Consider the following 234,558-nt stretch of genomic DNA (forward strand, 5'->3'; position numbering starts at 1 on the left):
TCACTGATTATATTGATAACTCCTATCTTAAGAAGTACCTTCAGTACATATAGACATTTTGGTTTGGCAAAGAACTATGTTACCATGCATATTTCAACCATGCCTCTTAATGTTCAGTATTTTATAGCTAGCATTATTCTGGGGAGGGGCACTGGAGGAGTCACAAATCTCTGCTACCCAATGAAAATCTGCTGGTCTGTTCACATGTCTTTTTTATGAAAGATAAGTTACAGTTATATGCAAAGATAATACTCACCCCAAAACATAAGCAAAATACAGAGATGCTCTAGTGTACATAGATTAAATCTTCTAAGACTGTTAATGTTGACATAAAATAATACTTAGTCTATTATGCTATTGAAATGTTTTAAGTTCTTTTTTGTTTAGCTTATTTCGCTATGCAGAAGTTTTATTTTTTAATTTCACGTAATTTGCTGCTTTTGTGATTATTTCCTGTGCCATTGAATCCCTTTGTAGTAAATCTTTGTCTGTGAACATATTTTTTTGTAATTTTTTTTAGTTCAAATTAGGAACAAGCTTGCTTCACATGTCAATCACTCCGCTCTCCCCCCTCCCCTCCCCCGAACCCTCCCCCCAAACTCCCACCTGCCCCCCACCACATCCACCCTCCCCCAGGCTGGGTAAGGCCTTCAATGGGGTCTCCCCAAAGTCCACATATCATCCTGGGCCAGGCCTAGGCCCTCCCCCATGTGTCCAGGACAAGACATGGGATGGGCTCTCAAAGTCCCTTCTTACACCAGGGAAAAATACTAATCCACTAGCAGGGGCCCCCTAGAGTGCAGAGGCCTCCTCATTGACATCCATGTTCAGGGGTCTGGATCAGTCCCATGCTGGCCTCCCAGACAGCAGTCTGGGGTCCATGTGCCCCCTCCCCTTGTTCAGGCCAGCTGTTTCTGTGGATTTCACCAGTCTGGTACCAACCCCTTTGATCTTCATTCCTCCCTCTCTGCAACTAGGTTCCAGAGTTCAGTTCAGTGTATATCTGTGGGTGTCTGCCTCTGCTTCCATCAGCCACTGGATGAGGGCTCTAGGATGGCATAAGAAGTAGTCATCAGTCTCATCATAGGAGAAGGGCATTTAGGCTATCCTCTCCACCATTGCCTAGATTGTCAGTTCATGCCATCCTTGTAGATCTCTGGAAATCTTCCTAGTGCCAGATCTCTCCTCAGACCTATCATGGCTCCCTCTGATATGGAATCTGTCATCTTGCTCTCCTCTATTCTTCCCCCAACTCAACATTTCTGCTACTCCATTTCTTTCTCTCCCCTCCTCTTCTCCTCCTCTCATTCTGGAAGCTCCCTCTCCCCTCCCCTCATGTTCCCAATTAGCTCAATCCTGCCCCTTCTCATTCTCAAGGGTCCATGCATTTTTTCCCTTAGAGTCCTTCTTGTTTCCTAGTTTCTTTGGTGAAGAGGACTGTAGGCTGGTAATCCTTTGCTCTATGTCTAAAACTTATATATGAGTGAGTACATACCATGTTTGTCTTTTTGTGACTGGGTTACCTCAATCAGGATGGTTTCTTCTAGTTCCATCCATTTGCCTGCGAATTTCAAGATTTCATTGCTTTTTTCTGCTGAGTAGTACTCCATTGTATAAGTGTACCACATTTTCTCTATCCATTCTTCAGTTGAGGGCATCTAGGTTGCTTCCAGGTTCTGGCTATTACAAACAATGCTGCTATGAACATGATTGAACATATGTCCTTGTTGTATGAACATGCACTATTTGGGTATATGCCCAAGAGAGGAATTGCTGGATCTTGAGGTAGACTGATTCCTATTTTTCTGAGCAACAGCCATATTGATTTCCAAAGTGGTCTTACAAGTTCACACTCCCACCAGCAATGGAGGAGTGTTCCTTCTTCTCCACATCCTCTCCAGCATAGGTTGTCATTGGTATTTTTGATTTTAGCCATTCTGACAGGTGTGAGGTGGTATCTCAGAGTTGTTTTGAGTTGCATTTCTCTGATGGCCAAGGATTTTGAGCACTTTCTTAAGTGTCTTTCAGCCATTTCAGATTCCTCTGTTGAAAAATCTCTGTTTAGTTCTGCACCCCACTTTTTAATTTCAGTGTTTCGTGTTTTGGTGGATAGCTTCTTGAGTTCATTGTATATTTTGGAAATCAGCCCTCTGTCAGATGTAGGGTTGGTGAAGATCTTTTCCCATTCTGTGGGTTGTCAATTTGTCTTACTGACTGTGTCCTTTGCCTTACAGAAGCTTCTCAGTTTCAGGAGGTCCCATTTATTATTTGCAGATCTCAATGTCTGTGCTACTGGCGTAATGCTCAGGAAGTGGTATCCTGTGCCTATTCATTCAAGAGTATATCCCACTTTCTCTTCTAAAAAGTTCAGTGTGGCTAGATTTATGTTGAGATCTTTGATCCATTTGCACTTAAGTTTTGTCCATGGTGACAGATATGGATCTATCTGCAATCTTCTGCATGTCTGAATCCAGTTGTGCAGCACCATTTGTTGAAGATGCTATCTTTTTTCCATTGTATAGATTTAGCATCTTTGTCAAAAATAAGGTACTCATAAGTGTGTGGGTTAATATCAGGGTTTTCAATTCGATTCCATTGGCCTATCTATCTATTTTTGTGCCAATACCAAGCTGTTTTCAGAACTATGGCTCTATAATAGAGCTTGAAGTCAGGGATGGTGATGCCCCCAGAAGACCCTTTATTGTACAGAGTTGTTTTGGCTATCCTGGGTTTTTTGTTTTTCCATATAAAGTTGAGTATTGTTCTTTCAAGGTCTGTGAAGAACTGTGTTGGGATTTTGATGGGGATTGCATTGAATCTGTAGATTACTTTTGGCAAGATTGCCATTTTTACTATGTTAATTCTACCTATCCAAGAGCATGGGAAATCTTTCCATTTTCTGGTATCTTCTTTAACTTCTTTCTTTAAAGACTCAAAGTTCTTACTGTACAGGTCTTTCACTTTTTTGGTTAGAGTTCCATATCTCTTCAATATTGTACTTGAAGTTCTAGCTAGTGCAATAAGACAAGAAAAGGAGATCAAAGGGATACAAATTGGAAATGAAAAAGTCAAATTTTCACTATTTGCAGATGATATGATCGTCTACATAAGTGACCCGAAAAACTCTACCAGGGAACTCCTCCAGCTGATAAACATCTTCAGCAAAGTAACAGTATACAAAGTTAACTCAAGAAAATCAGTACCCCTACTATATACAGATGATAAATGCAATGAGAAAGGAATCAGAGAAACATCACCCTTTACAATATCCACAAGCAACATAAAAATATCTTAGGGTAACTCTAACCAAAGAAATGTTTTAAGTTCTAAACATGATGATAAACATTTTAAAAATAACCGCAAGTTATTCCAGTAAGAATATCTTTCAGCCTTATGTCAGAACAGTGGTTTTCCAAATTAATATAATGCTAATGACATCTTTGGTCCTCTGTTTTGCAAGTTCTAGCTCTCTCATATCATGAGGCTCCAAAAAAAAGTCCTTCTATGCCCTAAAATTGCTTCCCCACATGTTCCCTCTCCCCCCCCCAAAAAAACCATACAATTGGTTCAGTAACAGCAAAGCTATTTGTTTTACAAGTAATATGGGTTTATAATGCAAATTTCCTAAAACCTTTCAAGCAATGCATTTAAAGCATATGTGTTTGGCCAGTTATGAGCCAACCTTTGGCAGAATTCAATCTTGTCTTGCCCTCTAGAGTCATGCCCAGCCTGCTGCAGCTCTCCAGGTCAGTTTCTAATGGGCTTACATCAAGAAATGTGAGTTAGAACTACATCAAACAGTGTGAGTTAGAGCTAAGAAGCAAAAGATAAGAATGGCCTCAGAGCAGGACTGATCCAGCCAGGCCTTCCAGGCTGTTCCTTGGAGAGCTACTTGGCTCCTCACCAACCATTCAGAGTTTGAGGAGGCAACAAGAAGTGCAAAGAATTCTTCATACACCCAAAATTGGGTCGAATGGGATATAGCCTCCATCTTTCATTAGCAATCTGCATGAAATCTACTTTCCAAAAGATGTCTGTGAAACTTAAGAAATGAGAATTGGTTGAGTACTGAAGTTCCATGCATGTTGAACCAGTTAAACATGATGTCAGACAAGAAGCATCCAGGAGGTGATAAGGAAAGCCACTAACATCAAATAACTTGGCTCAAGCTTTTCTGTATATCGAAAATGTAATTGTTCAACATTTTCTGAGAATATTATAATGATGTGTTAAGTTCTGTCTTAAAAACCATTATTTCTGGAATGAAGATATTTCTCTTGTATAAAGCAATGCTGGTAGCAGATAATAATTGGCTCTTTGGTTGTGCATGCCTGAGTTCCCTGTTTTATTTGGTTGCCTTCATTTGATTTGTATAAGCTTCCCCTTGAGATATAAACTCTACTAGAGAAAATAAAACTTCATAAGACATTAGGACTACTAATTGAAATATAAGCTATTTGAGGGATGAAGCAATGACTCAGTGGTTGAGACCATTTATTGCTCTTGCCGAGGACCCAGGTGCCATTCGCAGCATCCACATGGTGAGACACAATCATCCATCATTCAAGTTGCAGGGGACTCAATATTCTCTTTTTATCTCCAAGGGTACCTGGCAGGCATGTGATGCACATGCATACATGCAAGAAAAACTCTCATACACATAAAATAAATGAATAAATATTTTTAAATAAATATAGGACATTTAGCTAAGTTTTATTTTTTGATGTGGTGATGATTTATTTTAGTTTAAATATATTTAATAGGCTCAAAATCATATAAATTTAAAATAGATCATGTTATAATTTAATAGAGGTATACATTGTATAATTATCATAATTAGATTAATATACCCATCACCACTCATAGTTACCATCATGTGTGTCTGAATGTGTGTGTGTGTGTGTGTGTGTGTGTGTGTGTGTGTGTGTGTACTAAGGACATAAACTCAATTCTTACCAAACTGCAAGTGTTCCATGCATTGCTGTTACCTACAACCAGGTTGCTGTTCATTAGGGAATAAGAACCTTATACTCTCATACTCACTCATAAAGTGAAAGCTTTATGTTCTTTGACTGGCAGCTACTCCCCCACACCCCTGTGCATTAGACTTTTCAGATTGTGCCTCTAAGTGAGATCATACAGCATTTTTCTTTTACTATAAAGCCTGTAATTTCAACCATATGTGGGCAAATTACATATGGGGTTTCTTTCTTTTACATGCTGAATAATTTTCCACTATGAGGGTGTACCACAGTTTTGTTTATTTATTCATTTGACAGTGGACACTTGAACCTCCATCTCTAGGCTACCATAAGGTGAAGCTTTTAGTTCTTTAAGGTATACACCTATGAAAGGGATTGCTATATCCACAGCAGTACAATGGTTCATGTCATCATCAATGAAGCTCAGGGTTTGTACTTTCCCTGCATCTTTACCATCCCTCTATTTTCTGCCTTGTTTACAATAGCTATTCTGTGGATGCGGTGTAGTGTTTCATTGTGGTTTTCCTTGCACTTGCACTTCCTTAATAACTGCTGATATTAATCATTATGTGTTCATTGGCCAGTAGAATATCTTCCTTAGAGAAATGTCTTCCCACACCCTTTGCCTTAAACATGAACTCCTAATAAATAGTAAGTACTTGTCCTGGTTTATACTTGCCTGGCACAATATGGGGACCACATGTACACTGAAAAACACTGCTCATCTGAAATTCCATTTTAACTGGATGCATTCTTTTTGTTTGATAGACATGGGGAAAAAAACCTAGCCAGGGCAAAAAGTGAAGATGTGGATGGATCTAAAATAGTCTATATATTTCACAGTTTTGCTGTGAAATAGTTTGGTATATTTTGTGGGGGTTTTGCTAGTGTTCCTGCTTTATTAAAAAATTATAATTTCATTTTGAGATCCTCCAGACAAAATCATTTGAGCTTCACAGTCTTTGTGCAACGTTATTGGACTCACTTAATGAAATTATAACTCAAGCAAGGTATTTCATTCTGTTGGACTAAATGAGCTTGGGCGATGAGAGCTCGGGGGGGGGGGGGGAGAGAGCAAAGCCTTGGCTGCGTTCATCCTTCGTGTTTGGTAGAATGAAGGAGGAGCAGCCACCTCATATTAGAGTTATTTATTGTTCTCTTTGTGTGAACACTATATTGGTGCCTGTCCCTACTGGAAACAACAGCTGTTAACAGGCTCTGAGATGAATTTCAATGTGATCTCCTCTGGCCTCTGGAAAGCTTGTCTAAAAAGAAAATACGCTCAGCCTTGAAAGAAAAGAGAAAGTTCCAGCCTGGGTCTGGTTGCCTGAAGGCTAAGGGCAGTTAAAACCACCAGTGAGCATTTTCATGGATATCTGCACTTAGATCAAGGTATAAGTGCAAATGGGAATACTAGTACAGGCAGGAGTCCTCTGTAATAACAGGAAGAGACAAGAGGCAGTGTTGAACACAGTGACCCCACTAAAACACCCTGCCCTCAAGTGGGAAAGGCTACAGAGGAGAAGGAAAGGGCCCTGCACAGCACAGCAACGAAGTCCTTCATGGCCAGTGCCCCAAGCAGCTTAAGAGGAGATCAGAAATGCCTCTAATGCTGTACCACAGCAGACAAGTAACATAGCACTTTCATCTGTAGTCATTTAATGACTGTGGTCCAGATTCATAATGAAACAGAGAGGGTTTTGCAGACACAAGAAGAGTGTGGATTCCAAGAGCGCCCTGCACTGAGTCTCTGGCAATAGAGAGTAGGTGCTGTGTGAACAGATACTCGCAGCTTCTACACTATATTTTGTTCAGTAGAAACTTCTAAAATAAGGAACATCGACTCGATTTAATTACTCATCCTAAAATGTGTTTCCCAGTAGCACTTCCCACCTAGAATTCCATCATCTATCTGTTTAAGACAGAAACTGCCAGTTGAGCATGTTGGTGCACACCAGTAATCCTAGTCTTTGGGAGGCTGAGGTAGGAAGATATCAAGTTCTAGGCCAGCCTGGGCTACAGAGTGAAATACACATCAACCAGGACAAGATGGATGCAGAAAGCCAGCTGCTCCTGGGTCACTGGAATTCCATCAGTGTCAATGACATTTGACCAGGGATGGTTCAGGCCCTCTTCCTGACACTGGTGTAATTTTCACTTCTAGTACTTCTACTAATACACTCACTAAGTGATATGACTATGGATTCAATGAGCCTTTGTTTGTGTGTGTATGTGTGTTTGTATGCATGTGTGTGTGTGTGTGTGTGTGTGTGTGTGTGTGTGTGTGTGTGTGTGTGTGTTTCTCAGACTCTACCTTTTTACTTCATGTTTATAGTTCAAGAGCTCATAGCAAATGTTCCACATGTGAAGGTTGGAAGAATCCTTGTCTTTTGGGAGACAATCCCCTCTGAATTGTGGAATTATTTTACTCAACTTTCTTTCTAAAAATTTCCTTAATAGGTGTTAGTCCACCCACCTGTAAGTAGATGAACACAATTGAAGTTTTCAGGGATGTGGAACAAGAGCAGAGAAGATGCCAAAAATAAATAAATCAGGAAAGATACATGGAAATCATAAGGCTTTAAAATGAACAGAGAGAGGAATCTGACAAAATGCTGTCAGAAATGCAATAAAAGGTGGAGCCAGAATGAAGAGTCTGCAGCCATGTTGATCTTTCCACCTCCCTCGTCTAACCTTCTGGGAATACAAACATAGGAAAGCACTGGGTTTTTCTGAAGTTTGATGTCAAAAGTACATTTCCTCTTCTTTCTCTTTCCAGACAAAGTAAGCATATTGTCCACCTTCCTCGCTCCCTTCAAGTACCTAAGTCCTGGCACCACAAACACGGAGGATGAAGACAATCTAAGTAAGCAACCCTGCTTCTCTTGCAAAGAGGTCCTCTCTATATATGTATGGGGATGGAATTGTGTTTCTCTGTCCTTGGAGCCATGGAGAGGGGAATGGCTGATCTTGCCCAGTATAGGAGATCCTGCTCCCATCTCCAGCAGACTCACCTTCTTCTACAGTTATTTCCTTACCATAGTTCCATCTTCACCTGCAGCCCCACACTCTCCATATTAAATAAATTAATAAAATTTAAAAGGAAGTACAGTAGTCTTTTTGAGCTGTTTGCACATCTTTGAAAACCCAACTCTCCAGTGGATGGCTTATATCAGGAGGGTAGTTAGCTTTTTCTGGGTTTGTCCCTGGTTCTAGGATGGCTACACATATGAGTGTAATGACAGCACACATTGGGCCCTGCTACAAAAAGAGTAAAATTAAAGAAGGAAGTATGGAGTACTATCACCACCTGACGTATAGAGTCCTTGCCCAGAATCTCATCCTCATCTGAAGTCCATTTTCACCTTCAGGACAAAACTCACACAGATATTTATTCTCAGCCACAGCCTTGTGCCCACATATAATCCCATCATTAGCATCGTACTAGCGTTACCTGCAATCCACCCTGACCATCAGCCCACCCCACCTATAGGACCAAATCTATGCAGTCTTTGTGGCATTGACACTTATACATGGGATCCTCCCTAATCTGTCAGCCCTCTTCACATTCAAGACCATACTCATGCAGAGTCCTATCCTTACCCAGAGGCTCATGTTCCTGTGGAATACCATCTTCCCTTGCAGTCCCTCATCCCTGTGGCTGAACCCTCCTCACCTGAAGTTTGTCCTCATTTGGAATCCCACTCTCACTTGCAGCTCTACCCTTAACTGGAATCCTATCTCCCATTGCAGCCCGATCTTTACCAAATACCATGCTCATCCACAGTTGGTGTGTGTGCAGACTCATTGCTGTCCAAAGCTTCATATCTCACCTAGATAGTTACCATCACGAGGAAATCTGCTCTCAACAGCAGTCTCATATACCATTCTGTCCTCTTGTAGAATTACAATCTTATCTGGAGTCCCATCATCACCTTAAGGATAAGAAAATACCAGTAATCTGTGACCAAGAGCCCCAGGGAGCGTAGGAAATAAACTAGTCTTCTTAGACTATACTCTTTTCTCTTTCCTTCATTCTTATCTTCTAACTACAAAAAATTAAAAATGATTATAATATCATGGTGTCTCAGAGAATGTAGTCTACAGCTCTTTAAGAAGAAAAAAGATAACTAGGGGTTTTCTGTTGAAACATCTCTAGTGCATGAAGCTAGAGAAGAATGGGGCAATATCATTAGGTGTCTGATATTGAAGCTGGGTTAAGGAAGGACATATCCATCTCTTCTTCTTAGATCAATAAAGAGGGCTCAGAATAGAAACTAAAAAAAGAGAGGAAATAGAATAAAAGGAAACAAGAGTGAAAGAGAGAAAAGGAGAGGAAAGGAAAGGAGAGTGGGGAACTGAAAAGAGGAGCAGGAAAAGGGAGGAGAGGAGAGGGGAGAAAAGGTGAGGAGGAGAGGGAGGGGAGAGAAAAGCAGAAGAGATGAAAGGAGAGGAGAGGGAAGGGAGGGGGAATGCTGAGAGTGTTGGACTTACCCTGTGTTCTCCTCTTACCTGTGGCATATTGTCAAGCATTTAAAAGAGGAGGCTGAACACCTCCATAAGAACACCTCTCTGCATCTTAATATCACCTAACAGATGGACTTCTTTTTCAACTAAAATGAGTTAAGAATGTGCTTGTTGTGGGATGGGAAGGAAGCCATGTGCTATTAGTGGTTGCTAAGGTAATTGGCTGAATCAAGCAAAAACACTGGTGAGATTTCCATGGGAATATTGTCTATGTTGCCATCAGCCTCTAAGAATTACAACATATCATTGTAGGCACTGCCTCTCTAGACAATTGTTAATCCTATAAGAAACAAATATTTCTTCCTGTAATTAGTCACTTTCCTCATTGCTGTGACAAATACCAACAAAAGCAACTTAAAGGAGGGAGGGATTATTTGGGCTCACAATTCAAGGGTGTCATGGCAGGGAAGTCATGGCTGCAGAGCATGAACCGGCTGGTCACATTGCATCCACCATAGAGAATCGGGAAGGGATGAATGCAGGGCTCAAATTACTTTTTCCTTTTCAGTTCAGGACCTTAGCCCATGGAAAGATGCCACGAAATCTAGGGAGGGTCTTCCCACCTTAGCTAAGACAGTCTAGAACCTCCCCCACAAACATGTCCAGAGATTTTTCTCCTAGGGGATTGTGTCTAGCTCCTATCAAGTTGGTAATGAATAGTAGCTATCATACTTCCTTACATCACTGCCCAAAAGTAAAGTTGAGAGTGCTCAAAGGTCAGAACCTTTCTAGATAGTCACAATTCTCTGCTTGAATCATTTCATTTCTAGAGAAAATGGTAGATGAGGAGGGATAGAGAAAGAAACTGATGGGGCTTAGACAGAGGTCCTTGGCCCTGATTTCTGACATCCTCTCTTAGCAAGGCTTGTTGTTTGACAAAATCCTTAAACGTTTCCAGATCCATCAAGTCATGAATGACTACCTCAGAAACCTTGGAAAGACAGGAGTTAGAAAGAACATTGTATGTGCTGAATTTATTCTGACATGAGAGGAACTTGAATTCTGTTTTCTGCTCTCTCCACCTGGAGCTGACAAGAGCTGGCTGAATTAGGAGAAAGCATGGAGTTACCTAGGGAACTTTTGGGGAGAGAGAAGCAAATGGATTCTAACTTACAGAAATTCAGGATCCACTTTTCTGTAGTAACTAAAGGTTCAAGGTCTTAAAAGCCCAGGACCTTCTTAGAGTCACTGGTCTGTTCAAAGGACACTGAAAAAGTCACACACACACACACACACACACACACACACACACACACACACACACACACACACACACCACCACCACCACCACCACCACCACCACTATTTGACTCCCTACTAAAGCTGACCAGTCAGGAAAGTAGAAGCCTAGTTTGGGGTCAAGGAGTTCCACATGCATGTTTATTCTTTGACTTGTGAGGGGGCTACCAAGACAGAAAGTCATAGAGTTGAGGAGACGTAAGGACACAGAACACAAGTAATGCTCCGTCAAGGATGGGTTATACTTGCAATTAAAGCTATTTTCCTCTGATTTGGTTTACCAGCTAATGGAAAGAAATGTATGGATAAAAATAATTTTAATTGTTATACATTAAAATGTTTTTGAAGTGCTTGGGGAGCCTCGTTCTTTTTTTGATTAATGGATTCATTTGCTTTGTATGTGTATGTGTGTGGTTAGATATGTGGGGGTGTATGTATGTGTATATGTGTATGTAATGATGCATACATATGTATGTGGACACCAGAGGAGGATATTGGATGTCTTCCTCTATCTTTCTCCTTTGCTTTTGTTTTGTTTTGTGAATTTTGAGACAGTGTCTCTTCACTGAACCTGAAACCCATGTCTCCATCAGGCTAGCTGTCAAGCAGCCTCTGAGATCTGCCTTTGTCTACACCCCAGTGTTGGGGTTACGACATCCATGGCAGCTCCTGATTTTAACACAGGTGGTGGACACCAAAATGCTGGTCTTCCTATTTGTATAGCAAGCATTTTGCCCTCTAAGTCATCTTCTCAGACCTCACTTCCTCTCTAAATAGTTAATTCACTCAGAAAATGATTTTTACACATTCTTATTATATGTATATGCCTTTGTATGTATATATATATATATATATATATATATATATATATAGTGTGTGAGTGGTATGTTAGTAAATGTATATGTCTGTGTACATATGTGTAGCATGTGTGAACATGTGTGTGGAAGCATGGGTGGGAAGAAGCACGTTTGAACCTCCTCTAGCCCCATGCCTCATGCATTTGCATCATCTGGATCTGTTGCATCTATGCTGCTCTGATATAAAGACAGCTCATATCTAACCATTTACCTGCTTTCAACTGCTCAAGAAAGCTTCTCAATAGTGATCTAGATCCTGGCAACATGGAATGCATAAAAGGTTTTACCTAGAGCTGTGAACGTCTCCATTTAAAGAAGTGGTGCCGAGAGACAGAGAAACATAATGAGGACACATCCACTACACACACATTAGGCTCTGCCTATAGAACATTGGTATCTTACGAGTCAATCCACAGTAGGCTGGATCTAAGCTGGGAGACTCATACAATACTGTGCTTTGATCTAAGCTGGGAGATTCACACAATACTGTGTTTTCAAGACTTGTCTGCCTTCAGCATTCAGCTCTGGGAAGGCTCCACCTTGCAACACAGAAAGGCAATGTATCTCTGTCTACCCTGGCCCCACCCTCTGCTCAGAAGTGGGGATTCCGCACAGTTTCAATGACAAACAACTGAGACCAAGAGTTCATATTGCCTTTGGACTTTGACAGAGGACATCTCCCTACCAACTGCATCTGCTTTTCCATGAATCCTGTTTGCCTGCCTCACAGTTCCATGGTTTCTCGTGACAAGCCTTGGAAGATGGCATCTTCTACCAGCTGCTCCAGCTATTGAACTGTCCCACCCACACACACCAGCAAATGCCAAGCTCGTGCTATTCCTGCACACCTCAGCCTGAACCTGTCTGTCATGCACCCCACCGTTTAGGCTAGCTCCTGCCCCTCTACACACCAAGCCCTCCCCACTGTCTGGGGGAAGAACTAGGCTGCCTGCCATTCTGCTGTTGTTAAGCCCTGTCATCTGGGAGGAGCTGTTCTGTTTTTTAAACCAGGGCTGCTTGGCAGCCGAATAACCTTCACCAGGAACAATATTATCTCTTCAAATGTAGCGTGGCGCACTGGATGGCTGGCTCTCCAGAGCCCTCCTGACCCGCAGACATGACAGTGTCATTACCAGTGATGCATACAATCCCAATGATGCCAAGCCATGAGAGGAAGCCGGGTGTACATAATAACCGAGTAGAAGATTCTGGCTTGCACGGGGGCCAGCAGAGAAGGAAGAGGCACATAAAGAAATCCACAAGCAAGCATGGCTTTTTAGGGATGATAGCAATATGATTCCATTTAAGACCTGCCTGCCACCTTGTCTAACAATTTCTAAATGTCATCAGCCCAGGTCATCAAACTTCACAAATTGCAAATAACAGACTTATTTGGAAAATAAATATGTAGCCATAGCTATGACAATACACAATTTTTTTCTTCCTGTCCAAAATGCAATTCCTTCATGCATTAAACCTTTAAACTTAGCATTATAATTGCTGACACGTTTTGTCAAATGAGATAATGTACTTATAAGGCTCTGGAGAAGAATCCAGTTGTGAGAGAAGCAGAATGGAATAATTTCATTTTTCATTTTCCTATACAGATGACTTCCTGACTTAGACATTCTCTCTCAGTGCCTGGCGGTCTTCAAATTGCTCATGATTGTTCTATTACTGTTGCTTATGGTATTTATCTAATGTCGTCTGAAGTTATTTGCTTGCTTTTTCCCCCTCTAATTCCCACAATGGAAAGACACATGTGACTCCTTGAAAAAAAAGCCTTATGGGAGTCACAGTTTGGAGACGTTTTCTTTTACAATGTCCTGAAGAAGGAGGCAATTTGCCACTGTGCCAAGGCAGAAGGACCATGGGCACTGAGGCTATGCATGTGGTCTCCTTGGGAGTGAGTTTCATCAGGAGATGTGTTTGAAACCCAAAGCAGGAACATTTTAAGGGGGACCATGTAAGCTGAGACTTTCTGTGTCAGGTACACTTCAGGTAGCCATTCTGTCACCGCAGTGTTAAAGCATCATTGTCCTTTCCCCTCTGCCTCCTCAGCATCCTGAGGTAGGTCTGATACACTCATGAATACACACTTGTACACACACACACACACACACATACACACACACACACACACACACACACACACGTATGTCTGTGATAAGATCGCCCAAGGTCTAGTCTACTCAACCAATAAGCACATACTGATTCCACCTTAGCTGCCTCCAGGAATACTCAAAGAAAAGCACAATCTCAGAGAAAGTACCCACTGGGTAGGAAAAACAAGAGCAGGTAGAAAGTTCTCATATCCCCTCACAACACAGCTATGTACACATACTGTCAGAGCAAGAGTCCCAGGGCAGGGCTGGGAAATGACAGCACAAGAGCCACAGTGTTTACACAACCCTCCACATTTATTTGTAGGCTACAAGGATCTCCTCACTACTCCCCAAGTGCAGGTCTTCGCAAGTAGTTCTTCTACACTGTGCTTAAAAGTCAGAGTTTTTTTTTTTTTTTGATCTCCTAACTTTTTTAATCTGTCGATTATTATATGTGACAATTGGGTGCATAAAACCTATTAACTAAATGGAGAAAAATGAATATAATTTCCTGGGTCAGAGGAGGGGAGTGGAACGTATTTAATGCCTTCTCTGTGAAGAGGAAAATATGAATGTGTGGCTCAGAGTTAGAGCTATGAAGAGCCCACAGAAAAGGAGGTAGGAAGATACCCACGTGCACCTGGCACCTAGGTATGAGTTTGGCTGCATTTGGATATGAGTGGCTGCAGGTGATACTAGAGTAAGGAAGGATCCTTTTGTCTCCAACCCTGTCATAGAGGAGTGTTACCCGTGACTGTGTTGCTCCCATCGACATAAAGGAGCCCAAGAAGAAAAGATAGGACTTTTATCCACATGAATGGATGTACAGGCAGTGCACTGGGATCTTGTAGGAGTGAATGTTTGACCTGTCAAAAAAGGAAAAGACCAGGGGTATGTTTTGTTCTGCTCCTAGGGAGCCAGTGATGTTGTTTTGCCTACAGTTCTGGGTGGTAAGATCAATATCTACCATGCAGCACACCAGAGAAATCAGAGAACCATTCACCCTTCTCTCTGGAACATGCTGGAATTTCTAAGTAAATTGATGGAAAACACCAGCTAACTAAATAGTCATGAAGATAATCTGGATATGGATAGACGTAGGGGGTTCTGCACTGCTTCCCTGCTGCACTTTAAAATGGCCCTGTGGTGGCCTAATAGATGATGGATGGATGGATGGATGGATGGATGGATGGATGGATGGATGGATGGATGGATGGATGGATATGATAGGTAGAGAGACAGACAGACAGACAGACAGACAGATAGATATGATAGATATAGATGGTATGTAGACAGATAGAGATATTCATATATTCACTTAATTTACCTCCATTCAACTGATAAAGCAAATAAAAATAAAATCTTCATTTTCTGACATTTAAAGAAATGAAGTTTACACAGAATGATCTAAGATTCCAATAAGCATAAACAATACAGGCATCATTTAATCTCTCATCTGCTTGACACTGGACCCTGTGGAATAGGCACTGAACCACCTCAAGTTCTAAAGGACGCAGGACAGAGGCCACAGCCTAAAGTCTAGATGGGCTCTGAAGTACTTGCTGAACTCTGAGCATCAGTTAACCCACACATTTTTGCATTTGTAATAACACCATGGGTAATGTCATCTCAGAGAGTCTAACTTGTATCTAAGATAGGGAACAATGTCTATAGTTTTTAATCAACTGCTAATTATTGATTATTAAGAAAGGAGCCCACAGAAGCTGACATACAGTCCATATGGTTACACTTACTTCACAAGCACAAACACCTGAGCTTGACATCCAACACCCGTGTGAAAAGTGCTGTACTGGGAGCACCTGTAATCCCAATGCTGGGAGGCAGAAACAGGAAGATCCGGGGCTTTCAGGCCAGCCAGCCTAGCCCACTTGGCAAGCTCCATGTTCAGTTGAAGAACCTTTCTCAAGTGAGAGGGTACCCAATGTCAACTTTTGGTCTCTACATCTGTACACTCTCACACAAGCACATGTACATAGGTGCACATACAAAAACATACGCACGTGAGGGCGCACATGTATCCACATGCTCGAACACACACACACACACACACACACACACACACACACACACACACACACACACACACACACACAAACTAGAAGAAAGGAACTCACATGGTGGTCTAATAATCAAAGTTATATGAAGAGCTACAACTACAACAATAGTAAGATATTGAGAGTTACAGAAGGTAAGGAAATAAAAGGGATTTCACCATGTGTAGAACAAAAGCATTTTCTGAGTTCGATTCTCTAAGACAGCAGAGGTCATCTGATATGCTGGCCACCATAATCACACTGGCACGCTTATTAAATCCCCACATTGTAAGAAATCAATAAGAAATTAGAAGGCTCCAAGCAGGTTTCTAGGCAATCTGATGTGGGGATTTGGGAATTGTTTTGTTTGCTCTTTATTTTCCATTTTGAGTTCAGTTTGGGAAAATCACATGGTTTAATCTAATGTACACACTCCCTTGGCTTGAAATACCCTAGATGGCAGAATCCATTGTAGTGTGCATACCCAGAGCACACAATGATTAACACAAACGGCTGAGATGTAGCACTTGCCATCTAAAAGGTAATTATTTTTGCTGAGATCCATAACAAATGAGCATTGCATGGTTATAACTTAGAAAGCACTCAGATTCACACTTTTGAACAAACTAACCTCCCCAAGCCTAATAGCTTTTTAGTAGCAAATTGATAGAGATAGTAGTAAGCCTATTTCACAATTTATAAAATTAAACTGAGAAGCTGAGCCCGCCTTCAATGCAGAGCCCAGTGCCCCCCTCTGGAGCATCCTAGCAAGGGCTGTTTGGGCTTCTTTATAAAGATGTGGTGATAGCTATGACTGATGGGTTAGCTCTGAGCTAAGAGGAGGTAGAGTACATGATGAAAAGAACATTCTCCAATGTGGGGATACCTCTGAAAGGCACCTGATTTTCAAAGGCATCCTTTGTGGCTGTGAAATTGTACTTTCTTCTTCATTATTCTCCAACAACAATGGCATAAACTGAGAGGTTAGGAGCACAGCAGCTATTTGGGCAGGTCTCAACCTATGTAGCTTTCAGGCTGCACGAGAGAAGCAGGTCCATGTGTCAACAGCCAGCCAGGCATTCAGTGTCTGATTTGAAGTGGGTTCACTGAAAAATTCACCTGTAGTTTCCACTTGCTTAATGAGAAAACACACACACACACACACACACACACACACACACACACACACACACACACACACACACACACACACCTGCCACAGAGCTAGAGCTCCCAGCCCCTTAGAACATGTGCAAGGTGCACAGAGAAACCTGGGCACGGTTCTGCCAAGCCAGATCAGCCCCGGGACTCATCACACATGGGATAGACTTGGCTTCAATATATCCAGATGGCCTGGGGAGGGGTGTTAATCTAGAAAGGCCAAGAAAATGTCACAATCATTCTGTGTCCATAAAATCAACTTACAGCCACTGCACAGATGAGAGGAGTGTGCGATTCCTAGGATTGAGGCCCATCATGAACACAACATAGCTTGAAACCTCTGTAAACAAATTAGTTCATCTCCTTGAGCCTCAGTTTACCCCTGCCTGCTTATAAAATGCTGACCATACTAGACACTAACTGAGGACTAAGGAAAAAAGAAATATAGCAAAGTTAGGTTCTCAATTGAATACGTAGAGGCTGGCAGGAATCTGGAGAAGGCAGCAGACTATTCACAGGTGTAATCAATCCTTGGGCTTTTAAATAAACTGGAAAGTTTACCATTCCAGAAGCACACACTCTAGCAAAGTGCAGCAGAGACCATGGCAGTTCACATGGTCATGTAGCCGTTCACAACTGGGATTTTTCTAAACAGGGCAACTTTAATAGAGAATAGCCATCCAAGGTGACTAGTCTTAAATTATCTTTAAATTTATCTTCACTCAGTTATAAGTTACAGTTGTATATAAGTAGCTTTCAGGCTGCACAAGAGAAGCAGGGCCATGTGTCAACAGCCAGCCAGACATTCAATGATTTGGTATCTGTTTTGAGGTTGTGGGCTCACTGGAAAATTCACCTGGAGTTTCCACTTGCTTAATGAGGAAAAAAAGACACATTCACACCTGCCACAGAGCTGAGAGCTCCCAGCCCCTGAGAGCAAGTACAAGGTGCACAGAGAAACCTGAGCATGGTTCTGCCCAGCCAGATCAGCCTTAGGATTTTGTGTGTGTGTGTGTGTGTGTGTGTGTGTGTGTGTGTGTGTGTGTGTGTGTGTGTGTGTGTAGTTTTATCTATAGTTATAGTAAGTCATGGTTTTGCTGAACTTTATGTCAGGTTTTTGCAAAAATATAAAATGTTAGATGAACAGGATGGTTCAGATAGTAAAGGTGTTTTGCCACCCAATCTGATGACCCATGTTCAATTCTTGGAACCCACATGGTAGAAAAGGATAACTGACTCCTGAAAGTTGTCTTGTGACCTCCACACACATGCCATGGTGTATACATACATACATACATACATACATACATACATACATACTGTAATTTTTTTAAAAAGAAAGAAAATGTTACAAGCACAAATAAAGCCATTCTTGGTTCTCTTATTTCTTTTCCTTCCTTCCCTCCATTCCTCTGGGAGATGAGAATATGTCTTTATGATATAACTGTCTTAAGTTCTTTTGTAAGTATGATACATGACTAATATGTCATGTGAGTATTCTTATGACATTCTATCCTACTCAATGGGTTATTTTGCGAGTTCATTTTGTCATCTAACATGTGGATGAGATTTATGTTGAAGCACATTAGAGTTCATTAGGATATAATTGTTGTATATCATTTTATTGTTTGATTCTACTGCAACTTACCCATTCCTCTAGATGTAGGAAGTTAGATATTTTCTACTTTTTCAATTTTAAAAAATTATGCTACAGTGAACATCTTTATTAATCTCAGTTCTAGGATTAGTCCTTAACAACATATTAGGTAGTGTTTCTTGCTTGCCAGTGGGTGTCCCTAATATTTTTTGCAATGGAATTGTACCCACTGATCAGGTCCTAGAAACACATTAGCATTTTGGTCTGTTTTACATGTTTGCCTGGCAACGACGGGAAGGATGTCAGAAAAGTAATCCAAGGATTCCTGGTATCTTGTAGAGGAAATAGAGCCCCAGACTCACAGCTGAGCCACATGGTTCATGCAGAACCGTTTCCTACCTTAATATGTCAACATGCAGTATTTGCATTTATAAAGACAAAGGACTTCCAGTAAGTGCCCTTTGTTAAGAAGTCCCAGGTGATTGTGACAAAGAAGCCCAGGAACCACATTCAGATGAAGAGTCAAATCCAAATTTCAGAGCCTGTGGCTTCAATGGCTCCCCTTGGTGTCTCATCTAGGATGGGGCTGGATGGTCAGGACCCTGTGGGCTCCTCACACTCTCAGCTCTATAAACACCCAGCATGACTAAGGCCCAGAAACTGTATAATGCATGGTATTATCCATTTGAATGGGTCCTAGCTGTCTCTCCATGGAGGTCTCAGGTGATACATTTTGCACTTTTAGATGTGAATTGGGAGGCAGGGTTTTGAGAAACTCTGTGGGGCTTGAGATAAAAGAGCATGGCCCCAATAAAGCCTTACCTGGTGCTCTTCCGTGCTAAGGGCATCACAAGCATCCATCAGCATGCCTGACAGCCCTAGCAGCATGTGAGGAAGGAAGATACTCATCATTGTAAGAAAAGCCTTTCTAACTTCTGCTATTGCCCCAAACCATACATAGGCAGGGCTACTCATCTGTTTGAGTTTAAGAGATAACGTGGGTGCTGAGGACATAGGCACTCATAGGTGACAGCATCATAACTCATACAGACAACAGTGTGAGGCCACACATAGGACACAGCCCTTGCCTGTCTCTTCCTCCTATCTTTTCAAGCCTGACTTTCAGAGAACTGCCCAATGATGGAGGCCTTCCCCTCATAGGCAACTGGTCCCCACTGCTGCTCCTCCTTTGTGTCTTGCAAAAGCCCTTACAGCATCTTTCCCAGACCTGGCTGAGGTGCTGATGGCAAGGGACCCATGAGCTTGGATTCCCAGCCTTACAGAGCCGTCATTAGCAACAATTTCTATCATTAGTGGTGACCTGCCAGTGCCCTGGGTCATGACTAATTTGTTCTCACCTCCAGGTACCAGCAGTGCTGAAGTGAAGGAAAACCGAAATGTGAGCAACCTGGGAACTAGGCCTCTGCCCCCTGGAGACTGGGCCAGAGGCAGCACGCCCAGCATTAAAAGGAAAAGGCCCCTGGAGGAAGGAAATGCGGGGCATTTCTGCAAACTCCAGCTGATCTGGAAGAAGCTCTCCTGGTCTATGACACCCAAGAATGCCCTGGTCCAGCTGCATGAACTGAAGCCGGGTCTTCAGTACCGGATGGTGTCACAGACTGGCCCAGTGCACGCCCCAGTCTTCGCAGTGGCTGTAGAAGTGAACGGACTCACGTTTGAAGGCACAGGACCCACTAAGAAGAAAGCCAAGATGCGGGCAGCAGAGATGGCCCTGAAGTCTTTCGTGCAGTTCCCCAATGCATTCCAGGCCCACCTGGCCATGGGCAGCAGTACCAGTTCATGCACTGACTTCACCTCTGACCAGGCTGACTTCCCAGACACTTTGTTCAAGGAGTTTGAACCATCCTCAAGAAATGAGGACTTCCCGGGCTGTCATCCCGTCGACACTGAATTTCTGTCCTCCGCCTATCGGCGGGGACGCCTGCTCTGCCACACACTGGACCTCATGGGCCAGACTCTGCCTGACAGGTCCAGGCTGACCCCTGGGGCCCTGGGTGAGAGGAACCCTGTAGTGGTGCTGAATGAATTGCGCTCAGGTCTGCGGTATGTGTGCCTCTCGGAAACAGCCGAGAAGCCCCGAGTCAAGAGTTTTGTCATGGCTGTGTGCGTGGACGGGAGGACGTTCGAAGGCTCTGGACGCAGCAAGAAGCTGGCCAAGGGCCAGGCAGCACAAGCTGCCTTGCAGGCCCTCTTCGACATCCGGCTGCCTGGCCACACGCCCAGCAGGAGTAAAAGCAACCTCTTGCCACAGGTGAGACTTCTCAGGTAGCTGCCTGTCAGGTGGAAAGATGGGTGTGCGTTGGGATAGTCTTGCTGTGATGGAGGAGTGGGCCTGCCCCCCCTCCAGTGTCTATGAACAGAGTATGGTGAAACACTGGCCTTCTTGAAAAGGCCCCTTTCCTAAGCGCACAGAGAGAAATTGCCAGGTTTCGTGGATAGAGAATCTTGGAAATATTAAGAAAGCAAAGAGATCATCGACACAGCAACTGAGCAGAAATAATAACAGAATTCATAAAGTTAGGCAACTTTCACAATGATGGAATCAACCACTAGGGAGGAAAGATAACCAGGGTCACGGCAAACAAGTGGAGCCAGCAGAGGGCAGGATCTTCGGTCCCCATCAAGAGGCCCAGACTGCAGGACTGCAAGATTCATTTGCCAGGCCTTCCAGTAACTTAGAAAGGAAAGAACCAAGAAGAAAGAAGTGTGTTGGTTTGTGGCCTGGGCTAAGTTTCTAGTTAGGTACTCTAGACAAACCAAGACGGATATTGTCTCATTGGGAGTGGCCAGGACCTCTATAATTATGGTTTCCAATCAGGTAGAAATTTCCCCAGTAAGACACTAGCACAGACCAAGAGTCGTAAGAAGAAAAATTTTCTGGAAGGCAGAGAAGTTAGAAATGAGAATTAAGGGACTGTGGATATGATTCACTTGGTCTAGGGCTTGCCCAGAATGCATGAAGTCGTGGGTTCAATCCCCAGCACTGCATGAACCAGGAATGGTGGTGCACATCTGTAATCCCTGCACTGGTGAGGTAGAAGCAGAGGATAAAGAGTTCAAGGTTATCTTCAGCTACCTAGAAAGTTCAAGGTCAGCCTGACATGTATGAAAAAAGGCAGGCAGGAAGGAGAGAGAAAGACAGAGAGAGGGGAGAGGGGGAAATGAAAGGAAGAAAGAATCTCTCCCAACACAGTGGTGGGTCTGTTTACATTTTTTTTCTTTCTTGATGATACTGGGGTTCAAACCCATAGCCACTTACACATTAGACAAGTGGTCCCCTGAGCTGTATCCCCCAGCCCTGTGGGTCTGGTTTCTTACAGAAATTTGCCTTCAGTTGTTTAAGGCGCCTTTGTAGCACTGCCTATGTGACAAGAACCATTCTCACACCACTTAAGACAACCTTATTCTGCCAAGTTCTATAATTGCTTATTTATGCAAATTATCTTTTCTCTTATCACTTTGAGACTTATTTGTAGGTCTCTCTAATGTAGTCGATACAGAAAATTATTTTTATTCATTCTGCACATCAATCAAGGAAAGAAACACTTTACATAGTTAAAAGGCACTTAGCCTCGTGTGGGATTCATCATAAGTACTTAATAACTATGAGTTATTGCTGTGATCGCCACCATCATGACATCACAGCACCTGGAATAGAATCCTTTATTTTGCCTTGGGAGATCAAGAATCCATAAAGAATTCAGGGTGCCATCAAAACCCCAGATACTACTCAGGGATGTGTGTAAAGCCACAAAGAGCATAAAGGGATCTTTTACCTTGAATAATAACTGGATAGAGCATTCATTTATTCACTCACTCACTCCATATTTATTTGACTCTAAGCAAGCATGGGATGCCACAGCAGATGTTCTTTGTATATGTGCATATGTGTGTGTTTACAGTATATGCATGTGTATGTGTTTGGATGTGTACATGTGTCGGTGTGCACACACGAGTGTGTGCATGCCTACAGAGGCATGTCAGAGATCAATGTGGTGTGTTGTTCCTCTATCACTTGCCACCTCAGATTTTTAGGTTTCTTTTTAATTATGTGTATATGTAGATTCTATGCACATGACTGCAGAAGAAGGACTTAGACCTGGAGGGACAAGTAATTCTGAGCCACATGATGTGGGTTCTGGAACTGATGGAGGTCTCTGCAATAGCATATGCACTCTTAGCTGCTGAGCCATCTCTCCAGTCCCTTGACCTTATTGTTTGATACAGAGACTCTCATTGAACCTAAAGCTCAGCAATTTGGTAAGACTAGCTGCCCAGGATGTCCCAGTGATCTGTCTGTCTGTACCCCTCTAAGGCTTGGATTATAGGCACATGCTACCGTGCCCTGTTTTTATGGGCATACTGATGATCCAAGCTTTGGTCCTCATGCTTGCAGAAAGTGCTCTTTATTGACTGGAGCCATCTTCCCAGCCATAAGGTGTCCTGATTTTCACAAATCTTGGGTGAGGGAGAAGATAAACTATATGAGTCCTGGTTGAGGGGTGGTGGTTTTTCCTGCTCTTTCTACCTCCTCCTATTCATTTACTTCACCTAAAGCATTTATTGCAATGCAATAATCACTTTAAGGAGCAGGTGGGAGTGGGTAGACCATACACTTCATCAGCCTTGCCTTTCAGCTTATGCTCAAATAAATGCATAACCCCAGTGAAAACAGTGTGCTGGAGAAAGAAACAGGAACACTTTTCCTACATCCACCCCTGTGCACTTACTAGTAAGAAACTCTATGCCTCGCTTCCTCTCTTTTCTATGATTGTGTCCTTTAATTTTTCTGACTTCTTCCCACTCTGCCTGTCTGCTACCCAGAAATCAAATTTGCAGAACAGCCATGGCAGCACCCTCCTCTCTGCCCCAACTCAGGCTGGGCAGAAGAATGAGCCCCTTATGAGACTGCCCATGACCTTTTGCACTAGCTTGATCAGCTCATCTCTCTTGCCTCCTTACTTGAGAAGGCCCCATCTGTGATTGTGGGCATGCCCTTACAGCTATTTCACTCTACCGCAGCTTGATGCCACTTTGCAGGAAGGCTAGAGCTACCCCAAGGCTCCCAGACAGGCCTGGGATTATCTATTTACTAAGACACCCACCCCATCTCTCTCTTCTGCTTCCTACTGTGTGAAATTGAAGGACGTCAGTGAGTTCTGGGTGTGATGCCTCCTTCTTTCATGTTGTCAACTCTGAGCTCTCACGATGGAGAAGCCAGGCAGCGCTACTACTTTGTAATAGTCATTTGACCCCAGAATGCAGCACATCCGTTAAAGCCATGGATGCTAAATTATTTTTCTCTGACAGTCTGCTAACCACTCCGACTGGATGATGAAGGGCATGGAGCAGCTCAAGGGTTGCGGGCCATTTATCACACCACAGCAGTACAGCCATGCCAGGAGCTCATTATCCTCGTGCCTCAGCCCCCTTGAAAAGTGCACCCCATAGCTGGGTGGGGGCCAAACATAACAATGGGAATCAAGGCTGATGAAATTTGAAGCCTGTCCAAGATAGGGTCTGAGTTCAGGGGAAAATATAAATTTAAAGTTTATCATAAATGCTGTTCTGTCTTCCTACTCAGCCTAAACCCTTTCCTTCTAGGAACTGTGTTATCTCAGAACCACTGACAATACATTATGGGGCCTCTGTCTATACATCACAGAAGTCCTAGCTATTGACTGTGGAACCCTTGTCTACATGTAATGCAAACCTTTGTTTCTAGATCCTGAGTGTCTCATTCATAGATCATAGACACTCCATATATACAGATCATAGAAAATCTATGCACAAATACTAGACCCCTGTCTACACATCATGGGATCCCCACCTATATTTCAAAGCCTTTCATCTATAGATCATGAAACTTCAGGAAAATTATATCCATGAAATGCAGAATTCCCTGTGTATAGACCATGAGCCCCCATCTGTAGATCAGGGAACATTTCATATGCACATCATAATACCCCATCAAGACATCATGGAACCTTTATCTATACTTTGTGTACTACAGCCTATTCATCATGGACCACCTATCTAACTATCAGGGAAACGTCCCATAAATGCTCTGTGCCCCTCATCTAAGGAGGATAGAATCCTTCACTTATATTTGACAAATTTCCCTCCCTGACTATAATATACATCATGAACACCACACCCTCATTCTTCTAGGATGTTCAAGTAAACAGTTGGTCCCAAGGCACCATGACTCAAGAGTTTCAGGTCTCTAGAGCTGTGTCCTTTAGCAATCTTTGCCCGACTGTTCTGCTAGCACTGTCATGGGTGCAGCAAACCAAGCATCACAAAACCATTGCATGGGCTGTCTGAACAGGGCACTTTCCACCTCCCCTGAGCAAGGAAAATTCTTCAAGATTTTGTTGTGAGAAACTTGTAGCAGTGTAATTTCTGGAACTTGGACACTCATACCAGTATGTAATGTTGTTTGCCCAAATTCCCATGTTCTTCCCCACGCAAGACAAATTTGCAGGATGGCAAAGACACACATGTTATTCTATAGACGATAACTAGATTAGTTTGTTCCATGCTTTAACCAAAAACTAGCATTACAAACTAGACTTTTAAGCCATCCTAGTAGGAATTCTCTTAATTATGTGATAAGCTCTGAAATAAATACTTCATGTATTTATATCAGGAAAGCATGTTTAAAATAAAGCTGTTGAGGCTGGAAAGATAGCTTGTTTAGTAAAGTGATTGTCATTCAAGCAAGAAGACCTGAGTCTACCTCCAGAACCCATTTAACAGTAATGGCATTTTGGTGTGCCCTTGTAATCCCAGAGCTCAAGTGCCAGAGACAAATGTGTCCCTAGATTTGCTGGCCAGCCAGCCTAACTAAATCAGTGAGCTCTAGCCAAAAAGAAACCCTGTCTCCAGAAACAAGGAGAAAGAGGTCCTGAAGAATATCACCTGAAGTTGACCTCTGCTCTCTACATGCATCACACACACACACACACACACACACACACACACACACACACACACACACACACACAGGACACAACTGAGAATCTTCTTTTTTACTTTCTTTTTATTTATTCTTTGGGTTTTTCACATCATGCATTTCTATCCCATCCATTTTGAGTCCCTGCATATCCACCTTATATTCTTGCAACCGCCTCCCCGACCCTGATAAAATTTAAGAGAAAAAAAAAAGAAAAGAAAAAAGGGGTGATTGCATCATGGAAGCTGTAGTGTGACATAGTGAGTCACAAAGTAAACCCTTTTATCCATAACCTGCAAGTGTTCGATGGTCTGGTTCAAAATCTCTGATATCTGTTACACTATCAATGCTGGGCCCTCACTGGAACTCCTCTTGGTTGTCCTGCTGTTGCCCTGTATTGTGGAAATCCTGCAGCTTTGGGTCTGTAGGACCGGTCCCTTCACATGATCTAGCAGATCGCAGATGAGGTGAATGTTGGAGTGGGCCAGTCCATAACCATGGCTCTGGACCCAGACAGTTGCAGGTTGGTCAGCCCACCAGCTTTTCCTTGTCCTCACCACCAGGTGAGCTCTCCGGCATTGTCTTGGCAAGTTCACCCTTTGCAGCTATGAGCAAGGGGTGGGGCCAGTGCTGCTTTCCCATCCTCAGGGTCAGCTCTCCCACACCTACACCTTCAAGATCAGCTCTACTGTATCCACCGGGCGTGGTGTGGGGGCCACTCTCCCGAGTGCTGCAGCAGATGAGGGGCAGGGCTAGCTCTCCTGCTCTTACTACCTCAACCTCAGGGCTAGCATTCCCACCTGCCTCAGGCATTGATGAGCAGGGAGGGGACATCTCTCTCCCACCTACCCTGGCTGCCACATGACAGATGAGTAATGAGGAAAACTCTTCCATACTCACAGTATCGGGTCTGGCTCGCTGATATTGTGACACCTCTGAAAATGGGTTTGGCTCTATTGTGCTGCCCAGGCGAGGTGCAGGACCTGCTCTCCCAAGTGTAGCAGGTCGTGGAGGGCAGGAGCAGCTCTCTCATCCTTCTGACCTCAGGGACAGCTCTCCCACCTGCCTTGAGTGCTGATGGAAGGAGGAGAGGGCATCTCTCCCCACCCATGCCACCATGTGACAAATTAGTAATGGGGAGAGCTCTCCCATGTTCATAATTTCGGGGCTTGCTTACCTATATCTCTGCCAAAAGGATTGGATCTATTTTACAGCTGAGAATCTTAGTGGATTCTGGGATAAAGACAGAGTATACATGATATATGGAATAATCCTGAAGTAGAACCTCCTTAACTTGCCCCTGAGAATTTCAGAGTGTGTCCAAATGTATGGTGGTAGTTGCTGTGCCCAAAGCATCAACTTTGCTAAACTATCTAAAGTAGAGGCACAGCAGGAACAGGGCAAGAGTCCATATAGTTCCTGCAGTCTGGGTTTTGAAAGAGTAAGTTCAATTGCATGATGCTCACTGCACAGGTTCAAATTGCAGGAATGAGTTCACCAGGGTTTAATTTTCACCATGTCATGTACCTCAGAGCAGAGTCTTAGCCAGAGTAACAAAAGCAAACATTATTAATGTCTTTAAGGCATGAAGCAGACATAAATAGGTAGGGTTTACTATGCTGATAAGAAACTGTGCAGTCCCGGGACTCCATAAACAGCTGTTGAAAATGATAGTACCCACTGAGAGACAGCCAGGAGGCTCTGTCCAAATCCTTCATGTTTTGTTTATCTACAGTTGGTACAAGACCCCTCCAGGCTAACATGGCTAATAGTGCGAACTAGAACAAGAGCGTGAGAATGGATAAATACTCATTACCTGGAAGTATCATCATGAGAAATGATAACAGTCTCAAGGCTCACTTCTCACCTCTGGCATGAAAAGATCTGAGTTCAAAAAACACAAATTCAGAAGGAATGTCTTATTTTTTTAACAGTTCTGTTGCTCTCAAGCTGGTTAGAAAAAAATAATAAAGTACATCCCAGCAAAGGGAGCTGAAGAAAAGTTACATTTTCCCTACGCACACAGAAAATCTGCAAAGAGAATTAATTGGCTTATTTGCAGCTTCCCCATTCACCGTTTATTTCCTCATGTTTTAAAATCTCTATATCAAGTGGATTGGTGTTTTTGGTGTTTTACAAGGGTTTAATCAAAGCAACTGAAATACACATTTCCTCAAAATAAGAGAGGAAATACCTTCTAAAGTAACTCCTGAAGGTTTGTTGATTTGAACGATCAAGTCTACAAGAGGGCCCGCTGGAGAAGACTGCCTGTGGCTTTAGGAGTGTAGAATTGACAAAAGCATGAAATATACCTCAGAAGTAGCCCCTGACAACAAAGCCCAGGAATCAAATGTTAAAAATGAATGCCACATTTCTCCTCCTGCAATGACCTCCATGTGCAATGTTCATAAATTGTTGAATAAATTAGTCTGGTAGAAAACCAGCCCTTCTTACCTAATAACTTCTGATAACTCTATAACTTATGTAATGAGAGAAAGAGGATGGCTTTGCTTAATCATGAGTCTTCCTCATCGTAAGTTAATTCCTGTTCTTAAAAGCTGTGGTGTTTGGTTTGTTGGTACTTGCTTAAGAATGGTGGAGAAAGGAAAAACAGAGATGTGCATGACTCTTGAGCCAGAATCAATCATGATACTGTCTTTAAAATGGGCTTTGTGTGTGCTGGTGAGATGGAGCAGCAGGTAAACACACTTTAAACCTACGAACCTCTGTAAAGGTGAAGGAGAGAAGTGACTTTACAAAGTTGCCCTCCATGGCATGTGTACACATACCCCATACACATCTGTACAAGAATAAGTAATTTCCTTTTTTAAAAAAAAGAATAGGACTTTCCTCTTAATTTGGGTAACATTTATAAGATCTTCTTAAAACAAACACCAAAACCCTGATGCTTTTTGTTTCCTCTTGGGAAGCTTAGTCAAAGGGGCGCTTCCTAGATTATGGTTTATCTGAAGGTGCATCACTTCGCACCAACCTCTGTGTGGCGGTTCTGTTCTCTAAGCAAGATAAAGTCAATCTGGGCCTGACCACCTGGTAACCAGGTCCTCTGCATACCTGTCCATCCTGGAGAGGCCACTTGCTTCTCTGCATTCATACTCCCCTAACATATTAGCAACACAGAGAAGGAACTATTCAAGTGGCTCTCTTCCATTCAACACCTCTACCTTCTAGATGCTGTGCTTACACACACCCTCTTGTGGTTTGTGCAGGAGGGTAAGATGGTCATTTACCTAGAGAAAATGCACTCTCACACACCTATCTGTCTCTCAATTTGCCCCTTCTGCATGTTCTGTTTCCAGAGAAGACGCAGCTAAAATAATAGTGAGAGGTCATTTCCTTGTTACTACATGTGAGAAAAATAGCTTTGAAAAACCCCTGTTGGACCTGTGAGATGATCCAGAGGGTAAAGGCACTTGTTGCCAAGCCTGACGACCTGAGTTCAATCCCCAAGGGCCTTGTGGTGGATGGAGAGAATTGTCTCCTTCAACTTGTCCTCTGACCTCCACACAAAACATGTGGCAAGTGTGCATGGGTGTTCACACACACACACACACACACACACACACACACACACACCAAAGTAAATAAATAACATGCATACAATTTCTTAAATATAGCATTCTTTAATTAGGCATGGAAGACTTAGTAGATGCTTAACATGTTTACAGTGTATGTATCATAATTATTACCCATGTGTACAATATATATTATGCAAGGTGTATACACCATGCCCTATATCCTTACAGTTTTACATCTGTACAAAGTACACACAACATATACTATACTGTATTCAACAAGTTCATACAATATACTGCATTGGCACCATAGCTTCTACCTTATTTCCTACTAAAACATGAATGATGAAACGAGTACAAAGACCTCACAAATAGCATTGAAGTCTGATGCGCTTGCTAAGTTTGGCATTTTAAACATTGTGGATGTAAGTATTCCTCAGTTCAGCAGTGTCTAAAAGCCAAGTTCTGCCAGTTGTCTCATTTCATGGCCACAATTAATGATGATCATGATGATGAGGACATAGTAACTAGTATTAATAAGGCACATGATCTATATTGACTCTAATTCTGTGTTTACATATAATCACACATCACCCTCAAATGGAATCTTTGCACTAGGCATTAATTATGTTCCCATCGGACAGATGACTGTGCTGAGGCCCTTCTGAGGCAGATAAGCCACTGGTCTACAAATTGAAGGGAGGACAACCACAAAATGGTCCAGCACTTGGTTTCTGTAGGACTGTAGTAGTGTACCTAAGATATCTGTTACTCTCCCATTTTCCAGCATCTTTCTGGCTTAAATTCAGCACTCTTGGTTTAAGAGGAAGTTTGTAAAAGCAAGCCTAAAGGGACTTGATATTAGTTCCAAAGAGGGAAAAGTTATTGTGGTCTGACAAAAGGAAAGGGGTTGGTTGGGTTTGGAAGACTGCAGAACTTCACTGTCCAAGGAGACATGGGACACTGGAGTAGGGCACATACATGGAGTCGTGTTCCAGCAGGTTGTAAATTTTGGAGTATGTGGAAACTCCTACATAGGCAGGAAGAAGCCTGGAGTAGGTCTGGGCTCTGAGCTGCCCTCATGGATGAATTCCCATTAAAAAGCTGTCCTCCTGGCTCTCCAGGCTTCCGCTGATGCCTCTGTGGAGCAGCAGGGTCCTGGAAGCTGGCCAAAGGCTCCCATTTGAGAAGTTTTCTGCCTTTGTCGATTTAAAGCCTACAGCTGAACTTGTGTAGACAGGCTTTCTGGGCATGGGTGGGTGCCCCTTCCTTTGGGATTCATTGTTACACTGACAAGGAAACAGTAGAAAGAGGATGGCAAATAGTAGAATGCCAACTTGTAAAGGAGCCAGAGAAAGACAAAATGAATATCCAGGAGAAGAGAAAAAGATTCCCTCTCCCCTGCCACAAGCTAGAGGGGGGATGACAAAAAATACATCCAGGGATGTGCCAAAGCTGGCTTTGCCTTTCCAGCCCGAAGGGTACCTGGGGGAGATCTCACTCCTTTGGGGTCTCTCTCCCATTCCAGATACCTTCTGTCTTCTTTCTGGCACCTGGGTGACTTGGGCTGCTTTCAGTTGTGAGCTTCTGTTGAGCCCTGACAGAGGCTAGGGAGATGACCTAAGAGAGGCCTCAAGATGGAGTAGAAACTGCACCATGTTGCATGGCCTAGTGAGGTTACATGATGATGGCAAAAGCTCAGGGTGAGACCCTAGACAGATGTGGAATCCAGATGCTTGCTCTTGAGCTTAGAAGTCCTTAACTTCTGGTCTTCCTCATCCCAGCTCTGGTTCCCTGGGCAACCAATGGCAGATAGGAGCTAGAAGGTAAGCTCTGTTGCTGGGTTAGAGCAGGGAAGTTGGAGAAAAAGAGCAGAATTCTTCATGGAGACCCATAGGCCAGTAGCAGGGAAAAGGAAGAGAGGCACAATTGAGTAGAGTACCTCAGACTGTGTAATGCACAAGACTGTGCATTGCATAATACTCAGACTGTGTAAAGCCCAATGTCTGCCCGCCCACCAGGAGCTTCCTCTACAAACTCTGATCGCTCTGGTAAGAGCAACAGTTGTCCCAGAGCCTGGCCATCAACTTGGGAGGTTCAGGAAAGACAGCAGTAGCTTGAATACCTGTGGACTCAAAGGTGCCATGGAGAGGATAGACCCCCTGATCATTCATATGCCATAAACAGGGTCCAGGCCAATCTAGACAGCATGCCTGTCTAGAAAAGCTACCATCCATCCTGGATTAAGTTTTGACTGAATCCTGCAAAAATTGTGTCAAAGATGGTTCAAGGAAATTTATTTGTATGGGGAAAGAAAATGTTCTCTACTCTAAAACAGCAACTCAGTAGCTACTCTCACCCCACCCTACCTCAGAGAACTATGCACCCCACACCCTGTAAACCACTGTCAGGGCAGTGGTTCAACCATCCTGTGAGGCCTTAAGTTCTCAAGCCCCCCATCTGAACCTCTTCTACTGCATATTTAGAGTCCCTGATACATACACTAGTGATGGGGCAAGTTCTTCTGTGTATATGTTTGTCTTATTTGGTTGATAAATAAAGAACTATTGGCCAATAGGGGAGCAAGATAGGTGGGACTGGGAGTCGAGGAGGATTCTGGGAAATGTAGTAAAGAGAAGTCTTGTTAATCAGACAGGAAGTGACATAGCAGGCAGACTCAAAATATAAGCAGGGACAAGCAGAAAATCGCTCTCTTTCTCCTCCTCTCTTCTCTGTGGGTTCACCATATGATCGCCGACAAGAGAAGGTACATACAGCCGGCATCCTCGATAAGTCTTTATAAAATATATAGATTCATAATTATGGTTGAAAATTAAGACTGAGCTAGCAAATGGGAAATCTTTGTCATTGGCCTGAAGCACTGAAACTAATACAATACTTTGTGTGTTGTTTTGGGTGCCCACATGGCAGCGGGGCTCAAGTGGCTTGGTGGAAAGATTTATGGTTACCCACTACAGATATCTTAAGTGCTTTATATACAAAGGATCTCAGGTGGGGGTGATTTTCCACAGGTTATGAGTCAGCAGTGATTTGTGCAGTTCTTGCTGTATCCCAGGCCTGAATGAATGCTTATTCACTGGGCAGGGGGATATGTCACAGAGAGGAAAGAGTTAACTAGTCTTTTTTAACAAGACTTCGTGCAAGCACTCACTAGCTATGGAACCTAAGGTTTCTTATTCCCCAGGACTTCTATTTCCTGACCTTTGTGATGGGGTGATCATGAGAGTTCACACACCAGAATGGTCAGGAAACTCAAGTGGGTTAGTACTAGGATTAAAAAGGGATTTGACTCAGAGGAGACACTGTAGAGATGTCTTTCATTCTTAACCCAGGGATAGCCACAGATACACCCTACTGCTGGAGAGGAGATGGGGCAGGTACTCTAAGAAAACTTAGATGAGCCCTTCCAACCTATTTTTGGGGTATGAGAGATAAGTGGTGTATAGGAGGTGGGGAGCCAGGACTTTGATGACATTTGGCTACTCTTGAGCCTCAGTTTCCTTGCCTGAAAAATAAAGAGCTGATTGGCTATGCTACCTACATAAGATGGAATTTTTCAATATTCCAGCATGGATGGGAGAAGGTTCATGAGGCCCCGCACCTTGCTGAGGAACTACTGGCAATATGGCATGGGGGTAAGGGTAGTCATTTTTCTTCAGTGGTGCATCCAAGAGTAAATTGCCAATGCTCCAGAAAATAACCCCACACCCATGCTAACATAAGCACCCCTAACTACATTCAGTGGCTCTTAAAAAACAACCACTTGAAATTAGAAAAGGGAGACTTTCTGTGAAGAATAGAGGGTACAGGGGTGTAAGGAGAAGGTGATCATGCATTGTATACCTATACAAAATTGTCAACTAATAAAAATATCTTTAAATAATAAGAAAGTAAGGATTCTGATTGAATGACTACAGCTCTCACATTTAAAAAAAAAAGAAAATTGTGGTACAAGATGCCCATATGTCAACATGATGTATACAGTATGGGTACAATATGCTGGCAGCCACTAGTTGATAACATTTAAAGAGCAACACAGAGGCATCCTCAGGCTGACATGCAATCTGCAGCATCTTTCCCCAAGCCAGAGTTTGTATTTCTCACTCCAGTGGTGATTTTTATTAAGATATAGAGTTCTAAACCAAGGAGAAAAATGAGGACACTGGGCAGCCATGAAATGATGGAGATAGTGGTTTCCTTGCCAGACAGGGGTGAATCAAATCCAGTGGACTTTGGGGGACCTGCTGCCCAGATGTAGTGTTCAAAGGGAGAGGTGAGGACACAGTAGAAGATGTTTTATCTCCAACAATCCCATCCTCACTTTAGCTGAAAGACTGTAAGAGCCAAATACTTGGCTCAATGTCAGGGCTGTTTAAATACGCTGCATCCCAAAGCTTTTCTTGCCATACTCTGCCACTCCTGAGAGCTTCCTCAGAATACTGTGAAGCACAGAGGTGCAGCCATATTAAATCCTGGGATACAAATCTTATAATCAACTCCAGTCACCATCTGTGATGCATTTTAACTAATACACGGTGACAATTTCTGTTCCCCTGGGCTGAGAGTTGCGGGTATCTGTATGCACAGTTCTGTGAGATCGTAAGAACTAGAGTGCTGTGAGACCCACTTGGGTAGGAAGATAAGAGCTCATTATTCCCAGATCCCAGTGCCACACTCCCTCACCATCACAAACTTGTCATGTTTCTGTTCATCTTGGAGCCTAATGATGCCTAGATGGTGATAAACTGGAACATGAGTTTCTAACAACAGTGCCACAATTAGACATTTCTAAAATGTATTTTTCTAAATTAATGCACTCAAGGGAATTGTGGATTCATCAAGTACTCAAACTTAAAGACATACAGACAACAGTTCCTCTACAAACACTGAGTACAAGACAGATGGTTTTGTAATACAATATATTTTCCTTCTGGTCACAACTATAACTGATATGGTGACAAAAGCCTTCTGAACTGCTGCCCGAGGCTTCCCTTCCTTGCAGTTTTGATGACTTCAGTGACATAAAAGGTGCTTAGTAAAATGACTCTCCAGATGCTGGATTGGAGTTGAGATTTTATTTGATTATCCAAACTGAGGAAGCAGAGTGAATGCTGCAATAAAGGGCATAAACTGGTTCCCAATAACACCTATGCATTAGTGTGGATTTCAGTGCCTAGAACTGAGAATATGAACTACCACAGAACAGCCCAAAAGGATGCAGAGGTTTGCAGAGAGGAAGCCTTTAGCAGTTAGAACTACACAGTAAGCACCCAGAGGGTCTTCTACCTCCAACAATCTCATTCCCTCACTCACCGGTGCTTCGCCCTGAGAGACTCTACAAAAAGCATAGATTAGTTTAGTGTCAGGCCTATTTTAATAATACTGCATGCTGAGTCTCCTCATGCTTCACTCAGCCACTCTTCAGAGGCTTCTCAAACTCTTTCAGAACATTCCAAAGAATCTGAACACAGCTGCATTCATCCTGCCTGCTCCTTAAAAATCGTGCATCATCCCCAAACTGTCCTAACAACCAGGGCAGCACAAGACACAGTTCAGTCCCTGTCACTGCAGCAGTACTCTCGATACTGCTTCCTTCTGTGAAGGAATGGGTGCACAGAGCTGGGAAGCTTTGCCATGTCAGTTCCCAAGAGTCCCCGTTGGGAGAACATGGGAATGAATAGCCACAGAGTCAGTGAGCTGTAGGAAATATGATCACATGTATGAACACAACACCCAAAGGCCAAAGGTAGCTTAATTTTTAAAAGATTGAGGAAAAGTTTCCTTGGGACTCAGCAGAATTGAATTTGCATGTTGTTCTACTTGCTACTTGGATGCCATGGGACAATTTATTCAAACTCTCTGAGTGCTCTCACATGCCTAATGACCAGTTATCCTGATAGAATATGCTGCTGTGAGAATCTAGAAGGCTACATGTATCAAATTGGATGGAAGTTTCTTCAGACTGTGTAGCTCTGTTCATTGTGGATATTATTCTGGACCCAATGAGAGACAAGTATCAGAAATGATGATGTAATGTTGGGTTTCCTAACCCTGGGCCCAAAGCAAAGCCAGCTTTTGACCATGGTCAAAAGCATAGTTAGAAACTCCACCCATTACAGTCCTTATCTCTGAACATGAGAAGACTCAGCCTCTGCAGGTCTGAAAAAAAAGTCCCCAGACTCCATTTCTTATATGAGGAGAAGGCATCACAGGGGTGGAAGGCCTCCTTCAGTAACTACCCATCTTGAGGGGGATCTCCAGAAGAGAAAAAAGAAAAGAAAAATTGCATTGAACCATCTTTGGAAGCCCTGGCTTTTAGCATGAGCATCTCTTGGCTAAAGTCTGAGGAAGACTTAAAATGGAACCTATCTGAATTTCAGCCCTAAGGCTATGACTGACTACCTATTTGACATTAAGCCAGTTAGATAATCTTTTTGTGTGATGTGGGAATGATGAGAAATAGTATCATGGTCTGTGAAATACTTGCTACATAAGCATGGGACCACAGTTCAGACCTCTAGAACCTATACTCTCTGAAAACCAGTGCTAGAAGGCAGATAGCAGATCCCTGGAGCTCTTTGGCCACTCAGGTCTAACCAAGGCAGTGACAGACACTGTCTCAACAAACAGGGTAGAGAAGCAATTGAAGAAGATACCCAGTGTTAACTCTTGATCTACATACACACACACACACACACACACACACACACACACACACACACACACACACACACACTTAACATCATGTTTGTTTCAATATTACGTGAGACACATCCAGAAAAAAAGCAAAAATTCATGAAAAGTAAGATTATGCAGTCACTATACTGACAATAACTACTTGTCCTGAGAGCAGGCAAATGGGCAAGAGAAAAGGAGAGTGGATGGGGCTCCCAGGAGGACAGCCCCAGGACTTTGGTATTACTTGCTATTCACACTTTCCCACTGCCAGGTCAAATTTCATTCTGTTCAATTCAGGCCCAAGTATGCATGAATATTACCAGGGTTAATATAGCCTGAGACAAGAAAAGGAGCAGTTAGAGCATAGAAGTAATCCCCTCTTCACAAGAAAAAGACTATGAAAGAGCAACATTAAGCCTCCAGGAAATACTGTGGGCAATGTGAACCAAATTTCAGACCAATATGACTGCCACTCTTTTGGGGACCACAATACACATAGGTCACACAAATCACAAATCTTCTCTTTCCTTTCAATCTCTTAAGATACTTCAGGAGCTAAGAACCAACACTAACACATTCCCATTCCCTCTGCCAACAGCCATCACTCAGCTTTTCAATATTAGAAAAGTTTTGTGTATCAGCAGCAATATCTACTGATTTTCAAAGTTTGGCATGAATCCATGACAACCTGGAATCATTGATATTTATGTTTTGCTTGTTTTTTTATGGTTTATGTCTGTAATCCTGTTGTAATCAAAGCAAAATCAGGATATATGACGCATGGAGTTAAGAAAAGAACATCAAAAACACAGCCATGAGTTCCTCAGAACTTTGTTTTCAAACTTAAAAAAAAAAAACAATAATAGGAGGCTGTTGTATTTGCCAAACAAAAGTGTCATCTTGCAGAAATGTGACTCCTCCCTGCAAAAAAAAAAAAAGGCTTCTATTTATGCTAAATAGATAAGACCAGTAGAAGGTATGGAAACATGGACATGTTCTATGGGCTTTGAATTCACCTTTGCTGTGTTGCCTATTCCTGTAAAAATGAAAATTTGATCCAGTTTTTCAATGGGGCCTGGTCAGTGTGGAAGAAAGGTTACTACCAAGGGCAGTAGATAAATCAATATGCACCTAGAGGAAGGAAGAAAGACACCTCAGCACAGTCTAACACATGATTAGGCAACTGAGCTAAAAACTGGGCACCAGTGAAGAGGCTTAACAAAAGGCCAGTGAAAACTAGAACAGACTATACTTCAAATCCAATGTATGAGGCCCTGTGGGGACCACTCTGCTGGCAAATTGCATTTGGAGAAGAGTCAAAAGAACCAACCACTAAGGTCCCAAGCTACTATTAACAAGATGGATGTTGGGGCCAGTCAGCTAGTAGACACACCCTAGCCTTCAATCTATGTAAAGAAGAAGACAACCCATCTATCACTGTTAAGAGAACCCAGGACCTGACTGGCTGAAAAGGGGGAAGATAAACTTATTCTCTTTCAACCTGAAGTCCCTCCTTCATTGCATCCACCTGTCCTTCACTTCCATTGAGTTATATCCCCAGCCTTAATAGGTTTTTTATTTTTTTATTTCATTTTATTTAAATTGGAAACAATGTTATTTTACATATAAATCCCACTTCCCATCAAAACAACTTTGAGACACCATCTTACTCCTGTCAGAATGGCTAAAATCAAAAATACCAATGACAGTTTATGCTGGAGAGAATGTGGAGAAAGAGGAACACTCCTCCACTGCTGGTGGGAGTGCCAACTTGTACAGCCACTGTGGAAATCAGTATGGCGACTCCTCAAGAAAATGGGAATGAGTCTACCACAAGATCCAGCAATTCCACTCCTAGGCATATACCCAAAAGAAGCACATTCATATAACAAGGACATATGTTCAACCATGTTCATAGCAGCATTATTTGTAATAGCCAGAAACTGGAAGCGGCCTAGATGCCCCTCAACCAAAGAATGGAGAAATTGTGATACATTTACACAATGGAGTACTACTCAGCAGAAAAAAACAATGGAATCTTGAAATTTGCAGGAAAATGGATGGAACTCGAAGAAACCATTCTGAGCGAGGTAACCCAATCACAAAAAGACAAACATGATATGTACTCACTCATATGTGGACCTGCTTTATGATACACAGTAGTGACCATGCTTTATCAGAGCTGTTTTTAATGATGTTTCTCAGAATGGTTTCCTCCCAGATGATGACTGAAAACTAATTTAAAAAAAGAAAATGGTGTCAAGTACCACAAGAGTAACAAAACTGTGCTGTCTTCTGGGATTTTGTTTTTTACTTTTTTGTTGTTGCTGTTTGTTTGTTATTTTGTTTTTGTTTTTGTTTTTTTAAAAATCAAGTGTGCTGGATGTCTCTAAAAAAAAATTCCCTCTTCCCTCTGCCACCCTCCCAGGCCCCTCACTGACCCTCTATCCCATTCCCTTTTTGCTCCCCAGGGAGGGTGGGGCCTTCCATGGGGGATCATCATATAGGTCCTCCCCTATGTGTCTAGGCTAAAAGAGTGTCCCTTTGTGGGGAGTAGGCTCCCAAAGTCCATTCATACACTAAAACTTTCATATTTTTAGGCAGAATCTCAAATATATGAGGCTGGCTCCTGACTTTATTTAGCAGAGAAGATTGCCCTGCCTGTGCTTCCCAAGTGCTGGGATTATAATCATGCCCACCACACCCATTGTATACAATACACAGAATCGAACTCATGGCTTCATGCGTGCTAGGCAAACACTCTAACAACTGAGCTATAGCCTCAGCCTTCTTCCTGTGTTTTGTTTTTGTGAGTTGCCAGAGTAAACATCAAACATGTGATCCTCATGCTTCAGCCTCCTGAGAGCTGAAGTTACTGACAGGCTTCTCTGGGCCAAGTAAGAGTCATCCCAAATACAGAATACAATACAATAAAAAAAAAAAAAACGGTATGTCATCCTAAACCATTCCTCCTATAACTGAAAGTACCTGATTTTCTTAATTCCCTATTTTGCCATAAGTAGGGTTTTTTTTTTTAATCAAATGGCTAAAGCTGAACACCTTATATGACAGAGATCCAATGAACAGAAATTAGAAATGGAGAAAATGATAAAAAATGAAGTTTATCTGTAATATAGTTATTAGAGACCAGAAGCAGTGAACGGTGGACAGTCATTTGAAACTCTGGCACACAAGATAGCTAAACTTTTGGCTGAATAAATTTAAATATGTTGGGCTGAGCTTCTAAAGTACTGAACAATGGAGCATTGGTCAGCAGCCCTGAGTGAAAGCAGGAATGACAGCCATGGCTTTGTGTGTCCCTTGTCTTTAATGAACTGGCCACACTTTGGGAAGCGTGTTCTTTCTTGGTGTTATTTTTTTCCATATGAATTTGCTTTTTGTGACTATTTTGCAACAGACATTTTTGTTTTGGTACATAATAACATCCATCAATGATTCTAATTATAAGGGAATGTTAGACCCACAAATCTCAAAGCATGGGCAAGGGCACCCAGAGTATATACTATCTGATTTGAAGACCCTGTAGGATTACCATCTGGAAGGAGACTTCTAAGGTCACTTTGAAAATACAGGGCACTCCACCTTTGTACTCCAACCAGCTAGCTTGAGAGATCCTATGACTCACTCTTAATTTCTCCTGGTATTTAATGGATATTAAATAAAACTGAGTTAGATATTATAAATAACTGAAATAAGTCATATAAAAGAGTGGGCATCAGGGAATTCAAACTCATTCCTAAATAATGTGAAGTAGGTTATGGAGATGATGGGGAGGAACCAATAAGCCTTATCTACGTAAGTATTCAGTGACATCACCTATATGATAAACACTACTCAGCTCATCAGTTTACACCAGTTGTCAAAGTTACCACATCCTATAAAGCAGGTGTGTGTATTCCTTCAGTGAATTTGATACTATGGTGCCATTAGCATTCATAGTTAAGATTCCAAATACTGTGTGAAATAGGCCTGACTATTTTGTCTATCTCAAATTGTGTTATTTCTCTCAAAGTTTCAATTTGGAGGTGCACATGTATACACACCTATCCCATGTGCTTTTTTGAATAGGTACTATCTGAAACTACTCCATACTTTCTCTTAGTAATTAATTCACTTTGTAAAAGGCCAGTCTTGGTTGTATCTAAAATATGCATAGACCCTGGCATAGTGGTTTATGTGCATAATTCCAGCACCAAAGAAGCTGAGTGGATATTGTGAGTTCAAGGCCACCTTCAGCTACATAATGATTTGAGGTCAACCTGACATGGCAAGACTCAAACTCAAAAACACCACGCAAAATTCAAAATTATACAAAAAGTAAATTACACACAAAACCTCTAAATAAAAGAATAAGAGAAACACCATTTATTTTGCTCTAAAATAACTTAGTTCTATGTCTGTTGCTTTTTTGATATCTTGAGTCATTGTCCCCTATATTGTCTCCCAGCGTGGGAGATGGCATACACACCATAAAGGTTATTACCTCTGAGAATTGCTGATGAAGACAGGAAGTAATAGGCTAAAATATTCTTTCTAGTGCTGCAGACAATAATAAAACTTCCCCTGACATGGGTAGTCCTCCATGGACTAAGGGAATACATTTTTTTCTACAGAGAAGTCGCACAGTCTTCTGAGGGTAGGTCGACTGTAGGAAATGTCTTTTCCATGAGGAACCCCTCATCACTCATCAGCAGCTAAACCTAAAGAGTTGCAAAGGTCATTCTTATTTTATAACAAGAAGAAATATCTAAGGAACCTTTAAACCCTTCATTTTCCTTGCACAGCTACACAGTACTCATACATCATAATATAGAATGATCCGCCTCTCTGCAGTAAGGATACTCATTTAATAAAAACTGTGGGTGGGTGTTCCCATGATGTATTAGTAATCTTGAAGGATACGAAAGTATGCAGGAAATTCAATACTATCCCTTAGATCCACAAAGTATTAAGTAAACACCAAATATTTAAGACACTGAGGAAACAAACATGATAAACTCGTTAAAATCACAGTGAACAGGAAAGACAGACATGAGAATAACCACACGATAATGAGATAATTGCTGTGATGGAGGAGTTGCCACATTCCTTAAGAGGATATCTCTAATTATCCCAAAGTGAGTAAAGGTCTAAATGCATTGCAAGATCTCATTGTTTAAAAATCTCCTGCTGGGAAGCCCTTGGGAAATTGAAGAATAATTCTGCAATGAATTGGTGCTGGATTTGTGCATTCTACAAATTTCAATGTTTGCTTGTTGGAATTTCCTAAAGTAGGGGACATGTTTAGAAATCACTGGGTTTTACAACTAAATTATTTCTGAATAAGAGCTAATTGTGTTTATATTTGTTGTGAAGATATATAGAAACAGTCTTTGAATGTTCCTATTAACCACTATCACCAAATGAGAAGGCATATTTAGTACTATTCAAAGCCAAATTCAGTGTGGAGGCGCTCAGAAGGCAGTCTGTCTGGAATGCAAACATTTCTCTGACTTGCATATTCTAAACAGAGTAGAATAAGCAGTGAGCTAGCTGTAAAACAATAAGATGATCAGGATGTGCAAATTGAGCTTTATGGCTTCTGAAATCTGAGAAAAGTTGCAGATATTTCCTACTTAGACAGAAACTTGTTTTTTCTTGCTTGAAATACATCAAAATGCTCCTCAGGTTTTAGAAAAACATAGATGACTACCTAACTGTGTTCATTGTTCATTGCGGTCAAGCCTACTTGAAGAGATTGGCTTCCACAAATACAATCATCTGCCCCTTCCTCTACTCATCAACCATCTATTTGTACATCCAGGAAATCATCCATCCTTCCCATCATCTAACTTTCTCTCTATGTATCTAACACCTCTCTATTCATCTAGTCTTATTCATTCTACAGACATTTATAGTAAGTCCTCTTTCCTGGGTCATATGCCAAGTGCTTGGAATACCCAGAGAAGTGCTTAGGATAAAGTCATAAAGTTGTGTCCTTGAAAGATCCTCACAGAGGTTTCCCATATACATCCCAGTAATGCTCAACATAAAAGTTTCCTTCTGTCACTGTGAGAAAGTGCCTGAGATGATCAACATATATATAGCATAAAAAGCTGAAAAGCTATTGGCTCACAGTTTCATAGGTTTTCATCCATCACTATTCATTCCATCATTTGGACCAGCAGCATATCAGAGCATCATGACAGGGAACATATAATTTACCTCATTTCATCCAGGGAGCTCAAAGAAAAGGGAGACCCTGAAATGCCAGTAGCTCCTTCAAGGACATGCTCCAATGCCTTCACTTCCTTTTACTAGCCTTATTTTCAAAAGATCTGTCAGCTGTGGACTAAGACCTATGTCATAGGCCTTAGGGGATGGACCTTTTAAGGCCCAAACCACAACTTGGAAACATGTTTAAAAATACAAACAGTGGGCCATTATCACAGACCAAACAAATCAGAATTTCTTGGGATATATTTTAACAAATCTCCCAAATAATTTTTCCTTGGGCTGAAATTTGTGTATTCAACTCATGTAAGGGTTTTAAATTATAAAAGTTATAACAACACATCTGACTTCTATGGTTGAGATATGTTAAGACTTTGGGGGGGTTGGTTTTTATTTTTTTTTATTTTTTTATTTTTTTGGTTTGGTTTTTTTCAAGACAGAGTTTCTTTGTGACTTTGGAGCCTGTCCTGGAACTAGCTCTTGTAGACCAGGCTGGTCTTGAACTCACAGAGATCTGACTGCCTCTGCCTCCCAAGTGCTGGGAATAAAGGCATGCGGCACCCCCACCGGCTTTTGTCACAACCCTGAGGAAAGAAGGCCAACTCAAAAACCATGAAAAAAAAAAAAAAGAAGACCCTTTGTCAGCAGTATCATAGCCCATGTCCCTGATCCAAGAACTTCCCCAGGAAATCATACACATACTTCTAAAAATACGAATAGGCCAAGGAGATGACTTAACAAGCAGAGGCAAGCCAATTGACTGGAGTTTGATCCCTGGAACCCACATGGTAGATGAAGTGATCTGACCCCAATAAATTGTTCTCCGATCTCCAATTGCACACATTGGCAGGCACACACACAAAAAAAATAAGTAAATGTAATTTTAATACTCAAACATTAAAATACGAAGTTGATTTGTGGTCTGGAGATGAAGCTTGGCTGGTAAAGTACTTGTTTAGCATTCACCATGATTTGATTTCAATCCCCAGTACTATATGAAATTGACATGGTATCTCACACCAGTAATTCCAGCACTCAAGAAGTATAGTAGGAGTATCAGTGGTTCAAAATTATCCTTAGTTACATAGCTAGTTCAAGACCAACCTCCAATACACAAGGCCCACCCTGTCTCCGAAAAAGAAGTGGGGAAGCTAATTTAACTTTAACTCGATGCTAATATATTTGACTTGTGGGAGAGAATTCCTTATAAAAATAAATCTTCCTGTAACAAAAAATGATTGGCCATGAAGTCTTTAGGAATCATATAGTAAAGTTATTCATTTTAACAGAAGTGTGTGTGAGTGTGATATATACAGATTTTCATGTAAATAAGATTAAAATAATGTATATAGGAGTGTGTGCATGTGCCTATACAGACATGTAATATGAATGGATTTCTGTCTACACACGTTTGTACACATCCATAAGAAATAATCCTACTCTCCTGAAGCATGTGGCGCATACAGTGATGAATCTGTGACTCTCATACCTAACACATGAACTGTCGATGCTCATGACACTAACATCAGTCACAACCATCAAGGCATTTGGTAAAACATTTTCAAATGTATTTGACCAAAAATCTTGATCTCTTTCACAGGACATGTCATCAATTATTCCATTTGCTACAGGTAGCTAAATACCTACTCCCTCCAAATCAGCTTGTTTTCTGTTTCTCAGTCCCCTTCAGGCAAAGGAGAGGCCACCCAGCAGACACCCAACACTACTCAGAAAGCTCCGGACACATCTACTCTCATTATGCTTCTGGTCTACTTGTGCAAGCTTATTTTAATAACTTCATACCTGAGCACTCTCATTATATGGTTTATTTGTGTGTGTTTATAAAAATATGGAAGTAGTCTGTGTCCATTTGCTTTGAGGGATTTTTTTAAATTTTAGTCATCAGGTCTGCATTGACTGTCAGCTCCTAGGCACTAGCAATCACTGTCACATTACAGGTAGTATGATGGAGCAGAAGCAGACAGCACAGAGATGAGTTGACAGCTTGCTTCTTTCTACCTGGTTCTGCAAAGCAGATGGGAGCTTGAAGGCAGCAGCTACCTGTTGCAGCACAGTCAATGTTTCCCTTTTTCTTTGTTTGGCTTTAAGATCTACTATATCAACTCTACTATCTCTTTTCTCAGCCACCACCTTCCCAGCCCAACCCCCAAACTCCTTCCTGCCGACATGTTTTTTTCTTGATGAAATTTTCTATGTTACACACACACACACACACACACACACACATACACACACACACACACGTGCAAATCAAGCATATACTGTATTCCATATAGTCACATATACCCACACCACACAAGCATATTATTTATTTCAAGAATTTTGTTTTATTATAAAACATGAAAATTATATGCAGAATGCATAAGCAAAATCATGTTTGGGGGGAAAAAAACACCCTAAATTAGTCTGGGCTTGCCAACAAAGCAAAGAGGTTAAGACCATGAACTTGGAATTCCAGCTGTCTGAGCCTAGATCTTGGCTCTACCCTGTTATATGATCAACATGATTTGGGACATTTTGCTTAAAAACAACAGTTCTGTAAACTTGGGACTACAGAGCACTCACTTCTTAGGGTGGGGTGAGGAGAAATTGACAGTACCCAGATCTTCCTCAACAAAACTTCACTTGGTGCCCAAAGATTGTGTAACATGTGACAATTTCAAACCAAGCAATTATGGCATCAAAGTGTATTAAAACCCAGAGAAAAGCTAGTAAAAATTGAGTAAACTCAGCTAAGTCTGGAGTCTGGGGCACTTCTAATGATCTTGGCAATTGAATGAGAAACAGAGCAAGCACTTTTCCTTAATGAGCTTGGGGACTTGTGTGCAGACATGGCCACTCACAATTGGAGTTGCAAATCAATAGCAGAAGGCAGGCAAGAGACCAAAGATGTGCCTGTTTCCAGACGGGGCTCCTTGCCCACCCATTGTGCTGTGGTTGATAACAGGATCTGCTCTCATGGATTATGTTAGCTCGCAATATCTCTCTCTCTCCCTCTCTCTCTCTTCCTCTCTCTCTCTTCCTCTCTCTCTTCCTTTCTCTCTCTTCCTCTCTCTCTCTCTCTCTCTCTCTCTCTCTCTCTCTCTCTCTCTCTCTCTCTCTCTCTCTCTCTCTCCTGCACTTCCAATGCAATCAGATACATTATTTTGACTTGATAAATTTATCTATTGTGTTAATCAACTCATATACAGCTTTGGGAATTTTGCCTTAAATAAATAGATGTGCACTATCCAAATAATCCAAACTTACCCACTAACTAGTATGGCTATGTCAAACAGGTACAGTCTGAACTGGCAAACAGGAGAAGAATGATGGGGGGGCTCCAAGCATAGGGGATTTTGTCTGATGCTCCTTCCTCTACAACTCATTACTCTCAAGGAGTGAATGCCTGCCCTGAGCTGCCTTGAAGTCCTTGGGATTCTTGTGTGAAAACATCAAAATTATTCCAGTTCCTGTTGGAATATTTTATTAATAAATAAATGCATTCAATACCTATAAGAAGCTGTCCAAACAGTATCCTTGTGGTGGGCAGAGGTCAACTTCAGGTGCCATGTCATTAGTTAGACATCCTCTACCATTTATATTTCTTGAAACAGTCTCTCCAGAGCCTGAAATTGACTTAGTAAAGCTATACTGTCTGGCCATTAAGCCCTAGAGCTCTGTCTACCTGTCCACACCTTCCTGGAGTTAGAAGCATATGCCACCAAACCCAGCTTATTTTAATGTGGGTACTTAGGATTAAACTCAAGTCATTGTGCTTGTATATGGCAAGCACTTTACTGATTGAGATATCTGGTCAGCCCCCAGGTTTACAGTTCTTCACATGTTCAAATACTTCTGAATCAGGTTAAAACAAATCAAATCCAAACCTTGTGCCTCACCAACAATGGCAAAGAATTTTTTCCCAAAAACTTTCCATACTGCCACATCCCAAGGGAAGAAAAGTTCTGAAAATTCTCCAAAAGAAATGATTTCAAGTGGACAGGCCCATACTTGCTTAAGATAGCATGTGAAGTCTAGGTGTAGAGTGTATAGATTGTTTGTTGCTTAAATATTAGACTAGAGAGGTGGCTCAATGTTTAAGAGAACTTGCAGAGGACCCAGGTTTGGTTCCTAGGCTCCATAAGTCAGCTGACAACAGTGGAAATGTATGCACACATACCTACATAAATAATATAAATAAATATTTTGAAAAATGTAAACTTATTTGGGCATTTTAATTTCATTTTTCTTTTATGACTTTATTGATATTTAAATCAATTACCACAAAATTTAACCTTTTAAAGTGTCCAGCTTGAAGATTTTCTGGAATATTCACAAAGCTGTTCAGCCATCACCATTACCTAACTTTTAGAACATTTTAATTACCCAAGAAATAACCTATTATCATCTTGTTCGTCTCCTGGCCCAAAACTAATCCTAATCTACTTTTGTCTCTATGGATTTGCCTGTTCTGGGCATTTCATGTATTGAAAAGAAAAGCCCAGATAACATGTAACCTTTTGTGTCTGTTTTTGTTTTTCACTTAGTGTAACATTCCCAAAGCTCCTCCAGGTTCTAATATCAATTATGACTCCGGTTCTTTTCAGTGTTGAGCACTATTCTGTTTTATGAACATACTGGGTTTTGTTTATCTACATATCAGTAGCTCCTTCCCACAGTCAGGTTGTTTCTACTTGGGGCTATTAAAATACAAATGCTAATGTAAACATATACATGTGTCATTTAAAATGGCTCTATGTACTCATTTTTCCTTGGTATCTTACTTACCAATGAAATTATGAAGTCCTGATATAGTTAGCATTTTGGAAAATATTCTTTTTCTTCAGACTGGTTGCATCATTTTAAAAACCTGCATGAAATGCATGAGGATTCCAATTTCTCCACACCCTTGCCAGCATGTATCATCTGTCCAACCTATCATGTGAAATGGTATCTCGTCAGAGTTTTAACTTTCACTGTCTAATGGTATTGAACATCTTATAATACATCATTTGGTATCTGCATGTCTTCTTCAGAGAAATATCTACTCAAATCTTTACACTGTTTTTGTTTTAGTCTTGTTATTACTGAACTATAAAATTTCATTATATACCCTGTTATTGAATGTATATGAATACTAAATATATTCCCCCATTCTGCAAATGGTCTGTTCATTTTCTTTCATGGTGTCCTTTGAAACATAAAAGCTTTTTCTTTTAAAGTATGTGTGTCTGTGTGCATGTGTCTGTGTCTGTGTGTGTCTGTGTGTGCATGTTCCTGTGTGTGTCATGGTGTGTATCGCTGTATGTCTTTGTGTTTCATGGTGTGTGTATGTGTGTGCATGTGGGTGTAATGTGTGTGTCATGGTGTGTGTGTGGATAACTTGCATTAGAGGCTCTCTCCTTCTACCATGTAGATCCAGCGGATTGAACTCAGGTCATAGGCTTGTCAGCATGTACTTCTACACTATTGAGCCATCTCACAATGCTTAACTTTTAATTCTGTTCTTTATTTCTGAGTTGTATTCACCCACTCTAGTACCTTCTTAAAATGCAAAAGCAAATCAGAACATTTGGCCTTTGTTGAGTCTCCACTCCACCAAACTTAGAAACACTTCTATGGAATCCTATTTATGATAGGCAATTCAAGGGTTAAGTGTCCAGTCTAGTAAGTGACACTGGGATCATCAGACAGTGCCAAGAGGAACTGTCCCCAAATCACCAAGTACAGACCAGAAATGAAGCTGTAATTGAGGCAAGATTTGGAGAGCAATTAATAAAAATAATGAAACTGGCCATCCAAAAGAGCCCTCATCTTCCAAAACAAGTAGACAGAGTTTCAAAGTGCACATGGAAACTGATGGGGTAAAAACCACAAACAGGAAAAAAATTAAGGTTTGAGATATAGCATGGCTAATAGACTAATAGAAACAGTAACAGGAGCTTTTACATAAAATATCAATGCCTTGGAGATGGTTACAGTGCCAGCCAAGGCCAGCCAACTACCTCACCAATTGCTCTACAATTTTTAAACATCAGGATATTCTATTTCCAGTCTCAAGATGCTAAGCAAGTGGTACATTTTAATAGATTTAATTATTTAACCTCTTATGGATCACTGAAACACATTTAGTGACAGAGGTTTTTCTTATTATTTTACTCATACTTTCATTATTGTTACCATGTAGATTTTCATTTAGAAATAAATAGTCTGACAATTTTTACATCTCAACTGGCAGCAGGCACAAAATAGGAGACAGCTGCCAAGAAGCTCTCTGCCGTGCTAGAATGTATCACCACATTTTGTTAAATCCTTTATCTACATAACTGCCACAGGCTGCACGTGTTAGAGTGTGAACTTTGTATTGAATCAGAGCAACGTGTCTGAACGAGATGTATCATAAATTAGCAAGTGACAAACTCCGGGAGCCCCCTTCCTCTTGCTCTGTTTCTTGATAAGCAGAGTGAAATAAGAGTTTGATGTGCCAAAGTGCTGGAGGGTGATTTTGACACAGGCATAATCCTGTGGAAAGCAACAAGACATTTTCCTCTGCTTGATCAACAGTCCAGGGAGAGCTATGCTGAGAATAACTGCAAAATGGATGACCGTGATGACGATGGTGGTGGTGGTGGTGGTGGTGAATAAAATATTAAGAACGTTTGCACTCTTCAACAGAAAATATTTTGTAGGGTTTTAATCAGAGCCAATACAAAATGTATATACATAGCAAGTAAATAGAAATAGGTAGATAGACAGACAAACAGATAGATGGTAAATATATAGGTATTGAATAATAAATGATACACCTAAAGATAGTAACTGATAGTTTAATGATAAACATAAATAGGTGGATGAAGTATGTATACATATATGATTAAAGATAGGTGATCAATTTACAGATAAATAACAGAGAGATAAAAGCCAGACAGATGAAAGCAAGAGATGGTGGATAACCTCTTGATCTCAGAGGGCAAAATTTCCATGTTAGATTTCTATAAGCTGAAGAGCCAGATGGCAGAGATGCTTACTCCAAGAATCTGAAAGCCTCTGAGTAGTCTGTCAGTACATCCCCCAGACCAGGACCAAAGGCTTGAGAGCTTCTGAAGGCCTCAGGAGCAATACCAGTGAGCCTTCGGTGTGAGGTTCAAAGATGACGGTAGGAGGAAATGTATCTGCTCCTTCATGTAACACAAGTAATAAAAACCCAGAGACAGAAATTGAGGTTCAAAGCTTCAAGCTGAAGACCAGAGGGGCAAAGCAGCCAAGCACTAACTCCTACCTCTACCTCAGGCCAAAATGGGTGATCCTGTCTCCATGAATCCTCAGAGAACAATGCTGACTGCACTGCTTCGCCACCAAACTTCAGACCGCAATCCCTAGACTGCTATGCTATCATCAAAGTGGCTGGAGCTAATTCTCTCATGTGACCCTTTGCTTCTTCCTTTTATGCCTCTCAAATCCTGGGATTAAAGACATGGGATCCTAAGTGCTGAGATCTTCTTTGTGTGAGCTGTTTCTCTTTTAGACTGGATCAATTTTGTGTAGCTCAGTGTGGCCTTGAACTAACAAAGACCCATCTACCTCTGTCTCCTAAGTCCTGAGATTAAAAGTGTGTACCACCACCATCTGGCTTCTATGGCTAACTAGTATGGCTGCTGTAATTAAAGGTGTGTATCACCAATGCCTGGCTCTATGGTGTGTCTAACTTTACATTTTGATACCCAGTTGCTTTATTAGATCATAAACAATGTATTACTACACCTTTGTCTGATGGGGAATGGTCTTCTGTATATGTTTATCTAATTGGTTGGTGAATAAAACACTGTTGGCCAATAGGGCAGCAAGATAGGTGAGACTAGGATATGAGGAGGATTCTGGGAAGTGTAGGCAGAGAGGAATTGTCATGTGATCCCAGGAAGTGATATAGCTGGACATAAACTGCCACTAGCTAACCATAGAAGTCTGGAGGTCTATACAGACAAGAAGGAAGAAATGTAGCTGGTCAGAATCAGAACATAAGCAAGAACAAATAGGAAATTGGTCCCTCCTCTTCTCTGCGGACATGCTGAGCAGTCACCATGTAGGACGCGAGAGGAGTAACAGGTCCGGACCCTTTCTCCAGTAAGAGAAGATCACGTGGAAATACTTAGATTATTAGAAGTGGGTTAATAATTTAGACAAAGCTAGCCAATAAGAAACCATAGCTAGTGGCCAACAGTTTCATAATTAATAGAGTGTCTGTGTGCTTCATTGGGGCAGAGAAGGCACAGTGGGACCTGCTGGACCAAGAAACCTCACATTACATTTGTCCACTCCCTGATCTGCCCAGTCCTCTAGCTGAAGAATAGTATTGCCAATGTTGAAGATGTCTTCCCCTGTCCCTTTCCTGGCCTGCAGACCAGTCTTTGCATGTAGAAGAACCAAATTGCTCACCTCATAAACATGAGCAAAAAGGAGAAGGGCAGGGGTTCATATCTTACAACCCCTTCCAAGAGTATATACCCAGTGACCTAAGATTTCTCATTAGGCTGTTCCTACTAAATGTCCCACTGTCTATCAGTAGTACCATCCTGGGCACCAAACCTTTAACATATAGACCTTGGGCTACACTCATCCAAACCATACTAATAATGATCCTCTTTCACATGCTGAAATCCAGATACTTTGTGATCATTCTGTGATCCAGATACTTCATCTGTATATCAGTGTTCAAGTATTTTCTTCTCTACCATGACTCCCTGGCAACCCTTTATTATCCTATCTCCAGACTGATGAGCTGTTCTTCTTCTGTCCTGCTGCATTACTGATATACAATTGTAGCTATCAGGTGTGTGTGTTACTATCATACCATGCCCCCACAGCATCAGGGTTACCTTTCTCCTGTGTATCTCTTCCTACTCGAAGAAGGAGTGTCTCTACTTTTCTCCATTTCCATTTCTGTATATGGATTTTTCTCATCTGCCAGTTGCCAAATATACAGCCAGAGGCTTAATATTAATTATAATTGCTTGGATATCTCACAATCCGTTTAACTAATTGGAGAACATCTAGGTTGATTCATGTTTTAGGCTATCATGAATATATCTTCTGTGAACACTGGTATATACTTGGTATGTGACCAAAAACTTCCATTTCCTTGGGATAAACACTCGAGTATATTTGCTGTGTTTTAGGTTTCTCACAGGTTTGACTTCATAATAAATTGTCAAACTGTGTTCCAGAGTGATTGCCTTCTCTTCATCCCCACCAGTGATTTAAGAATGATCTGGTTTCTTCTCTGACTCATCAGCACTTAGTGTTATCATTACCTTCTCCCTTCTACTTGGAGCACAGTAATAGCTCATGTGGCTCTCTTATGCCTTTCCTGAGTAACAGGTGAATGTGGGCATCTTATGTGCTTATTTGCCACCTGTGTGTCACCCTGATTGACGTCTCCAGTCTCCTGCCCATCTTTCTAGTTGACATTTTTTGTTCTCATGGGGTTTCTAAAGTCATTTAAATACTTTCAATACAACTTCTTGATCAGATGTTCAATTTGCAAATATTTACTTATGTGTTGTAGCTTGTCCTTTCACCTTTTAAGGAAGTCCTTTTACAGAACAAAGGGTTCCAATATGGATGAGATACAACTGATTTATTTTTCTGCTGTGTAGATTAGTGTTGTCTAAGACTCTTCCTCTTGCTCTAAATACCAAAGACCTGCTTTCTCCTAAAAGTCTCATGAATTCTATGAGCTGCTTTAGTTGGTATGATGAAAACACCTAAGAGAAATGCTTAAGGGAAGATGGGCTTATTTGGGCCCACCGTTTCAGAGGGCCAGTTCATGGTCATTTGGCCTCATGTTATAGAACAGTGGTTCTCAGCCTTCCTAATGCTTCAACCCTTTAATACAGTTCCTAATGTTGTGGTGACCCCCATTCATAAAATTATTCCATTTCTACTTTTTAACTGTAATTTTATTACTGTTGTGAATCATGATGTGAATATTTGATATGCAACCCCCAAAGGTTAAGAACCTATGTTCCAGACAGATCATCAGGACAACAAGATCATGTTGTGGAGGAAAGCACTTTGTGGCAAGCAGAAGCGCAGTGGGACATAACAGGAAGAAACAAGGAAAAAATACATGCCCAGTAACCTATTGTCCCAACCAGACCCATCTTTCATATTTTCACCATATTGCCAATTAAAATCTTAAAAATCTAATGGAGCCAAGGACTTATTAAGCCAGAGCCCTCATGATCTACCTGTCTCTAAAAGCACCTTCACAAACATCTGAAGTGTGCCTCATTAATTTCCTGAGAACTCCTAACCTAGTCATGTTGACTCAAGGCCAGCCATCAGTTGTCTTGGGTCTACTTTCTACTTCCTCTTGATTTTCACAGACATAAGTTCCAGGATTTACCTCCATTTCTCCTCTTTGCCTATGGAAGCCTAGCTGCTCATTGGTTGAACGGCTGCCTCTGCCCTGTGGAATTGGACTTGTTCTTCTTAAAAACTTAGCTCAGCATTTCTATTTTTGCTTCTCTATTCTGGTGTATCCATGTGTCCAGCAACTTACCAATTCATGTAATCTAAATTACAGTTGTTATGCAGTGAATATTGATGTTGAATAGCATGATTCCCTCTACTTGATTCTTCTTCCTCATATATAGGTTGTTTGGGTTTTTCTAAGTCTGATGACTTGGCATACAAACTGTAGGATGAGTTTGTCAATGTCCGAAAAATGCTTTCCAGTCTTTAATAAGAATTATACTCAACTCTAGGTACATTTGAGAGCTGACATGTTTACTATTTGAGTTCTCCAGCCCTTCAGTACAATATGAAACTCCTTTAATTTAGTCAGATCTTCTTTGTTTGGTTTAATAAGTATTTTGTAGTTTTCAGGACAAAAGTCCTAAGAGAATAATTTTTATTATTTTATTAAAACTTCAGAATATTCTAAAGAATTTTAAAGTATGATGACTATGATGATGACTGTAATATTATAATTTTCATGATACTACAAAATATTAGACTCTTCTAAGATTTTTACTCTATTGGTTCATTTTAAAAGACAAAACCAGCTATGATAATGTACACCAGCAGTCCCAGCACTTAGGAAGAAAAGGCAATGAGGATCAATAGTTCAAAGTCATCCTCAGCAATATAGCAAGTTCAAGGTCATTCTGAGTTATATGAGACCCAGTGTCTGAATCAATAAATATCAAGTAATAAATGTATGTGTCAAAAATTAAATAAAAACACAAAAGAGCTTCTGAAATATTAATTACCTTTTTTGATTTCTAATACTTATTGATTGATGTAAGTCTTTATAACTTCCCCCAAACAGTGAGGTATATTATGTTGTTGACTACAACGCTATCCTACTAAATTTGGCACAGTTAAGTTAATCAATGCTTCTTTGCTATGCAAAGTGTGATAGAACCAAGTCTGTTCCAATTATGTGTCACTAGTGTCATCTTATCTATATATAGTTTGGGGAAAAAAAACACACAAAGCATCACACATCATTCAATCTTGAAATAAATGAAAGTTATATATTTAAATTAAAAGAATTTTCTCTTTAGTAATTAATATAGAAGTAATATAGCAATTCTCTTTAGATAAAGTGTACCAAAAGAACTGCTTTTCTCACATCCTGCATTATTCTGCACTTAGAAGACTACCCTGAGTAGCACTGTCAACAGCTCTTAAGCCTTATTTCCCTTCACTAAATGTCTCCAAACATGTAGGTATTTCAAATTGCCCAGTTTTCCTCATAAAATATTTCATCATCCTTCCTCAGTATTTGTCTAGAGGAATAGCTCCTTCCTTTCTCAACATTGATAATTCTAGTATAGTTTCTTAAACTAATTAGATAATCCATTGTATGATCTAAACCAAAAAAATATAAAAGGCAATAAGTAATGAAGAAAACACAACTAAAATATATACATATATTTTATAAGTGCTCTCTATAAAATACATTATATATTCATGTAACATACATTATAATGTGTATATATTGTATTTGTTGTATAGTGTGTACATGCATGTGTGCCTGTGTGTGCATTCTTGTGTGTGTGTGTGTGTGTGTGTGTGTGTGTGTGTGTGTGTGTGTGTGTGTTACAGTTTGAAACCTAAAGTCCATCTGGCTCTGAGCCTTTTTGTTCTATATGATAATGAGCGAAAGACAAAGATAAGATAGTGTGTGATATAGACAGAAAATGGGTTTGAGTCTTTTTTGCCAACAGAAAATGGGCTTTAGAGCCAAACACAAGAAATCAAGTTTATGGCCAATCCTTAATTATTGCCCTCTTTCTCATCACCTCTCACCAAGCTTCAAAGACTTTCATTACAAAGACAGCAAGGAGTGTTGAGGCCTGCACTTTTCTTTAGTACTGAGTTATTTAGAAATATCACCAGGGACTAATTTATGTCTCCTGAGCCCAATGCTCAGGAGGTAGGAGAAGACAGTAAAGAAAATGAAGTAGATGAAGTCTCCAGCTCTGCTTCAGGCCTTGGCCTCGGTTCTAGAAGTTTGAAAGCACACTATGTAGCCTCTGTCCTGTCATTGTATCTCTTGTCCTTTTGGACTCTTCCACTCCCCAACTATCAGTTGGATGGAGATGTCCATGGGCAGGAACTGAGTCCATAAATATGTACCTATGCTGTTCCAAGTTAGAATGTGGAATAGCCAGTTCTATGCCATTTTCATCATGGATAGTGGTCCTTACAGCTGAGAGATTTTCTCTGGGTCAGAATGAGAAGGTGTGCTTAAGATAAAGGCAGGATTAAAAACAATACCATTATCTCATATCTAAGAACATTAGATAGTATTATAGACTTTAATTACAATGGGATTTTTCCAAATAGTACAGGTTCTGGGACTGTAGAGATGGCTCAGTGGTTAAGAGTACTTACTGAACCATCTTCAAGGTTGAATTATGGATCCTAGCACCCATGTAAACTAAACACCCCAGGAAAGCCTGCAATCCCAAACCTGAGTTAGACAAAGACAGAAGGATCTCTGGAGCTCGATATCTTCCAGCCTTGTGGAGAAAACACAAGTCTCAGGTTCAAGAAAAGACCTTGCTGCAAAGGAGTAAACACAGAGTGTCCGGACACCTGGATCCCTCCCCCGGCATCCCTACACATGCACCGGCACATACATGTGTAAATACACTCAGACACATACACAGACAAAATAAACAAATACCCTCTTTTTGCCAAGTGTGGGTTCAGATGGATGTATTCTTTGAAATAAAGACCCCACTGGGCTCATTCACTGTCAGTTAGAAGCCAGCTATAAGGAAAGAATGAGGATTTGGGTGGAGGAAGGTTTAGATGCTGCCTTGGCAAGTAAGCAGGGAGTGAGATGTATATGAAAGCTGTCATACAGGAAGACTATAAAGAGCCAACAGGATAGATTGCCATTCCAAATTATGTCTATGGGTTTTTAACTATTCAGTCATATGGTACGTCAGTCTAACAGATGGAAGGGGAAATGAAACCTGTTGTTGCAGGCATGGGAACTTTACATGTTTTAGTGTAATCAGAGCATTTCAGGGTAAAATATATTCCTAATAATGAACTAATCCCAGTGATCCTAATTGGACAACAGGGCTCTAATTTTGGAACAGTTCAGTTCAGTTTATGGTTACAACATGGTATTCCAGATCCTCTTGGTCTATCTTCCAAAAATGTTTTATTACAGTTTTTAAGAAACAGAAAGTGATGTTTTATCATTTGCCTGCTGGGCCATCTCAGCTGTTACAGTTTCTTCTTATGCAATACTTTTATCATCTGTCTTTTGTTTTCGTAGTTCACCATATCACTTTCTCCCACCAAGGAAAATAGAAGCCCTAACAAACAGGGCACAGATCTTATAGTGGCTGTTGGCTGGCACAGTGATAGTAAGTCAACTCCAAAATGACCAAATAACTCTGTGAAGATTCCCTCTTTACAGATCGATGTTCAATAGTTTATACATGACTAAGAACTGTCTGGTACACCACCATCTGGCAGTTCTTTGTAGCCTGAGAGAACATTTGCCCTTTACCAAGGAAACACATGAAAAGATGAAACTGTGTTTTCACCTGAGCTCAGAAACTGGCTCACCTAAAAGTAAGTAGTAAGTATGATGCAATTGGAGCAATGCTGGATACCACACTCTGGGTACAGATTTTTTTTTTTAACTCATATTAATCACTGCCTCATGTCTTTTACGATTCAAATACTTCCTAAAAACTCCACTATGCTGAGCATTTCTAGGAGTGTTACCTGTAGTTCAGCACTTTGGAGGCTAATGGGTGAAGGTTGCATTGAGTTTGAGGCCATCTTGAAATATGCAGCCAACACTGGGCCACCCAAGACAATGTAGCAAGAGCATTGTTTTTTTTAATGCTGAGGCCACACCTTGTTCTCAGTAGCAAGTCACTGAGCCCCTGGAGCTTCAAGAAGCACCCATGGATCTTAGGATAAGCAGTTCCATTTCAATGTATAGGCTGTTTTGATAGGATTGATTGGGCAACTGGAAACCACTTCTGGTCTGAGCAGTGCTGAGAACTATGTGAAGATTCTGGATGAGGGAGGGAAATGTGACCAAAAGAAATGGCTTTAAGCATTGTTACACTTTAAGCATAATCCCCATGATGTGTTGAAATGCATAGTGCCACTTCCAGGCACAGCAGGTGGCTGTTCCTTGTACAAAACAACTTAGTGGGGCTGAAGAGATGCCTCAGTCAGTAAAGTGCTTGACATTCAAGCATAAAGACCTGAGTTCAATTCCCACCCACAAAAAAGCCCAGTTCAGCAGTATAACCATCTAGCCAGATTGGTGAGCTCTCAGTTCAGTGATAGACATAGGGTGGAAAGTGATGAAGAGATCCAAAGTTTATCCCCAACCTGTAAATACATGCCTATAAATACAGAAATGCATGAATACATACAACACATCCAAAGGAAATATCTTACTAAGGAAAAGTGTAAGACAAGATACTATCTAGCCAGCCAGGTATTCAACTGCACATCTTCATGGCATATATTGTTTAATTTCCAGGAGGGAAACAATGTCCCAGGAAGAAAGTACAAGGTAAAAATAAGTGCTTAAGATCAAGCACAGGATAGCCTGGTGCCTAAGGTAACACGCATTGCATACTCTCCAGTTCTCTCTATTAAAGGGAAAATATCAAGTATCATTCATCAAAAAGTAGGCTCATTTCACATGTTCTTATGTAAAAAGAGGGTGATGACAATAGTTTTGTTTGATAGTCACTGTCTGTGTCTTCATTTTTTTTGTTTTTGTCATATTAAAGGTTGAACTTAGGTCCTCACATGTTCTATGTTGATGGAGACTCTGTCCAGCCTGGCCCTTCCATCCTTCAGTGGCAAATAAACACACAGAGGCTTATATTAATTATAAACTGCTTGGCCAATGGCTCAGGTTTCTTATTGGCTAGCTATCTCTTAATTATTAACCCATAACTATTAATCTATGTATTTCTACATGGCCTTATTTTACCATAGAATACCCAGCATCCTATCTTCCTGGTAGCTACATGGCATCTCGCTGGCGGCTCCTCTCTGTGTTCCTCTTCCCAGAATTCTTCTGGTCTGGTAACCCCATCTATACTTCCTGCCTGGCTACTGGCCAATCAGCATTTATTCATCAACCAATAAGATAAACATATATTCACAGCTTACAGAAGGACATCCCCCATGAGTTCCAAGCAAGAGTTCTACCACTTACCCTAGCTATTCATTCATTTGTTCGTTCATTCATTCTTATTTATTTTGTAACAGAGTCAAAATTATTGTGATCCTCCTGCCTCAGCCTCCCAAGTTAGTATATGTCTTAGTATTGTGTTTTTTGTTTTCATTGTGATGGGGGGTTCTATTGTTTGTGTTTTGCTTTTCAGGTTCTTAGGATCAAACCTAAGGCCTTCTGCATACTCAGCAAGTGTTCTACCACTAAGCTATATCCCCATCCTTTAGGGAGAGTTTTGAACAGAGAAAAATTCAATGTCTGTGTAATTTCTCTGTGTAACATCCAATTAACTCTATTGTATGAATGCTTTGGAGAACCTTTTCTACCTGACCCCCCCCCATTGTGAAATTTGGTATATGTTCATATTTTGCCTTCTTCTCTCTGAGCCTCCTGAGTGATGGGATTACAGGTGTGTGCCACACACTCAGTTTACACAATTCTGGGCAGGCACTCTACCATCTGAGTTGCAACCCAGGCCCCTTGTGCTGTTGTTACATGTTATTGACCACCTATGTTTGGGTGTGATCTAAAGACAAGTCTCTACTTGCTTACAGTCATCCTAAAACCCTTCACCAAGCCCTGATTTCCTCTGTACTGTTTTGTGATGCTCTTCTGTCACATCACACACATCATATTTTAAAGCAATAGGGTCAGTTTTAAGACACCAGCCCTGCCTCCCAGGCTCAGCCTTATTCTGGTGCTAGTTTCATGTTATTTTATAATCTTCAGGTAGGATTTTGAAAGGATTCGCATGGCAGAAAACAGAAAATAAGGCCATTAGCCATATTTATAAGCTGTTGGAACTTGTCCATTCTGAACAATTTTCTAGTAGAAAACACATCTGTCTGGAGACTGGTAATCTCTCCTCACTCTGCTGGAATTTGTGGGCTGTGTTCTAAGACTCTTGTTCTGGCGGCAAGGGTAGGAATTAGATTGTTTTCTGTCTGTCGCTGACATGGTAACAAGAGAATCCCACACTCGTTGGTATTCTTTCTGACAAGGACAAATTACATTTGACAACACTCTTGAGTTCACAGAAAGGCCTTTCCAACATCAACTCACTCAGTCTCTGTCTCAGTCCTGAGTTGAATGAACAAGCATTGCCATCCCCACTTATGAATGAGGAGGTTGGCTCTGAGGAGACAACAGAACTTCAACTCCACCAAGGCAGCTTGCTTTCTGAATTCACTGCCACATGCCCAGCATTAAGGGGGGAGAGGTGTAATACACAGAGCTGGGAAATTCACAAATGAATGAACAAATAATACTCAGTGAATTCAAGCCATTCCCCAGTCAGAGAACAAATTTGGTACTCCTTGTTACTTTTGAGTTTGACTTTCCAACATTCCTGAAAGTTTGAGCCCAGTAATTTTTTCTTTATTCTCAAAAATTCCATGCATATATACAATAAAAATAGAATCCTTGTCTGACTTCCTTCTATGCATTCCAACACAGCTCCCTCACAACTTCATGTCTCTTGCGTTTTTACATAACCCTCTCCATCTATTTAGTGTTGCCCATAAGTTCATGGGTGTGGGACCATTCACTAAAGCATGACTTTTACCAGGATATTCCTCAAAAAAGTAGAATCCCCTCCTCTAGCAATTATCAGCTGCCAAGGAATGCTCGGTATGGGGCAAGGCTACAGGAATTCTGTCTGGCTTTATCTTTCGCAGGTCTTATGTGGGTAACCACAGCTACTGTGAATTCATAAGTAAACACATGTCTATGAGTTCATATCTATGTCATGTCCAGAATACAGTGTTTCACCGTGTTCCTTCTAACTCTCTAGCCCTTACATTCTTTCCTCCTCTTCTTCTGATGTGTTTCCTGAGCACCAGGCCCTGTATTCAACTGTAAAGGAAATTTGTATTACATCATAGCTGCAAGAAAAGGCAGAAACAAATGAAAGGAACTGAAGTGTACCACTGGAACCCTAAGCTTCATCATAGTCTATGTTGGCCAAATTTATGACCTGGCCCTGCTCATCTCTGTGGATGTTTTTTGCTCTTCATTTGATTGCTTTTACTACTATGAAACCAATGGTACTACTTTTCCTCTTTCTATAAGAAAATGCCCGGCAAGAAACAACTTAATGGAGGAAAGTTTACTTTTGGCTTATGGTTCCAGGTTATACAGTCTGTCATGGCAGGGAAGGCATACTGTCAAGAGCTGGAAATGGCTGGTCACATTACATCCATAGTCAGAAAACAGAGGGTAGACAAGAAGTGGGACGTGGCTAACAAACCTCAAGGCCCACTTTGAGTAACCCATTTCCTCCAGTGAGGCTCCATCTCCCACAGGCTTCATAACCTCCTAGGCAGTAACACCAACTGGGGACCAAGTGTTCAAAAACAGGAGCCTGCAGAGAACATTTCACATTCAAGTCACAGCATTCATACATACCAGGAAATAGCATGCATTTCATTTTATGTAACAGAATTACAGCTTATTCTCCATCATCTTAAATTGCCCAGCTGGGTAGTAGATTATAATACAAACATCTCAGATCCATTCACAGTGGGTAGTCTTATAAGATTACTACATTATGGATCAGGATCCTGCAGGAACCTAGCATGCTCACCCTGAATATTGAAGGAAGCTAGAGTTGAGTGACTACTCACCTGGAGTGAGCAGACTAAGAAGCCTGATAGGACGCTACAAACATGGAGCCCCCCAGATAGAATTCAGTGGGAGCAGCTGAAGATCTGATCTCCCATCCCAGCTGGACCTTTGCCTGAGAGATGTTGCCCCCAAGACCAGAGCAGGTGATGAAAACCAAATTACTTTCTCCAGTTCCCATCCCTGCCATGCCCCCACTAATAGACTTGAGCTGAATCCAAAGGCACAAAACCCTGGGCACTGCCCGTTGGGTATGAAGGGCAGATGGAAACACCCAGCAACACAGAAAAACAAAATATATCGAAAGGCACCATGTACTCTCTTGTATGGGGCTCTAACCAGGAGACAGTGCTTAGGAAAGGGAGTCTTTCTCGATATTGATCTCAAATCTGGGAAAACTAAGCTACATGTGCTGAGACAGTTAATCATTTTTCCTTCAGCAAAATTAACGAACTCATGCAAGAGCCACACTGAACTGGAAAAATCCAGGCCACAGAATCCCTTACAAAGCCAATTGCCTATGCATATCAGGTTCTTGGTGATTATGTAATTATGTTTAGGATTATGCTTGATTGTGTAACTGATATTTAGTGATTAACTCTCAGGAACGTTATCTGACTCAAGGTATAGAGGATGTGATATAATAATTACCTTTAAATTATGTCTGCCTGCCTCCATTGTCATTTTCCCCTAATAGAGTAGAAAAATAAGATGTTAAGCACAAGAGAGAGAAATCGGAAGCATAAAAATTGCCAAAAATAAAAAGTAAAACAGAAATAAGTAGTCAGCAAAAAAATGCGGGGGGAGGGGGAAAGGAGCCTATTCAACAGCCTTTATAAAAATGGAATTATTTTATTTTTGCCACGGCAATGCTCATAAAAATGACTTTTCCCTTCCAGCTGCAGCAGCAGCAGCTCAAGAGGAAATGGACCAGATCTTAGACTGGGGGGTTAACTGGGAGAAAAATGGCAAGGCTGCACTTTGCACACAAGTGTGCACACGCATACACAGGCACACACACACACACACACACACACACACACACACTGCAGCCTTGTGCTTCAGAACAAGCCCATTATTCATCTGCAGCAGAATGATGGAAAAATCTATCATTTTAGTGTTTCATTTTCAGGGCCTAGATTCAATGACAATCTAGTTTGAGTCTTAGCCAAATGGCATTTTCATTAATGCAAAATGAGCACTTTTGAAGCAAGCCCTGTTAGCTGGATACCCATGTATGTACACTAGACAGGGGAAGGAGAAGAAAAGGATTACAATGCCACATGGCAGTGAGACGTACGAGGCTTTGTACTGTTTCATGATTTAGTAAGAACGCTTCACATAACCTGAATACAAAGGGACAGGTACTGCCATTTTTTAAAAAACAATCCCAGGGTGGGAGGAAAATCAATAGCTGCCAGACCAGCTTGGATTACTTTAGATCACACAATCATAAGGGTTGCATACAATTTACACGGTGAGGGCAAAATGTACACCAGAGTCAGACACTGCCCAGCATCTGTTACATGTCCACTCACCACATCTTACATCAGTCATTCAAGATACAGATTGCTATGACCCTATTTTACTGAGGAGGAAACTGAGGTCTAATGAGGCTGTAACTGGGTCAAGATGGCAGACAGGACTCAAACTCTAGCCACCGGTGCCTGAGCCACCCCCTTGGACCTGTGATTATTCTTCTTATTTGTTTATTTTGTGTAGATGGGTGGTGTATATGCACTTGTATGAATGTGGTCATACAGCCATGCACCCATCCATGCAGGAAGCCAGAAGAAGGTATCAGCTATCTTCTATCTCTCTTGGCTTTATTCTATAGACATAGGCCTCTTACTGAACCTGGAGTGAAGCTGGCAATCATCAGGTCCCAGCAATTCTCTTATTTTTTCCACTCCTGCCCCAGCACTGGCTTTTAGCAAGGGTTACTGTGACTGGTGTAACAGTTGCACCTGGCTTTTACATGAGTTCTTGGGATTTGAATCCATGTCTTCATGCTTGTACTCAAGCACTCTTACCCATTGTGAAATCTCCCCAGTACCACCACTGTATTTCTAAAATACATGAAGAAACTCAAAAATGGAAATGAATCCAGCTTAGAAATCAAATAACAAACAGACAAGATGCATCCGAGGTTTTCCAGCTGAGGAGGAAATGAAGAATTGCCAAGTTCATACCCGGTGTAAAAAACATTAAACTTTTAACATTAATTGCTCCTGAACATTTGTGAGTGCCCAAAATCCTGACATAAAAGCTTTAATTTCTATGCAAAACAGATAGGATGATTGAGTTATAATTAAAATGGTAATTATACCCTTAATGCTCCATATTTGACTTTTCAAAAAAAATGCTATGCTCCAAGAAAAGCTATTTAAAGATCAGAGGGAAAATGTTTGAAAATGAATGTATTCAAGACATTTTAAATCTTTTAAAATCCAGTTATTGATTTTTACATGCTTTCAAATGTAGTCTAAAACATTTTCTTCATTTATTTTGGTCGATGGAAATAATAAAAAATCATTGGAATGTGAAAAGCTTAAACGAAGGCAATATTCTAGAGGTTGATATTTAATGTGATAAATATTTGAAATGTTGGGGCGTAGAGGGAGTGTTGTCTCCACCTATGGCAGTGGCTGAGTCCCTGGAAGCTCCACCCACCCACGGAGGACCAGGGACGATGGGGTTAGCACCAAGTTACCTGGGGTGGCTCCCTCTCTGGCTTCAGCGTGCCCACTATGAGCATGAACACTGCAAATATGACATTTCCTTTGATCCTTCATTGACTGTTTAGAATTAAAAAAGAACACCTAAAGCTATAAATCAAATGTCAGGTGCAGCAGTCTAGTGGAACCGTATCAATATTTCATGATGTATAGCTTGCTGGGAGACTTGAGAAACGCCAGCCTTGCCAGAAAATAAGGGGGGAGAAGTGGGGAGAGACTAAAACTGTATGCAGGATGCTTTGCACCCAGTCATCCTTGTGGGTTGCCCCAGGCTGAGATGAGCTGCACTCCCTGTGAGCAGAAGCCCCCTATAGACCTCCTCCTTGTCACTGGACCATGTTGTACCCCAGGGTAGACAACATTCACTGACCTGCCCCTGGCCTTTTCCTTTGAGCTCCTGCACCCCTTGGAGGAGTAACCCACTCAGATCACTCCTGGCTTTCTGGTCCCTTGCCCAAGACCCTAGAAAGTTAGAAAGGGTGCTTTGGGGTTCAAAACAGAAGTCCCAGTTAAAGCCTTTATTTCTGCTTTTCTTTTGAAAATAACTTTTATTGGAAATTTTCTTGCATAGTTTCATACATGGATAAGGATATAGTGCATTTTACATCTGAGGAACAGGATCTCATTGGGTATGCTGGGCCAGCCTGAGCTACTATAGAACCCAGGCTGGCTATGAATTCACCATCCTTCTGCCTCAGTCTCTCAAGTTCTGGGATTCCAGGTGTGTGCCACCATGCCTGGTCACCATAACCTATGTCCTCACGGAGGCTCTGAGGGTGATGAGGACACAGAAGAATGATGACAATATAACAACAAGAATCAAAAATGGGCCTTTCTACAAAATCAGACTCCCTCTTTTGCCTTTCTTTGGTGGGTATCTCTAATGTTTAGTTGCTGCTGCTGCTGCTGCTGCTGCTGCTGCTGCTGCTGCTGCTGCTGCTGCTGTTTAACGTTTTAAGATAATCTCATATAGCTTAGGCTCCCGTTAAACTCACTAAGTAGTTGAGGATGATCTTGAACTCCTATCCCTCCTGTCTCTACCTCTCAAGTGCTGCAATAACAGATGTTCATAACCACACCCAGCCTTCTCTCTACCTGGTCTATTTTGTGCCAGTGGTAAAATATTCAAGAGCAGGAGAGGTCCTGAAGTTGATCCTGCCACAAAACTCAGGGAAGACCAGGCAGAGAGCCCTCACAGAAGGTGTTGGCTCCTAGAGACAGGCAGAACCCTCCTCCCATCATGGAGTGTATCTCTGTTGCTTTGCTTTGTGTTCATAGCCTGATAGAGGTGTTCTCAGGGGGGCCTTTCTTGCCTAGGTGGGGCAGATGCACTTTAATCCTGGAGAAGGGTTTCCTAAAGTCTGTACATTCCACAGCTGTAGTTTTACACACCACTGTGAGACCTTGAATGAACAGCTCAGAGAGGTGGATAGCCAGACACATCGGGACAGAGGCAAGGGAAAGCAGGAAGCCCAGACAGAGTTATGAGAAGAAGAACAGGGAACAAGGAAATGCAGGGATGTGACCCATGTGTGACCATGGAAGGAAGAGCTCTGTTAGAAAGCTGGTTCAGAGATGGCAAGATGACTCAGCCTGGAAAAACACAAGGCTGACAACCTGAGTTTGATGTCCATGTCAAACATAATGGAAAAAAAAACAACAGGGTCCAGAGATTGTCCTCTGATCTCCACATGTGTGCCATGCCACACATGTATACACAGGTAATAAATAAATTATAATAAAGTATTTTAAAGAAAACTGGGTTCTGGAGGAGGAAGATTAAAATGCTAGGATTCAATGATGTTCAGGGGCATCTGCTCAGTCAAGGGCCACACTCTGAATTTTCTCACCACACAGTACTTCATCCAGGACTTCTTATGTCAACAACTGGGGACTACTGTGCTTCCTTTGCAAGGACGCAGCAAAAAGACAACCAAGGATGGTAGACATGAGGTGAGGAGTTGGGGAGAAATTTTCTCACTTCTTTGTTTTTCAGAGCATCATATTTGGGTGCCAGCTATCACCAAAAGTATAGCACTAGCAAGGATTGCTGGCTGTGCCACACATAGGGAAGGTGTAGTCTTCGTGAAGTCCATAACTGTTCCTAGACCAAAGAAAGAGGAGACCTGAATTTGAGAATCTAAAATGTCAGGTGGGCAAGGAATACTAAACCCCAAGTGAGCCAGTACCAAAGCAAGAAGAGCTTGTGGCACGCAAGGAACACAGAACCCAAAGTCAACCGGTGCCTGCACGTGAAGGGCTCCTGAGCGCTCTCATCAACATATAATTTGATTTCCATGCACCGCCTATCCTTCCTTCATCAAGAGCTGAGACTAGAAATTGCCCTGCAGAATGTTCCAGATGACTGCTTTTCAGACATAGTGAATTTCAAAAATATTACCAGTTAGCAAAAGACACATTATGGATCTTTAGCGCTGCCAGTTGGCAGGAGAAATGTGTTGGGAGGGAGCACTGATAGCCATGAGCATTTTAGGGATATCTACAATCTCAGACAGAAAGTTAAGTGGCAAGCACGTTTTTGTGAAAGCTTTGCATAATAGAAGTGTGGCCTCGGCTCTGAAGGCCCCTCTGATTGACTGGCTGGTACCAGTCCTGTGCATGTGGATGAAATGCCCCCACCTCCCCTCCTGCCAGGCAAAGCAAGCAACCAAACCCTCTGATCAGGATTAGCTGCTAATGCTCCTGTCATCACAGGAATCAGTGACTCACTGCACTAGCAAGGACAGCTCTGCAAAAATCCACCCACATTTGAAAGGGATGATAATTCATGAGTTTGATCACACTTTCTGATGGGGGTGGTGTGGAGGTGGTGGTTTTGAAACAGAGTCTCTCTCACTAGGAAGTCCTGGCTTTCCTCAAATTCATGACAATCTTCCTGTCTCTGCTTCCCAAGTGCTGGGATGACAGGCATGAGACACCACACCTGGGTAAAATAACACAGTTTATGGCAGGCAATTATACTTCTACTTTGATGCCTAGTGTTGAGACCCCAACAAGATCCAGGAAATGTTCTGCATATCTACAACAGGGCCATCCCTGCTGTGGAGGACAAGAAGAAAGGAGTTGGGAGAGGAGGATCAAAGCATTGTCCCTCAGAGGCTCAGGCTCCCATCCTAAACTGACAATGAAGCACAGAGGGTTGTCCCCCCTTGTCCTTCTCCCTAGTGCTGTCCCCACCTTGGGTAGGAGGAGCTACCCTGCATAAGTAGGTAATTGAAAGTCACCTGTGCATGTCCATTTTCCTTTACATTGTCCAATGCTTCACACTCAAATGTTCATGCAAGAATTATAAGAATGGGGGCCAGAGAGATGGCTCAGTAGGTAAATGTGTTTGCTGCCATGACTGACTACCTGAGTTCAGTTCCTAGTACCCACATGGTTGAAGGAGAGAGTTGACTCCTTGTAATATATTCTCTGATCTTCATACATGTGCCATGGATCACACACACACACACACACACACACACACACACACACACACACACACACACACACACGATAGATGATAGATAGATGATAAAAAACATTTCAACTTTAAACATCACCAGCTGGAGAATCCTACATGGAATCCTTCCTTTGTCCAAATAAAATGACTATAAAGTCTCAAGATCCTGGCTTTCTGGATACGATAGACTCTGATGACACCCTATGGAAGGCCTCACCATCCAGGGGGAGCAGAAATGATATGTGATAGGTAGTGTTTTAGTTGGGGATGTGGTATGGGAGGACAGGAGGGAGAAGAGAACTGGGATTGTCATGTAAAACAATCTTGCTTCTAATTCAAATTAAAAAAAATCTGAAAAACAAAGTTAAAAAAAAAAAAAAGATCCTGGCTTTCTATACTCTCTTTCCTACAACCCTGCTATTGTCATTCTTCCCTCTATCATCTATGAGACGATAACTAAACAGGTACAGTAACAGTGCTTCAGGGCACACAAGCAGCACAGCCAGTGGTCCAAAGAGGAGGAATTCAGCCTGGGGATGAAGGACAGAGCTGGCTTGCCTGTGATATTGTCCAGCAGCATGTTTGATTGGAAAGTTTCAGTAAGAGCCACCTATTATGCCAGCTCTGCCTCTGTAGAGGAAATGAAGAAAAAAATAAAAAGAGTTGTGTATATGGGTCCCTGAGGGCTGCCATCAACCATAGATGTCTTTTTTTCTCTATTTTTTTGTTTGAATTAGAAACAAGATTGTTTTACATGACAATCCCAGTTCCCTTCTCCTTCCATCCTCCCCTACCACCCCCCCCAACTAAACCCTACCTATCACATATCCTTTCTGCTCCCCCTGGATGGTGAGGCCTTCCATAGGCAGCCACAGATGTCTTGGCAAGTGGCTCACCTCTCAGCTTTGTCCCTGTTCTGTAAATAAGCCACCATGGCTACTTTGAAGGGTTATTGTGACAATTTACTCAGAGGATGTGTGCCATGTTGGGTGGTGCCAGCAAGTGTCTGTGGTTCCCCACATCCTTCCAACCAAGCAGGGTAGGCACTGTACTGTACTGTTGGAGCAGAGTTAACTTCCTGTGTTCAACTTTGTATTGTGTTTCTCCTGATATCACAGGAAGTCATAGTGGCACTGGTGCTGATGAAAATAGTAAACAGTTGACTAACTTATTGGTTTGCATGATCCCTAGAGAAGTAAGTAGTTAGAAGAGAGGGCCTGGGACTTAAGTGAACTCTGAAATATATAGGAGAAACAAGGATTGATCTCATAGAAAATTAATTGGACCTGCTGTGGTAAGTGACCAACCTCAAAGCTAGCCAAAGCTCTCCCTGACTCAGAGCATGGGTGTGCATTGTGTTCAGCACTGGTTCTACCAGTGTTGTTGCTTTTGTTTCCATGAAGTAGAGAGTTGAGCATAGAGTCCACCACATCCCCACAGAAGCTACATTCAGCTCTACATCTCCCGTGAGCACATATATAGCCAGATAGCCCGTATGCTTCCCCAGGTGTAGACACTTCCAAGATACTAGAAATCACAAGCCAGCCACCACCGCAGAGACAAAAGCCAGCTGCCTGGGAATTGAGGAGAGGGCAAACTGGAAAGTTATTTTTCTGTTCCATCTCACCTCCAAGTCAAATTATTGATTTTAATACTTTATTTTCACATGAGTTTACTTGAGCGACAGGCACCACTCAGGTAGTGCCCATGAAGAGGAAATTAGATTCTGGTAATTAAGAATCCCATCCAGAGGTCGAAGGTACCACGGAGGATTAACGCTGCTCACTCAAGTGAGTACAGAAACTCTCAGGGGATTAGGACACAGACTCAATAATTTCTTCCAGTTTCTTAAATTACACTTAAATTCTCAGGAAGGCTTAAGATCCAGCCCATTGGTTCCAAAAAGAGCTTCATTTAACTGCACTTCCATCATCTCAGGGTGCAGACCTGACTATGAGCACCATGCTGAGAAAAAAAAGTCCCTGATTGTGGTGACAAGAATCAAAGAGCTGTCAGATGGGAAAGGCCAGCTTCATGAAGGAAGGCAGATTGACCAGTAAGGGTTCTTTTCCCCACTCCACATCTTTGTCTGTCTTGTGGGTGGTCTCCATGGAGAGGTGACCCAAACTATTTCACATCCTCACTGGAGTCCATGTGTCTGAACTCTGGGAGTGCTCAGATACATAAAAATTGACTGCTGAAAAGCAAAATCTTCACAAGTTCCTTTTGTTGTTGTTCATTTCCTTGAATTTTCTTGGGTTTTAACAGGTCCTTTCACGGGGTATCTGAAGCAATAGCATCCTTTCTGGTGCATTTCCAAAGCACCTCTGCTACCCCCAAGATGCATTGAAGGGGGCTTACACCTCGCCCAAGTCTAGATGATGCCCACTGAGCTCCAGAGCACCAGAAAGAAAAGTCTCGCTGTCAGCCACAGAACAAATGCCTAATTTAGGCATCCAGCATTTGTAATGGGTCTGTCTGGCAGGAACCCCTCTGCACTGTTCTGCCCTCCAGACACGATCACCCTCTGCTGCAGGAGGCTCTTGTGTTTGTTTTTGCCTTAGTTCTCTGCTCTCAGAGAGTACAGCTCTCTGCTGGGGAAAGCTTTGCCTGGGTGACATTAAATTGCCCATGTTACCCACTTGAGATCACATGACTGCATAAAGGCCATGCGTGGACTCTCATACAGATGTCTTTTTCACAGCTCTACTGGTCACTCTGGGAGATTATGGCTATTTTACTTTTCATGTACTTGTAACTGTATCTGGATTGTTGATACACCTTGATGATACCTTTTGAATAACTGAAGTCCTCATTGGCCCCAAAACACTTATTTTTATTATTTATTTGAAATATATGAAATTTCCAGTATTCTGGGTAATGATCGGTATTATATAATTAATACTAAATATTTCCAACACTAGCCTCAATTTATTTTATTCAAGAAATGTTTTTATATAAACAGTTTTATATAAAAATAATCCATTATGCTTTTAACCCTGTCTCTTTTCCTTATGCCACTTCCTCCACAAAGAGACAGTTGAGGAGGAAGGGGAGTAGAGTTGAGGTCAGACAATTACCTTCAGCAAGGAGGAGCCTGCCTGCCCTTCCCTCCCATATCTCATCCGACCCTTTCCAGTTCTATCCCTCCTGACCAGACTTATCCATGCATAATTACCAAGAGGTCAAGTCCCAGATCTGGCAGGATAACACCCCCTGTACCTGGAATAGTGCCTGGCATGGAGTAGGTTCTTCAGAAGTCACTTTCGGGTCAACGTATGAGTCAAGTTAATAGCAGATCATTTTATTACTGCATCCTGTAGAGTTTAGAGTCTGAGTTACATTGCATCTTTTTTCAGTCAAGGAAAGTTATTAAGAGTTATTCCATATGTGCACACAGATGGAATAAGAAAGAAGGTTCTTTTCTCATTGACCCTAACAATTCTGTAGTTTATCAGGAGTATTTAACCTCTACTGCAGATGGCGTGCTGTTTGAGGCTGCTTATCTGGAGCTGGTAAATGTCAGCATCTGGGAGCTTCTCATCACAAAGCATTGAACAAATCAAAAATCATTTTGTTGTGTAAATGTGAACATCTTCAGGTTTCCTACCCAGCGTGATAACTAATACCATATCTGATTTTTTACCTTGCATATTGCTTTGTCCAAGATAAACTCCCATTAAATGATTGATGGACAAATGAATGGGCAGACGGGCAGATGGGCAGATGGACTGATGGACAGACAGATAGATGGGGAACCTCAAAGACTTCAGTGAAATCAAGTACTAAGAGCCACATTAAAGTGGGGCCTGAAAGGAAAGAGTTAGTCTAGGGAACATGGTAAGTTGTGGGGAAAGCATAAACAAGAGGATTAAATAAACTAGGTTCTGGAGGACAGAAGATGCTGGCATTCTGGCCAGCAGAAAAAGGCCAGACCAGTGTTGGAATTCACATATCTTCAAATGAGAGGAAGGAAGTTCTACCCAGCAGGAAGACCATGTAATGGGTATCTCTGTAAGGAAGACAGGCCCATATAGACAAAGGCCCCTTCCTGCCAAGGCTGCCTTCCAAGCACAACCAGCTCAAGACTGGACTGTGTACACAGCTGAGTCTCAAATCATTCGAAAGGCAAAGAGATGACCACATATAATTTTATCCAAGATGCCTACTGTCGGGTGATGGACATTGATTCTTGGGTCACAGACTTTTTCAAACTTTTCTGTCTCAATCAGAAATGTTGCTACTAATGGAAGCTGCTTTTGCCACTTCATTCCCCACAACCATCCATAAATCCTGGAATCCTAGAGGTAGCCTTGGGTCTTGTTGATGTACATTTTAGGAAGCAGAAATGGTATAGGTCCAACTAATGAAAATCATTCCTGGTAACCAAGACTGTGGTCAATACAGAGGATAAGAGCTGCACACACTGAGTCAAAACAACACCGAATACTTGAAACCACATTGGTCACAAATAGCAGTGTTCCTTATCACTTACAGAGTGATACCTCCAATGTGACAGCAAACATTTAATGACCACTCACAGAGTGCAAAGCATTGAGCTCCCTAGACATAGTCTCAGAAACACCTCAAAATACCATTTGTCAAGTGAAAATACTTGCAACCCAGCCCATTGAACTATGAGTACTGTTTGCAATAAGAACCACAGACCCAGTATAGTTTAAATATCAGCTGAAGGATGTGGTTTTGTGGCTGGAAATGTGGTTCAGCTAGGAGGATGCAGGAAGTTCTAGGTTCACCACAAAATGGGTGTAGCACCACAAAATGGGGGTAGCACCACAAAATGGGTGTAATGGTACACACCTGTCACTCCAACACTCGAGTGGTAAGCATCAGAGAAACAGAAATTCAAGGTCATCCTCATCTACATATGACCTCATCTCAAGAAGAAAAGAAAAAGAACCTAATTTTATAGGAGGGGGGTAGGAAATGCCCATAGGTTGTTTTTCCCCTAAAAGGAAATCTGTCAAAGTTCTGATAGAATTAGATTCTTGTCATCACTGGATCATCTGTGTGTCCTGTTCTTGACAGCTGAGGGAAAAGAATGCTAGAGAAGAATATGCATACTATGCCGTCTATCCTGTTCTCTCAAGAGAAAAATAAAAGACTCCTTTGCAGTTCAGAGCTCCATACCCTGAGCATCACCCACAGATTTATACTGTATGATTGGAAATTAGCTACTCAGAAAGAAAATTCAGACAACAACGAGGGATTGGAGAGCTGGCTCAGTGGGTAAATAATCACTGGAGGACCTGAGTTCCATCCCCAGAACTCCCATTTAAAAAGGCAGGCATGGGGGCGTTCATTTAGAACACCTGGAGAAGCAGAGCCAGGCAGACCCATGAGGCTTGCTGGCCAGCCAGCTTAGTCTACTTAGCAGGTCAGTGCGTGTCTTAGTCAGGGTTTCTGTTGCTGTGAAGAGATACCATGGCCATAGCAACTTTTATAAAGGAAAACATTTAGTTGGGTGGCTTACAGTTTAGACGTTTAGTCCAGTACCATTGTGGTGGGACATGGCAGTGTACAGGCAGACATGGTGCTGAAAAAGGAGCGGAGAATTCTACATCTTGATCTGCAGGAAGGAATCTGGCACTCTGGGTGTGGCTTGAACAAATACGAGACCTCAAAGCCCACCCCCATAGTGATACACTTCCTCCAACAAGGCCACACCTCCTTATAGTGCCATTCCCTTTGGGGGCCATTTTCTTTCAAACCACCACAGCAAGAGACTTTGCCTCTCCCCAAAGAAAAGATAGACAGTGAGCAACAGCTGAGGTTGATCTCTGCCTTCTACATACATATATGCACACATGTGCATGCACCTGCATACCCAAATGCATATGGATAATACCTGCATGCACACACACAGAGACACCACCACCACCACCCATTCATCCATTAGAGCACCAAATTCTAGAGCACTGGCAAAGACCAGGAAGATGTCAAGAAAAGAGGTTTACCTGTTACTGGTAGGAACGCAAAATGGCTCAGGCACTGTGGAAGACAATAAGGCAGATTTCTATAAAACTGTACATATTCTTACTGTAGGGTTCAGCAACCTTGCTGCTTATCCAACAAAATGGAAAAGTTATGCCCACACAAATACATATAGTAGCTTTATTTATAATCACCAAATCTGGAAAGAAGATTTTCTTTAATGGGCAAAGGGATAAATAAACTGTAGCACATTCAGATAATGAAATATGACTCACCACTAAAAGGACCTCAGCTATCAAGCCATATAAGAAGACATGGAAGGGTCTTAAATGCATCTTCCTTAGTGGAAAGAAGCCAACATGAAAAGGTTCTATCTATGCCAGTGTCTGAGGAAGACAGACTATGGAGATGGTGAAAAGACAGCTGGTTGGTAGAGGTTAGGTGGAGGGAGGGGTGAGCAGGCAGAGCACAGAGGGTTTTTAGGGAACGGAACAGCTCTGTGTGATGCTGTAAAGCTCAACACTTGTCTAGACATTGCATAGCTTGCACAATGCAGAACCCTAACATAAATGATGCTCTTTGGGAGGTGACTGGAGTACAGTATTATTCAGGACGTTGATAGTGAGGAATGTGTGGAGGACCAGAGAGTACAGCAGAATCTCTGTGCATTCCACTCAATCTGGCCGAGGACCTAGAATTTCTCTAAAATGGAATCTGTTTCAAAAACTTGGGACCCAGCAAGATTATACCAGAGCTGTCAGCATAAAATTCAGTGACGGGAAATAAACCTCAAGGAGTGCTGTAATGATTTGCCCGATATTCACTCTAGAGTCTAATTAGTCACCCAAGTATTTAATCAGCAAATCTAATGAACCTTGAGGATGAAGGAAAGGAGGGAAAGAAGCAGGAAGGAAGGGACAGGAGGGGGAGGGGATCAAAGATTGTCCGAAAAAGGTTAATTTTCTTAAAGATTTTATGCTGGACATTGATATTCTGTGTTCTATAGTTATTCTACTTTATATTTAACAGCACATGTAAGTTCTTCTATCTGCCATCAGTTCTGGTTCTCCATCCCATCTATCCAGGTCCTGTATTTCCTATGTGGCAGACAGCTGCCACCCTCTGTTGGCAGCAATCTGAGCTGCTAACACTTACTTGACAACTTAATCTTTTTTCATGTCTATGGACATTAAAAAGTTAAGTCATGTCTGCATTTCTATATTTTAATTTTAATGCAACCGAACCACTCAGCTCCTTTGTCTTCATCTTTAAAATATGTACACATGGTGTCTGAAAAATCTTGTGGCTTGTTCAGCCTCGTGCAGTAATGTCAGAATATTATACAGTTACCAAATGACAAAGAGGACCTCCATCATCTCTCACTGTTTTACCAAGAGGAGTAGACTTTCTAACAAGCACTAGGTATCTCTTGGTATTCAGACCATGTGGCTCAGGTCCAGTGGTTTTTAAAGCTTTTTATTTTTATTTGTGTGTGTTTGTGCGTTTGGATAACCATCAAAGCCAAAAGAGGGCATCAGGTCCCCTGGAGGGTTACAGGTAGTTGTGAAGCTGCCTGATGTAGGTGCTTGGGTCCTAAAGAACAGGAGATAACATATGGGCCTGGAAATGAAGTAGACAAAAGACCTTGCAGAACAATCACCTCCATGAGCACTGACATAGAAGCCCCTATCAATACTCATAACATTTACAGTACATTCCTTCTTCACCATCTGCTAAGCACCTTGCTTACACTCTGTCTCCCTTAATATAGTGACTGCATCAATGTGGATGTGTGTGTGTGTGTGTGTGTGTGTGTGTGTGTGTGTGTGTGTGTGTGTGTCTGTGTGTGTGTGTCTGTGTGTAAATGTAGAGGCTAGAAGACAATATTGGGTACCATTCCTAGGCACTGTCCACTGTTTTGTTTTGAAGCAGGGATTCTCACTTGCCTAGAGCTCAGTAGACTGTGTAGACTGAAGTTTCTGTCCCACCTGGTCCCACAGCTGTTCAGTCCCAAATAAACACACAGAGACTTATACTAATTATAAATGGTTTGTCTGATGGCTCTGGCTTCTTATTGGGTAGCTCTCTCAATTAACCCATTTCTATTAATCTGTGTATCCCCACATAGTCTTGGCTTAACAGAGAATGCCTGGACATCCTACCTTATCCTGGCAACTCACTCTCTGTGCCCCTCTTCCCAGAATTCTCTTAGTCCTGTAGCTCTGCCTACACTTCATGCCTGGCTACATCCTACCTATCCACTGGCCAAAACAGCTTTATTCATCAACCAGTAAGAGAAACATATATTCACAGCATACAGAAGGACATCCCCCCATCAAAACTGACAGGTCCACTCTCTCTGTGTTGCCAGCATTGAGATTGTAGCATGCAGCACCATGCCTGACATATTCTACACAGATTTGGGGGATCAAACTCAGGTCCTCATGCTTATTCAGCAATGATTTTAATGATTGGACTATCTCCCAGCCTCATTATATACTTTTATATATGATTAAAAAAAAACAACCCTTAAAAATAAAACAGATTGCCTAAATACAGACATATAGTGCATGACAAAGTCAACTCATACTAGAGTGTTATGATTTCAATTCCAAATTCTTGCAGTAAATATTTACAGAGTACCTCTTAAGGCACTGGGAATTTATAAATGAAGAAAACACAGTTTTGTCCTCAGGGAAATACCTAAAAATATTTTGATTATGTATTCAGTAAATATTGAATGAATGAATGAACAAGTTATAGTGGATGATGGATAACATAAGAAAGCTATTGTTGATTATAGGAGTACACATCAAGAATTAATAAACAGAAGAGATTCATCTGCCCATGGCAGGACCTCAGGGACTCAGCAGCGCTTAGCTAGCATGAGGGAAGGAATGGCAACATAAGGAGGGGGCAGGGTTCAGGGCTTAGAGTTTCACAAAGTCAATTCAGTGAATAGCAGGGACAGTTATGACGGTAGAATGTGACATGAGGAGGCACAACAGTGGCTGCTACTATGGGAGACCATAAAAGAGCCATCCCCTAGCATGTGAGCCACTTTCAAGGGGTTTGATGTTTCTTCCTACAGACCAGGGGAAGTGTAGAGAGAGGCTGAGAGGAAAGGGAAAGTGAGAACTCTACAGGCCTTCACTCTAGGGTATCAGCTTGCCCTAGCCCTCACATTGTGAGTGTGGGGGAGAAATTCAAATGTTTCTAGGTGGTGAACTAGGACTATGAGTCAGAGTAGAACTAAGCCTCTACTCAGTTGGTGACAGGGTCAGGGAAAACGTACCTCTGACTCCTCAACATTGCATTTACCTCCTCAGGGAATTGCTCCAAGTGAAGGCAGCTGACAAGTGACTGGATCCTCTCATTGCAGAGGAGACACAAATGGAAGACTCCTGTCTCATGGAGACTTGGGAGGCCAGGAGGAGGGAGAAGGAGAGGCTAGATGTGCAAGGTACTAAGTATACATTCAATGTACAACTCTGCTGTCTCAAATGTAGGGAGACAGAAGCCCATCTCCCAGAAGAAAATAATGAAAAGGGTGTTTTGAAGGACCATCAATTACCAAGAGGTATATTTGCATGGGGGGATACATTGGAATATGCCTCACACCAACCCCTCAACTCTGGAATCAAGCACAGCATTGATACAGTTAAGAGGCAGAACAAATTATAGCATTTGTCCCTGCCCAAGGCATCATTTTTCCAGGTTCTGATTACACACACACAACCACTAACAGTCTAATTATTAAACTGAAACTATTAGAAATAAATAATTAATAAACTGTGAATCATTTTCATAATACATATGTCTATCCTGTTTTATTACCAATTATTGTTATCAATCCATAAACATCTTATAAATATGTAAAACATGTGGTATTATGGGACTAGGGAGAGAGATCAGTTGGTAAAGTGTTTGGGGCACAAACATGGCCTGAGTTCCATCCCCAGAACCACATTAAAAGCCACATTTGGCAGTGTGCAGCTGCAATCTGAGTTCTGGAGAAGCAGAGACCCCAGGGTTCTTGGAAATTCTGACTAAGCAGCCACTGGAGAGAGGGGCTGTATCCTCTGTATCCCCTGGGAGAGGGGCTGGGGTGGAGATGGTACCATCACTGAGTGGCGTTAAACAATATAAGAAGCCTACAATCTCACAGTTAGGATCCCAGAACTAAAAGGTAAGAGGCAGCAGGAATTCCCAGGGAGAACTGTTCCAGGCCTTCTCCTCACATCTGGTAGTGGCCTGCAAGCCTTTCTGTCTCCTGGCCTGTACCTGCATCCCTCTGCCCAGGCTATCATGCGGTCTCCTCTGTGCAGTAGCATCTAGGGATCAGTAATTGCAGCTATGTGGGGAAAAAAAGGAGAGACCCAGCAGGTGGCAGTGGCACACACAGGCTGTACTTGAAAACACTGGAGCAGGTTTGCACTCAGGGAAGTTCCTGGTAGAATGAGACTCTACTAAGAGTTTGAGGTAGCTAACACTGGAAGACACCTTGACAGAATCACCGAGCAGATAAACCTCTGGGCATGTCTATTAGGGCGTTTCTAGGAAGACTCACCCCAATGAAGGTGGCACCATTCCCTGAACTGACATCTGAGACGGCATAAGGAGTTGAGCACTAGCAATTGTCTCTCTCTTACTCCTGAGAGTAGATGTGGTGTGACCAGCTACCCCCATGCTTCTGCTGTCATCCTTTCCCTGTCATGAAGGGTTGTACCCTTAAAGTATGAACTAAACAACCCTTTGTTTCTTGAGTTGCTTTTGTTGGATATTTTATCATAGCAACAGCAGCAGCCAAGGGAACTTTTGGGGAGAAGGGTCATGGTCTAGGTGATGCCACTAAGCAGTCTAGTCTGGAGTTACGGGTCAGAGAACTCTGAAGGACCCCACAGCTTAGGATTTATGCATTGTTCAGTAATCAACCCAGGGCTTTGAGTATGCTAGGCAAGCACTTTGGTAGCTGTGTTGTGGCCTCAGCCCCTCTAGATGTTTCCTTAATCCAACAAAATTGGAAATCAAAATGTGCCATTACAGAAGGCTAATAATAATAATAATAATACACAAACAAAATCACAGAGAAAACAGACATATTAGACACTTTTTTTAAATAAGAAAAATAGACACTTAAAGACACACAACATCCTAAAAATGGTGGTAAGAACAGAATCAAGGCACATAGCAGCAGAGGCGCTAGCCCAGAAAAGAAGTGGTCTGTGATTCTCGTGGTAAGCAGGCATAGGAGGGTAAGGAAATGTGCAGTTCTCATGCAAGACAACAGCAGTTTTAAACTCTCAACAGAAGAGTATGTTTGTCTATGAAGGAAGAGCTGAGATTGCCCTCTGAGGATAAGCAGGACAGCCATTGGGCTGGGAGATTCTTTTTCTTTTTAATTCTTCTCTCATATACTATATACCGACTAATTCCCCCCTCTCACCCTTTCCCCCGGTCTCCCCCTCCTCTACCTCCCCTCTCCTCCAGATCCATGCCCTCCTCATCTCCCCTCAAAAAAGAGCAGGCATATCAGCAACATCAACTAAACATGGCATAATAGGCTACAATGAGACCAGGCACATGCCATCACATCAAGGCTGGATGAAGCAACCAGTAGGAGGAAAAGGGATCCCACAAGCAGGCAACAGAGTCAGTGGCTACCCCACTCCCACTGCTAGGAGTCCCACAAGAACACCAAGCTATTCAGCCATAACAAAAATGCAGAGGACCTAAGTCAGACCCCTACAGGCTCCCTAATCTCAGCGGGCCCCCAGCAGTTCTAGTCAATTAATTTTGTGGTCCATGCTCTTGTGATTCTTCTCCCTGACTACTCTGGTTCCTCCCATTCTTCTTCCCTCTCCTCCAAAGGACTTGGGCTGGGGAGATTCTAATGAGATAAGATGGTTGGAATTGGTGCCCTGACGACTCTTCCATTACATCAGAATTTAGTCAGAATCAGGAGCTCATCTAAGATGTCCAAACCAAGAACAGGGCATTATGTGACTTGTCACAAACCAAGGACAGCCTGAATGATTGTCTGTCAACACCAAGGAGCCCCTCAAGGTTAGAAGTCCTAATTTGAAATGCCATCAATCATTTCAAATCCTTACGTCATGACGCTTCTCTCATTTTGCTTTTTAGGTTAGAACACAAATAACAAGGGGCCATCCTTCCCACCACTGGATTGTGTCCAAAGAGTTTTACAATTAAGTTGTGGATGGAAAGATGATTCACAGGCAATGCCAAGAAACCTTAAAAACAACTTCCCTGATGAGCATTCCACTTGTCTCCCTAAAACTTAAGATTATTTGACCTTCTCTACCCAAAACACCCTCAGAAGCACTCCAGGTACAGACTTTTAGTTACAATAACTAGGTACCTTATTGTGGTAGATACTGGGAAAGGCATGAAATATGCATGCATAAATAATCAATAACCTTTGAAATAATTTCCCATAGTGGTGTTACCATAAACATCTCTCTTACAATCTAGGAATAACGCACAAGAACAAAACACTATTTGGTTTTTCAGTAAGCTTTACCCTGTATTCCATGGTCTACCTAAACAAGCCTGCTGATATTTATTAGACTGTAAATTAGTTAACTATCCTTTGTCTCCCTCTACTATGAAACAAATATGCTTTCCTACCCCAAAGTTGCTGGTCTTACACATGTGCCTTCCCTAGGACACTGGGGTGTGAAATTCACTTATGCAGATGCATTTGGACTCTTGAACGTTGTTATGAAAAGAAAGCTGTTCAGGTAGCCACTGATCCAAGGAAGGTAAGCTGGAAGTCAAGCTCAATAAATCCTAGCCTACCTCAGGAACCAAATGTCAGGCTCTTAAGTAATAATAAATGCTGGTTAAAGAAGTCACTACTTAGGGGATGGCTTGTTACACAAGTGCTTTTTGATACACCACGTATAAAACCACTGCTAAAGGTTCACATCATGGAATTTTAAGTAAAATAACACTGCAGGTTTTTCTGCATAGAAATGGTGTGTAGTATTAATAAAATAATTTATCTTTCATATTTTAGACTTATACAATTCAAAAACTATTTTAAAAAACTATTTAGGAAGTCCCTTCATATATTGTTATTGCTGACTTCAAAAACCAGAAGGGTTCTAGAGCCAGTTCAAGTTCTTAGGTGTTGTGTGCTTGTGGAGAGACCAAGGCCTGCAACAGCTCAGTAGCCCAGAGGCCTGCTGACAGTGAGGCCAGGTAATGACTTTTAAAGCTCAAAGTGCACATTCTGCTTGGGGTGTGAATGAGTGATGCCAAGCAGTCTCACCTTCTCCAAGATTGTCAGTATGAGCCGGACATTGGTGGTGCACACCTTTAATCCCAGCACTTGGGAGGCAGGAGGATCTCTGTGAGTTCGAGGCCAGTCTGGTCTACAGAGCAAGTTCCAAGACAGGCTTCAAAGCAATACAGAGAAACTCTGTCTTGAAAAACAAAAAACAAACAAACAAAAAAGATTGTCAGTATGTCCAGCTCTATGATAAATATTACAGCTATTACAGCAAAAAATCCCAAACAGGAAGATAGTATTGCCTGATGTGAAGACACAAGTCTGGAATTTCAGCACTTCAGACACTAAAGCTGAAAAAATATGAGTGAATTCCAGGAGGCCTAGACTGTATAGCAGGTTTGAGGCTAACCTAGACTACTCGGTGAGATGTAATCGTGAAGAAAAGAAAGAAAGCTATTGCCCTGACTTTCCAGAAACACTGAAGTTTAAATAGTTCCAACAAATGAGCAGTCAGGCATGATGATGCACACCTCTGACCCCAACACTCAAGAGGCGGAGGTAAGAGCATCTCTGTGAATTTGAGTCCAGCTTGATCTATACAGCAAGTATGTAGCTATTGTCAGCTCAGCACTACGGGTTGAAACCCTATCTCAGATAAATAAACAAGCAAACAAGCAGACAAACAAGCATAATAAAGACATTCAAATGTTTTCTCCAAGAAAAAAAAAATATGCTATTCCAGCAACATCTGGCATTTACCTCCTTGCCAGAGACTCTCCACTCCAGATATGCATGGAAATCTGAGTTTAAAGACAGAGATGCCCTCATCTCATTCCCAGGCTTTCTGTTATAATTGTTCTGGGCTGAGGCCTTGACTCTAGGGTGTTTTCAATCTCCTCGGGAGAATGATATGAAGTTGGGAACCATGGTTGTTGCTGTGGGCATTAACTGTCTGTCAAAACTAAAGAGAGACAACGAGGGAGTGCTTTTACAGGAGGCACAAATCAAGACTCAGTGAAAGATGTGCTTGAGCAGAAATTTCATTAAAAAAAAAAAAACCATAATGATGAGTACAACAAAGCCTGGAAGTTGGGAGGAAGAGAAAGGAGCAGCCAACACTCTGGCAGTCACCCCAGGATGGGGAGGAGGAAGCTGGACAAGGCGTACATGGGCACAAAGCAACCCCACAAGTCGTCACTCCCTGGTCACTAATGAGTAATTACTTGACACCTCAGCTGCCTTACCCAAGTCTTGGTTTCTCCCTCTGAAGAATAAACCATACTACACCATATTTCTCTGGCTAAGCCAAAAGATTCACTAGCCTCATTTGCAAATGATTTCATCCATCCTTCGTGTCCAGCAGCAACTAGAAATGACCCCTCCTCTAGTGACAGAAAAGAATAAGTGACCCACGACGTCACTCCTGCCCACTCCTGCCAGATCCTATTGCCATCTCAATTTTGTCTGGGACTTCTGTCCTTACCCACTCTGTGCCGGTGACAGATTCCCAGCAGTCCAGCATCTCACATCAGAAATGGAATCTGGCAGAACAGAATCATGACAACACTTGCCTGAGAGAGACACAAAGACGACTAATTTATCACAACAGCCAGAGTTCATCGTCAATGCCAGAAAACTTAAAATTCGCCACCATCTCCAACAATCTGTCTTCGCCGGTGCAGCTGATATTTAGCTGTTGCACACCTGAGGCACTGTCCCACCTGATGGACTCTTCACTTAGTGGAGACTTTCTTCCCCACCTCTGAGTTCTCCTTTGTTCGCACCCCTTCCCCAGATAACAGGCATCAACCCCTCTGTGCCCCACTCACTGCCTTCCTACAGCACAGATGCTATCTTTTGTTTTGCATTTATGCCGTGAGAAAGACATTGCCCTGCTGACACCGTGGGAAGCATCAGTGAGTGAAGTCTGTTATCCGGGCTGCAAAGCCATCTGGACTTTCTGCTGAAAAGGTTGGACATGGATTTAGGCAAGATTTTTTTTTATCATATCTGGCAGAAGAAAGAAGTCTTGAATGCATTACCATCTTCCAAGGTTGGTGTCAGATATTTTTTTTTCCCTTGTCAGTTGCAAAACAAAGCAAAAAACAAGATGACAGACAAAAAGGGTAGAGGATGAAGATATGCATCTCCAGAGAGGTGTTGTCAAAGGTAACGAACGGAGTACCAGCAACAATAAAATAAAATAAATTAGCTCTGGTTTTATCAGAAACCGGACAGACTTCTGGTATAATAATTTACCTGGCATTTCTGAACCTTTCCAAGGAGTGCCCTTAAAATGCAAAATGCAAAAAAAAAGAAAGAAAAAAATAACTGAGATTCAAACAAAGGCCAATATTTGTTTCCTAAAACCTATTAACAATTTTTATAACACATACAAGCAAGAAAAGAGAGTAAAGCAGGCCATGTGGAAGTGAAATTGCTTAATTGCTTTGAAGTCTCTCCCTCTATTCCTCTCATTCTCTCTCCCTCCCTCCCTCTCTCTCCTGCTCTCTCTCTCTCTTCCTCTCTTTCTTTCTCTCCTCCATTTTCCTATCTAGCATACATTTTTCTAAAAAGGCTCCACTTTTCACTAGAAGAATTCTAGGTGTGTTAGCAGTGTCAGTTTTTGTCAGTTTTTTTCCTTCTCCCTTCAGTGGGCTGGAGCTCTGCTGTTAGAAGTATTCCCTTAATAATAGCCTTGTTTGGTGCACAGCCTGTGCCTAGTGGCTTGCCCCTCAATCTCTCCAACACTTACAACGGTGCACTTGAGTTACAGAACATACTGGAAAGTGGGGATCCTCAGAGTAGCATCTTAAACTGTCTTCTGAAAAAGTGTCGTCAGCTACCACTGTTGACTGCACTTTGAACTGTGGGATAAACACAGGATCCAAGGGGATTTCATCATGGTAGATAGATCCGTGTGTTTTTTATTTCTGGCACATACTGACATGAATAGCTGTTCACATTGCATCAGCAATCAAAGCAATAGGGTGAGCTAAAAAGATGGCTCAGTGGTTAAAAGCACTTACTGCTCTTACCTAGGACCTGAGGTCAGTTCCCCACACCAACATCAGACAGCTCACCTTAACTCCAGCTCCAAGGGAATCTGATACCTCTGGCTTACACATAAGCACACACATGTAGATACCATACGTTTGCATAATTAAAAATAAAATAAATCTGTTTTAAAAAGAAGCAGAAAGAGAGGAGTACTGGTGTTCAGTTCACTTTCTTCTTTTTATCCAATGCTGACTCCATTCCATGAAATGTTGACCCCATTTACAGTTAGTTCTCCCACCTCAACTTGCCCAGCCTAGAAAATCCCTCACACACTTGTCTACCATGTCTTCTTAGCCGAGTCTAGAGCCTTCCCAGTTGACAGAATTAACCCTCACTGTGTCTCTGCATGTTACAGTTTAGGAAGGTGACTCTCTATTGAGAAGGATCTCATCAAAACACACTGATCTGAGCAAAGAGGACAGAGAGGCGTCACAGTGCAATCACGATTACAATTGCTGATCCCACAAAACTGATTCCTATCATTTTTTCCCTGAACATTAACCTCAGAAAGAATTTATTTGTATCTACTAATCTGTTCGGAAATTGTAGGAGTGAAAAACAAAGCACTTTCTTCCCTAAAGGTGTATTTAATTTGCTTGGACTTACCTTTTGAAGCAATTATAAAGCAGAAGACAGATCATGAATGTTCACATGAAAGTTATTTATGACTGCATATACAAGCACTTTGGGTTTTGGAAGAAAGTACCATAGCACTGTCTGAAATTATAGAGGTGTGTGTAAAAGTTTTTCTGGCACAAGGGCATCTTGGAAGTGAGGAGCCAAAGAATACCACAAAGTCACACCAAGAGATTTATTTGTGAGAAGAACCATTCAGAGGCTGCCTCTGAACAGGAAGAAACACAACAGAGGGTTGGGCAAAGGGGAGGTCTTTTATAGGGTTTTGTGCAAACATGACATGTAAGCTAGTGGAAAAGTGTTCTTTGGCAGAAATATTGTTTGGCCATTAATACTGAGTCTCAAGGGAGCTGGAATTTCCAAGTCTCAGGTTGAGTCAAGCCAGGGACAGGGTGTTTTTTCCTCACACCTTTTGCCTTCAGTATGTGATACTTTCCATGAAGCAATGGAAATAGGTGTCCACTTGTCCCACATAGGAACCAGAACCAACTACAGGTCAAAGAAACAATACCATGAAAGTCCAATTTGTCAAACCAAGTTTATTGGAATTACTTACAGGACCATGTATGACTCAAAACCAGCTAGATCACAGAATGCCCCACCCTAATATGATCATGACTCTTGAAAACTGCACCCCTGGAGCTTTCTGTGTGACTTACAGGCACTGTCAGGTTGAAGAGTCTCCCTCAGGCAACAGTGCTGATCAGAGTCTCCTCTAGCAGTTATTTACTGATCCCTTAACCTTGGGGAGAGGCCTTGTGAACCATGTTAACTTCAGGAACTTGTTGAGACTTGTAAGTTGTTTACTTTCTTTCTGTGTTTCTTAAGTCTCCCCTTTCCTTTCTGAGGTGATTGTTTCAATTTAGAGGAAATTTCTACACACAAACACACACACTGAGACAGAGACAGAGTTCCTGACCCTGCTGTTGTGCAGGAGGGAAAAGTGATAAGGCCTAAGGAAGTCTGAGGAAGTCAATGGGTCTCAAATATCAGGTCACTGCAGTCTGGCCTCGTGGGAAGACATATGAAGAGTCACAGAAGGATATCCTTGTGGTGGCTGATGATGAGAGGAAGAAAAGGTCTGGGGGCAGAAGAGAAGCTGATACAATGCAGACAGTGTTTTGTTCGCTTCTCATTGCTGATCTGTTTCTGTGAGAAGATGGGACCCACCTAGTTTCCAGAGTAACCCATCTTGGTTTTCTGCCCCTTTGTGAGGCTATTCAGGGGCAGCCCAAGAGTCTCACAGCTGGGTGAGTCACTCCTCCATTGCTGGTAGTGAGCCTGTGTGAAATTCCTTCACTTGTGGTTGGAACATAAGGACCAATTATCCCTAAGCTAGTATCCATGCTTGCTCACTCCTAGGTCACCCAGTTTGGACACAAATTATTTGAAGGAGCCTAGAGGTGGGCTGAAAAGAAGGCAAGCATGGAGAAGTTTCATGCACTTAAGGGATAGTTCTTACCCTTGAGGTACCCCATGGATTGCTGCTTGTTCCCACTTGCAGGGAAGCAAAGGCTACCTGCAAAGATTAGATGTGAGTAGGTTGCTATGCTCATGACTCCTCCAAAGTACGGAAGGCTATATTGTTCACAGGCAAACACTATTTCTTACCAGCCTGTATCCATATCCTGATATTCTGGTAGCAGGAAAAGACAGGAAGGGGCCCAGACCACAGCAGAGAGCAAATACTGACCAACCTCCCACCTCATTCAGCCAGGGGGATACATGATACAGAGGTCCTGAGAGTTCAACTTCAGGAGGCATCCCCTGAACACATTTACTGCTCTGCAGACACGAGGAAGCTGGAAGGGCCCTGGAGCTTGAGCTCTTCCTGTTTGTACCCTTTGTCAGTTTCCCAGAATGGCACAAAGCCAGTCCCTGGCTGAGAAGACCTGAAGACTCAGCACCCTGAACAAAAACAAGGGTACTCTATTCTTCCTCCTGAGTCCAAAGGACATTCACTAAGGCATATAGCAGTCAGGAAAAACAAAGACCATGCCTTGTAGGACACAAAACAACTCCTCTTTTACGAAGAATGAGAGTTCTTAATGGGTATTTTCAGGGCAGTTCTATTCTGGGGTCCAAGTATCTTTGGTGAAAGCTGGTGATTCCAGAAGACTGCTGCCACACACAGTAATTTGTAACGAGTGACTCCTACTTGAGACAAAGCCATGCCTGGCAGATGACAGCAATGAGACTTGTGAAAGTGCTTATACATTCATTGCCTTATAATAGTTGTCAGAGGCCACCAGAGCACTAAGGTGACCTCCCCACCTCTAGACAAGCTGGAAAATGGACAACATGGCATGCTGTTAAGTAGACATTTAAGCACTGCAGCAGCAGAACTGAGTGCTGTAAAAGAGACTGGAGCCTCAAGGGAAGCTGGTGGTAGATGCCTGGAAGACACCTCTGCTGGAAAGCACATCCTGCATGTGTAATAGGAGAGCCATGCAGCACTGTGGAATGGCTAAGAAGTTCTGTAGGGGCAGCAGAATTGGACATACCTCTCCAGGAAACATAGACTCTGTTTCACCAGCCCTTGGCCCTTGCTCATCTCAGCTACTTTCCCCGGGTCTTCCCATGTCTAGATATCCATCTGATAAAAGCCTGTGCACCATAAACCACTCCAAAGGACGTAGCTGATATTCTACCGAAATACACCTGAAGAAGTCAGCTTCGTTTCATATGTGTCCTGAACAAATTTAAAACATCGCTCATCTGAGATACATTGTATGTTTATTTTCCCCAAATTTTATTGAATTCTTGACCTTTACTAAGTACAGATGCCTTCACTCCAATAGTTGCATCAGATAGATAAACAAATGATCAAAATTGAGACAAAACATAACAAAACATGACAAAAAAGGATGACATATATTTTGGCTTGCAGTACTGGGGGGTGGGGGAGGGCTGGGGAGAATGGGAGACTGCTGAGGAGAATAAACCAAAACAAAATGGACAAGTGTTGTCTGCAGATATGGATAGCTGTGACATGGCTCTGCTCTGTTCTTGCCATGACTCCTAGAAATATTTGATAATGAGCCTGTCCTAGCTTGGGTCAAAACCCAAATACACTCCTTAGAATTGTCTTGCCATTTAAAAAAAAAGAAGAAAAGAATTGTTTTGCCATTTTAATATACTTCATGTCTCTCTGGAGTCTAGTTTCAGAATAAAGGAAGCATATTGGTGGTGGGAGTGGGAACCAAGTCTTTGGTAAAGAGGTCCAAGGGCCTCTTCTTTATGACATCTAGAAGTCAGTATGACATTGACTTTGACAGTGGTTTTGCAAAGCAGATACTGACATCCCTAATTATTTAGACAGTAGCTAAAAAAGTGAGCCAAGTCTGGGAACACAAACACTATTTCTTTAGGGAACAACTACTTCTCCCACAGGAAGCTTGTTCTTGTGGTATTCAGAAATGCATCCGCCTGTTTGCATCTTTCTCAATCCAGCTGGACACAAACAACCATGAACCAACCCCAAACTGAGGGCCTCATCTGTTATCCCTATTGTATGAAAATACTAATGTGAGTTTAAAGATTCTAACTAAACCCACACTCAAAATCTTCCCAAGCAGATCAGAAAGCACCAGCTTAACAAAGCCAGAAATATTATAGCTTTCCAATATGATTTCTATGTGCTGTGTGTTTATAGCATTCATTTCAAAGTTGATTACTAAAGCAATAGCTCCTGTTAATGTGTGTAAAAAGATTAGTGGATATCCAAATCGTGAACAACTGCAAACGTACTCTGTCAACAGGCAGACAGGCATGTATTGGAGCATATAATCCACAGCTCTCGACTACTGAAGGCACTAGGCATCGGAGCTCTTGTCTTAGGCTCATCTGGAATCTCCAGTTGGCGAAAAAGAAAAAGATAAGAAACTGGAAGGTACTTCTGACATTATAGGCAAAGAACCCAGAGGCTGGAGCTCAAATTCAAGCATCAGGATTCCAACTTAATGCCACTCAGCCTGGGTGAGTTAGTTTGCTTCTGTGTTGGTCTTCTCACTCACACAAAATGGAGGGACAAATACCATCCCCCATTCCCCCATGCCTGGTTTCCTGGGAGTCAGGCATCCTCAGATATTGTCAAAATTGATGTCTTTCCCTCTTATCAGGAGGAGTGGCCTTCCCTGTGCTGCTGATTAGAAAGAAGCTGTGCATGAATTTGAACTTCCTTTGGCCTTCTACTCTGCTACAGATGTCACTGGGCTTGACAATGACCAGATTCTCAAAGTAGGCAGAAAAAGCAGAGATGGTGGGGAAAGAAGGCCAGTTCATAATACTATGAAACCTCTGTCATCCATACAGGGATGTCTGCCCCTCTGTCTGTGGGCTGACTGCAGTCCAGAATAAGCTGTGAATGAGGTATGACACACGGTTGCAAACATTATTAAAGCAGTCTGAGGGTTTTTTTTGTATTCAGAATGCATACATGCATACATGCATGCATGGCCTCATGGTGGGGGGGTGCACATGCGTGCTTGTGGTGGCCAAAGTTGATGCCATGTGTTTTCTTTTATCACGTGAACCCATAACTTCAACTAATCTTGCTAGCCAGCTTGTTCTAGCCTCGCTTATCACTACCTCTCAAACACTGGGAACACATGCTAGCCACCATCCCAAGTGAGATTCACATGAGTGCTAGGGATCTGAGCTCCAGTCCTCATGATTGCTTAGTAAGCCATCTCCCCAGCCGTGTGAAATTATTTGTTATTTGTAGCGTGCTCATACAGTTGCAGATAAACATTGTAGATAGCAACTTTGTGTCATAAGTAAATCTGTCATCAAAATAAGGAAATGTGTGCTCTTGCAACCCTCAGCCACATGATGGACACCCTTAACTCTCATAGCATTCGTTATTCACAGAGCTATGTTCCTTCTCTTACTTTATGCAGGCATTTTTTTTATTTTTAAAACATTGTTTGCTTCATTTTTCTTTACAGTCTTTATTTGAGCTAATTGTATAGAATTAGAAAATGCTAACAACCTCAAATTAATATGTCTGGATGCCATAAAACTGGAATTTTAAAATATTCATAATGGCCCATCTATTCTATACCGATTATAATCCATCCCATAATACATATGAAAGATTTCTCTAGTCCATGGGCCAAGAGTTGCTTAGCTAACCGTCCCCTGAAACAGGGAGACTGGAGTTCAGGGAACCTTGGGCTTTGCTTCTGACTTGGTGAGGTTTGTTGGGCACTGTGACAGGAATGGGTGCCGACCAGTCTTCCCCACCAAAGGCTAAATTCAGTGAGAGTTCTGCTGCCATACTGACCAGTAGGACTATGTAGGGTGAAGCCTGCATGAGGCAGAGAAAAGGAAGCCTAGCTATGGAGTCCAGTAGGCTGGCCTTTGAGGGTCAGTGAATATGCTAGTGAGTAAAATTGTTTTTAATAAAACACACTAATATTTCACCACACAGGGCTATCTATATTATTTCTTTTCTAGTTTCTATGGCAAAATATCTCAAAAGCAACTTTAGAAAGCAGGTTTATTTTGGCTCACAGTATGAGGGCACAGTCCCTCAGAGTGAGGAAGGTGCAGCTCTGGCTGTGGCCAGAGTTTTGGGGCAGCTGGCCACATTGAATCCACAGTCCAGAAACAGAGAGAGATGAATGCTGGGACTCACTTTCCCTTTCTATTTTCACAGTCTGAGAGCCCAATACAAGGAGTGCAGCACTGAAGGAACCAGCTCCCTTTTGGCAGCCATTACAGCCGAACACATGCTTGCCATAAACCTGCCTTGGTCACGTAGAGGTCAGATGCCTGTCTCGTGACAAGGAACCCATCAGAAGTTAGTCACTAGAAAGTCAGATGCCTGTCTCATGACAAGGAGCCAATCGGAAGTTAGCTGGTGGCGCTATGCTTTACGACCCTGGGTGTGCTTTACGGACAAGCGCACGACAATGACGTAGAGAGCATAGCAACCACCCTGGGAGGGCCTATGAGCCATAACAACCAGTTGACCAATCAACACAGGGCAAGCCCTCCAAGCCTGGAGGCACACCAATCGTGAGCCTGTGCGTACCCCTAGACACTCCCCTTACGCTGCCCTATAAGATCTTTGGGGAGACCTTAGGAGCCGTCTTTTCTAGCCGTCTGCCATGGCGGGTGGGTGAAAGACCCGAGCTAACATGGGGTTAGTTCGTTAAATTACAATAAAGCCTCGTGCAGTTTGCAGCAAGCTCTCGAATCCGCCTGGTGATTGTGGTGACCGCGAACCTGGCCTGAGACCCTGGATACTTGAGTTTTCGGGGGTCTAACAGCACAATACCACTCCTGTTCTGGGTGGGCTTTGCACTCTCAGTTAAACCTCTCTGGAAAGGCCCTTACAAGCATCCCCAGAGGTGAGTGTCTCCTGAGCAGTTCAAATTCAGTGAGGTTGCCAATGAAGATCAGCTATCACACTGCCCCTCAGGCTTTCTCATCTAGCAAAATCTGCCTACAGATCATGAATCCCAGATCTGTCCTGCCCAGCAGCTGCTATGGCTTGACTGTGAAATGTCCCAATCAGTATGTGTTTTTGAACAGTTGGTCCCCAGGTGATGGTACTGCTTTGGAAAGTTAACTCTTGGACATGGAACCTAACTACAGGCTGTGGGGCTGAAGGGACAAGATTTCTGGGTTTGGCCTGGCCCTGGTTGCAGCCTGAACTTTCTGAGAAGTACACCATCATGAACAGAAGAGTCTCCCGCATAAACACTACCATGGCCTCCTCCACTTGAAGCTGTGTGCTTCTTTTCCTAAATTGCTCCATTGGTATTTGGTGATGGTGATGAGAAGTGGCCAGCAGAGACACTGACCTTGGTTTCCTGAACTCCTGCTTTGGTGCAGAGGACTATTTCCCTGCCTGCATCCCATCTTCTTCAAATCCTCCAAGATGGGGGGGAGGTTGTTGGGGACCAAGAAAGTTCCATTATGGAATGTCTTAAGGTCCAGCTTCCAATTTCTGTAAACAGGAACAGGGGCCTACAATTGTATTGCTAATACTAGCAAGTCTGCTATTGAATACCATGGCCTCAATGTAGAATGCCTCCTAATTTGCATCTCTATGGGCCTAAGTATTTGAATAGGCCTGCACCTTGGTGGAGGGCTAGGTGTGTGAGTAACAAGTGAGAAAGAGAGTTAGGCGCCATCTAGCAGAGGGGAGTCAACTAAAGGAGACAGAAATGGCCTCGTGGCCTTGGAAGCATGGTTAGAAAACAGACAGGAAGATGCCGAATAAACAAGAGATTCTAGTTTTACAACATGGAACTGAGAGCTCTATAAAGATGACAAGATGTCTGTGTTTGGTCTTTAATTGCAGTTGGGTTGCTAGGAGTTTCCAAGTCCATGCTTCCCCACTCAGGCTGATCCTCATGGCTTCCGTGGCTTGTGGCTGAAGGAACCGGCTTCCCTTTTGGCAGCCATAACGGTCGAACATGTGCTTCTATGACCTTGCCCTAGACACTAGAAAGTCAGATTCCTGTCTCGTGACAAGGAACCAATCAGAAGTTAGCTGGTGGCGCTATGCTTTATGACCCTGGGTGTGCTTTACGGACTAGCGCACAGCAATGACGTAGAGAGCATAGCAACCACCCTGGGAGGGCCTATGAGCCATAACAACCAGTTGACCAATCAACACAGGGCAAGCCCTCCAAGCCTGGAAGCACACCAATGTGAGCCTGTGTGTAAGCCTGTGCGTACCCCTAGACACTCCCCTTACGCTGCCCTATAAGATCTTTTGGGAGACCCTAGGAGCCGTCTTTGCTAGCCATCCGCCATGGCGGGTGGGTGAAAGACCCGAGCTAACATGGGGTTAGCTCGTTAAATTACAATAAAGCCTCGTGCAGTTTGCAGCAAGCTCTTGAATCCGCCTGGTGATTGGGGTGACCGCGAACGTGGCCTGGGACCCCGAATACTTGAGTTTTCGGGGGTCTAACATGGCTGAGATATGCCGGGCCACGACAAAGAACTACCTCCCTATTAAGACTTCCCCTGGGATTAGTCTCCTGAGATCCATGGTCAGAAACCCTGATTCAATTTCAGGCAAGGGAATAGGCATATGGATCCAGATGTCCTCCCAGTGACTCTGATGAAGGTGGTTGCCTGACTATTTGAGGAAGTCGGGTATCATTTGTTCCCTTAAACTGCTAACATTAAAGTGGTTATGTACCTGAAGCTTGTAGGCAGAATTTTAATGTTTTGGTGGTGTCAGCAAATGGTTGTATTTATGAGCCATGAGTTCCTTTTGTCTGAGAATATAAGGTTCTCTTTCTTCCCCCGTCCCCCATGTGTGTTCCTCTCTCTCTCTTTCTCTCTCTCTCTCTCTCTCTCTCTCTCTCTCTCTCTCTCTCTGTGTGTGTGTGTGTGTGTGTGTGTGTGTGTGTGTGTGTGTGTGTGTGTGTGTGTGACTCTCACTCTCACCATGAGGCACTACTCCAGGGAATCTGAATGAATTTGTATGAATCCTGGATCCACAACTTAAGGTCCATGTACTCTTAGCAAGGAATCCTTTTTTTTTTTCTCAGCCTCCACTTGCCCTTCTGCAAAGCAAGGTAATAATTGCAGTGGCCTCTGAGGATCATACTGTAGATTGCGTGTGCTAGCTACTCAGAATAGCACCTGTTACACAGTGAGCCTTGGAGACATGGTGTATCACATAACATTTCCTATTTCCTCTTTGTATTGTAGGCCTGTGTATGTGTGTGTGTGTGTGTGTGTGTGTGCGCATGTGTGTGTCCTTGCTTTATTTGTTTCTGTATTTCATTAGTACTTTGCTCAATAAATTTTGATTGATTCTCTCCCTCAGGGGACAAGTAAGGAGATGAAATAAAAGCAAAGATGCTTGGGAAGTAGTATCACCAGCATGGCCTCTTCCCAGGCCACTCTGGAGACAGAGCAGCTTGTTCATGAGAACAGCTCTAATAGACACCTTTCAGTTTGTCCCCATTCCCCATTTGAGGAAGGTTTTTGAGGCAATATGTGCATGTACAAACCTCCCAATGTCAAGTGCACAATTTGATTAGGACAAACCATGTGAGTCTACTAGATACTGTGAAAGCACAGATGACTTAAAGTACTTATCCTGGAAGCACAAGTCTAATAAGGATGATGTATACGTTACCAGTCACAAAATAATGACATGAGTCACAGAACCAGAGGAAGGAGCACTTAAGTCAGAAAACAAGACATGGAGAGAATAAGTGGCTAACAACATGGGACAGTGTAACTCCAAATAACACTTGCCGGTGTTTGAATGCTTTGTGACTGAAGATACTGGCTCCCAGTTTTCATAAAACAATTATTTTAAATGTAATAAAAGACTGTAAAATGAGTTTAATTAATGAGCATTTCCTTGACAAAAATAACTACAATGCTTTTACTAAAAATGACTAAATGAGATGGTTGATAGGCATGTAATTCCTCCTTAGTTTGGCTTTAGATCCAAAATACACCCACACCTGTGTCCGTGGGTGTAGAGTGAAGGTCAAATACATAACTTTGAATTCCTCATGATTCAACCCATTATTCAAGTTCTGTTAAAGTAAATGACACTGAGAATTCAGAAAATGAATCACAGGGGTAACTGGGTAGTCAGACAGTGCCAACCCAGCCAGGAGGGAGGGAGGACTCAAGTAAGCAGTTGGACATAGAAGACATATTTCAGAAAAGGTTAGCTTAACAAATACCTTCCCAAAGTCACCTGCCTATACCTGGTTAACACATCAAAACACATCATTTAAACAGCCTATAATGAAGAAAACTTTAATCTTACAATGCAAATAAGTGTTCAGTGTTTCTACATTTTTTCCTAAGAAAACTTATGTTTGCATAAGCGTGGATGATAATATCGCAGTTGTTCATTTCTGGGTGGGGAGGGTGTTAGTATGCATTTGTGAATGCAGTGCAACTGTGCATGTGTGTGCATGGAGGCCAGACAACTTCTGTGGGTGTCTTCCTCAGGGGCCAACATCTGGGTTTGGTTTGGTTTCTGCAACTGAGTCCCTCATTTGTCCTGGAGCTAACTAGGTAGGACAGGCCAACTATAAGTGAATCTCCAGGAATTTACCTTTCTTGGCTTCCCCAGACTTGCATGCCACCATGCTGGCTTTTTCAAATGGATTCTGAAGCTGAAACTCAGGTCCTCATGCATGGATGGAAAGTGCTTCCTAACTAAGCTATCTTCCCAGCCCCTACCATGCATATGTGAGCGCTAGATACTGTAAGCATCTAAGATGCACAAATTCATTTAACCCATCACAACCCTATCTAATGTAATCACAGTTCCTATTTGAGAGCTAAGGAAATAAGACCTGTTTATGATATGTCACACCTCAGCTAAGTAACAAAGTCAGGATATTAATCTGGATTCCTGTATCTTCAGAATGCCCATTTTGGAGTTCTAATCTGTATAATCTCCCAAAGTATAATAATACCTAAATGAAATTTGTGTTGGTCACCATTACTGCATAACAAAGTACCAACACTTCATTGTCTAAGAGAATAGCATAATTAATGTTGATCACAAGCCCACCATTAGAGAAGTTCTCAGCATGGACAGGATCCCACCCCTGCCCCCAGAAAGCTCCCCAGCAAGGACAGGTTGAGTTTGCTGTTGTTAGACTGCTCAACTGGCCTCAGTTCCCTTCCACTGGTCCTCTTGGTGCATTTCCTGAGAGAAAAAAGATATATGCCAGTCCTGTTGGCTGGGTCAGTCACTGAGTAGAGAGCTGGTAGACGGGAGAAGTAAAGGGTCATTGTTGCATGACCAGTGGGATGGGTGTTGCTGATGAGCTGTGACTGAAGATTGAAATGTGGTAGAATATTATTTTAAGGTGTGTGATTTTTGTTTATGCTGCATTTATTTAACTCAGTGAAGCTGTGATTCTTTGCCTGTCTAAAACACCTGATGGTTTAATAAAGCGCTGAACAGCCAACAGTGAGGCCGGAGCAAAGATAGGTGTGGCTGGCAGCTAGAGACTATAAACAGAAGGAGAATCAAGGAAGAGGAGAAGCAACAAGAGCACAAGGATGTCAGGTGCCAGACAGACAGACAGTCATGGAGTAAGAAGGAATGTAAGATATACAAAAGTAAGAAAGATAAAAGCCTAGAGGAAAAAGATAGATGGGTTAATTTAAGAAAATCTGGCTAGCAGCAAGCCAATCTAAGGCAGGGCATACATAAGTAATAATAAGACTCCTTGTGTGATTGATTTGGGATCTGGATGGTAGGCCCCTCAAAAAGGCCAAAGAGTAAAAAGACTAAACTTTGCACTACAGTAAATCTAGGAAAAATGTGGCAATTCTGAATCTCAGAACCCATGATACATCTAACCAGAATACTCCAAACTAGGACAGAGAATGCCACCTGCAAGCTTGTACTGTCACCAGCCAACAATGGCACTGAAGATGCTTCTTAAAATGTACATCTGTTTGTGTACATAACATAACATCCTCCCCACCTTTAAAAAGACATTATCCAGAAAGAGTCCACAGTAGTGCTTGAAGGCATACGTCTGTGCTGTGATTAAGAACCTGAGTTTTCAGGGTTGTCATTTTAACTCTTCTGTGTGAGGAACTAGTGTTCAGAAATGCTAACTGCCTCTTAACAGTGGCAGAGTTGGATGAAGACATTGACAGAAGTCAACCACAGTTCTGACTCCAAGGGAAGGTCTTTTCCACACTGCCATGGTTACAACAAAGGACTTTCATTTTTCATGCCTTCATTCAGAATTTTTGTCAGTCTGTAAGTAATTTGAAATACAAAAGAACTGAATAGTCAGACAATTTGAATTGCTTAGTTGGACAGTGATTTTCAGCAGCCCTTGATTTTGAAATTAATGAGGCTTTGTTGTAATTGTCAGCAAACAGGACTCATGACCAAGACATCCAGACTGCCTTTTGCACAGAGGCATAAACAGCATAAACGAATATTAAGACAGTAGATCAGCCAACATTTTCTCTGCTTATCTCAACCATTGATTTGCTGTCTCCCTGAGTGTTTTGTTTGTTTGTTTTTGTTTTGTTTTTTTGTTTTTTCATCAGCAGCATTTCTCCTGCCTTCCCAACTCTGGAAGGCTAAATTGTTCAAGGGGAGCACAAATCTGCTGCATAGCATGGAGGATGAACACCATTACCATGCGAGCCCTTGCCTTTCCCCCAAAGTCCCTCTCATCACAATCCTCACAACACACCACTCCATGTTGTAAAATAAAATGCACAGAAGAAAAGAGCAACAAGAATGTTGCAGTCTAGATACCCAGATTTGGTCTTGCCCAACCCACATGCAAATCTAACCTTTTTGATATTTCAGCATTATAAACACAAAGATGGGATTTCAGCAGGAAAATATTTACTAAAGGCTTTCTCCCTTATAATCTATTGATTTTAATATCCCTACCACTTTGGCTGAATGTCAGTTTTACCCTGAGGACTACTATTGCAAATTTGAACACAATTTATTTATTTATGCCACTCAAAATATTAGCACTGGAAATGAATAAAGTTTGAGTCTTGCAATGTTCCCACTTCAAGTTTATTTTTCTGATTTGAATAATGCTGGTAATTTGCTATGGTAATCAGGGCCGAGAGGCAAAATGCAGGCAACTAAAGGCAAAGAACACATGGCGTTTTGTCTTCTGTTTCTATGAAGTACAGTAACACGCAGCTCATTAAATGTGGGTCAACTTTCCCACTTAACCTTTGGAATGGAAGCACCTGATCACTATCATTTAACAAGAAGCCAAAACCTCCTGTGCCTGCTTGTGCTGCAAATGTCCAGTTTACGCCAATTTGGTCATTAAAAGCTTCCACACTGAGTCTCTAGATCGGAGGGAATCTAGGTCCTAAAGAAGGCTGACAGAGTCCCTCGGGAATCTATCTCAAGAGGCCCTGCTCTACCACCAACCTCAGCTGCCAATGTCTATCCCCTGTGATGGAAGCCAGGGCTGTTACATGAGGTTCCATGGAGGCGGTGCTTCTCTCTCACTGTATAAATGGTATCCTGGGAGGTCATGAATGACTGCAGAAGACATATTAACCCTCCCAAGCTACCAAGGGACCCTTTAGCAGGCATTTTCTAAATTGCTAAATCACCAACAATAACGAGTACAGCTGGATGGCTCTCTTCTTCATATTTAATGAAGAATTGATGTGGCAAACTGTTGATTAGTCCCAGCTTTTTGGAGCAGGTTTAGAGTCTCCCTGTAGAGTGCTCTTTGTGTCTCAGAGAAGCCTCTCACCTGCCTCTGTCCCAGCTCTCAGGCCCTCACCTGTCCTCTGGGGAAGGGAGCTACCTAAGGACACTGTTTCTATCTACACAGTAATCACAGACAGACCATAAAGGGATCTGTAGTGCTCACTGCCTACTCAGTTACTCAAAGCTGGACCCAGACTACATAGGTAGGGGCGTGTGTGTGTGTGTGTGTGTGTGTGTGTGTGTGTGTGTGTGTGTGCGCGCACGCGTACAACTGCACATGTGTAGCTGTGTGTGCAGGTGCAAATGTGAGCATGTTCTTATGGAGATCATACATCAGCCTCAGGTAGTATTCTTCAGGAGCTGTCCACCTTGATTTTTGAGATGAATTCTCTCACTGAGACTTGATGTTTACTGACCAAATTGGGCTGACTGGCAGGCAAGCCCTGAGAACCCATCTGTCTATTATCCCAGCACTGGTTTTATGAGCCTTCACTACCACACCTTGCCTTTTTCTGTTGCTTCTGATGAGCAAACTCAAGTCCACATGTTTGAACAAGAAGTGTGTTTTTATTGGCCAAGCCTTTCTTTCTAGTTTTGAAGGATTTGTACTGTGTGATAAATTTCTTTCCTGACACCATTCATGAAATAACCTCAGAGGAGATCAGATAGTGTATTAATAGCCTTAGTTCAGAACTTAGACAAGACCACTGCATTCCAGTCTCAACCACCCACTTTTTTATTTTAAAACAAAAAACAAACAAACAAAAAAAAACAACAACAACAAAAAAACAAGACTTTGGCCAACTTACCATATCTCTTCAAACTTCTACATCCATATGACCAGACTAGCCACCCTCAGTGACACAGGTGGTGAAATGAAATGACATTGAAGTGGTCCCAGCCGAATTTTCATTGAAGATCAAGAGGCTAGGAAGAGTGATGCACAGTCACTGCAGGGGGGACAGTGGCAGGTGGCAAGATCTACAGGGCAATCACAGTGAAAGGCATTCAGTTCCCCCAGGTCATAACATTCTTGAGAATTCATCTAAGGAGGCTGAAAAGAAAGCAAAAGTGGAAACTGTGCATCACATAATTAACCAATGGTTTTAATTCATATACTCTCCAAGACATGCATAAGGGGCCATATATCCTATGGTTAATTCACAAACAAAAATAGAGATGACGGTAACCACAAAACAGTTTGTGAGGATCAAGAGCAAACAATGTAGGTAAAGAACTTAAAAAGTATTTTGTACCTGATAAGCTGAGTGTCATTTGCTAGAATTACTGTTAAGCAATACAGACTCAATTAAAATAGTAACTACTTGTCTGCAAGCGCTATGAAGCATAGTGCATATATGACATAAAAAGGAGGCAGAAAGATACCGATAGAAGCAATATCAAGAGTGAGTTCAGCTTCTAAATGCTACAGGAGTCTGGAGGAGAACAATAAACACCAAGACTTCCACATCCAGGTAGCCTTTGTAAAGGGGCTGGCAATTCAACTATGAGAAACAAGGTTAGGTTTACTTGTTTACTTATAGTTTCTATGTGAAATGCCCCTATAGGCACATGTGTTTGAACACCCAGTCACTAACTGGTGGCACTGTTTGAGAGGTTATGAAGCCATGATTGGGTTCTTTTCTGGCTGACTGAGATAGGTCACTGGGGGAAACCATTGGAGATGTAACCTAGCCTGGCACCTTTCTAGCTCTCTACTACCTGGCCTACCATGCCTTACCTCCTGTCACCACAGACAGAGCCAGTCACACCTTCTCTGCCATAGTTGACTATATCCCTGAACTGTGAGCCAAAATAAATCTCTCCTCCCATAAATGACTTCTTGTCACATGTTTGGCCACAGCAATGAGAAAGGATAATCAGCATATCTATCTCCTATTATTCAAGTTCAAAGCTCACATGGACAGAAGCTATAGGCATGTGTTACAATCACCACAGTTGTTACTTGTACGCAGTCAAAAGCTATGAAACAGAGGTGTGTGTTGTTCATAATGCACAGTGTGGTGTTTTTATCCTCCAAGTGGGATGAGGTGTCTTATACTAAGCTTCAAAGTAATAATATGGTGTAACTTGGCTCACAAGCTCACTTACCCTTTAAGTTGTTTTGTGCTGAGTTTATACACATTTATCCTCTGCAGGAGCTTGAACAAACTCCAGACAGTATTGCAAGCATGCCTTGAAATTCAAATTTACAAAACCAATCAGGGACTCCAGAAATGGCTCAGTGGGTAAAGCATTTGCCAAGCACGTGTGAACTAGAGTTTAGAAACCTGTCAGGGTACGGAGGGTGACTTGCCTGTAAGTCAGGCACAGGAGGCAGACAAGGGATCTTCGGGGCGAGCTGACTAGATAGGCTAAGGGAAATCAGTGATCTCTAGGTTAAAGAGAGACCCTGACTCAGTATATAAGGTAGAGAGCAATCATGAAGGTTTCTGAGATCTTCCTCTGGCCCGCACATGTATACCTACTCACGTGCAAGCACAAAAATCCATATACACACACTGCATGGACATGCACATGCAGAAAAATGACTAACCAAATGCAAGTTGAAATTTGAGCACTTTAGCTGCTTCTAGTGTAAACCAGTTGTCTGGTGGGAAAGCAAATGAAATCACTGCAAGACCTGTTGAGTGAGGTTTGCCGTAAACAAAGTTGACTGCATTAGCACCATGTAATTAAAATGATGAAACTCTAGTGTCCAATTAGACAACTATGTTTCCCCATAAGAATTCCAAATTTCTGTCTTGCTTCTAAGCCTCACATAATCAAAACTAATGTCATTTGCATACACAAATTCAACTACAAAAAACTACATACAGATGCCTCATTTAAAATAGCCACACCACGGAGACAGCAGACAAGTGAAGGGCTTTCTAGGGGGAATGGAAAATGGGAGGATGTGGAGTAAAAAAGCTCAGGCTGGAGAGAGAGCTCAGAGGTTAAGAGCACTGGCTGCTCTTCTAGAGGTCCTGAGTTCAATTCTCAGCAACTACATGGTGACTCACAACCATCTATAATGAGATCCAATGCCCTCTTCTGGTTAAACATCAAAGAAATAAATCTTAATGCACAATGAAAAGCTGTCTTTGTTTTAATGAGTTCACCACTCAAAGTAAGAAAAGTAAGAGAAACCCTTGATTTGTTTTTCTCTTTCTTTCTTCTTCTTCCAGTCACCTTCGTGAAACATTAGTTAAGGAATGTTCGTAGTATAAAGTGTATGGATTCTTCAAAAGTGTTTTTCAAAATAACACAGAGAAAAAGGTTACAGCAAAGGAGATTCTAAGTTGGGAATACCCTCACAGAGCCTGCTTGGGCTAGAAACAGCAGCTGTCATGTCTGTTCCAAGTCCTTGCCCAGGCATGAGGGGTTAAGAAAACTACAGTCTGTGCATCTGTTGTGGCTGCTGCTGAGCCTTAGCTGATGAGATACAGTGTTTTATCAAGGATAACTTTGCACCTGGGTTAAGGGAAATCTCTAAAACAAATCCCAGAGCACTCAAATTCTCTTTCCACTGGCCCAAGGTCATTTGGTACACAGAAGATAAACACCCCATGCTTTGTGTTTCTTCATCCATGTGAAGCCACAAAATAGAAATTAAAAGTGAAGAGTCCATAGTGGCTACTTTCATATTGAAAATGCTTATAACTGGCCAGCAAGAAAACAGAGAACCTGATCCTTGAAATCTTAGTCACCCCACTCCAGGCCACCCACAAGAAACTGCCTCCAGTACTGGAAACATCGGAACTTGACACGAAGTTGAAGTAGCTAAGTTGTCATCTGGACCCTCCACAATTATCATGTTAGCTATGGTAGCTAGCTCATTGTGGAGCCACCATACAGGTCAGCAAAATATCAACTGGATGTGCCATAGCAGCCTGTTATTTTCCACCCACAGGTTTGCAAGTCTCTATGGTGTCCTGAGTGTCCTCTCCCTCTCCCTCTCCCTTTCTCTCTCCCTCTCCCTCTCCCTCTTCCTCTTGCTCTCATTCTTGTTCTCTCTCCCTGTTCTTGGTGAGTGAGCCTGAAGCATCAAGTGGTGACTTCAGATAGAATGGATTTTACTCTGCTAGGATCTGAATTTGCTTGGGACCAAATACCTCTTTCATCCTTTGGACATGAGAATATCTACTCTATGTCTGTTTCACCATTGTATTATTAAATCACATCACTTGCTTGGTTTCAGGTTCATAGTTAGGGAGGAATTTTGTCATATGATGAACTATACCTGGAGTCCACTCATACATTGTTATTTAAAATAGACTCTAGGCTTGAGACTTTAACACTGATGCTGGACTGAGTTAAGACTTTGGGCCTGTTGGGATGAATGTATATATTTCACCATACAAAAGAACATGACTAGGAGGTGGGCAGAATGCAATTGACTGAGTGTGTGCCCCTCATACATGTGTTGAAGCCCTAAGTGCCCAAAGTATTTGGAAGTAACTGTACTTGGGCCTCTGAGGAAGTACCCAAAGTCAAACAAATATTAGGGTCCTGATTCCATGGGTTAGTGTCCTTAAAGAAGAGGCACTAGAGTGTTTGTTCTTGCTCTCTCCTTTTATCCACACAAGAACAGGCTGTGTGAGCATTCAGTATGGTGGCAGTGCACACAAGCTGAGAGAAGAGGCTCAGAATGACACCTGCTTGCTCACACCTTAATCTAGGACTCCTTACAGCCTTTAGAACTGTGAGAAAGGGCATATCTGTTGTGTAAGCCAGGAAGTTTAGAGGAATCTGCTATGGCAGGGCCTGCAGACAAAGACTGTATGTGATAGCTGGAAGGAATGTTGGGAGTCACTAACAAAAGAAAATTATCAACTTTTTCCTGAAAAGTTCAGCCTTTAGACAGACACTCGTATGTCCATTTAGTTCGCTCCTGAGGATTTTATGAATTCATATTCTCAGCCATCCATTCAAGATGCACACCATTGTCATGGCATCCACGACCCCACAGTGCTACAGCAGAGCAAAGAATAAACACAAGCAATGACCCCCCAATCATAAAGGTAGTATTATGTGGATTGTGTCATTAAAAACATGAAACTACTAAAAAAAGAATCATGCAAGACAAAATTTTGCTTTAATCTCAAGTGGTTATTGTAGTCAGACTTTTTTGTCAGGACCACCAGCTCACATGGAGACTTATTATTATTTATGAAACCTTGACCAATAGCTTAGACTTGTTTCTAACTAGTTCTTACAACTTAAATTAACCCATTTATATTCATGTACATCCTGCCACACTCATGACTTGTTGCCTCTCCTCCTAGATGTCTTACTTGTTCTCTGTCTTTTGGCATCTCATTGAGACTCCCTTTCTTCTTCTCAGCATTCTCTCCGCCCCCAAAATCTTGCCTAGCTATTGGACATTTAAATTTTTATTAAACCAATTCACAGTGACATATCTTCACACAGTGTAAAAGGATATTTCACAACAGGATGTTGTGAATACTGTTCCAAGCATTGGTGGGTTACAGACATGAGAAAAGACATCTAAATACTGCGAACAAAAATTTTGGATTTTTACATTGTTATTACATTGTATTTTTATATGTGGGTCTATGTGGGGAAGGGTGTACATCCATGGTGCACATATGGGATCCAGAAGACAACTTGTGGCCATTGGTTCTCTCCTCCCATTGTGTGGGTTCTGAGAATAGAACTTGGGTCAACAAGCTTGGAGGTAAGTAAAACCTTCATCCACTGAGCCATCTCACCAATCTCTGAGACTTAAAAGACCACAGATAGAGTGGTTTATAACAGACTAATAAATAGGTATGGTAGCTGGGTATTTATGTGTATTGAGAGGATAAAGCTCCCGCCTACCTGTCCTGACAGGGAACAGTTACTGACGACCTTGACCTGGCCTTCCCAAGAGTGTGGAATGCCAGGGTCTGTAGCCTAATAATTGGGAGCTATATCTCAGGCCTCCTGGAGGTACCCAGATAAGGGAAACCCAGCCTGCACAAACTGTCTTACTATGCTGTTTTTCTCAGTGCTAAGCCATCTGTGCTGGCTAGAGGTCTCTGTCACTCTGTGAACAGCACCTGAAGTCCCATAGGCCCATGTGCTTTGCCAAGCCAAGTGAGTCGAGGAACCCATCATCTGTGGAAATGCTGAGATCCGAACCAAATGTGATTTGTTCTGCTTCAGCATTTCCTCAAATGACTCCATTAGGGGATCGCTTCGGCTCAGGGCTAATTAGCTCATAATGGGTGCAAAGCATCCTGGGATACCAGCCCAGAGGGTGTCAAGGGATCTTGGGCCTTCTGTGTACACCCTAACCCTCCTCAGAATGACAGTACACATTCAGTTATGTCCAGTTACAAACAGGGCATGCAGATGGAACTAAGCCTGTGGGAAGTCTTAAGACATGAATCTTGCTTCTTGCTGGAACAATTAGGTTACCAATTTAGCAAGGAAAGCCTAACTCATACTGGGAGTGGGGGTTAAATTCTGTGTCTTTCATACCCTGGCCAGGTGACTTGGGTGGCAACACTTCAGTAACTAAATGGGGTAAGGACAGTACCCTCTTTGGAAGGATTAATGAGATAATACATACAAAGGATCCAAGTCTCTGTTGTCTGTGTTTCTTCCCATCCCTAAGAGACACACAGTGATATTTAGATTTCCAAAATGAAGTTTGTCTTTCTATAACATGTGGAACTATTCAGTATTTGGAGGGAATCTTGTTCGGGGTACATCAGGCACATACTAAAGAGTTAAGAAATGTCTCCTGGTAGGCCTTGTTATCATCCTTGAACACTGAAATAGTCCATGATCAAAAGGAAGGACAATTAAATATGCGGTTTAAAATAACTAAGGAAGACACAATACCCAATGCCAAAAAAAAAGAGATTTTGGAGGACACATACATGCTCTGCTCTTTGAATGACTTGGGAACAAGATTAACCTGCATGAAAAATTAGAAACCAACTCTCAAGATAAAAAGGCAACTGTCATGTGGAGATGTCAGGAAGTCATTGAGGCCCCTGGGGTAGGACAGGCATTCCCAAATGATGGAAGTTCAGGATGCATGTGTCAGTAACGTATCTACTGATGTGCTCCAGAGTTGAGCAGGGAAAGGAGAACAAATTCATTTTCTTACCTGAAAAATAGAAAATTGAGGGAGAAAACACTAGAAATCCTACTCTCTTCTTTCAAGGTTCAGTTTACATCAAGCAGCTGCTTCCGACAAAGCCTTTCTCGATACTCTGACCAGATGGGAACCAGCAGGTGATTACAGGTGTGGATACTAAAGGCTCAGGATCCAGGGTGGAAAACTTCACGAAATTTTCCAAACTTGCACAAGACCTCAAAACATAAGGTCTTGCATGGAATTAGGACTTTATGGGCCAGGCCTGAGTCATCAATCTGGGTTCTAGGAGAACGTCTGCCTTTGAAGATGCCTGGAAGCTCTGGAAAGATAAAGCAGGTTGTCCCATGACCACCACACAGCCCCTGTGATGGGGACTGTCATAGTCACAGAGAAGCCGTTTTGGTCATTTTCTCTGGGCTCTCATTGTGAGCGCTTGACAACATCTGTACCTGTCATGTCAACTGTACATGTCAACCAAATCTTGAGTCCCTTACTATCTGCAGCTCAAAGCTTGTTTCTCAAGTTCTCAAGATAGCACAGGTAGTGCGATTTGACATCAGAACTTTTCTTTAGATGGGAATGATGCCACCCTCCTTGATCAGAGTGAGGATGGCCTGCTGTGAAGGCTGCTACCTAGCTGCCACTGAGGATATTCACATGTGACCATGATGCTGAGACTTGAACAGCCTCTTCATTTTTTTCAAATTAATAGTTGAGCTGCTCAAAAACAAATAGAAAGTAAGGAAACCCATGTATTGTGGTTTTAATGTGAAATGTACCCCATAAACTAATATGTACAAACATTTAGTCCTCAAGAGGTGGAGCCTTCCCGGAGGAAATAGAACACCTAAGGCAGGCTTTGGGGACTTTACCAGCTTGGCCCCAGCTCCTATCTTCTCTCTTATTTCTGATTGTGAGCACAACACTTCTGCCATGCCTTCTCTGGCTATGATGGGCTGTAGCTCCCACAACTATAAACTAAACTAAACACCTCCTCCTTAAGTTACTTCTAGTCAGGTAGCTGGTCACGGCAATAAGAAGATAGTTAGGCCGGGCAGGTGTGGCCCATGCCTTCGATACTAGCACTTGGGAGGCAGAAACAGGCAGATCTCTGTGAGTTCAAGGCCAACCTGGTCTACTGAGCAAGTTCAAGGACAGCTTCCAAAGCTACAGAGAAACCCTGTCTCGAAAAAACACAAAAAAAAAAGAAAGAAAGAAAGGAAAGAAAGAAAGAAGGAAAAAATGAATGAAGGAAGAAAAGTAATTAAAAGGTTGTGCCTCTGTGGGAAGAAATAGCTATCCTCTCCTTTACAGCCTGAAGTAGAAGAACAATGGCAGAGCACAGCAGAGAGACTGGTGTTCCCAAAACACAGGCAACTGTGACTGAAACCATATTTGGAGAAAGGATCTTTGTGGATTTAATCAGGTTAAGGGAGTTGAGATGAGCTCCTCCCATATAATCCATGTGTCATGAACTCAATGCAAAGTGACTCTACAGGAGAGAGAAGAAGAAAAGACAAGGGCAAGGAGAGGAGGCCATAGGAAGACAAAGGCTGAGATGGAGTCTCATGCCAGCATCTCAGAAGCAACTTAAAGAAGAAAGGGTTTGTCTTGCCTTACAGTTTCTGGAGATGCCATCCATCACAGGAGGAAAGACATGGAGTGTGGGCCAGTCACCAACCACACTGGGTCCACAGTCAAGCAGGGAGAAGATGGGAGATGGGATCAGGCTATAAAACCTCAAGGCCTGCCCCTGGTGACAAACTGTGGAGCACCAGACACTAGAGGAGGTGGGAATGATCTTCAACTGGCACCTTCCAAGGGAGTGCAGCCCTACGTACGACATGTGAAACTTGGGCCTTGGCCTCCAAAACTGTGATACAATAAGATTCTACCATTCTGAAGGCCCCAGTTACAGTTATTCCCCAGCACATGTCTAAGCACATAAAGTGTCTAGAAATGTAGACTGTAAACCTCAGTCTCTAAGACATAAAAGGACAGGGCATTCTCAAGCCAATCCAGGATTTATTGCTAAAACTCTGTTTCTCTGGCAAACCCCTGGAGGTCATGGTCTCTCACCAAGCAGCTTGAATAGAAGAAGATACGGGGAGAAGCTACCTAAACAAAGGCCTCCTCCCTCCCCACCCAGCACTACAGTCACTTAGGGAAAGCCCAGTTTGTGGAGAATCTGTCCTTTACATGCTTTCTATAGTGATTTAAAAAGCATTACAAAACACAAGAACCTGCCATAACAGTGGCAATAGAAGGGGAAAAAAAAGGCCTTCAAATCCCAGAAGCTGTGCTGGGAAGAGGCAGCCCTGGGCCCTCCCTATTGCCCACCCTTTATCAATGAAGAATTGGGTGGGAAATGTAAGGTTATTTTGTGGGCAGGATTGTTTCCTTAAGCAGCCCTGTTTGCACATGAACACATTTAGTGCATACAAATGAAATCTTTAACCTGCCACTTTATCACTGTTAGATATCTGTTAAATAACAGATATCTAAACACCAGTTGCCTGCACGATATCAATGTAGACGAGACAGAAGCATTACTATCCAACTCACTTAAAAAAAAACAGCTGGTTTGATTTTTGATGTTTTTATTTGGTTGCATAAAGATTCAGTCAATATCTGCAAGGACCAGGGACAATAACGATAAGAATAACAGTTGCTGCATCATTATTGAGCACTTACCAAGTGTGATGCACTGTGCTAAGCATCTAAGAGGTGATAATCCATTTAATTGTTCCCAAAGCATGATCAGATGAAAATTAAAATGATGACCTTGTAAATTGGTTAAATGGAGCTCAGGGGTTTTGAATGACTTATCCCAGCTCACAGGCTGCAGATTTGGGATTCCAACCAAGTTTCTATGCTGCTTGTGACAGTCACACCATGCAAGCTTCCCTAGTGAAAAGACATGGAGTTCCACAATTAGAACCCAAGGTTGCAGCTGCAGGACCTGGAGGAGGGGTGGCTACGGAGTCACACCTTCTAGACCTTGCCAGTTATAGTACATAAGCTGCTTTAATAGAAATGTAAGTTGCCTTAGGATGCATTTGTGTATGTGTGTGTAGTGTGTGTGTGTGTGTGTGTGTGTGTGTGTGTGTGTGCTTGTGTGTATGAATATACATGTACATGTGTGCATACATGTGTGCCTGCTTGTGTGCAGTATTCATTGCATATTGTGAATACATGTATATTTGTGTGTGGATGTGTATGCTATATGTACTACATGCTGTATGTGTTCATGTGTGCATACTTGTGTTCGTACGTTCATCTTTTTGAAGGTAAGAGGAGAGGTTATGGCACAAGCTGTGGTGAACAGTTCTCCAGAAGAGTAGCCTGAGGGGTTCTCGCTACTTGAACACTGGTCTCCAGTTCTAAAACAGCAGTTTTCAATCTGTGGTTCATGACCCCTTTGGGGTCACATATCAGATATCCTGTATATCAGATAGTTACATTACGATTCATAACAGTAGGAAAATTGCAGTTATAAATTGTAACAAAATAACTATTTGGTGGTGGGAAGGGGGAGTCACCACAACATGAGGAAAAGTATAAAAGGGCCATATCATTAGGAAGGTTGAGAGTCATTGTCTAAAAAGAAAGCAGACCAATATGAACGTAAATCCCCCTTCAAGTCTTTCAGGATGTCTCCCATTAAGTTTCACCTGAATGTTTCCTCTGAGATTGCTGCTATTCAGAACAAGAATAAGAAGGAACTGTATGTTTTCATGTAAAAGTTATTTGCTCAATAAAGGGCACAGGGCAGGCACCTGGCTCAGACACAGGGCAGCGACCTGCTTAGACACAGAGAAGTGACCTGCTCAGACACAAGGTGGGGACCTATTCAAACATAGGGTATAGACCTGCTTTGGCACAAGAAAGTGACCTACTCAGACACAGGACAGGGGCCTACTCAGATGTAGAGCAGGGACTTTCTCAGACACCAGGTAGGAACCTGCCCAGATACAGAGCAAGGACCAAATCAGGCACAAGCTGGACTTCCAGCAAAGGCAATGCTGGGGGGTTAATTCCTCAAACCCAACTCCTTCCTAACATCCTGGACCAAGGAGAAGCAGGCAGCAGGCAAGTTGGGCTCCTCTGGAGAACTATGCAAGGCAGAGCTAAGGAGACGGGTATGCAATAGCCAGCAGTCACAAGTTGCTTCTGTCCAGCGCATCAAAGAGCACTGATGCTTGTGTCTTACAGGACTTTGCAGACTCTGTGTCCCAGCTGGTCACACAGAAGTTCCGTGAACTGACAGTCGGTCTGACATCTGTGTATGCCCGCCACAAAACACTGGCAGGAATCGTCATGACAAAAGGTAACTACCTTTCTTTTCCTGTGGGAATTTTTGTCTCCACAGAAAGAAATGTTAATATTAGCCTGGTTCTAGGAGTCGAAGGATGCTTCCTACCATGTAGAGATGGACAAAGGAAGACAATGTAGAATACAAAGATATCAGTGGCCACTGTTACTATCAGAACAACCCCACTGGCAACATTGTGAAGACTTTTGATGCTTATCTTTATTCCCATGAATTCCATAAGGCATTTATGCATACCTTCCCTTTCAAGAATGACACTGGTATTGGTAAAAGCTTGAATCAGAGGCCAGGCTACCATATATCACTTGAAGCTGACAGATATGGAGGTGTCCTCCTTGTCTGTCACTTCTAAAGTGTCTAAGATTGGTGAGTAATGAAATCACTCATACAGAAGGAGCACACTCCATGAGTGTGTACACAGAGCAGAAAGATGGAGCCAGTGTGCACAAAAGAAGTCAGGTGTGGAGGTGGACTGTCCAAGGGATGCTGGCTGTCAAAATATCTTCTTCTCTCACCTAAGAATATCAGTGGGCCCTTTTCAGTGTACATTCTTCAGTGTACATTGATTCCCACCAGTAGAAGGCTGTGAGAAACAACGGAGGAGACACCAAAGGGACATAAGAGGATACAAAAGATCAATGAAGTAATACAGCATGGACAAAAAGGAGCACAAGAGATAGTGAGGATATATGGGAATCAGCGCACAGTAGACACAGAAACACGGGGGACATGGAATGATATAAAGGGACATGGAGAACAGGAGAGGATATGGAGAAGAGGGAAAGACTCAGAGGGATACAAGACTCTGGAGTACATTTCAAAGTATCTGCCTCCTGTGTGTTTTAAGATTCTCTTGCCAGGGTATACACTACTGGGTGGAAGTCCTCCTTCTTATCCATACTCATCATTCCAATATTCTCTCAGAAATGCAATTCCATTCTATAAAACAAGGAAGACATGACCTGATAGGAGGTCACTGCTACTATATGCCAGGTGGGGAGAAAATGATGACTGGATTTGAACAATCAGATTTCTGACATTTTCTAATTATTAACAAATGTAACTAATCATCTGGTTGTGTAAACTCAACCATTTTTTTCTCCAAAGCAAAGAACAATTATCATAAAATAAAAATTATCTGGGAGCAATAAAAGGTTCACAATAACCCATGACTTTGTATAGGTAGGCAACTTCTAGGACTAAAAAACACTATCTGGTGTCCAAAATTAGAAAATGAAAACAAAATCAAATGATTGTCTGAGTTTCCCTGTCACTCTAGACACCTAGGAATCACTCCAATATTCGAGAACAAAGGAGCCAGAAAACAAACCCTCAGGTCCCATCGTATGCCTGGCATAGTGTGTACATGATCCAGCCTTTCCAATTCCTCCATCTTAACAAAGTGGAAATCACAATGCTTCCTCACAGAGTGACTTGTAAGATAAAGTACATCAAATGCTTTGAAAGGTGAAAATCACTTTATAAACAGAATATTCTGCTCTAAGGCGAAGCAATTCGCTTTTTTCAATGATATCATTGTATGTGGTGTCATGCATACGCCTGAGCCACTATGAGGGCTGCCCACCCCCTTTCACACATTGAACAGCATCTGTCCCTTAAAAACAGGAAATGTTCTAAATCAACCTCTGCCAAGACCATTTCCATCAGGTGCAATCTTGTATCTACCCAGCCACTAATCCTGTTTGCAGTCACCACCATTCTACATGAAAAGACTCCACCTCCCAATCAAAATTTAATGGCTCATTGAGGAAGCCAAAAAATGAATCCAGCTCCATATAAAGCTAGTTCTGTGACTGGAGGCAGGGTACTTGGCTTCTCTATGACTTGGTTTTCTTACTCATAAAAATGAGAATAATATAAGGAATACCTACCTACCTAGTAGAGTTACAGTGAAGGTTAAATGTGTATATGTGCAATGCACATGGAAGTCTTGCTGGTTAGGCTTTACTGTCAACTTGACACAACCTAGATTCACCTGGAAAGAGTCTTTTTATGCTTTTGTTGATTTATTGAGAAGTTAATATAACGTAGTTTAGTCATATTCTTTTCTCTCACCCAACTCCTCTCTCTCTATCTCTCTCTCTCTCTTCCTCTCTCTCTCTCTTAAAAAACAAAGCACACACACACAAAGAAACATGGAGTGTGAATTGTGTTAGCCAAGGGTCTTAATGGGAGATTATCTAGATCAGATAATCCTGTAGGCTTGTCTGTGTGAGACTGTCTTGATTTTTAATTGATATAAGAAGACCCAGCCTATTGTGAGAGGCACTGTAATGATAACTCTTTCCGCCAGCCACCTGAGTTCCACCGCCACATTAGGGCCCCCAAATAACACACAGAGTTTAATATTAGTTACAATGCTGCTGGCCAATGACTGGGATTTCTTATTTCCTAGCTCTGTCTTAAGTATCAACCATAACCATTAATCTATATATTTTATAAAGATTTATCTTATTGAGGACGCCAGAGGCATGAGTCCTCTCTTCCGGAGATCACATGGCAACTCTCCTTTTTACTACATTTCCCAGAATCCTCCTCAGCTCCTAGCCCAACCTATCTTGCTTCCAATTGGCCAACAGTACTTTATTTATCAACCAATAAGACAAACATATACACAGAAGGACTTCCCCCATCAAGACACCATTCCCTAGACAGGGGTTCCTGAACAGCATAAGAGACAAGAAATTTAGATGACACTAAGCAGGTAAAGAAATGGGCCCTCACACATTTACAGCTCTACGTTTTCCTCACTGCGAATGTGATGTGACTAACGGCTTGAGTTGTTGCCGTGACTTCCCTCAATGACAGACGGTAACCTGTATTGTAAGCTGAACAAACCTTTCCTCCTCTAAGCTGCCATTTGCTAAGATATTTATCAGAGCAACAGAAATGAAGCTAGAAAAGAGTTCTAATCCTTAGTAAGAAACAAGTAATGTTCATTAGGAATCATGCTATCTTTAATGCACAAGTTGTTAGCTGAGTACCAACAATACGAAGGTTCTGGGGAAACAGCAAAATTTAAAACTGACCAAGTGCCTACTCTTAGGAAATCTGATTATCAACTGGGAAATGTATCATTTAAAAAAAAAACATAAAACCAATACAAAATAATCCTAAGAGAATATCATACACAGAGTCTCAAAACACACAAATAAAACTTGGGCCATTTTTTAAAATGTAAAGTGCCTCATAGCTTTCTGTCTCAGGTTTCTGCCAAGACAATTCAGCAGGAAAGGTCAGACAGACAGACAGATACATGCACATACAGAGAGAGAGAGAGAGAGAGAGAGAGAGAGAGAGAGAGAGAGAAAGACTCCTCTTTTCTCTTGTGCAATACATGGTCTAAAAGTCTACATGAGTGTGATTCTGTGAGTTGGTTTCCAACTGTTTCCCGCTCTGATTATCTTTCCACTTTCATAGGAAACTCAAAATGGCTATTTTTGGAAGCTGTTTTGAGACTTCATACAAAAAGTAGTTGTGTTTCACAAGGGCTTGTGAAAAGATAATGCTTCAGTTGCCAGCAAGTGCACTGTTTTCTACACAGGGATATATTTATTTATGGAAACTAAATTCATTATGTGAAAGAGAGTCTTTACAAGGTAAGGCTTTATAACTAGTGAAAGACCCGCTCGGAATGCCCCTGAGCCCCCTGCCCCGAAGCTGCCGGGGCCTCCCAAGCCTTCACCCCGGCAGGGCTCGCGCCCCCGGCCCGCCCCGCCTGGCACCTCGCCTCGGGGCTGGGGCCGAGCAACGAGCACCAGGTGGGCCGGCACGAGAGCGAACACCAAGTGAGCCGGCCTAGCCCCCGCCCGATGAGAAACACTCCGTCCCAAGGTCTCTGCCCCCAAGGTCGTCCATCAGGACGCGGAGGGGGGGAATTGAGTCTGTTGTACCAGACACCAGACCTTGAGAATATGCTGATCTGGAATGGCTCTGTGTCTCATTTGAACCATCCAATAGAAATGATTCTGTATTTCGCCTCATTTGAAAGACTCTGTGTTTCACCTCATTTGAATAACTCTATACTTCGCCTCATTTGAATAACCCTGCATAGCGCCTCATTTACATTGACCAATGGGAATAGCTCTGTATGATGCCTCATTAGAATTATCCAATAGAATCCCTGCTTCTAGCTTGCGCCTTTTTCCCTATATAAGGACCCCTCTCCCTTGGCTCGGGGCGCTTAGCCACACAGAAGCTAAGTCGCCCAGGTACCCGTATCTCCAATAAAGCCTCTTGCGGTTTTGCATCCAAGTTCATGGTCTCGCTGATTCCTGGGTGCGGGTCTCCCTCTACGAAAGTACCTCTTCGGGGGGTCTTTCACTAGTTGTCTGTGAACCCTGGAGTATCAGTTGTGGGAATTTGCTTCCCTGTTATAAGGGGTATAGTTAATAAACTTTAATTTAGAGACAATTATAAAGAAATATGCAAAATAATGAATAAAATATTTGTAAATATTCATTTACTCTAATTTGATGTGCTGTGTGATCTTAACTCAGGTTCAGTTATTCAAGCAAATGACTCAGGAATTCTAAGAGATAGTGGTGTGTTTGCTATACCAATTACAATGCAATAAATTAAACTGATTCTGAAATAAACTTCATTCAGTTTTCACTATTTGCAAAAGGAATATTATTTTTTAGCCATTATGAGGAATACTATTGGGAAAACATGTACTTATGAACAGACTGATTTTTTAAAATCTTCATCTAGTTAGCCCAATCCTATGATAAAAATTCAAATATGAAATAACTTAAGAATAAAAACTAATACTCCCCAATTTCATTGTTCACCATTTCTACCCAACTGAATTTGTTTTATTAATCCTTTGAGTTCTACATACACAAAATATATTTTGATTATATTCATCCATAACTTCTTCAAGATCTTACTCCATTCCCAACTTCATGTCCATATTTTTTAACCTGCTAAGTCCAGTTTGTGATACACATACGAATGGATGTAAGGCCATCCACTGAAGTGTGGTCAACCTACTAGGAGCCACACCCTTTAAGAAAGCTGACTGTCCGTTTCCCAGAAGTCATCAATTGTCGATAGCTCCTCGAAGGAGTGGGAACTCGAGAGCATCTTCCTACTACATGCTAAAATGTTATCTGGCTTGATCCTGTGCAGGTCTTGTGAATTCACAGCAGCTATGAATTCATGAGTGCAGCATCCAGTCATTTCAGAAGACGCTGTTTCATCCTGGTCCTCCCTTACTTCTGTTTTTTTCAATCTTTCCACCTATCTCTTGCACAATATTCCCTGAACCTTAGGGGGAGGAGCTATGATATAGATGTCCCCTTTATGGCTGAGTGATGAATAAAGTCTCTTTATTCAAGAAAACACCAGGGCAAAACACAGGCCAGAGGGAGGTTACAGGAACCCAGCAAGTGCGGCCAGAAAAAAGGGCTCGGGTCTCCACGAGCGGTCTTTAAGAAGCTTCCCTTACGTCACCTTGGCTTTCCTACACCACGCCCTTATGGGCGAGTCCCGGGTCCACCTGGTACCTGTCCCAGGGCGGGGCTAGGGTGTCTCCCTACAGCTGAGCACTTCACAAACACTTTTCTTTGACCAGTTGTGAGTTTTCTATATGAACCACCATCCACTATAAAAAGACACTTCTCTTGTATGGGCTGAGAGCTGCATCTATATTCTTCCCACTTTGTTAACTTGTTCTCAGGACTCCAAATACTCCATTGGCTCTACATTTCTATATTTCCAATTCTAGATAATATCTATTAAGCAATGTTATTGCAATCTAATACTCCTTCATCTTCATTTGTGATTTTTGTAGTTATAATTTTATGACATTACTAAATGTGTGTTATTTTATTCTATTTGTATTATACAGCTTCCTATACTTGTAGTTCAGCATGGTATCCACTCAGCCTTTAATTTACTAGCCAAATTCTCACAACTATAATTTTTAATAATAGAATCATAACTGGTAATACTTATATTCTAATTAAGTCTTCAATATTTTGAGTACCACTAAGAGTTGAAAAACAATAACACAGCATCTGCATAACTAACTAGTCACAGAACCAGGCTGTGACCTTAAATTAGATTTCATTCTCTACCAACACAATTCTTCCAAGAGACAGCAACTATCTTATACAGGTCACAGACTCTCACTTCTATCACTAACACAAAATCACATCACTTGTTTAACTCATGTTCATGGCTAGATCATCTCGTGTAGATTTTCAAGTTATGTATCATTTTCCTGGTGTCTTAATTTTCTTTTCTCTTACTTAAAGAGAGAAATGAAAAATAATGAACCCTTAACACATTTGCTAAGTCATGTAGCCTGTTAGTCAGGCTGTCCACAGAATCAACCCACTGCCTCCACTGACAATGCCCTCAGAGCCCTGTCCCCGAGGACCCTGGCACACAAATTCTTGTCTAGACCCCTGGCTCCAAAATCAATGTCTTTCATCTATGCCACTTTTCTTTGTGTCAGGCCATCATCAAGAAAAGAAACTAGGAGCTGAAGAAATGACTCAGTATTTTAGAGTACTTGTTCCTAAAGTTTCTCATGACCATCAGTTAATTCCAATCCCAGAGGATCTGGCAACCTTTCCTGAAATCTTCTGGCACCAAGCATGCACATGGTACACATACACACATATACACAGGGCAAAACATTCATGCATATAAAATCAATACAATTTAAATTCTTTTTTTTTTAAAAAGGCATTCTGTTTTTAAAATACACACAGGAAAGCAAAGCATGATGGTTCATACCTGTAACCTCCACACTTAACAGGCTGAGGCCAGTGGGATACTATGAGAGCATGGGAGAGGAACTTTGTGACTAATGTCTTGAGTCGGTTCTCTCATACTACCTTAATAGCTATTCTGAGCAAGGTGACTTAAGTCTCAACAGTCAGCCAAGCAGGCAAGGGCGTGGCTTTATGAAGTAGTCTAGTATTTCCCTAATAAAATGGCTCCTGAAGAAGCAATCAATCATGACCATTTTAAGTCCTCCCTGAAAAACAGCCAGGCCTGGTTTAGTGGGAAAATATAAAAATGTCACTAATTCACCAGTAAAAGTTTCCTGATTTGTTTCAAGTTCTAATTGTGGAACATGTTTTGCCTGCATGCATTTGCTCTGAACTTAAAATGACCATATGAAGAGAAATCTGCCTGTAGTGCCCTCAGTACTTTTCCAGCTCACATAGAACCGCACTATTTTATCCAGCCAGAGAAAGCTGATATTTAAATGCCACTTTCGAGTTTGCACTTGATAAATCATGATAGTTCAGACACATCTGCAACTCCTTCCATCACAGAGCATGTGTGTACACTCACCTTCACAAGGGCCTCACAGAATCATGACATAGGAAGTTTATTCCCCAAGTGTCTTCCTTTATAGTTTCCATTTTTCCCCATGGATGACTAGAAATCACTTTGATTTTGAAATTAAGCAGAATCTTTGCATTTAAATCCAGTCAAACATGAAGAAGATAATGCTGAAACAAAGGAACTGGACCCAAACAATTGCACAAAGCAGAAACCTCATACCAAGATGAAAGATGGTAAATTACCATCTTGATTTCTCAGAATTGATCTTAACTACTAGTAAACACATACAACACAACATGGAGTTGACACTAGTCTTTGTGATCTGTTCGAGCACATTAAGATTCATAGATGCCGACATCCCAGAACAATAAGGACTGCTGATGGGCAATTGATTTTTAAATCTTTGGTTGAAACTGCTCAGACTACAAAATGCAGGATAGATTTTACTACCCCTGTGGCTGACCCTTGTGTAGCTTGAATGCCAATCCATCATACTAAACATCTCTCTTTAAAATAAAATCAGAGAAAAGCAGTCCTAACTGGATATTTATCCCAGCCCAACCCTACTCATGGTTCATTCAGAGATAAATGGTTTAATTTAAAAATAATTCACTAGGTGCTGATGAAAACCCTCAAAGCTAAAGGGGAGAGCTGTATGTATAACCATGAACTACATCCTTCTGAAATGCTTGAATTTATTCCTTCTCAGTAAGGAAGGGTTTAGGAGGAAAACACAGCTTTTGTAAAAAGGAAGAAGAGGTCTGGAGAGATGGCTCAGGTGGTAAAGTGCTTGCCTTGTAACAATCTCCAGAACCCACATTTAAACAGTTGGGTGTGGTGGTACACCCCTTGTAATCCAGCACCAGGAAAGCAGAGATGGGAGGACTCCTGGGGCTTTCTGGCCAGCCAGCCTGGTCTACTTGACAAGCTCCAGGCCAATGAGAGACCTGTCTCAAAACACACGGTAGAGTAGACAGCACCTAAGGAACTACATTGGAGGATGTCCTCCGGTCTGCCATTTGCATGCACATGTGTGCACGCAAAGAAACATTTCTGCTTTGTTGAAATCCAGTACTTCCATCAAGGCTGTTCAAATGTTTCTACATTTTTCTGATCATCGGCTCACAACTGAGTGCTCAATTTCAACTCTCCTCAAATTGCCCCAAAGCTTTCACTTACTAAGAAAATCCAACACTGTAGCTCAAGACAATAAAACTAGCATCTCTAAAACTATGATCCTTCTTCTGAATGGAACCATAACACAGTTTATTGATGAAAGAAAAAGAAAAGAAAAGACACTGACATCTATTTGTTGCCTAAGTGCCAGGCAGTATTTTCAAGTGTTTAAAGTGTGGTATCTTAGCCAGTACACTAAAATTTTAAAAATATTCAGTCATTCCAATTCTCTCTCTCTTCCCCCTTCTCTGTGTGAGTGTGTGTGCTTATGTGCTCACATATGTGTACATGCATGTGTGTGTATGTATGAGTGTGTTAGAGATGATTAAGAAACAAATGTCAAAGCTGCAACCCTTTGAATTCCCTGTGGACTTTCAAATACATCACTTGATGTCAAGATTCAAATTCCTTTCTTATTTGTTGACCTTGTATTTAAATTTTTGAAATTTTTTCTATTGGCATTAAGTGATATAAAAAGAGTTGCTATCTTGTAAACATTGAAGAAGGAAATGGTGACATTTTAAACATCTCTGTATGGGGGTGGAGGGTGTTCACATTACAGTGTGCCAAGCAGCTTTGTATCACTATGGTAAAAACCCAAGATCATCACTTTATAAACAGAAAGGTTGCTTTGGGCTCACAGTTTTGGAGGTTCTAGTCTATAACCCCTTGATCCAGGTGCTTTTGGAACTGTAGCAAGATAGTCAAAACAATAGCACATGATAGAACAAAACCAGAGGGCAAAAAGACTGAGGGAGAAAGTGGTCCCAAAATCCCCTTCATAGCACATCCTCAGTGACCTAATATTTCCCCTAGACCTCACTTCTAAACATTTTCACCACCCCCCTATAGAGCCAAGACATCAACACTTTAGTCTTAAGGGATAGTGAATGCCAAACCTATAGCACACAGCAGAACAACACCCTACTGGTTTTTTGCCCAGTGTCTTTACAATCAAGACTACAGTGGTGGCTTAGCTTTGGAGTTGTCCTAGTGATGGTCAGCTACAGAAGTGAGCCAAGAAGAGAAAGTTAGAGCAAAAAGGAGGAGCAAAGTCTTGGTTGTGAGCTGCTGAAGAGCAAGATGGTCTCAGATCAGTGCACACCTGTATTATTCAGACAGTAATCTCTGAAAGGTATTTTAACTGACCAACAAGATTTGAAACAAAAGCAAGTCACATAGCTCTGTCAAGAAAGAATAGGTGGCATTAGGAAGCTGATGGAGTAAGTAAGAAGATGAAAACTGAGAACCTGAGTAAAATTTTCCCTTTGAACTGTTTGAATACAATCCCATATCCATCTTCTGAAAAACAGAGAGCAAGGAATGGAGTATTATGAGTGCAAGCGCGCACTCGCGCGCACACACACACCCACACACAGAAATATCAAGTGGTTGCTTACAGGACACAGAAAGCACTGCCACTTAAAATGTTTCCTGTGTGAATTATGTATGAGCTGTGGCTTTGTGCTCTCATTATTTCTGGGTTTAGCACCAATGAAGAGACCTTGTCAGTTATCTCTGATGCAGGGAAGAAAAGACTTCTCATCGATCAGACCAGGTGTCGCATAGCTGCTCCTCTGATATAAAAGAATGAGTTACTGACGGGGCGAAGAGCACGCTCAGTCCAATCCAAACAGGGAGATAAATAGATTCTTCAATCTATTAATTGCAAAGCCTTCATTGTCATTCTACTTCTTTCTTAGAGCTAGGATGAGGGCATTGAATACATTCACTGAATAAAAATATTACCATATTTATATCCAGTGAAACTCTTCCTAATTTTGATGTTTGGAGATATAACTAATGACATCCTCATAGGCTGCTCTCTCTCTCTCTCTCTCGTGTGTGTGTGTGTGTGTGTGTGTGTGTGTGTGTGTATGTGTGTGTGTGTGTGTGTATGTGTGTGTGTGTGTGTGTATGTTGATGTGGATGTGTGCGTGTGTATGTTCATGCAGAAGTGCCTTACACATTTATCTGGAATTAGGAGGTTGATTTCAAGTGTCTCTTTAGTTGTGCTCCACCTTGCTTTTTTAAGATAAGACTGATCAAGACTGTACCTGAAGTTCACCAAATCGCCTAGGCTGGCCATCCAGTGAGCTCCAGGAATCCTCCTATATCTATCTTCTCAGTATTGAATTATAGACACACGCTACCATGCTCAGGTTTTTACATGAATTCTAGGGATTGAATTCTGCTCGTTGTGCTTTACTGACTAAGCCATATCCCCAAAACCAAATTCTTCTTTATTAGTATCATATTACTGACAAACTGAACAGGCTTGATTCAAGCCTTGATGGTTCCAGGGTCTTCCTAAAGTTCCTCAGTCCATCTCAAGACTGCTTACTGTAGATAGCCCTGTCAGGCCAAAGCAGAAAAACAAATATTTTCTGTGTAATCCTGCTGGCTACAAGTTTATCACTAGCTGACTGTGGTGGTTTGAAAGAAAACGGCCCCCAAAGGGAGTGGCACTATTAAGAGGTATGGAGTGGGTATTTGTTGGAGTAGGTGTGGCCTTGTTGGAAGAAGTGTGTACTGTGGAGGTAGGCTTTGAGGTCTTACATATGCTCAAGCCACACCCAGGGTCCCAGTTCACTTCCTGTTGCCTGCAAGATGGAGAACTCTCAGCTCCTTCTCCAGCACAATGTCTGCCTGCAAGCCACAATCCAGGACTTGAGATATGCATGGGTAGTAGTTCCTACCACATCTCCTTTAAACTCTCCTATCTGGCCAGTGCAGAAGACAGAAGTTGGTAGGGACTAGGGATGTGGTTGTGATAAGTCTGACCATGTTTTTTGTCTGAAATAATATGGACTTTGGGAGATTGGGTTAGGAAAGCAGTGGAATATTTAAGTGCTGCTCAATAGGCCATACTAGTAGAAGGGACTAAGACATTGTTGTGATAGGCCTGACCATGTTTTTGTCTGAAATAATATGGACTTTGGGAGTTTGGGTTAAGAAAGCAGTGGAATATTTAAGTACTGTTCGATAGGCCATACTAGTAGGAGCATGGAAGACAGTGGTGCCAAGAATTTGAACTGGCTCAAGAGGTTTCAGAGAAGAATATTAATATGTGACCTAAAGATCATTCTTATGATATTTTGGTGAAGAATGTGGCTGCCTTTTGCCCTTGTTCAAATAGTCTACCTGAGATAAAGTGAAGAGTTTTGAATTAATTCTGTTGGCAGAGAAAAATCTCAAAACAGCCTAGTATAGACTCTGTCATATGGCTATCAGTAGCAACTCTAATGAATATTTATAATGGAAAGGAGTAAGCTGAGCAGGGTAAACTACAAAATGTAAAACTTGAGAAGAGGAGCACCAGAAAGCAGAATGGAACAAAATCCTAAATTCAAGGAGATAAACAGATTAAGAAATAGAATGAAAGAAGTGGCGACCTCAGGGCAAGATACCAACCAGTTAAGTTTCCAACTTGTGAAAAGGAACTAAAAAAAGGCTTAAAGCCAGGTATGATGGTGCATGCCTTGAATCCCAGCACTTGGAAGGCAGAGGCTGGCAGATCTCTGAGTTTGAGGCCAACCTAGTCTACAAAGCCCAACTTAGACAATGGAGGAAACCATGGAAAACAGAAAGCCCGTGAAGATGTAATTAAAGAAGGGGACAATGTTCCAGCCTCAGCAAGTATCATAATTTAGTGGCTTCAGCTACGTGGTTCTGGACTTAAGGATGGAAAAAAAAGGGGACTCCATGACTAATGAAAGTCAATGAAGCCAGGCACGAGTCAAGGGTGTCCCTGAATGGAGACCTAGTAGAGACACCATTGGGTTAAGCTAAGAAATTGAAGCCTGGATTGCCTTGGACCCCAAGAGGTTGGAGATGCCAGAGCCATGGGATACCTGCCAAGGAAAACTGCCAACAGGGAGTGTGACTAGCCCAAGAGGCAAGTTTAAGACACCAAAGCTGAAAGGATTTAGTTTTCAGTCTTGCTTTGGCCCAGTATTTCCTTACTATGCTCCCTTTCCTACATTTTGAAATAGTAATGTGTGTCCTGTGCCATATAGGATCTGTTTTTCTATTTTGAATTTATAGGAGGTTGAATTAAGAGATTACATGAATCTCAGAGAGACTTTGAACTTTAGGCTTTTAAACATTGTTGAGACTGTAATGGACAATGGACAAAGTTGAAGTTGGACTGAATGCATTTTTGCATTATGATATGGCTACAAGCTTTTGGGGACCATGGAATAGAATATGGTGCTTTGAAAGAAAGTGGCCTCCAAAGGGAGTGACACTATTAGGAGGTGTGTCTTTGTTAGAGTGGGTGTGGCCTTGTTGGAAGAAGTATGTACTGTGGAGGAAGGCTTTGAGGTCTGATATATGCTCAAGCCACACCTAGTGCCTCAGTTCACTGTTGCCTACAAGATATAGAACTCTCAGCTCCTTCTCTAGCACCATGTCTGCCTTCATGCTGTCATGTCCTACCATGATGATAATGGACTTAACTTCTGAAACTGTAAACCACCCTTTGCCATGGTCAAGGAGTCTCGTCACAGCAACAGAAACCCTAACTAAGACACTGACTCAGCCAGAAAGGAAGAATCTTATTTTCAGTCCCTATAGAAAAACCAAGAGAAAAAGGAACCAGTTTGTTCCAGTTTCATTTTTGTAGCAATGATAAGTATCTTTGACACAGGGAAGGAAGGGTTTGTTTGGCTTGTAATCCCAAGTTATAGTCCATCATTCAGAGAAAGACAAGACAGGAACTCAAGCAGCTAGTCACATTACCTTCACAGTTAAAAGCAAAGGGAATAAGCATAACCTTGTTTGCTTTCAGCCAGCTTTCTAATACTATTCAGAACCCTTGCCTTGGGAATAATACCACCAACAATGGGCTGGGTCTTCCTACACCAATTATCAATCAAAACAATCCCCCACAGACATACCCTAAGGTCAACCTGATCTGGATAATTCCTTAGTCTGATTCTCTTCTTATGTGATTCTTGTCTCAAGCTAGCCATTTAAACTAACCAGCAAATATGTTTGATAAACCAATAGGTAGCATATCAATTCATGTATTCATATGTCACTAAACCTTAAGTTCCTTAGTATTTTTTAGATATAATACTGAGAAATAACTCAGTCATTAGCTGTGGTGGGAAGAGTTGCAGAAAGGCCGATAGCAGTGGGAAGGACCGTTGGGGCTTCTCTATCCTCAGTCCTCTTAGGTGTTAAAAATGGGAGATGGGTGTCAGCCACATTGTTTTCACGCAGACAAAGTCAAGTCAAATGGTTGAAATATGGTTGTATTCGTCTGCCTACATGCTTCCTAAATCAGATTCCACCTCAAACTTCCTTCTGAGGTGGTATTAATATGTATACTGTTCATATCACTTTGACACAACCTAAAGTCATTGGGAAGAGGAAACCTCAATTCAAAAATTGTCTCTATCAGACTGGCCTATGGAGATGCCTGTGAGGAATTGTCTTGACTGATGATTGACACAGGTGGCAATAACCAACTGTGTCTAGTACCATTCCTAGGCAGCTGGGCTCAGACTATATATGAAAAACAGCTGAGAGTCAGAGAGTAAGCCAGTTAGCAGCATTTCTCTACATTTCTTGACTCCATGGCTACCTCAAGTTTCTGCCCAACCTCCCTCAATAGTGGATTGTGTTAATATTCAGGCATCTGTATTGGCCTGCCCTTGGGGTCCTGACAGGATATGTCCTCAGCTGCAGTTACTAAGAACACCCCTGTGCACATTTGCTACAATCCCTTTTAAAAGGTGGGCCTTGCCCACCTTGCATCTTTTTTTTTCTCTCTCTCCCTCTTTTTTCTCTCTGTCTCCCTATTTCCCTTTCTCTTCCACTACTCTTGCCCCCAGGGACCAGTCTCTACACCCCTCTCTGCCCACTTCTCTGCCCCTTCTCTCTCCTCTTCCAATAAACCTCCTATGTGAGCCTTGTTGCATGGTAGGACTTCTCTCCCTGGTATTTTTAAATAAATTACAACATTTTGTAACCTGGAAGCATAAGCTGAAAAAACCTTTTCTTTCCCGAATCTCTTTTGGCCAGCTTGTTTTATCACAGCAACAGAAAGCAAATTAGAATAGCATGTTTGACTCACTGTAAATCACAGACATATATATGAAGCATTGTTTTATGGTCCAGTATTTCTCTAAGCAGTGTTGTGATGCCCAGCAAGCCATGCAGCCTCCTACTACAAAACCTACAGAAAGGTGGCTAGCTCTGGTGGCCCCTGGTTCACATCCAACCCTATTCCTAGAACATCAAGTTTGGGATGGCTCAGTCTTCTTGAAAGGCAACAATGCTCACTACCCAACTGATGTCTTGATCTCATCTCTAACAGTGAACTTAACTCTTTGGAGTTGTTGTGAGGATGACCACAGGGCCTGAGTTCTTCCCACATGGTCAACAAGTCAAAATAGCTTCAGCATTGTGTCTAGGATCTGTCAAGTACCTTTCTCCTCTGTCAGGTACCTTTCTCCAAGCTGGGCTCTACCTGGACAGATCAGTGTATGTAATCAGTGTACAGACCTAGTCCTCACAATGCTGCTCAATACATACAGCTCAATGACTGTCATCCATGCAGAGAAAAAAAAAAAAAAAAAAAAAAACTCATAGCAAAGTACCTGAGGCCATCATATTGCCTATTGAGATTGCATGTGACTCCTAAGCCCCACGCATTTTAGAAGGAAAATGTATGAGTGCCATTAGAATAGAAGAAGCTTTCGCTATTAGCATCCTCAAATCCAATATGGGGGCGCACACCTTTGATCCCAGCACTTAGGAGGCAGAGGCAAGCAGATCTCTGTGAATTTGAGGCCAGCCTGGTCTACAGAGTGAGTTCCAGGACAACCAGGGCTGTTACACAGAGAAACCTTGTCTCAAAAAATAAAAACAAACCAACAAAAAGACCTCAGATCCACTGGACCCTCCCTCTTTGCTTACCAGGATTCCCCTCAAACAAGCTGGTATTCTTCATCAACCAAAAAGGAGAGACAGGCATATCCTCCAGAAGCATCCTTTCTTTATTTTCTATTTTATTTTTGAGACAGGGTCTTATGTATCCCAGCTGGCCCTTCTGACCACTATTTAGCCAAGAATGACCATAGACTTCTGATGCCCCTGCCTTCACCTCTCAAGTGCTGGGGTAACAGGTATGTACCACAAGTGCCCAGTTTGTGTGGTGTTAGCATTTGAACATGGTCAGCGTTCTACCAACTGAGCTTCATCTCCAACCCATACATTTCTCTATTTAAAGAGTGGTAATGAGTCTGTGATTACAGAATCTTTCTAACAAGTGGCATGCTAAAGGTTGTTATCAGGTACGTAATTACTGTAGTTACTCTAACAAGTGCTATGCTGACACTTAGAAAGCTGGGCTCTTGTGGCTGAGTCACAAAGTCAGCATCAGCATCTAAGATTCACTGATGAAATGTGAGCACTAAGGCGATGGTCACCATGGTATCCGGAGTTTCAGCATAGTCAAGGGTTCTTTGTAGGTACCCCTGAATCCTTTGTGCTCCTTATGTGTGCAAATCTCAGCGTGAAATAATCTGTCACTCACCATTAGTTTCTTTTCTAAATTGCTTACCCAATCCAACAGAAAAGAACTCTTTCATTTCCTTTTTTTTAATTTTATTATATTTTTTATTGGTTTTTGGTTTTTTGGGGGGAGTGTTGTTTTGTTTTGTTTTTGTTTTTGTTTTTTTGAGACAGGGTTTCTCTTTGTAGCTTTGGAGCCTATCCTGGAACTCTCTCTATAGACCAGGCTGACCTCAAACTCACAGAGATCCACCTGCCTCTGCCTTCCCAGTGCTGGGAGTACCACCACTGCCTGGCTTTCCTTTTCTTTCTTTCTTTTTCTTGTGTGTCTGTGTGTTTGATTTTTGTATGTTTGCTTTGATTTTTTGAGACAGGATCTCACTATTATATAGTTCTGACTGTCTTAGAACTCTACATAGGTCATGCTGACCTCAAACTCCCAGACATCTGCCTGCTTGTGCCTCCGGAGTGCTAGACTTAAAGGTGTGTACCACCACACCCAGCTTTAAAAAAAAAAAAAAAAAAAAAAGCCTTTTCCAAACTGTACCTTTGACACCTTTAGCCAATAGGAGAGATAAAAATTGTGCCTATGTTTTGTTCATATATTTGTGATCCTCAAATCCACCTGCTCACAAGCATGACCCAAAAGCACTGCTTAAAGACGGACTCTCAGGGCCCTAACAAAAGTGTATTCTTTCCACGGTTCAGCCTAGTGTTTTGACAGGAAGCTCATGTCAGCCTTTGTGTGTTTAGTAGTAACTTAGAGTTCTCCTGATTAGATCAGCTCAGCGGGAGGGACTTTACCTGAAGGGTGTGTTTCACAGAAGGACTTTTGGTTCCTGCTGTGGTCCATTCTGCTTCAGGGAGAGATCTCTGGGAGGAAGGTACTCAAGGTGCTGGAACTGGCACAGACTGGAGCCCCACTGCATCCTTACCATAGGTCCATAATCCACCTGATCCAACTGCCCCCCCTCCCCCCAATCTGATGGTTTCAGACAAACCACTTCTTACTTCTTCTATTTTTTTTTTTTTTTTAGATTTTTATTCCAATTGCAGAAGTGATTTTATTTTATTTTGTGGGCATGTGTACTACATCTTTTTTTTTATTAGAAATGTGTTTCTTTTACATGTCAATCCCAGTTCCCTCTCCCTCCCCTACCCCCCCATCCCAACCTCTTTCTGCTCCCTAGGGAGGGTGAGGCCAGACAAGCCACTCCTATGCAGCTCTGTTCCCTCATTCATCTGACAACCCTTCAGCACAGGCAAAGGTTCCTTGTCTCACCATCTCTACACTGACCCTTCCACCCTCTCAGATGGCCACAGGTCTGTTATGTCCATAATCATAGTTCCTTGTCTCCTACCATGTCTCCTCCTTCTTACCCAAACTGTGAGTGTGTGCTGATGACACAGAGCTCAGGCCCAGGAAACAAGGAACAAGCTCTATATCCTCACTTTCTGGAGAAATTCAATACTCATCATGTGGATAGATGAAAGGAAATAGATAAAAATGTGCCCTTGGCCGGGCGTTGGTGGAGCACACCTTTAATCCCAGCACTCGGGAGGCAGAGGCAGGCGGATCGCTGTGAGTTCGAGGCCACCCTGGTCTCCAGAGTGAGTGCCAGCATAGGCACCAAAGCTACACAGAGAAACCCTGTCTTGAAAAACCAAAAAAAAAAAAAAAAAAAAAAAAAAGTGCCCTTGATACTATCAATACTTTTCACTGAATTTTCACTTAACCTGTACCCCAGTGCCAACTCATTTATTTTTAAGATTTTCTTGAATTGCCTGCCTTTCAGCTGCCCCAAACACTCTTGTTCCTGTACGAAGAACACATTGTTTGTTGTGAATATCAGCAACAAGAGACCACGTGATTTCTAATGTTGTTCCAACTATGAAAGTCAGAGAAAAAGATAGGTAGATGAATATAACTGTATGGAAATTGAAACATATGTCACAGCAAATAGCTAAAACCTATGGTGTTTAAATTTCTAAACTTTGCGTGATTTTCTTTAAATTAATTTTTCCCCACAAGGCAATGGAGTTAATTGAATTTAATGTAGTTAAATTTACTTGGCCAGCATTTCAAGTAAGTAAGAAATGAAGTTATTTATGCTCTGAACCTTTTGGGTGCCTCCTACTTGCACTTCACTGTCTGGTGTCTATTTCAGGTGTATTGTCTGAAATTCACAAGACAATGACACATAACTTACTTGACACGTAATGTAATATTTAGAGAATAAGAGTGTAGAGGACACTGGCCTCTCCCAGTTTCTAGAGATGCCCATCAGTTAACATGCTGCTGAAAGAAAAATCTCTCCACTAGAAGACAAATATTTCAAGTTCTAGCCCAGTTACGCCTCTAGATCAGAAATGCCCATGGTGTGCATTTTTTTTTATTGCATCCACCTCATTTTGAACTAATTAGAAAAATAGTATGGAAACTGAAAGTTAAGAAGAGACAAGAATTTATTGCAGAAAAAGCTTGAAAATAAAGCAGATGTTAGACAAATAATGACCAGAAGTGGGGTTAGATATCTCTGCAAAAACTCAGAATATAAAGCACAAAGAGGCTGGGGAGCTCTCGCACATGAAACACCAGCAAGAAGATGGAATCTTGCGCATGATCACTGGGGTTGATCACTGATGAAGGTTTCCCAGTGCCTGGAGCCAATATGTTGTGAAAGAGCCTTCCTCCAGGGACATGTGCAAACCTTATTATGGAGTCATCAAACTCCATGAGCATGATACTAGAAAACAGAACCAGATTATAGTATGTACCAAACCTTTAGGCAGTCTATGTATATGATAAAAAATATTTTATTTCTGCCTCTAATTTCTATAGCTTAGAGATGTATTTCTTTGATGAATAATGATATTACTTTACTCTTAGTTGAATACTTTAGAAAACTAGTGGTGTTTTCTTCCAGAGTCAGATATGGTGTTATGAAACTTCTATTTAAAAAACTTGAAATAGGAATTATTTAGTTCAGGTTAAATAAATAAAAGTGTACTCCCAGAGACTGCCTGGAGCTGGGTAGATAACAGTGTACCAAAGAAATACCCATTTGTGCTACTGTAACAAATATGTCTTTCTGGGAAATCTATAAACAGAATTTTTCGGGCAATACTAGAGGCAGGGAAGTTCAAGAACAAGGACCTTGTGGCCGCTTGCAAGTTTTGTAAATTATAAATAAAGCAATTGTAAAGTGTCAGATTCGGTTATTTGGTATTTCACATCCAGATTTAATCCACTTGACACCTGCCCTGGTGAATGATGGAAGAGGAAGAAGCCGCTTTAATTTTCAAGTGATGCGTCAGTTATGAGATGCCATTAACTAGGGGCTCTTCCCTCTCGTGGATTGAAGGGCTATCGTTATCCTGTACTAATTCTCTTGTGTAGCTGGGTTATCTCTGCACTTGCTCCTTTGTTCCACTCTTCTCATGGAATACATTCACTCCACTGTCATTTACAACAAGCTTTTGCCACCAGCTTGCTACCTGTCAGGGTTTGTCTCCCAGCACCAGTCCTTTGTTCCAGGATTCTCTGAGTTTTCTGAAGGATCTGTTTTTCTGCTTTAAATGGAAAATAATTAAACTACATTTTAACTAGGTGTTTTCTAAAATAAAACTACATTTTAACTAGGTGTTATTGTTATCATAACTTTATAATCAATTGGGAGAAAATTCATGGGGCTAATCTTCCTAGTCTAAGATGACAAGTTATCTCTTTCTGTGTGTTCTAATATTACCAACATCCTTAAGTAGAGGGGTTTTATTTTGACAGTTTAGGGACAGCCATGGCACACCTGTGGAGCTCAGAGGACAACTTGCAGGAGTCAGTTCTCTCTACCAGGTGGGTTCAGACAATCAAACTCAGGTGCCCAGGCTCAGCGGCAAACACCTTACCTGCTTGATCCATGTCTGCAGCCCTGTTATCAGGTTTGAGAGCTTTAGTCCTCACAGTCCATTCTTCTTTCCCTATCACCTATTGTGGCTATTAGAAACAGAGACGTTTCCACTTTCTTGCTTCTCTCTAGTGGTTATGTGAATATATATGAAAACTATTGATTTGGGTGTATTAGCTTTGTTCCCTCACATCCTATTGAACTCTTTCTGTTTCTAGTAGTATTTCATCTGGACTCTCGTGAGGGTGTCATATATGCAGCCACCAGTCAGACGGCACTTGTATCACCTGCTCCTTTCAAGTATCATACCTCTAATTTGTTTCTCTTGGGCTGAGTAGTAGCTTCAACAGATACAAAAAAAGAAAAAGAAAAAAAAAGAAAATTGGAACTATATACTGAGCATTCTTCTCAAGGCAGCAGAAATGCCTCCATGTTTCCCCATTAAGCTGTGTGTTTTGTCTGACACTGGCTTCATTTCTGCGACCATGATCATCTTTCTCTGTTGTATTCCAAACACAATCTATTTTTGTATTTTATCTAAAGTCGTGGTTTTGTTAGATCCTGGCTCTGTGTCCATGTTGACAGTTATCATTTTGTATTACAATTTTACATACAATCTATGTTCACATTTCTGGAGGACATGAGCTATACTGTGTGTTTAGTAAATAGTAATTTATTTAGAAACCTTTGAAATCTCTGTGATTTTCTTTCTTGTGTAGTTTCATGCATTTTCAACATGGTCATTTCTGAAACAATTTGAGGCTTTCCTTACTTTCATGTAATAACATTATACACCACCTTAAAGTCATCTGCCTGGTATTTTAAAAGTCAGTAGGTTCAGCAAACCTTGGATAGGTCTTGGTGGGGGATGGGATAATTGATCATTTCTCTGTTTGCTTTATAGAAATCAGAGTGTTTCTGTTTTCTGTAGTTCTTCCTCATGATATTCTATAGGGAATTTGTAAGGATTCAGGCATTATGCTGGCCTGCCCCTGTCACCTGGCAGAATACAGTCAGGCAGTAGTCTGGTCAGCCCAGGTACAAAGGACCCCTTTTAAAGAAAGACCTCCACCCACTTACACTCTCCTCCCCCTCCCCCCCACCCCCCCACCCCGTTTTCCCTCTCTTTTTCCTGCTGTTCCCTGAGGCAGATAGGATTTTTCCTGTCTCCCTCTTCTTTCTGCCTTCTCTCTGTTTTTGTGTCTATCTCTTTTTTCTCCACTCCCCTTCCCTTTCTAATAAAACTTCTCTCTTTAGCTCTGTAGGCCTGGCATGTTTGTTCCCCACCTTAGTCACCCTCGCCTGCCATGGAATCCGCTAAGGTTCCCCTCATGCTTTATCATAACAGTATTACTTTTACTCCAATTTAGATTGAGCCTTTTGTTTGTTTTGTTTTGTTTTTTGAGACAGGGTTTCTCCGTGTAGCTCTGGCTCTCTTAGAACTCATTTTGTAGACCAGGCTGCCTTTGAACTTACAGAGATCCTCCTGCTTCTACCTTAAGTAAGGGATTAAAGGTGTGTGCCACCACTGCCCGGCTTGATTGTGCCATTTTTAGATTTATTTATTTCATTTAGTATATATGAATGTTTTAGCTGCATGTATATATCTATACCACGTGTGTGCCTGATGCCCACAGAGGTCAAAAGAGGGTATCAGATTCCCTAGAACTGGACTTACAGAGGAGCTGCCATGTGGGTGCTAAACCTTGGTCCTCTATAAGAGCAACAAGTGCTCTATTTTTTTTCATTTTTTATGTAAATTAGAAACAAGATTGTTTTACATGTCAATCCCAGTTTCCTCTCCCTCCCCTCCTCACCTACCCCCCCCCCAATTCCCTATCCCATACCGTTTCTGCTCCTAAGGGAGGATGAGGCCTTCCATGGGGGATCTTCAGAATCTGACATATCCTTTGGAGTAGGGCATAGGCCCTCCCCCGCTGTGTCTAGGCTGAGAAAGTATCCCTCTATGTGGAATGGGCTCCCAAAGTCCATTCATATGCTAGGGATAAATACTGATTTACTACCAGAGATCCCATAGATTGCCGAAGCCTCCTCACTGACACCAACATTCAGTGGGTCCGGATCAGTCCTATGGTGATTTCTCAGCTATCAGTCTGGGGTCCATGAGCTCGCCCTTGTTCAGGTCAGCTGTTTCTTTGTGTTTTATTAGCCTGGTCTTGACCCCTTTGCTCATCACTCCTCCCTCTCTGCAACTGGATTCCAGTTCAGTTCAGTGTTTAGCTGTGGGTATTTGCTTCTACTTCCATCAGCTGCTGGATGAAGGCTCTAGGATAGCATATAAGGTAGTCATTATTGGAGAAGGGGTTTTAAGGTAGCCACTCCACTATTGCTTAAATTGTTAGTTGGTGTCATCCTTGTAGATTTCTGGTCATTTCCCTAGTACCAGATTTCTCTTTAAACCTATAATGGCTCCCTCTATTGTGGTATCTCTTATCTTTCTCTCCTCTATTCTCCCCCTGACTCATCCTTCCTGCTCCCTCATGTCTTCCTCTCCCCTCCTCTTCTCCCCTTGTCAATCTCCTAGCTCCCAATAAGTGCTCTTAACAGCTGAGCCATCTCTATAGCCCTAAATTTGGGCCATTTTAAGAGAAAATACATTGCCAAAAAAAAATCCTGTGTCAAGTAATGGTTCCACACAAGTTCTCACTTTATAGACTATTGCAGCATTGTTTGATGGAGTAGATGCTGCTAGCACCACACCTAAGGTCCTCCAGGGTTCTTGCCTCTTGCATTGCTGCTCCGTGCACTGGCTGGGAACCGCTCACAGCTCTGTCTTCTCCTGACAAATACCTTGGTTGAAGGAAGCCAGTGCTCTTGGAATACCTGTAGCTGACCTCTCACACAGAATACAAAACCTCACAGCCTTGCCTCAAGGTACAACAACCATGTCCTATCCTTCATTTCAGAGTTTTCTGTCAGGTCAGTGGGGAAGGGTCAGTGTTAGAGATGGGGAGACAAGGAACCTTTGCCTGTGCTGAAGGGTTGTCTGTCAGATGAATGAGGAAATAGGGCTGCATAGGAGAAGGGGTTTGTCTAAAGCCATCAGATTCTGGGTTGGGGAGGGGGGGTCAGTTGGGTCAGGTGGAGTATGGACCTGTGATAAGGACGCAGTGGGGCTCCAGCCTGTGCCAGTTCCAGCACTATGACTGCCTTCCTCCAAGGTAGAGGTCTGAGTTTGAGGCCAGTCTAGTCTACAAAGCTAGTTCCAGGATAAACAAGGCTACACAAAGAAACCCTGCCTTGAGAAGAAGAAAAAAAAAAAACTTGGAACCAAAGTATCACAAAGAGAATGCAACTTATTTCCAGGCAACAGTGGGTGGCTTCTGCCCACTATGCCACCTCATTCACCTTTTACTCATCCGTGGGACCAAAACTCACAAGACTTGAAGACTATTGTTCTTTGCTTCAACACAAGCAGGATCTTCATCTGATTAAGGGTGGGGAGTATTGCATCTTACAGAATTGAAGAACTCTCTTGAGTTATTCTATACTTCAATACTAGAATCATAAGATGAGAGAAGTAAGAAAAATTTGTTTTCCTAGAGGCTACAATACAGCTTGTGTTTCTGGTCATTTTTGCTTGTACTTTTGATTTTGAACTCTATTTTCCAACTCATAAAAGAATAATGCCATCAAGGCACCCTCCGTGACATTTGAGGGGAGAAGTAGTAACAAATGTCTATCTTCTGTTCTCCCCAAATTGAGACTGTCAGCCTTGACTTTAGCTGACCCTATAAGAATTTTTATAGTTTTTTTACTATGTAATTTTTGAGCATTTAATTTCCACTTCTTCCTGTTTTAATTTTCCAATCCTTTTGTTTCACTCCTTGCTACCCTTCCTCTGAGTTCTCCTTTCTACCCATTTCTCTGATTAACCACTCCCTGATGTGCAATGTCTAGACTCTACACTGCTGCAGCCTCCTACCTATTACCTCATCCTTCTCCATCTGCTCATCTATGATGCTGCACTGAACCCCCTCGAGAACAACAACGTCACTGTCCCGATCAAAGGGTTCATTAGCAGTCCCATTGTCTAGTGTATATGATCTAGTATCTATCTTAAGGGTGGCATTCAAGACCCTCTGTCATTAATTTCCACTTGTTTTTTAAGCCAAACAGCTACCACTTTTGTATACAAATCTCCCAGTGATACTTTTCATTGGTACAAGCATGCACACAAAAATTAGGCATATTCTCTATCCAGTCCACGCCTTGTGCCACTGTATTCATTCTACCTAAAATATTCCATCTCTCAGGACCTGCTCAGACTCTGAAGTTCTACTGGAAGCTTCCTAAATGTTATCTCTCTCTCTCTCTCTCTCTCTCTCTCTCTCTCTCTCTCTCTCTCTGTGTGTGTGTGTGTGTGTGTGTGTGTGTGTGTGTGTGTGTGTATGTGTGTGTGTGTGTGTCAGAGAGTGTATGAAACACACACACAAAAAAAAAAAAATCTTATTTTACAGACCTTCTGTTCCTATACTGTCTCCCTAAATACATGCTAAAGAGTAGGACCATGTTTTAAGTGTCTTTTGTCTCCAGTGTTACTTAGCTTGGTGCTGGCACATTGAAGGTGAGATTAATGAAAAGTGAATCAGCAAATAATGTATTTCTTGAGCCGCATAATTGTACTAAGTATGGCAAAGCCTGGCATCGAACAGTGTTGAGAATTAATGAGGGGCAAAGGGAAAGCAGCTTCTTTTTTTTTTCTACAGCTCAAATTTCCATGGAATCAAAAGAAGTCAGGGCCCGGGCAGCCACAGTGCCTACTCTGGAAGAGTGTCTGAGCTAGATAGAGTACATGTGTGCCAGCCATCTGAATGCTGAAGCACTCTGAGGAAGGGTTAGAAACGTTAGGGTGCATCATTCAAAATCTTTGCTTTAATGAAGCTAGGGTCTAAAAATGCTTTCTCCATCAAGAGAGTGTCCTCATTAAGTGTTCCTCAACAGTCCATGGATCCCCTTAACTCTTTCAATTAGAAAACTGCCCCTGGGCATCCTGGGAGAGGTGACTAGCCCACTGCTGCTGCTCCCTGCAGCTTTAGCTCCTGCTGATAAATGACTGCCAACTCCACCTCCAGGACCCCCAGCCAGGAGACAGCCCACCTAGGGAACAACTAAGCGCAGGATTACTGGACCTAAGGAAAGCATGCCAGACATGATTGTGGAGCTGTTTTCAGCTTTCCCTGTGGAAATAAAGCATAAGGGCTTTGCTTGTGTTCTCTTTTTGCTTTCTCTCAAAGCATGGTAGCTGCTGACTTGAGGACTAAATATGTCCTCAAAAGATCACCAAGAAACTAAACCCTACCACAGGGGAAGGAGACAATAGAAAGACAGCATGTCCTGGATATCTGAATGCTCTTAAGAAATGGAAGTCACTAGAGCCAGGAGAGCAAGGAAAGTGGGTACCAGGCAGTGAGTGTGAGAGAGGAGGCAGGCTTATTAAGGAGGAAAGGGACAGACCCGGTTGGGGAGTGTTTGAAAGCTGAGACCAATGGCTGAGGTGACTATTTAACATACCAAAGCTGATTCTTGCCACCAGGCTCTCCCTGTATCTATCCCTCAGTTCCCTACCTCTTAGGAGGCCCTCCTGACTTCTACCCTGAACTCTCCAGCCCAGGGAGCTGGGCTTCTCTTCCCGATATAATTTAATTCTTTTAACCACTGCTCTCTTTGTGCCTTGGGCCTCCTGGCTGCTGCACCCGATTCCCCTCTCTCCCCTCTCCTTTCCCCTCCCCCTCTCCTCAGATGGCTCAGTCCGGTTATGTCCACTCTGGACTCTCCCAGATGTCCCTGCCTCTGGCTATGCTCTCCCACATATCTACAATAAAGCTTCTCCACCATACCTAGGAGCAGTCACGTTCCTTTCCCTTTTCTTTTTTCCATTCAGGGAGCTGTCCAGGAGAGATGGCAGCATAGTCAGCTACCGTGGAAGTTATAGCATGGATAGTGGCTTAACCTTTGCTAACTGCATCTAATACATTTGCCCTCCTTGCCCTCCCTGCCCCCCAGGCTTCCACCTGACCACCCCCCAAGCTAAGTATTCTTCCCTTTCCTCCCTATCTGGTCCCTGTTTTGTCCCACAAAGAAAGATCCACGCTGGGGATGGAAACAGAGACAGAGGTCACTCAGGCTTCAGGATTTAATTCTCAATGGAGCAATTCTCAGCTTAAAACAAGTCTGTATCGAGGCTCTCAGCACTGTTTGCACTTGGAAAAGTAAATCCTATTAAAAATGGAAGGTCTGCTCCATTGGGGGGCCCAATTTGCATATCATCTCTTTAAAAAAATGGTTCATACATAAATTTATCAAAGGATTTAACAGAGTCCAATAAAATCTGAGGCTAAGCCAGTACTCTGCACCGACCACACACCACACAGAATCCAAAACTAGGCAAGCAGCAGTGTGCTCACATAGAGAGCAGAGCTGGGGGGCATCCCAATTGCATGCCCGACTTCCAGTTGCAGGACCTTATATGGACTCTCCAACAGGGACTGGAGCAATCTCTCTAATTACACAGACTCCTAGGGAGCCCCTTCTTAGAGAATTTCATGGAAATTCTGGTTTCTAGTCTCAAGAAATTCACCATCAAAGTGAGGAGAATATGTATATTCACACTTGTATCCATGAGGGCAGGAAAAAGAATAATCTTTGATTCGTAGTTTTCTGGGGTCGGCTTAAACAACAGTGGTCCTTACTGTATTTTAAAGACTAAATTTAGAATTTGCTTCCAGGGAGCCATTTTTGTTAATAAAGCTCCTTTGTACTAACTTCCATGTTAGTATGGACAATTTGTCAACTCCTAACAGCTGATCTAATCAGAGATGGCAATGTGGGGTAGGATGGGAGTAGCTACCATTTTTTAGGTTGGAAACTCATTATTCAGGGAGTGCTCTCTCTCTCTCTCTGTCTCTCTCTCTCTCTCTTTGTTTCTCTCTTTCTCTCCCTCTCACACTCTCTCACTCTGTGCTGTGTGTGTGAGTATGTGAGAGAGTATGTGTGTGTGTATGTGTGTGTGTATACTCATGCTATGGAAGACTTATGGAGGTCACAGGACAACCTGGCGCGACAGTCCTAACCTTCCATTTTGTTTGAAACAGGGTCTCTTGTAGTTTGTCACTGCTGACTAGCTGTCCTACAAGCTTCCAGCGCATCTCTGGTCTTCACTTCCTCTTTCACTGTAGGAGTCCTGGGATTGTTGATGGACTCAACAACACTTAACTTCTGAAGATTCAAACTCAGGTCCTCACATTTGCACAGCAAGCAGTTTACCTACTGAGCCATCTCTCTGATGCCTCAAAGAGATTTTTTTAAAGTAATCCTTCAGTTAGTGTGGCCTCAAAACTCTCTGCTCTTGCCACTTATTGAGGGTTTTTAACTACAGGGTGATAACTGGAGGTATTTCCTCTGGCAATCCTGGCGGAGCTGTTATAATTCTTTCCATTGGTCACTAGCAGAAGCTCACTTTCATACTCCATAAAAATATACATGCTTCTCAGGGTTTATGGACCCCAAAGATCAGCAGGTGTGTGATCCCATGATAGACCAGAAAGGAGAGAAATAATTTGGGGCTGCACCTTTGGTGCCTTTATGTAACCTCAGAGTTAGATTTGCCTCTCAGACACAGAAAGTGCTGGATGCGAGCAGAAAGAAATTCTGCTGCCTGATTCCTCCCATCTATTCTGTAGCTCCTGGAGGAGGGAAAAAGCTTTACAATTTCCAATATGAACCTCCCCTTACTTCCCTTTTCTTATGAATTTGTGACATTATTTGGAGGTATAAGATTCAGTAAGTATAGATTTTATATGGATACATATATATATTTATATATATATATGTGTGTGTGTGTGTGTGTGTGTGTGTGTGTGTACATATATATCATAAAATAGAAGCAGAAGTATCTAGGGAGACAATGGGCACTAATGGCAGAGAGAGTGATGAGAACAGTGAGGGAAGAGTATATAGTGTATCAGATGTACAATATTAAGATGTTCTTTGTATAAAATACTGAACCATAAAATGCTGTCTTCTGGGCATGACTTGGCCATTGCACAGGTAAACTCATAGCAGCTGCAGTTGCCTGCACAGGGCCTGCACAAGAGTGGGCCCATCAGTAGTCCATCAAAGATATGGGAGACTTAAGTGGGCTGGCCCCTCCCTGGGAAATATTGGCAGTACATGGCTGCTTGGAGCTGAGAAGTCATTGTCCTCTGTAATGATGAATCTTTCTGCCAAGCTGCCTGAGCCCTGCCGCCACGTGGGTGCCCAAAATAACACACAGAGACTTATATTAGGTACAGTGCTGCTGGCCAATGACTAGGATTTCTTATCTGCTAGCTCAGTCTTAATTATCAACCATTAAGAACTAATCTATATATTTTATTAGAACTTATCTTATTGAGGACGCCAGCCGTATGCACCCTCTCTTGCCGGCAATCACATGGCCACTACAGAGAAGAGAGGAGGAGGAAGAGAGTGATTTCCTGCTTGTCCCTGCTTATATTCTGAGTCTGCCTGCTATGTCACTTCCTGCCTGGATCACAAGACTTCTTTTTACTATATTTCCCAGAATCCTCCTCGACTCCTAGTCCCACCTAACTTGCTTCCTTATTGGCTAACAGTACTTTATTTATCAACCAATAAGACAAACATATACACAAAAGGACCTCCCCCATCAGTCCTCAGTGGGTACCTACTGGTGAGTGCCCATGCTCTGGTGGATACCCATCCAGCCCTGATTAAATTCTGTGGGTCACAAAATAAGCTGAAAACAAAAGACATAAAAGTGGGACAGTGGAGCCTTATCAGAAAAAGTGAGGTTGGTGGGGGTCAAATGGGGATAAAAAAGGGTAAAGAAATTAATGTGATTTGATTGTAATATATATATATATATATATATATATATATATATATATGAAACTGTCAAAGAAATATTTTTAAATTTTCTTATGCATGACAGTACCATGTACAATGAACATATACAAAGAGAAAAGACATTTAAAGACTCAGGACATACTTATAGACATGTGTCCCTAAATCACAGTCCCCAGAATAAACTCAGAGCCAAGCCCAGATCCCAAGCAATTGCCATGGGCACAGCTCAAAGTTCCTTCTCCAGGTTGCAGCCAACTGCAGTAGCCTCAGAGTGGGACTGGTCATTCTGTCTGCACTGACCACTCATTGCTGAGACGGTGTCCCACCTTAAACAAGATAACCTACAGAAGGGATCTCCTCTCAGACCCCACTTCATCAACCCCAGACCCAGACCCAGCCTGTGAAATGTAGCTGTGGAGGGAACATCTTCTGAACTTGACCCTGTGCCATATCATAAGCCTTCATACCTCTGTACCCTGAGATGCCTAAACATCCATGCCTCACAGCCATGCCCCATTTTTCACCTTGCTCCTGAGGCACAAGTTGTACACAAACCACACACTCTTGAGTGTTGAAAACCATTGGGCCTTGTTCCAGCTTCAGGGATGACCTCTACTGAGGTATGAGACTTCAAAAGGCACGTGCCCCCACAATGCTCAAGAATGTGCTAAGAAAAACAAAGGGCAGAGTTCAGCAGGCCTTAGAAAGAGAAGTACATTTTGGGTAGAAAGTGAAGGAATGACATCATCTGAATTCCACTACTCACACGGATGCTGAAAGTTCAAGGAAATAAAAGCCAATGTCTGTAGACTTCACATTTGCACAGGTGTTTACCCAACACCCTGTATACTGGTAACTTTTCTTATTGCTACAGCAAAATAGCTGACAAGAAGCAACATAAGAAAGGAAGGGTTTACCTGGCTTATAGTTCCAGAGGCTATGGTGCATCATGGCAGGAAGGCATAGTGGCAAGAGATGGTTGGTCATGCACCCATAGTCAGGAAGTAGAGAATGGATAGGAGGTGGGAGCAGCTGTGAATCTCAGTGTCTGTCCCTGGTGACCCACTTCCTCCAGTGAGACTGCTCCACCTCCTAAATGCTTCCCAAACCACACTGCTACCTAAGGAGTGAGCTTGCAAACACACGAGCCTGTGAGGGACATATATTCACATCACACTTTGGGTCACTTCTCCACTGAAAATATAGATGTGTCTGCACGTCAGAGCCCAGCTTAGGAGTCCTTCTTATGCCCTCCTGCCTTCTGTTTACTCCTCTCTACACATTTCCTGTCTCCGTGATTCTCTCAGTGAAGATGCAGTTATGCTGGAGGGCAAGGACCTGTGGCAGAATTTCTTGTGGTAGAACTTAGATTGTTATTGCACACACGACTAAAAGCCCAACCTTCTTCCATTTTAAAGACTCAACAGGAATCCCTGCAGTGGCCCAGTTCTCTCCCAGAAATAGGTTTGCCTATGACTGTCTCTCTTTTCTCTCTAATATCAATATTTCCACAAGCTTCTGCTACAAAAAGAAAAGAAGGAACAAAAGAAAATCCTTACTTCCCACCAGGTCAGCAGCTACTGGGGCAAAACTTAAGCTGCTCCCAGTCTCAATGTCTCAGACTGACATCTGTCAGCCTGGAACCTAACTCTTGAACGGCTGTGATGACAGAGCTGAGAACAATTTAAAGGGAGGAATTGTTTATTTTGTTCATGGTTTCTGAGATTTCAGTCCATCGTGTCCAGGATGGTGTAATAGAATAGAGAAACTTTTGCCCTACTGGCTGGGAAGCAATGAAAAGGAGACTATCCATACTCCACTTTCTTTCTTTGTCACTGCCTTTTGCTCCATGGAGGTTCCCAGCCTAAGGGATGGTGCCCTTCTTCTCTATAAGTTGGTCCTCTCTAGAAACAGATTCATAAATACACCCTGAGGCATGTCTCACAAGTCTCCTAGGTGATTTTATAGTCAAGTTGACAATCAAGATCAATCATCACACTACCATGAATGTCAACCAGATAAACACCAAGGCTGGTAGCTACAGGAAGGTTGAAAAGTTCCCTGCAGTGGGGTCTTTAAAGCCTAAGCTGTTCTGACTATCCTCTGTGTCCCCTAGGCTTGGACACCAAACAAGCGCAGGTCATCGTCCTGTCCTCTGGAACCAAGTGTATCAGCGGTGAGCACATCAGTGACCAGGGGCTTGTTGTCAACGACTGCCACGCTGAAATTGTGGCCAGGCGGGCATTTCTTCACTTCCTCTACACTCAGCTGGAGCTGCACTTGAGGTAAAGGGACCCCTGGCACGCACGGGCAGAACTGACACGCCTTAACAAGACAGGCAATTAGGCAATGGAAAGGAGTCCCTCAGCCAGCTCAGAATGTGTCTTCCACTTAGCAGATCCCATACATAGTAAGTGACTATGCACCACATAGCAGCTATTTTTATTCATATTTGGAGTACTCTTTGAATGCCACACAGACACTGAAGTGTTAAATTACCAAATGTTTGCATTGCACTCAACACCTCACTCCAGGAAACCTGCTGTTTGCCTACAGGTTAGACACACAGGTTACCACACAGGTGCCCACGGGCATAGACACACAGCAATACATCTTGTCATGGCTCATTCCATTTGGTTATTTTTCAATTAAAACATTTGGGCAGCCACTGAAACAGCCCTCAAACAACACTTTCCTTTATGAAACTCAGATTTTAACAAGACCACAGGGCACAGCCATCCCTGGATCTTACATACCTTCAATAAATTATTTATCCAACTAGCTGCTCAAATTATAAATGTCAATAGGACAAGACAACAATACAGTTCTCGGAGCCACCTACAGATCACATAGTATTCCTGCAAAAAGTGCAACCACCAAAAAGGGAAAGGACAAGACAGGGAAAGACACAGAGAAAAGAAAGTGAAGGACAGAGAAAGGGAAGAAATAAGAGAAAGGGAGGGAGAGAGGGAAGGAGGAAGGAAAGAAGGAAACAATGACTTGGATATCTCTCAGGAAAGAGGAGTCATTGCTCTCTGGAACTGTAATTCCACTGATTGAATGGAACGAGTGCTTGGTACAATGTGAGATGACTTGAATCGATGAGCTTGCTCCCTGGTAAAACTCATTTCAGGCATGGAAAAGGACCAGGTTAACATTGACACCTCTGCTCAATTCTGACAAAATTGTGTCCACTTCAAGCAGAACTCACAGTTCAGTTATTTCTACAAAAGGGAAGAAGGTCCCCTCTGCTCCCTGGTCAGTATGAGTTTGGGAATTTCTCAGCCAACATAGATAGCGCTGGGTTCTTCATGTTTAGCTAGAGCCATCTCTCTGGTGCCAGGCTCATAAATGGGTTGTCATTTTATTTCCTGTCCCCAGTCCTAATCTCAGGGCCAGGCTGCTTTCATTGTGCAAACCAAAGGTAAACAGTTCTTACAAAATACACAATGGTCTTCTTGACCATTCAAGAAGTATTCAATATTTTGTAGGCCTTGTCCTGCACAGTCAAGTCACCCTGTCCTGGTGGCCTCAGTTCTCCTCACATCCACACATTACCATATATGTTCCATTCTCTAGACTTCTAGATTTCAAGTCAGGAAATGTGACTAAAATCATGTACGCTTGTGTGTGTGTGTGTGTGTGTGTGTGTGTGTGTGTGTGTGTGTGTGTGTGTGCACGTGGAGGTCAGAGAATAACCTAAGATGTCATTTCTCAGAAGCAATCTACCTTGCTTGTTTTGAGACAGGACCTCTCACTGACCTGAAACTCTCAAATAAGGTAATCTGATTGGCCAGTGAGGAATGAGAACCAGCCTTGTCTCTCTGCCTCCCTGGCAGTGGGATAAAAAGCACATGCCAGCAAGCCTGGATTTTTTTAAACATAGATTCTAGGAAACAAACTTGGATCTTCATGTTTGCCAACCACATACATGTTAATAAGGATTTTCTAGAGTGAAGAGGTGCTAAGAAACGTGCTCCAAAGCTGAAATTTCTGTTGTCCTCATGGCAGCCATCAGGAAAAAGCAGGCTGCCACATAAGCTGGAAGACACATTCAACTTCCGCAGAAACACTGGTAGGTTTGATCATGTGACACTTCATGCACATTCCTGAAGTAAGTTAGTCACGGTAGCTTAATTGCTGTGGGTCTCTTTGACAGTGTTCTTTCCTTGCATCTTCCAGATGCCCTTTTCTTCTCATTTGAAACAGGGTTCCTTGAATCCACTAATAATGGCATCTCAGAGGGGCTTTAGTGAATGGCTCATTCACATGAACCTGTTAGGATGTGCAGAAGTCACCCAAAGGAAAAGGCTCAAATATATGCCAAACAGACTTGAATAAAGGCAATACCTTAATACACTCAATTAAATTTTCTCTGAGCCTCTGAGTAGCGCATAGCAGCATGATGTATTGCCACATCAGTTCCAGGAGAGCCTGGTGAGGGGTCAAATGGAATAGACAAGAGCTAGAAATCTCTCAAAATGTGGGGAAGGATTTCTATGGAATACCAACTACTCTGTTGGAAATTTTCTCCAGTCCCCCTACCTCCTGTATGTGTCACAGAAGACAACCCAGCCAACTTTTCCCAGGCTTGGATGCATATTAGGCACTACACAGTTATCTGGAAAAGTCAAAGACAGTCACACCCTCATCCTTGTCCTACAGAAGGTACCAAAAATGACTGCAAAGGGCCTCCAGAACAAGTAAGGTTTCCCTCAATGGGTCTGGCTCTGCACTGGGGGACAAAGACTGGGTGCAGTTGCTCCCAGGGCTGTGGAAGAAGATCCACACATGATGGCAGAGTCCATTTGGGCACAAGGAAGGGGTGGTAGCACATGAACTCGTAGTAGCCTCAAGGACTTGCTGGGAACACACTGTCCATTCTGCTGCCTATGAGACCGCAAGGCCCTACAATACAGAATCCATCACCAATATGGCAGAAGTTGTACAAACAACAAGCATGGCAGAAAGCAGACTGCTAGGGGCTTGCAGAGGGATCTGGGAGTGAAAACACAGCTCAGCTGTTCAGTGCTCGCTGTGATATCATCCCTCCTTGAGGAAGCACGGCTGCTCAGATGCAAGCTTATGGACTATGAAAAAGGTTTTCTTGAAGCAAGAGAATATAAAACTCCAAGGTTAGAAGGCATGGGTTTGTTCTAGATCTACCCTGGATGGTAAGAAAAGCCAATTCTGCATTATTTGTTGTTTCCACCTAGTTTGTTGGTACCCAAGCTCAGACACTGTTTAAAATTCCCTTTCCCCCTCTACTGCACTAGTACCCACTTAGACTACTTTAGTCAGTAGCACCCCAGGACACTCCATAAATGGGGCCTTGCTGGCACAGAGGATTGTGGTTTTATAATGCTAAATACCAGATTGTAAAAGATAAACCTAAAACATAGTGGTTGGAGAGATAATTCAGTTTGTAAAGTGATTATCATAGAGAACAAGTACCAGAGTATGGCACTCAGAATTCATGCCTTTAAAAAAATCCAGGCATAGTGGCATATATTTATAGTCCCAGAGTTGAGGAGGCAGAGACAGGCAGATCCTGAGGCTCACCAGCCAGCCTAGCCTACATGGTGAGTTCCAGACCATTGAGAGACTCTGTCAAAAAAAAATGGATGGTACCTGAGTAGTAGTTCCTGAAGTTGTCCTCTGACCTATACAAACATGCACGAGAGAGAGAGAGAGAGAGAGAGAGAGAGAGAGAGAGAGAGAGAGAAAGAGAGAGAGAGAGAGAACTAAAGTGTGAATGTTCAGGAGGGTGGAGATGGAAACATTTCTGTGGATTGTGTTTGTTCCCAGGCAGTTTTACTGTAGCCTGTTCCCAAAGTGTTCATTCAGGGGACAAGCAGCATATGAGCATAGAAAAGGTAGAAGCTGGGAAACTTCTAACTCCATGAAACAAGACCTATAGGTACATCTTCGTTTGTTTTGTCATAAGTGACCTACATCCTCTTTGTGTCCATAGCAAGCATCGAGAGGACTCCGAGAAATCAATATTTATTCGTTTAAAGGAAGGAGGCTACAGGCTTCGAGAAAACATCCTCTTCCATCTCTATGTGAGCACGTCCCCCTGCGGAGATGCCAGACTCAACTCTCCCTACGAAATCACCACAGATTGTAAGAAACCACATATTTGCCTTTTGTCAATAACTAATTCCAGACTAGGCTCCCTCTGGCTAAGCTCTGCCCCAGGCCAGCTTGGCCAAGGCATCAAGTGTGTAGTGTGGATGGATAGATGGATGGAAGTGAGTCATAACTACAATTAGCTAGATACCTCCAAAACCTCAGTCTGAAATGCTCAGGTCATTGGCAGAAGAGTAGGTATGGGTCTAAAATTAGCGATTTAATTACCATAGCACTCTGCTTTGTTTTAATAGGTCAGACATTCCCTATATCCCAGGCTGGAAAATGGAACCACAGAGAAAGCAAATGAGAATTACATGAGGTGAAAGCAAACTCAAACCAGCTCTTTTTTGCCTTCGTTTGCAACTTGGGTGAGGAAGAAACTCAACTTTTAGCCAGGGGTCAAAGTATAGTGTCCATTAGCTTAAAAATTCCATTACTAAGCTCTTCTCTGGGACCCACAGCATCATTCACCTCCATCAGCACTGTGCATTCACAGGATGGAGGACAAAGGTGGGTTCCTTCGATGTCATTGATGCCACTGTGTCTTGACAATAAAAGACTCTCACCTTCTAACTTAAAATATGCTATATTCTATTATTATAGCATGCATGCATCTTGCACTGATTTGTGTGAATACCACACACACACACACACACACACACACACACACACACACACACACACATTCTTCCAAACTTTCTCTATTTCATTCTTTCCATGTGTGTGTTGTGTGTGTGTGTGTGTGTGTGTGTGTGTGTGTGTGTGTGTGTGTGTGTGTGTACAGACACATGTATGACACAGTGCACCTGTGGAGGTCAGAAGACAACCTCAGCATCCATCCTCACCCTCCACTTTGTTTGGAACAGATTCTCTTCTTTGTTGTTCGTGGCTGCGTACACCAGGCTCCCTGTTCCCTGAGCTCAGGGGCTTCTCCTGTCTCAGCTTCCCATCTCACTAAAGGAGTACTGAGACTGCAGATGTGCAACACTGCACCCAGCTTTACGTGGTTCTAGGAGTGTGAGCTCAAACCTTCAAGCATCACAAAAAAGTGACACACACACACACACACACACACACACACACACACACACACACACACTCACACTTTCTCTTTCTAAAAGCTTTAGAGAGGAAAGTGCTGTTCTGTGTGATCTCATGTGGTTTATTCTATCCCCATTTCCCTTAGGTCAAGGCTGAGTCTGCTATCATGTTGGCCAGGATACCACCAGCCCCCTCACACTCCTGGGGGTAGTTCCTGTAGTTTGTCTGATAGTGTTTTCCCTTTTCTGGCTCTCACTCCAATTTGGCTCTCCCATTTACTTTCTTTCCTTTTTTTTAAGATTTTATTTATTAAGTATGTATACAACATTCTGCTTCCATATATCTGCACACCAGAAGAGGGCACCAGATCTCATAACAGATGGTTGTGAGCCACAATGTGGTTGCTGGGAATTGAACTCAGGACCTCCAGAAGAGCAATCAGTGCTCTTAACCTCTGAGCCATCTCTCCAGCTGCTCTCCCATTTACTTTCTAAAACATGTGAAATGTAGGGAATCCCTCTCCTAAAGGGAAAGCAATGGAGTTGACAAAAATGAAAAGGAACTTTTTTGAACAAGCATTCAATCTGAGGATTAGACAAATAGGCTAAACATATATGGTTTAAACACCCATTACTTCTTCCCAGTGGCTTCTTTTGTCTTGGCAACCATCGTCTACACAAGCATGGAATACATCAGGCATTTGATAAATGTTCTTTTTTTTCTGGCATTGATGATTAGATCATAAATGTAACCTCACCTACAAGGAAAACAGAGGCTTAGAACCAACCCTTAATAACCATGGAGTGTGACATGGTTCCCCTGGAGACTTCCTCTGAGCACAGGACACATTTGATAGTTCGATACCTTTATTAGAATCAGATCCCATTCATATACATATATTACTTTTATTTTTGCCTAAGTATTTTATGTTTTATTTTGCTCAAATGAACCCCAGGAAATGTTAACTGTGTTTATATAAAAACACATATACACATATTTAGTTTTACTGTCTGTGCTGGAAGAGTTGTCTAGGCCTGTGTGTTGGTTGTTTGCATGTCTCTGTGAAAAAAAAAAAAAAAAAAAAAACCTGACCAAAGCAACCTAAATAAGGAAGGGTTGTTTTCAGAAGGGTCAGACCATCATGGCAAGGAAGGTATGGTAGCTGTTCACATCATAGTTACCAAGAAGCAGAAGGCAGAGGTAGAACAAGAAGGCCAGCCATAACCACAAGGTCACAAGTCCAGTGACTTCCCTCCTCCGAAGGCTCTATCCACCTCCTATTTTTCACCACCCCCAATGATACCAAGGTGTTTCAAATCCATTAAGAATTACTCCAGTAGTCAGCTCAGAGCCCTCATGAGCTAATGGTCTCTGGAGATGTGCTCACAGAAACATCCAGAGTATGTTCCACTGACCTAGATGCTCCTTAATCTAATCATCTTGATTATCAAAATTTGGTTGGGTAGGCAAGTGGAGAGACCTGGGAGGAGTTAGGAGAAGGGAATTGAATATGATCAAGACATATTGTCCAAAATTCTCAAAGAACTAATGAAAAATGAGAAAAAAAATTAAGCATCACATCATGCTTCTTTGGCCAGTCATGGTGATGCATGTCAGTAAGATATGCTGAAGAGGCAGAAGCAGGAGGGCCGTGAGTTTGAGGCTACTCTGGGCCACACCTTAGGCTGGAGAGGTAATTCAGTGGGTGAAGTACTTGTGGTACAAGTGTGAGGGTCTCAGTTTGAATCCTCATGAATAAGGAAGCCAGGTGCATCTGTAAGCCCAGGGTTCGTGATGGTGAGGCACAACACAAACACAGAGGAAGGGAAGGGAGAGGGGAAAAAGAGGTAGGGAGAGAGAGACTAAAAAGGTACAGAAGGAAGGAGCTGATTCATTTTCTTAATAATATCCATCAAGGTAGATCTACATGATACTGACTTGCTCGAGAAATTTGTGAAATCTGATCCATTTCCCAATAGCTCGTTGAAACATTTGGAGTTAGCTCTAATTTATTTCACTTCCTCCTTGGCTTGTGTAGCCCCAGCAGGAGTTAGGGGAAGGCTAAGTGAGGACCACAAAAACGTCGACCCTGCCTGAGGTCTCGGGTCCCCTGTGGGGACCATTCTGGCTCATTGGGTTTCCCCATGTCTCTGTACATCAAGCACCAAGTGTGGCTTCTCAGCTCTCAGTTCTATCTTGCAGTGTCAGTGGTTTAGAAAAGCAAACAAATGCATTCTCAGAGGCCCCCTGAGGTTCACTTCTACACACAGATGTCTTTTATTTCATGGTGCTTTTAAGAAGTGGCAGGTGCTGGGAGGAGGAGGAAAATGAAGCCTTTCCCTCACAGTGTTACCACAGACATGGCAAGCAAAGGGAAGATGCTGGTGCCTGCATGCCTCTAATTTAAGCTGGTGTCTCCCGACCCACTGGGGAGCACAGAGAAGGTAGGCACTTGCAGTTTTGTAAAGTGGACTCATCAGCTAAAAGCCATGCATCGTTTTCCCCTCATCACTCCATAAGGGCAAGAAAAGCCAACTACCTGCTGTCCTCAGAGGAGACTGCTCAGCATCCCTCAAGCCTTCTGAGGAAGGCAACCGCTCTCAGGAGCAACTTCCGAAATTTTCACCTTAGAGATTGCTACAACTCTCCCTGCTGCTCCCTCATACACTGACTTTTTTATTATTATTATAATTGTTCCTCTTTAAGGAGGGCTGGACTGCTGGATAGGATAGTGAAATTAAAGTGATCAGGTCTTTGCTTTTAGGGGCTCCTTCCAAGGCCAACAAAGGACCAAAGACAATAGAGACAATTCCCTGTAGGAAGACTTGCAGTAGACCCTGGGAAAATTCCAGTTAGCGCTAGTTCTGAGGTCCACAAGCTGGCACCATCCACTCCCTTCAAATTAATTTGCAGAAACTCCAGCCTCATTGCACTAGCAACTCAGCCTCCATGTTACTAAATGAAACACTGGGAGCCATTTTTTTTTACCCTAACTATCAGTAGGTTGTTATTATGCACAGAAGCCAAAGAGCACAAACACACTCAGCCAGCTCCAGTGAGATCTTCCTATAGGATCTAAGAGACATTCCAGAACAAAGGAAGCTCCTGGACAGGGCTCTGTCGTCCTGAGCTTCTGTTGTTGCCAGGCACAGTGTGCTAATGGGACTGATCACTGAAGATCTTTGTCATTTTACTTCCACTGTCATTAAGTCTAATGTATTATTGCACAGCTCCTCGTCGGGCCTGCAATGTGCTGACCTTTATCAACTGGTGACTGTGGCAGGACCATTCATTCTCTCCCTCATACATATGTACACATATTTATCTCAAGCATACAAACACGTTTTCCTAAGGCCACGTGTTTATGACACATAACACATACATGCATAAGCCCATGTGGCCACATGTTGTGATTTATCAGATCTACAAACACATCTACAACATGACTCTAAGTCCAAGAGACAACTCCATGGCATAAATTGTTCTCCTTCCTTTTAATTAGTGTAGGAACGCAGAGCAGAGCAGCCTAGGGAAAGTAATTAGTTTTAGGGTTTTGGAGTGTGCTGTGTTTGCTTAGTGGAGTCTTTGTTGTGGTTTTGTTTGGCTTGGTTTGGCTTGTTTCCTTGAGACAGGATCTCATAAATCCCAAACTACCCTCTAATTTGCTATGTAGCCAAAGATGGCCTCAAACGCCTCTCCTCTGTCTGTTTCTCCTGGCCTGCTGAGGTTACATGAGTGTACACCACACCCAATTAATGTGATGCTGGGATATAGCGCAAAGATTCATTCACGAAGGGCAAGAACTTGGCAAAGCTACATCCCCAACAAATTCCAGAGGTTTGAACAGTTATTTTAATACATTTTAAATTAAAACATAACTGCGTCATTTTCCCTCTTCCCTTTAATCACTCCAGGCCCTCCCATGTCCCTTCCTTCTAACCCCTTTCATGTCCACCCCTAAACTTTCAAATTGATAGACTCTTTTTCTTGACTATTATAGATTAGATAGATAGATAGATAGATAGATAGATAGATAGATAGATAGATAGATAATAGACAAGCATATAAATACTATCTGCTGGGTCTGTTTTGCGTAAATATATAAATAAAACTTACTGAGTCTATTTTTGTTGTTTTCAACACTTTGTATTGGATAGCCAACTTGGGGGAGGAGATGCTCATCCTTAGCAGAGGCTAATTCTTCTTTCAGCCATCTATAGTTCTTTGTCTAGGAGTAAGACCCCATGATATTGGCTCCCTTCCATGTTAACATGTCTACTGATGTCATTGTTTCAGTCTTACTTATGCAGCCATTTCTAAAAGAGGCAGTCTCACAACAGACTTACTGGTGTTGTGGCTCTTACACTCTTTCTGCCTTCATCTTCAGCTATGTCCCCTGAAGCAAAGGTGTAGAAGGTGTGCTGGGTGTTGATGTATTCACTGAGTCTAGGGTACACACGACCCATTCTCTGCACTGTGTCTGCTGTGGTTTTCTCTAATGATCTCCATTTGCTGTACATAGAATCTTCTTTGGTGAGGAGTGATAGCTACACCTATTTGTGGGTATAAAGATAAGATTTAAAGTGTAGTTGGCAATTATGCTAGTCTAGCAAAGTGGCAGTGGTAGATTCTCTTTTAAGATACATGATCTCACTATCCCCAGGTAGTTGGCTAGGTTTCTAGTAACAGGGATGATTTCCCTCCTGCAGAGTGGGCTTTAAATCTACTATGACTTGGCTTACTACCAACATGCGAATGCCACTATTTCACCTTTATGGATAGCTTGCCATGCTTATCATTGTCGTTCATAGACGTCACGGCTCTGTAGGGCTATCAGTTGCTTCCCCCCCTTGGCAGCTTGTGCAGCACTGTCTAGTGCTGTGGAAGCTAGAGCATAAGATAAAGGCTTTCAGGTTGGATGTAGTTCAAATCATCCGTGTCCTGAATCCTCTGTGTGCAGTGTCTTCAGCAGCAGGTGCTTACCTTCAACCTGTGAGATGCAACCAAGGGCAACAGCAATACCCGAATTACCTCAGGGGTCACTCTCATATAACTAGAAGGCCCGTGAGAGAACACAGCCTGACTTAGAATTTCTAGAAGGACATGTCCAACTCCCCAACACCACAGAGTAACTTCCTTCCACCAGAGACCTTTCTAGCTCACAGCTCAGGAGGTTACCTGAGTCCATAGAGCTCTATATGTCAAACTCTAGGTGATCATCCAAACTCCCTGAGGCCACATGCAGGGTTCCCAAGTCCAAAGGACAAGACAAGGACCCTGGTGATATCAACAAACCCTAATTTCTTGGGATGTCTGGAAATTTTCTGTGGTCTGTAGCACAAATTCTAAATGATCTCAATAATAAAATCCCAGAATCAGATATCGGGGTAAATAGTGAAGGATCAGAGAAGCAGAGCAGCCAGCCACTAGTTCTTACCTCTATTGGATCCTCAGACTAAGGGGGTGATCCTGTCCCTATGAATCCTCAGACTGAATACTGTCTCTATGAAACCTCAGACTGAATGGCTGATCTTGTCTCTAGGAATCCTCAGACTGAATGGGTGATCCTGTCCCTACTGTTATCATCCAGGCAAACTTGGCCCCACTCCTTAGGAATTTGGCACAGTCCATCACCCCTCTGTGCATGGCAAGCAGTACCCTGGCTCAACACAGGCACAGGAGGTCCCTTTAAGAGTAGGGCTCCACCTACTCCTGCTCTGTCTTTCTACCATTTCTCTGAGGAGGCAGATCTCTGTCTCTATCTATCTATCTATCTATCTATCTATCTGTCATCTATCTATCTATCTACCTATTTATATATCTATCTCTTTCTCTCTCCCTTCCTTCTCCCCTCTCCCTTCCTCCACTCCCTTCCCCAATAAAACTTCCTTCCCATGTAAGTTCTACCTGATGGTGTGTTTGTCCCTCAGCCTCCATGGGATCTGCCAAGGTCCCATGCCCTTGGTCCCATGCCAAGGTCCCTGCATATCATAACACCTGTGAATTCTCAGACTGAATGCTGTCTCTATGAAACCTCAGACTGAATGGTCCATCCTGTGTCTAGGAATCCTCTGACTGAATGCAATGAGCTCCTGTCTCCTCCCATCCTATATTCCTTTCTCCATCCAGTCATATCACTCCTGTCTCCACCTCCCTAGTGCTGAGAAAGGCATGTGACTCCCAAGTACTGGGACTAAAGGTGTGAGCCACCACCATCTAGCTCTTTTTCTCTTTTAGACTGGATAAATCTCATGTGGCCCAGGGTGGCCTTGAACTCACAGAGATCTGTCTGTCTCTGCCTCCTGAGTGCTGGGATTAAAGGTATGTACCACCACTGCCTGGCCTCTATGGCTACCTAGTGGCTAGCTCCACACTCTGATCTTCAGGCAAGCTTTATCTGTTAAAGCACAAACGAAATATCACCACATTGTTTCCCTCTTTTACTTTTACCCCAGTATCTGTATACCTCAAAAGTCTTTAAGTATAGAATCAATGACAATTGGACCATGATATTTAGGAAGATATGTTGCCTGCAAGCTTGGGATTGTGCTGGGTTCAGTTGTTTGCAATCTTGGTTTACCTCTGGGGTCACCCTCAGAGGTTTTTCAAATTTTGGTTCCTGTCACTTTTCCTTTGGCCAAGGTTCTGTTGCAGCAGAGGTGAATCATATCATCAGTCATGTTTCAGGTCACTGGTTTAGAACTGCCTTAAATCACACCCTGACCAATTGGGTCATTTGTTTCTTGCTTGGTAGGGAGACCTGCAAAGACAAGAGTGTGTGACAGAGTATCTGCCAAGGCCACACAGTGCTCTGTGCAGGACACATGACTATCACCTTGGTATGCTACATGCAACAGAAGGGAAAAGTTGCTTCAGCTACAGCCTCTGCATGCCAGAGCCACATGTTCCCCTCAAAAAACTCAAAACTGCTTAAGCCTGTGACCCCCTGTGGTTCTAGGCAGGCCAAGCTCTATCAATTCTAGATATGAAACCTTTGTGAGATGCACAGCTGCAAAGACTTTCTCCCATTGTGTGAGCTGTCCCTTCACTCACTTAACTGTTTCCTTGCTGTGCAGAAGATTTTTGACTATATGAGGTCCCGTTTGTTGACTGTTGGCCTTATTTCCTGAGCAACTAGGGTTCTGTTTGGGAAGTCTTTGACTATGCTGTAACTTGGTGTATTTTTACCTGCTTTTTTTTTCTGAAAGTTTCAGAGAGTCGGGTCTTATCCGACAGTCTTTGACCCACTTGGTTTGATGTTTATGCATGGTGAGAGATACTTTCATTCTTCTACATGTCCTCTCTCATTTATGGTTCCTGAAGCTAAAATAACCACATAAAACCATGCATGTATTTATTAAATGAAAGTGAAAGTGGAATTGCCTAGGGAAATAAAAGGAAATAATGAGAGTGAGGAGGCACAGGAAATGGGGTGCAGGGGAGGAATAGGAGGATGGAATATACTCAACATACAATACATACCTGTAAGAAGCCTTTTAAATAATAATAATAGGTTGTATAAAAGATTCTAAATGTAAGAGAAGAATATCAAGACCCACGCACCTCCCCATGGCTGAACAACTTCTGTCTTCCTTTCAAATCATCAGTGGCCTCTTTATTAACCCTCCTTTCATTTCCCATCATTTGCCAATGACTTAGCATATTAAGTTCTGTATTAAGTCTTCCACAAGATTCATAAAATAGCAGGATTATACAAGGTGGGCATCTACAGTGTTGTGTTAGGTGCCTAATGCAGTCAATATAAGTCAGCCACATTCATTGTGTAAAAGGGCAGGCACAAAACTGAGCCACAATCCTGTAGACAGTCAGAGATCTAAAGCATGGATCCTTAAATTCCTGCCTTTAGATGTCCTACTGAGTCACAGAAACATGTTACATGGGATCATGTTCATGCATTATAGTTTAATAAATTTTCAGAGTCTCATAATACAAATGAAACAGATCACCTACATAACCACATGGTAACTATTAGAGGTTTTATTATAGTAAATGATGGGCTATTCCACAAATATACTTTCTAAAATAAGTTAACTAAGACAACTTTCTTCCTTTCTTATGCCTTTATTGAGGGTTGGGAAATTTGCTCATTAAATTGTTTTTTACTTTGATACTCTCTCTCTCTCTCTCTCTCTCTCTCTCTCTACACACACACACACACACACACACACACACACACACACACACTTTTAAACCATTGGAACAGCCATAATATTTAATTAGTTATGTTTCACCACCTCTCTGAGCCTCTCCTAAATATTAATATTCACCTGAAGAGTTTCTAAGGCATACTACCACTCTAAGTTCCTTACTATCATTCCAAAAAAGTTAATAAACATAACAATAAGGCTGATGGTCTCTGGGTATAAGAATTAGAGTAGAGCGTTCTAATGGACTTGGGATGACCTATGGATACATGATAGGCAGGATTTTAAAGTTCCACATCTTTGTGGTCTCAAGGACACATTCAATCTACTGCATATTATTTAAGGCCAATCCCCTGCAGTTGCTAGTTAGATTGGCATTTCATTATACTTGAAGTGGCATCTTCAACTCCCTCCTACCTCTTGCAATTAGCCAAGAAAAAGCTAGAGCCAAGGGAAATGGTCTACAGGAGTTCACCAGCTCTTCAGTTTCACCCTGGGACTAAGCAGACTCACCAGGGAACACACTAGAAACAGCAAAGAAAATACACTTGGGAACATCTCTCACACCTGGTCCTTGACAGAAATTAACATAAAACTTTGAGTTGACTCCTAGAAAATATTGTAACTAATCCAGGCTTCTTTGTTGCTTGACATTAACAGATGGTAAAAATTTAGAAAGCTTTTAAACTACAATGGGCAACTTTCAAGGCCTGGAAATGTTACATAGCATCTTTGGAAAACATAAGGACAGTGTCGTTAACAGAACTGTAGGGACAGCAAGTACTATATCCCCTGAAAATATGCCTTCCAGGTGTGATAGTAAAGTCCCTTATCTTTGGACAACACTACAAAAGCTGTGAGTATTGCTAACTTCCCTATTCCCAATGTTATCTGCCACATAAAGCTAATATTGGAAAAGACCCCATCTGAATTGTGTAGCTTAAACCCAAGCTGTCTCAAGTGTTTTTGAGTCACGTGAACTATTTTTATTATGTTCAGTTTTATCATCAGTATTATTGCCATATTCATCATCATCATCTTCACCACCACCATCATCACCAGTCACCATTATCATCACCACTACCATATCCTCACCACCAGTTGCAGCACCATCACAATTACCATATCACCACAACTGACATTATTAATACCTGTACAGTCACTATCATCTTCACTACCATCATCAGTATCTTCCAGCTTGTAGTACCATTTAAGTTTGCTTATTGCACCCATCTAGGCTATGTTTATCGCCTTGGTTTGTCTTTCCATGGACGACACAAGGACAAATCTAACTTGGATCTCATCTCTTATCTAATTGGCCGCAGTAAACAAAGCTTTCTTAAGTCACTCAAAACTTTATCTTCTCCAAGCTTTGAGACTCCTTTCAGCCCAAGGGATATTCTATGAATGTGTATAGAAAGAATATCAGCTCTTAGGATCAGTGTAAAGTACACTGGAAATTACTGTAATCTCTGCAGGAGAAATGTCCACAACAAACTAGTATGTTCTATCCAGTATGTCAAAGAAAGTAAATGAGGATAAAACTACATCTATATAACCTTCAAATCTTAAAACATTTTAAAGAAAATGCTTAATAGTCACTCATGTTACTGTGTGTATAATTTGTACACAAAGCAGTTAGGCATTTCTCTAATATCATATTATCTAAACTTAATTAATGTATAGAATCCTTTGAAGAAAGAAAAATAAATGTAAAGTTTCTCTTGTTCATGCTTGTTCACCAAATGACTGTGGGTTATACACTGTAATATATGTGGGTATATGTGTGTCAAGTTGGGTCTGGGAAGACGAGACAATTCAGGGTGAATTTGTGACAGACATATGGGAACCAACCTCAGGAGGTTTACCATTTGCAGGCAAAAACAGTACTTGTCTCATCTAGGCCCTTGGTAACTCAGTGCTTAAGAAGAACTACATGCTCCAAGTTATATATATATATATATATATATATATATAATATATATATATATATTCCATTACTGCACAAAAGTGAGTTTTGTAATGATGTTTTACACATCTATATCATTGTAGTTTGCTCATATTAACTCTCATCCTCCCTTCCCACTCTCCCATCCTACTGGCATCCTTCCCTCCAAATAATTCCCCTTCTTTCTGGCATTCATATGTATATATATATATATATATGGAATATATATATATATATATATATATATATATGGATTTCCTCATAAGAGAAACATTCAATATTTGTCTCCCTCCCCCACATCACCACCTCATAACCCCTTTCTATTTCCATGAGCTATATAAATTTTTTAGATCTGGATTCTGCATATAAGAGGAAACACACAATATTTGTTGGGAATCTGGCTTGTTTTGTTTAACACAACTGTTCTAGTTTCACTTCCTACTGAGGTGATAAAAGCAACTTCAAGGGAGGAAAGCTTTGTTCAACCTATAACTCCTGGTTCCAGTCCTTCACTGCAAGAAAGTTGGGGGGAGGAACTTGAAGCAGCTGGTCACACTCATAATAAGAACAGAGAGATAATGAATGTGTGTGTGCTTGTCTTTTAATTGATACCAGAACCAGTCAATATTAATTATCATAATTATGACCTCCAGTTGCATCTACTTTCCTGAAAAGGAAAAATGTACTTCTTTCTCATAGCTGCATGAACTTCCATTGCATGTCTGTACTACATTTTCTTTATTCGTTCCTCTGCCCCTTGATGGGGATGTCTTCTGCACATATGTTTCTCTTATTGGTTGATGAATAAAGCACTGTGGCCAATGAGGCATATGATAGGTGGGATGAGGAGACAAAGAGGATTCTGGGAAGTTTAGGCAGAGTCAGTCATCATGTAGGACGTGAGAGGAGTAACAAGTCCAGACTCTTTCTCCGGTAAGATAAGACCACATGGAAATACTTAGATTAATAGAGATTGGTTAATAATTAAGACAGAGTTAGCCAATAAGAAGTCCAAGCCATTGGCCAACAGTATTGTAACTAATACAGCATCCAAGTGTTTATTTGGGGCTCTGAGGTGGCTGCAAAACCCGGCAGGAACACCATAACAGCTAGTGGACATCTAGACTTCACCAACCTTCTCAGACCTGCTGGCTTTCCCAACCCTTACAGCCTAGTAGCTAAGCACCATTGAAGAGCCTATTTTAAGAGGAAGTAACCATGTCATAGTGACTTTAAGTAGCTTTCCCAATTACACAGCTAGTAAGTACACAGCTAGTAAGTAGTGACACCAGGATTAAAATTTAGCCAGCTTGAGAGGCAAAACCCATGTAACACCTGTTTCTAATGACCTGAAAATTAGGCATGGCTTTATATTTGTTAGTGGCTGGAAAAGAAGTGAAAAGACATTTCTGAGCTAAGCCTCCTTGACCATGAGCAATTATCCCTCCTGTAGGATTGCATGTGATTTGTAAAAGTTTCTTTAGAATCTACATACACGAGGCATATTGGTCTATGACTTTCTCTCTCACAATTACCCCTCTGGGTTGTATCCATGTAAACCTTGAGCTGGGAAGTAGTCTTCCCTTTTTGTTTTCTAGAAAAGTTTATGTAAAACTGGTTCTGTTATATCCTTAAATGTTTGGTAAAGTTTATTTTAAACAAATCAGAAAAATTGAAAAGAAAAATACAATATCCTTGGGTATTCCTGGGGATTGTTCAGGACTCCCCACAGAGGCATCTCCAATCCCTTATAAAATTGCTGTGGTGTTTGCACATAACCCATCACAGCTTCCCATAAGCTCTAAATCACTGCTAGGTTACTTATAATACCTAATACAATGTAGATATGATAAAAAATGACTGCTGCACTATATCACTTAGGGAATAATAACAAGGACAGATTGCAATTTTTGAACCAAATGTTTTGAAACTCAGTTGGTTGAATCCACAAATTCAGAAACTATAGATATTGTGATCTGACTGTGATTCACAACTTATTAAAAATTACACATTTAAATTTTCATGTCCGAAAATTGAGTGTTAGACATTCTTTGACAAATCAACCCAATGATGGCTTTGTGCACTGAAAAAGGGGTAAATGGAGACAGTGTGATCCCACAGAGTCTCAGACGTTTGCCCTCTGCCCTTCACAGAATATCTGGCCAACCCCAGGCTAAATCTGCAGCCCAGATCTTAACCATTTCACTATTGAAAAAAGTAAATTCCACCCTGCCTTCACTTCTAAGACTTGCCTCCTGTGCCTAGGCTGCTTAACTTTATCACACTTCCTTCCTCCGCCTCCACAAATAAACCCTGTGTCTCTGGACCACTGTTCCTGCCATCTTTCATGGTCACTTCTTCTTTCCTAGTGAACAGCACCAAACACATCGTTAGGAAGTTCCGAGGCCACCTGCGTACCAAGATTGAGTCTGGGGAAGGGACAGTCCCTGTTCGGGGCCCCAGTGCAGTCCAGACGTGGGATGGCATCCTGCTGGGGGAGCAGCTAGTCACCATGTCCTGCACAGACAAGATTGCCAGGTAAGAGCCCAGTTAGCTGTTCTGTTTCAAAAATCAGCTATAGACCTCAATGAGGACAGCAAATCAGCAGGTCCAAGCTAGACCTTAGTATTGAACCTACCCAAAGAAACACAGTGTTTGTCATCAATGACTCAGGTGCCTGAGGCATTGGCCTCATGTGTGTATACATGTTGTGTAAGTGCACACATGTGGGGGCATTTGAAGACCAGAATCCAATGCTCAGTGCCTTCCTCAGTCATTCTCTATCTTACTGTTTGAGATGGAGTCTTGTCCCTGAACTTGGAGTTCACCAATTGGGCTAGAATGGATGACCAGTGAACCCCAGGAATTTGCCTGTCTCTGACTCCCCAGCATTGGGATTGTAAGCACACACCACCACACTGAACCTTTATGTGGGTTCTGAGATGTCAAATTCAGATCCTTACTATTGAACAGCAAGAACTTTACCAATGAAGCCATGGCCCCAGTCCCTGCCCATCCATATTTGTCATAGCGTGTGCTTGAGGAAAAAGCACCTTTTGAATGTACATGCCTAGCAAATTCATGTTGCCGCAGCAAACATTCAGAATGTCTGACCAAAGGATTAATTTTCCTTCTGTTGCAATGTAAATTGTAATAGTTATTTTTATGAGAAAAAAAAAACGAGTTTAGATCTGCCATCTCTGGATGCTGTGATCGCTGCCAGGGACTGAGTGTGGAGCAAAGAGGGTTTTTCTCTGCCACATCTTTTACTTTGCACTAGAGGTTTTTCAGACACCTCCACGGGCTGTTCTCATGGAGGAGCAGCCTCAGCATCGAAGTGAACAGAAGGAGATGTAATTTGCAGGAAGGGCATCTTGGCATCCTACACAGACTCCTGCTAGTTGAGAAAGGCCCAAGCTGGGTGTGAGTCACCCAGCTTTCCTTAGCCTCATCATCATGCCCAAGATCCACTCCCTGCCCCCTGCTCACCTCAGTTCTGATACACAAAGATGCCACCCACTGCAGGAACAGTTCCATAAACCATGTCTGGAAAATACTTATAATGTGTGCATTGAGGTAAAGGGTCATAGCAGCCTGAATTTGTCTGAAAGAGTCATAAAGTCCCAAGCCACCCCAACCATAACATAAGATGGCTAGAAGAGAGAATCAGAGTGCGTTGGAGACATGGCTTGGTGCAAAATTATGAGAACTGGAGTTCTGATTCCAGTGCCCACAAAAAAGCTAAGAGTACTGCAAAGGCCTGTAACTCCAATTCCAAGGGATCTTACATCTTCTGGTCTCTAAGGAAGCACAGACATGTGCAGCCATGTATACACATTTATAAACACACACACACACACACACACACACACACACACACACACACACACACACACTAGACTCAAGCATGCACACACATAAATAAATAATAAATAAAATCTTTAAAACTGAATGAATCAGAAGCTCGTTTGGAATCCATGATAAGTGTACTGGTCTGTACACTAAGTGGAGGGGTAGGAGAACTGACCATCCTAGGTTAATGTAGTCTCTAAACAAGCACACACCCAAAAATTCCAACAGTTTTGCTGCCCCTAAATTTTCCTACGTAGGTGTGTTTGCAACTGCAGCTAGTTCAGAAATGAGAATCCTAGTCTTGGAAGGAATGGAGAAGGGAGAAGGGCTGGGAAGGCTAAAGGGAAAATCAAGGCCAAGGACCCAAGGAAAGCTGAGTGTGTCATCTAAAGCAGGAAGTGTCTTACACACAAAGTCCTCAGCTTCCTATCACCAATATAGGATCTAGAGTCTAAGACAAGCTGTCTCCCACAACCCCAAGATATCCCCCAGTAAGTCAAAACCTCAGGAGGCACAGGCTGTGTTACTAGTACCTATAGAAGACTTGATGTGTCCTCTGTGCTCAACAAAGGTACGTGAACCAACTGAGCTACATTAAGTTCTGTACCCTGAAGGACTGCTCTACTGGATGTCTTTCACTCTACTAAAGAGAACACAAAGTCAGGGGGTGATGAGGCTTAAGTTCTGCTCACATTTCAATGTAGGGACATCAGACACCAAACAGTATACTGAAGTAAAAGTGTCACCCCAAAGTCCAGAAGCCAGCATCCCAGGACTCCTTCTCTGCCCTACTCTGAGGATTCTGGGGCTACAGGACTGAGAAAACGTGAGCCTGTATCAACAGTGATTCCAAATTCTCATGGGAAATTACCAAGTAGCTATAGAAAAACAGTCCTATTTAGGCCCTGGCTTTGATTGCCCCTGGCTTGGCAGAACAAGGAGAGGGCTAAATGACCGTAAATCAAAGCTCTGATTTCTGCATCGCAGGGAACAACCTATAGTCTTCAAACAGCTCATCTTTGAAGAGAAAATGTATTCCTCTTTACAATATTTTCATCTGCTCTTGGAGTGAAAGGGGGAAAAAGCAGCAATTTTCACTTTAACAAAAATCCTCTTGATACCCTCAGACAATGCTAGTTTTCTAAGTTAATTCTATGGCTCTCCAGAAAAATGAAGTAAATTAATGCTACAGAAATGAAATCTTGTCTCTGGGATCTTAACATCAATAGACAGTAAATTAAACAGGGCCTACAAAACCCACCTTATATTGGTTGCTGGCAAGTCTATTGATAATAATGCTCATAAGACAGGGCTTTATCTTTTTAATAAAATCCCCTAAAAAAAAAGGCAGAAGTCCATGTTATATCATCTCTGAGGATAATCAAATGATGTCCTGGATGAAAAAACATTCTAGACTGTTTTCTCTTGGTAGTTTTTGTTGTAGCTGTTATTGTTGTTGTTGTTGTGGTGGTGGTGGTGGTGGTAGGGTTGTTGTGGTGGTAGGGTTGTTGTGGTGGTAGTGTAGTAGTGGTAGTGTTGTGCTGTTGTGGTGGTGGTGGTGGTGATGCTGTGGTGGTGGTGGTGATGCTGTTGTGGTGGTGGTGATGCTGTGGTGATGCTGTTGCGGTGGTGGTGATGCTGTGGTGGTGGTGGTGATGCTGTGGTGGTGGTGGTGGTGTGTGGTGGTGGTGGTGGTGGTGGTGGTGGTGGTGATGGTGGTGGTGGTGGTGGTGATGCTATGGTTGTGGTGATGCTGTGGTGTGGTGGTGGTGGTGATGCTATGGTTGTGGTGATGCTGTGGTGGTGGTGGTGGTGATGCTGTGGTGGTGATGCTGTGGTGGTGGTGGTGGTGGTGATGCTGTGGTGGTGGTGATGCTGTGGTAGTTGTAGTCTTAGTAATTTAGGGGGTTTTATGTGTTTATTTGGTTTGACCTGGATTTTATATTTTTAGAGAAAACCTTTCTGTACACCCCTGGCTGTTTCTGAAACTCCATCTGTGTAGACACCAAGCTGGTCTTGAATTCAGGGTCTCACCTGCCTTGGCTTCCTGGGCACTAGGTTTTAAGTTGTGCAGTAGCACAGCTTTTTCTCGGTGTTTTTGAAACAGGGCCATACCATCTAGCACAACCTGTGCCAGAACTCACTCTGAAGCCCAAACTTGCATCACTCGCAGTGATCCTCCTGTCTCAGCTCCTAGGTACATAAGTCACCATATCTGGCTTCTGGCATTTTGTTTTAAGAAGAAAAGGCTGAGGGAAACAGTAATGTCTCTGCCCCTGCTGGCTACAGACAGACCAGGAATCAATCCCCTGGCACCGGGTGGGTTCACACCACCAATTCACACCATCCACCTACTTAGCTCCTCCTTGCCAGATGTAGCAACAGTAGGAGGAGACAGAGGGGTGTGATGGAGGCCAGGGCTTAGAGACGTCCTCACACTCTTGAGGTCACCTCCCAGTTTCCTCCTTCTGAACTTCACTTTCTCTTCTGCCTACCTTACTTTCTCTTGTCCTGCCAGTCTCTTCTCTCTTCCTCCGTCTTTCTTGATGTCTCTGTCCCTTGTCTGTCAATCTCTGTATCTTTATGTCTAGCACCCTCTCTGATTCTTCCTCTGTCTGTCACTCTCTGTACTTGTCTCTCTCCCTCTGTCTCAGAATATTCTGCCTCTCTCCTTTTCTTGCCCCCATCCCTCCATCCTTTTCCCCTCACCTTCCTCCCCCCATCTCATTACTGCTCCACACACACTCCTCAACCAATGAGTTCTGAGGCTCACACTAACTGCTTAGCTTCACCTCTTCTCACCATCTAGTGTGCTATCATTTCCTTTCCCTGCCGTGCAGGGAATTCTGGGAAAGTTGCAGCCTTACCCTCCTCATATCACATCCTGTCACACACCCTGCCTCCTACCCTGAAATGGCATGGTTGCAGTACCTAATGCTGCTGCTTGTGTCTGGGCTTGACCTTCATGGGATCATTGATGTCACTTGATTTGCATGGTGTCTGTCACAGTGAGATGCACATGATGGCTCTTGATAAACAGTGCTGTAATCGGTAATGATGATGAGGACAGGGCAGTGATGACCATAACAGTCACAGAAATAATACACCCACTATCTAAACAGTGCTGTCTGGATAAGGCTAAAACAACTGGCATAGAAATGCTTCTTTTGGCATGGAAGTCCTTTGGCTCCTCCACAGCCAACCCTGAGCATAAGATACGGATGTGAGTGTTCATACATGAGCTATTTCAGAGCAGAGACACATTTGCCACTTTTGAGTAGGAACATATGTTATGATAATGGTTCAAGACCATAAGCATCTGCAGTGTGCATTCTTTGTACAAAGGCAATCACAAAGAGACAATCTGATAATATATGTGTTCATCTGTTTTCTAGCCTGTACAAAAACAAAATTTCAACCTGGGGCTTAAATAATGCTCAAAACAGAGGGCCTTCACACACAAGCACAGATGAAACTTTCTAACCAAATGGATTATAGACATTCAGTGCTCAGGAGAGTGAGGCTGAGTACACAAAAGCACAGGAAACATAGTCTATAAAATACTGTGAGAACACAGTTGGCCCTATAGCCTACAACACATTAGATGTCTTTCTCAATCACTTTTCTACCTTTATTTTTCCTTTCTTTCTTTTTTGAGATGTCACTGAGCCTGGAATTCCCTGGTTTCACTAAACTGACTAGCCAGACGTCCTCCTGCTTCTGCCATCCCCCAGTGCTGGTGTTCCAGGCACACACTGCCATATCTGCTTTTGTTTTTATGTGGGTTCAGGTCTTTATGTCTAAGCAGCAAGCATTTTACCAACCGAGCATCTCTCCAACACTAAGTCTTTATCACACAATGCATTCAGCATCCCAATCACTGCCTGCGTATAGAAGTCACCAAGTTTATGAAAGAAGGAGAGAGAGTCAGGAAGTGGGGTGAGAAACACCAATCAGTGAGAGGCTGAGGTATTACACAAGGCCAGACACCTTCAGATCTCCCATTAGCACGTTCTCAGAGTGCCTTACTAAGCTGAAAGGAAGTTTACAGTGAATGAAAACGCTAGCCCAAGACTGGCAGACACTGCTCTGTGATTGTCCTGGTTACTGATGTGTTGTGACTTTTCTGGGGAGATGTAAAACTAGCCACTGACTCCAAAGGGATAGCACCAACAACTGAAAGTGATTTGTCCAAATTCATCCTTGGGGTAAAATGGGTTTATTAGGGTTGCAATAGAGTGTGGGCAGCTATGAACAGCTAAATCTCCACTCCACTCCAAACCCCCATCTACCAAATTCCTATTTTATATGGGCCTAAATCCACTGCAGAATTGACAAAAGCTGGATGCAGAGTGCTACTTAGTGTTACAGCAGTAGTGGTAACTATAGACTCAAGCAACATAAGGCATAAACAAAACCAGACTCTGGGAAAGGCATGTTTATAAGTGCTCCATCTTGTCCTTATCAGTGATTTCTGCTGCTATCAGTAAATACTGCCTAGCCATGGGAAAGATGGTGTGCCCAGATTGCTGCAAGATGGAGTTACTCTGGCCAAGATTCAGACGGTTAGTCCCGCTATGTGATTCCACTAGCTTCAAGGAACCAACTCATTGGTTAATGGTATAAGTACTACTAAGACTTATATTAAGAAGACATTTGAAACATCATGGGGAGAATCAAGAGGAAGAGAAAAGCCCAGGTTCTGACTAACCAACTGCATCGCGTTAAGTCACAATGACTCTCAAACAGTACCAAGTGGTATGCATGGGGTCAATGGCTGGTGAATATCTGCTAGCTAAATAAATGACTGAAATCTCTTCCTTTGTCAGAAAATTCAAGTTATAAAACATTAATATGCACAACACAATTGAGTATGGTATAGAAACTAGTATTTTGTTGTGTGTATCATAGTAGTGTAGGTGGCATGGTGTGTTACATCTTCATATGTGTGTATGCGTGTACATTCAATGACATGTGCACATGTGCGTGTGTGAATGCGAAAAGCAGAGGCCAAGGTCTGGTGTATTCTTCAATCACTCCCCACATTATTTTTCAAAACAGGGTCTCTCACCAAACCTAGAGCTCACCAATTCATCTCAACTGGGTAGACAGTAAGCCCAAAGAGCCACCTGTTTCTGCCTCCACAGCAGTAGAATTACAGACATGTGCCCTGTATCCAGCTTTTTATGTGGCTGCTGGGGACCTGAACTCAGGCTCTTGCAAGCACCTTTGACAACTAAGCCATCTCTCCAACACTTGAAAACTGGTATTCTAAAAGATTGTAATCTTCTCACCAAAGCCAATACATTATTTTTGCTGCCTATAGATTTTAGGGAGGTGTTAAACCTACCAATTAAGAAAATCAGTCTTACCTTGAAGTTCAGTCTTACATATCTCTCTCTTAAAATGCAGTTGTTTGAACATTATTAAAAAATGAGTCTAGATGACTTTTTCTCACCCTTTATTTCTTGTGACTTTCACATGTTAAGATGAACAAAAAAAAAAACAATAAAATGGTGTTCCTAATTAAGTTGGGGAAAATGAATCCACTAGACAAATCTGTGATTCGCTTTGAAAATTCCCTGAAATATTAAAGAAAAAATGAACTGGAGTCTGATGTATCCAAGGATCCAAACAATTATACAACTGTATCATTTCCCACATGCAGATCAAAAGTATTACTTGGGCTTCCTTATTTGTGATCTATGGTACCTACATGATAGTATTGCTAAGTAATAACAGCCATTCTTTTGGTACAGAATTTTTATGAGTAAAAATTGATTTCATTTTGCAATGATAGTGGTATGATCAGTTTACAGGAAAACAAGAAAATGATACAGAAAGCTTGAAATTTCTGTAGTGCTTATCATGAACCATAAAATAGCACAGCACAAAATACCTTTAGTTGCCTATCAGCTAATGTCTGAAAGTATTCTTTCTTCTGTCTAGAGTTTGGAACTTTCACTGGAACTCCATCCTTCCTTTTGTCGATACAAAGACAGTTAGTCCCCAAGGTACACAGTAGTAGCTCTAATTATGGACCACTCTGATGGTTCTAATTCCTTATCAAGGGATGAGAACCTCATTGGAGCATCAACCAATCCCCTTGAAGACTCATTTCATGATTCTTTTTCATGAGAAATTAATGCTCCTCTAGAAAGCATCCAATGAATGTATTTCTCTGTTATAAAGGAGTCAGTTCATATGTTAGGAGGGGGGACCTTACCCATTACTCTCCATCCAGCATACTTTTCTTTATATGTATGTATATGTAGCGTCTACACACACACATACACACTGACTCACATAGAAACACTGACATAGACACATATACATAAAAAGAAATCAAAACAAGTATTTTAGCTAAAACCCTATGTTAAACTACATCATATACACAAAGGCTAACTCACAAGTTCTAAGTAGGTAGAACTAACCCCTTATGAGTGACAGCTTTCACAGAAACAGAACTAAATCTTGGGCCTAAGTATCCCTGTAATCCTAGCACTTGGAAGACTGGGCCTGAAGGATCCCAAGATCAAGGCCATCTTGAACTATATAGAGAGACCCTATCCTGTGGAATCAATGGCTAGGATTACAGTTTAGTGATAGAGCATTTGCCTGATATTCAGGATTTGGGTTCCATCCCCAGCATTGGAAATATTAATAATAATAGAAATAATAATAATTTAAAATCCCCCACATCAAGAGGTTGACTCAAGAAAATGTCAAGGCATATACATGTACTTTTCAACCTCAGTTCTCTAGGAGATGAGGCAGGAAGACCCCATAATTTTGAGAAAAGCCTAGGCTACTAAGGGAATTCAAGGCCAACCTGGACTACACAGTGAGTAGCTCAATGAATGAGAAATATAGTAAAGAAAAATGAGGAAAATGTAAGAAATGTCAGCTAATATTCTAACTGTCACAGAGAGCAGTAGCTGACTCTACTATGTTCCTGTTAATCTTTTTCTGAACTTACATTTTTTCCTACAGCTAGGATTTTGTTGTGTGTACCAGTTGGCTTGCAAGCTGTTCCTCAAAACTACAACCATGGCTCTTTGTTAAAATAACAAGCGCTTTAATGTGAGTGTATTACTGCTAGTATTTATGCCATCAGCTGCTTTACTCCCTGTCGCTGGAGGCCTGCTGTGTTTTCCAGGTCATTACTACTACGAAGAGTGCTCCCCCACAAAACAAACCATTGTACAAATACTTTGCTCTAGATGGCAGATTTCCTAGGTGGGATCTGTGGCTTCTCAAAAAAGGACAAAGGGCAAGATGGAATCATCTGGCATGCAGGTGGCTAAATAGACACCTCTAAAGATCTGTGTCATTCCAGAACCTGTGACTCCAACTTTAAATGGCAGAATTAAGTCAGGGAGACTAATGGAGGCATGTATCCTACCTCAGATGGCTTCTTAGTGCAACCATATGTGTCCTTGTAAAAGACAGGCAGAGAAAATGTGGGACGAGAAAATGTGGGACAGGCACAGAATACTCATGGCAGAAAGCAGAGTTTGGACTGGTGCAGACACAATGCAAGAGCACCAACAATTGCCACCAGCAGCTGGAATAGGTGAGGATGGATCCTCCCCAGAGCCTCCAGGGAACTTATGGCCAGGCAGGTTGACAAGGTGATTTCAGATCTCTGATCCCCAGAACCATAAGAGGTGTGCTTCTATGGTTTGGGGCCCTGTGGATGCAGTTGTTTGCTACGGATGCCTTTGGAACACAATACAACATCATGAGAGAAAAAAAATCACTCATTTAGCTTAAATCTAGAAAACCATGATGCCAGATAAAAATTACAGTAAACTATGTTCCGAAAATCCAGGCTCTAACAACACCCTTGAAGACTGAGTGGATCTACAGAAAGTTTTCACCTCATCAGTGAAAACTGACCTTTAAAACCACAAAATTAAAGTTAAATAGTATGTCACCAACCTGCAGTGGTTAGAATAACAGGTGAAAGCTGTGTAACCATCACATCCATGTGTGTGGGGATGGCTTGCTTTCATACTCTGAGCAGCCACTGTCACAGGCACAGCCTCCTTAAAGAATGGGGAAACCAAAGCAGTTTTTGTCTCTGTGAAGCAGACATTGAACAGTTTATGCAAATCTAAATCTTCTGGAACTAATGTTCCTTTAGATATGGCTTCTAATTTTAAGTGCCTGGACCTGGTTATTGATCACAATGTCACTTTAAATAAATTTAAACTTTCTCCATTAAAAAAATGAAATATATATATATATATATATATATATATATATATATATATGAATGATAGCTGTTTTCTGGAGAATCAGGCATCTGTCAGACTGTCAGACTTAGAGTCTGACAGTGAATGGGATGCTCACCTTCCAGGCAAACACTTGTTATTCCACATTCACTCCAAGCAGCTCCCTCTTCTCTGTACATAGGCCCTTAAAGAACAGTACTTATTGACTTATTGGCAAGCTCCTCCTCCGTAGCACATTATCAACTCCACAAAATTCAAAAGAAGACGATGTGCCATTTGCTCATCCCGTATTTGTTTGAGAGGACAGTACTTGGAGATTCAGTGCAGGACTTCATGCATACAAACAAAACAAGTACAATATCACTGAGCTACACTCCAGCATCCCCCACCCCCTTTTTGAGACAGGGTCTCTCTATATAGCCTAGGGTGGATTGGAACTTTCCTTATAACCCAATTGTTCTTGAACTCATGATCACCCCACATCAACCTCCCAAAAGACTGAGATTAACAATCGTGTGCCACTCTACTTGCCTCAAAAACCTTTGTACACATTCTTTCACAGAGAGTTCATGGCAATTTTTACAACAGGACTTAAGTAAGTTTTGTATGGTCTCTCATGATAAAAACAGAGTGATAGAATGGGTGATACTTACCAAACACCAAAGCAACAACAACAAATCAAGGACAGTGTCGCGCCTACCAATCCTGTTACTACTGCAACCACCCACTGAGGTGGCCAGAATGGCCAGATTGCTATCCCCAGAGACACAGGTGGCTCCTGGTCTCCAGGACTCTGCTCAGAAATGTGGAAACAGCAGAGTGCTGGGAAGCCCAGTTCTATAAAATAAAAGTAACTATCTAGATCAATGAGTAAGAATACCATAGAAGTACAAAGAAAGCTAGAGAGTGAGCTAGCACACTCTAAAACAGTCCTAGATGTCCTAATAAATGACTGGCAGGAGGCAATATGCAGGTGGTCAGTTGGATGTGATTCATCCACATGGGAGAAGGTACATAAAGAAAGCCAAGAGGGCAGGTGGGGCACTCAAGAGGAGCCCTTGACAGGGACGTAGTGATTTGTAGCACAAGCAATAAGGTAAACAGTGTGAATATTATATCTTTTCTTTCTGTGAGTATACTATGATTATTAAATCAGTTCTATAGTAAAAGGAAAGATAATTATTGACAGTCTTTGTTTGTCTTCTTTGGTTTGCTTTTCATTTATGACTGTCCTGTAAAGACTGTCCTGATACATATACCCTGGTACTTTATTAGAGTATAGCCATGGGATGAGCTCCTAGAAGTCCTGTTACTGACTCAATGGGTTATCTTTCTTCTCCTTTACCCACAAAAACCAGTAGTTAGTCAACTGAGAATAGATTGGCCAAGTGACTCTGGCTTCATATTATTAGTTGTCTTCATAAAGGTGGGGGGAAAGTGGTGTGACATTAGGGAAATAGGTGGTGGAAGCAAGTTTTAACTCCAAGATGGATGGAAAATTTATTTCCTGTAGTCTTTCAATGGCTTGGGAAGGAGACAGTACTAGTGTGGCCATATTCCAATGGAGACAGGGACATATCAAACTCTAGCAGCACTGAAATCACCTAGAAGACATTAAAAAGACAACTTCTTGAATCCACTCCAGAGGTTCTGATTTGGCAGGCCTAGGATGGGGACTGAGAGTCCGGGCTTCATTCAAGTGCCCAGCCCTGCATCATTCAGGTGCCACACCTAGAGGATCACTGAGTGGACTATTGCTTGAAGCAGCAAGAAGTGGTCCAGGGTGGCCCAAATGGCCAGTCTGGGTTTGTATTTCCTCTGACATTTTTTACTCCAGAATTTTCATTAACTAAAGTTTCAGCGTTGAATGACATTGGAATAGGGTGGCCAGAGTTTAAAAAAAAAAAAATGATGCCCAGGTTTGTCTAGACTGACAACCAATCAGATAAAAATGTGTTTGGAGACTGTACTGTTTAGTTTGTGACAACTTAACAAACTAGTCACCTAGGAAGAAGGGATCTCAATTAAGGAATTACCATCAGACAGACTTGCCTAGAGGCATGTCTATGGGTCATTTCCTTGATTAATGTTTGGTATGAGAGTTCCCATCCTACTGTGGGCTGTACCATTCCCGGACAGGTGGTTCTGGGTGCTATAAGAAAAGTAAATGAGCCAGCCATGAGTAGAAAGCCAGGAAGCAGCATTCCTCTGTGTTCTCAGCTTCAGTTTCTATCTCCAGATTCCTGCCTGAGTTCCTACCCTGGGTTCCCTCAATGATGTCGTGTGACTTGGAGTTGTAAGATGAAATGAATGCTTTCTTCCCCAAGTTGCTTTTGATCATATTTTTTTCCACAGTAATAGAAAGCTAACTAGGGCAAGAACTAAGGCATGTTCTTAAAGCTTCTAGTTGGTCCAGTATGCGGGCTAAGTTAAAGAGCATGGTTCCACCGAGGTCTCTGAGTATCACCTGCAGATTATGACTACTTGGTTCCCTCAGTGTGACCTTCACAGGCTTCAGACAGAACATGGAAACGTTTGCAATTGATGTGGTGTTCTGTTCAGAAAGCAGGCTCACAGAAGAAAGTAGAAGTGTTTATCTTTAGAAAGATCTCACGCTGCACATTTACAATTCTAAAGAGTTGTATCTTTCCAGAACCACATCATGATGCTATAAATAACAGGAAGAAAGAGAAAATGTCCAAAATACACATCACCAATGGATGTTCTTTGTCTTCAAGGCACACACCTGTGTGGAGGGCCTCATACACAATGAGTCTCATCATTTTCTCCCTACCGTGGAGGTCACAGTTCAAATTCAGTGAGGAGATGACATCCCTTGGCTAAAGAAAGGCAACCTTTTCTAAAATCTCTCCTCCATTTATCTGTGGTATTTCTGTGAGTGACAAACAGACAAAAATATATTTATCTAGGGATTATCTATATTGAAAGCTAGGCATAGGATTTCTGTCTCTGTCAACATTACAGGCATATCAGCTATTTGAACAAAAGGAGAGGTATTTTTCCATTCAATCCAGAATGCTGAGGATTCTCCAGTTCATATTCAGAGAGACATTTGGTTTTATTGATCGTGTTAGCTGAATTTGTTTAAACTCTTATAGCCAGGCAAAGAGGAGGTTGATTTTTCTTTTTATTGTAAAGGTTATTAGGGGGAACCAGATATAGAAGTTATTTGTCTTTAGACAATCCAGTGGAATCAGAACACTGAAATGTGTTCCACAAGTTTTGTTCAAAGCCAATACTTTGATGGTCTCAAGAATTACTATATCACTTCATGGGAATTCTCATCTTACGGTCTGAGGCTTAGCATATTTGAAAAAGATGCCTTGTTGTCAAGGGAGATTTATATATTATTCTACTTTTAATTGATAAGAAATTTCTAAATTTTACCAACAGACTGAAAGTTGTAAGCTCCACTTGTGCGCCATCTGTAGCCCAGAGCCCTTTGCTTTAGATGTTACCTCTTGGCAGACTTTTTGGGCATCCTTTGTTACAAACCTTTCCTTGGCATGCTTGCCCACCACCTCCAAATCCAAAAAGAATATGTCTAAAACACTTCATGGTAGCAATTCTGTTTTATTCCTACTCGGTATCTATCTCTCTATTTGTTTACTTATATATTTATGGGGGTGCTATTTGTTTGTATCAAGTAGAGTCTTGACTAGGCTGGCCTCTAACTCACAATTCCCCTGCCTCCATTTCCCAAGTACTGGGACTAAACTACAAGAGTGTACAAACATTCTTGGCATTTGTTTTAAAACATATTTACTACATTGTTTTTATTTCATTGGGGGGCATCCTGAACATGTCATACTGCACATGTGGGGGTCAGAGGACAACTTCCCTTCCAACCTTTGGGTTCCAGGGATTAAAGTCAGGTCCCCAGGCTTGACAGCAGACACCTTTACCCACTGATCATACTGCTATATCTCTTCTTAGCTTTTCATTTATTTATCTTATTTTGTTGCTTGTTTTTATTTTAGTTTTTTGGTTTTACTTATATTTGAGGGAAAGAACAAGAGGTTGGGTATATATGGAGATGGAAAGGACCTGAGAGGAGTTAGGAGAGAGAAAAAAACATGACCAAAATATATTGTGTGGAAAAAAATAATAGAAATAAATAAATAATAAAATGACCAAAGAAAAGATGCAAGGGAATGAGCCAAATTCCTCAAACACAACTCAAAACCACCAACACTCCTCCTCCGAGGAAGAGTTCGGATATCACAGGACTCCTCCCCCGAGCTTTGTAGACAATCTGTAACTCACCAGTGAAAAGTGAGGGCATTAGCGGAACCACGGTGGGTATGTCATATAGTAGTGAAAGTTCAGAATGAAGCAGAAACATCAGGAATGAGGACATGTACTTCTTCCAGACAGGCCCTTTGTCTCAACCCATTCTGATATTTACAATGGAATAAAGTGCATGTATCCAAGGACAGCCCTTTCTTTGCTGAGAAGACTGGTGTGACTTCTAGAAAATGACCACAATATTTTTAAATGAAGTTATGCAAATCTGATAGTCTAAAGTAAATGTTTCATAAAACCAATGACTGTTTAAATCGTAGGACTAAATTGTTTGTATATAAATATTACCTTTTATATTCCATTTGAGTTTTATGTAGATGAACACATTACTTTAATGACCTGCATTTACAGAGGGAGACGGGGAGAGTGGTTCCCTGAAATCCTTGCCAGCCAGATGGCTGCCTTTTCTTGCATGAGATTAAAAGATGTTTCTCATTCACCATGATGCTTCTGAGGCAGATTAATATCACCAGCTAAATTGCTTGTGTTTTCGGAATAAAATTTAAAGAGAACTTTTTAAAGCAATTGGTGTCACCGGTTCTTGGAGCAGATTGCTCTCCAGGTAGAAACACATTCGGTAATTAATGGAAAGAATTCTGTGTTAATTGACTGCTTCAGGAAGAGAGATATAATGACCCCTTATTAATCATCAAAAGAGATGTACAGCATGGAGGTCCCACAATAATTGCTCCAACAGTGGGAAAATGTTAATTAATGAAAAAGAACAATGATGTAAGAAATTAGCTACATAATGCCTGCCTCCAATCATGGTTGCATTTTAAACACATTAGAGGGAAAACCACAGTGTTGCTTTAAGTAGTAGACACACAGAACTTTCTACTATGAATTTAGGTCTGGGGGATGAAAAAAAATGTTTTTCACAGTACTTCTGACATTTCTGCTTGAAGAAGTAAGAACTTTCACCCAGGGTTATATTTATTTCAAAGAAAGGGCCCTTGTCAATCATCTCTGATCTAGGCTTTTTAAAATAAAAAACTATCCCCAGACCAAAACAAAGTCATTTATTGATGCCCTTTAATTTCAGCACAGTAGGCCATTTTGACTGCTAAGGACAAAGAGAATGGAAGACGATGCTGTTCCCCAAATGGAAATCAGCAAATTCAGTTTCTGAACCTTTCCCAGATAGTATACAAGAAAAACCTTCAGATTCACTTTGGGAACCAAGCATCTTCTTTCAAACAATCTAATTTTAAGTCTCTGAGAGAATAGCACTTCCTGTCCCTCTAGCAACTTGTAGAAAAGGAAGTTGAGTTTAATGAGCATGTGAAGACACTATCAGAACTCAGAGCTGGGTCCTTAGAGTCTAGCAGCAGTATCAGTGGTCACCCTGATGACTTGCCTCTGAGAAGTCCTCAGGCCATCCTTCCCTGGGCTGGAAAAAGAGACACCAAAACAATCAGGCAGCTGAAGAACAGAATGACACCAACATCACTCATAGGTCCAGCTCCCTGAATAGACCGTGAGCTGCCAGCATCGCATCCCCAACAGATGCAGGAATCTCATTGACTTCACCCTTGCTTTTCCTTCTAGCTGGAATGTGCTGGGACTACAAGGAGCTCTCCTCTGTCACTTCATCGAGCCTGTGTACCTCCATAGCATCATTGTGGGAAGTCTGCACCACACGGGTCACCTTGCACGGGTCATGAGCCACAGGATGGAGAGCATCGGCCAGCTGCCTGCCTCATACCGGCAAAACAGGCCTCTCCTTAGTGGTAAGATAGCAGTCTCAAGAGAGAGACCTGCAACCTCCTCCTTGTCTGCAGGCTGCTGAACATAGGCCCCATGGCTGCAACTCTTGTCTGATTACATTCATGTTGGCAATGGCAAAATGACAATGAAGAAACTCAGTATGGACAGGTGTGTGTGTGTGATATCTGATAATAGGCATATCTGATAGTAGGCAACATTTTAGTATGAATTCATCACATGTCAGTATTTTGTTTTCACTGCAGTTTTTAAAGTAGCTCACACAAAGACCCTATTAATATAATGAGGCTTAAGAGGCCCCCAACACCTTAGCTGCCCCTGGTATGTGAGAACCTAAGTGCAGATTCTCAGAACCCATGTAAAAAAACCTGAATGTGGTGGTGCACATCAGTAATTCCCTCACTTTTTGGGCATGGTGGGAGCTGGAGACAACCGAATCCCCAGAAACTCACTGGTCAGTTAGCCTAATGTATATATGCAATAGCAAACAAGAGACCTATCTCAAACAAGGTGAAAAGCAAGGACTGACACTCAAGGTTGTCCTCTGACTTCTCACTGTCCACACTCACACTGTAACACACACACACACACACACACACACACACACACACACACACACACACACACACACACACACACACACACACACACACACACACACACCAAAACATAAAGAAAAAATGAAAGGGTTAGTGAGCCCCCAGGTCTCCTAGAGTGTGTCTGCAGAACCTGGGACACCCTCTGCTATAGGGCCGGGAAGGAAGCACATCTGGAAGGCAAACCTTAAGAAAACTACACTTACTACTTCCCATAGAGACTAGATGCTGTTAGGGAGCCAGGCGTGTCACCCCACCTAGCAACAGTTGCTTGCAAGGATTACAGGTCACATAGCCATGGAAACACTGGAAGGTGTGAATTTTATGTACCATAGAGAGGAGCCAGTGAGAAGTCTCCAAGGCTTTGGAAAGGTGATGTTGATCCATTGGGAGCATTGGACTTCTATATTAATTGTAAACTTCCAGGCTTGTGGGAGACAACCAAAGCAGAAAGAAGAAGCATGTGAGTTTTAATCCTGTCTTGTTAGCCTTATGGTGAGAACCTAATGGAAAATTCTATGTCATTAAGTGGGTTCCCCTTTGTATACCAAGAGAGCTCTCTTGAGGAAGTATTTGTGGCAAAATTGGGAAGACACACTGAGAAACACTGGAACTCCCTGTGCAGGAGCTGGAGGCAGGCTTTCATGGGCTTGGCTGTCTGGCTTTAGCTTGTGCTGTGGTGTGAATGTGAAATGCCTTCCATAGGCTCATGGGCATTAATACTTAGTCCCCAGGCTGGTGGCACTGTTTGGAAAGGTTGTGAAACTCTTACAAGACGGGCACTTTAACCAACTGTGCCATGGAGCCAACTGCTGTGGTTGTGGAACTTCTAGGAGGTGGAGTCTTACTGGAGGAAGTAGGTCACTGCGTGAGGGCCTAGAGGTTTTATGGCCTCACTTGCTATCTGCTCAGCCTCCTGATTATCAGTGCAATACAGTTAGCCTCCTTTGGCTCCTCCATGATGGATGGATCTCTTCAAACCATAAGCCAATGTAAGCTCTTCTTCCCTTAAGTTGCTTCTGTCTAGTAATTTGATCGCAGCAATGAGAAAATTAATACAGCCTGAGTCTCAGGAAAGAAGAAAATAGTAAGACAAAGCAGTTGTTGGTGTCTGTGTGTCTATGTATGTCTGTGTGTGTCTGTGTGTGTGTGTCTGTGTGTCTATGTGTGTCTCTGTCTGTCTGACAGTGCCTGTGTGTCTGTGTATATCTGTGTATCTCTGTCTGTCTGTCTGACAATGTCTGTGTGTCTGCGGATATCTGTGTGTATATTCTCCAAATGTCTGTGTGTCTGTATGTTGCAGTTAGGCCTAAAATTTATTCCTAGAGTTTTTAAATTGCTCCACATTATAAGATCAGGTGTGAAAAGGGGCCTCATGGGAGCTGTGGTGGGGATGAATGAAATAATTCATGCAAAGCACAGAGCTATGCTGAGCAAATTCTTAAGAGACGATGCTGCCATCACAGAAATGAATCCTTTTATTCACTTATCCTACAATATTTATCACTTAAAGGTTATGTAAAATAAGATCACAGACCTAAAAAGCTGAAACAGAAAAGGTAGGAAAGGAGTTCTCCATGTGTCACAATTCGGTCCTTCACATAATAAAACCCCAGGCAATTTCAACGCTAAGCTCCTGGGCTCCTTACTTAAGACTCCTCTTTCTTTTAGCAGTGAGAAGAGTTCATGGCACTAGGACAGTAGGCTCAACTCTAGCTCATGAAGTTGAGTGTGGTGACACATGCCTCTAATTTGAGTATTCAGGAAGCTGAGGGAGGATCCTGGGCTCAAGGACAGCCTTGATACATAGTTAATTATAGACTAACCTGATACAGAGAGACTAGCATCATTATCTGTTCAAAGGCACGGGATTAATTTGATTATTGTTAGATCCTGGGGTTCCAGGTTTGCAGCTAAGTAGAACTTGTATTCAAATGCTGGCCAGTCTCAGCAAGGCTACCTCACACAGAGTGGCACAGCTTTATCTAGGAATATTAAACAACTGTTTGTGTTAAGACGTTGCCTTATTTCACTGTAAAGAGCGATTGTTAAAGAGGTAATTACTTCATCTCCGACCTGAGGGCTGAGCTAATATTAATAAGGCTGGATTGACACCCACAGGCAGTGGGGAACCTACATTCTATGTGCTTGCACTATTTCTGCTTATTACATTACCCCTGGACCCTTACTTTTGTTCCCAGCCCACTGGCTGGCTCCTTCACCCTCAACACAGAATGTGTGATGGAGACTTAATCACTAGCTAGTTTTACTCCACCTGAAAGGTCCAAGCTATAAAGGTTGCCTTTGGGTTCAATCTAGGCTGCAGAATCCATAACTCTAACCATAGCAGCTCTTGGGAAATGAACAACATATGGGTAGTATTCTTGGGGACAGAAAGGAGGCAAGAAGAGGGGTGTGTTCTGAGTGGCACAACTATTATAAAGTTCAGAAGTATCCAGGAGTGGCAAAATCATTTCGAGAAATGAGATTACACTTCTTAAACCTTCTCTCAATGCTGACTTCATGACATGAATCATCTCCTTCAATCTTCAAGCCAACCAAAAACAAGTACTTGTCTCTCCATTTTTTTAAGTGTCAAGGAAGGCGAGGGAGTTATCTGTCTAAAATGTTTGCCTTCAGGAGCAAGGCCCTGAGTTCAAGCTCTAGAACCCACATGAAAAGACTCGGCATTGTGGTTTTATGTTCAGTCTAGCCTACTTAGATACTGAGTCCACTGAGAAACCCTGAGGTGGATGATGATCCTGAATAATGATGCTGGATGTTGCCCTCTGGCCTGCATATGCATGTGCACACAGGTGAACCTTCACAACCATGAGCACACATTAATTAATGCTGAAAGGGACTCATGTAAATTTAGTATATTCCTTAAGATGCTCTATTTAACCAAAAGGAACAGATCTGGTTGGCTTAAATTTTAAACTCTTCTGATCTGTCATATTATATCCTGTGGCAGTGCAGTACAAGTTCTTAGATGTTATTTTTTTTAACCGCATAAAAACTAATAATGCGAAACGAGGCTAGCTAAAGAGGCAGCAACATCTAACTACCAGAGAAGTGGTGTGGGAGCCACGAGCCAATGCACTGGAGTGTGTCCAAAACTCTTAGCTGCCCGCTGTTCTCACAGTCACTCAGACGGCACTGAAGACTCCTCTATTGCCAAGCATGGAAGTGAAAGGTTTGCCCTAAGGTCTAGAAAATTATATTTATTTTTTAAATGGCCAATAATTTCAGCAATTCTGAGAAAATGTTACTTGGGGACCAAACACTTCGTCTTTCTTGATTTCATTTTTCCTTGTTTTTCTTTATCCTGTCTTTCTTTAAGGTGACAAAGACTCGCTGTAACTAAGTAACAAAACTAGCTCAGGACAACCTTGGAAAATGGCTGGTTTGGAAGCATAAGAGAATGTCACCACAATAGATGTCCCCAGACTATGGCATAGTTGTTAGATTTATTGTAGTTTAAATTTAAGAAACTTTTCATTTGTTATGATGGGTTTGCATTCTCTCTTTGTCTGAGCTCCTAACTCCTTGAGTTATCCTCATTCTTCTGCATTTATCTAAGATTTTTTTTCTTTTGGTTTTTTGAGACAGGGTTTCTCTGTGGCTTTGGAGCCTGTCCTGGAACTCACTCTTATAGACCAGGCTGGTCTTGAACTCACAGAGATCCACCTGCCTCTACCTCCAGAGTGCTGGAATTAAAGGCATGCACCACCACCGCCCAGCCTAAGAAATTTTTAAAAATGATTTAGCAATGGGACAGACAGCTCATCAGTTTTGAGTGCTTGCTGTTCTCGTATAGGACCTGAGTTTGGTTCCCAGCAGCTTACAATCACCTGTAACTCCAGCTCTGGGGGATCTGATCCCTGTGGGCACCTGCACACACATGCACATACTCACACACAGAGATGCACATACAAAATAAGTCTTTTTTAATAGTGACTTAAAATGAACAAGCACTAAGAAATGGAAACTACAATAAAATCTCTTTACCAACCCACTGTCAATCCTCCGGGGACCAGTAGGTCCTTTCTTGGACGCCCAGTCTCCTGTCTGTGCTCTTTACAAATTACATGTTCATCTGGTAACATGGCAACATAAATAAAATGATAACTTCTCTTTATTGTAGCTGTAGATAGATGGCTCAATGAGCAAAGTACTTGCTGCACCAGCAAACGGACCAAGCCAGGTGCCCAACACCAATGTAAAAGCCAAGCCCAGCAGCACACCTGTAAAGCTGGCACTGGAAAGGGCAGAGATAGGAAGATCCCTAGAGCTCACTGGCCAGCCAGTCCTGCCAAAATGGTCAGCTTCAGGTTCACTGAAGAGGCCCCCTCCTAAAAAAATAATGTGAGGGGCCACAAGATGGCTTGATGTACAGTATTTGTCACACAAGCCTGACAACTGGAGTGTGATTCCCCCAAACCCAAGTTGAATGAAAAGTTACACAGACAGTGCTGCAGCACAAATAAGAGAAACTCAATGACATAGAAGGAGAGAATTAACTCCTGAAAAGTTGTCATCCTACCTCCATATGCATGGAGCATGCATGCACACACATACAGTATGGTGACAAACTTGTAATAATAAATATAGAGAATGAGAGAAGAAAGCACCCAGAAGTCAGCCTCTGGCCTCCACACACACATCCACATGTGAATGCAAACAAGCACACACGCACATACAACGAATTTTAATTGTTAAGTGTGAAATCCATGACTAGAAAAAGATAATTAGAGAAATCCAGGGCCACCTGATGGGACTGGGATATTGGCTCAACCCCTGAGATACTTTGTCCTCTCCCCCAGCCCATGTGGCATCTGCCTCCCCCACAAGCAGTGTGGTGTGACTGAAACCATCTGTCTGTACTTACTTAGAATATAGTTTTCATTACTGTCAAGATGCAAATTAGACTAAATTTCGATATCTCACCTGCTTGAAACCCCTAAGCAGTAACTTCATTGTTTTTGATGGACATTTGAAAACGAATCATGCAAATTTTGAAAAGAAAGCATCCTAATTTCTGGAAGAAAAAAACAAGAGTGGGGAGAATTAGGTCTGGCATAAGGATAATGATAATCAAGATCACACTCAAACAAGCCAATGAACTTCCCTCAAGGTCAGTTTGCAGAGCCGCCCTAAGAGGTGAAGCTCATGCATTAGTAGAATGAAGCCCTGCAATTTAGATATGGCTAAATCAGTTCTGGGTTAAAAAGAATCAACCAAGCTGAAAAGGATGCCCTCATTGCCACAGGCACAGGGTGCATAGTAATGTCTTAAAGAGAGACTTGAAATATTCTGCACAGAACAAGCTAAGCTGGAGCCAACTTCAGGACCAGAAACCTATGAGTGTGCTGAGGCTGACCCAAACCCTGAATCATTGGGGTGGGGGGAGATTGCGTCATCACCTGAAAGAGCTACTGAAAAGAAGTCTATCAATGAGCTTTCTTGTAAATTCAGTAAAGTGAAAACAAAACAGTGAGAGTAATAACTAGTAAAACTCTATACTTTGAATACTCATGTTTTTATTTAAAAAAAAGTGCCATAAAATAGAAAGTGACTTTGACAGCTTGTCCCACCAAGCTGAAGATACATACTTCTTGATGCTTTCAACATCATGTCTAACTTTTTCTCCCATCAAGTAATAATAATTGTGATGGAATGAAGGGGTCTAGATAACATAGTTGTCCTGTTTTCAAAGAGAAATGCCCCCCATAGTCTCATTGTTTGAACAAGCAGTCCCATTTGGTGGCACTGTGGGACCTTTAGGAAGTGGGACCTTGCTGTGGGAAGTAAGTCACTGAGTATGGGCTTTGTGGGTTTATAGCCTAACTCCACTTTCAATTTTCTGCTCCCTCCTCTCTGCTCCCTGCCCCCTTTCTACTCCCTGGGTATAATTTGAACAGCCTGCTTCCTGCTCCTGTCTCCATGCCATCCCTACTACTGACATGTCTTCCCTTCCATGATGGACTCTATCTCTCTGGAACTGTAAACCAAAATAAATCCTTTCTTCTCTAAGTTTCTTTATGCCGGTACGCTTTATCACAGCAAAAGAAAAATAACCAATGTAATAGTCAAATTCTTTTTTATGATAATAATATATTTAACAGATGTAGTTTTTATACTTATTTGTGTATGTGGAAGAATACTTGCAGAAGTCAGAGGACAACCCACAGAATTTCCCTTCTACTATATGGGTCACTGGGACTGAACTCTGGTCATAGTTGAGGCAGCAGGAATTGCTGTCCGCTAAGCCATCTCACCAGCCCTAGATGTGGTTTTTAATCTTGATCTTTCTAAACCCACAATGAAAATAAAACTATGATTATTTCTATAGTACAAAGCAAGGTTATAGCAATGATCAAGAAATCTGAGACCAGCGACAGGTCAGAGAATTGATCATTAGCAGAGGAGAAGGAAGAGGAAAATGGGAGAAGAGTTTCCAAGGGAGTTTCGAGGAGCAAGCTGGTCACCTGCTGCCGTCTAGGGTTATGCAAATGGTAGACAAAAGAGCTCTTTGAGAAGCACTGTTGTTGGCTTGGTGCCACCTTCCCAATGTTTGAGGAACTTAATCTTTAACTTGATTTTGTTTAAAATGACTGTTTGTTTCCAAGTCTGAGACTAGGTCACAACAGTCTTTTCCTCAGGAGTGTCAAGGTGCCTGGGTGACCATAAGATACCTTAAGTCATCTTGGCCTTGGAAGACAGCCTTGTATGTGCTTGCCACATAAGCATGAGGACCTTAGGTCTGTCCCAAACCAATAGAGAATCTGTCATAGCCATGCCAGGCTTCTACATAGATTCTACAGATTCAAACTCAGGTCTTCATGCTTGTCCAGAAAATTCTTGTACCCACTGAACTATCTTCCCAGCCCCCTTGGTTTACTTCTTTTTTCCCATTTTTTTTAATTTAAATTAGAAACAAGATTGTTTTACATGTCAATCCCAGGTCCCTCTCCCTCCTCTGCCCCCCACTAACACCCTACTTATCCCATACCCTTTCTGCTCCCCAGGGAGGGTGAGGCCTTGGGGGATCTTCAGAGTCTGTCGTATCCTTTGGAGTAGGGCATAGGCCCTCCCCATGTGTCTAGGCTCAGAGAGTATCCCTCTATGTGGAACGGGCTCCCAAAGTCCATTCCTATGCTAGGGATAAGTACTGATCTACTACAAGAGGCCCTATAGATTTCCAAGGCTTCCTCACTGACACCTACGTTCAGGAGGTCTGGGTCAGGCCCATGCTGGTTTCCCAGCTATCAGTCTGGGGACAATCAACTCCTTTTTCAGGTCAGCTGTTTCTGTGGGTTTCATCATCCTGGTCTTGACCCCTTTGTTCATCACTCCCCCCTCTCTGCAACTGGATTCCTGTTTAGTTGTGTGTCTGCTTCTACTTCCATCAGCTGCTGGATGAAGGCTCTAGGATGTCATATAAGGTAGTCATCAATCTCATTATCAGGGGAGGGCATTTAAGGTAGCCTCTCCTCTGTTGCTTAGATTGTCAGTTGGTGTCATCCTTGTAGATCTCTGGGCATTTCCCTAGTGCCTGATTTCTCTTTAAACCTATAATTGCTCCCTCTATTGTGGCATCTCTTATCTTGCTCTCCTCTATTCTTCCCCAACTCAACCTTCCTGTTCACTCATGTCCTCCTCACCCCTCCTCTTCTCCCCTTCTCATTCTCCTAGCTCCCTCTCTCCTCCCCTCATGCTCCCAATTTGCTCAGGAAATCTTGTCCCTTTCCCCTTCTTCGGGGGACCATGTATGTCTCTCTTAGGTCATCCTTGTTTCCTAGCTTCTCTGGTCATGTGGATTGTAGGCTTGTAATCCTTTGCTCTATGTCTAAAGCCCATATATGAGTGAGCACATACCATGTTTGCCTTTTTGTGACTGGGTTACCTCCATCAGAATGGTTTCTTCTAGTTCCATCCATTTGCCTTCAAATTTCAAGATTCCATTGTTTTTTTCTGCTGAGTAGTACTCCATTGTGTAAATGTACCACATTTTCTCTATCCATTCTTCAGTTGAGGGGCATCTAGGTTGCTTCCAGGTTCTGGGTATTACAAATAATGCTGCTATGAACATGGTTGAACAGATATCCTTGTTGTATGATTGTGCTTCTTTTGGGTATATGCCTAAGAGTAGAATTGCTGGATCTTGTGGTAGGCTGATTCCCATTTTCCTGAGGAATTGCCGTACTGATTTCCAAAGTGGCTGTATGAGTTGGCACTCCCAGCAGCAATGGAGGAGTGTTCCCCTTTCTCCACATCCTCTCCAGCATAAACTGGCATTGGTGTTTTTGATTTTAGCCATTCTGACAGGAGTAATATGGTATCTCAAGAAAGAATATTAAGAGCAGCAAAGGAAAAAGGCCAAGTAACATATAAAGGCAAACCTATCAGAATTGGTTCACTTCTTACCTACACTGAGAACCTGTTAAGACAACCGCATCACACAACGTACCAATTGCCCACCCTAGGTCCCACCACATTCTGCAGGCTCCACAGCACATGTCACATATTTCCCACTGAATATTCTCTATTAAGACAAGAGAGTAGCTATAAAATTACTGGCAATTAGATGGTGTCCATGTTAATAATGATGAATAAAATGGCATTAATATGATAAATTTACCAATTCTGTTTCCATTAGAAGTGTGTGTGTGTGTGTGTGTGTGTGTGTATGTGTGTGTGTATAAGAGAGAGAGAGAGAAAGAGGGAGGGAGAGAGAGAGAGAGACAGAGAGAGAGAAGTGGGGGAGGGAAGGAAGGAGAGGGAAAGAGAGAGATAACACAGGGTACACAGAATATCTGGCAGTATATTAAATATTAAATTCAAGAGGCCCATTCTATCCCTGCAACTTTGTGATTCCATGCATGCCTGGAAGCATACTACTCCATTCATTTTGCAAAATTAAATGTAATGCTGCCCTGTATTATAGACTCGCCTCACTTCATATAAAAATTACATCCCTGAAAGGTCTTGTGTAAATTTAATTTGGGGAGACTGAATTACATTTTAAATATAGTAGGCTCACCAGCTATTTAAAGACATGCTGTAATGTCTCACTTATATAATGCCTTTTTTAAAAAAATAAATAAGGATTTCTTTAAAGTAAGGCATCTTTATATAGATGTGAGCCATCATAAAGCTAATTTTCATGGAAGAATCGTGGGTAGTCTGTCTCATTCTTAAATAATGATGGGACTAAGAGCAGTGGTCGTAATAACTATTGTAATAATCAAATTCTGGTGAGAGGAGAAGCAGTAGTAGGTTAATTAACTTATCAGAGACCAAACCACTAGAAAGTCATAGAAGTGATATTTGACCTTGACCTATTTCTGAGCCCACCTTGTTAACATAATTGTGTGAATTGAAAAGACAAGTCAGACAATCGCATTGAGTGTCACACACACACACCAACCTCCAGAATATTAGAGGCAAAGGTGGTAGAGACTGGCTGGTTTTCTATGCAGATCTACTTTGGAGTAAGATAGGCTTTCAAAAACATCACCAAAAATGATAAACCCAGTTACAAATGTCACATCTCCATGTTGAGTATCAGACAAACTTGCATTAGCATTTGTCTGTTAAAGATTACTTTAGTAGAGGAACTATTTAGGTGAGGAAGGAATTTCCTCCCATGACGGTTCAGAAACTATTACTAAGGAAAAGGTTGTAGTTGATTCTGGCCCCATCCCCTCACTCTTCTTTGGCTTTTATACAAGTTTCCTAATCAAAGAGCCTGTTTCATTACGACAGACCCACTCTGACATGTGTTGCCTTTGTTTATTCCGTAAACCTGAGAAATGACCAGCTACTGTTAAGGTATCTGGCCATAGTCCTCCATAGTCAGGATTAGCATTGCTGAAGGCAAGGGGAAGGGCAAACAAACTGCCCCAGAGTGGAGGAAGCAAACTCTCTCATCTGTAGATCTGTCCTTTTGCCAGTAGGTGGTGCCAGAGTGTGGGCTAATTCCAGGAAATGATGCTCATATTTTGGAAAGTTTTGATTAAAGTTCATGAAATGGGGAGATGGGGGCATAAATCATTTTGGGAAGCTCCCCGTGCAATCACATTTATTATTATAAAAAGAAAGTCACAGAAAAAAAAGACCTATGAAGGCAGAAGAAGAAGTTGAAGTGATACAGCCATAAGCCAAAGAATATTTGTAGATTCCAGAAGATAGGTCAAGGAAGGCTCTTTCCACAAAGCCTCCAGAAAGCATGGCCCTGCTGACACTTTGATTGTAGGTTTCTGACCTCCGGAACTGTCAGGGGGAAAATCTGATTGTTTCAAGCAATTAACTTTATAATAAACTAAATACAATGCTACATTGTTAAAGCATAATTTTCTCAATTTTAGAAAGCATATTAAATTATGCACTATTGTTCCTTCATTACAAAATAATTCATTAAAGGCAAATGTTTCTTAGGGTTCCTATTAGGTCAATTTTATTTTTGTTTGTATTGGTTTCTGGATACTAAAGAGAAAGTTCCTAGAATCTTTGGTCAAAGTAGTCTGCAAAATAAGAAACATGATACCGTGTGTCTTAGAGTTTCTATTGCTGTGGTAAAATACCATAAGCAAAAAGTAACTTGGAGAGGCAAAGATTTACATCATCTTATCAGCCTCAGGTCAGAATCCATCACTGAGGACAGTCAGGTCAGGAACATAAGACTGGAGCCTGGAGGAGGAAACCGAGGCAGGGCCATAGAGGAACACTGCTTACTGGTTTGCTCCCCTTGGCTTGCTCAGCCTTCTTTCTTAAATCACCAGTGACCACCTGCCTAGGGATGGCACCATCGCCACTGAGTTGAGCCCTCTATATCAAACACTAATCAGGAAAATGCCCTACAGCTTTGCCCACAGGCCAATCTTATGGAGGCATTTTCTCAATTGAGATCCCTCTACCCAGACATGTCCAGATTTGTGTTAAATTGGCAGAACTCAACCAGCATACCATGGATTCCATCAACTTAATCCCAGTCATTTTCTCACAGTCCTGGGTTTCTGAATATTGGCTCTTCACCAGGGGAATTCTTTATTCTTGGACTATAATCATCACAATACATATTTTTCAAAATACCAAATCTACTTCCTAAATCTTAACTGGAACTAGGGACCTATGTCGACTAGAATATTCTGTCTGATCTGTTGGTGTCTGCCACTGGAAGGAAATTTCAGGATAATCCTGAGGGACTTAATACTCTAAACTGGGGGCAACTGGCAATACCGTACATATTTAGTATTCTGGATTATCAGGTATATGTTAATGTATTATCTTGGGAACATCATGGGGCTGGGTCTTGGCAGGGCATATTGTAGCCTTCTTTTATTGTGTCCTTGGAGGTTGGTTTTTATTTACTTCATTCTTTTTCAAGACTGAGTCCCATGTAGCTCATGCTGCCTCCCACTCACTATCTAGCTGAAGATGACCTTGACTTTATGGCCCTCCTGTCTTCACCCTCCTAATGCCTTGATTATGTGCACTCACCACCACACCTAGTTTTCTGCAGATGCATGCTGAGACCCAAACATAGGACCTCATATATTCTAGGCAGGTACTCTACAACCACATCCCCAGAGCACCAAGTGACTTGATTTTAATGTTAAAGCTTTTCATGTTGCCTCATGAAGAATAATTTATGTAATTTATGATATTTACATCTATACCTCTAACTATGGAGATGAAGAAGTTAAGCATGAATCAGTCTTTCCTTTACATGCCTGAGAGGATGTACCTTCATCTTATCCAGCAAAATCTGAAACTCATATTATTGATAGAGTTCAGCAATATGGTCCCTAATGGTCTTTAAACACTTTTTAAACTAATCTTCACTGGCTTGAAAGGAGCATGGTACCTACAATAGAGTGAATATTACCCATAGAAAAAAAGCTCACATCTAGAAGATGGCTCGGTGGATAATAGGGCTTGCTATGTAAGCCTGAGGACTTGAGTGCAAATCTCTAGCATCTACATAAAAACCAGGCATGACCAGCCCTGCATGCCTATAACCCCAACATTGGGCCACAGAAACCAGTGGATCCTGGGAGCATACAGGCCAGCCAGTCTAGCCAAAATAGTAAGTTTCAGGTTCAATGAGAGACCACGTCTCAAGAGAATAAGACATATAATATAGAGTAGTACACTGACATCTGTCCCTGATCTATGTGTGTGCACATATACCATATACAAAACACATATAAACACAAAAGCATGCATCACTTACACACATCACATATACAACAAGAAAGGAAGGAAGGGCTGAAGGGAAGGAAGGAAAGAAAAAAAGGAAAAGAGGAAAGTAAACAAAAGAGAAAAAAGATACAAGCTCTATAGAAGATTTTGTTTGTGTTCATATCCAGGAATACCAAAAAGGTACCTGCAGTATTGGTTTAAATTTACAAAATCTCCATGTAATGAGTGAGCTCTTTTATATGTGTGACCAAGTTTTCATAGAAACCAAATGTCTTTCTAGGGACCAAAAAGCAGAAGTCTGGGTTTCACATAATTATCTTATTAACATATCTTCAAGGTCCACTTCACATCAGAGGGATTGTGTATATGAATGTTGTCAGGGGGGATTGTGGGGGGGGTTGCAGGGGCGGTCAATGGAAAATGAAAAGAATCACCTAAAACAGAAGAAAATGCAAAGCAAATGAGAGCAGGACAAATTGGAAAGCAGCCTCTTCTTGGTGACTCAGAGGCCATACTCAGAGTTTCTTCAACGCCATGCCACCATGGGCCTTCCTGTGGGAAGAGGTAACCTGGTGCTGACCAACAGCTAAGGAACTAGACCCTCGATCATTCCAACACAACACCCGAGACACTGCCTCCTGACAACTGCATGTGTTGCTTATCCTTGTAGCATTTGCCCTACAGAAAAGGATTGTGGGGCCAGCCCGGTGTGAATGTTGTGGGCAGTAATCATATGTTTCATTGAACGTTAGAAAATCTGCACATTACATTCAAGTGAGTCTGGCACACAGCTCCATCTCCTTTGCTATAATCAGAACCTGATCATTAATTAGAGCATTGTCAAAATTGTCCTTCTGGCACTAACACTTAGTAAACATTGCAAGTGATATTTCTTTGTGGTAAATTTTTTTAATGACATCAAAAGCTGGATTCCCATACCCACAGGTTACTTTGGAGAGGATTTTTGTTTTTTTCGGGGGAAAGAATAGGATAAAAATAATCCTTAAACTAGAGGCTCAGCGTATAAGTAGACAATGATAACTACAACAGAGGTATTAAAATTAAGGGTTGGACAAATGTATAAATGTCCAAAAATGTGTGTTTAATATAAAAATAATCCTGACTTTTGCTTATTGGTTGGTCACTCCATTCCCTGGAACAATTAGGTAATTAATCACTAAACTAGAAATATTTTCTGTCCTATAACTGGGCATGTTTTGTTGTGTGGCTTGGAGAAGACTAAGTAAACTAGAAATGACCTTCAAATCTTCTTTTAAATAACAATTACTATAGCATTTGATGCTTAGAAAGTGCTCTTTTCTGTCTCATTTCTTCTTCACTTAACCTTATGAAATGAAGTTGCCATCATCAGAGAGCAAAAGAAGGGAATGAATGATGTGTGCCAGGGCCAAAGACAGGGTGGAAACAAAGTCTCTCTAGTTCATAAGTTCTGAGTCTTGTCTTCACATTGAGTCCCACAAGTCTGTCAGCCTGTGGCTTCTGTCCATTGGAACACTCACGTTCCTTTCTTCCCCTGCGTTCCCCATCTGTAGACACAAGATTGCTCACAGCTGCCTCCCTGGCACTATCTGGCCCTCAAGAGTCTGGCAGCCAAGGGCATTGAGAGCAACGACCAGCCAGTCTACAGTTGAGCCCTCTCCAAGGCAGGTGTCTGCTTGCTGAGAGCCAATGGCAAAGCTCAATGCTGTCTCAAGGAAAGCAGTAATAGGAAGAGAACAGGAGGCAGGGGTAGGATAAATTGCAAAGTAGCAGGCAGGTTGTGTGCCGACATCAGGCATTGGAAGGCTTTCCTTTGAGTTCAGAGTTTAGGATTTTGGAGAAGCCCCAAATGCATGCTTCAATCCCAGCACACACACACACACACACACACACACACACACACACACACACACACACACACACACAAAGAAAAAGAAAAACAGAGGGATGGCTCTGGAGTCTGCCCCTATCGAAGTCTTGACCCCCCCATGCCCTCTGCTTGAGGAGAACACCAGGAGAGGCTGGACCAACCAGAGTTGCCAACATCAAAGTCTTGGCCCACCTGCACTCACCAGGAGACAAGAGGAGAGGGAGAAACCCCACCTGCACCCACTGGAAGAAGGGATGGGAAGAGGACAGTGTAAGAATGCATTCAACAACAGAAAGACCAATATGGCACCACCAGAATCTAGGAACTCTACACCAGCAAGACCTGAACATCCCAATGCAGATGAAGCAGAAGAGAAGAACCTTAAAAACAACTTTATGAAGATGTTAGAGATCCTCAAAGAGGAAATGAGAAAATCCCTTAAAGAAATGGAAGAAAAAACAAAAATATAGGGAATGGAGGAAAAGACAAACCAAAAATTTCAAGAAAAAAAACATCTCTTAAAGAAAGCAAGGAAAGCCAGGAAAAAGCAACCAAACAAGTGAAGGAAACAATTCAAACAGTTCAAGACTTGAAAGCTGAAACAGAAACAATAAAGAAGCCGGACATTGGTGATGCACACCTTTAGTCCTAGTACTCGGGAGGCAGAGGCAGGTGGATCTCTGAGAGTTCCAGGCCAGCCTGGTCTACCGAGTGAGTTCCAGGACAGGCTCCAAAACAATACAGAGAAACCCTGTCTCGGAAAAAGAAAAAAGAAAGAAAAGAAAAAGAAACAATAAAGAAAGCAGAATGAGGGAATGCTGGAAATAGAAAAGCTGGGTAAATGGTCAGAAACTACAGATGTAATTATAACCAATAGAATACAAGAGATGGAAGAGAGAATCTCAGGTGTTGAAGACTCACTAGAAGAAATACACTCATTGACCAAAGAAAATCTAAGTCCAACAAATCCTTAACACAAAATATCCAGGAAATATGGGACACCATGAAAAGGCCAAAACTAAGAATATTAGGTATAGAGGAAGGTGAAGAAATACAGCTCAAGGGTACAGAAAACATATTCAACAAAATCATAGAAGAAAACTTTCCCAACCTAAAGAAGGACATGCCTATGAAAGTACAAGAAGCTAATTTCTTCACCACATAATAATCAAAACATCAAACTTACAGAATAAAGAAAAATATTAAGAGCAGCAAAGGAAAAAGGCCAAGTAACATTTAAAGGCAGACATATCAGAATTATACCTGACTTCTCAATGGAAATTCTGAAAACCAAAAGGTCCTGATATTCTACCAACACTAAGAAACCATGGATGCCAGCCCAGACTACTACACCCAGCAAAACTTTCAATCACTATAGATATAGAAAACATGACATTCAATGACAAAACAAAACAAGATTTAAACAATACATATTCACTAATCCAGCCCTACAGAAAGAACTGGAAGGAAAACTCCAACCCAAGGAAGTTAACTACACTCACAAAAACATAGGCAATCTTCCCACTTTACCAAACACCAAAAGAGAAAAAGGGGTGGGAGATCCACACACAATACCAACATCAAATCCAAAACAAACAAGAATTAACAATCAATGGTCATTGATATCCCTCAATATCAATGGTCTTAACTCGCTTATGAAAAAAGACAAGGCTAACAGAATGGATACAAAGACAGAATCCATCCTTCTGCTGCATACAAGAAACACACTTCAACTTCAAAGACAGATGGTATCTCAGAGTTAAGGATTGGGAAAAGATTTTCCAATCAAATGGACCCAAGAAACAAGTGGGGTTACCAATCCTAATATCTAACAAATTATACTTTAAACTAAAATGAATCAAAAGAGATCATATTCATCAAAGGAGAAATCCATCAAGATGAAGTCTCAATTCTGAACATCTGTGCCCCAAATACAAAGGCACCTATGTTCGGAAAATAAGCATTACTAAAACTCAAATCACATATAAAACCTCACACACTTATAATGGGAGACTTCAACACCCCACTCTTACCAATAGATAGAACCACCAGACAGAAACTTAACAAAGAAACAAAGGAACTAATAGAACTTATGGCCCAATTGGGTTTAGCAGACATCTATGGAACTTTCCATCCAAACACAAAAGAATATACCTTCTTCTCAGTGCCACATGGAACCGTATCTAAAATCAACCACATACTTGGTAACATAGCAAACCTCAACAGGTACAAAAATTTGGAATAATCCCCTGTATCTTATCAGACCACCATGCTTTAAAGTTTGAATTCAACAAAAACACAAATTGCAGAAAACCTACAAACTCATGGAAATTGAATAATGTGCAACTGGACCATTCCTGGGTCAAAGAAGAAACAAAAAAAAATTGAAGACTTCCTAGAATTTAATGAGAATGAAGACACAACATACCCAAACTTATGGGACACTTTGAAAGCAGTGCTAAGAGGAAAGTTCATAGAACTAAGTGCCCACATGAAGAAACTGGAGAATAGTCTCACTAGAGAATTGACAGCACAACTGAAAGCTCTAAAACAAAAAGAAGCAAACTCACCAAGGAAGAGTAGATGACAGGAAATATGCAAATCGAGGCTAACATCAATAAAGTAGAACCTAGGAAAACAATACAAAGAATCAATGTAACAAAGAGTTGGTTCTTTGAGAAAATCAACATGATAGACAAAGCTTTTTTTTAGTTTCTTCTTCTTTTTTATTTTTTCTTATTTTTTATTTTAATTAGAAAGAAAATTATTTTACATGTCAGTCCCAGCTCTCTTTCCCTCCTCTCCTCCCCTGCCCCCCCAACTAACACCCTACCTATCCCAAACCTTTATCCAAACTTACCAAACGGCAGAGAATGAACATGCAAATTAACAAAATCAGAAATGAAATGGGAGACATAACAACAGACATTGAGGAAATCCAGAGAATCATCAGGTCGTACTTTGAAAACATGTACTCCTCAAAATTCGATAATCTAAAGGAAATGGACAATTTTCTGGATAGATACCACTTACCAAAATTAAACCAAGAACAGATAAGCAATTTAAAAAGACATATAACCCTTAATGAAATAGAAGCAGTCTCCCCCCACTCCCCACCCCAAAAAAAAAGCCCAGGGCCAGACGGCTTCAGTGCAGAATTCTATCAGAAATTCAAAGAACAGCTAATAACAATTCTCCTCAAAGTGTTCCACACAATAGAAGCAGAAAGGTCATTGCTTACAGGTCTTCAATAACCTTGATACCCAAGCCACACAAAGACACAAGAAAGAGCACTACAGACCAATATCCCTCATGAACATTGATGCAAAAATACTCAATAAAATACTGGCAAATTGAATCCAAGAAGACATCAGAAAAATCATCCACCAAGATAAAGTAGGCTTCATCCCAGGGATGCAGGGATGGTTCAACATAGGAAATCCATGAATGTAATCCACCATATGAAAAAACGGAGAAAGAAAAACCATATGATCACCTCACTAGATGCTAAAAAAGCCTTTGATAAAAATCCAACACCTCTTCATAATAAAGGTTCTGGAGAGATAGGGGATAACAGGAATATACCTAAACATAATAAAAGCAATATACAGCAAACCAACAGCCAACATCAAACTAAATGGAGAGAAACTCAACTCAATTCCTGTAAAATCAGGAACAAGACAAGGCTGTTCACTCTCTATATATCTCTTCAATATTGTACTTATAGTTCTAGCTAGAGCAATAAGACAACAAAAGGAGATCAAGGGGATATAAATTGGAAAGGAAAAGATCAAACTTTCACTATTTGCAAATGAGATGATGGTTTACATAAGTGACCAAAAAATTCTACCAGGGAACTTCTACAGCTGATAAACACCTTCAGCAAAGTGGCAGGATACAAGATTAACTCAAAAGAATCAGTAGCCCTACTATATACAGACGATAAAAGGGCTGAGAAAGAAATCAGAGAAACATCACTCTTTACAATTGCTATAAACAACATAAAATACCTTGGGTGAATGCTAACCAAACAAGTGAAAGACCTGTATCATAAGTACTTTTTGTCTTTAAAGAATGAAATTAAAGAAGATACCAGAAAATGGAATGATCTCCCATGCTCTTGGATAGGTAGGATCAACATAGTAAAAATGGCAATCTTACCAAAAGCAATCTACAGATTCAATGCAATCCCCATCAAAATCCCAACACAATTCTTCACGGATCTTGAAAGAACAATTCTCAAATAACTTTATATGAAAAAAAAAGACCAATGATAGCCAAAACAACCCTGTACAATAAAGGAACTTTCAGAGGCATCACCATCCCTGACTTCAAGCTGTATTATAGAGCAGAAAAAAACAATGGAATCTTGAAGTTCACAGGCAAATGGATGGAACTAAAAGAATCCATCCTGAGTGAGGTAACCCAGTCACAAAAAGATAAGATTGGTATGTACTCACTCATATATGACTTTTAGACATAGAGCAAAGTATTACCAGCATATAATCCACACTCACTGCCAGAGGAGCTAGGAAACAAGGAGGACCCCAAGAGAAAAATTGCATAGTCCCTCGAAGAAGGGGTGGGGGACAAGAACGCCTGAGCAAAGTGGGAGGGGTGGAGACAAAGGATGTGGGAAAGGAAGAAGGGGAAGGAGAACAAGAGGACTGAGACAGGGGAGGAATAAAGGAGGGCAAGAAAGGAAATGCCTTGTTAGAGGGAGACAGTACAGGTATGGAGAGAGGTCTGGCACAGGGAAAATGTTAGGGGATCCACAGGATGACCCCAACTAAGAATCCAGGCAGTGGTGGAGAAGATGCCATTGATGCCCTTCCCCTATAATGAGATTGATGTCTACCTTGGTTACCATTCCTAGAGCCTTCATCAAATAGCTGTTCAAAGCAGAAACAGGCACCCACAGCTAAGCACTGAACCATACTCCTGGAATCAAGTTGTGGAGAGTGAGAAGGGATGAGCAAAGGAGCCAAGACAGTGCTGCAGAAACCCGAAGATACAGTTGACCTGACCTAGTGAAAGCATGGAGACCCTAGTCATAAAGCTGGGGAAACAGCATTCGACCAAACCAAGCCCTCTGAATGTGGGTGCCAGCTAGGAGGCCAAGACAGTCTATGGGACCTCTAACAGTGGAGCCAGTCTTTAACCCTAGAACACAAATGGACTTAGGGAGCCCATTCCATATGGAAGGATACTATTGCATCCCACATACAGCAAGGAGGGTAGGCCCCCTCATGATATGACAGACTTTGAAGGTCCCTGGTGGAGGGCCTCACTATCCCTGGGAAGGAGTTGGGGCATGGGTTGGGGGGTTGGGGGGAAACATGGGAGGATGGGAGGTCAAGGGAATGGAGGGGATGGATATGTAAATATGAGTAGTAATTAAAGAATAAAAAAACAAATTGCAAAAAAAATTAAAGAAGATACCAGAAAATGGAAAGATCTTCCATGCTCTTGGATAGGTAGGATCAACATAGTAAAAATGACAATCTTGCCAATAGCAATTTACAGGTTCATTGCAATCCCTATCAAAATACCAGTACAATTCTTCACAGACCTTGAAAGAACAGTACTTCATATGGAAAAATAAAAAACCCAGGATAGCCAAAACAACACTGTACAATAAAGGAATTTCCGGAGGCATCACCATCCCTGACTTCAAGCTCTATTATAGAGCCAAAGTAATGAAAACAGCTTGATATTGGCACAAAAATGGACAGGTAGACAAATGGAATCGAATTGAAGTCTCTGATATTAATCCACACACCTACGAACACCTTATTTTTGACAAAGAAGCCAAAACTATACAATGGAAAAAAAGAAAGCATCTTCAACAAATGGTGTTGGCATAACTGGGTTCAGACATGTAGAAGATTGCCGATAGATCCATATCTATCACCATGCACAAAACTTAGGTCCAAATGGATGAAAGACCTCAACATAAATCCAGCCACACTGAACCTCTTAGAAGAGAAAGTGGAATGTACCCTTGAATGAATTGGTACAGTAGACCACTTCCTGAATATAACTCCACTAGCATAGACATTGAGATCAAGAATTAATAAATGAGACCTCCTGAAACTTAGAAGCTTTTGTAAGGCAAAGGACATAGTCAACAAGGCAAAATGGCAGCCCACAGAATGGAAAAGATCTTCACCAATTTCACATCTGACAGAGGGCTGATTTCCCAAATAGACAATGAACTCAAGAAGCTAATCACCAAAACACCAAACAATTCAATTAAAAAAGTGAGGTTCAGAACTAAATGGAGAATCAATAGAGAAATTTAAAATGGCTGAAAGACACATAAGAAAGTGTTCAACATCCTTAGCCATCAGGGAAATGCAAATCAAAACAACTCTGAGATATCATCTTACACCGGCCAGAATGGCTAAAATCAAAAACACCAATGACAGCTTATGCTGAAAAGGATGTGGAGAAAGAGGAACACTCTTCCATTGCTGGTGGGAGTGCAAACTTGTAAGACCACTTTGGAAATCAGTATAGCAGTTTCTCATGAAAATGGTAATCAGTCTACCTCATGATCCACTCTTGGGAATATACCCAAAGGATGCACATTCATACAACAAGGACATATGTTCAACTATGTTCATAGCAGCATTGTGTGTAATAGCCAGAACCTGGAAGCAACCTAGATGCCCCTCAACTGAAGAATGGATGGAGAAAATGTGGTACATTTACACAATGGAGTATTACTCAGTGGGAATAAAAACAATGGAATCTTGAAATCCGCAGGCAAATGGATGGACATACTGGAAGAAACCATCCTGAGTGAGGTAACCCAGTCACAGAAAGACAAGCATAGTATGTACTCACTCATATATGGATATTAGACATAGAGCAAAGGACTTCTAGCCTACAATCTGTACCACCAGAGAAACTAGGAAACAAGGGGGACCCTAAGAGAAAAATAATGGTCCCCCAGAAGAAGCGGAAAGGGACAAGAACTCCTGAGCAAATTGGGAGCACAGGGGGGAGAGGGTAAGGAGATAGGAAAAAGAGAAGGGGAGAAGAGGAGGGGGAGAAGAACAAGAGGGATCAGGAAGACTGAGACAGGGAAGCAAGACAAGAGATATCTTAATAGAGGGAGCCAGTATAGGTTTAAAGAGAAATCTGGCACAAGGGAAATGTTCAGAGATCCATCCACAAAGATGACCCCAACTAAGAATCTAGGCAGTAGTGAAGAAACCACCTTTGATGCCCTTCCCCTGTAATGAGATTGATGACTACCTTAATTGCCATCCTAGAGCCTTCATTCAGTAGCTGATGAAAGCAGAAGCAGACACCCACAGCTAAGCAATGAGCCATACTCCTGGAATCCAGTTGTAGACAGGGAGGAGGAATGAACAAAGGAGTAAAGACCATGCTGGAGAAACCTACAGAACCAGCTGACCTGACCCAGTGAGAGCACAAGGACCCCAGTTGCAAAGCTGGGGAACCAGCATTGGACTGAACCAAACCCTCTGAATGTGGGTACCAGCTAGGAGGCCTGGGAAGGCTATGGGACCTCTAACAGTGGAGCCAGTATTTATCCCTAGTTCACAAATGGACTTTGGGAGCCCATTCCCTATGGAGGGATACTATTTCAGACCAGATATGGGGAGGAGGGCCTAAGCCCTCCCCCAAATGTTTGACAGATTTTGATGATCCCCTCTGGAAGGCCTCAGCATCCTTGGGAAACATGTGTGGGGTAGTTGGGGGGGAGGTAAGGGCTTGGAGGGATAGGAGGGAGAGGGAATGGGGGAGGGGATTGATATGTAAAATAATTGTTTCTAAATAAAAAAAAAGGGATGGGAGACAGGGAGAGGGGAGGAGAGAGGAGCCTGCTGAGATTGAGGAGATGCCAGGCTGCTGAGCCTGACTGCCCACAATTCCAAAGCAGTGATCACATCTCTTTGTACCCAGTCGTCCCTGACCTCAGCAGCTGTCTCTTCCTGCCGAGATGGTCCCTGCCCAGTAGGACAGTCCATGGCTGCCAATGTGCCAGATTGTTTCCCCTGCTCAGCTCTCGGGATGGGTAGCCACAAGAGTGAACCACTTCTAGGGAAAAGAGCTGACATGGATGGAATTTGCCTGAATGTCCAACATTGCCCAGCCATGACCAGAAGGTCACAGGGTGACTTTCAGTCTGAGAGCTGAGCTGTTAAGGTGACAACTGGCAAAGCTAAACGGCCATGTGCTGAGAGAGAATGTCTCAGTTCTATCCAAGAAGATTAGAGGTGGAGCTGGGGACACAGGAGGATCCTGAAGTCTGTGACTGTGTAACTCTCAGGTGAACAGATCTTCCACTGAGATGGGAAACACTCCCTTACTTGGAGTTGAATATAAGCCCCTAAACTCCCGGTGTGCCCTTCCAGCCGTGACTTATACCTTTACTGCTTCCCAACACAAGGCCTTCTCTACTAAATGTAGCTCATCCTGGGGACTCCTGAGCAGCCATCCCACTGGACTAAATACAGTGCTCTTGTAAAAAGCTCCAGTGCCTCCCTGCAGCTCCACACACTTCTGTGATAAATGGGTAGACCTAAGAAAAGCTCCCAGGTATGTCCATCCTTTCGAAATTTTGACTCAGTGTTCTCATCTACAAAATTCATGTGGGAGAATCACACAAGTTACAAATAAATAGCAAGCTTACGTTTTGAGTATTGTGAATTGAATGTGAAATGTCCCCCATAGACGCATGTGTTTCAGTGTTCTGTTCTCACCGTCTAAGGCTGCTTAGGAAAGTTGTGGGACATTTAAGAAGTAGAGCCTTGAGATTGCATAGCCCAACCTTACTTTCTATTCGCCTTCCACTTTCTGTCTATAGAAGCAATATGACCAGTCTGCTTCCCACTCCTACTGCCCGCCATGCCTTCTCCATCATGTGTTCCCTCCAACTCTAAGCCAGGAAAGAAAATTCTTCCTTCCTTAAATTGCTTATTGTCATGCATTTTATCACGGCAATGAAAAAAAAAGGATTAATACAGTAAGTTAATGATTTTGAGGTGGACTGCATTCATAGCTATATCCTTGGTCACATGGAGCTGGCTGTGGGTTGAACATGTCTGTTAGTAGGTCCATCTGTCCAGCGTTCAAGGCTAGGGAAACAGAAGAGGGCATGCAGGACTAGATAGGTGACAGGTTTGACCTTCACAAGGTAAAACTAGACAAGAGGAGAGACGTCCATCTGGGCTGCATTTGGACCAGAACTTAGGCAGTTCCTGTGAAGCTGCAATATGTATGCAGGTGAAGGTATAGGAGCTGTGGGGGATGAGAGATGGGTGCAAGACGCATGGAGAGAGAGAGAGAGAGCAACTGACAAGGGCTTTTTGACTGAAGTGTCCAGACCAGAGATTGAATTCCTTGTCTGCTTCCTTTCATGGTGGATCTCTGAGACTTTAAGCAAAGACTGGGCTATACCATAGATACCACAGAATTTAGGAGGGGTGCCATTGGTTATGCATAGGGTTGCTGTGGAAACCATCTGGCTTTATTCATCTGAGCCATGTGTCTCCAAACTGTGTTTTTATTTAGATGATCTCTCCCCAGAGGTCATGGATCAGCAAACATAGCCTTCAACAAAAGCAGCTGAGAGACGAATAATGAGAAATCACCAGATTCTTGACTGGGTTGGGTACTTGGTGTGATCAGGGAGGGCAGGTATCCACTGTAGTTACCAGAAAGCTCACCCAACATTTCCGGGACGTCCTGATCATCAGGAGGAGCACAGCAAGACAGCCAGGCAGGGGGCGAGGCTGGAGCTCAGAGTATAAGGTGAGAAATATGAAAGTCCATGCTGAGCAGAGAATAGCGCTGAGCAGAGAATAGAGAAAGTCTTGACTTTCTCCTCTGCTCTGCTGTTCAAGGGTCATGTCCCACCTGAACATCAGAGTACATGGTCCAATATGGAAGGAGATGTGCACTGTAAAATGAGGTTTTTCATGAAAATTCTGGAAGCTTCCTAGACAATACCAGGTTCTTCAGGGGTCAAAAGACCCACCGAGGCATACAGGGACCATAGCTTATAAAAACCCAAGCTTGGTTAATGCTACGCTGTCACCTTGAGAAATGATGTTGCTGTGCTGAGAATTGATGCTGTGGTTTTGCATGTGCTGGTCGAGTGCTCTACCCCTGTGCTATGTATCCCTGGGCCTCTTCTTGTTTCTTCTTTATTTGGAAACAAGATATTACTAAAGTTATTCCAGCTGTCCTTGAACGCAATTTATAGCATAGGCAAACCTTGATCCTCCTGCCTCAGCCTGCACCACCAGACCTGGCTTGAAATTCTTACTAACTTTGCAATAAAGGGATTCGTGTTCTCATTTTGCTGTATCTTTTCAATGCTCTTCGAAAGTGAATTGTTTGATTGATTATCCTACATACATGGCTCCTTTATTAAATCCAGGGTCTCTTCCTCATAACCAAACCATAAGCCTAAGAGTCTTTCAGGAATTGTTTGCTAATCCTGTGTTTTGGGTATTCAGTAGGTGCCCAATAAACTCATATTCCTAGAATTTTCAAACGTCTCTGTTTGTGCATTAATCCATTCAACAAACATTCACAGAAGAGGGAAAAAAATCTACCCAGAAAATCCTTCCAATTAAAAGGTTAACAGCAGGGTTCAGCAATGAATTCCAATACAAGGCTGTCACCAGAGTTGAACTTGGTTTTCAATATCCAGTCAAACAGGTAAAACCATGACTTCAACGTGACTAAATTTTAAAAAAGAAAAGCAAGACAGTATTTATGTGGATGTCTCATCCAAGCTCAAACACAAGCTTTAGTTCCCATTATCTGCTCTCACGGGAGCCCTGCTTGAGCTGAAGAATATGAATGCTTGACTGCCTCCTATTTCTCTCTTGACAGGCGTGAGTAACGCCGAGGCTCGGCAGCCAGGAAAGTCTCCCCACTTCAGTGCCAACTGGATCGTGGGCAGTGCCGACCTGGAGATCATTAATGCCACAACTGGCAAGAGAAGCTGTGGGGGCTCATCCCGGCTCTGCAAGCACGTGTTTTCTGCTCGGTGGGCACGGCTGCATGGTAGGGTAGGTCGCACCGGTCCTTTCTGGGAAGAAAACTAGCTGTGCCTGGGCTCTGGTTAAAACCCTGTGGAAGCTCCGGGCAAATGGGACATCATTTGGTCTGCAGTAACTGTGAGACAGGACGTGCAAACTGATCCCCAGGGTTACTGCCCTTTCTCCAACTAACTGCCCAGGAATTTCCTCCAAGCACTTGAAGCTTTGCTACCCAAATGTGGTCCTCAGTGCTTGTGGACTGAGTCTTTGTGAAGTCAAGCAACAAAAGAGCTTATTGTTGGACCAGCTAATGCCACCAGGCACTGTGCCAATTGGTTTACGGAGCATGTCATAAGAAAGGTACATAAAGCAGCTGGAGAGAAGACTCCATGGCTAAGTACACTTGCTCCTCTAGGGTTCAGTTCCAGAAATCTCGTGACTACACATAACTTTCTGTAGCTCCAGTTTCAGGGAATCCACTGCCCTCTTTTGGCCTCTGCTGGCACTGCACACAAGTGGTGCAAATATATTCCCCCACACCCACACAAGTACACATAAAATAAAATAATTTTTTAAGATGTCAAAAAGAGAAAAAGAATTTAATATCATTCCAAATTCAGATACAAAGAAACTACACCTCAGAAAGTACATAAGGGCTGGCAAGGTGGCTTAAATGGATAAAAGCATTTGCCACCAAGCTTGAGGACCCAAGTTTAGTCCTCAAGACCTACATGGTAAAAGAAGAGAACAGACTCCTGCAAGTTGCCTTCTGATTCCCAAATGCATGCTGTGTCATGAACACACACACACACACACACACACACACACACACACACACACACACACACACACACGAGGGAGAGAAGAAGAGAGGGAGGAGAGAAGGAAGGAATGAAGGAGGGAGGGAGAGAGGGAGAGGAAGGGAGGAAAGGGAAGGGAATAAGGTAATTTCCCACTAAATTTCAGTGGTGACTGTCAGAACTAACATTTTCCCCAACCCAGAAGGCTACCCATTTCTACTACAGCAATGTTTCAGAATCTGCTTTCCATTCATAAATAGATAATAACTACATTTGGGGGGGTTAAAACTCAAATGTGGCTTTTATGTACTTTGGAAGCATAGCCGACTATAATAAAATATAGATAAAAGTAAACTAATGAAGAAAAAGTATTGTGTCCATTTTTTTGTATTGGGACAGCTCAGCCAAGGAACCCCTTGCTATGTAAGCATGGGGACTTGAGTTAAAGCCCCAGAGACCACGCAAAAACACGGAGCATGGTGGCCTATTAGTCCCCAAACTGGGGGAGGCTGAGGCAGGCAGATTCCTGGAGCTAGCTATCCACCAGCCTAGCCTAATCAGCAAGCTCTGGGCCAGTGAGAGACCCTGTCTTAGAGAAGGGATGGGGGACAAAGTTGGCACCTTCTGAAGACCATTACTCCTGAGATTGGCCTCCAGTGTCCATGTGCACCTGCACACTTATTTGCACCCATATGGCATGCACACCCAATAATAGTGTTTGGGTTGGCATATCAATCTGTAGAGTAGCAGATAGACAAACACTTTAGCATTTTTTTTCTACTCAGAGAATGTTGAACATTGCAGTCACCTAAGAGTTTGGCAGCAACCTTCTGCCTCTGCTGCAACCATGCAGATGTGGATGTATGGCACCATATCCTCCAGTTCTGCTCAGAACTCTCTGCCTCTGTCATGCCTACTCTGGCCCCCTTCCCCATGTCTCACCTGTCCCAAAGACTTGGAAAGGCCTGAGGGAACACAGCTCTTCTTGTCTTGCTGAACAAATAGGTGCTTTTCTTGTTCCCATGATCATGGTGGCATTGGCCACAAACCCTCTGGAAAGGCCCTGCAGTGTTATTTGAAGCTCCCCTACCACAGGCCTGCCCTCTGCCTTTCTGTCCTTCTGTTGGGGGATTGAAGACACAAATGGATACGTTCTCCCTGCCTTACACTGCTCCAACTTTTGCCTCCTATGACTCAGAAACGCGATGACATCCCACTTTTACTGCCTTTCTAGTTAACGAACAACATAACTAAGCCCCTCTTCTCTCCTGCCTGCCATGATGCTCTTAGCACACAATCCTACCCTGGTAATCCTTCTCCAGAAAGAATAGAAAAAGCAATGGTTTTATTATAGGTGCTATTTTGTTTCTTTCTGGGGTTTGCTGAGTTTTGGGGTTTTGTTTATTTTGAGTCAATGTCTTCCTGTATAGCCCAAGCCCGCCTTAAACACACAGCAGTCCTCCTTATTCAACCTCTAAAGTGACAAGATTACAGGTGTGTGCCATCACACTTAGCTAAGAAAGTAGTGTTAAATTCTTAATAGGAGGTGAGTCATATGTCATGTTATACATTTGTTAATCACAGGCACTTCTGATGAAGCAAAGTATCCTTAACAATGGGGTTTGTCACAGAATTTTCCAATAGAACTCAGATAACTGCACTTCAGTTTGTTTGTTTTTTCATATGTATTTGTGTATATTCCATTATGCATACAGGAGGGAGAGTGCATGCACACATGAGTTTGGAGGCTAAATGTCAACATTGCGTGTCTTCCTCAATTGCTTCTCCTTATTTTCTGATACAGGGTCTCTCACTGAACTTGAAACTCACCAAGAGGCTAGACTAGCTAGCCAGCAAATCTCAGGCAATTGCCTGTCTTTACCTCCCCAGTGCTGGGATTATAGGTGCAAACCAACACATGCAGCTTTTGACATGAATTCTAGGGATCTAACACAAGTCCTCATGCTTGACAGCCAGGCACTTAACTAAGAGAACCACCTCCTCAGGCCCTGCCACTGTACTGTTAAAGGAGAAGGAGATGCCAAAGGTTGAAATCAAGTAGTATTTTGCTTGTGAAACTTTTCATGTTACTGTGACAGGTTGAATTCACTTCCTCCTTTTTTCCACAGCTAAGCACTCGGATCCCCAGCCATGGAGACACACCGTCCATGTACTGTGAGGCCAAGCTGGGGGCTTACACCTACCAATCTGTTAAACAGCAGCTCTTCAAGGCTTTTCAGAAAGCTGGTCTTGGCACCTGGGTGAGAAAACCACCAGAGCAAGATCAGTTTCTACTAAGTCTCTAAGTCACTAGACTCCTTTGCTTCACTTTGGACCAGAATGAAACTCCTGGAGGGGATGCAGCCATCTGATGGTGTGGTGTGTCCATCAGTTCGTGACATTTGTTCTCCTTTGGTGTTCAGGAACACATGTGTTCATGTTTGGATGAGAGACTAGATTTGAGTTTGGGTCATGCTGCTTCTCTCTGGGTTGTTAGTTCCAAGAACTCTGTCTACATAGCTAAAGGTAAAGCACTATTGCATCAGTCCCATCCCTTACTGGGTATCAAAAGGAATAATCTGTTCAGGCAAAGGGATCTCAGAGGCGAGATTGAAAAGTGGTACTGAAGTATAGCCTCATACACTGTCCTCTGTGCTTCCTTCCCCTTCCATGGGCCTCTCTAGTGGTGTGATTAAGTCTCACCAGCACAAGTTTATATGACTTCAAGATAAGTCACAGGTGAAAAGAAAAGCCATGGGCTCCCCACCTCCAAAGAACCCAACAGGAATGCTATATTGTTTTCATTATTCATTCAGGCCTTTCCACCTTCTTCCAAAAAGGACTTGAGATGGACACTGTTAAAGAGCAACTGAAGTAAATGAAAACCATGTTTATGACACAAAGATATAGTTACCTAAGACACAAAAGAGTCATGACCTGTAATCTAAGAAAACTGTTTTTAAACTACCCAATGGTAGAATGTTTCAAACAAACCCAGGTCTATTCACTTGATCACAATCTTTTCATTGCTTTTCGTAGATAATGGCAGCCATGGAAGTGAGAATTGTAGAATGGTTAGCTACTACCCAATAATCTCTATATTAGGTAATAGTAATGAAACTGGGTCTTAGATCAAATTCTGAATTTTTAAATGGATTTTTATTATAAAAAAGTACACACACACACAAAAAAAACACTCAACAAAATCTTTAGGTTTGAGGAGCTACTCGCTCTCTATCACTTTAGGTTCCTTATTTATCATCTTGCATGAATAAAAAACAATAATTATAACAATAATAGGTATGGCTTAGTTGCCAAAATTAAAGCCAATGGGCATCAAAGTTCATGTCTAGACATAGATCACTTTAATATTTAGCCTATATCATCATCCCTAAGCAGAGAATATCCAGGCAAAGGGAGACATGTCGCTAACATAGTTTTTGTCAGCCCATGTTCCTTGAATTAATTTTTTCCATTTAGAGCTCATTTCTAACATTCATCAAGCTAGTTAACATGTTACAATCTTTTTTATTTAAAAAAAATCCCATCTGTTGAACTGTAGAGATGGCTCAGCAGTTAAGAGAACTTTGTACTCCTAGAGAGGACTCTTGTTCAATTCCCAGTACCCACATGGCAGCTTACAACCATCTATAACTCCAGCTCCAGTGGTTACAACACCTTCTTCTTGCCTTTGAGGGTTCCATGCAACCATGCAGTACACTTATGTACATGTGGTAAAACTATCATATACATAAGATGAAAATTAATAAATCCTTTTAATCCCATCTGAACTGCATTATTTTCATTTTGTTTTAAAAAATTGTAGAAGGAACCACTTCTAGAATATGGGATTCCTGGCTAGAATTCTAGCTCATCAATCAATCATCAATAAAAATTCAACCATTACATCATGATGTACATATTCTGACATACATTGCGGGTATCATAAGAATGAGGCAAACATGAAATACATTGAGTTGTAGCTGACACAATAAAAAGAAGAGAGGAGATAAATTCCTTGGATTTATTATGAGACCACATTTATCACTAAAGTCCTTTGAGAAAAGAATATGAACACCATTGTAAAAACATTTCAAGATAAACTTTCAAAGACAGGCAAATGTTTTGCAAATAAATGATTTATATTAATCTTTAATAAACACTGAGGAAAATGGAATCTTCACTCAGTATAAAGGCTATGATCAAAGGGCCAGCTTGTAGTAATCTCTAATAACTTGATGTATAACTAGGAGGAAAGTTAGAAACACAGGAAACCTTGAGAGCTGAGTTGTGGCTTAGATGTTGTCTTTCAGCCACTAGGTACAGTTACTTCCTGGCTGAAATCTAAGACCCTCCTCAAGTCATTTGCATTCTGAGGGGTGGGATGGAGAATGCAGAGCACTTCACATCAGTTTTGTTGATTATAAAAAGATTGGCATTAACTGCAGGGTCTTAAATGTCTCCATCATGTCATGGAAAGAGGAAGAATGTGACACCTTTCAAGTATTCTCAGTAAATACCACCACTTTGGCCTATGCAAGAGACATAGAAAGAAGCTGCTTACCCAGCAGTGAGCACCATCATGTGCACACATTGCAGGTCTAGGGTTATGAACATAGTGTCTAAGGTATTGATTTTCCAGAAACAACCCAAACTTTCCTAAAGATGACTATCTCTCTTTTTGAAAGTCAACAATTGAATTCATTCTACCCCTTAGCACTAGCATAGAAATTCACTTATTGATTTCAATTATGTGTATGTGTGTGTGAGTATGTGCATGTGTGTGTAGGTGCCTGCAGGAGGCTGAAGAGGGTGACTAAGCCACTGGAGTTAGAGTTGCAGGCAGTTTTGGGACACCCTATGTGGGTTCTGGGAATCAAACTTGGATCCTCTGGAAGACGCTCTTAAACACTGAGCAAACTCTCCAGCCCTCAGTATCACAACAGGCTATTCCTAGCGAGGAGAGCTAGGGGATCCACATATTTCTACAACAGTAGAAGATGTTTCTGATGCTACAAGTGTGATTTAAGAGACTATGGCTTTCCAAAGAGACATCACGGGGAAATGCTTTTTTTAATAGTTGACTATCTTGCAAGATCCTTGTCAAAGTGAGTGTGAAATAAGGAGGAGATGGGAGGAAGGAAGCAGAGGTCCCTGAATCTGTTCAATGAAAAGAGAGTTGTTGAAATTATCTAAAGTAAACCCTGCCACATGCTGAGAAGCAGAGGTCATGAAAGGCAATCTTCCAGAAACAGGAGGAAACAAAGAGGCATTATGAGGGAAGAATAAAAGGCCTGTGACATTTATTATCTGGAGCAGACGGGTAGCCACATCCGTATTTCACACCTACATCATGCTGGGACATGTGTGTTGCCCCTGACCTACAAAAACCCAACCCACTCTAGAAGTAACCAGTCACAAGATCTGGTGTACATGGAATAAACCCTGAAAGAGTGAGTAACAAAAGCCTAAGGATTTTTCTCACATTGGTATCCACAAAAGCATCCCAACCTTACTTTGGGCTGCCCTGCATTTTAACTACTGAATTAGTGTCTTGGGAGCAACTCAGAAACACCCCATTGGAGGTTTTTATAAGAATGAAACACAAATAGGTCGTATTTATCTTTTCATCACCTTGGAAACAAATACAGTAGAACTAATCAAAAAGAATATGGGTAGAATATAAAGAGGACATGCAGGTATCTTAGCCACCTTGGCTGTTCTTGTCCATCTGATTTATATCAAAACTACCCCCGTCTTTCTGTGATCTTTACACCCTTTGTTTTCAAATCTTCTGTCTTCTGTATTGATACCCATTGAGTCTCACTCCTAAAGTCCAAATAGAAGTCAGCATCATCTTTATCTGCCTCCAATACACATTGCTTTCCTATTGTGGAGATAAACAATTTAAGGTTTTCTGCTTGGTTCTCAGTCAAAAAGCCTGTGTCTGTTCATTGTGAGCCTTTGTAGAGGACTGAGCCCCATGGTAAAGTCCACAAGGACACAGAAGCTCTGCTCATCCACCTCCAGCAAAAGATTTCACAACAATGTATAATATCAAGTTTCTGAAGTTATGATTTCTTTGGATTTTGGTTTTTGCCCAGGAAAAGATTTGCAAGTCACTGACAATCGCTTCCTTTTGACTTCAATGATCCTCTTTAACCTGTATATATCTATCATGTCACTATTGATTTTGTGATGTCTTGTTGTCTCTCACAAATGTCAGGCTAAGTTACTTTTCCAAAAGATGCATAGCTCATATTTTTTCCATATAATTTCCTTTTCACAAGACAGTTCTTACCAATAAATTTAAATGCATTTTGTATAGTGTTTACCATATTTGATGAGCCATAATTAGTAAATACATAGTATATCAATGCTCAGAATAGAATAGTTGCAGTATTTTGATGAAATCCTATTTTTAGATTATAAATTTCAAGATGAGTCTATAGTATCTTGTTTAAAAAGACAACTGAAATTTAAATAGAATAGACTTTTTTTATTTAGGGAAACTTCTATGATCACTTCTAAGAAGCCATTCTAATAAAATTACCTAATTGGCCCAAAAGATAATAAATAGCAACCAAAGGAAATTAGAAAATTTCTTTCTTTTTATGTACTACCAGTTGACTGCTGTGACCACATTTTCCAGCCAAAGTCTCAGCATTCAGCAAAGCCTGTTTCTCCATCACTCTTATCTAGGGCAATTTTCAGACTCTTCAGTCTTGTATAGGACTATGCTGAACATTTTAAAGAAGTATCCCAGCTTTGAATGTTTGCAGAGTTCATGAAGGAGTAGAGAATACAAAGTACTGCCCCAGGAAAGGGTATAACACCAAGAATCAACCCTTATCTGGGCAGGGAAAGAAGTGATATCATGCTGTTAGGTTGTTAGGGATGACATGGGTGGAGGCTGCACAAGTTGGGACTAGGGAACTTCTATGGGGGGCTTTGAAAGGTTTAGGCCCAGGGAGCTGTCTATGGTTCTGACTCATAGTTAAACATGGAAACACAGCTATTACTGGGAATGCTAGGGTGGCTCTTGTCAAAGTTCTTTCACAAAGTTTGTATCAGATAAGTGATGGTGGAGAAATAAGGAAACAAAATGGCATAGATGGAGGCCACCAGAGAGATGTCATGGAGAGTAGAGCATTGTCCCATGTAGTTTCTCCAACCCCAAGTCTGGAGAACCAGAAAATGGAGTTGTTCATTCCCCCAGCAATTCTACTTCTTTAGATTCTTTTCTCATCCCCCAGCATCCACCCTACTGACACCACATTCCTGTTGTTTGTTCTTCCCTCCTACTAAACTTCTGCTCTCTTTTTTCTGGTCCCCCGGTATACCTGAGAGGAGAGAAGTAGCAGGCAGAATGATGCTCACAGTCAGGTACCTCCCTGTGTTCATGTGATAGAATGACTACAGGGATTTACAACAATCATTCTGGACTCCCAAAGCATGTCCATTTCAGCTGACCTCCACCAAAAGAATCACAGATGTCCACATCTCAAGAAATTTAAACCAAACGATATCACCCCTTCAGGGAAATGTACAGTATAAACCTGGAGAAAATACCACCTTATTTCCCAACTCATCATTTTTTAAAAGGTTTGGAGATATGATGTACCCTTTTAAAAATACATATAAAATTATCTGGATTCTAGTGCCTCTTTCACATGGGTACCCGATTTCTATCACCTGGAAGTCTGTGAATCAATTTAATCAAATCTTTCCCAGTGGTGCCCAGCTAATTTTCAGCACTTTTTAAGTAAAATGAACTTAAAAAAAGTCATTCTTAGTTGATGGTATGTACATTAAAAAGCATGATCGAATGGCAATATTGTATCAATGGATGTATATTTGTAATATTTGTAAAATAAAAATCCAAAACCTTACAATATGAATTTACATATGTTAATTTGCCTCTTCTGAGTTCTGTAAATTGCACTTTGGTGATACCTGATAAGTGAATGTTTCTCTTAAGTGAATAAAAATATCAAGTAAAGTTGTTCTTTCTTGGGTTGTCTGGCCTTTTTCATCAAGCTGTGTATTAGGGAGTGTCTGAAACACTATGATAGACAGGGCTTAGTAAAGCCTGAGGAGGGTCCACCTTCTTCAAAGAAATAGAATATTTTCTCTAAAATCTTTTCCTTTTAATAATAATGTCAGTTATCAAAATGTACCAGAGTAACAATTGCTAGCTCAGATGTTGTTCTTTTACAGTTCATATAACCAAACTAGTTAAATTATCATGGAACTGGGAATGAAAACACTTGCCAAGCCTTGAAACAATGACTCATTTTACCTGTGTGAAATGGAATGAGCAACTTCATGCGTGACACTGAACCTCCATTTTCTCGATGTTGAGTGTTGGAAACAAGACATATCTACAATTTCACAGGATTCCCCTGGGAAGTCCAAGATGCAATGTGTCCTCAGTTCTCCACACAAATTGCCCACAGCAGATGAAGTATGGCAGGGACTGACAATTGTACCGCTGAACACTGATCCTAGTGGATACCAGAGCATAAATAAGCCTAAAACTTCACTTGGAGATGTTCACAGCCTCAACTCTAACTCTGCATGGACTGAAGTTCAGTCTACCACAATAGTACATTTTGCTTCTTTCCAAAGACATAAGCTTGAACACAGATATATTCAGAAAGGGACATTTGCTAATGAAAAGAACTTTGATTTTCTCCCATTACCCTAGGTACAGACAAAAATTAAAAGTATGCTGAACAGAGGTCTTCTATACTATCATTTGAAAGACTGAGTAATATCTTTTGTTTCAAAGTATTCTTATCTTAGAATGTATCTGAAATTCTACTACACATGCCCATTAATCTGGAGTAAGGATTTCTTCCACTTTTTCCAGTCTATATTTATTTTACATTAGCAAGAGTAATCATAAGAGCACATGATATGCTAGGCAAAAGTGGAGGTGGGGTCTGAAAAGAATTATGAGGAGATTGGCATCCTCCATTCTCAATTTAGTATCAGTGTTCTAAAGAGCTTCTCGGGGTGTGTGTGTGTGTGTGTGTGTGTGTGTGTGTGTGTGTGTGTGTGTGTGAATGTACATATGCATACCCACGTTCAAATGAATATGGGCACAAAGCACTCAGGTGCATGTGTAGGCCACAGGTTGATGTTAGATGTCTTCCTTGATCATGAACCATTTTATTTATTAAAGCAGGGTTTTTCACTGAATCTGGAGCTCACAAATTTGGCTAGTGTAAGTAGCCATCTTGCCACAGAGATCCTTTGCTTCACCTCCTGAGGGCTGGCATTACAAGTGGGCCACCACATCCACCTGGCTAGTTAGTTATCCCTAGCAGAGGGAATAATCAGAGAGCAGGATTACTAGTAGGAAATAAAGGATACCATTTGAGGGCTAGGGATATAGTTCAGCAGTAGAGCTATTACCTAGCACGTATAAGGTTTAATGCCAGGTACAATATCTGCACCGGAGAAATGCTCACTGGTTAAGATCGCTAGCTGCTTTGTCAGAGGACCAAGGTTCAACTCCCAGCACTCATGGGGCAGCTCATGACCATCTATAGTTCTATTTCCAGGTAATCTGCTGGCCTTAGAGGGTACAGGGCATGCGTGGGATGCATAGCCACATGTGTGGGCAAAACCCTGTTTTCATATGATAAAAGAAAAAACACAGATTTTTTTAAAGGTAAACATGATGGCTCACACCTTAATCCAATACTAAAGAAGCTAAAGCAAGGTAATTGTCATATACTTTTGGACAGCTTGTCTCAATAAGAAACAAAAGAAAGTATGTTTGAAAGTGTGGCTAAGCAGTGTTAATTCTCAAGTGCTCCCAAAGTCACACTATTGGCTTTACCAAGCCTCAGGAACTTGAGCATCAGCTTGTGGCAGGAACTGTTTCTCATCTACAGCAGAGACTGGTCTCTGAACTAACATATATTATCTCCCAGAAGTGACTTTGAGCCCTGCTACCCACTGCTTAATATTGCTCACAGCAGAACCCTATTACAGGGGCAGGGGGAATCTATCATGTTTGGAAATGAGTGGTCAGGGCCTTGGTAACCTCTTTAAATGGTTTTACATACATGCCCAAAGCATTCTTCAAGCCAGTAGGCCCCTGCCTGCCCTAGCCTGGAGCAGAGACATCTTTCTTGTGGCATTTTTCTTTCTTGTTGAGATTTTTTTTGAAGCATGGAACATGAAGTATATGATATATTGTCTTAGTAAAAGGTTTCATCTAAGCGTCTGTTCCCAAGGAAAAGACCTAAAGTCTACTCCTACTCTTAAAATGTGATCAATACACATGAAGGTTGAAGGACAAAATGGCCACAGCAGTGGATGTTAAACCCCGTGATTGATCACACCCTTATCTACTTTGGAGCTATTAAATCAAGTTCCCATAGTCACGTTTAAAGTGATGACAGAAATACACTCTTTCCAGTGAGGTTCAGAAAGCCACCATCCTTAAAGGGCCAGCTTTATGGGAAAGACACACTAAAGATGAAGTGCAAAGGAGGTGGGGACGCAGCTCAGTTGTCATCTCCTTGCCTAGAATGAATGAAACTCTAGGTTAAATCCCAATACCACATAAACTGGTCTGCTGGTATACTTAAGAAGTAGAGTCTTGTGGAAGACAGAAGTGCAATGTCACCCTTGGCTGTATATTGAACTTGAGACCCACCTTGGCCAGAGACCTTGTCTCAACAAGAAAGAAGATGAAATATGAGTAGAGCCAAATATGATAATAATAGTGATGGCTAAGTACTAGTTCCCTACTCTTTCATAAAAATTTCTTGACTAAACCTAAAATTGAATCCAGAAGAAACTTCAGTGGTGTGCCTGTGTGTGAACATGTATGTATGTGCATGTGTGTGTGTGTGTGTGTGTGTGTGTGTGTGCATGCGTGTGCATAGGCACGAGAGTGTGCATGTAGAAGTAAGTCATAAATCAAACTTGGGTGTCATTTTTCAGTAATTGTATACTGTTTTTGAGGTAGGGTCTCTCTCTAATATGGAGCTCTCCAAGAAAACTAAGCGTGACTAGCCAGTGAGCCCAGTGGTCCACATGTCTCTCTGTCTTCCCAGTGCTGGAACTACAAGAGTATGCTACCAATGCCTGGCTTTTGTTTTTATGTGCCGCTGGGCATGGAACTCAGGTCTTCATGCTTACAAAGCAAGCACTGTACTGACTGAGCTACCCCAGGCCCTAACATTGCTGTTTCTAAACACAGCCCCCTTATATGTTCAGAGCTTAGGTTGGCTGCAGAATTTTGACAAATGTCTGGCCCTCATTATTAGAAAACAAAGGTCATGAACTCTTCAACAAGAGCTGGGTTTACTTCTGGAGGGAAGTGGGCTCAGGTGAAAGAATGGAAATGTGATGTCCTTCAGAACTATACAAATGGATGTCTAGTGCTGTCTGTGTTGTCAGTCAGTTCTATGACTCTGTCAAGTTTCATTGCTCTTTTAAGGGACTGCAACTGCACTTAGCAGGTAGCTCAGGTAAATGACTTTCCTGTATCCACAGCAACACTTAAAAATATCATAATATTTCAATGAGAAGAGCCTATTTGTCCCCAAGATGTGGGAAATAATTGGAGAACAGATTGAACTCACAGAAGGTAAAGAGTTATCCCATAGAAGAATAAGGTGAAGTAATTTTTTGAGTCTAAGAGAAAAAAAAAACTGTCATGAAGGTGATTGGTCAAGGAGAGAGCTCAGTGGCAGAGCACTTGCCTAGCATGCATAAAGAAAATGGCTAATCATGTAAAATTACTTTGTAAAAATAAGAGTACAAAGACTTAGGACAATTGTTTATAACCAATAGAATATGTGAGAGTGTTAAAGATGTCATTAGGCACTTTGACACAGTGAAGTAAGGTGAGAACACAAGACCATGGAGACAGTAAATATGGGTGGTCCATTAAGAGACTTCGCTAAAACAAAACAAGACAAGTAGTAGACCAGAGGGGACTAGTCAATGGGAGGGATGTTCAACAGATAGAGTACACTCAGTGTCAAGTGCGGAGTACTCAGAATAAAGTGAGGGAATCTGCCAGAGACAATCAGGACCATCCAGGGACAGTACAGGCAGGAGAAACCTCCAGAGCTGGCCTCTGGTGTGACCTTGCTCCCACTGCTGCACTGAACCCATCTCATCTTAGGCATAAGCCAGATGCCATTGAAAATTCTTTAAAAAAAGGGTCTTGGCCAGTATGGAATCTCTACTAAAAGCCTGATTTGAGGCTTATGACTTTGTTCTAATTCTTTGCTAATGCATCCTCGGTGCTTCACATGTAGCTTGTGTTTAATAACTATGTGTAAATAAGTGAATTGTACATGGAAGTTTCTGCTCTGCACAGTCAAACAGCTGTTTAGTCCCAAATAAACACACAGAGGCTATATATTAATTATAAACTGTTTGGCTAATGGCTTCTTATTGGCTAGCTCTCTCAATTATTAACCCGTTTCTATTAATTTATGTATCTCCACGTGGTCTTGCCTTAGTGGAAGATTCCTAGGACTCTTTCTTCCTCAGCAGCTACATGGCATCTCTCTCAAAACTTACTCTCTGAATTCTCCTAGTCTGGTAGCCCAGCCTATTCTTTCTCCCTGGCTATCTTCTGCCTGTTCATTGGTTGAAACAGCTTTATTCATCAACCAATAAGAGAAACATATATTCACAACACACAGAAGGGCATCCCCCATCAGTGGATGAATATGTATTTCTATTGATTAAGAAAGGCACAAAATGGAGGGCAGCATAGAAAAAAAAGATTAGCAAAACCAAGAGAATCTTTTCAGGCACTCAGCACAAATACAAGCATTACTACCCAGTCATTTTGGCTTTTCTAAGTTGGAAAATTCTCCAAGCACTACGCAAGTCTAAAAATGTTTCCAGCATCTTTCACTCTGAAACCATGACCTAAAACTGGAAATGATTAGGAATGTACTCCTAATGAGCATACTCATTAATGTGCCTGACCCTAACATATACATACCAAGAAGGGAGGAAGGAGTGTACCCATGCATGAACACACACATGGGCTTCTAAACAAAATCCCCATGCTTCCTTTGCTCAGGAAAGTCATTGTTTGGACATAACGCCCGCATTCTCCTTACCTGCTGCAGGTAATAAATCTTTCACCTCTTTTGTGCTTCCTGAATGAACTTACTTTGGTTTTGCAACCACCCAACCTTATAGACTTGCTGTGTTTTGTTCCATCATCTCCCCATCCTCAGGAGAGTCAACAACCCAAGACTGACACAGGAGACAAAGGTTGCCCCTCTTGCATTTGGGGGTTGGTATAATTCTTGTTTACAATTTCCCTATGGGATCAAGCTGAATCTCAGTCTGTCCCTGACACTCCTCTTGCTGCCTTTTCTCTGAATACATGTTCTCTACTGAGTAAGTTCATTCATGCCCATCCAGCTTTCTCAGTCTCTGCTTCCAGCATATGCTAGGTGGGGAATTCCTCCAATATAGAAATGTGTTCAGAAGCTTGACATCCACAATGAACATGTGTCTTTAGTTAGTTAGTTAGTTAGTTAGTTAGTTAGTTAGTTAGTTAGTTAGTTAGTTAGTTAGTTAGTTTTGTTGTTGTTGTTTTCCCTTTATTACTTTGGAGGTTGTCCTGGCACTCGCTCTGTAGAGCAGGCTGGCCTCAGACTCACAGAGATCAGCCTGCTTCTGCCTCCCAAGTGCTGGGAATAAAGGCTTGAGCCACCAACATCTGGCAAACATGTGTCTTTATAAGGAATCTTTTGCTGATATTTGAAAACAGAAATATTTCTTCTTGCTCTTGAAATTCTTTCTTCATCTTGGTTCTCAGTATAGCAAGAATCATGGGTCGATCACTTTTGTTGAGATTCAGGCATATGTCTAGTCAGTTATAGAGTTTCTAAGAATTTGTTTTCAAAAGAGACTAAGAAGGTTTCCTGGCCAATACTTAAGCTAAACTCTACTTAAGTCTCCAGAGTAAAGTGACCGCACATCCAGCATGAAGTCAGACCCTCAATGTCTGTCCTATGCGTTCATCATTGTGAAGTCACAAGCCAAATGAAGAAAACAGAAGGGGAAGAGGGGCAGTTGCTTTTTTTCAATTAAAATGAGTCTGCATAACATTGGACTAAAAGGCAATGAAACTTTATGCCCATGTGACTAGATACAGAATGGAAGAGACATCTTCACTTCTGCATGAACTCAGGAGGATCTAGAGTACAGGGTGCTGCAACCCTGAAGCCCAGCTCTAAGGAACCTCCAAATAACAGAAGTGACCCCCTGCCACCATGCTAATATGGCTCCTAATTTCTCAAGCAGGAAACCTGAGATATTCCTGCAAATACCTATCTATCTGTCATGGTAAGAAGAATCATGTCACCCCACCTCAGTATATGAAGGTTTGGGAGTTGCACTTTTTAAATTAGCATGTGTGGTAAGAGGCTAGAAACAACACTCATCAATGCTAAAGGCCCATTCTAACCTACTGCAGGGGAAATGTGCCCTCTCCCTTTACTAGGGCCTATTGTTTCTTAACCTTCCTGTCCTCACAGGCCCTGAGCTCTGCATTCTTTCTGGCTGGAGTTTCCCTTTGAAGGAAATCAGTCTAGCTCCGTACTGCATAAATTTAACCCAGCTATTAAGCCTCTTTGCATACATATCAAAGACTGGTGTCTTGAAATTCTCTATTCCCTAGGAAGAGCTATTTGCATTTCAAAAGAGCCAGTACTACCCTGAAAGATCACTTGTGAAGACAGGAACTACTTTATGGGTGGCATGGTCTATTATCAAGTCCAGATCATATCCATCCATTCAAAAAGAAAAAGGTAAAAAACATCGGAAGACTGAGATCCAGTTTGCAGCTCTAACCTTAAGTGAGTTTTGTACAGAATTGGGCTGCAGCAACCCTCTGTTCCTTTTCTTGCCCCATGCCAGATGTTTGTGTGAGGGATTTTCTTACAGTGAACAGAAGTTGGTTTCACAAAGACTGGCATCAGGAGACCTCTCTGCTTTCAGCAAGTTCCGTTACTCTGCACCTCCAAGTCGTGGCCTTTTAATGGAACAGTAATACCTGCATTAAAGGAACATTGTGAAAAGTGAATGAGATGAGGTTCTAAAGACAAAGTAAACAATAAATAGATAATAGTAAGGATGGCGTTACAGTCAGGGCAGATGCTTTGGCCCACTTCCAATCCCCCTCAAAGATCCCCGTTTCCCTACCAATACTAGAACATCATCTGGTCATTGGTAGGGATGACTGAAGGTAATCTGCAGAGTAGCCCTTATCTCTCCCAAACTCTTTAATATGTAAATATTTGTTGATCCTTGCTGAGAACAAATCACAAGGCTAAGCTCTTGGGAATAATAAAAAGCATAGGTGCTATCCTGGTTAGCTTTAACTGTCAGCATGACCTAGAATTGTCTGAGAAGAGAATCTCCATTGAAGAGCCACCTAGATCGTATTATCCTGTGGGCATGTTTGTATTGGATTGTCTTGATTGTTAGATGTGAGAGTTCCCAAACCATTTTAGCAACACCGCTCCTAGGCACATAATCCTGAAGTGTATTTTAAAAAGCACATTGTAGGGCCTGAAGAAATAGCTCATCAGTTAAAGGCACTAGCTGCTCTTCTGGAGAACCTGAGCTCAATTTCCCAGCACCTACATGGCAGCTCACAACCACCTATAACCCAAACCAAGAGAATATGATGCCCTCTTATGGCCACTACAGGCATCAGACACAGACACGGTGCACAGACATTTATGAAGGCAAAACACTCACACACAAAAAAATATTTTTTTTTAATTTTAGAAAGAAATCAGAGAATTTGCTAGCCTGCCTGCTTGCCTGCGTGCTAGCAAGAATGCATTCTCCACAATTCCTGCCACATAAATTTTTTAACTGTGGAGTGAGTTCCATGGTCAGAAGTAATGCTGTGTGAAATAGCAAACAGGCCTATCTTCGAGTTCCTGCCTTGACTTCCCTTATTGTTAGGCCTGGAATTGGAAGCCAAATGAACATTTTCCTCCCTCATATTGCTTTTGGCAAAGATATTTTATCACAGCAACAAAAATGAAACTAAAGCAGGTACTCCTTGATATTGGGTATCAAGAAGTTGACGGATCTGTTGATTAAATAGAACTTGGAAGCATAAAGAAATTAAATAGTGACTATAGCATAGCAGTCATACAAAAAAGCATAATAGCGCAGTGATAATGTGGAATGTGTCACAAATGAGAATAAAAGAGAATCATCAGAGTCTTTCTAGCCAGAACAGACTGGAGCAGTGAATGACAGGTGGAATTTGAGGAAAATGAGGAGATAAAGGTATGGGGAGGAGCGTGATAGAAGGAGAGGATAAATGGAAAGAAGCAAAAGGCAGTGGTTTTTCTTTTTAATTAACTAACAAAGTAATAGGTTTCGTTCATTATGGCAAGAAGAAAGAATTGTGACGTGCAGGGCCCCAGCATGGTTACATAAAGCTTATGCAGTCAAAACCCAAATTCTTGGCATAATTAGTTGTCTCTGTGAATGGAAGTTCTTGGGACAAAGCTGTACCTCCCACCAAACCTTCCACAAGCCTTAGCTGACTAGAACTTCAGCCATCAGGGACATGTTGAAACGTTGTAGCTTTAGAGCTTAATTACAATTTACCTTGTCCCTAGCTATAAAACCCCAAAGCTCATCACTAGTGACCCACTTCCTCAAAACAGCTCCATGTCCTAAAGGTTCTATACCCTCCCCAAAACAGCACCACCAGCTGGGGACTAATTACTTAAACACATAAGCCTTTGGGGGCATTCCACACTCAAACCACAGGACCCTCTGACTAAGAGACTGTGGTAGGTTTAGACCTGTGCATCAGTAGAGGTCAGGTTATATAGTCTGAGCACTTCCTTTTAAATCTTCTGGAAAATTCCATCTGTCAGGGTCCTCCCACTCAGACATCACACTGTGAAGACACCCAAGTTTATTATCAGTGTCACCACAGTCCCACTAGGCTCCACAACTTCCAGCATCCTACACTGGTCAGTGAAGAAAGCAGCCTTGTTTGTCCTCTTTGTGCTATTTTATTAAAATATAAAACAGAAAATGAAAATATAAAACATACTTTTCAAAACTGACGTGAAGAATATCTAATACTTTGGAGCCAATTGATTGTTTAATTAAATGTTATAGGTAATAATACATATCATTTATGATAATATCTGCCACACATTAGGAATAATTCTTGGGATGAATGTCCTGCTTATGACAGTAGTTCTGGAATCTGCAAGGGCAGACTCCTCCACATGAAATTCGAGCCTTAGAGTCTTCGTTTGCTGATTGTTGCTTCAATAAACATCACAACCCAAACCAACATGGAGAGGAAAGGGCTCATTTCAGTTTACAGTTTATGGTCCATCATGAAGGGAAACCTGGGCAGGAACTCAAGGCAGGAAGCTGGAGGCAGGAACTAAAGTAGACGCCATGGAGGGATGCTGCTTATTGGGTTACTCCCCATGGCTTGCTCCCTTTGCTCGCTTTTATACCTGTCCTGAAGTTGCACCACTCAGAATGGGCTAGGTCCTCCCATATAAGTTATTTACCCAGAAAATGCGGGTGACTTACCCACAAAGCAATCTGGTAGGGGTATTTTCTCATTTAAGATTCCCTCTTCTCGGACCCTAAGAGAGACAAACATTGTCCCCTGGAGAAGGGGAAAGGGTCACGATCCCCTGAGAAAATTGAGAGCAAGGGAAAAGGGGGAGGGAGCTCCGAGAATGAGAAGGGAAGAAAAGGAAGGATGCAGAGGTCATGAGGGAGCAGAAAGGTTGAGTCAGGTGAAGAATAGAAGAAAGGATATGTGATAGGTAGGGTTTTAGTTGGGGGGGGTGGTAGGAGGGAGAGGGAGAAGGAAACTGGGATTGTCATGTAAATCAATCTTGTTTCTAATTCAAATAAAAAAATGATTAAAAAAAAAGATTCCCTCTTCTCAGATATGTCTAAGTTTGTGTCAAGTTGACAAAAAAACAACCAGGACACTTGGGAAATCAATCAGCCTGCGCTTTGATCCCCTGTCAATCAAATGAATCAATTAACATATAGAGAGATGGGTAAAGTGCTCAGCTCTGTACTTGGCCACGCAATAAGCAGTCAACATGCATCAACGATGTCAAGGGAGTTGACCTCAGTAACTTCTTTGGGTGTGCCAAATCCTAAATTGCATCTGGGCACACTCTTCTAAGCAACTTCAGCTTGGTATGGTAGCCGCTGCAGCACAACCAGGGCGATTCTGGCAATACTTCTGGATCCTACATGACATGCTCTGAACAAGGAAGAATTAATGGAGAGCTAACAGCTACTGCAATACTAAAAGCTGCTGGAGACAGAATCATCACCATCATGACCCCAGAGCAACAGTATTGCTTTAGTCTTCCTGTCCCTCCACCAGGAACCATGGGTTTATGTCCAGTGGATGCGTGTCCCCTGCACCACCCACAGAATTGCTCCATACCCCTCCGGTGTGACATACAAAATCACCACGCACCACTCCACAGCTGACTCTGCACTGAGTCATTTTTCAAAATAAAGCAAAGTGTCAGGCAGGTTTCCGAAATTCCCTCACAAGCTTGGCAAGCAATGGCCCCAGGGGCTTCCTAAGGTGTAGGGAGGAGGCCGGAGCAGGAGATGTGGACAAGCAGAGCCAGGACATTCTGAAGGTTGAAATTAATCACCAGATGGCCCCAGAAGCTCATTTTCCGCACACCACCAACAGGAGTGGAATTTCTCATGCAATCTCAGAAAGCAAAAACAAATGAGCATTTGAAGTAGCTCGAGGGTTTCATGGAACAGTAATAAGCACCTCCGATACCCGAGGTCTGGTGCATGTTGCTGGGAGGTAGAGATGGATGAACAAGGCTGTCTTTGGGTACACAGTGTTCTGCTGCCAAAATCAGGCAGGTAGATTTCACCAAAGACGGAAGTGCTGAAGAAGAGTGTCTTTTGTCTGCTGATATGCCCAACCCCCAGTTCCCTATGATAGGTAAATGTTCTTCATACGTGACACAGGAAAGGGACTCTTCACTAGCCTCTCACTAGAACACACCAGATAAATCTGCATCCCACAGGGCTAGGTTGCTGAACTTAGTCATATAGATAAAAAAAAAAAAAAGTCACCAGTGCTTTACAAGATCCTGAGTTTCTAGAATAATCCAGAACAAGAGAACTATCCTAATCATTAATGCTGGGAGTGCTGACACAAGTTTGTAATCTCAGATCTGGGGAAACAGAAACAGGAGGATATCCAGGTCTTGCTGACCAACTATTCTAGCTTCATTGATGAGCTCCAGGGCAATGAGAGATCCTATCTCAAAGGAGGTGCATGTTTACCTCCTGTAACTCCAGCTCTAGGGATCGGACACCTTCTTCCAGCTTTCAAGGGCCCCTGAACTCACATGTACACACTCACACACAGATTTACCCACATACACAGAATTAGAAATAAAATAATAATAAAAGATCCTAATTAACACTGGACACAGTGTTTCTTTAATGAGGGGAATCAAGAGGACAGGCAACAGATAACCTTGGCCACTGGGAACCAAAGAAGAACAACAAACTCAAAGTTTCTCTCCTTGGGTTCCTAACTGATCCTCTGTGAGGCCTATTTGTTTTATCTCAGGAGAAGAAAGCAGTATAGCGTTCTTCTTCCCACCTTTGCATTGGTGTATATACTTCAATTTCCTTGCAAAACTGTTAGTTAACTTTCTCTCTATGAAAAAAAAAAAAAGCAACTTAATAAGGACAGGGTTCATTTTGCTCCAGTCTGAAGGTACAGCCTACCACCATAGGGAAGATGCTAAGTCAGAAGTATGATGCAGCTGGTCCCAATACATCTGTAGTCAGGACCCCAGCCCATGGCATAATACTGCTCACACTCAGCATGGGTTTCCCTCCTCAGCTAAATCTTTCTGGAAATACCTTCACAGACACACACACAGAGGTATGTCTCCTAGCAGATTCTAAACCTAGTTGAGTTGACAGTGGCATTAACCCTCAGAGACCCTGAAGCCTTTAGTCCCTCTGCACACTCCTTTCTGGCCTACCAGCTGTGCTTAGATTTAAATAGCTGTCTCCATCGCCTCTGTCTCATTTCACTCCTGAATTTGCGCAGACACAAACAACGTGATGCAAAGAGCCTGTTGTGACATGTAAGTTCCCTTCTCAGACTGTAGCTGTAGCTAGATCTTGAAGTCTTCTCTCTTTGTGGGGATGGAGGCTAATTTGGCAGAGTCTCGATGTATATCCCAGGCTTTTTTGGAACGTGCAATCCTCCTTGCTCCACCTCCTCAGGCCTTAGATTGCAGACATGTGCCACCCTAACCCAACTGAAGACATTTTTAAAGCCCCATTTCCAGTGGTTGCTGATGACTGTGATGCAGAGATGACCCAGAGATGCAGGGTTTGCACACTTAGGCTCCAGGTCCTTCTTGTCTATCTTCTTCCATTAAGGTACAGCTACTGTAGCAGCCTTGTGAAGATGCAGCTTCTACCCACCAGGTTCCCCGTGGAATGTGTCCATGCTACTCACCCTTAAAAAAAAAAAGTAAGAAGTAGGGGGAGGTGGATAACGAGATGACACTCTCTGGGTCTCTGCATATGGCTTAGGAGTTGCTCACTTAGAAGTGTGTATTGACACATAACAGAAGGTGAATTTGTTTTCTCCAGAAGGCATCCCATATGGATACTCAGAAAATGGCGCTTTTCCCCTTGCAGTAAGAGAGTGCACATGTACACATGCATAAGCTAACCCACACGGGCTTTGCTCAACTTTTCCAAGCCAGCTATGGAGAGAACATCTTTTCTCCATCACCCTCCTTAGAACAGATACTTGATACACGTCACATCCTAAAAATAATCTTCTATTTATTAAGGAAAGTCATTGGATGCAGTAGCAGGAGTGCTTGCCAGGGCTCAGAAACAAAAAAACACGCCACCGTTTTGATGAATTTGTTCTGTGCTTCTAAACACGATGTGAAAAAAGTTAATGAATGAGGCCCAGGTAAGCCTGAGGGGTTTCTCTAAATCAGTGCATCAAAAGTCACAGCACATTCCCAACAGTTTTAAGAGAGGTTGTTGATGGGCATATTTCAAAGCAAACAACACTGCTGCTCTGACAAGCCAATTATATTACCTTACAGTGCCTACAGGCACATAAATTATACACTAACATATTTTAGCCTAGTCCTAAGAAAGCGGTGGTTCTCTGGCAGTCTTGACAGCATGCCTGCCCCCTGGTGGGCTCTCAGGGAAATACTCTATGTCCTAACTGCACCATGCCCAGAGAACACTTGGAAACCCAAACACATGAATACAGAGCCTCACAGAAGTGACTTGCACACAGAGGTGGTCTCAAAGGTGAACCCAACCCAAGTCTCTGTGTGTGTGTGATTGTAGGCACATTATTAAAACATTTTAAATTATTGTATTATTTTATCTGTAAGTGTTTTGCCTGCATAGATGTATGTGTACCACAGACATGCTTGGTACTCCCAGAGGTCAGAAAAGGGTTTGGGGTTATCTGGAACTGTAGTTGTCTGTGGTTGTAAGCCATTGTGTGGGTGCTAGGAACCAAACTTAAGTGCTCCAAAAAAGCAACAAGTGTTCTTGATGGCAGAGCCAACTATCCAGCCCCAAACAACCAGAATCTAGGCTTTCCCTTTAACCAATATTAGCCAAAGTCAGAAAGAGTGAATTCTCTCAGTCTTTCATGGCCCCTCATTGTGGGTCCAAAAGTGGTAGACAATTTCAAATCTTATAAAGTGGCCCAAACAAATTCATTGAGGGTTTTTCTCTTTCTATACCCAGCCCCTTGTCCCCTGTTATTAGGGGGGAAAAAAAGCCCTCCAAAGTATCCAGCAGTTTGAGCCATGAAACATTGGAAACATTGTTGGAGGTGGGGTAGCCGTTCAATTGGAAAGGTGCTTTCTATGCAAGTATAAGGATTTCAGGTCAGTGTCCAGAAGCCACATAAACAAAAGCCAAATGTCTGGGCTGGAAAGATGGCTCAGACATTAAGAGCACTGGCTGCTCTTTCAGAGGTCCTGAGTTCAATTCCCACCAACCATATAGTGACTCACAACCATCTATAATGCAAACAGATGCTATAGATAAAGTCATACATGCAGATAGAGTACTCATATACATAAAATAAACACATTAACAAAAACAAAAAATCCAAATGTCAACACAAACTGGACTTTTTCTTCTTTGGTGGGGGGGAGGAGTGGCTACAAGGGTGGAGGATGGACCTGGAAGGAGGAAGTGAGTGTGATCAGGGTGCATGCTGTGAAATTCCCAAATAATCAATAAAAATATTATGTTGCAGGGAGAGGCCAAACGTAATGGAACACACTTAGAATCCTAGTGCTGGAGAGGCAGAGAGATCCCTGGGGCTCACTGGCCAACCGGTCTAGCCTACTTGTCAAGATCTAGGCTAATGAAAGACCTTGTCTCAAAAATAAGGTGGATGACAGCCCCGATCATGGATGCCATCGGGGAGGCCCCTGCACTCCTGGGAGCCTCCGGAGGTGGACTGGCTTTTTGCCCTGGTGTATGTGGGGGACTTCGAGAGCCCATCCCACTTGAAGGGATGCACTCTGTCTCTGAACACATGGGGAGGGACCCAGGCCCAGCACAGGAAGATTTGGTGGACTTGGTGGAGCCCGGTTGGGGGCCCTACCCTGCCTGGGGAGTGGTGGGTGGATGGGGTGGGGGGTAGGTTGGAGGTGGGGGAGAAGGAATGGGGGTAAGGGGAGGGAGAGGGAGAGGGAGAGGGGAATTACATGTGAAACAAGCCTGTTCCCTAACTTGAATTAACAACAATAAAAAGAGAGAAAAAAATAATAAAAAAAAAAGGTGGATGACACCTGAGGAATGACACACAGCATTGAGCTTTGGCCTTCACATGCATACACATGAGGTGTGCATACACACACACACACACACACACACACACACACACACACACAGACACACACACACACACACACACAGACACACACACACAAACACACATATGATTTTTTTAAAAGATTGTGAGAACAAAGTGTAATCTGATTCCCACTTTCACTGGAAGTCTTCGAATATGGGCCAAAGTCAAGATTACCCTGTATACCTGACATGTATGCATATTCACAAAACAATTTCTCACTTCCCAAGCAAATGGGAAGAAAGCAAACAATCCAAATGCTGTGTCTTCTGGAAGCATGTTTGCCTGGGTCTGACCTACATTCCTTGAATGTCAGGGTACTTCTGAAAAACCTAAGGTTCTGTTCTTTATCATTTGGTCTCTTCTTTTCCAGATAATAAAAATTGCTTTGGTGCAAGAATGAAGCTGCGTATCACTTCACCTATGGCAATATTATAGTAACTATTCACACGATTTAGGAAATATATCAAATCCACTTACTCTTATTCATTCTGTAATACTAACTAGTATTAGGCTCACCATGACTTTTACAGATGAGAAATTTGCTCATCATTATACTCAACTTTCCCAAGTAGCAAATAGAGTCCCTTAATACATAGCATAAAGCTATGTAGTCGGAGTTCAAATACATTAGATTCCGGTCTGGGGGAACTTGTGATTCACCCATTGCCAAATCCAACAGTCGGGAGCTTCTAAACAACATTCTGTTGTTCATGTGGACAGTTTCAGCTTTCCAATGGAGAAACTGGGAGGTTTTATATCTCTGTGCATGTATGTGAAACATATGCACAAAATGTTGACCATGGACACGGATATGCTATGGCCTCGGTGAGCTATAATTTAGAAGGTGAGTTTGTTGGGATAGAAAACGTTTCTCTTTCTCACAGGACCTGAAGCACTTGGAAGAGAGAATATTTCCTCCACGACTCACCGTGGCACAGCTTGCACAGGTGTCTCTTTTGACTGTCCAACAGCTGAACTCCTTTGGAAACTGGAAAACTCCCCACTTTTTATATGAACAGATGAATATCTTGGGGCCATGCCCTGGCTGGTGGGTGTGTTCTACTAACCATTATGAACATTCTGATGCTTTCCATTTTTATTTTTTAGATTGTTCACTTATTTGGCATGTCGTGTTATATGTGTGGGCTTGCACAGGACAGTACACCTGCTGGCACAGTAGTCAGAAGCCACCTATCAGGAACGGTTTTCTCCATCCACCATATGGGTCCTGTTGACTGAATTTGGGCCATCAGGCTTGATGACAAGTGTCTGTGCACACCAAGCCATCTCACCAGCCCAGCATTACTGTTTTAGTCAGGATCTCTGAGGGTTCTTTATGGAATGTGACTTTTAGTTACAAATGTTATTGAGTACTCAGAAATTAACATAAACCTCTAAATTATGTTTAAAGGGGTAGCAAAGAACAATGCCAGCCTACCGGAACCTTTCCCTTTTGTTTTAATCTCTCCTTATTTTATGAAAATTCTTTGTTTCAGGCTGGAGAGATGGCTCAGCAGTTAAGAACACTGGTTGTTCTTCTGAAGGACCCAGGTTCCATTCCCAGCACACACATGACAGCTTGCAACTGCCTGTAACTCCCATTTCAGGGGATCTGACACCTTCACACAGACATACATGTAGGCAAAAGACTGAATGTGCATGAAATAAAAATAAATTTAAAATCTGTTTCATACATGTATGTGATACATTTCCATCATTTTCATCCATGTAGACCCCTCTCACTCCCTCCCTCTCCCAAAGAGATCTTGAGATCTTAGAAGAAGAGTGGGTAATTCTCTCTGACATGGATGACATTGCAAAATGCTTGAGTTTCTGCAGCAGATTGTGCTGTGAGAGCTGTCATTCTTGGGGATGGTGACTTCCCACTCTGTAGTGTTTACTGAGACTGGGCTGTCCATATCCAGGAGATTATCAGAATGCAGTCAACCCCTTTTCCACTTAAATCCACAGACTTAATGAACCTGCAACTGTGGGATCGGATTGACACACTCAAGAACACAATAAACAATCAGTAATTGTAGAAGTGATGTCTGGTAAAGTCCTAAATCTATCATGCAATTCCTTCAACAGCCACACAGCACATTGGTCTGTCTCTTGAAGATGCTGTTATTTTCAGACAGCCAGCTCCCAACATCCAGTGAGTCCCTGCATTAAGTCAAGAATGCAGATGAAACTGTTTTTTTGTTTTTTGGGTTTTTTCTTTTTTTGGTTTTTTGAGATGGGGTTTCTCTGTGTAACAGCTCCAGCTGGTTCTGCCTGCCTCTCCTTAGTGAAACTGTTCTTAAGACAATTTACCACTACTTTTAGTTTATAAGCTGCTCAGGCAGGAAGGTACAATGGTTACTTTTCATTGTCAACTGGACTGGATTACCTGAGAGAGGAAACTTGGGGCATGTCCATGAGATATTTCCAGAGAGGTTTAACTGAGGAGGACCATCCGTGAACAGGGGTTCTTGATGTGGGATATCCTTCTGTATGCTGTGAATACATATTTCTCTTATTGGTTGATGAATAAAGCTGTTTCAGCCAGTGGATGGTTAGGATTTAGCCAGATGGGAAATGCAAGCAGGGATAGAGAAAGGTGGTAGGCAGAGTCAAAGAGACACCATGTGGCTGCTGCTGAGGAAGCAACAGATATGGGCATCACCAGTAAAACCAAGACTATGTGGAGATACACAGATTAACAGAAATGGATTAATAATTGAGAGAGAGCTAGCCAATAAGAAGCCTGGGCAACAGACCAGACAGTTTATACTTAATATAAGCCTCTGGGTATTTGTGACTAAACGGCTGTGGGACTGAGCAGGTTAGAAACTTCCAACAACAGGTCCTGAACTGAACAAAAGGGGTGGGATGATAAAGCAAGCCAAGCACACACTCTCTATGTGACTGGCATGTCATATCCCTCATCATGCCTTCCTTGCCATGATGGGATATACTATTTATCACATCTTTGCCACAACAAGAACAGCAACTAATGCAGACCAGACAGTAGAGATGTTGCTATGATACACCATTTGGTACGAAGGAGTTTTGGTACTAGCTTGCAAGAGGAAGAGGGAAGTGTTTGGAACCATAAAATGTTGTAAATGGAAAGCGTAATGGGCTGTTATAATGGGGTTGTAGGAGACAAGAATGCCGAGACACACTTGCACAGTGAAATCCTGGCTCAGTGTATTTTAGTGGAGAACAAGGACTCTATTAGGAGTTGGACAAAACGTGATTCATTTCACAATCTGGCAAAAAGTCTGGCTGCCTTTTGCAAATGCCCTGAGGACTGAAGTGAGAGTGAATTTAAAAATAATAGATTGTTTGCTAGAGGAAACTTTAAGGCAGCAGGACATTCAGGCTACAGCATGGTTACTGCTCATCTCTATGGTGTGGGAGAACAGAAAGGTAGGAAACATGTTTGGCAAGGAAAGAAAAGGAGTGTGAGTTTTAAGACAAAGAAACATGGAGGAAGAAGCTGTCATTGTCAAAGTGATTAATGCCATTTACAAAAAAGCGAACCTTCTATTAGAACAAGACTCTACCCACTGAAGACTCAAATTTATGAAAATCCTAATTCATCTGTATGAAAAGGCCCTGAACTTAGAAGAGCAACAAAGTTGTGTGCTTAAAAATAACCGTTTCAGGAATTATTCCCCTGAGCTCGGCCACCAACACACACAGAGTCCTTTACAGCTGTGGTAAAACTGGCATCAGAACCTCAGTAAGTCATCCACGTGGAGCTACGTTTTTAGACATACAGAATGCATGTGTTCAAGGTTCAAGGAGGCTGCACCAAGGTTCCAGAAAGCTGCTGGGGCCAGCATTGTATGGCTGGGTTGGAGTCCTTGCAATCAGGCCTGAAGAGATCCTTGCATGAGGCAGTGAGGGTGGAGAGATCATTGAACAAGGCTGTGAAGATGAAGAGATCATTGCCTGAGGCTGTGAAAATGAAGAGATGATAGCATGAGGGTGTTATGAGGCTGTGAAAATGAAGAGATGATAGCATGAGGGTGTTAAAGTGGAGAGATCATTGCATGAGGCTGTGAACACGAAGCCTAGGTTACATTTAAGACCCCAGGCTATTGGGAGCTTCTTCAGTGAGGTTGTATGAGACTTACTTTCAACATTGGTGGCCACATGCTGGGGCTCCAGAATAACTGTTGAAAAGTTTAAAAGGAGAAAATGAGCTGAATGCAAGCATTAGTTTCTCCCTTCTTCCTGAGTGCAGGTGCCATGAGATCAGTAGCCTCCACCGCCTGGGGCTATAGTGACAGCTGCCCTCACCACCACACCCCAGACTATGAGGTAAAAGGATCCCCTTTTTCTTCAGGAATTTTGCTATAACAATGAGAAAATTAATTAGTAAAAAAAATGACATTGGGATCCACATTTAGTCAATATATGCCACACATGGTACACCCTCTCCTTTTATCATAAAGAATACATCATCTAAAAGCGTAGGGTGTTTTTTGTTTGTTTGTTTGTTTTTAGAAAATCAGTTCAATTTATATTCAGGAATCTACCTATTGAACCAATTCAAACTCTATCCATCTTTTATTTTTCTGAAAACTCCTGAACTGAACCATGGAAAATATTGTATGGAGTGAATACAATTCAGGGCTTTGAGCATCTGATGTTCCTATGGGAGGCCCTCACCGTGCACTGCTTCTCATGGGGGATGCCTTCTGACGTCACAGAAGTCAGTATTCTTCACCCACAGCCTCTGTCAGCTAAGCTAATCCTGCTCCTCCCCCTCTTTTCTCCTCTCTCTTGAGACCTCTATTAACCCTAACTGGACACCCTGGGGACTCCCAAGGCCTCCTTCCCAGCTCCTTTCCTTGTCACTTGTGTTTGTAGGTTTACCCTCAAAGCTCCACGCCATCCTGAGGCCTCGTCAATGTTGAGCGCCAGCAGCACACTCATCCTAGAAGGTAGCACACCTATAGCAAATTACTTCTGGTGAATGTGCTTTGCACATCTCCACCTGGCTTAAGTTCCTAGAGGCAGATACATACTGGGTGGATTATTTGAATATAGAACAAACGTGATGAGAGGGGGGTGTTTCTGGGTATCTGCAACTGAAACAGGAAGAGTCACGGGGGCACCTCTGCCATTGTTTCTCTGGTGCATTTGTACATGAATAGACTCATTCATGGTTGTGACTATTCCCCTACATCCATTCATGTAGTTTGTGTGCACTCGGAGCTTATGTGTGCTTAGTTATGTATGTTCATGTACTTGTACTGTATAGTGTGAATGTGTTATGTATATATCTTAGTCACTATTGTATTGCTATGAAGAGACACCATAACCATAGCAACTTTTATCAAAGAAAGCATTTAGCTGGTGTTTGCTTACAGTTTCAGAAGCTTAGTCCATTATCATCATGACAGGGAGCATGCAGCATGCAGGTAGACAAGGTGCTGAAAGGAGTTCTATATCCAGATCCACAGGCAGCAGGAAGAGAGAGACACTGGGCCTGGCTTAGGCTTTTGAAACCTCAAAGCCCACCCCCAGTGACATACTTCATCCACCAAGGTCACACCTCCTAATCCTTTTCAAGTGGTATCACTCCCTAATGGCTAAGCCTGTGGGAGGCATTCTTATTCAAACCACCACAGTATGCCTTGCATAGGTATGCTATATTCCTGTATAGGTATGTTTGTGTGGTGGGTACATGCCTGTGTGTGCATGTGTGAGAGGAGAGGGGGAGCAGAGAGAGAGAGAGAGAGAGAGAGAGAGAGAGAGAGAGAGAGAGAGAGAGAGAGAGAGAGAGAGAGAGATTAAAATGGAGAGTCAATGGAAAGGGTGCCTGAGGACAAAGCAGTCACAGTTCCTCTGGGTATCCTCTGCAGCACTGCTTACCAGCTCCAGGCCCAGACCCAGCCTCCTACGTCACACAGGCTCTTGAGACCCATTAAAATGTCCCTGCTGTCAGTTAGGATCAATGGCTTCAGAACAGCAGAGACTGTAGAAAATATTAACCATGCCCTTATTTCTCCCTCTTTCACAAAGGCTGCCAAAGCCCCCGAAACTCACAATACATCAGGGGTGTCGGTGTTTTCCTACCAGGCACTGATTTGCAGACAGAACTAATGTGCAGATTAAAACTGGACACTGCTGAGTAAAGCGATTTCCACCCTGTGAAATTTGGAAACACTGATAACTGCCATAGAAACCCACTCAATTCACCCCAGCTTCCCTCAGCGGTGATTATGGTGACCAAGAGGTTAAGATGATATTTGTGCCAATCCTGGCAGAAATGTGGTCAGCACACTTCAAAGGAATTTAATGCTTTTTAAATAAGGGTCATATTGATGGTATTTATTCACTTATTTGTTGACTTCTTTTGGGGTTCTGGAGGTTGAACTTGGAGCTTTGTGCACACTCAGCATGGGCTCTATCACTAAGTTACAACCCCAGCCCCAAGAATGCAAAATACTAATCACAAAGGCTACATGATAGAAATGTAGGGGTTTTTTCACTATAGAAATCTTTCCCCTTACTTCTGGGCAGCCTTGAAATTTTTGAGAATGAAACTTCATTGAAAAGACTCTCCTGCCGTATTTGTCATCCAAAACCCAAAAACCCCCAGGTGCAAGGCCTACTAGATGTATGCAACCTGATTGCATCAAAAAATGACAATGTCATCGACAAAGTTTGTGCTAGAAAACTGAGCAATGGAGTTACACCAGAAGCACATTTACCCCAAAATGTCACAGTGTCTTAAGTTTATGATTTTTGTCTGCACTCATCACTATCCTGGCTACACGCAGTGCATGGATAGGTTAACATACCTGACAATGGAGACATTGTCTCTGAAGACAACATCTAGAAAATGATAGGCACCTGTTTCAGAGGGTGGCCATCCACAGTCTTTCAGCTGTGTAAACCGGCCCCCCTCTTCAGCTCCAGCTAATGAAATATGGACATTCTGGCTCCATTTTTTTCATGTTCTAATATTCTCAAGAAAGGGCAAAATCAAACTGTAAGCTTACCGTTGCATAATGGCTACATTTAAATAGAACTCAAATGGGTCAGTTCTCTCCTTCTAACCTCACTGTCTTCCTCTATGGGTTTCCAGTCTATGACATGGATTTTCTCCTCTTAACCAATCACCTCTGGAAATGCCTTCACAGATGACAACCAGAGGTATGCTTTACTAAATTTCTAGAAGCGTCTCTATACAATGAATTTGGTAACCAACAACATTATCATAGTAGCCATGGAAGAGTTTGAGCTAACTTAAGTGAATACTGGGAGCTGCATGAGCCAGAAGTGACAAAGTTTAAAATACACCGTTGGCGATGTATAACTGACAGGTTGTAGCAGTTCCTTGTCTCACCACTGGGACAGATAGCCCTACAACAGGACAAAAGGCATTGTAAGAAAGAAAAGGTCTGTGCTGGCTACAGTTTGATGAAACAGGGAAAGACATGGCAGCAGAGCAGGAGGCTGCAGGCCACACTGTATAAACAACCAGGAAGCAGAATGCAAAGAAAATAGAGCCAGGCTATAAAAATCTCAAGGCTCACCCACAGTGATCCACTCCCTCCAGCAGGGCTCCACCCCTTCCACAGTGCCACCAGCTGGGGACCAAGTGTTCAAACCCACAAGCCTATCACATTCAAACCACAACACAAGTACCTTTAAAAATTTCTGCAGTGAGGGAGTTAGAGAAGGCTTCTTCCACAGGACCCAAGCTTAGCTCATCGGGCTCCTGTATCTGCTTTTTTGAAATCTCTCCTTACAAGTAACTCTGTTTATGAAAGGTTGTGGTAATTTGAATGTAATTGGCCACCATAATCTCATAAGGGAATGGCACTATCAGGAAGTGTGGCTTTACTAGAGCGGGTATGGCCTTGTTGGAGGAAGAGTGTCACCTTGGGGGTAGGCTTTGAAGTTTCCTATGCTTAAGGATACTGCCTAGTGAGACAGTCCACTTCCTGTGGCCTGCAAGATGTAGAACTCTCAGCTATTACTATAGCACCATATCTGCCTGCATGCTGCCAATCTTATGAAGGCTAGGCAGTGGAATGTGCCAGTCTGGATATAATCGGCCCTTATAATCTCATAGGGAGTGGCACTATTAGGTATGACCTTGTTGGAGGAAGTGTGTCACTGTGGGAATGGGCTTTGAGGTTTCCTATGTTCAGGATGCTGCCCAGTGTGTCAGTTTGAAACTGCAATTGAGCTACCCCAATTAAGTATTTTCTTTGAGTTGTCATGATTACGCTGTCACAGCAATAGAAACCCTAGGACAAAGGTGCTACTTCCTTACTCATGTTTTACATATCTAGAGATGATGCAATATATTGCTGGCAACACTGATATGGGAGCATCATGAAATATCTCCATTGCTGAAGGCATATGATAGTTGGTATCAGCAGGGGAAGAGAGATGTGAGTGCCAACATGGGTTTGATAGAATTTTGCAACCAGAATACGATGACTATTCTGAAATCCATAGGGGTCCTGTGCCATCCACAGCTACCATTGGTTTTGATGGGCATAATGTTTGCACTCCCTCCTACCGAATCAGCTGTGAGCATATTCCAAACACAGGCAGATTTTAGCTCTTTCAGGCTCCAATGTTTTAATCTTTCAAATTGTTTTACATTTTTAACATACACATCCATTCTTAAGAAAAGTAACTATTCAATGTTTCATAAAGACAAAACATTCGGGGTTGAAGAGATGGCTCAGCAGTTAAGAGCACTGACTGTTCTTCCTGACTTCAATTCCCAGCAACCACATGGTGGCTCACAACCACCTTGAATGAGATCTGGTGCCCTCTGCTGGCATGCAGGCAGAAGACACAATAAATAAATAAATAAATAAATAAATAAATAAATAAATAAATCTTTATTTTAAAAAAAGGCAAAACGTTCAAGAAATATTATTTGGTTTAAGTAAACAAATATAATGATTTTAAGAGTCTCTCAACCAGGGGTTATCTACATTGGGTTGGCCTGTAGGAAAATATGTAGGAAGTTGTTATGAGTAAATTAATGGTGAAGACCCAGCCTCACTGTGAGCAGTGCCATTCCCTAGGCAGAGGGACCAGAGCTGTGTAAAAGTAGGGAAATCCAGCTCAGGTGACCAAAGTAAGTGGGCATGCAGGTGTTCATTACTCTCTGCTCTTGACTGTGGATGGTATGACTAGCTGCTTGAAGTTCCTGGAATATAATCTAGTATTGTAAACCCTTTCTAAATTGTTTTCTCTTTGCTCTTGATTGTGGATGTAATATGATTAGCTGTTTGAAGTTCCTGGGTACAACCTGGAAATTTAAGCCCTTCTCTAAGCTGCTTTTTATTATAGCAACAAAAATGAAAGTAGAATTATCACCCTTGGTTGTATGTGTGTGTGTGTGTGTGTGTGTGTGTGTGTGTGTGTGTGAGAGAGAGAGAGAGAGAGAGAGAGTCTACTTTTAAAATGTTCTTGCTTAAAAACTGCAACAATAACACAAAATAAAAAACATCATATAACATAAGCATTAAAATATTCTCATGAAGATGGAGAATTTTTATGATTGGAGTCAAGGTTTTACTGTGTGGGCCAGGCTAGCTTCAAATCACAATCCTTCTGTCTTGGCTTTCCAAGTTGATGATGCTAAAAGTGTGTGTCAAATCCTGCATGGTTTAATTCATCTAGTAGAAATATAAAAATTATCCAATGATTTGCAAGAGTAGCTCAACAATAGGGAATGTGAGAGCTGGTGGTTTTTATACATCTACATGTTTTCTATTTGCTGTCTATAGGAAAAGTTTCTGTAGCATGAATTCTCAACATCAAAATAGAGTCCTTGGCTCCTCCAACTGAGCACTACCCAATGTGTGCACCAGACACCAGAAAAGATGGAGGAACTCAAAGATATGGGGTTAAGATTAATGGTTGTTCCCTCCATGGACCAGTGGGTACAGTGTAGTGTCAGAAAGATCTTTCTTCCATGGTATCAGATAACTAACTGTGGGCTATGCAATATTCTGGCCCTATCTAACACTTTTTAAAAACAAGGTCCAAAGTAACCCCCAATGCATTTTAAAATAACTGTATGACAGGCCTAATATCAAGAATGTTTGTAGGAATACTAAGATATACAACACATTAAAAGGTAAAATTCATTGTCTAGCATAGAATCAAATTTAACCAGATAGAAGCAGGAAAAATAGAATTCAAAATGAAAAAGAAATTAACTCATAAAACTTGACCTGGGGTTTCCAGTTGCTAGCCTTAGCAGAGAAGCATACTAAGCTCTGTCATAATTGTTTTCCGTGTACTCCACAAACTAAAGTTGATGGGCCAAGAGAAAAGAGATACTAACTGGAATTTCACAGGTGACAACTTCAGAACCCAACTTAAAAAGACACAAAATGGGGCTGATGGTAAATACAAGGTTACAAAACCCCAAACCCAAGCAACAGGTTCATTACAGAGACTGTGCTCAAAGACAAAAGGTGACAGTGCTGGGGAAAGGGCATATTGCACACTGGTGGAGGAAGGTTAATTAGCATAGCCACTATAGAAAGAAGTATGGAGGTTCTTCCCCAAAATTAAAAATAAAGCCACCAAGTGATCCAGCAACCCCACCACTGGGCACATATCCAAAGGAAGTAACTCCAGCATGGGGAAGGCCAAGAGATTAGGTCAATCAGCCTGACTCCGAATGCATAAAGAGAATATGGAGTACACACATGGGGACACACACACACACACACACACACACAGTGACAAACATAGTCACACAGAGAGACACTTGAATACTTCCACACAATCTCACCCACACATGGGATGTAGTAAAGTTGATCCTCTAGAAGTTAAGAGTAGTATGGCAGTGACTAGAAGCTGGGCAAGGAGGAAAGAAAGGGATGAGAAAAATCAGGCAATGATACTTTTACAGTGAAGTTGGTAGGTCAGTTCTGTTGCACAGCGGGGTGACTAAAGGTAATCAAACTCTACTGTACAGTTAAAAACTAGGACTACCAGTAAGAAATTTTATTTGCAGAAATATATTTGCCCAATATTATACAATGTATCCATGTGTCCAAACATCACATGGTACTCTACATACATACATACATACATACATACATACATACATACATACATACATACATACACATACATACATACATACATACATACACACACACACACATACACACACACACGTGCTCACATACACATGCTCACACATGCATGCACAACAAATAATGAACAAACAAACAATTTTTGAGGCAGGGTCTCAAAAATGTAACCTTGGCTTTCCTGAAACACATAGGAATCCTCCTGCCTCTACCTTCCCAGTTCCCAGTGCTGGTGTGTACCACAATGCCTTGGTAGATATGAAACTTCAAAATAATACAAAATAAAATATTTTAGAAGAAAAATCATGAAAAATAAAACACAAGGAAAGGCCTAAAAGGAAATATGAATAGTCCATTGTGGAAAACATAAGGCAACTGGGTGGATAATTACTGGGGCCACAGGAGGAGAACAAGGAACTGGGTCGGATAAAGTATTTGAACAAATAATAAAGAAACGAAACTTTGATGGCACAGGCATGAAATCCTATATGCAACTGGGGTTCCAACTGTAATCCCAGTATGCAAGATTATGAGCTCAAATTGAACCTTGGGCTACACAAGACAAGTGGATGAAGGGAGAGAAGAGGAAAATGAAGTTAGAGATGTAGGAAGGAGCAAAAAGGGGACGGGAGTGTAATGACGGCTAAATATTTATGGTAAAACTCATCAAGCTCATCACTTCAACTATGTTTAGTGTTGTGTGTCAACTACAGCACAACACAGCTGTTGAAAAACACAGGGGAAAGTGAATTTAGTTCCATCTAATGAGGTTAGTTATAGGAGAAGAGTAAGTTTACCAGTCACGCATTTTGGTGTTCCGCAGTGCTAGGAATGAAACCCAAGCACTATACCCCTAAGCTACACCCCCAGCCCTGCTGGGAGAACATTTTAATATTATTTATGAGAATCAAGTTGGGAGCCAGTAAACATTTGTAAAGCACATGCATGATAGAAAATGGTTAAATACTACAGAACATCCCCACCTACCCAAAATGCTGTTTTCTCAAAACACAAACTGAAGAATAAATATATATCCTCTATTCAATGCAATTCTTGGACTGCCTCCCAGATCGGAAATGATCTTCACTCTCAGTATATGAGTAACACAAGAAAACTACTTTTGTTATTTTATGTTCACACCTGGTAAATGAAATCTTTATTACATTTCCTACTTGGACACTAGGAGTCATAAAATGTATTTGAAAACAGCCCAATTCTGACACAATATAGCATACTGCCTTTGTACAATTTCCATAGTGACCATTTTTTCAAAATTGGCTTCACATCTTCCTATGGAATATGTGCAAACCAAGTGACTGAGAATGAGATGTTTTAGAATAATAAAACTGGCTGTTTATTAGCAAAAGGAAAAAACTACCCCCTTATTTAGGATGAGAGCAGCAAGATGGTTCAGCAGGTAAAAGCACTTAGTGAACCTGGTGTCCTGAATTCAATCCCAGAAACTATATAAGTAGAAAGAGAGCCAATGCCACAAAGTTGTCATTTGACCTCCACATGTGCACCACAACATGTGCATGGGTGCACGTGCACTTTTTAAAACTTGTCTTTACACAAATTAAACATGGAATTTGCCAAGCCTGAGTTTTCCTATT

General features: G+C 42.0%; 1 protein-coding gene across 1 annotated transcript; it reads left to right on the forward strand.

Annotated features, from left to right (window-relative positions):
- The first annotated feature begins 5,379 nt into the window (after window positions 1–5,379).
- Window positions 5,380–201,180, forward strand: Adarb2 (adenosine deaminase RNA specific B2 (inactive)). Its single transcript, XM_035441717.1, has 10 exons — window positions 5,380–5,410; window positions 7,762–7,848; window positions 19,887–20,794; window positions 107,984–108,098; window positions 139,047–139,215; window positions 142,905–143,056; window positions 156,589–156,757; window positions 172,189–172,370; window positions 197,926–198,104; window positions 201,004–201,180. Exons 1-10 carry the CDS (start codon window positions 5,380–5,382, stop codon window positions 201,178–201,180), a joined length of 2,169 nt encoding a protein of 722 aa, XP_035297608.1.
- The last annotated feature ends 33,378 nt before the right edge of the window (window positions 201,181–234,558 follow it).

The sequence above is a fragment of the Cricetulus griseus genome, chromosome 3 (genome assembly GCF_003668045.3).
Source record: "Cricetulus griseus strain 17A/GY chromosome 3, alternate assembly CriGri-PICRH-1.0, whole genome shotgun sequence".
In the NCBI taxonomy this organism is placed as follows: domain Eukaryota; kingdom Metazoa; phylum Chordata; class Mammalia; order Rodentia; family Cricetidae; genus Cricetulus; species Cricetulus griseus.

What these genes read in the sequence shown, in the direction of transcription:
- Adarb2 (XM_035441717.1), top strand. Translation starts at nt 5,380, where the DNA reads ATGGTTCATGTCATCATCAATGAAGCTCAGG. An exon ending in AAAGCAACCTCTTGCCACAG is followed by an intron (nt 20,795 to 107,983) that starts GTGAGACTTCTC and finishes TGTGTCTTACAG; the next exon opens with GACTTTGCAGACTCTGTGTC. An exon ending in AAACAGGCCTCTCCTTAGTG is followed by an intron (nt 172,371 to 197,925) that starts GTAAGATAGCAG and finishes CTCTCTTGACAG; the next exon opens with GCGTGAGTAACGCCGAGGCT.